The sequence below is a fragment of the Loxodonta africana genome, chromosome 6, assembly GCF_030014295.1.
Source record: "Loxodonta africana isolate mLoxAfr1 chromosome 6, mLoxAfr1.hap2, whole genome shotgun sequence".
Taxonomy (NCBI): Eukaryota; Metazoa; Chordata; class Mammalia; order Proboscidea; family Elephantidae; genus Loxodonta; species Loxodonta africana.
Window position 1 is genome coordinate 73,693,183 of NC_087347.1, and position 288,358 is coordinate 73,981,540.

The 288,358-nt window shown below is 40.7% G+C and overlaps 1 protein-coding gene and 1 pseudogene across 1 annotated transcript; one reads left to right on the top strand and one right to left on the bottom strand.

Moving 5' to 3' along the window:
• Positions 1-5,500: 5,500 nt before the first annotated feature.
• On the top strand, positions 5,501-6,674 carry LOC100655523 (axonemal dynein light intermediate polypeptide 1-like; annotated as a pseudogene).
• A 4,478-nt stretch (positions 6,675-11,152) lies between these two features.
• RAPGEF4 (Rap guanine nucleotide exchange factor 4) lies at positions 11,153-164,544 on the bottom strand. The gene is made up of 27 exons (XM_064286994.1): positions 164,466-164,544; positions 159,545-159,564; positions 110,177-110,230; positions 109,760-109,866; positions 103,644-103,765; positions 101,834-102,017; positions 82,223-82,307; positions 78,812-78,872; positions 76,609-76,685; positions 75,644-75,790; positions 73,614-73,729; positions 68,912-69,000; positions 64,734-64,812; positions 51,608-51,758; positions 49,896-49,984; positions 49,125-49,155; positions 48,818-48,896; positions 47,297-47,443; positions 45,872-45,969; positions 38,479-38,604; positions 37,886-38,064; positions 34,652-34,742; positions 29,989-30,039; positions 29,122-29,209; positions 28,648-28,712; positions 16,190-16,244; positions 11,153-12,203 (listed from the first exon to the last, which is right to left on the bottom strand). Exons 1-27 carry the CDS (start codon positions 164,521-164,523, stop codon positions 12,076-12,078), a joined length of 2,577 nt encoding a protein of 858 aa, XP_064143064.1. The 5' UTR covers positions 164,524-164,544; the 3' UTR covers positions 11,153-12,075.
• Between the last annotated feature and the right edge of the window lie 123,814 nt (positions 164,545-288,358).

A 288,358-nucleotide genomic window follows, 5' to 3' on the forward strand; every position in this document is an offset into this window, starting at 1 on the left:
GAGGCCTTTGTTTCTGCAGCCTGGGTGAGATGTGTAGACGCAGACTATTCCCCAACGACAACCCATTCACAAATGAGATTATAACCACAGGCAGAGGCTAGAATTTACTACACATTTTTTAAAAATGATTTTTATTGTTCTTTAAGTGAAAGTTTATAAATCAAGTCAGTCTCTCACATATAAACTTATATATACCTTACTACATACTCCCACTTACTCTCCCCCTAATGAGTCAGCCTGCTCCCTCCTCCCAGTCTCTCGTTTCATGACCGTTTTGCAAGTTTCTAACCCCCTCTACCCTCCCATCTCCCCTCCAGACAGGAGATGCCAACACAGTCTCAAGTGTCCACCTGATACAAGTAGCTCACTCCTCATCAGCATCTTTCTCCAACCCATTGTCCAGTCCAATCCATGTCTGATGAGTTGGCTTCGGGAATGGTTCCTGTCCTGGGCCAACAGAAGGTTTGGGGAACATGACCGCCGGGATTCTTCTCGTGTTAGCCAGACCATTAAGTCTGGTCTTTTTATGAGAATTTGGGGTCTGCATCCCACTGTTCTCCTGCTCCCTCAGGGGTTCTCTATTGTGCTCCCTGTCAGGGCAGTCATCGACAACACATATTTTTGAGGGACACAATTCAATCCATAACAGCACCCATATACACTTCTTTCCTTTTTCATGTTTTCATAGTTGATTTAGATGAAGATTTTCAAGAATCCTTGACTGCTCTAAAGGACCCTTTACTGAGGCCTCTTAATATGGCAGAGAAGAAGGAAAGTCACTAGTATTTCTTGAGGTCCAAGCATTTAGTAAACTAAACATTTTATATACCTTAGTTTATTTAGTCCTCTGGAGTCTTTGGGTGGTACAGATGGTTAAATTTGTGGCTACTAACTGAAAGGTTTCCATCTGGTTCCAAAAGGTCACAGTTATGAAAACATTATGGAGAGCAATTCTGCCAGGCAACAGTTGCCATGAGTCAGAATAGACTTGATGGGAAATGATTTGGTTTATTTAGTCCTCACTACAGTCTGTGAGGGAGGTGTTATTAATTCTCACTTGCAGATGTGAGTTCGAAATTTAAAGAGGTGAAATATATTGGCCAAAGTTCACAGTTGAGGACTACTGCATGCAGTGGTGCAGGTTGTGCCACACGCAAGGAGGCCTGGTTGAGGGGGGTCCCTCCTGTGGGGCTGTGCCAGCTCAAGAGAAGGGCTGCCCTTTTCTTAATATGCACATAGGAGCTGCATATGCTGGAGACGGCCCTGACTGATACAAATGGAGATCTGTCTGATTTTAAAACCTGTGTATGCTTTTTCTCCTATTCCATGCTACTAGATTCACCCTGGAGAATTGCTTTAAACACCTAGCAGCATCACGCCCCCAAAAACTCTCCCAGACAAGAGCAGCAGATCTTCTAGCCACTCCCGTTATATATGTCTTAGTCATCTAGTGCTGCCATAACAGAAATACCACAAGTGGATGGCTTTAACAAAGAGAATTTTATTTTCTCACAGTAAAGTAGGCTAACAGTCCAAATTCAGAGTGTCTGCTCCAGGGGAAGTCTTTCTCTGTCGACTCTGGAGGAAGGTCCTTGTCCTCAATTTTCCTGTGGACAAGGAGCTCCTCAGGTGCAGGGGCCCCAGGCCCAAAGGACACGCTTTGCTCCTGGTACTGCTTTCTTGGTGGGATGAGGTCCCCAACTCTCTGCTTGCTTCCCTTTCCTTTTATCTCTTGAGAGATTAAAAAGGTGGTGCAGGCCATGTCCCAGGGAAACTTCCTTTACCTTGGACCAGGGAGGTGACCTGAATAAGGGTAGTGTTACAATCCCACCCTAATGTTCTCAACATAAAATTACAATCACAAAATGGAGGACAACCACACAATACTGGGAATCATGGCCTAACCAAGTTGATACACACATTTTTTGGGGAGACATAATTCAACCCATGACAATATGGTACCCTCACTATAATAGATTACTCACAAAAATGACTATTTTTCCCTGTATCCGCAACCTTGAAAATATGACTTTGCAACTACTTAGATCAAAAGATAGAATTATTTCCCTACCTTTGAGTATAGACTGGCCTCTTGACCCACTTTGGCCAATAGAATGCTGTGGGAGTGATGGTATGCTAGTTCTGAGGCTGGGCCTCAAGAGCTTTTGCTTGTCCATGTGTTCCCTTGGATCCCCTTTCAGCCAACAAATGAATATGCTCAAACTATCCTTTTGGAGGATGAGAGACTAATGAAACAGAGATGAACATCCAAGGGCATCCTAGACCAGCTGATCACAGATGCATGAGCAAACCCAGCCCAGATCAGCCAAGTATTGCCTAGATTGGCAGAACTGCCCACTTGACCTGTGAACTCATAAGCTAAAAAATGGCTGTTGTTTTAAGACACTAAATTTTGGGGTGACTTGTTACACAGTAGTTGATGCACTCACTGATAGGTTTTATTTTCATCCTTTTAAAGCTGCTGCATCTTGGCTGGTGTAGAACCTGGTCCTCCCCCCAAGATCTGCTGTGTCTCCTCACCTCTGAGCTGTTCTCCTTGCTAGGGAGACTGAACCATCAGAGTCTGTCCCTGTGCTCTAAAATGTTAGGACTCCTGCCCCAAACCACCAACACCAAAGCCTCCTCCATTCCTGCAAAGTCCCTGATATTATCACCTGGAGCTTCTTGCAATCTGCCTCAAGCTAAGGGGGTGGATGGAGACTTGAAGAGGACCTTCTAAAAAAAATTAATTATCAAGTGCTGCTAAAACCTGTTCTGAAGAATTTTATGCCAACTTTTGCTCGAGTTTGTCCTGTGTTTGTCCCCTTAGTGCATAAGTCCACTCTTCTTGATGTGAAGAATCTGAGCCCTCTCTGCAAGTGTTGAGGGGAAGAGACTATTGCAGAATCAGGCAGCCCTCACATGCCCTGACCCTAGCATCTCTCTTCCCCAAGCCTAGAGGGTGCACCATGCCAGTGTCCACAAGCTCAAAGACCCTTGTGCTTGCCTCCCTTTATAAAACCAGTTGCCGTCGAGTCAACTCTGAATCATGGTGACCGAATGTGCATCAGTGTAGAACTGTGCTCCATAGGGCTTTCAATGGCTGATTTTTCTGGAAGTAGATCACCAGGCCTTTCTTCATAGGTGCCTCTGGGTGAGCTTGAGACTCCAGTCTTTCAGTTAGCATCTGAGCGCATTAACTGTTTGTATCACCCAGGGACTCCCACTTAATTTTGTATCAGGGCTTTCCCCCTAGTCTTTCCAAATTTGAATTTTCCTAGGAACAAAGATCCTGGCTTCCTCTAGCAGCATCCTTGACTTCCTTAGCAGCCTGACAAACATGCTTAAAGGAACCCAAGACAAATTCTTTACCCAGTCCTATTCCCTTATTCTCTTGGGATTAGTCACATTTCTTCCTATCCTGTAGTATCAGACTTCAGGCAACAGTAGTTGGACACATTAACCAACAGGGCAGCAAGGATGGGGCAAGATTTTGGAGCTGTGATTGCCTGGTGGGTAGACAAATTTTGACGGACGGTACAGTGGCAAATGGAACCTTTCTTGCTCCATGCTGGGACACCAACACACTGAGCCCTGGACCCCGTAGCCACTGCTTTCCCCAACCGCTGTGCTACGTGTTGGCAGTTTCACTCTCCAAGTAGATGACACGGGTGGACACGGGCTGTGTCCAGTGTGGCCGAGGGTGGGTTAAGTCAGAAGGAGGGCTGGTGTTGACTCTGTGTGGGGCAATGGGCCCACCACTGATTTTTTTTAAATATAATTTTATTGTGTGGCTGTTATTGAGAATATATACAACAAAACATGTACTAATTCAACAGTTTCTACAGGTACCATTTAATGACACTGATTACAGTCTTTGAGTTGTGCAACAATTCTTACCCTCATTTTCTGAGTTTTACTCCCCCACCAACATAAACTCCCTTCCCTCTAAGGTTCCTGTCTAATCTTTCCAGTTGCTGTTGTCAATTTGATTCCATACAACCAAAGCCCAAACCTATTGCCGTCGAAGTTGATTCCGACTCATAGCCACCCTATAGGTCAAAGTAGAATTGCCCTATAGCGATTCCAAGGAGCAGCTAGTGGATTCGAACTGCCAACTTTTCAGTTAGCAGCTGAGCTCTTAACCACTGTGCCACTATCAGAGCTTCTTGATCCCATATAGATAGTTCTTAGAAAAAAAAAAAATGCTCAAGGCAGACATTTTTTACCAGTTAAGCTAAACTATGGTTTTAAGAAAACTTCAGGGGATATTTTTGGTTTAAGGTTTAAAAATTATCCCAGGGCAATAGTTGCAGGGGCTCATTCAAACTTCATGGCTTCAGGATGTCTGGAGCCCATGAGGATTTGAAATTCAGTTCTACATTTTCCTCCTTTTGATTAGGATTCTTTTATAGAATCTTTGATCAAAATGCTCAGTAATGGTGCTCTGACAGGGATTATAATAGAGGGTCCCAGACAGCTGGAGAAAAATGTAGAACAAAATTCTAACTCAGAAAAAAAAAAAAAAAAGACCAGACTTACTGGTCTGACACAGACTGGAGAAACCCTGAGAGCATGGCCCCCAGATACCCTTTTAACTCAGTACTGAAGGCATTCCTGAGGTTCATCCTTCAGCCAAAGATTAAAAAAACAGGCCCATAAAACAAAATGAGACTAAATGGGCACACCAGCCCAGGGGCAAGGACAAGAAGGCAGGGAACAGGAAAGCTGGTAATGGGGAACCCAAGATTGAGAAGGGGAGAGTGTTGACATGTTGTGGGGTTGGCAACCAATGTCACAAAGCAATATGTGTATTATTTAATGAGAAACTAATTTGTTCTGTAAAACTTCATCTACAGTACAATAAAAAAATGTTTTTACTTAAAAAAAATATTCAGTAATGGTAGCTGGGGACCATCCAATTTTTCTAATCTCCTGGCAAAGGAGGCAGTTGTTCACGGAGGTGATTAGCCACACATTCCGTATCCTCCTCCTATTCCTGACTCTCCTTCTTCCTTTGATGTTCCAAATGAATACAGACTACTTGTTGTACCTTGGATGGCCACTTGCAGGCTTTTAAGTCCCCAGGCATTACACATTGAACTAAGAGGTAGAACACAGGCACTAAACATGCTATTATGTCAATTAAACTGGGGTGTCCCATGAAACCACGGCCCTAAACCTCCAAACCAGGAAACTAAATCCCATGAGGTTTCTCACTGTACATAAGCAGCCTCAGCAACTATTCTTTTTTGTTGTTGCTGTTGTAACTGTATCTGTCACACAGCTTTTGCCAATTCAACTTTTTACAGGTGTTCAGCTTATTGATAGCAATTATAATAATTGGCTTTGCACCCCTACCCTTAATGTAATGTTTCCGCCGCTGTTAACTCCCCTTTCCCTCTTCCTCCCACCCCTTGTAACCACTAATAAACTTTGTTCTCTATACATTTGCCTTTTCTTGTCTTTTTATGAAAGCAAGGCTGAGCTACTACCCCCGCGGCCGCCATGATTCCCCCCGCAGACTCGCTGCTCAAATACGACACCCCGGTGTTGGTGAGCCGGAACATAGAGAAACGGAGCCCCAAAGCTCGGCCACTAAAACTCAGCCCCCAGCAGCCTGGACCTTCGGGTCCAGTCCCACAGCCACCAAAGACCAAGGTTCCTTCAACTTCCTGTGTCCCAGACCCTACAAAGCAGGCAGAAGAAACCTTGAATGCCATCCTGCCCCCAAGGGAGTGGGTGGAAGACCCTCAGCTATGGATCCAGCAAGTGTCCAGCACCCCCAGCACCAGGATGGACGTGGTGCATCTCCAGGAGCAGCTGGACCTGAAGCTGCAGCCCGGGAGACAGGCATCTGCCCTGTCGGCAGGGAGCTCTACTCACAGTGCTTTGATGAGCTGATCCGCGAGGTCACCATTAACTGCGCTGAGCGGGGACTGCTGCTGCTGCGAGTCAGGGACCAGATCCGCATGACCACTGCTGCCTACCAGACCCTGTACCAGAGCAGCGTGGCGTTCGGCATGAGGAAGGCGCTGCAGGCTGAGCAGGGGAAGTCAGACATGGAGAGGAAAATTGCAGAATTAGAAGCTGAAAAGAGAGATTTGGAGAGGCAAGTGAACGAGCAGAAGGCAAAATGTGAGGCCATCGAGAAGCGGGAGAATGAGAGGCGACAGGTGGAGGAGAAGCAGCACAATGAGGAGATTTATTCGAATCAGCAGCTGAAGGCCCAACTGGAAGGCATTATTGCTGCAAAGAAGTGATAATTTCCATATGGGTCTCAACAAGCTCTACTGCCCCATCATAAGCCTTTTGTAATAAAAAGCTGGTTTCATGAGTGAACAAGCCATACCCACCCCCGCTCACCACCCCGTTTCTGTCAGTTACATGATGGGGTTACATTTTTGAGGAACTGGGAGGGCTAATTCAAGTGTCTATGTGCCAATGGACTCCCAGGGGGTGAGGCAGCTCTACCTTCCCTTTCACTAGCACTAGTGAATGGCTTCAACTGTCAAACCTCAGAACAAATGCAATACGGTCTTAGAAATGCCAAGTGTTATAAAGAAAAGGAACACAATTCTCTGCTTGCATATTTTTGTGTAATCTAATAAACTTTTTGAAAGTTTAAAAAAAAGTAAGGCTGTAAAATATTTGTCCTTTTGTGATTGACTTGTTTCACTCAGCATGTCTTCCAGCTGCATCCATATTGTAGAATGTATCAAGACTTCATTCAGTTCTCCTACCAGCTAATTTTCCATTGTATGTATGTACCACATTTTGTTCATCCATTTATCTGTTGATGGGCCTTTTGGTTGTTTCTGTCTTTTGGCTATTATGAATATTGCTGCAATGAACATTGGTATACAAGTCTGTTTGAGTCTCTGCCTTCAAGTCTTTTGGGCATATACCTAGGAGTAGAATTGCTGGGTTATACAGTAGTTCTATTTTTAGTTTTTTTTAGGAACTGCCACACTGTTTTCCACAATGGCTGTACCATTTTGCATTCCCACCAGCAATGGTTAAGGGTTCCAACTTTACCACCTTCTAGCAAACCTTTGTTATTTTCTGGTTTTGTTTTTAATCCTAGCCATCTTAGTGAGAATAAAATGGTATCTCATTGTGGTTTGACTTCTGTCTCTCTGATGGCTAATGATGCCAAGGAACTTTTCATATGTTTGGTGGTCATTTGAATGTCCTCTTTGGTGAAATGTCTATTCAAGTCCTTTGCCCATTTTATGATTGGGTTGTCTTTTTGATGTTCTTGAAGTTTTATATATTTTGGTTATTAGATTCTTGTCGATATACACTTTTCAAAGATATTCTCCCAGTCAGTTGGTGGTCTTTTCACGTTTTTGGTGAAGTCTTTTGATGAACAAAAGTTTTTAGTTTTTATGAGATCCCCACTTATTTGACTTTTGCTGTTCGTGCTTTTGTTTTTACATTAGATAATCCATTGTTGAAACCTAGGCCTGACAGGGTAGCCCCTGCTTTTCTTTCTAAGAATTTTATGGTTATAGTTTGCCACCACTGATTTTAATTTGATATTTGCCATTATCCACTACTCCCTCTGCCATACCTTTAAGCCTGAACAGTAAAGCCACTCAGTTAAGGAATTAGAGTTGACACTCACTATGTTGTGGACAGTGTTATAAACATAAAGTAGTGACCCTGCCTCCCAAAGGCTAATCATTAGAAATGCAGGTCTGATCACAGTCTCCTTGCCTCAAGCACTTTAATGGCTTTCCACTGCTCTTGGGTTAAAAATTGTTGCTGTTAGCTGCCATGGAGTTGGCCCATGCCTCGTGGTGACACCATGAGCAAAGGAACTAAATGCTGCCCAGTCCTACACCGTCTCCATGATCAATGTAGATTGGACTGTTGTGCTCCATGGGGTTTTCACTAGCTGATTTTCAGAAGTAGCTTGCCAGTCCTTTCTTCCCAGTCTGTCTTAGTGTGGAAGCTCTGCTGAAATATGTTCAGCAGCATAGCAACATGCAAGCCTCCACTGACAGATAGGTGCTAGCCGCACATGAGGTGCATTGACTGGGAATGGAACCTGGGTCTCCTGCATGGGAGGTGAGAATTTTACTACAGAACCATCAATGCTTCAGGGTTAAGGATAGAACTCCTGAAAAAGATACGCAAGACTTTGCATGCTCTGAGCCCTTCTTAGCTCTCCAGCACATCTTGTACCATGCTCACCTATGTTCTCTCTGCTCCAACACAATGAGCTTTCTCCTCTTTACACTGCCAATGTTATTCCTGCTTAGAACATATTGCCCTCCTCTATCTGCTAGGCTACCATTTATATCCTTCAGAGCTCAGGTCAACTGTCACTTCCACAGGGAACATTTCCTCACCTTAGATCAAATCAATTCCTCTTATCACATACTCTTGTAACATAACACCGTATCCTTCATTTGAAGCACTTTTATATTTTTATTTGTGATAATTTGGTTAATCTTATCTCTGCCACCAGATGGTAAGCTCTAAGAGAACAAAGATCCTGTTTAGTTTTTCTCACCATTGAATCCTGAACTCATACAGTGCCCGGCGCTTAGTAAGTACCTTGATCGTTATTTGTTGATGAATGAGTAAATGAATGGAAAGATAATTAACAATACCTAATTAAGTTTTTAATTAAGTTCAAGGTTCTTCTCCAGTTTATAACTCAGGGATGCTGTGACCTGCTCATCTAACACCACACTCTTCTCGCATGTAGGACAAATAAAGAAAATTAAGAGGACTCAGAAGCAAGAGAAGTAATACATTTCAGGTTGACAGCTGAAGGAAAGCTATTCAATGTAGGAGTTCATTTTGCCACACTGTATATTCCATGCTAATTTTTTTTATTATTATAAGCACAATTTGACTAGAATGACACTTCTTTTAATTTTCTTACACTGTTAGTCATTGACCTGCATTCATATCTTTCTTAAAAGGAAATGCTATTGAATTCAGGAGACGTCTAGTAACCTGCATAGTATTCGAAAATTGCTGGGAAAGCTTAGCTCCTGTGCACTGTGCCAGTGACCTTGCTAAGCAGGTATGTTAACCACTTAAATGTATAATTTTCTACAGGCGCTTTGGGTAAAAACATTCTTTCTTCTTTTTCACGTTTTCCAGCAAACCTCATTATCCTTCTTGTGACCCTGTAGGCATTTCATTTTCTTTTGGCTTGTTTGCAAGTTTTAAAATATTAACTGCATCTCTTGCCTCAGGACGGGTCACTTGTCTACTATATATTTTTAGAGTGTGAATTCTTTTACTTCACCATCGCTACTTTGAATAATGGAGTTTAACATGTTTTCAAAGAGGCCAGACATAATTAAAATCTCTTACCTTAAGTACAGTAGTAGTTATTCTCATTTGGAAGACCAAAAAGAATATACATCAAAGAGTATACACTGATTTTGAATAATGTTGAAACTAAATTAAAATAAGGTCAGAAGATGTTATTCACGATGGAATTGAGGGAAGGGAACTGTCTGTCATCAAGAGTTCTGGCTTTGTATAGTAAGATAGTAGTAAACAAGCAATTATTCAGATAAAGCAAGGATGCCCAAGGAATGCACTATCAGCTTCATTCTTATCTTTTTTAAATTACCCAGAAAAGGAACAATATATAAGGGTAAAAACTTGGCAGCTGATATTGAAGTCCATGAGATAATGAAATGTTGAATAATAATGACTTCAAGCAAATTTATTCAATAAATATATATATACATTTTTATTGTCTAGTAATGTCTAGGTATTGTGCTTGACTCTGAGTGGGAGGCATAAAACTGAATAAACAATGTTCCTGTTCCCGAAGACACTGACATATTATATAAATGAACACAGAATGCTTTACCATTCCTCAACATGGGCTTTAATTGTAGTTTGTTAAAAGGGATTACAGCAGGAATTCTCAGGGCCCTGAAATATATTAATGGACACTTTAATCACTTGAATGGGGAATATTATGCTGTGTTTCTTAAACTTATTTGAACATAACATTCTGGTTTTTATTTCTTGCTTTGCAGTTGTGTTTTGTTTTGGAAGAACTGCTTGTGAACGTGGGACATTAGTATGGTCTGGAACACATTCTGGAGAATACTGACTTGTTAAGAAATGGAGACACGTCTGGAATTCAAAGAATTTTGGAAATTTCTTCAAATATTTACTAAGTGCTTAAATCAGTATCCACTAAGAAATGGTATGAGGTTCTATATCAGGCAGTTTAAAAATACAGTGCCCTTTCATGGCAGCATTACTCATAATAGCTAAAAAGTGGAAATAACCCAAATGTCCGTCAGCTAATGAATGGATAAGCAAAATGTCATACATCTATAAAATGGAATATTATTCACCCATAAAAAGGAATGACATGCTGTGTATACTACAACATTGATGAACCTTGAAACATTATGCTAAGTGAAAGAAGCCAGACACAAAAGGCCACATATTGTATGTGATACTGTTTATATGAAATGTCCAGAACAGGTGAATCTATAGAGACAGAAAGTAGATTAATGGTGCCAAAGCACTGGTGGTACAGTGGTTAAGAGCCTGCCTAATAACCAAAAAAGGTTGGCAGTTCAAATCCACTAGGATCTGAAACCCTAGATGGCAGTCATATTCCCTCCCGTAGGATCGCTGAGTCAGAATCGACTGTATGGAAACGGGTTTGGTTAGGCTTTAAAGGGCTGGGGAGGGGGAAAATGAAGAACGACTGCTAATGTGTATGGGGTTTCTTTTAGTGGTAATGAAAATGTTCTGGAATTAGATAGTTGCACAACCATGTGAATATACTAAAAACTACTGAGTTATATTCTTGAAAAGGATAAATTTTATGGTATGTGAAATTTATTTCAATTTTATATACTGCCTCACCATATCAAATGTTCAACCTTCAGATATTAGAGAAATTGAGAACAACACAACCATTTCTTGTCAACGATTGTATTTAATGAAGATACTAGATATTATTTACAAAAGATATACATACATACAATTCCTACACATTAAATGTAGCCTAATTATGAAAACAGGAAAAAATGTACTCCAAAATTATATACTAAATAAAATAAATAAAAAGCAATTATTTGGCACAATATCTACTATATAGCAAATAAATAACTCTATACCATTGATTGAATGAACTATTTACAGTCTATTTGAAAGTGCAAAACAATTGCTGAAAATTAAGATATTTATAATAACATTGAAGTCCAGAAAATATTTTTTTTTTCGTCAGTAACAATAATTTGTAGCCAATAGTAAAGATTTTTAATGCCCAGGAAAATATTTTAATTTTGAAAAAAATGTTTTGTGCATATTGTGCTCTTCTGAAATGTTAGTTTCCATCTTAACGCTGGCAATTTTAAGAACCTTGGAGTTTCTTATTGGAATTCTTACGTATGTAATCCTGATTTGTAAATATTAAAAAGTTACATTGTAAACATAAATATTACTCTATCATTCAGAAATTACAGACCAGTCCTTCCTAAGTTACATAAAAAGCCATAATATTGTATAAGTAATGTGGTCAGGTTCTATTTCTTTCAAGGTAAGACTATGAAGATGGACAAATACAACCAATAATTTGGATCTATACGAATTCCTCAACACCTTTAAAAACCCCACACTCCAAATCTTGAATCAAAAATTGTGGAACTATATTACCACTGATGTATCCAAATCAATTCCATTTGTCACACATTTTATCCTGTAAACATTCTTAGAAAAAAATGTCAGGGGTTGATTCTTCTCTTGACAGTGGTATTACTACCAAACTCTTCCTGTGGGCCTTATTTTTTATGTTTCAGCAAAGAAGATGGCACAATTAGAAATGAAATAGGGTGACTACAAACTGGGGATTACTAAGCTAGAGTGTGCAAGCTTTATGCAAGTCAAATAATTCCTTCTCTCGTCATGTAGCTGGAAGCAGGATGCAGCCCTGAGATGTCTCAGGGTGTGTTTTTGCTTGTTTTGTGGAATTCTCTAGTGGCAATACAGTCAGTAGTGGCATAAATGGCATTTTTAACAGATTGTGAACTGGAGACAAACCATTGTTCTGGGCACTTTAAATGTCTATGGCCGACGAGGCTCTAATCTATGTGACATCTGTGATAAAGTTCTCTGGTTGTCAATCACATTTAATTGCCGTACATAACTCCGGACATCCTGATGGTTCTTATTAGCTTGAGCTGCATCAGGATCTGTTGAAAGAGGTAAAGAGCATTATTGGCACTGCACACTATGTGCAGTTAAACTACAGCTTTATTTTCTCTAACTGTTTATTGCAGTTATCATAGATTCCTGGGTTCCATTCGGTTTTTCAACATACCGCATTCATTGAAATTTTTCTGCTTGGTTCTTATAGCTCATCCCCTGTCCACACTACCCCCAATTTTCTTTTCTTCCCTGGAATTACCTCTTTTGATCATTTTCCTTTGTATTACACATTATAAATGGCATATATATATATATATGTATATATAAAGCATCAGCCTGATTGTGCCTGGTTACAGATTATAATTGTTTTCCCATACCAACCCACCTCTGTGTATCACAAAGCATGCCTCCTTGATAAGGACTAATGGCGGAAGGTACGGTTTTCATTTGCTTCTGACAAAAGCACTTAACACCTGGGCCAAACTGAAGCAAGACAGTGAGACTATAAAGCCCTGACTCCCCTCTTTACTTACATACAATCTATAGTTTTGCTACCTTCCACTTTAGCTTGTCATTTCAAGCCTGGCCTGACTTGGTTCATGTACCAAAGGGTTCCCTGTCCATAGAGGAAATGCATCTTTTATGTTCTTAGAGGCCGCCCATAGTCAGAAACAAAACTCTAACTTGCTATTGTTATTAGGTGCTGTCGAGTTGGTTCCAACTCGTAGTGACCTTTAGGACAGAGTAGAACTGCCCCGTAGGGTTTTCAAGGAGTGGCTGGTGGATTTGAGCTGCCGACCTTTTGTTTAGTAGCTGAGCTCTTAACCACACCACCTGGGCTCCAAACCCTAACTAGTGGGCAGAAATGACGGCTTCTGCTAGACCTTTGATTCTGTGACTCTGCTTGTTTTGAACACCGATGCCATTCTGTTCTGATCCACACTCCAAGCAGGTGAGCAACCAAAACTCTTGTTATAGCTAGGTAACGTCTAGTCAGCCCCTGACTCATGGTGAACCTATGCACGTCAGAACAAAATGCTGCCCTACCCTGCACCATCCCAGTGATAGGTTAGGGACTGAACCGTTGTGATTCACAGGGTTTTCACTGGCTAATTTTTGGGGGTAGATCTCCAGGTCTTTCCTCCTAATCTGTCTTAGTCTGGAGGTTCTGCCGAAACCTGTTCAGCATCACAGCAACGCGCAATCCTCCATTGACAGACGGGTGCTGGCTGCGATTGAGGTGCATTGGCTGGAATTGAATATGGGTCTGCCACATGGGAGGTGAAAATTCTCCTACTGAATCACCAATACACCCGAAGCTCTACGAGAAGTTAACTGGTTTCCCTACGACCAGGACTGAAAGAACAATCAGGTGTCCACAACCCTACACAGGGAATAGACACGTATGAGGAATGCCAAATTTGACAGTGAACTGGAAACACAGGTTCCTTTGGAAGTGACTGCTTAGGTTCTGCATGTTGCTGCCACCTGGGAATCTGTGCCCAGAGCTGCCAGATTTTCCTGTTTTTCTAAAGAAATTGGAAATCTGGATTTCTTTCGCATGAATTCCCCCAATTTTTAAATGGTGACATTATTTCAAAGTAAAAGGGAATAATGTCTCAATGTTTAAAAACAAAAAAAGTTGCTGCAGAGTCGATTTGACCTCACAAAGCCTGCCGTGGACCTGTGAGCCACCTCTGTCCCCTGGATCACTGGTGTGGGGCATCTTGTCTAGGATAGTGGGAAAGGCCAAGCCAGTATGGACTCCAGATCAGTGCTCTGCCCACCATGGCACACTGCTTTCTGCAGTCCATCTGCTCCTCTCAGATCCACACCCCGCTCCCAAAGACAATCCGAATGCCATCTGCATTGGGGTGCAGGGGAGGGTTGCAGGTCTGAACACAGAAAAGCAGGGGGAAGATGCAAAGGCCCTACTTGCTGTAAGAAGAAACTCATCAGTATAATTATCGCATATAAATAATAGCACACTGAAGGACACATTGTGTTTAGTTTCCTTGCTTCTCACTGGCGGTACATGTACAATATACTGTAATTACATTCTACATAGTCCCACATGTTTATCTATTCCTATAGCTTTATCTATAGATTGTTGACTTCAGAGCTGAGCAGCTGTTGTTTACCAGCAGTTACTGATAACTTCAACAAATGCAGTGAGGACTTTGTAAGTATTTTTTTTCCCACATCTCCAGAAGAAGATATAGAAGAATTAGGATTTACTTCCAAAGAGGCTTAAATGGAACAAAGCTTATTTTATTGTGGCTCTTTGGCTCGTGGGCTTCTAAAGGCTATGAATCCTCTCAAAATTTTGCATATAATTTTAGCTATTTCCTGGACCATAATGAAGGGTCATGGATTCTAGATTTTAAAACCCTGTTGTAGACAGATACCATTCATATATTCTTGTATTCTCTTGTATCACTACTTCATGATCATGTGTTTACACACACACACATACACACATATATGCTGACTAGACATTAGCTAACTATAACAAGAGTTTCAGTTGCTCACCTGCTTTGAGTGTGGATCAGAACAGAATGACATGGGTGTTTAAAACAAGTAGAGTAAGAGAATCAAAGGTCTAGCAGATGTTGTCATTTCAGCCCATTAGTTAGGGTTTGGAGCCGTGGTGGTGTGGTTAAGAGCTCAGCTGCTAACCAAGAGGCTGGCAGTTCAAATCTACCAGCCACTCCTTGGAAATCCTATGAGGCAGTTCTACTCTGTCCTATAGGGTCACTGTGAGTCAGAATCGACTTGATGGCAACAGTTTGGTTTTGGTTTGGTATATATATAGTATACTACAATAGGAAAAGATATGAGACACTAATTCTGGCAAAATTCAATAGGAGCGGTTAATGAGATGCAAGACAATTCTCATTTTTAAAGTAAGAGAAGGCACAATAATTTGAATCAAATCTTTAAAGGTCTACTTCCTCCACAAGTCAAGATTATTTTTCCTAGGTTTTCTCCCTTGTACTTTAAAAAGGAACATTTAGTAGTTCTGACATTCTACATTAGCAAACATGGCTTTGGGCCAGTCCTGAGCTAGGAAGAGCAAACATAGCTCTGTTTAGTAAAATGAGAACCTCTTCTCAGCACCAGGTTTACCGGAAGGGATGGTGCTGGTAGCCTCCCAGACAGGTTCATGTCAAATTATCCTACTGGGTTAATTAGCCAAATTTCTTCAAGTGACTCATACAGTGACGTTAACTAAAGACTTTACATGGTCCATTTCCTCACTCCCAGCCCAGCTTACAGGAGCCAGCGTCCCAGCATCTATCCACACCTAAAGTCCCAGGTCACAGGAGACACAAGCATTTGTCTAGCTCGATGACCGAGTGTCATAATGCAACTTAACTGACAACAGTTTAAAATGGTTCATTATATTCAGTAATATTTTTATATTAAAGTATTCTGTTATAGTAGTTACTGCAATACATGTTCAGATTTAAAAAGAGCACTTGAACTTCACTGAAGAATATTCAGAAACATAATATGAACTCTTGCTATGGGACATTTGACAAATGTGCTATGAATATTAATGCACTCTCTCAATACCCTGAGAGATAACGAATATTATTTTTTTCCCAGTTTACAAATGATAGGACTAAGTCACCAAGGGTTGATATGAGTTTTTCAACACCAAACAATGAGTCATGAAGAGAGCCGGTTTGAGGCTGGCAATCATGTCTGAGTTGTCTCTAGCCACCCTGGAAACAGCAAATTAATTCTCTTAAATCCATTCATAACATAATATCTCCATGGTTAATTTATAGTTTTCAAAGATGTAAATATTTTCTAGTTTCATGACAACAACAAAGTCCTCAAACCAAATTTCCCTAGCCTATAAAAAAAAAAAAAATTTTTTTTTTTTTAATGGAATTCATGGTCTAAGGTGTCTCTGACACAATCAAATTTTCTCTAGACTCGTATAGTTTTTCAGTGGCCTCATTAAAAAGGGCTTAATCCCCAGGCTCTATACTGCAACATGTGGCGGCATTTAACTTACTGAAGGGTTGGCTTCTGCAGTATCTCACTGTTCTGGCAGTATTTGCAATCATGCGCTGAAAAGAATAAAAAAAAAAACCAGAAAGACAGAAATGCAAATAAGCTTAACGTATAATTCGAAAAGGAAAACAGACTTATTTATTTCGGCAATACTCAGCACCATGAGAAATAGCATGTTCTGAGATGCTGACCATCTGAAGGCAACTGGGTGAGGCAGAAGCTATTTAATAATGTTAAAGAGGCACCCACAAATACACCCACAAGTACAAGGCATTGTTCAGGAAAGGAATAGTAATGGCATAACTCAAGTCTATCTGCTTGTTCCTCAGGGTGTAAAAAGCAGTGTATCTTTTTGGAGACTGTAACTTGCTGCTTGGGACTGGTTCTCATCATCCCTTCTTGATCTCATCATGAATTTGTAACTATCCTACATTTGGAGAAGAGTTATGTTGATAAGTCCCTCATGGTCAGTAGTCAGGACTCAAGACATTAAATTACATTAAATTGAACAGTCATAATGAAAATATTTTACCTATAAATTTTTGCTCCACATTGTAGATTACTGAATTTTTTAATCTTCCAGCAAGCGTATGTGTTTTAATGTTAATCCTAATTTCCTTCCTTCTTTTTTTCTTCCTTTCTTCTTCCCTCCCTCCCTTCCTTCCTTCTTTCTGATTATAGCAGTAATAAATACACATTTTAGAAAACAGAAAATATTAAGAGTAAAGTAAAAGTCACTTCAAGTATCACTTCACAGGGTGACTACATTAACATTTGTGTCCATTTCCTTCTAATCTTTTAAAAAAATATGTAAAACTTATTTTTAAAAATTGAAGTCACACTGTGCATACAGATTTTTGAGTAAAAAATTTTTTAACATTTCACAATTTCCCATGCCATTTGTATTTTAAAATGTTTTTTAAATGAGTACGTACTAAATCATATGGGTAGATCATAATTTATTTAACTTTTGTTAATTTTGCACTTGTTTTCTCATTGTCGTTTTACAATTTGGGTACAACAGAGGCTTCAAAAGGAATCTGCCCTCAGCTTAGTTAAGAACAAAGAAGAAAAGAGCCAAAAATGGACAGAAATGGAAATGCTGAACCCATGAGGAAAACCATTGATGAGAACTAAGCACAATTCATTAGCTAGGACATGCCTTTCTTGTTCGTGGTATTTTAATCGGAAACCCCGGTGGCGTAGTAGTTAAGAGCTAGAACTGCTAACCAAAAGGTCCCCAGTTTGAATCCATCAGGTGCTCCCTGGAAACTCTATGGGGCAGTTCTACTCTGTTCTATAGCGTAGCTATGAAACCTAAGCCGGGACTCCCAGTCCCTACATATTGTTTCAGTACACCTCTGCTGCTCAGACTTTAAAACCAAACCCACCGCCATGGAGTCGATACCAACTCATAGTGACCCTACAGGACAGGGTACAACTGCCCCATAGGGTTTCCAAGGCTGTAAATCTTTACAGAAGCAGATTGCCACATCTTTCTCCCACAGAGTGGCTGGTGGGTTCGAACTGCCAACGTTTTGGCTAGCAGCCAAGCATTTTACCACTGCCTCACTGGGCAGTGGTAAAATCTGTAAAGATTACAGCCTCGGAAACCCATGGGGCAATTTTACTCTGTCCTATAGGGCAGCTGTAAGTTGGAATCACTCCACGACGATGGGTTTAGTTTCTGTTTTTTTTAACAGAGGCGGTGGATTAATTTTAACATTAGCAGAAAATTGATAAGGCTTTTCCCACAGAAAGAGACTCCCCAATCTCTAAGCAGTTATATAATTCCAGTCTTCACTTTCTTTCTTCCTGGATCCTCAGCTTGCCAAAAAGTATAGAAAATGACTTTGAGAAAGCTACGTAGCCTAAAAAAAAGAAAAAGAAAAACTCATTTGGCAGGAAAAGAATTCATAGAAGAGTCACACCCTTACGAATGTATACATGTGAACCTTCCTAATACCTCACTGACCGCTACTGCTTTGCGGCCTCAGGCAAACATTAAATGACGTGGGTCTGCACTGGGTAACTTCTCACATACAAAAAAGTAATCGCAGAAGTTTGAACTTCACTTTCATAAAGGATCCAAAACCCGCATGTCTGTTGATCAGCATGAGAAATATATTACAAATACCTCCAAGAAAGTGTAACATACAATGTATAATTAGCCTCTGATATAAGGGGCCCTGAAATAAACAGTAACTATAATGGGTATGATCATTTTCCTGCTAATTTACTTTAAGTTGTTTTTTCACTTCTCTAAAGGCTTTGCATCGGAAGGGCATGAGTATATTCCATGCAGAATTATTATAATTCTTCAGATATTGAATGGAGTGTAATTACTGAAAACCATGGGAACTGCTGCCAGTATGCCCCTCTGAAGAATAATAAAACAATTAACAGGGGTCAGAAACCTCTTCCTATACCATTTTGTAGAGAGTAATTGTTCTGCTTTTTAGTTTTGAAAGCTAAAACATTTCATTCTGACTTCAGTTTTAGACTACTCTTTACAGCTATACTCTAAGGCTTCATAATTTTTAGCTCATTATGTAGTTTAAAATGTGAGAACAATTGTTTAAATCAGTAATTTTCAGCTCTGGAGTTCATTCTACCTTTTTAAATCTTTGATTAATTTTAACAATGGTTTTAATTCTGAAGTATCCTTTTCAATTGTACTCAATGATAACTTCAGTTATAACTTCAAAATCCAAACCTGGCTTTGCAACGAGGTCCATTCTTTTCCTTTGTGAGGTCTGCACAATAATGCTGTAATGGTATAAACCCTCAGAAACAGTGTGTGAACCTCTCTGGTATGCATCGTTACATATCCTTTCACAATGCCAAAGAAGGACCAAACGATATTTTAATTCCAGCTACTTCTGCACCCACTGACACATGCAAATACTTAATACGCTATTAACAACTACATCCAACTACAAGGTGCTTTCCCAGAATGCTGCAAGAGACTTCACAAGTCACCTCCTTCAACCATCTCCAGGGTGCATAATGCCTTCTATAGCCTGCCTATCTACAGTGGCTTCCCACTGTTTGAATGCTTCCAGCAATGAGGAACTCATTACCTCTAAGGACAGCCCTTTTAATTTTTAGACCTTTTTGATGATTAGAAATCCTTTGTCATTTTGAGTGAAAGTCCTTCTCCCTTCATTTTTCACTCATTGATCCTACTTCTGGGCTCTGGAGCCACAACGAACATGTTTAATTTCTTTGTAACAGGGCAGTTCTTAAAATACTTGAAGACGACTATTACGGACCTCTTCCCACCCCCAAGTCTTTTCTTGCTCAGCCTAAATATTCTCAGTTTCTTCAATAATTCTTCATAATACAGTTTCAAGTTTCTTCTGGACAGTCTCTAGTGTGGTGCCCTAGCCTAAGCAAGTCATAGAGTGCAGAGAAATCACTCTTCCTTCCCTGGTCTAGACAATCCTATACACCTGAGTCCATAATAATAAGAAGAAAAATCATACTACTGACACCTGTTGAGTTAATGTGGAGTCCCTTGGTGGCGCAAACAGTTGGGTACTTGATTGCTAACCAAAAGGTACACCCAGAGGCACCTCGGAAAAATGGTCTGGTGATCTACTTACCAAAAAAATCTTCCATTGAAAACCCTATGGAGCACAGTTCTGTTGACACACATGGGGTCTCCTTGAGTTGGAACTGAACTGACGGCAATTGGCTAATAGTGTTTCATTGAGTTGTTTGGATACAGCTTCCCTGCTCTGTAGATGTGCAGTTCATTCCTTGAACGAAAGGATCTAAAATCCATCTGGTTAAAATCTTTCTGTCCTTCTACAAACCTCAGTCTCACATTATTTTTGACAGTAGGCGGCTGTTTATTCATTGGTGTTTTCAGTTAAGGTTAGCAGAAACTAAAGTTTAAAGAGACTTTAAACTTTATTATCCAACTGCCAAGGCAGGGATGATGTCAAAACTACACCTTGGGGTTCATGATCCTGCCACAGCAGGTTGGCCTGCCTGGAGCAGGCTGGGCAGCTTTCCTATAATGCCAGGCCAGTGGAAAACACCTGGTTACCCCAAAGCAGGAGTTCTTAGCTTTTTCTTTAGCATTTTTTACAAAAATGGGAGTTCCTGGGTGGTACAAAAGGTTAACCACTCAGTTAGTAGCAGAAAGGTTGGTGGTTCAAACCCACCCACAGGTGACTCAGGAGACAGGCCTGGAAATGTGCTTCTGAAAGGTCACAGCCTGGAAAACCCTATGGAGTAGTTCTACTCTGCACACATGGGGTTGCCATGAGTGGAAACTGACTGGAGGGCAACTAACCACCACAACAACAGCACCCCTGAGGCTCATGAAACACTCCTACTAGCAACTGGCTTATTAAAGCAGTGATTCTTAATTCTAAGGCAGCTGTGAGGAGATGACGCCCCTTTAAAAGGCACTACGAGTCATTGTAGGTGGACGGTTTGAACCCTTCCTAGCATACCTTAATGGATTGTCATATTCCCTCTTACACCTTGTTGAGAATTGTTGCCCTAGAGTCTGTTTATCAGGCTCTGCTCTCAGAGATCCTAACCAAGAAAACGCCCCACAGTTAGGAAAGCCGGGATGCTCTTTGAGATTTCACACAGCTAGGGACTAATTCTAACTACAGGTCTTCAGAGTTTATGTGCAAAAATCAATGTGTTCATATGCTTCCCGACCTATAGGGCTGAGAAATGACTCCAACTAAAAGCTGATGAATTCCCCTCAGAGCGTAAGCTCATGAAAGGAACCTCAGAAAAGACAAAGGAGGTAGCAAGTGAAGGGTTCTGTGTGACACCCCATGTATTTATTTTTCTTTACTGCTGAAATGGGTGGTACAAGTGGTTAACGTGCTCGGCTGCTAACAGAAAGGTTAGAGGTTTGAGTCCACCCAGGGGCACCTCAGAAGAAAGGCCTGGCAATCTAATTCCAAAAAAATTAGCCACTGAAAACCCCACGGAGCACAGTTCTACTTTGATACATACGAGATTGTCATGAGTCGAAATCAAGTCATCGGCACCTGGTTTACTGCTGAAAACAGACAGACTCAGAAGCAGATGTCCCTCCTGAGGCCTGAGTTGCAGAGTGACCAGTACAAAGCAGCCGTGCGGAGGAAAGAGCAACTGGCGTTCTGTACTCCAGCCTGGCACAGGTGAGAGGCCCTGAGGCTACAGTTCCAAACACAAATTTCCCTCAAGCTCTGATGCAGGTAACTCCCGCTGGGTCCAGTGAGGTGTCAGAGATACCTTGCTCTCAGATCGCCCATGTGGCCTGGGCCTCACTCGTTTACCTTCCTGTGGTAGGCTCTCCTCCACAGTGGGCTGTCCAAGTCATACCTTCACTCCTGTCCAGACCATTGTAGATGATTTATCAGCCTTTACAGTTGTCTCCAGCTTTTCTTGCCAGCTCCATGCTGACTCTGGTACCCCAGTGCAAGCTCTTCCATCACTAAAGATGAATGGTCTTTTAGGTCTGTTTCTCAAGTTGAGATCAGCAAGCCCTCCAGACAACCCTACCTTGAGCTATTACACACCCCTGATCTCCCACTAACAGAAAGCTGCCTGAATGGCCTTCCTCCTCGTAAGCTATTCTGCCTTTCTACTTAGAGTTAGCTGCTCCCTCACTTCAGACCTCCTGCAAAGGCTGGCCCTGAACAGTTTTTCTGTCCTTCTGTTGCAACTTGAGAGCCTTGCCATCCTTGTTCTTAATGTTCGCCAGACTTCTTTTTCTTTTCTCCTTCCCATCCCTACAGATTTGGCTCCACCTACTCTGTATGCCTATCATATATAGGACTCTGTCAATTACACCCTGCTTAGCAAGAATGTTGTTGCTGAGCTGGCTCTGACACGTTGCGACCCCATGTACAACAGATGGTGTCCTGTGCCATCTTCATGATCATTGGTGTATGCTCGAGTCCATCGTTGCAGACACTGTGTATTTTGAGTGCCTTCAACCTAAAAGTCTCATCTTCTAGCACTATATTGGACAGTGTTCTGTTGTGATCCACAGGGTATTCGTTGGCTAATTTTTGGAAATCTATCTCCAGGCCTTTCTTCCTAGTGTGCCTTCGTCTGTAAGCTCCTCTGAAACCTGTCCACCATGATTCTGCTCATATATGAAATCCTGGTGGCATAGCTTCCAGCATCATAGCAGTATGCAAGGCACCACAGCCCTAATGTTAGCATGTCTAAAATCACATCTGATTGTTTCACTCAGTTGCCCAGATATTCAGGATAAAATTTTTTTTCACCTCACCATCTAGAAATACATCTCTCACCCACAAAGATCATGCTCATGATAGCAACCACATGGAATTCAGGGCATGCTAAGGACCACGGACAAAACAGGGCCAGGAGCTGAACCAGCCTTTACAGTATACATCACTGAGGATCTCCTAAGCCCTGAGCCCTGTCTTCCGCCTATGGGTCTTTAATATCTGAGAGATGTGTGACATACACATACATGTGTATAACACACATGATGGTCATCGTATACCACACACATGAAGGCCATGGGGCATGGCATTCAGGTGACTGTCCAGCACAGGTAGAGTGCATGTGGATCTGTGCACTCATGGAAAGACACTGAAGGCCAGGCACGGTTGAGGGGTGGGGGGAGGCCGAATAATGCCCAGTTAGGAATAGAAGACTAAGGGAAAGTCATCCTGCATAAAGCCTGTTATGTAAAATGCTTTGAGACATCCTTGTTAATTAAATTTTTCTAATACAATAGAACATACTTTCGGATTTAAATTCTTTAGAGATGCTTTAGTACATTTTTCTACCTCATGAAACCTAACACTGGAATATAATTGGGTCACTTTTTATTCAACCAGTATTTCTTGCATACTTACTATGTACCAGGCACCTTTTTGTGTGCTGGCAAGATATCAGTGGACAAAACTGACAAGATGCCTGGTACAGGCATTCTGGTGGGGAGAACAGACAGCAAAGAGGCAAGTGAAGATCATCTCAGACCGTGAAACCAACTATCAAGGCACGGTTGTCTAACAGAGACTGGTGGGGGTGTGGGTGGGGATCAATGTTAGAGAAGTGGTCAAGGAAGACCACTCAGAGGAGGGCTAAGAAGGAGCCAGGCAGATAAAGACTAGGGTGCAAGATTCCAGGCAAAGATATCAGCCAGAGAGCAAAGGCCCCGAGGCAGGAAGGCACAGAAAGAAGTCTATTTGGTCAACATGGGGACTGAGCACAGAAATGACATGTGACATAAGGCCAGACAGGTGCTCTGGGTAACAAGTTTGGAGTTACGATATTACGTTATTGCATTTAACATGGTTTTATTTTCCATTGAAGTCACCTTTCCCTCTATTTTTCTTACGTCAGTCACATATTTTATGGAACAAGAGGTAACTAGAAAAACAAAGGCTTCCATTTAGCACACATCTGTTTTGCTTTCTGACATCTGTTTTATTACTATTGTGAACTAGTTTTTATATATTTTGATTTTAATATTATACTGAAAAACTGTTAAAGTGTTTCTGCTTTATCTTTTCAACCGTATGTAATCTCCTAAAGGCCAAGGGCCACTTTGGGGATTTGTTTATATTCCTTAGTGAAACCCCTTGCCTGGACACTGTACACATAGTGTGTTGCTTTGAAGCACTTCTTTTAGAAGGTCTGCTCTTATTTAGCCTGGTCCAGAAATTCTATATAAAGAAGTAAATTTTCTAAGTAGTCCTGTGGAGTTCCTTTGTGTTGAAGAGGTCTGGGATTTGGGAGGATATAAGCATCTCGATTTTTACTTGAAGACTTTTCTTCCCATAGCTTGAAGTAACATATCCAGTGCTTTCTTCATGAATCTTGTGATAACATTATTGCTGATGTAAAAAATATTGTTGCTAATTATCTAATAACATTATTAGTGTTACAAAAACAAAATGATTTGAAACATTTCTCTTCCTTAATGAATTAGCTGCTGTTAATGTCTCCAGAAGTATAGAAGTTTCCCCCATGCTTCTCATTCCAAATAAAATGACCAGCTTAAAAAAATCATAGTCATAAATAAATAAGCCTAATATGGGTATGTCTGGAATAGAATCAACCTCCTAATACAGTAGCAACTGTGCCTATCAGCATGCTTTCTGTGGCCTGGGATAGTGGCCGTTAGCCAGCATATTATCCTCTAATCCATTCCTAGTGTACCTCCTAAATGTGATAAATATTCATGTATGCCATAGAAACTACTAAGGGCTTTATTCAAACATTTTTTTGAATACTCCTTTATGTTCCCCCAAATGAAAGAATGCCTGCTCCCCTCCTTTTTTTTTTTTTTTTTGGCATAAGGATCAGAATGCGAATGCTCTTTTGTTCATACCCATAAATCCTAAAAACCATTACACAATAAATTCTCTAATCCTCATTTCATCCCTCAAGGGTGAAGAGGTTCAAAATAAAAATACTTAGGGTTTGGAACAGTGGTTTGCTATGACTATGCAATGCTGCTACCAAGAAAAGGTGCCTGTGTTCCTGGATACCCTAGTGACTCCTGCCCTGGCAGGGGCTCCCTCTGGGGACACAGCCTATCAGCCACAAAGGCTGCCAGCTCTGCTCACCACCTTGGCTTTGCTACTGAATGATTAGGATGCAACACTGATGTTAACCTGAAAAGGATGATACATCCTTCCTCAAGACACACAGTAATAAATGCAGCCAACACTGGGGGGAGGAAGTGTAGGCGGTAGCAGTGGCGGTATAGGGGTAGAGGTAGGCTGGTTTCTGGGGAGACAATGTTGGAAAGTTGGCAACAAGTGCCAGGTTGGTCAAAGTCAGGTTTGGAAGGCATAAGCAAATCTTTTTGAAGTTCCATTTCTTTTTCTAGTAGCACCTAACTCATGGCAGGACAATTCTAAAATCATGTTGTCTACTGGTATGATATATCAAATGAACCAAAATGTATAAAGTTGCTGAAGCAGAGAACTACCAGTATTCATTGAATGTCCTTTCTCCCCTTCTCTTTCACCATAATAAAACCCTCTAAGTTTTTGGTGGGGCACATGAATACCCAAAATGAAGGCTACATTTTCTAACCTTTTCATGTGACTAAGTTTCTGGCCAATAAAATGTAAGCAACGTGATGAGTGAACTTCCAAGTCATGTCCTTACAGGAAAGAAGCATACACTCCCCGTCTCCCTTACTCTTGCCTCTGGTCAGAATGGGGATGTAGTAGTCAGCCATCTTGGACCCTGTGGGTGGTGGAATGGCAAGGGAGAAGCCTGGAACCTTAACAGTTTCCCATGGCAGAGCCAGGATACCAGTGTGAACTTTCAAATGAGGAAAAACAAACAAACAAAAACCCCAAACCCTTATCTTATTTAAACCATTGTTAATTTGTCGTTGTTGGGTGCCCTCTAGTCCATTTCAACTCATTGTGACCCCACACGACAGAGCAGAACTGCCCCATAGGGTTTTCTTGGCTGTAATCTTTAGGGAAGCAGATGGCCAGGTCTTTCTCCTACAAAGTGGCTGAGTGGGTTCTAAGTGCCAGCCTTTCAGTTAGCAGCCAACCGCTTAACCACTGTACCACCAGGGCTCCTAATTTGTTAATTTAGTTTTTCACTGTTGCAACTGAACTGCTACCTTACTATTCAGTTGGTTTTTAAGCAAAAGTGTATTCTCTCTGAGAGTAGGGTGTGAAGGACATTTTGTCTCACTGCAAGGCACAGAAGAACCCACAACTGTGGGCATGAAGCATAGACAAGGTGGTGGGGCGGGGGTGGGTTTCTCCTACTATCCTCTGAATACGATCTTGACTTTCCCTCTGTAGCTTATGGATGTGACACCAAGATCTGAACACCCCGATGAAACTTCTTGCATCCTCCCTGACAGATGGCTGGCTTTGCACACTGTTGCCGTTCTTGTTCGTTCTGTTTAGTCAACTTTAATGATCAAAAGTTCTAAAACTCAGTCAACTCTTTAGAAAACCAGGGCTTAGAACTGGTTTCTTCCCGTTTGAGCCCCTGCTGAGAATTTGAATTTCTAACAAGTTCCCTACTGAGAATTTGCATTTCCATCCCAGATATACTGAATCAGAATTTACATTTCAACAAGATCTCCAGGTGATTCTTAAGTATAACTTCCTGGGAACTTTTTAGAAATGCAAATTCTTAGCAGGAAGCTTGTTAGAAAGGCAATTCTCAGCAGGGGTTCCAACAGGAGGAACTTGTTCAAACTGGTTCCAAGCCGTGTAGAAAACCCTGATTCCTACACCTCCGTGCACATGTATATTTTGTAGTCAAATAGATGGCTTAGTCACACCTTAGTCTTCATTTCTGCATAAGTGATCTGGAAGGGTCTTTTGCTAAGTCTTTCATTTTATCTGGCAAACAATTTTTGGAACACAAGTTTTGCTTTGAGAAATCAGGGACATACTGTTTAAGTCTCCATGCTAGAAAGTAAGCAAAGAATGTTTTTTACTTTGATTAAAAAAACTGTTACAATAATAGAGATGTTCACGCCCCGGCCCTGGTAGGAGGGAAAACTGCTGAGAAAATATCTGCCCTCTGGTATACAGTGTCTTTGAGGAGCGTATACTCATGTGCTATTTCCTAAGAAGCTTAAGACATGGGACCTAGTGTCCAGCAATAGCTGTACTTCTTTAACAGGCTGGGGTTTGCAATAAACTCATTCCTAAAGCCGAATGGTGCTGATCCTTACGGGATTACCGCAGGGTGTTTCAAATTCTCCTGGAGTCACACAGACTAGCTCAGTTTTAAGAAACAATTAGAGTAATGGTTTTCTGGTAAGAATTCCATAACACTTTATGGCTTACAGGAATACTTATTATGTACCATGGACCTACCAACAATCTCAAGAGTTAGATGGAACAGGCGTTACTGCCATTTTCTATTGAGGAAACTGACCTACAGAGATGTTAAGGTACAGCCATAAAGTGAAGAAGCGGAGAATTGAACCTTGTGTCTTCTGAACTCCAAACCCTGAGGTTTTTCCCCAGTACCACATTCACCGCTGCAAACCATAACCCCGGGCAGATGCTCACCCACACGAAGACAAACACTGTAGCCACCCCAGCCATCATGACTGCAACCAAAGCATTCAGAAGACAAAGCATCATTTCATTAGCATGCGCTATGTAGCTAAAGAAAGCTTTTGGCATGACCTGCTATTATTGCCTCAGGAGGATAAGAAAATAAACTGCAAAGTAACTAATGCCACATAACATTGCCTTTTTTCTTTTTCTTTTTCTCTTTTGGTTGCGGGGAGGTCAGGAAAATACTGAATATGTGCCAGTTCCACATCTATTGGTTAAAAACTTTTTTTGGCTATAAAGATTTTCAAGTTTTCTCTCTGAACTTGGGTGAACTTTACTGGGATAAGCACTACCCATTTAGATTAATATTTCATAATAAAAATCTGCTGGTGTAGTGGCTAAGAGCTACAGCTGCTAACCAAAAGGTCGGCAGTTTGAATCCATCAGGCACTCCTTGGAAACCCTATGAGGCAGTTCTACTCTGTCCTATAGGGTTGCTATCAGTTGGAATTGACTCAATGGCAACGGGTTTGGTTTTTTTGGTATACAGTTGCCTTTTACCTACATGTACTAAAGCCAGGCTCGGCAGGTAAACATTTCAAAGCAGGGATTTGAACTGGTTCTTCGCAGCTCAGTCCTGGCTGAGGAAGCAAACCCAGTATAGACTCGAATTTTTAGAATTTGGGTTAACCCAGTAAGGTAACCAGAACAGGAAAAATTACAGGTTGAAGCTCTGCTAGAAACTTAATCTCCTGCTTAGAAAACAAGGGCAGTGTACACGTTGCATAGCAACCAAATCTTTCTTGCCCATTGTATTATGCGCAGATTTGGAAACAGCGGTGTTCTGCTCAAAGATGGCAGCTGACTGCGCCACTTTGAAGGTGCGTCACTTTCCACAGTCCCACCAATAATCCAGTCTCACACATCAGGCTCCTGAAAGAGCTCACTACACCACTTCCAAGTCTCCCGTTTTAGGGCTTAGACCCATAATTTTTTCCCATTCTGATTACCTTACTGGATCACCCAAATTGTAAAAATTCGGGTCTGTTCCGAATTCACTTAGTTGGCCATGACTGAATTGGTTCGAAGCCCTGTTTCAAAGGCATCCTGGGGCAGTCTAGCTTCACCAACCTCACAATGAAACAACAACATGGAAGTCATTCTGGAACATTCATGCATTTTAGCAACAGGCAACCAGGGACGAAGCACATAGCATAAAAGCTAGCTGCTGCTGTGAGCCACAGCACAAATACTATTCAATTTCACAAAAGCGAACTGACAGAGTAAAATAGGTAGCCAATTTGAACCAAATATTTCAAAACTCCTTTATGTGTAACCACTTTTTTAACCTGGCAGCATATATGGAAATGATTTCCTTTATTAGTACAAATCCCGATTTTATTTTAAAAACACATTGCGGTTAAGGTTATAATACTGTACGTACCATTTTTTCAAAGTTTACTAGATTGTCAGTGAACGTCTTGTTCCCCTCATGAGTAAATGTCATATCTGTATAGAAATAAAAGCCACATTCTAATCACTAACCGAAATATGTCATACTAAGAAAGCACAATAGCTCCATTAGATTATGCTGGTGGATTTGCATAACACTGCAAGTGAAAAAGGCTGTTAATAGTTCCTTTTATGTTAGGTGTTTAACTTTCTAAATCACTTTACATGAGATTAGTAAAATTTTCTAAACTAACCCTCTGTTTCACTAACAAGTCTTCCATATCATGGATCCTTGCTCCTCCAATAATCTTCCCAACCCTTTTAGAAAATTCAGGGCTGAAGGAGCCGATGAAGGTAGAAGCATGGTATCATTCTTGACGAAGAGATCCATCAAATGAGGTGACTGCTCACTTTCTCCCCCAAATTCCCATCCCCCTGCTTGGCCTGTGTGTTTTTGTAGGATTACCTTTAATGAGCAAAGGCATGAAGGGGATGAGAGGAGGCTCCAGTTTAGCTACTGTCAACCTGTACGCTCTGTGGTTTCTTGAAGGATCCTTAAGAGAAACAGAGATGCTGGTTAATGACCATTGACACACACACTACCCCCTACCTCCTGGTATACCCAGCCTTGTCATTTAGTAAATTTGAATCATGTGTAGCTGCAAAAGAAAGGTAGACTTAGTTAAACACAATGATTTGTGTTTTAAAATAACTTCAGGTATGGCATGAACATAATTTGCTTTTTGTTTCTTTTTTCATTGGAAAGAGAGATTTGATACAAGGGCAAAGGGAAGAGATTCTCTCCAAAAGTGAATAGGAAATGTGTACACAAACTTAAGCCAGGAAATTCATCTTCTCCTGATGCCTCCTAAAGTCCCAGGCCTGGAAGCGTGGCTCACCTTTCCCTCTGCCTTGCACAGCCAGTCCTGACTTGCCCCTCTCTGAAACCTTCCCATCACTCCTGCCAAGTTCTACTCCTTTTCTGTCTGTTAACACCTCCCAGCCGATGGGGAAAAACAATTCTGGTAAGCCAATGGAAATGCAGCTTCAAACCCATAGCCAACCCGTGCTAGATGGAAAGGGTCCTATTATGGTGCTTTTCTTAGTTACACAAATTGACCTTATGTGGGACATAAGTCCTCTTTAAGTTAGTTCCTGAGGGTGCCATTCATTAGTCAGACATGCTTGTTTTAGCAGCACTAAAATGGGATCATAAACTTCTTAAAGTCATACAAGGACAGATAAAATTTCTGAAATGAGAACTTCAATTCAGTTAATCAGAAATTGGATTAATACAGACAGTGAACAGAATAAAAAAGCCACTGTCACTTACCATTAAACTTTCAAACTCTGCATAGAACTTCTTGAACTTGCTTGGCAGTTTCTGTTAATGAAATGAAAATGGCACACGCATATGTCAGATTCAATATCTGGAGATGGAGCACGCGTTACGATTTCTAGGAGAAACGTATTTCCTTTGGCTCTTAATCAAACATCTCTGAGACAGAGTGGACTATAATCTCTTTTATCATTTGAGAAGAATCTTCTGGAATACAGAGAGCTCTTTAAAAGTCTAAACCTAGTTGAACCAAAAGTAACTACAAATGCTTTGGTCTCACTGCTTTTATCATGTTTCCTGAGCTGGATGATTCATAAAGAGGGCTGCGTTCCCCAGACTACAAGTGTCTGGAATTCTTTTGTTTGTTTGTTTGTTTAAACTCTCTGATTCCTACAATCAGGAATGTACACAAAAGAACAGTGGCACTAAGAGAGCTTCAGAAACAATCTATTCCTACCCTCTTCCTTCTTTACGAGGTAAGCGACTGAGGACAAGGATTTCTGCCAGTTCTGTTTCCTGATGTATCCTCAGTATCTAGAACAGTGCTGGGCACATAGTAGGTGCATAATTAAATACTTCTTCGAATAGATGCAATCTCTGTTCTGTTTACAGATGGGAGAGATTATGTCTCAGAGCTGAAATGATGTGCCTAAAGTCACACAGCTGATTATCATCAGAGCTTCTGTAATTCATCTTACCTACCTCCTTTTCTAAGGCCTTTCTTATATGAGGCTTTTCTACACAAGCATTTCTCCCACATGATTTCTCTGCCCTGCTGCAATATAAAATTCAATAGCTCTATTAATTTATTAATCTTTCCTGTGGATATTTTAGCACATGATTCAACACCATTTCCTGTAGCCACACATCTACACCAGTAGGTCAATACTCAATCATCTTTCTATCTACTGGCTCCCACTTTGCTTAGGTCCTGAGTTTCTAGGAAAGTTGAATTTTTCTCAAAGGGCTAAACCAAGATAGGGTAGCATGATGATGTTTTTCATTCTGAGACAATCGAAGTATTGACCCTATCATGGGCCTCAAGAGATTCCTAGCTCAACTCTGCTTCACACAACGAAGTCTGACTTCAACAACTGATTCTTTAATTAACGAGTTGTCATCAAAGGACTCTGGCTCATGGGGACCCTATTTGTGTAGAGTAGAAGTGCTCCACAGGGTTTTCAAGGCTGTGACCTTTCAGGAGCAGATCACTAGGCCTTTCTTCTGAGGTGCCTCTGAGTGGGTTCAAACCAGGGCTTGCATTTCTAATAAGTTCCCAGGAAGTTATACATAAGAATCACCTGGGGATTTTGTTAAAATGTAGATTCTGATTCAGTATATCTGGGGTGGAAATGCAAATTCTCAGCAGGGAACTTGTTAGAAATTCAAATTCTCAGGAGGGATTCAAACTGGAAGGAACTGGTTTGAAGCCCTGGTTTGAACCACCAACCTTTTGGTTGGTAGTCAAGTGTTTACCATTTGCACCACCCAGGGACACCTTCACTAATTACGTCTCTGCAATCCATGGAAAACTTCTGTCCTCCTCTTTTTTCTCTCCTGTCTGAATCAGTTTGTCATATTCCCATTTAAACATTTATAAAGAATCTTATTTTGTTCCAAGGAACTATGTATCTTACGGGTCCTTCAAACTGACGGCCTAAGAACCTACTGTCAAGTTAGGCTTCAGGGAAAGCTAGTATCTTTACTTAGAGGGATGCATAAAGGTATGAAAGCTGGGATAAGGCAGCAAAAGACACAAGGTTCTTAGGAGTATCCAAATCACCAGGTTGGCCTATTGCTTTTGAGGTACATAGTCCATTTTTAAAATTAGGAATAAACTATACTGTTCGTTTAACCTCTGTCACTTTAGTTCTCTTTATTCAGGTAGGTCCAATTGTAATAAAAAATTGTCATGTCTCAATATCATTTTCTATCCACACCCCATTCCTCCAGAGCAGTGGTTCTCAGCTGAGGGCAATTTTCCCACCACCCCCAGGGGACATTTGGCAATGTCTGTGGATATTTTTGGTTGTCACAACTGGGTGGGGGTGGTGCTACCTGGTATTCAGTGGGTTGAGACTCAGCATCCTACAAAGCACAGGATGGCCCCCCACAACAAAGAATTTTCCAGCCTGAGATGTCAACAGTGCTGAGGCTGAGGAACCTTCCAGATTATCACTCCGATTTGCTTCAGCCCAGGTTGACCTTTCCCTTCTATTTTGAATCATTCTCTTCACCATTCAGTTTAACTCCGTATACTGTTTTGTTCACTGACAGTTTCACACATTTTCCATAGTTCCTTGCAGCAAGGAGCCACCATGAATTCATGAGTAGCCATCATGGTACTCATTGGAGTTGTGTGGGAAGCTCCTGGGAGGCTCTCAGCAAATGCAGGTGGATATACCAAAATCAAAGACACTTATGAATAGAAGCTGTTCATACAATTATATAATTACATTTCACCTTATAAAACAAGGGCTTAGAAATGATGAAAGGTTAATCTTCTCTTTTAGCAAAATACAATGATGATAATAGAAGCTCAGAGACTGAGAGAAGCTCATAGACTGAGATACTCCTATTCATGGTGAAACTAAGGAGCTGGCTGATTATCTCTCTTTGCTGACAGAACTTCTCCGCTCTTGTGATTGTTGTGTGCTGATGAGTTGATTTTTGACTCATAGTGACCCCATGTGACAGAGTAAAATGCCCTATAGGATTTTCTTGGCTGTAATCTTTGCAACAGCAGATCACCAGGTCTTTTTCCCACAGAAGCACTGGGTGGGGTTGAACCAATATCCTTTCAGTTAGTAGTTCAGCACTTAACCATTGCATCACAAGGACACCTGTTTTGCTCTCTAGGCCAGGAAAGGGGATCAGATAAGTGATTCCCACATGTTATGGTGTCAGTGTCTGGCTGCTGTACTACTCCTGGCTTTCCTGGACCCCCAGGAGGCTTCATATCTTCTCTCAATTTCCCCAAACACTACAGGGGATTAGAAGCTGGAGGCAGGTTGTGGAAAGCAGACTATCTGGGAGGGACCCCTCAGTCTCCAGAGATTCCAAGAGCCTTGGGCTACAAGATGTGGGGGGCGGCGGGGGGGACTGCAATACAGTCTCATTGCTTGATTTATTGGAGTATGAACTCCGTTCTTTTACTAGCTGGAAGATGACACAGCTGCGTTGCACGCAGGCCTCACCAATTCCCTCATTCCTATATTCAGGAGATGAGCTGCTGTGTGCTGCTTCTGCCTGGAATTTTAAGAGAAACCCAAGACAGAAGGACTTGTGAGGGCCTGCCCTATAAACAATGGAAACATTTAGGAGGGTCAGAGAAAGAAAAGAGTTTCAAGAGGGAAGTGGGGAAGAAAACAGTTTCGAGGAAAACATTTATAGATGTAAACAGCTATCTTTAAGCACCACTGAAAAGTGAATTCTTTTATATACTCTTTGCTCTTTTCTGTGTCCCCCTTACAAATACTTTTTTTTTTTTTTTAGTAAGAGTCTATTTCTGTGTGCGTGTTCTGTTAGAGATGAGCATTTCTTCAGTGATATAACACATTTAAAGGATCAGGCACATTTTGAATATTTAGCAAATGATAAATGAAGACGTTCTCCAGCATGAATAACATAACCAATAATCAGCAAGCCACTAGTCACATTTGCTACAGAAATTCACCACACACCTGCATAACTTTTGGCCCAAACTGAATGTTAGCCAACCGTTGTTCCTCCATATGGGGAGGTCTGCCAGACAGTTAAAAGCCACTTAGTTCCTCAGCCAGGCCAAACAGTTGTCCTCCTGGCTAATTCTCCCAGGAGTAAAATGACTACTTAGATAAATATGGATCTTCTGTCTTCTTGTAATTATGTTGTTGTTGTGTGCTGTCAAGTCGATTCCAACCCATAGCACCCCTACAGGACAGAGCAGAACTGCCCCATAGGGTTTCCAAGGAGCAGCTGGTGGATTCAAACCGTCAACCTTTTGGTTGGCAGCTGTAGCTCTTAATGACTGCACCACCAGGGTACCTTAGTGCTAAAAAAAAAAAAAAAAATTGCTGTACAGTTGATTCTGACTCATAGCAACCCTACAGGACAGAGTAGAACTGCCCCACAGGGTTTCCTAGGTGTAATCTTAATGGAAGCAGATTGCCAGGTCTTCTTCTCCTGCAGAGCTGCCAGTGGGTTTGAATTGCCAACTTTTGGTTAGCAGCTGAGTGCTTAACCACTGTACCACCAGGCCACCTCCTTGTAATTACAGATAAGGCGGACTGCAAAGGCAATAAGCAGACATTTCACAGAACAATAGAATCTATGAGCAAAGCCTTTGAAGGCATCCAAAGCAGTGTTGCTCCTTCATGTTATACCTAGGAAGGGGACTTATTATTATTTACATTATATAGGTTGAGAAGCTAAAACACCTTCCCCCCGACACACACACACACGGACACACACGGACGCACACACACAAAAGGACAACACCTTTTTAAATTCACACTCTGAGGCAACTGGAAAAAGAAGACAGGTCACTTCCCTCAAAGTGTCCCACCTTGTCTATTGTTATACCAGTGTGAGTGATATTTCTACAAAAAGCTCACTGGTGAGCCTGGATTTTTATTCGTAAGGCGAAAGTCACAGCTGGATCTCAGCTGAAGCTTACCTCCCACGTTAGTGCCAGGCGGCTCACAGCAACGTTACTTAGTCCCATGACGATGGCAAAAAAGGAATTCAGGTTTTTGTACTCTTTACAGCTGAAACACAAGAGGCTCATGTTTAAGTAAAATGCCACTTTTGAGTGAGATAAAAAATTAGAGCTCTATTTTCTGATAGTCATTGGTATTCGTCAGCCCTCCTTTATGAGAACAGGCAATGATAGATTTAATGTACTGTATAGTTCCACTTGGGTAACCACGTTCTGCCATTTGATTTCTCACTGTAATTTTAGAAAGGTGATGGTTTTGGACATCTAGGTTCAGGTTTTGAGAAGGAATTTAAAGACACCTCCCGAGGGATTGTTACTATAAAGCCCAAAGCTTGCTAAAAGCCTTGTTGGACCTGAAGGGACACATCGCATGAAATGGGAAGAGAGAGCAAGATGACCTTGGAGAGTTCTAGACCTTTAGCCTGGAGGTGGACACCTCCCGGAGCAGTGTAAGAGGGGCCAAGGAAGTCAGTGTTGTTGCAGCTACCATGGCTATCTGCCATGAATAATGCTTCTACTTTGTTGAAAAATATCAACTTACAAGGCATGAACCCTTGCAGGCTGGGCATTCGTTTTAAATGAGTTTTAAAACTGAGAATTAAGCTAAACAATTGACCAAAATTACACCCTTTTAAATCTGTATTTATGCCACACTAGCTCATATGACTATATAGCTGGGGAAAAGACATGTGGAGCAAGATCAGAAATTCTTACTAGAATGGCACGGTATAGCCCAGGTACTTGGTTTAAATTAAAAAAAGAAAAGAAAGGAACCCCAACTTCTTCATACCAGCTCCCTGAAAAAAGAAAAGAAGGATTCATTTTGTAATAAGTGCAAATCCTCACCCCAAATCAATGTGTTTACCCAAGTTGACTGAATCATAATTAAATCCTGTTGGGATTAACATTTTTGTTAAAGGCTAATTAAATTGTTGTGTTTGATGCCCATGGTCTCCTTGCAAAGGTGGCGATCAGTGATTCTGAAATTGTCTCTGTGAAAATGGAAAAATGAGTTTCAGAGAAACTAAAGCGTGTCTGACCCCAGTGGTGAGAAAGCAAGCAAACCTTCCCTGAGAGGGGGCAAATGGCTCTTAGGTCAGGGACTGAAAATTATTTAAGGGACTTCTGGGGTTGCAGGCAGTGCGTATGATCACGTACATGTGCTTGCCTTTGTCTGTGTGTGTGTGATCTTGAAAGAATACACACTAGTTGTAGAGTTGCCTTTTCGGTAGCTGCCCTGTTACCAACTAACTTGATCATCCTGGTAAGTCGCGGAATTTCTCTATGCTTCAGTCTCCTCATCTGCAAAAAAAGGATACTAACACCTGGCCCCCCAAATTCACAAAGTTCTAGGGAAGATAAAGAGCGTACATAGAATAGGTTGACGTTCTCTAAAAATATCATGTAAAAGAGATGCTACTGCCGCTAGCTTTAGATCTCATTCTTGCAAATCTCAGGCTTATTAAAGTCCACAATCTTCTCCAGCTGGGCTGCGGAAATAGCTCCAGTAAAGGACGGCATGGTTCAGCACGGGGCTTGAGAATGGTTAGATAACATAAACCAATTTATACCCAAGGCCAGGTCCACCTACTCATTCACGTAATCAGAAGGCAAAGAGTTAAGAAGGGCAAAGACATTTTTTTAAAAAGTCCTGAGTTTTTGAAAGGCTCTTCTATGCCTCCTCTGTAAAAATCAGGGCTTCGAACTGGTTCGTTCCGGTTTGAACCCCTGCTGAGAATTTGCATTTCTGCCTCAGATATACTGAATCAGAATCGACGTTTGTAACAAGATCCCCAGGTGATTCTTAAGTATAATAAAAATCCAGAACCACTGCTCTACTAGTGGGTCTCGGAATTGGTGCCTAACCAGCAGCATTAGCATCGCCTGGGAACTTGTTAGACAACATGCAAATTCTCAGCAGGGGTTTGAACCAGTTTGTTCCCCTGGTAAAAATAACAGGATTAGGCTGGAAAGGGATATCTGACCTCCCACATTTGTGTGCAGACTGCCTCTCTCTCCTCCTTGTTATACTTAGCACTGCCAGGCTAAGGTGAAGAGAGAATATGTTCCTTATAACGGGAAAGCACACGCTGTCACAGTTTCCATAATCATCTCAATCCAGATATGTGAAGGCATTTGTCCCTTGCAACAAGCCCGGCCAGATTCTTAGAGAAAGTGGCTACACAACGAATCAGAAATCCATAAGCAACATTTTAGCAAATCTTTCTTCAACTAGCCAGCTTTTCCAAATTAAGAAATATTTTCGAAGCATTTGAAGCCAAAGGATTTGGGGATTCTGTTGAACCCTCAAATTTTTGGCACAATAATTCAAGGCACTTGGCAAGCTGGTATCTATAAAACGTCAAGCAGCATTTACTTCTTTGTTTAGCCCTGGAAATCAGACTCCGTATGGAATCTAAACTGGCTCAAGAAAATTGCCTCGCTGGGGGTCACTTGCACTCCCAACCTTCTTGTGCTAGAGCTCCCTGCATTTAGAAAGGAAAGAAGTCTCACAGCCACAGGCCGCATTTAGCATTTTATTTTTAGCATTGTGGTGATACCAAAAACATGGAAGTAAACAGGAGGTTGTCAGGCATATCTAAATAGTAAGAGAAGATTAATTCATGTCGGGGGAAATCTAACTGGCCCCTGCAGTAAATAAATTGTTTCCCATGAAGTGCTGTTAAATAGAATATTTATAAGATGCTTGATTTTTCTGATGTTTATGGAGATGACTTCCCTGTACCAGGTTAGCTCGTCTTTATGCATTTTGTGGATTTTTTTCTGGTTAAATCCAACGTGCTGTTGTACATGCATGTTCTACTGCCCTCTACTGGCGAGAATGTGTTGCGTTGGACGCTGACTTCAAGAGCATTTTTTGCAGAACTTTGTACAAGAGAACTTTGTTTGCTGAAGGAGGAGGCAAAAAAAAAAAAAAAAAATGCAAGTAGTTCAGAGCAAAAAGAGATCACGATTTTGACTCCAGCATCAGTGCTGTGAGATGTTAATTTATATATTGATGCCAAATATTACAAACGCTCGAAAAATTTATCTTTTACAAAAGTTTGAGCCCCTGTGTCTGGTCCTTGTGCAAAAGTAGTTCCTATATCCTTTTTTGTTTGTTTGTTTAAAGATGCAGTCTAAGAAACCATAGCTCAAAATTTTTTTTCTTCCCAAGATAAAGATACTTACTGGGCTGCTATCTTAATAAATTTTTTTAAGAGCTGAACACGCTTGCTGAGCTGGGAACAAAGGCAAATCTCAGTGACAACCCAAAACTGAATTTCATTAAATCTCCTCAGGAACAAATCCAAGTTTGCTGTGGTCTTTTTAAAATTATGCCTTCCAAATGTGTGGTAGATTAGCTCCAGCTAGAAAAGATAAAGGAAAACAATTTAACTTATTTTTATTTTAAATCAAATCAGATAGGCTTCTCTATTTATCAAGACAGTGCTTTAATGATCAGCAAATGTGAATATAATCACTGACCAGAATTCAACTTGTACTAGTGATTTAAGGGGCCAACACTGAGACTTGCTAACTATATAAATATGAACTAGGTATTATTGGCTTAATATACTTAGGAAGACATAGCATGCTGTAAATCATAAGGATTTTTCTTCCACACCCAAAGAGCTTGTAACAGGCTTTGTTAATAAACTCAGTGTTCACCAGAATCGCCGTGCGGTCTCCATATTGCAGCACACATTTACAGTTGAGCAATTCAGTAGGCTTCATCCAGGATTGTGACTGTACCTACTCATGCACTCATTTGGGCACCTTACCTCATGCACACAGTTGAAGAGTTCCCAGTCATAAATCGTCATCTGGTATGCTAAATCTTTGGAGCTCATCAGTTCAAAAGTTCCCACTGTTCCAACAGTTGGCCCTTCTTGTTCTGGCAAGGGAGTCTATGAATAATAACCCAAAAATATATCAGAATATTTATACAGGCAGGTACTTAATGCTGACTGCTTTAAGGAGTGTCTGAGGGGAAAGGATTCTAGAGATGCTTTCAGGAATATCTTGCAACTTTGACTTCACCCAGAGGAAAAGATGCCTTTGCTCTCTTAACGCTCATTTGCTTCAGTGTCATCTTTATGGTCATAATCATCATTATTATCGATTCCACCGACTCAACGGTCTGGACCATGGCAAATAAGATTCGGCGAAGAGTGACCTGTGGAGGTTCTCTTCTGCTTGGGCTTGGGAAGTCCCTGGAAACCCTTTCTTTTTCCCAGTAGAGATGGAAGAAGTCCTTAAGAGTCTTCTAAAAGTCTATTTCCCACTGAAGCTGTCCCAAAGCAGTTACTGGCATGGCAGTTTTGGATGTTTAGCCATAGAGCTAAGGACCTGGTGGTTGTGGTACAGTTGCTGCATCTCCATCTCGTTTAACACACTGGCTGGGGCTCCCGGGTGATGGGAGGCTTTGTGCACCCAGATTATACATGATGCTCAATTCCTCCACTCTCTGGGAGACGTTGAGCTAAAGGTGACATTCACTTGGTCATGGTGCTTTGGGCTAGACATTAAAAGACCAAACTGTGCTACTTTCTGGAACACCATCAGTCAAAGCTTTCTATCTTACTTATTTTTATTTTATGAGATATAATCCTAAGTGCTTTCACTTAATAGGATGAATTACTTGTATACATAGGAAACCTATGTATAATACATTAATTTCTATCCCTATATAAAAAATGTAATACATATGTTACAAAGTTATAAAAGTCACATGAATTAAAACAGTATTCCCCTAATCCTATGCTAGCCATATTTGGATACTCAAGACTTATGTCAGAAGTGCTAATATCATAAAAGTCCTACCTTCATCCTCGTCACCATAACCACTACGTTCTCTAAATGCCCACTGCGTTCTGAGGACTAAAGGAATGGCAGGGTCAGGGTGCAAATGGTCCCTGCATTTGAAAGCGTGCAGCCTGAGAGAGGAGTCAATCCTGACCAGTAAGTACAGCATGACACAGGGATAAAAAGTCGGCTGCAAGAATTCAACTGCCCATATCATAACCCCGGGGTTATGAATAAAATCCGTTCCTAACTGTGCCTAAGTCTTTAAGTTAAATTTGTTGGTAAGTTAGAACAGGTGCATATGGTTCTTACTGAACCTGACTTTAGTGCAAGAAAAGGCTGGAAACCTTTTCAATGGTGTAAAAGCTGCACGTGCAGCAAGTGAAGGTGACTGTGATGAAGAATTTGTTGTGAGCACTGGGTGGTTCAGTCGTTTCAAAGTGAGGACAAATTTACATATGATTAAAGAGCAAGTACGAGTTGTCTGTAAAATGGACATTCCTAATCCGAGGACTGCCTGTCAAGAGACAGGCAGAACATCAACACACACATGGATCCCAGATATGCAGGAAAACAGGTGGAGGAACGTGAATGGGCTTTACGAAAGTTAGTGGGCATCTGGAGTGAATGTGTGGTGTGGTCTGAAGAGGTTCTCAGAGAAAAAAGCTGGGATTTAAAAGATGAAATACACTTGGGAGGCCTAGAACCATGAGGTTTTCCTGGAGCATCCAGGATGGTCTGTCACAGGCTTGCAGAATGACAAGAAACGTATATAAAGTGGGAAGTTGTCAAGAAACCTGCATGGCAGAAACAGCTTAGGGGGACCAAATGGTCAGCTTGAAGATCTTTTTTTTTTTTTAAGTAATTTGTTTTGTTTTTGTTATTGTTGAAAATATACACAGCAAAACAGGCACTAATTCAATGATTTCTACATTTACAATTCACTGAATTGATTATATTCTTCAAGTTGTGCAACCATTCTCATCTTCCTTTTCTGAATTATTCCTCCACTATTAACATAAACGCACCGTCCCTAAGGTTCCTATCTAACCTTTCAAGTCGCTATTGTCAGTTTGAATCCCACATAGATAATTCTTTAAAAGAGTACAATGCTCAAGACAGGCACTGAAGATCTTTTAGAAAGTTGTTGAGTGCAGGAGGAGTTTGGGTTTTGTTAGAGGTCAAGGTGCTTGAGTATGACAGCCCTGGAGGAGAATAAGCAGACAGCATGGATAAGAGGGATATCATAGCTGATGTCAGATGGATCCTGGCTGAAAGCAGAGAATACCAGAAGGATGCTTACCTGTGTTTTATTGACTATGCAAAGGCATTCGACTGTGTGGATCATAACAAATTATGGATAACACTGTGAAGAATGGGAATTCCAGAACACTTAATTGTGCTCATGAGGAAGCTTTACATAGATCAAGAGGCAGTTGTTTGGACAGAACAAGGAGATACTGATTGGTTTAAAGTCAGGAAACATGTGTGGCAGGGTTGTATTCTTTCATTATACCTATTCAATCTGTATGCTGAGCAAATAATCTGAGAAGCTGGACTATATGAAGAAGAGTGGGGCATCAGAATTGGAGGAAGACGTGTTAACAACCTGTGTTATGCAGATGACACAGCCTTGCTTGCTGAAAGTGAAGTGGACTTGAAGCACTTACTAATGAAGATTAAAGACCACAGCCTTCAGTATGGATTACACCTCAATATAAAGAAAACAAAAATTCTCACAACTGGACCAATAAGCAATATCATGATAAATGGAGAAAAGATTGAAATTGTCAAGGATTTCATTTTGTTTGGATCCACAATCAACAGCCATGGAAGCAGCAGTCGAGAAATCAAAAGACGCATTGCATTGGGCAAATCTGCTGCAAAGGACCTCTTCAAAGTGTTGAAGAGCAAAGATGTCACCCTGAAGACTAAGGTGCGCCTGACCCAAGCCATGGTATTTTCAATCGCATCATATGCATGTGAAAGCTGGACAATGAATAAGGAAGACCGAAGAAGAACTGACGCCTTTGAATTGTGGTGTTGGCGAAGAATATTGAATATTCCACGGACTGCCAAAAGAACAAACAGATCTGTCTTGGAAGAAGTACAACCAAAATGCTCCTTAGAAGCAAGGATGGCGAGACTGTGTCTTACATATTTTGGACATGTTGTCAGGAGGGATCAGTCCCTGGAGAAGGACATCATGCTTGGCAGAGTACAGGGCCAGCGGAAAAGAGGAAGACCGTCAACGAGGTGGCTTGACAGAATGGCTGCAACAATGAGCTCAAGCATAACAACGATTGTAAGGATGGCTCAGGACCGGGCAGTGTTTTGCTCTGCTGTGCATTGGGTCGCTATGAGTCGGAACCGACTCGACAGCACCTAACAACAACATGGATAAGAGCTAGTGGGCTTTTCGACAGACCAGGTAACAGACTAGGTTAGGACTAGCTTCAGAGTCACAGGCTCTGATGCTAAACTCCACTCTAACTATCTGGACTTGGATTGATTCCCTAGTATCTCAAATGTCTGTTTCCAGCTCTAGTAAACTGGGGTCAGTCATATCACCTACCCATAAGCTTGTGAGGAAGACTGGATGGGAGTAAGTTAAGTGAAGCACATGAGGACAGTGCCTGGCACAGAGGAGGTACCTTCCTCCCCCAAATTGGTGTCCTTCTTGGAAGTGTACAGCAGTGCCAATGTACAGGAAAGTGAGATCAGTATAACATCTGGTGGTAAGAGCTAAACGCTGTTGTTTCTGCTTCATCCTATGCATGGGACAGAGAACAGGGAAGATAATCAATGACTCCAGGGCTTTGAACCTTAGGGAACTGGTATAATAGCTCTGAAGCTGATGGAGAATGGCAAGTAGATACAGAAGAAAACAAGGAGAATGGCTTCAACCAGGGTTTGTCTTAGGTAGAAAAGTTGCAGAACCTTTTAAATGCTAGGTCTTACTTAGGCGCCTCCCCTCTCAGGCTCAAACTGCCTCTGCACGTTCTCCTTTCCCTCTTGAAGCTGCTACTGTGAACATGGCCCCTTCTGTTCCTCTGTAGAATAGCCTTCTCCCATCTACTCCTTGGCTTTTCTCTCTCCTCAAGATCAGAGAGACTTTACCTAGCTCCCCATCCTTTTTATTTGAGCCTTTATGGCTTTTTATAAAAGGGATAAATTAACCCAGCAACTACAGGGAAGACGCCAATATTAAAAAAACCTGCAAAGTTCTTGTAGTCATGGATACCGGTTTACCATACCTTTGGAGAGAATAAGGAAGGCCCTGTGAGTCTCCACTTTGATTTGAGCGAGCAGGGCTCCCCAGCCTCCCTCGTCTTTGGCACAGGGCACTCTGGGCCTTTCATCCCTGAGCTTGCTGAGGAGCAGAAAAGGTGCTCCGCTACGTGAAGTGAGGCATTTATATTCCGGCCCCAGCCCCATAGGAAGCATCTCCTGGCCATTTCCGCACAGACACCCCAGTGGAACTTTCCCACAGGGAGGAACAGCAGGATTGTGTAGGTCTGCATTGCACCCATCTGAAAACTGCCTACACACAGACAACTCTCACACACTTTCCTCCCCCTTTTTGAGAGACGACTTCTTTTTTAATGAGGGTGAGATGGCGGTGATTGGGACAGTGGTGTTGTTACCCTCCCATTTTTCCAGATGAGGAAACCAAGGCATAAAAAGGATATGCTGATTGTCAGTGATGACAGGATGGCTAAAGTAAGCTGACACCCCAGCATCCCTTCCTGGTGCTGCCACAGCCTCTGTACAATAGCTCTGCAGTGGTGCTTATCACATCAGATTCTCACTGCTTACATGCTGACATCCCGCCCCACCCCCACGAGACCGTGACCTCCTTGAGGGACAAGGACCATGGTGTATTCTTCTTCGAGGCCATCCCAGAGCCAGAGCCATCCATGTGCCGGGAGTGATGCCCAAACCCTTTGCTGTTGAGTCGATTCTGACCCACAGCGGCCCTATAGGACAGAGTAGAACTGCCCCATAGGGTTTCCAAGGAGCACCTGGTGGATTTGAACTGCCAACCTTTTGGGTAGCAACCATAGCTCTTAACCACTATGCCACCAGGGTTTTCCCAGAGTAAAAGTTTGAGGAATGAGTGCATGGGTAAAAGTAGAACCAAATTACGGTACAATGGGATTTTATGGTGATTTGTCCTGTACTAACATTTACGCTTAAACAAATGTCAAGAGAGTAAAGCTCCAGAGAACACTAGGATAAATCACTGGTATTATACTAATTCCAGACAACAAAATTCAGCACTACAGCTCTTTCGGTTCCTGGCTGTCTGTGTCAGTCTCATCTCCCCACGGTGACCATCACTGACTTAAGGACAGGGGCTGTGGGGCACAGATCTGGGGTCATGCAGATGCTACAGAGCACAGGGCTCAAGGCAGACACTCTGTAAGTGCGTGTTGATGGACCAAAGGGTTTGGCCAGCACTCTGTACTGCACAGTCATCTGTGCATCACTTTTCCTAGAAGGACCGTCCCCAGAGGCAATCTTTAGACAGCTGGAAACGGTGCTCCACGTCTAACATCATGTGAGGCAGATAAGGATTGACCACTCCTTAGTATGACGACTTAACTCACAGCACAGCACAAGGCAGAGCACCTAGTGGGATGAGGCCAGCACAAGTTTATAACCAGGGTACTTATCAAAAAGCAAATTCCTTTCAATTACTCAGGCCTTAAAATGGAAGACAAAGCCTAGCAAGGACTAAGAATTGTAAGGCTGCTGGATTGTGTGCAAATAAACAGAGGCTTAAAAACTTAGTATCTGGCCCACAGGGAGCTGGAAACAGTCCACGCTCTATCTATACAACACATCATTTGACACTGTGGCCAAGGATCTGCTGGCAAGAGCAGTGGAGAGCCCGTGGGGTAAACATATCACACAGCACCTTCAACGGGGCTATAGCTAAACTGGCTCTTTATGGCTTTCACTTCCGGAAGAAGGCAGCACTTCTCATTTACAACATTTTTTTTTCAATCTCTCAGTGTTGGGATATGTTTACATAGAAGGTAATGAACATGTTGCTGTTAGGTGCTGCCAAGTCGATTCTGACTCTAGTGACCCCATGTGATACAGTAGAACTGTCCCATAGGGTTTTCTAGGCTGCAATCTCTACAGGAGCAGATCACCAAGTCTTTCTCCCCAGGAGCTGCTAGGTGCTTAATGGTTGTGCCACCAAGGCTCCTAGCAATGAATGTAGATGACTAAAAATATATATGAAAAGGGCTGTGAGCAGTTTAAGATCTTATAATGCTGGTTGTGGAGGAAAGCAAGGTACTCAAGGGTTGAGATGGATGAGAAGGTTAGTAAGAGATCAAACGATACATTTATTAAGTTCTTCTCCAAGTGGACTCAAGAGATTGTAAATAGCTACTTAGTGTCATCAGAATGTACAAAATGGCTCTCCCCAAATCAGTAAACTGGGATCATGATGAGGCTAAAACAAGCTCTAAAAAGATCGAGGAGGGGAATCTTGATTTACCTCTAAGGTTGGATTTTATTAAAATTGAACGGTACTCATGCATCACTTACGTAGTGAAACTCTCTCCCCAAATCTAATGGGGTTTTCCTCTAGCTCTCCTGTAGCACTATCTTATAAAAGCAGCACCGTATGTCCGCAGACTGAGAAAACCACAAGTTTCTCTACCATCTGAGCTGGCCCCGTAGGCTTTCTTAGATACTTTAATGGCATTTCGCCTCCATTCCCAATTTTTATGGATAAATATAAATGAGCTCCACCACCTGCATAAAAGAGACCAGCTACAAAATTATTGGCATGGGTTAGTTAATTCTGTATTCACAGAAAGCTCTACGTGGCTGGGGACAAGAGCGTGCGGAGACTCGGCAAAGGGTTTGGCCTCTAGCCTTTCTTAAAAAGGCAGAGAGAGGACTTTCAGGGCACAGTGTTTCTTGTTCTGGATGGTGGCTTTGCCATCTTGTGTTTCTACATCCCCCTTCGGAGTCTGATGAATAGCAATATCTTGCTTTTAAAAAAAAAAAAGTTTTATTTCCATCCTGGTCTAAGTACGCAGATTTTTAATATTAATATTTAAATTGGGTGACATTTCAAGGTAGTAAATTACAACCAAGAGTTCTGAAAGCTGAATGATGCCCCAGTATCGGTGCTACTTGGCTAATTCCCACAAAAGAAAAGCTGAAGCTCAGAGGATCTCAAATGAACACCTGAGGCTTACCTAATAGAGCGCAGAAAAAGAAAAAGGAAAGTAGCATTCAAGTTTTTTTAGCAACTCGGTTCAACATGACTGCAAAACGAAGCTCCAGACAAGTTTTTCTGATTGCAGACGCCGCGCCGAGGAGGCCATCCACACCTACCAGTGAATCGAATTGCTCTCGCGGGCAAGCAAACAGGCGTCCGTTAATGGTGAGTGTCGTAAATACTGAAACATCATTAGGTTTGAGCAGCACCTTCTCTGTGAACATAAAAAGCATGAGATTGCCTATTAAATGCATCTGAGATTTGCCGCACTGCCCTAATCACACCAACAAATTGCCAGCTCGGTGAATGACAGGAACACACAGAGCGACTGCATAAAATATAGCACTGAAGGGACCCACTGAATAAAAAAGACACAGCATTCATGCAGGCACACGACACTCAGGATGCCATCAGAAATGACCACAAAACAGGAATGCAAATACCCAAGGGTCAATTCACCAGCACTGTGCCGCAACTATAATTATATACGAAAATTGCACTAGTGATTTACATAATGAGTTATGTTTCTGCAAGATAATACATAATGTCCAGCAGTCTGGAGATGGAAAGATCATTTTTAGAAAACTCAAATAGTTTCTGTGACTCCAAATGACTTTAGCTGCAAAATTTATTATTATTTCCACTTATTCCCTAATTTTTTTTTAATTTTATGGTGGTAAAATGTATACAACAAAAAATATTACCATTTGAAGTATACGATTCAGTGATACTAATTACGTTCATTGTGCTGTACAACCATTGCATACCATACCAACAACTCATGGTGACCCTATGTGTGTCAGAGTAGAACTATGCTCCAGAGGGTTTTCAATGGCTGATTTTATCAAAGTAGATTGCCAGGTCTTTCTTCCAAGGCACCTCTAGGTGGACTTGAACATTGAACCTTTTGGTTAGCAACCAGGCACGTTAACCATTTGCCCCACCCAGGGATTCCTACCTACAAGATACCAAAAAAGCCAAATCCGTTACCGTCAAGTCGATTCTGACTTGTGGCAACCCCATGTGTTACAGAGTAGGACTGCTCCATAGGGTTTTCTTGGCTACGATCTTTATGAAAGCAGATCACCAGGTCTTTCTTCCTTGAAGCCAGTGGGTGGGTTTGAATCACCAACTTTTAGGTTAGTAGTAGAGCGCAAGACATTTGCAGCATCCAAGGACCTCTCCCTCAAGATAAACCAAAAAGCCAAACGCATTGCCATTGAGTCGATTCCAACTCATAGCGACCCTACAGGACAGAATAGAACTGCCCTATAGAGTTTCCAAGGAGTGCCTGGTGGATGTAAACTGCTGACCTTTTGGTTAGCCTCCATAGCCCTTAACCACTACGCCACCAGGGCGATATTAAACACTTACCCGGCCCATCTCTAACCATACTGTCTCTGTCATTCACGGGAGCACACACAGTACCAATCTATCCCTCTGGATCATCTTGGCGGAACCATGCTAATGCCTGGCAAGGTTTCTGTTTAGATGGGATATCCCATTTTGCAGAAGCCAAAAATACTAATTAAGGCTGTTACCTCCGCCGGAACTCATCTTGACTATGATCAGGCCTTCTCCAGAGCCCAGTTTGTCGGCAACTGCACTGATGACTTCCTTCACTGAGGCTGCCACTGGCACCCGGATGGTTGTGTAGGTGTGGTCCATGCAATACACCTTAAATAGGACTATCGGGAAGGCAGTAACAATGCTGTCAGTTGGTCTTGGAAGTTCTTAAGAAAACCATAAACTATACAAAATGTTTAGACAGCCTCCAAAATTCGCATTCTCTGGCTATTCTTACTAAAAAAAAAAAAAACCCAAAACCAAACCCAGTGCTGTCGAGTCGATTCCGACTCATAGTAGATGTATTTATTTGTGCATGTGCCCCTATGCCTGCCCCCTTACCTTAGCATTGGGCTAAGAATAGGGGCACATATGGCTATCACCCTCAGCCCCAATTAAAAAAAACAAAACAGATATTTGTGAAGTCCATAAGTTAAAAAAAAGTCAGGGGAAAAAGTGACAAGCGTCTTTAGCCCAACTTTCTAGGTCTGTCCTCCTTTCTCAGCCTTTCTTTTTTACAATACAGCAAGGACTGTGGGTAGATGACTAGATTACTGCTAGCCTGTGTGGAGTAGAGCCCAGGAGCCAACATTAACACCTGGACAAACAGGAGTGCTTCCACCTGGGGCCATTAACATATGGTAACATTCCTGGTTACATGCTTCACTGTTTTGTGTGCTTTGGGGCCAGGCCACATAGCTCATTATTTAGTGCAGCAGGCTAACCTTTGAACAAACCAATCCTGGAAGCAACTCTAGCTACTGTAATTCTTGAGTTGAGACCAAAAACCAAAAAACCCCAAACCCACTGCCATCAACCTGACTCCGACTCATAGCAACCCTACAGGATAGAGTAGAGCTGCCCCATACGGTTTCCAAGGAGCGACAGGTGGATCTGAACTGCAGATGTTTTGGTTAGCACCTGAGTTCTTAACTACTATGCTACCAGTGATCCCTTGGGTTGAGAGCACTCCTAAATTGCAAAATTCATTTGTGGATGAAATTTTGTCATCTTTATCATCATTATTATTACTTTTTTACTATAATTCTTTGGAGAAATCTTAAACAACCAAACACATCATAGCCAGCATTTTCACCTCCTTGGTGGCTGTTATAAAGGCTGTGCTCAGGGGTCAGAGTGCTCCCCTTGCTCCACAGATGACCCCCGATCCCACCTTCTCCTCAGCATCCACAAAGTGCCACACACCTTCCACCAGCTCTTCCCAGACAACCAGGTGACCAGACCCTGCGATAACCCTTCAAGGAAAAGTGGTAGCGGGGGACAGGCAGAACCACCGATGCAGGGACCAGCACCTCAGTGCCAGGCCCAGAGTCCAAGGACATAAATAATCGGAGTGCAAAAAGGTACCTGCAGGAAAACCATTTCTGAGAAGGGTGTGAACTATCTGGGGGGTTCAGGGTGATGGTTCCCAGGGGAAAGATTACATTCTGGCTTTCAGTAATCTACACAACTATGAGTTGGAAGAGAATTCTCACCTTCATCAGAGCCCCGAATAGGCTGGCGTTTCTGGGCTCTCTCATCTCCTGTGTTGAATTGTTGTAAAAGAACCTTGTGCTGTAAAAAAGTAACAACAGCAATGGTCACCAGAGAGAATGACTAACGCCTGTTAGCATCTCAGAGGCAACACACCTGAGAAGCAACCAGAGTCAAAAAATGCAGAGAATATATTTTGTATTTACCAAAAAAAAAAAAAGATTGCTCATGTATATTGCAATGTATTTCTGGAGAAGGGAAATGCTATAGAGCACAGGCAATTGAAGAATCCGAATCCAAACCACTTACCTTCTTTTGTGGAGCTTTTGCCTCTTCTAAACTATAAGAAGTAGAGAAGGCACGTTATTTAATACATTCAACACTGTTAAACGGCTTCATTTGTATATAACTTTTATCTTAGAAAATGAAATCACAGCGTCCCTTCAGGAGGGAATAGGGGCCTCCTCATTTTGGTATTAAGAGATCAACCAACACAAGGGGAGACAGCAAACAGATCGGCTCTAGTCACAGTTTTTATAACAGTTCCTGGCAGAACGGATGTTAAAGCCAGGACTCCTACCTTCCCAAGTCTACCTAGTAGCATACACTCTCCCTAGTATGTAATCTATGGCTCAAGTTACCGCGTATGTGAAACCCTATGTTTTCACTGAGAAAACACAAACTTTTACTGAGTAAACAGCCTGGGCAGCAGAAAGTAAAATTTTCATATAAGGAAATCCTCTCAAGCTTTCTTTAAATGCCACTGCCCACTTTCTTACTGGAGTAGCTGCTTTGAACCAAAGGGACCTGAGTTTATTGAGCTGGACTCCCTGAAAGAGGCTCTTTTGGCCGCACTCCAGCACAGAACGCAGCTGAGCAGAATCTCACTTCTTTTGTTTATCTGGCCTGACCACACTGTCTATGCCTTGGCCCCGACTGCTTAAATCAGAACACCGTGTGGCTATTTAAAAACCACATTTAACATTTATGTGGGCAAAGGACTTTTTGGAGGATGCTTTGGTTGGGAGGCAGGCACTTACGTGATGAAAAGGACACCCCAAAAGCCAAGCCCTTCCTTACATTTGCTTGACAATCTTCTCCAAGTCCGGCAGTTGCTCCTTGAGGGCAGCAATCATCCGGGCATCATCTGATACAGACACATAAAACTCCTGTAATTGGCAAAGGTCACAGGCTTTTAACAACTACAGCAAGAGGTGCAGGCTTCTGTAAAGAGCAATAAAGGTGTGTTCCTAGCTAATCTGCTTTACTAGCATGTCTAGACATGGTTTCATGGACTGGAGAAAAAAGAAAGGTTACGATATGCCTAAATTCGATGGTGCAAATGAATTCTTTATATGGTATTTATATGAAAGGCAATGATATGTCTACACTTGTTTTGAACTTTTATAGTCTACACTTTAAGAGCATTTTTTTACCTCAGTATTTTTTTCAAGGCATTTTAAATATTTGTTTTAAATATTATTTTAGCATTTATTATTTATTTAATATTCACTATCAGTTGTGGTTAATTGTTGGTGTTAAAAATGCAGGCATGGACCTCAGCGCGGTACTGAATCTATGCTGAGTTTGTGCCACCCACTCAGGGCTCCTTGCTGATTTCCTAGGAAGTGTCCTGACCACCCAGCAGCAGCAACAACAGCAGTGCTCTGCTTCCCTCAGGAGCAGTGACCTCACAGCAGGACAAGAGCTGGGGCAGTGCCAGTTCAACCACCACTTTGGTTTATTCGCAAAATTATCTGCAAAATAGTCCTAAACTCAATGGGTAGAGACTATGAGTCAACTTAGGAACCCAAGTTACTATTATACCTTTACATTTGCAAAATACTTCATTCCACATTCTCAGGGGACACTTATAGCCCATACTTGCTTCCTGTTTCATCCCTCTACCTGTGGGAATGATATAATTGAAAAGGAGAGAGGGAATATGTTTCTTTGGGATAATTCATTTCACAACACAGACTGACAAAGTTTAAAAGAGAAGCAACATTGCCTTTTGCCTACAAAGAAGGAAGATACTTCTAAGTAAGGTACTAGGTTTTGGAGGGGAGAGGGTTGAGTAATGCTGTCATGTGGGGCTAGAGTCACGGGGAAAACAAAAAAAAAACCAAACCCAGTGCCGGGGAGGAAAAGGGAAATCCAGATTACAGCAGTGTTAACAAAGTAAATTGTGTTCCCTCAGAACTACCTCGCAGCCCCCCATTTACTGTAATTCCTCCAAAAAATTATCTGTTCACTCCCCTCAAAAATACCTACCGTTTTATCTAGTAATCCCACTTCTAGGAATGTGCCTAAGGATACAAGTACTTCACAAAAATGTTCATTGCACTATTATCGTATGAAGGTGAAAAATGGAAATGATATAAATATTCAACAACATGGGAACAAATAAATGTATCTGTGGCATAGCTACTCAGTGTTCATTAGAAATTTTTATTACAAAGATGAACTCATATGGAAAAATCCTACATAAAGTTAAGTGAAAAAAAACCAGCCTGCAAAATGATGGGTACTATGTGATTACAACTATGCAAAATATACAAGAGATCAGATGAAAATACATTAAAATGCTACCAGTTATTGAATTAGAGTGGCAGAGTAATGGATGATGTTTTAATTTACTTTTCTTAAAGTATCTTTCTGATTAGTGAAAATGTTAACAAAGGCTAAACTTTGCAATACAGTGTCTCCAGGGAAGCTGGCATGCCTCTTTGTAGGATCCTGTTATATTATAGAGACAATGATGAACTCTTGGCAGAGATGACTCCACGTACCTCCAGGAAAGCCATTGCCACGTCATCCTCTTGTAGGAGGTCTCCATATGTGGCAGCCCACTGTAGAACCAGGCGGATGACTCGCTTCTTGTTGTTGAGGGTATAGTCCATCTTCTCCTGTTCCGTACCTTGGGAAGGCTGTGCGTGGTAAGTGCCAAGGAGTCAAGGAAGACATTTATCCATTTCAAACTCATTTCACTGTGCTACTTGCAAAAGCAGAGAATGGCAGAACCCAGGTTCACATCAGCCTTTTAGACTGATGGGACAGTCCTTCAAAGAGGCCTCGGTATCCACAGAAAATGCCTGGACCAAATGCCTGGACCAAATCCTTGTTGACGCCTGCTGACTTTGACCTGGAATTTGCCCACCAAATTAGGCTGTCACCAGCTCTGCTTGGATTTCTGTGTCGACAAGGATTCTTGTTGTGCCCACCTCCAGCTCTCTTCTGGCTCTCATTATGTTCCTGCCTACCCTCTGCCTGGCCCTTCCGCTCTAGGAGTGGCAATACTTCCTGCTGTTGCTTGTCTCTGTGTGCCCTGCCACCTCTTGTTGGTTCCCATAATCCGGCTCACATCTCCGCAATTCCCTTCGTTAAATTCATTTCAGCTAAACCTTCCCGATGGGCGTCTAGTTTCTGCCAAGACCATGACTGATACAAAGAGGACGTAGGTGGGCATTGAGGCTGAAGGTAGATGAGTTCTATCTTCGGGAAAGAAGAAGAAAGATTTGCTCATGCCAATCCTCTGGTCAGGGCCCTGGACATACTTTTTACACCATATCTTCTATTGTTTAAAACTGTAACTTACTCATATTGGCTTTTTAGGCATTTATGGCTAGCCATCTTAACTAAACCATAAACTCTTGGAGACTTGGGATAATTATTTGTCTTTGTATTCTGTGCAGTGCCTGCCCTAGTGACTTTTACCTAGACACTTTATTTATTAATACAACAGATATGTGTCAGGTAAAGATCCGTGGTACAGATTTTTAACAAGAACAGCAAAAGGTGCAGGCTTCTGTAAAGAGCAATAAAGATGTGTGTCTACTTAATCTGCTTCACTAGTATCTCTAGACCATGGTTTCACGGCTTGGAAGAAAAAAAAAAATATCCTCCTGCAGATTGCAGTAGGGAGAACATAGTAGGTGACCACGAAATATTTTAGATTCAACATACCATTCCTTTTTCAGTGACCTAAAGTAGTTCCGATTACAGATAATTAGTTCATAAGACAACTTACATTATAACTTACACTCTATCTTGCACATGAAGTACCTCAGTTAAGCTCGGCTTTACAACTATACGATGGAAGTATCGTTCCCTTTCTACCAAAGAGGCCTAAATGACTTGGCCATGACTGCATAACTAGGAAGTGCAGAGTTGGTATTGGACCCACAAGCCTGATTACAACTAGTTTCCCTCCAGTACACAATCCTGCCTCACCTCACAGCTGGCTACAAGACTGGCCATGCCTTTGCATACTGCCTGGGCTTACAAGACACTGTGGAAAACTGCCTCTTGGCAGTGCTGTGCTTGAGAACTAACCCAGTAAAGGACCTTTTCTAAAGAGACTATAAATAATCATGATCAAGGTAAATGACAAAACCTTAAAGCAAAGGTTTACTGCATGTAAAAGGGTTGCAAAATGGCTTTCATAAATTGAGCACGGGATTCATAAAAAAGAAAATTGCTCAGCCTGTATTGCTACAATTCTCTTTGTGCTTACAATAAAAAAAAAAAAAAGGAAGATCACTTTCTGTGAAAATTATTTCTTTTCTGATTAACCCTTTGGTCTCTTGCTCATATGCATTCATAATTTCAGTTTTTCTTTCCAAAGAATCGCCATGCTGGGCACTACATTTTATGACCACTTCTTATGGCACTTAGCAGCATAGTCAGGTACATGGTGGGTACCCAGTAAGTAATTTTTGACTGATTGAAAAATAACTACTGGTTCCCCTATGAACTGAAAGATCTGAGTTCTAGTCCTTTTGCTAATATGATTTTAGGCAGGTCACTTAGCCTGTGGAGGTCTCCATTTACTCACCTGTGACAGAAGGAGGGGAGATGAAATAATCCCCACATTCTCTTTTCGTGACAGTGTTTGATAACTCTAAAGCCAGGTGGACCTAAAGAGAACCAGTTAGTGGATCTAACATAATGAAAATACAATGCTGCCTTTCCAAGATGCTCTCTTTTCTGTTTGACTTGTGTTTATGTAGAAACCTGGGTTACATCAAGCAGGTATGACCTTTTTATATTTCCATAGCATGAGGTCGGCAGGAGAAAGTAAGGATGGCCAGGATGGGGGACAGGAGTATGAACTGAGCACGGCTAACCTTGACAAATAAAAGAGGCCATGAAAATTTTGAGGTCTGAATAGAGTCTGTTTCCATCTAAGGGTGTCTTAAAGCCCCTTGATCAGTTGTGCTCACTCCCTGAATAGGCTGCCTGGGGGGCATGTCCAATGGGGGGAGCATATCCATGGTCTCACCCTGACATTTCAGTCTAGGCTTCTTCCCTTCAGCTGCCTTTTCTAGATCTAAGCAACAGTGTCCTGAAGTCTGTGAAAGGCAGGCTCAATGACTGCCTTTCCAATGACCCTGTACTGTGAAAAAGGCACAAATTTAGTTTTTGATCACATCATACCAATTTCAAAAGGATGTCATACTGTGCCCTTCAGCTATTGTAAAAACTAGGATATTAAAAGTATTTCATTACACACTGAGTGCAGCCTGAGTGCATCTTGAACCATTCAAATATGCTAATATCATATATCAGAAACAGGAGTTTTTATTGAGCTAGTATTTATAGAGGTAAACTCTTAGCCTAAGTCGAGGAAACTAACACCACAGAAGAGGCCAATTAATGTGCTAATGTGGTATTTAAGAAGACAGTATATTTTCAAATAAATTAATATACTTTTCAAGGAACTATATCAAAGTGCTTTACAAGTACTCTGAGTAAAGAAATCATTAAAATTCATTCACCAAATATTAAGAGACTACTTTGAGTCAGGCACTATGCTAGGTGCTGGTGATATAACAGGCACAGTCCTGACCCAATGGAAACATGCCACAGGATGGTATGTTTTATGTATGTATATGTGTGTGTGAGAGAGAGGCAGAGAGAGAGAAATTCCCTCCTATTTGTATGAGGCTGAAATGGTTTAAATTATCATGTTGATGTATGCTCACATGATCACATAATACTCTCCACAAACCTGAGGAGAAATTGTTTACAGATGAGATGACTAAGGTCCACAGAGAAGAGATCTGTCCAAAGTTGTTCAGTGAGTAAACAGCAGGACTCAGACATCTAGGCAGGGCTCTTCCTACTATCATCACTCCTACTGCCCCCAGACAGTAGCTTTAAAACAGTAGCTTTAGTGACTAGAAATTAATTCTTGGGTTCATGAAGTTATAAAGAATAATTGTACCCAGGAAGCAAAAATCTTAATGGGAAAGAGATTCTATTTTTTTTTTTTTGCTGTTGTTGAAGCTCCAAGTTGCCTGCAGCTGATCCAGAGTAAACTAGGGCTAAGCACCCCCTGTCTTTCACGAGACACTCTACAGCCTCCTGGGAGCTAGAGCTGGCTGAATCCAGGGGCCCTAGGAGGGGGCTTTCTTCTTTTCCTCATGAAAGTTTAAAAAGAAGCACTTCTTTATCCCCAAAGTCTTCCCTTTCCCCTTACAGATGTTTACTAAAATGGAGGTGGGGGGCAGTAATACTACATTTATAAGAACACTAGCTGAAATATGTTTCTGGTGAGGTCTATATAGGAACTCTGTTGGCACAATGGTTAAGTGGTCAACTGCTAACCAAAAGGTCAGCAGTTCGTACCCACCAGCAGTTCCACAGGATGAAAGACCTGGCGTTCTGCTCTTTTAAAAATTACAGCCCAGGAAACCCTATGGGGCAGTTCTAATCTGTCCTATAGGGTAGCTATGAGTCACAATTGACTTGATGGTGCACAATGTTAAGAGACGATAATATGTATGAGAAAATAATAAGATGCTAAGTAAAGAAAATAAAATACATAATAATCCAATGATTTTGTCAAATGATCGAGAAGTATTTTTTATTAAATATCATGACAGGGGGTTCAGGCAAGGAGCGATATGGCTGCCTGAACTCACGGCGAAGGAGACACTGAAAATAACGTGGTTCTGGAACTTATAAAGCACTACTCAAAAGTCCACAAGAGAATCTAGAATCATTCACTGAATTGTTATTTTAAACACAATTAATAACGGGCCATAATGGTTGAAGTGGCCAGATTCAAAGCTGACACACTGAACTGATTTCAGACGATTCACAGAATCACAGAATCTGTGAGTTGAAAGAGTCCTTTGATTTTTATCTCATTCAACTTCACTAGGCAAGGGAAACGAGGCAGAATAAGGGTAAGTGATTTTCCCGAATTTATCCACGGAATCCTTGGGACTGGAACTCAGTTTTCTTATCTCCCTTCCCTGTGCTCTTCTTACCTGTCTATGCTATTGCATTTTGTCTGATGTTAAATTTAATTTCTTTTCCCAAACATATACAATGTAGCGGAGCCAGGTGATTCAGAAGTTTGATGGATAACAGGGAAGCCCATCTGAGATGTACAATTGATCAGAGCGGGCAAAGCACACACAGATAATCAAGAGTTAACTGCTGCCGCCCTTATCATCCAATAGTCAGGAGGCTTTCTACTGTCCTAACCAGAGGCTCTCTTCGGCAGTGTTAACCAGTTCTCTCTTGTCCTAAACCTGTTCATTTAGAAGTAGTGGCTTACCCCTACTACAAACATCGTAAATCAACTGACCGTTCAAATTCTAACTGGAGGCTTCTCTTGTGATAAAAATGCTTCACCCCTCAGGAACATTACGTCAGAGTCCTTAGGAGCACGAACTAGGTCTTACGCTTATTTTGAATCTTTATTTCCTAGCAAAGGACTGGGCACACAGAAACATAAAAGCCTCAAATGTTTGTTGATTGACTGATTATCTTAATTCATCATGTCGTTTGGAATGCTGTTTGGAATGTAAGGTTCTAAAAAAATTTTTTTCCCCCAAATGTCAGGTAGACTAAGTCTGTATGAATCGCAAAACATCTGGTACATCTTTTAAACTGAATCTCTATGAATTAACTTGAGTACTTAATCTACAGGACAGCAAACCTCCAGAGTGACTGAATCTTCATTGAATTGGACCAGCTTCTTTGGCACTGTGTAGGCGCGCTGAGGACAGGTGGGCTCTGTTTGCAGGGAGGTATTAGGGCTGAGAATCAGAAGAGTTGAAGGCCACAGTGTAGGCTATGCTCTTTCTACCCTGCCAACAGCACGCTTAATATTCTATTGAGTCATTTTCCTCACGCCGGCTCTGCCGTTCAAACACTGTAATTATTTCATATATTTTTACCTAGTTATTATCTTACTCACCACAGGCACCTGTAATTTTTCTGTATTTTTTTTACTGCTCATTTACTTATTCTTAATTCAGCTAATAATGGTTCCATGTATTAAAATTATCATGGGGAAAGTAAGTGAAAACCTCCCAGGATGTAGAGGCAGCAGATTCATTACAGCTTACAACAGGGAATAAAATATTATGTATACTTTTTGCAGTAAGTACATGCTAATTATGCAGCTATTTATAAAACACTTATCAACATTCAAACTGATACTCTTCAATGTTGTTGTTTTTTAAAACCCTGCTTTGCATACAAGATCTATGCTTGCAGCTGAAAACAAACTTTGGGGGTCATCTGCCCACTGACTATACAAAGATTTTGCATATTCTTTTCATTATGCCATCTTTTTCTCTTGATGGTCTAATAATAATAGTTATATTTATATGGGGCTTTAAGGTTTATAATGTACTTTTACATGCATAACCTCACTTGATCCTTACAATAATCTAGTTAGGTGGGTAGGGCGGGTATAATTGCCCCTATTTTACAAAAGGGGCTCGGAAAGGTTAAGAATAACTGCCAAGCAATACAGCTTATAAGATGTAGAATTTAAACACAGGTCCCCTGACTTCACGGCTCCTGTTTTCCCCACTACATTTTGGGGCCTCTTTACTACCTTGCTTGCCTAGTGAAGTATCCCAACAACCTGAGCACCAGGTCTATTCCTTCCTTGATGAAGTATGTGTTTAAGAATGCAAGTTCTCGAATTAGACTACCTACCCAGTGCCGTCAAGGAATTAGACTACCTAGGTTCAAATCCTGGCTTCCCCACTTATAAACTGTGTGACTCTTGGTAAGTTAATTGACCATTTAGAGCTTTGGTTTTCTCATCAGTATACTTCACAGGATCGCTGCCATGGATTAAATGAGAATAATATAGACAAAACATATATAAACTATATGCAAAATATATTAAGTGCTCAGTAAATCTTAGCAGGGAGTCCTAGGTGGTGCAAACAGCTAACATGCTCAGCACGCTTGGCCGCTAATTGAAAGGTTGAAGGTTCGAGTCCATGTGGAGGTACCTCAGAAGAAAGGCCTGGTGATCTACTTCTGAAAAGTCAGCCACTGAAAACCCAGCGGAGCACAGTTCTATCTGACACACATGGGGTTGCTGTGAGTCGGATGTGACTTGACAGCTACTGGTTTTAAATCTTAGCTATTATCATTGTTATTGATCCTCTTTTGAAAATCATTTAAAATATTTTCAATGGGTAGTTTTAGAATTGTCATAAGAGTTGGCATTTCTGGCTTTATTCTGGGATGCTATTCCTACCGACACAGGTTGCTTCAGTGTTAATGTGACTTATTAACTTGAAAATCACAAGAGAGCTTTCTGTGCTGTCAGTTTCTTTAGATGTCTCCTATTTTCTTGCTCAAAACCGCCTCTTCCCACTGATTTTCAGAATTATCTATGTTCTTGGCTATCCTCCCCTTTGGTCTCAAACCAGAGGCTTTTACTCATAGCATAGCGTTAGAATATGGCCTAAAGCCTCACACTGCTGGAGTTCAAATCTTGGTGCTAACACTCTAGCTGTAACTTTGGGCAAAGTACTTAGCTTCTCAATCTCACTGTCTTTATTGTAAAAACAAGATTAAAGGAATACACTCCTTGCACAAATTGCTTAGCACAGTGCTTAACAAAGAGTGAGCACTCGGTGTTATTATCATTACTTAACCCTCTGAACCTGAGTTTGCATCAATTAGGATGTGTTCAGTTACCTTCAGTTTAAGTAACAGAAGAACTAACTAATCAAGGCTTATCCATGAAAGATATTTAACTGTCTCATGCAATAAAACATCTAAAAGGAGGATTGTTCCAAGTCTGGTGTAGTGTGGCTCAATAGTACCACTAAGGACTCAGGCTCTGTTTATGTTTTTGTAGGCTTGTTGCCTCATAGTCACAAGATAGCTGCCACAGTGCCACACAGCAGCATTAAGACAGGGTGAAAGGGTGTGGAAAAAAGGACATGAACCTCTGGCTTTTTATGCAAGGAGAAAATTTTTATTATTACTCAGGGGTAAAGTTCAAGATATGAACAGTACGGCATGGGCACTGGGCAATAAGAACAGGTCAGATGCTGGTTGTAGCCATGGAACAAAGTCCTGGAGGCCCCCTTCTACGCCAGACATAAGTCTGTAGATGCTGGATTGTGGGGAAATGTAGGAGTCCTGGGTAAGGGGAGGAGTGATGAGGGAAGTGGCATCTACCACAGGACAGAGAAGCATTTCAGTATTTTAACATTCTGGTGTGTTTCAGGTAAATATCAATGGTGCTCTTGCATCTCATTGGCCAGAACTGAGCAACACATCCACTCCTTAACCAGTCACTGCACAGGTAAATGGATTGTCATAACTGGTTTAAACTAATCATGGTTCATTCCCAGAGGATACCTTCCCTGAGATAAAAGAAATGTTCACCTCCTAACTGAATAAAATCGAGTTTATGTTAAATAAATATGAGGCTGTGAAGATGCATATGAAGTACTGCACAGAATGTCTGATAATGGTCGTTCCATTCCAAGGAGCACATCAAGTCAAGCCTTTCTTATAAAAAAAAAAAAAAAATTGCTTAAATTACATACTTGAAGAAGTAAACTACTCTGGTGGGGACATATGGATCAAACACTTTCAGAACTGAACGAGGAAAACAATGGTAAAATTTGGCTTCAATAAAACTTAAGCTGCAAGTTTTCCTCCAAAGTCAAAGGATGTTCTTAAAAACTTGGCTTCATCTAGAGAATATGAACCTGATGTTGTTTTGTAAATTTTTCACCAACAAGAAAAGTAAATTTTGATAAATATTCCTCTTAGAGAACTCAAGCCAATTTATAAAGAGAACATCGTCCAGGTCAATTTCACAGAGAAATAAATGCCTTCAGTAAGGGAAGATGTTGTGCTTACTCTTTCTATACAAGGGATATAATAGATACAAAGGAAGTTTTAGCTGAAATTTAGTATAAAACCTGTAATCTATTTGTTTCTTTATAATTCAAGAAACCAAAAAATTTCCATGCCAGAAAAAGAAGAATTTTTGTTGAATATTAAGCCAAAAGAAAATAAGGACACTAACAGAAAATACTTGACCACAATAATTGCTGTATTTAAAATTTCCATACATTTAAATATAAGCCATTTATCACTTAGGGGTTTTTCAGCTGCAGTCCCAATCTGTCCTAAACAACAAAGACCTATATTAGTTGACATATGAGAAAATCTACTGGCAGAATACTCTTCAGGATTGGTTCAATTACTACTGATGTTATTATAGACCCCATTGTTTCCCCTGACTTTCCGCTCATTTCAGCTACATCCTAGGGCTCATTCACCTCATCTTTGTAGGATGGCTATCACATGTGTTTGGGACTAGATGCTTCCTGTTCACTCTCTTAAATGTTTTTACCCATTAGGTCCAGAAAGCCTCTCTTTGAGTCCCAAAGGTCTAGTTTAGCAATCTGAGAACCAACCATTGGCAAGGGCAGCCAATTACTATGAGTGGCTAGACTGACCAAGTGAGATGGCATGGTTGTTGGAAAGTCAGCCACAATGTCCTCTGTAAACCAGAACTACGTTAGTGCTGCCTGGACTTTCACCAAACATATGTCAGTGTACACGGAATCTTAGGTGGTTATTTGGAATTCACGTGCCTTGATTTCTCCTATATGTAAAACAAAATAAATGGACCAGTCCTCAGATTTTGTGTCATATTTGCAGGGTGGGTGCTGGAAAGATAAATTAAATGATGTGAAAATACTCTAAATCAACAGAAGACCACTATTAAAATTCAAAATAACATTAGCATAGTTGCGATCACTTGCTGAATTAAAGGCCTGCCTGTATTTGTATTTGTACACACATGTATTATATAAATATGGCAGAGTTTAATCATAAAACACAAAATTTAAGACTAGAGGAGTGCACTTTGGTAATAAACACCAAAAGCGTTAAGTTTTATACATTCTTTGCCTATTTTTTGGAATTTAAAGTAAGGAAATTATTGGATACATAGGCTAATATTTAGCTGGTGGCATGTAGATTCATCCCATTGTGTTTGTTATAGCAAAAAATGTGGAAATAATCTAAATATTCAATAGGATGAGGCTAAGAAAATTAATTATGACATATCCACCATATATTATTATGTAGTCATTAGAAATGATAATACGTCTGTCTCATGCATCTTTGTCCCTACATTGCCAGAACTGTATGACACACTGTAAGTGTTCAATGAATGTTTGTAGAATTATCTGGAAAAAAATGATGACATAAATCTATTTATCTGTATCTATCTATCAATCAATATAGATAGATGATTATAATTTCTAGAAGGTTTTTCATAAAATTCTTAACAGTGGTGAGATACCAGATGAATTTTGTTCTCTTCTCTTTTTGTGTTAACTGAATTTTTTTTTTGCAATGAGAATGTTTTATTTTTAAAGATGACAAAGCGATCTCTGTTTAGAAAAACAGTGCTGTATAAAAAATGTTTAATGGTATAAAAGATTTGCACAAAACATTGTTTAGTGAAAAAGCAAAACAAATTATTTATAGTATGATCTCATTCTTGTATTTAAAAGAATATATCTACATGTACAGAAAAAAAACTAGAAGGACATGCACCAAAATGTTAGTGATAGTTATACTTGGGAGGTGGTGGTGGGGTTATAGGTAGTCTTAATTTTTTTTTTTTAAAGGCTAAAGGCAAATTGAATTGAATTTTAAATGCAGATTTTAAAAAGATTAAAGAAGCTGGAGAAGAAAAGTATAGAAAGTTAATAAATATGATTTTAAAAAGTCATTATAAAGTACTTGTATTCATCAGGCCAAATCACATCCCAGTGTATCCAGTGAATAGAAAGCCTCTCTCATTAGCACATAAAAGGCCCAGAATATTAATGTTAAGCAGAGTCCTACCATCTTTCTCCATGCTGAAGACAAAATTGGAGGAGACATACAATGTGATTAAGTCCAGAAATAGGTGTCAGTGGCTCAGGGCTCAAATCTTTTCTCTGTTAGTAATTATCTTTCTCCTAACAAATCATAACTTTTCATTATCTTGGTTTATTGATTTGGAAAAAGAGCAGTGAAAATTCTGACTTCTTCATAGGGCTGCTATGAAAAGTCATAGATATTAACTACTTTGAAAACACTCAGCCAAGCAACTCACTAATGGAACGTGGTTAAGTGTTTTACTATCTCTATATCCCAAGTGGAAAACATGGAGGTTAACCCACTTGTGCTGCTCTACGTTACATATCCCTGTTGCCCCCCAAACCAAGGCTTGTGTGTGTGGCATTACGCAGTTTATGCATACTTATTTTTTCCTGCCCACCATCTGTTTCACCACTGTTGTTGTTTTTCTTTGCATGCAGTCTTTGTGAAAATGTCCAGTGAACTGCTTTGCCTTCCCTTGGCCAAGATGTGGGCAGTGGCCCAAGCTAGGCCAACTAGACCCTCCTTCCCAGTGATACAAATATTGAGTGGAATAAAGTAAAGGTCCAGGATGTCTGGAGTCAATTTAACCCAACAGCCGTCTATATTTAGTTCCTGCCCCCTGAAAACCCTTTCAAAGGCCTGGGCTCTTTAAGGGTCCCTTCAGTTCTCTGAGTTACCCCATACCCTTCTGATGAATTCCTTTATTCCTCAAGTCAGTCACAGTTGGTTTATGTTACTTATGACCAAAAAACCATAGATTATATAAAGAGGCTACATAACATCTCGGGGATGGTGGTATTGTTTAAAGTCACCTACTTGTGCTATTTTTGTGCTATTTCTGTTATAGCAGCACTAAGAAACGAAGACATTGCCTACTGGGAAAAGAATGAGGATTTCTTTCAAAGGCCTTCCTTAATTCTATTGATCATTTTCCCACCTTCCCCTGCTCCCCACAGATATCATCACCCCCACACCTCCCTGCCTGGGTAGAGCATGGACCTTTCTGCCAGGAGCTTATATTCTAAAAACGAAGATCAGTGATCTGGGGGTCTCCATCTACTATGAAGGAGAACAAGCTAATAAATGGAGAAATCAGAATTTGTAAAATACAAGCTTAGTATCTGGGGCTTTGAGTTGTAAAGATGATATGACTTCACTCCCTCACACATCTTATTTTGATCTTGTTTGCCTTAGGCTTATCAACGCGCTGTTGTAAAAAATAAATCTCCTCTCCATGGTGGTTTTCATTTTTCCTTCCAAAAAATCTCAAAGGTCTAATAGCAATTACCATGTATGGAGTTAAAGGAGCACAGAGCTATCTCGAATGTGTTAATTTTACTGGAGAAAAATTGAATATGAGCCAGAGAGAATATATAATGTATGTAAGTCTCATTAAGCTGTCATTACTTGGAAAGATAGTTTCCAGGCAAATAAACACCCAAATCTCACTCTTACAGCTCTCTCTGAGTAACACATTTGACTAAATTTCCTATCCTCATACATTCTGTTGACTTCAAAGAGAATTATGGGCGAACAGAAAAATGAGAATCAGGTAGGGCAATTATAATTCTGAAAAAGGAAAACATGCCAACATTGATTGGATTGCTCTGAAAAAAGAAAGAGCCATTCTCCTTCAGTGTATTTAACTACTCGAAAACAGCCAAAGTGTTTTGGGGTCTAAATTTTTGTTGCCAGTATAGATAAAAATAAAGGAAAATTGGAAAATATCCTTTTACACACCACCCAAAGCTAAGGGTGTAACGCATTAATAATATTCACATCTTTTATTCAACTTACATTTTCTGAATGTTCGCTCAGTGCCAAACACTATATATCAATTTGTCAATTCAATATAGTATTAAAAATCTGCCTGAAGCAAACTCAGGTTCAAGCTGCCTAGACCAGCAACTGCCACTGGAATTTCAAGTTTTGTTTGTTTTGGAGACCCCGGGTGGTGTAAGCATTTAACGCACCAGGGCTAACCAAAAGTTTGGAGGTTTGAGTCTACCCAGAGGCACCCTGGGAGAAAGGCCTGGTGATCTACTTCTGAAAAGCCAGTCATTGGGAACCCTATGGAGCACAGTTCTACACTGACACACAGTGGGTCACCATGAGTCGTAACTGACTTGATGGCAACTGGTTTTCTTTAAGGCAATATAATGATAATAAAAAACAGCAACAAAGAAATAAATTTTGGTATCTAGAGGAAAGGAAAGGATAGACTAGGATGAGTATGAAAGAAAACTTAAGCCACAATAATTTGCATCTTTCTTAGAGGTTAGCAGCCCGATTAACATAGCTTAGAGCAGGAGCACAAGCAGATAGATCCTGGTCCATCCTGCCAGGTATCCTTCTGACAGGGAGTCAAGTCGGCCTCCAAGGTTAGGGAGAGATCCCTAAAAACACCTACATTCTTCTCCATCACCTTCTCTAGCCAACCTCCCAGGCATGTATACTTCTCACCAATATGACCTTTCTGAGGTAAACTGATTTACATTTCTCTACACAGGGAATGAGGAAGTCCTTAAAAATGTCAGAGCGGACTCACACTCGAGAGTGCTGGAGTCTGTGCCAGGGAAAACTGCTGGCATTTTTGGAGTCTGGCATGGGCCGAAAGTACAACTTTGCCGGGGCCATGACTTACCGTCAGAGGATAAGATGAGATAATGGCCACACATGTCGTTGATTACCGTGTCTCCAAGGGAATACAGATTTTTCACAACAAAAGGATATTGGGCCACTAGGGCTGGACAAAGCTGGGTATTTGGCATAAAAACACAGTGCATCATAACAAAATCATTTAAAACAGAATCTAAAGGGGGAGAAAAAAAGAAAACAGAAGAGGAAATTAGGTTCTTGTAGAAATCTTAGGGAAGCAGAAGTATCTATTCATTTGTTTTTGGCCAGTGGTTCTTACAAGCTGGTATGGGGTGTTGTGGTCTTCTCATACACAGAAGCAGTGCATATAAAAATAATGATGTTGACAGTGAAATCAAAACTCAAACAATTTCTTAGGACAATGGACAAAAGTATAACATTTTAAAAAGAGACAACCAGTGGCACCAGTCACCTCAACCACAAAGAATTTTTTAAATAATTAAAGAGCCACCTGGGGGCAATGCCTGTACATAGAATGAAGACGTGGCCACTTCTTTGTCTGTTTCCAGAAGGAGCAATGACGAATGAGAAGGCAATAAAATTGTAGGAAAAGGTGGTAATGAGAACAAAAAAGTGAGGAAAAGAAAAGCAGCAAACAATAAATAAATAAAAGCAAGATAAAGGCTGTGAGCTGCAACTGGAACAAAACAAAAACTACCCAGTAGATTAAAATGATAAATGTCCTGTATTTAAGCTATTTTGTAGGCAGGTAAGCACTGGGATAGCAGGGAAATAAGGCAAGCCCCAAAGATAGACTTCATTTGCTTCATCATTGAATTCAATGCTGTTCTTCATTGCAAAGACAATATTCTCAAGTCAGCCTAGGTGGGAAACCACATAGAGACAAATCTAAAAGCTTTAGAAATATGTCCAGTGAAACCTGGAATCCAAAATGCTATGGGAATTTTCAGTCAAAAAACAAACTACATTAGCTGAAATTTCTGAAACACACATAATTTTATAAACAAGAAATGGTAAGAAGTAAGCAAATTTTAACTATAGGAATTAGATTTCCAATACCCATGTTTTTAATTAACTTATATCAAGGACTAATGGTTCAATCACTGTACTCATTTAAATATAAGTGACAAATGTAATCCAAAGCTGCCATCCATCGTACAGTTGTCTCAGTCCCATACACTGACCCAGAGACGAAGCAGGGAAAGCACTAGACAGAAGCTATATGGAACGTTTTTCCTTCATTACAAAGGATTGTGGCTTGCCTGAGTTTAACCTCTAGGCTCACTTTCATGTTTTGCATATTCTCTGAGAATATGGGAGGCAATGCTTACAAACCAAACCCGTTGCTATTGAGTCAGTTCTGACCCATAGTGACCCTAAAGGACAGAGTAGAATTGCCCCAGAAAACCTGTGTTATGCTGTAGCTTAATCTTAAAGCACAGGATTTTACTTGGTTGCTGCAAGGCTGAAGACTTGGTCATTTAGTATGGTCAACCATCCAGCACTCCCATTTCAATGTGGCTTTCTTGTTCTCTACTCATATGCAGTAACTCTTGGAACTGATTTAAAACAAACAAATAAACAGAACTTTTCCTACTAGAAAATGACTTCCTGTGTCACTCGACTACTAATGCTGGTCATAGAAGTAAAAAATTTAGGAGACTAATAGTTCTTAGGCAGAAAATAAACGCTTTAGTAAATTAAGAGAATGTGTACTGTCAAATCCAGAGGTGTTCATTTTTATGGTGTACACAAGTTCCACTGTTGACTCGCTTTATTTTAAATCCATAAATGTCAACAGTCTATCACTCCACTGCATCCATGTTTTTTCATGGACCTGCCCTGGGGTGATTTTTTGAGGCCAGGATGACAGTGGAGCACTATTAGTATTTTTGATTCATGAGAAAGATATTGATTTATTCTTTATCTACAATACCAAACAGATTATTTGTAAGGAAAAAAAATCAGAAAAACTACAAGGAACGAAACTTGATATTAAATTATAATAGTCTCTAACATCAAAAATGGGAGAGTCAGGAATCACATCCCATGTGGACCCACCGATTTCTAGGTTTTAAATTCTTGTTGCTTAAGAAGCAATAAATCCAATCCCACTTCTTTCAGAGGTAACCTTAAAAGGAAGGATAAAGATCTTACAAAGTTTTCCTTAGATGCCATAATCTCTAATATACCGGAATTTTCCTTTTGAATCAATATTCAGTTCCAAGAAGATGCTGTTTTTTAATACTATGTAATCACACATTCTGTGCAAACAGTTAATCAGAGGGAGAAAATCTGCTGCATTTTTTCCTGACCTATCATCTCCTACAAATTTGTTCTATTTGAGGTTATGTGTGTCTTGTGAGTAATCCCCTCCTAACTGGTCCCTCAAGAATTTCTCTATCCTAAATACAGAGTAACCTTTCTCAAGAAAAGCTCATATCACATCATTCTCCTTGCTCAGACATCTCCAACCACTTCCCAATGCTTAGCTTTGCATTTAAGACCTGCTGTGAGTCGTAATCAACTTGACAACAAAGAGATTGATTGTTGGTTTAAGATCTGTACTGGAGCCCTAGTGGCGCAGTGGTTAAGAGCTCAGCTGCTAACCATAAGGTCGGCAGTTCAAATCCACCAGGTGCTCTTAGAAACCCTGTGGGGCAGTTCTTCTCTGTCCTATAGGGTATGAGTTGGAATCGACTCAACGGCAACGGGTTTGGTTTTGGGGTTTAAGATTTGTACCACAAATTCCCAGACCTTAGTTTCCTTCTTCTACTTATGTATAAGATAGCCCAACAAAACCAGACCATTTTCTCTTCCTTCCCTGTTTCTAGGTCAGTACTAATGTTGTCCTTCAGATTGGGAGATTTGTCCTCAATCTGTAGTTACTGGTTACCAGCCTTCCTTCAGGGGCACTTCGAAGGATATCTTCTCCACGTCACTGTCCCTGTCCGGTCTGCCAGTGAATGCTCCTGAAGCACTGACCACGTTCTGCCTCATGTTAAAGTTATCTGCATATTCCTCTAAGGAGCCCTGGTGATGCAACAGTTAAGTGCTTCGTTGCTAATGGAAAAGTTGGCAGTTTGAACCCACCCATTGGCTCCCCTGGAGAAAAGACCTGGAAATCTGCTGTCATAAAGAAAATTCTATGGGGTGTTCTACTCTGTCGTACAGGGTCACTATGAGTCAAAAACCTACTCAAACACAGTTAACAACAACTATGTGCTCTAGCAGATTATAAGCTTCGTTAGGACAGGGTAGCAAGCATTTCCTATTGATATTGCCTAGTCCAAAGCATGCAGCTTAGTGCCTGCCCAACAAGATACTCAACAAATATTGAACTGGAAATAACTTTGGCCTGGACCCAGGGATCTTGGTTTTTATATCTAACACTACCCAGTTAATTCCTAACATAAAAAATACCTTATGTCATCTGTTTATAAAATGAAAAACTGGAATGAGGAGATAAAATAAGAAGTAAAGGTGCGATAAAATACTTTTAGGAGATCTATAATAAGAAGTACAAATTTACCCTGAAGCATGCTGCAAAATGCAATGATGGAAAGTTCTTGAGATAACTCTGACCTTCCTTCAGTGAGAAATGTTCTTCTATAGAGCTCATTGTGCTTTAAATATTAACCCATCCTTTACATTATTCTGACACAAACCAATAGCATAGTTTTGTTTTTGTTTTTTTTAAATTAAATGTGGGCTGTCCCAAAGTCATATTCAAGATGGTAACCAACGTGGGGCATGGTACCATAACTCTGAACTCTTAGTTCACTGGAGGGGTTCATCTTATTCACTCTCAGAAATCTGCATCTTGGTATACAAGGCTGGTTCACTGTAAGGTGGTGTTCAGTTACACTCTGACGCACTTCAAGAACCCTCAGCACAGAGAGCACCATTTTATACCCAGTTGGAGTAGGGTTGTGCCTTCTATGTAGGCAGCTTTAGATGCTTTATAGCAAAAGGTAGGATTATAATGAAAACTTAATAGATATTGAAGGTGAGATTTAACTTATAACTTAAGAGATGTCTTTGGAAGGCCACTCCTATTACATGTGAATGAGACTAAGTGATCTACAAAGGACAGTCAGGATCGGAGAGGACATAGGCCAGTGAGAAGGGTGGTTTCCTGCCTGAGCCACACGGGGGTCCTGCTCTAATATTAATACATACAACCTCCTTCTAAAGCTGCTTTGGCCACACACACTGAAGGTGAATTCGGGATTTATTTATCATGATACTCATGAATTTAATGACCATGCAAAATTCTTCTATGTGTATACCTGTTGCTTCATTTAAAGCTGGCTCAAGGCGTATTGTTTCTAAAAAATGTTCTAAAATTTTTTCAGGTGTTCCTGACATCACAGTGTACCTGGGTGAGAAATAAAAATTATCATTAGTTTTTCAAAAGTAAGCAAATAATTAATAAATAACTTAAAAAAAATCTATTTAAAAAAAAAATTGAGATTCCAGGGAACCATATTGACTTAAATTGTAGCCCATATTCTTCTCTCAAGAGCATGCACCTTGCCAAAGTCACACAGGGAGACAAGAGAAAAATCACCAATTAATTACTAAAATGTTCTTTTTTTCCCCACATGGAACTAAAGGAAACTTCTTGGAGAGCAGCTTTAGCAGTCTGGGAACTGAGAAACCACAGCCGTGTTCCAAAGGCGAAAGAAAAGGAACATATAAGTCCCAGGGCAGCTGAGGTCAAGCAGAGGGAGCTGGCGAGGGGAAATCACAGTAAACGGGGTTATCCATATATGGGTTACTCATAGCAAAATTTTGGTCCCACACTGGATTCCCCTGTCTATTTCTGGAATGCTCTGTCTTTCCCAACTGTACACTGGTATGCGCGTTGGAAACGCAGCTAAAAATAAACCTAGCAAAAAGAAAACAAAATCCCAAATACAAATGAGCAAACAAACTCCAACAGTATCATGACTAGGAAAGGTTAAACCAGTAGTAGATAATATGCATAATTTATTTCAATGTCAAATGTAAATTATTTGGGGGTGGGCATTAGCATTATTTCAGAAGATCCATCCATGGTGCTCATCAAACATGGAAGGATTTTAAAAAATTCCATGTGAGATGTTCCAAAGTCATACTCAGGATGGTAACAGAGCAGTTAATGAGAGGATCTGGGTGCTCCCCTTCCAAAACTCAGACTTTGCTTTTCTGCTTGGCATTTCACTTAAAGCAAAACCACCAGGGAAAAAAAACAACAAAAATCAAATGCTCTTCTCTTCAGAAACCAGTAGCAGAATTCAGCTCCAGGAGGAGCAGCTATCTTTCCCTCTTCCTCAACACCTTTTCTTGCCTGTTTGAGACCTTGGAAGAAGTGTATTGAGATCCCAAGAGTACCTATAACATATTAAACCTCAGAGTCTTAACCTCCTGCTTGAGGGAATGAAGAAGAGACATTTCAACATATAACATGTGCACATGTGAAAACAGAAAGTGAGTAGAAAAGCAACACAGGTATCAGAAAAGTTAGCAAATACATTCTCTCTGGAAGGCAACTGTTCACTACAACTATTCTGTGTGTGCATCCATGTGTATGTGTTGTGTATGTGTGCATAGAACCAAAAAGAAGCAGAATAGTTAAATCTTTAAGGAAAACTGCCTGGCTCTGGAGCCCAGAGAAAGAGGGAGAAAAAAAAAAAAAAAAATAGCCTACCATAATCCCAAAACTAACACTCCTTTTTCCAAGTAAATAAACCAGTTGCCATTAAGCTAATTCTGACTCATGGCAACCCCATGTGTGGCATAGTAGGACTGTTTTCAATGGCTGATTTTTCAGAAGTAGATCTCCAGGCCTTTCTTCCAAGGTGCCTCTGGGTGGATTTGAACCTCCAACCTTTCAGTTAGCAGCCGAGAGTGTTAACTGTTTGCACCAAGTAAATAGGTAGAAGATAACAGCTTTTTTTTCCTCTTTATGTAATGAATATTTGAGGAAAGGAGAAGGCATATCTATAAATGACTTTCGACACTTAAATGGTGAAAATTGCTCAATGCACCCAGTAATTCCTGAATGACTCTTTGGCTGCGCTCACCAGACGAGCTGGAAGAGGAGCAGCATCTGGCCACATTAATAAGGAATGGGGTTGGAGAGAGCATTCAACATCTGTCGAATGCTTACTACGACCCAGACAACTAGGTGAGCACTGAATAATGTCATCATGTTTAATCCAGCTGGTTAAAGATTATCTTTATTCTGCAAAAGAAGAAACAGATGCTCAGCAAGGTGAGGCATCGTGCCTAAGGTCACAAAGCTAGTAGTTGTGACATCTCTAATATGAGCAGGCCTGAGTGTGTGTTTTGCTGCATTTCTCTGCCTGTACAGCAAGATGCTCTGGATGCAGGCTAGGTCTAGTTACCTGGAGCTCATCCTAAGCAGGAAATACTCCATGCAGTTAAAAACCCTTTGCTAAAGAGTAGACATTCTATAACCCCTGACCGAAAATCTTCTCTCAACACCAAGCCCGGAAATGAAGACATTTCTATCTGCACCTGGAAACCAAAGGAGGAGGACAAAAGAGACTATCTTTCTGCAAACAGGTAGAGATGAGACATGGGGTGGTTGACAGTCTAAGGAAAATGCAACACAGTGACTAAAACAGGAGCAGTAATTTCAAATTCTTTTTATTACTAAGACCATATAACCATAGAGCAGAAAGATATCCAAAATGGTAAAAGTTCATGGCCTCCATGTAGGACATCCACCATGAGAAATACTTTTATTACTATGACATATTAATATCTCACTCTGAGTTGAGTGGTTTGGGCAGAGCCAAGTGATTTTGAAAATTAAAAATTTGTAAATAAACTACTCTGGATTTCTTAGGGCAAAACTGAATCAAAATAATAACATTGTTATCAACATGGAAACCCTCCTTGAGCTCAAAAAGGACAATTTCTCAGGAGCTAGACCTACAGGTTTCTAAATTGTAAGTTCATCCATAACCATGGTTGCTACCATGTTCTCGAAGTTGTCAGGACCATCAGCCCAATAGTCACCTACATGGGTACCCCCTCTTTTTAACTCTGGTCTGACTTGGAAAAACTCATTACGTATAACGACCTCTTGAGAGAATGGTTTTTCACTCTTCAGGGAACTGATTTTGCTTAGTGCATTATTTTGTACTCACTGATATTTCTTAACTGAAAACGCACAAATTTCAAATTATATAAGACATTTCGATTGTACTAAGGGATACAAATAAGGCAATATAATGGAGATCAAAGACAGGTTGTAAAATAAATTTGATACACATGGTATCTCCTTTTTTATTCCCTTTAGGTTGGTTTCATAAAAATCTATATTTGGAGGACACTCTGAACGGAAGATGTTGTAACAAGCAAATGTCTTTGATTGTCCCCTAACAATATGAAGAAGTGAAAGAAGGGGGCCTCTCGGACAAACGTGTCAAGGCTAAGAAGACTTTTCAAGGCTTACTTTTTCAGTTAGCAAAATTTTCCTGAAACATCTAAAGCATTATTAAAGAATACAGATTACTATTATAAAATGGTCTAGTTATATCTAGAGGCACTAAAGAAAATCATTGGGGATAGCCTTGACCGTCAAATAAAAAACGTTTTTGTGTTTGTCTGCCTTTGTGGACTGGAAGGACAACTCTTAAAAATATTTGAGCCAGTTTCAAGAATGGGTAGAGTAAAAAAAATGTAAGGAATAAAGGAATTTAAGGAAATATGGATAATAACATTATAGGTTTGTGAGTGAAAGGACAGTTCATTTATGTCAGGTTGTTTGAAATATTTATTTTATACAGTTGAGGATATGGTACTTATATACTATGTTTTGCTGTAGTAACCTGGGAGGCATAAAGAGTATGGACATAGAAGTTGGATGAGCTGGGCCAAGCTCTGTCACTACAAGGTTTGTAACTCTGGGCAAGTAACTTACTTCTTTGAGCCTAAATGTCTCCATCTGTTAAAAGAGGTTACAATATGGACTAACTAAAGCATGTAAAATATACCATGACTATTCAATACTATTACATTTCTTCCCTCCTTCTTTGCAAATATGTTGATTCATCCAGATGAAAATGCCTGTGCTTTAGGCTTTTAGTCTGAACAATAAAAAGCCATCAGCTCTGGTGAATGTCCTGCTAAAGAGAACGCCTCCATTTGCTTGGCAAACAAAGGAAAATTACTTGGGATGCATTCTGGTTCAGCATGTATCATTTGATGACATTCCTTTAGCTACAGAATTCGTGTTTTTATGGTTCTAAGATTTAAAGTTAATCTTTATTTTAAAGATGAGATTCTTTAATTCTCTATAATTTCTTAGAGCTACATTTCCTAATTCTCCTGTCTCACCACTCAAATGTTGGCACGTTTGGTGAAAAAGTCTTATGTAGGATATTGCAGCAAAAGCTAGAACTGAAGATAGATATGCTAAAAGGAGCTCAAGTTAAACAGAAGGCCTGAGAAATGTGATGCAAATACCCTTTTTGACATTAGCAGGAATGAGTATGAATGAAGCCAAATGGATGCTTCTGGGCTGCAATCAACAGACTCTTAAATTTGAAATCTCGGTTTCCATCAAAGACGTTTATTCTGATAACAAGATGAAAACACTTCTTGAGAATTCCTACGTTATGAAGCTGAAATACCAAAGGGTTCATACCCTTTGAGCAGCCTGTCATTCCTGTTTCCATTGTTCTTCCACATGCCTTCTATTTCAAAGCTATTACAGCCGAACACTGTGTACAGAGAGAGGCTTTGAGAGAAGTGGAATATTCTCCCGAGAATTACTGTAGGCAGCACCAGGCTCAGCGCAGTGCCAGAGATGGATACATTATACTGCACAAGATGTGTGATTAGTCAATAGAGAGAAAAAAGTTACACACACTGCCATCTCCCACAAAAAAGAACAAGCTATTGTAGAAATGATGATGCCATGTGAAAAGGTTAATCATAGTCTGGCAATTACAGTGTTGGATGCAAACATACTTTTGCTGAGACTGTGAGTTTCCTTGATTAGAAGCTCTGTTCCCTGCTGGGACCTTCTCCAGCACCAAGACGTCTTGGTCATGTTCTTTAAGTCTGACTGTATTCGCCTCCACGTCCTGCAAATACAAATTACACCGCATACAGATGCTGCCGTTTATTCAGACAATGACAAAATTTCAAACGCTTCAGAAACTCATTTGGTGCTTGTGATGCTAATTGTTGCGTCGACAAATTAAGTCATTTTCAAAGTCAAGGGCTGCAATGGTCAGAGACAGGACCAGGCAAGGCTTCAGTCACGTGTTTTTAAAACTCTGCTTTTACCCCAAGTTCAGAAAAACAACAGAACAGACAGTATTATGGTTTGTGCTCTAAGAAACCTTTGGGAGAGGGTGGTGTGGCAGGAAGGTAGGAAAGCAAGTAGGTTTACTTACTCATTCTTAATAAAAATGTGTGGCAAATAGCACTCAGCTTCAGCCAAGTTCTTTCGTTCTGATTTTCCTCCGTGTGTGTTTAGTCTCCTCAGGACTGGCACCTTTTTCTCTAATCAAAAGACTACTTCTTTGTTTAAAAAATCATTTAGTTTTATCTTCCTATTGCTTAAATATGTTTCCGGTTATTATGAATGCTTTTATAAATTATACCAGCAATAACGGTTCTAATCTGATTTTTTTCAAATACTTTCTTGGCCGGGTGTAAACTCTATATGTGTAAAATCCAGAGTTGGCAAAGTTTGCCTCTAAATTTCAATGTCATTTTAAATTATTTAAATAGTTTCCTCATCATTTGGTTCCCATTTTCAAAGATATTAGCTAAAAGCCAGTCAAATCCCATGTGATATTTTTCTATATTATTCAATGATATAAAATTAAATTGAACTTTTTTGCATTAAGAGAATGTAATCCTGGGATGCAGCGCTGTCAGCAATTTTGTCCCCTAATGCATATTTTTAAGGCCGCATAGGGACAGACATCCTTGCGTGAGGAAGGGGAATTCCATTGTAAATCGTCCTTAAATAATGCCACACGTACCAGAAGGCGCAGAATCTGCGTGGAGGACTTGGGGGTGAGGGAGGGAAAGATGCTAAGGCTGGGAGATGGAGAGGAGGGGATCTGTCCTGTGAACAAGAAGAAAAGGGGAGACAGCAGGAGAAAAGCTAGAGAGAGCAGCCTCTCTGGGTGAACTCAAGCTAGGGCGGAGGACCGTGGGTCACCTGAGAAGCCAGGGGTGACGGGACATTGCTGTCATGGCCAGCAGCCCTCAATCTGGCCTCCATCAGCCAAACTGAGTCGTTACTCCAAGGGACCAGACACCATTTCTTCTAAACATCACCCACTCTCACAAACACCTTGACAAATTTAAGTTAGGTTCATATTCAGAGCTCACTTAAAGTGAAATTTCAAGGTTCCCTCTACTACTCCAAGTGTGCTTCACCTACTTGCCGATGTCTAAAATTTCTTTAATATGCAACAGTTTTCGATAAAGCATTTAAAATGTAAACCCTTGGCTGGAGGACCCATGATTGAAATTAATTCCCACTAAAATATAATCACTCAATAAATCAAAGAGGGTGTATGATGATATGGGAAAGGTTTAGACTTGAGAAGAGAGAGGAGGTGGAGACTAGGAAGGTCTAAGAGATAAAAATACATGGCCAGAGGGGGCTGTCACTGAGTTGGGGAGTGGGTGGAGGACACAAAAGAGAAACCCTAGGAGTGCCAAAGAGGAACGTCTCAAACTTTGATATTGCCAGGGAAGCCCTATTTATCTTCAATTCTACATGGTCCAGTGCAGGTGTGTGCTGAGGGATTTGATCCAGCATTGCACCCGCATTTTCAGCTCTGCTGGAACATCACCTCTGGGCCCCAGAATGCCACCCATGGACTGAACATGCCAGTCTTGTAACCAAGGCCCTTTGTTCGTAGAAATCCATTAATCACAGTACTGCCCTTTTAACACCATGCTCAAATCTCTGCTTATTTGGCAAAAGGACAGGCAGAATTTCCCTTAGCCACACTTTGCCTTGGACTTACCCTCAGGATCCGGTTGAAATCCTCCTTGTCTACTCTTAAGAAATGACAATTATCTTCTCGCAAGACGATAGAGGCAGCTCGAGGGGCATCGTTGACTAGTGCTAATTTGCCAAAGTCATCTCCCTCGTGCAGGGTGCAGACCACACCCTGGAGACAGCAGAACAGTCAGATGAGGACGACCCCTGAAACAAAGGAAACACCCACCGCCTCTCACCACAAGACCCTACCCCCTGACACTGTACCTATATAAACGGGTCATGCCTAGCCCGCTGTCATCAGATGGCAAAGAGGGCTTATGTAATTAAAGCTATAATCTTTAATTCTTCCCAAAGTGTTTCACTTTAGGTTAGTCTCACCAATAAAACTACATTGAGTAATACGGCCATAGCCTAATTTAAATGCATATACTATAATCTATAAGGAGATAAACTCCCAGAAAGTATAATGCTACTCAAAGTGTAATGGTTTAGATAACTTATGATTAGAGATGCAATAATGTCCTTTTATATAGGGTAACAGTGTTGTTGCAGGTTTAATTGTAGCCCTATTATATAGGGTAACACTGTTGTTGCAGGTTTAATTGTAGCCCTATTATACGGGGTAACAGTGTTGTTGCAGGTTTATCTGTAGCCTTATTTTATAGGGTAACAGCGTTGTTGCAGGTTTAATTGTAGCCCTATTATATGGGGTAACAGTGTTGCTGCAAGTGTAACTGTAGCCCTATTATATAGGGTAACACTGTTGTTGCAGGTTTAATTGTAGCCCTATTATATAGGGTAACACTGTTGTTGCAGGTTTAATTGTAGCCCTATTATATGGGGTAACACTGTTGTTGCAGGTTTACCTGTAGCCTTATTTTATAGGGTAACGGTGTTGTTGCAGGTTTAACTGCAGCATTACATTGTTAATACTTAGAACCACACTAGTAAATGAAATACAATAAAGTTGCAAAAAGATATACATACCTTGCCATAAATGACTACATTCACTGATCCTTTTAGAATAATGTACCAGGAGGTACCTTCTTCTCCCTGGTTAAACACTAGATACAAAAAGATGAAAAGACTTATGACAAGAATAGAAGCACATCAATATAAATTACAGCTTATCAAATCATCATTTTTAAGTCCCCAGAATTATACATTTATTCCAGAAAGGGGAAAAAAAATTACTGGCTGATACTAACTTATTCGGGGGAATATTATTTTCTTTTCTGTAGACTCTGAAAGGAACAGAAACACCGCACTACTTGCTATGCTCCAAAAGACAGTTTTTTTTTTAATAGATATCTATTTACTAGCAACCCATTTCTTAAAGTAATACACTTTTCTCAGCAATTCATCAAAAGCTGTTACGCTATAGAAAAGAGTTTTTAAAAGTAATCTATTAACGTGAAGTTTGAACACATGCAAATCAGCACCATATGGGTACCTGCATTTTTGTTTGTGTTTGCTGTGTAGACCTACATAGTAAAAAAGATGGGTTGGAATGATAACCACTAAATTCAGGGTAGGCGTTAACTTGAGGAGGGAAGGTGAAGGATGAGATAAAGAAAGAAACACAAGGGCCTTCAACTGTAGCTGTATAATTTCATTTCTTTAAAAAAAATCTAAAGAACATGGGGCATTACGTTAGTGTCTGATAAAGTTAGATAAAAAGGTGTCGGTAATGGTCTCTATTTTTGTTTGAAATATTTCATAATAAAATGAAATCAGTCAGTTTGAAGGAAAAGAATACAAGAAGTTATGTTATCAGTGATAATAATATTAAAGTGTGCTTTTAAAATTTAAAGAAATGACATTACCACAAAAATAAATATCAATGTTAGAAATACCACTTTTGCTAACTGAAAATAAAATATTTGAAATGCAATTTTTTTAAACTTTTTTTTCTTTTATAATTCACGTTCCTCGCTTATTTGACTAAATGAATTTAGGTTGAAGAAAGAGCAGGATTTTCCAAAGTGAGTCTCTTGAAAAGTCAATGGATGTTCCGTTAAGTAAGTGTTCTATCTTCACTAGGTTCAGGAAGTGTTGGTTTAAATATAGTGAACATTTTTCTTTACCACAGAACTTCTGAGAACCTTTAGTATATTGACGTGTCTTATGATTCTCCGAGATTAGAGAAGGCTGCATTTCCTGGCCTTATTAGATGACTAGCCCATTTTTTAAGACTAAAACATTTGTAGGACTAGCAGAAAATGCCAGATTAAATAATATTGTTCATGTACATTAATATTAAGTTTCAATTTCTTGCTTCCAAATATATCATGGAACTAAATTATAACTCTGGTTCTGGGGGGATACTATATATTAAAATGCAACAACAAAACCAAGCCAGTTGCCGTTGAGTTGATTCTGACTCATAGTGACCCCATAGGACAGAGTAGAGTTGCCCCATAGAGCTTCCAAGGAGCAGCTGGTGGATTCGAATTGCCAACCGTCTTAGTCAGCAGCTGAGCTCTTAACCACTGTGCCACCAGGGCTCCATACTATATATTAGAACTGCATAAATATTTAGGGAAATGAAATAGTCTGGTTCAGAGGTTATAGTATAAGTGAGAGAAAAAAGAAAGCAGGATAGTTCAATTGTCATTCTAACCAGCAATCTCAGCAAACAGATTAATTCTTCTAAAGCCACAATCTGAACCAAGTTCACTGTGAAAATGTACCAGGCTGCCTTGTGTCTTGCCTGAAGAGCAGCAACTTCATCCCACTCTCTTTAAACATTGGTTAAGTGTTTGGCTGCGAACCAAAAGGTTAGCAGTTCAAATCCACCAGCCACTCCTTGGAAACCCTATGGAGCAGTTCTACTCTGTCTTATAGGGTCGCTCTGAGTTGGAATCAACTCGATGGCAATGGGATTTGTTTGGGTTTTTTTTTTTTTTTTTAACATTAAAGCTTCTTGAGCCAGCAGGATAGGGAGCAAGTGAAGACTCTTGGGCTGGCAACCTCTACACACGCTGGTACTAAATGATGACCATATTTCAGAGTAATTGACACTTGCTGGAAATAATCACAGGTCCTGAAAAACAAAAGTGGCATGCGACATCCTGCCAAGTCAGCCCTGGGGCCAAGAAAGGGGAGCATTTGCAGTCAAGCCCTTGCGTGGCACAGGCTCAGGAGGAGTGCTGGTCAGGTGCAGTGTGCAATCACAGTGCTCACTTACACACAGTTCCTCCTTTGGCATGGGACTCGAAAATGAGAACACCTGCTAACTCCCGTTTCACCTAGAAGAAAAAGAGAAAGAATGCTGAGAGGCTAGATTTATAAATAAACAAATAAATGGTAACTTGTTCTCTTTCTGGAGTGTAATGCTAATTGTACGCTTGCTTGTTGAAAAGGGTATTACCAATGAATAAGCTGTCAGTTTTACAAAAATTCTGCTGCAAAAGACCTCTTTAAAGTGTTAAAAAGCAAAGATGTCACTTTGAGGACTAAGGTGCACCTGACCCAAGCTGTGGTCTTTTCAATTGCCTCATATGCATGCGAAAGCTGGATAATGAATAAAGAAGACAGAAGAGGATGGATGCATTTGAATTATGTTGCTGGTGAAGAATATTGAATATACCATGGACTGCCAGAAAAGCAGACAAATCTGTTTTGGAAGAAGTATAGCCAGAATGCTTCTTAGAGGCAAAGATGGCAAGACTTCATCTCACATACTTTGGACACGTTATCAGGAGGGACCAGTCCCTGGAGAGGGATATCACGCTTGGTAAAGTAGAGGGTCAGAGAAAATGAGGAAGACCCTCAAAGAGATGGGCTGACACAGTGGCTGTAACAATGGGCTCAAACATAGCAAGATTGTGAGAGCAGTGCAGGACCAGGCAGTGTTTCATTCTGTTTTACACCGGGTCGCTTTGAGTCAGAAGCAATTCGACATCACCTAACAACAACCCTTGCTTGCCACACAACCGTCTCTTTCTTTGCTTGCTGCTATTCTCATCTGGAGCTGCTTTCACTAGATTTGTCCCTAGATTCTTTAAGCTCTTACAAAATGACTTTACAACATCATACAAGACAAATTCCTTAGAGACAATTAAGGACATAGCTTTTTTTCTAGAATATAAGACCACCTATGACATCAAAGGAAACCCTGGTGGCGTACTGGTTAAGTGCTATGGCTGCTAACCAAAGGGTCGGCAGTTAGAACCCACCAGGCACTCCTTGGAAACTCTATTAGGCAGTTCTACTCTGTCCTATAGGGTCGCTATGAGTCGGAATTGACTCAACGGCACTGGGTCTGGGTTTATGACATCAGATGACTCTGGTGTTATTACAGGCCCTTCCCCACATCCCATGAATGCTTCACCACAAACATGTTGCAAATTCAATGCATTGAAGTTGAAAATTAAGCTTAAATGTGTGAGTGGATTTACATCCCAAGATAGCAAAGAAAAAAATCTCTTTTTCTAAAAATTCCAAATTGTGGTCCCAAATTATGGCTCTATTCCCTCAAGCAGCAGGTAGTCTGAGAATTTTCAGCAGTTCCTGAGTAGCCAGGGTGTGAGGTAGAGAGACGAGGCCACCCACAATCCCCTCAATTTCACGGGACTAGGGGTGTCAGAATAGTGGCATGCTAGGTCACTGGAGCACAGGTAGGGAGAAGGGGCCTTTCCTCACCTCCCTCTACAGCATGAACACCACAGACACGAGGGGCTCCCCAGGTGAGGCTCCAGGTCTCTGACACCATGTAGAGCATGGGCATGACAAGGACAGGAGTGGGGCTGGACCACTCCCTCGTATACTCCATGTAGATGAGCAAGCTTCCGGATCCCCACTAGTCCAGGGGATGGGGGGAATGTCAAGGCCGCCCTGTCTGGGTTGATGAAAACAATGGAGGCTCCATGCCAGGAACTCTCCCAGAATTAGGTAACAGTTTCCATGAATGTTGTGAGCCATAATAGAGAACTAATGAATCTACAGGGGCAATAAGCAAGTAGGGGCTTGCAGTAGAGAGTCAATTTGTGTAGGCCCAGGTCTGGGTGGCTGGGTGATAGAGAAAGCACAGGCAGTTGATGAAGACTGATAGAGTCCTTCTAGCTTGTGACCCAGTCCTAGGAGACTAGCGACAGAGAAAGAGAGAGACAAACAGACAGAGAGCAAGAGAGGCCATCTGAAGTGCAGGGGTTGTGCAGACTCCTGAGCCTATGCCTGGTTCCCAGTGACCTGGCCTCAGGTTGCCAGGGATGTTTTGACTTGGCTCAGGATAGCCAAGGGTGAGGTCTGATCTAACTCTGGCTAGTTAGGGTCAGAGGGAGGAATTGCCACGTAAGTGGCTGGTGACGAGGAATAGAAATATGGGAAGGTGAGGCCTGGATCCACTTCCAGCTGGGAACTGGATTCATGCTGATCCTTGCTATGCAGTAAATGATAAAGACGGGGTATGCCCACCTTGCCCTTTTTAGAGTGCAGTTGGCAGAGTCTCAAACCTTACAGTTGGTGGTGAGGATGGGGTTTGGAGCCCTGCTGCTTGAGGCTGCGGGAAATGCCTCACTGCTCTCAGCAAAGACCTGAACTTTCCCTCCCCCGGCCCCCAGAGCAGGGACCAGCAGGTGCTGCCATCTTGTGATAGCATAACATCACCTTTGGTGAACTGGTAATGAAAGAGCAAATTAGACATGTAGGTAAGATTTAGGGGCCTCAGTACAGAATCTGTGAAAGTTAGACATATTATTATTATATTGAATTATTAGCATATAGGAGACTCATGTTGCTGGGAAATCATGTTATTATGGAAGGAGGTGTTTCTGTTCCTATTCAGAAACCAAAACCTCCATCCACTGCCTTTCTAAATATCCTAATCAGGTTAGCATTCAGAGTCAGAGACAGTTAATGGGCCCTGTTTTTAGCAGGCTGTGCTAGTGTGTCCTAACATATCTGAACTGATGCTCTCTTGAACTTTCTGCTTCCTTTCTCATGGGGCAGGCAAGCATGGGTAGGACTGGCCCCTTGGGCCAAAGCAGGTCATCTTAATTTCTCTCCTTCCTCCCTCTAGGGGAGGGATCCAGGCTCTCTTGGAGTCTGGCTCTTTCTTGCTCTCTCCTGATTGAATGTGCAGGTTCTAAGATTTAGATTTGAAGGATGAATCACATGTTTCAATTCTATTCATACCGGATTGTCTTGGTGTTTCGGAACATGGGCGACTACTAACATATTAATACTTCATTCCCTTTTGGTGATTGTTCTTGGGTATAATTTTCTTAGCACTCCATGAAAGGGAGGAGGGTGATGTGAGGTAGAATTCAGGCAGTCCCAGACCCTTTCCCACAACCATAATACCGTAATACTCTCCTCCAGTCCTAAAGCTGTTGTTGTTGTCGGGTGCTGTTGAGTCGATTCCAACCAATAGTGACCTCCTGCGACAGAGTAGAACTGCCCCACAGGTTTTCTTGGCTTTGATCTTTACACAAGCAGATCACCAGGTCTTTCTTCTACAGAGCCACTGTTTAGGTTCAATCTGACAACCTTTTGGTTAGAGGCTGAGTGCCTAACCACTGTACAACAGGGCACAAGTCCTAATCGTTGCATTTAACTCAAAATCCCCCTGATCTTGCTGACCTAAGAGGCAACTTACTGTGGTAGAAAGATGGGACAAGGCTTTAATGTGTAGGAGCTCTTCATAGATAATCTCTAGGTCATCCACCGTCCTTTGGCCAGGTCTACAAAGGGAAAAAAAATGGAAATAATGAAGAGGCAAAAATGGAAAGGGCTTCAGGGGTCAGTAATATATTCAGGCATTCTTCCTCTATAAAAAAGATATTGGCAGAGGGAAAGACTTATGCCATTATAATCCACGAGATGAATGTGTTCCTTGTTGGAAGCGAATCCAAGAGATCAGATGTACAAACAATCCTCCTCCCTTCTGCTCTCAGAGGAAAGAGAACCTTCACTTACATCGCAGTTTGCTAGCTTGACTCTCATTCTGTAGAGGATTATGCTAAAAAATTACTTTTCATCGCCACCTTAATCAGTAACAATAAAATTCAACTTTAATGCAACTACGAACAGTTGGGGTTAATCCAAATTCCTTGGGATCCTGTGTGATTTCTCAGCCAAAAAGAATAATAATGCTGCTGTTACTATTGGTTTGGGTTATGCCATATACTTCTTCCAAAGGATGTAAATAAAGAATGTACGTAGACTCAGCATTTTCTTACCTATCTGTTAGGGGTTGAATTGTGTCTCCCCAAAAGATATATTGAAGTCCTAAGCGCCAGTACCTGTGAATATGACCTTATTTGGGAACAGAGTCTTTGCAGATATAATCAAGTTAAGATGAAGTCATTAGGGCAGGCCCTACTCCAGTATGACTCGTGTCCTTATAAGAAAAGGGAAAGAGACACAAACATACACATTGAGAACACCATGTGATGATGGAGACAGAGATTAGAGTGATGTGCCTAAAAGCCAATGCTAAGGATTGCTGGTAACATTAGGAGCTAGGAGAAAGGCCCAGAACAGATTCTCCCCTAGAGCCTTCAGAGAAGGTATGGCCCTGCTGACACAATGATTTCAGACTCCTAGCCTCCAGGCCAATAAGAGAATAAATTTCTGTTGTTTTCAGCCACCCAGTTAGTGGTTCTTCGTTACAGCAGTCCTAGGAATGTTACCCTATATTAAACATTTAAACTTTAATGAGCTTCTGATGGTGTTTCATCATCATTTTACAATTTAATGAGTGTTCCTTGATTAAATAAATCCAGGAAGTGTTGGTATGCTGAACACAGCACTGAATTTGGAGTCTGAAGATCAGGTTCTAATTTCAGAGCAACGACTCATCATCCCCATGACATCAGAGCCTCAGTGTCCTTATCTGTACATTGGGGATAATGCCTTCCTGAGAGAGATGAAGTGAAAGCTAGAGGAAGCAGCAAATGTGAAGGTACCTGCATATTTATTTGTGTAAGGAATAAAACAACAACAGCAACAACAAGGTGATCTTCAAAACCCATATCCTTGCAAAAGAAGTAAAGCAAGTTCACAAATAAAAAATGACATTTTGGTCAAGCAAATAGGACCAGAAACTTAGTGAATTATTAGAGAAGTATTCTGAACAACCAAAACTTTATTATAAATAAGCTAAAATAGTTAATTGCATTAAATGATCTTACAGCTGCAATTATAATGCAGGAAAGGTGACAAATCTAGTGAGAGCTAATTGAGGAAGTAAGGGAACTCTTCATGTTCCTTGCATATTACTTCACAAGGACAGCTTTAACATGAACAAAAGGATATGGTATCACTTCTCTTATAAAATCAATGGAGGATATTTTTCCTAATCCTAACTCTACAAAAGACAGATATTAAATTCATGACCCAAGGAGACGTCAGCGAGGTTCACCTCCTGCCAAGGATCACCACTGAAGGACACATTGGTGTACCAATCTAGTACTTACTCGTGGAACCCAGAAGGCATGGGGTCTATAAAGACACAGAAGGAAAAGCTGTGGCCACAAGAACTCCAGAGGAGCCAGGCCTTCTTAGCAAGGGGTCTAATCTACTACTTGACTTAGACATGGGGATTTTGAAACTGGGACCGTTGAGGATTTAAAAGTCAAGTGAGTCACCTCAGTCCATCCACTACTATAGAGGCAGCTAATGTGAAAGTCCCATGGTAGGCGTAATAGGATTATGGCTCTTCAGCACAAGGAGCAGTCCCGCTGTTCTTGCTACTTGACATCAGCTGCAAATAGCATGGAACCTTACTAGAAGCTTGGCTAAAAGAGAAAACAGTTAACAAGTCTCATTCTTACCTCCATGGGGTGGGCTATTATGGAGGGAGGAGAAAAACTCAGTGGGGAGGAAAAAAAGGGGTTAGAATTTAGCCCTAAAATCTTGACAGACTCAATGTTTGGAATTATGAGAGCAGATCTCTACAAGTTCGGAAGTGTTTATGTAATACCAATATGAAATCTATACATATCAACTCCTATGGGTTGAAAATAAGTCCTGCCTTTAGAAATCTATAAATCTGTTATATTAAAAAAAATTATTTCATCCAAGATTTAAAACGTGATGAAGAGCCCTGTCAGGTCATCTAGGCAGTATTCTAAAAACCTGACATAGTGATATAAGGCTGCTCTTTGAGCCAACACTTTGAGCCAGCAGTTAGTCTTAGGACCTGCACCACAGTAGGGAGTGGGGGGAGAGGTAAGGGTGGCAAAATTCAAGCTATTTTTGAAAACATATTCAACTTCCTTGCCTTCCCACACCATCAAGCACTCCCCGAAACTCTCTTCTCCCCCTGTGCTGCCTGCCCTCCTGGCTCTCTTCCTTCTTTTCTAAACATTTCTCTTCAATGTCTTTCTTGGTCTGTTGTTCTTTTGTCCACATCTTGAATTGTGCTCTGCCCCAAGGCTCTGTCTTTGTCTCTGATCTCTTTTCACTCTGCACTCTCCCTGGGAAAATCTCTAATTTTCATCTCCATGATGATGAGACCTACATCTTTATCTCCAAACAGACCTCTTTCCTGAGCCCCAGTGGCCTCCTGGACATCTCTTCCTACATAACCCACAAGTACCACAAGCTCAGACATCCAGAAGCGTTCCCTCATCATGACATCTTTAAAACCAGATCTCAATTTATTTTTCCAAATTTGTCTATCTCCCTTGTTTTCAGACCTTCCTTTATGACCATATTCTCTCCTCCAACCATAGAGGCATCTCTCCATTCCCTAAACATGCTGTACTTTTTCATGCTTCAAAGCCTTTTCTCATGCTCTTCCCTTTGCCTGGGATATTTTTCTCAGCCTCAAACCTAGCTCAGATGTCACCTCTCCCAGATAAAACTGGCTCACCCATGGCAGAGAGTCCTTTATTCTTCCATGGCACAGGGTCCTACTGCTATGGTAATCACCACTTATAGTGATGGATGTTGTTACCTTAACTATCCGTAACATTAGGCTCATCTTTTTAAAAGTAATAATATCTGGTTGTGCACACAGCGCTGGATTGGAAGCAGAAACTGGATTTGAGATCTACATCATGAACTTCCTACTTGTATGAATGGTCTAATGACTAATTCCTGTATCTGTAAAATGGGAATAATAAACAGGATTGTTGTAAAGATCAAATGAGATAATATACATGACACATTGTATAAACTAGGAAATATGGCACAAATGCAAAGAGGCCTTAGGATCAGAGTGGGTATTCAATAAAGTTGATAGGATGAACGAGCACACAAGTTCTTATAATTCATGCTCAATCCAGGGTCTGCCCAAGGGAGACCACAGCAGTACCACAGACCAGTTCTTGTTTTGTGGCCTGAGGAGATGGGGCTTACACTCTGCTATCCCTCCCACTGAGGGCTAAGAGAGATGAGGTGCTCAAGGCAGCTCACTTCTATAATGACACATTTATGCCATGGCAAATAGTTAATTATTAATAAGGGGAAGGGCGTAGGATTAAAATGATGGATCTCACCTCTTACCCCAATTCTCTTGAAACAATAGAAAAGAGTCCTGGTGATATAATGGTTAAGCACTTGGCTGTTAACCAAAAAGTTGGTGGTTTGAACCCACCAGCAGCTCTGCAGGATTAAAGACCTGAGAAACTGCTCCATAAAGATTAAAGCCTAGGAAACCCTATGGGGCAGTTCTACTCTGTCACCTGAGGTCACTATGAGTTGGGATAGACTCAATGGCACACAAGAACAATAACAATCTTTATGAGAGTAGATTACCAAGTCCTTCTCCCCTAGAACTGCTGGGTGGGTCCAAACTGCCCACCTTTCAGTTAGCAGCCAAGTGATTAACCATGGCACCACCAGAGCTTGTTATATTTTCCTTAGATTTATTCCTCTAGTTGTATGGAACAAATTACCATCCTAGGCCTGCTGTGAGTACTCAGTCAGAGGAAGTCAAGATCGGGGGGCCCTGGACTAAGGGAACCATCGAGGACCAAGCAGCACCTGTGGGGCTGGGCCCTTCTTTGGCCAAATGTTTGGCTGCCATGCTAAAGGTGTGATAGAAAAGATATTTTAAAGTCCAAAAAGCACCAGAAAACAAATAACACCATGACCACCAAAAACAAAAATAGTTTAATCAGGAGACCACAAAATTTTAGGAGCTCTTGGATGATAGAAAGTAGATAGGAATAGAATGTCTGAAGAAGAATACTGGAAGCAAGCATAGCTCAGCACTCCCAGAAGAAAACCAGAACAGGAGTAAGCACTGTCACCAACAGGGGCTCTTCTTGGTCAAGCACAGGGGGCAGGAGTGGGTGAGGTCAGGTGAGTCATCAAAGGCTGCTTCATTCAGATGAGTTGGGCCATTCAGGTCCCTCTTTCCGACCCCCTCGTACTGGGCAGTGGATAGTGGCAGAGTTTACTAAAACCTGAGACCTGCTCCTTAGGACAAATGCCCAGGCAGGGCCCTCGGGGTGAGCACTGCAGCCTAAGAGAGAAGCAGAAAAGAGCGTGTGAAAACCCTGGGCCTTCCCTGGAGGTAGAGAAGGGAAAGAAAGGCAGCTCTCCAGGAGGGATATACATGGAGGGCTCCATTCCTAACGAAATCTTCTCTATTTTGGCAACTAATGGGAGAAGGTGTAGGGGGTGGCTTCAGCCAGCTGCTTCCCCCATGTACACTCCACAGCAAAGCCTACCAGCAAACATGCCCATCAAAGGGTCAGCCCCACCGCTCTCAGGGGAGGCTCTGTTGGGGTGTGAACCACTACACCTGCATAGAAACCCACATGATGGCCCATTCTACCCTGGGTCCTCCATTCATCAATGACCAACACACAGAAATAAAGACCTCCATGTGGACTCCCTGGATGCCGCAGAGAAGCCCACGGCAGCTGGTTGAAACCGAGTGGAACAAAGCCTAATAACAGCTTGGTCTCTGAGTCTTAAACAACATCCAAAATGAAAGAGGGAAAAAAAGGAAGAAAAAACAAACAAGCAAACAACCCTGTGGTCTACAGTGGTCAATGTAATCACAGGGCAGGACACTGTCATTTGGCAATCCACCCTGGGAACAGTGAACTGTGTGGGTCCTGTTTCCAGAAAAATTTTCAATAAGGTGAGAGAAGTCAGGACTTCAAGGTGTGAAGAGACTTACTTTAAAAAAAAAAAAAGAGTAGATTCACCATTTGCAAAGTGACAGAAGCATTCGAGGGAGGTTTGTGTGAAACTAGGACACTGTCCCTCAGGGATGTTGCCATGTCATTAGGACCAAAAGCTGAGCTAAGTCACGCGGAGGAGGCCAGATGGAGCAAAAGTCAGCCCGGCCAATCTGTGCCCACCAAAGCAGAGCAAAACGTGAGCCCCTCCTGCCCCAGGTGGCTCTTGGCTGTTTGTGCAGCAACAACAGCCGCGGAGAGAACAAACCAGCCCCTCGGGGCCACCAGCTCAGAGCTGCTATGCCATCTAGTGTCTCAGACAAGGCTCACCTCTCTCCTCACATCAGACAAAGGTTCTCCTCTTGATCTATACCCCCTCCTCCCAGGAGCACCTGATAACACCTCAAACTGGGTGTTAGCCACCCCAATCACTGAACAAAGTCGTATTTTAAAAGTGGGGCTTCTTATGGCAAATAGTGGCAGTTTCATGCTTTGGTCTTTAAGGGGTGGCAGGGAAAAGATGGAGAAGAGCTTCCACAAATCAGCCCCCAGCCTGTTGAAATAGTAATGAAAGGGTCCCAAGGACTGAAGGCAATTTGGCTTTCAAGAGTAAAGGGAACAGTCGCCCGAGCAGGAGGCACTAACTCCCACGTACCTTCATAAGAGTAACCTACAAGGCCAGGGACTGAATTGACTCTCGGGCTGCTCTGAGTGGCAGCTGGTGAATGTACCCGGTCTTTACTCGTCCTTCTCCAGATGTCACAGGGAGAGATATTAGGCACCCCTGCTTCTTTACAAACCTGCATGGTGCCACGTTGATGTGGATTTGTTGGATCCTGCTGTGGAAAGGCCTAGTTTCTGCAGGGGATGCATTCTGGCAGCAATGTCTAGTTACAGACAAGATAATAAACGGGGATGGATGGAGAAGCAGTTTATACATTAAAGGATGGGAGGGCTCAGGTGATATTGGAAGCTGCTGGTAAATACAGTTTTATCAAGGAATTTATCAAGGTCAGAGACAGAGCTCCTCTGTTGGAACGTGGATAAAATGAAGGATTCATCCAGCCACCAAGCAGCACTTGGCATGGCCAGTGGTAAAATATGCAAATGAGAAAGCAAATAACCTAGTTCCTCTAGACCTGTCCCTCATAGACCTATTCCCTGGTACATGGGGGGAAAATACCCAGGGGCCTCAATGTTGTAACTATCTACTTAACCTGTGGTCAAGCTTCAAAATAACTGAAACGCCTTATGATTTTTTCTGGAAGGAGGGTGCTTTATTTTTGTGGCAACATTTTATCACAATCTTTTCAATTCTCCTGCTTATAAGTCATCTCTCAAACTTGGATCACCATTTCCCAACACTTTAAAAAACTTCTAGAGATCTCACTTCTTCTACTCCCGTTTGTGGTGTGGTTAACCACCTCCTTGTCTAACAGTGTTTGTGGGTGGTATAAACAGTTAACGTGATCAGCTGCTATAACTGAAAAGCTGAAGGCTTGAGTCCGTCAAGTGGCACGATCTACTTCAGAAAAATCAGGCAATGAAAAGCCTCATGGGGCACAGTTCTACTCTGACATGAGTTGGAATTGACTCAACAGCACGTGGTAACTGGTGCTTAATAATTAACAAAGCCAGCAAAACGTGTTTCTTTTCTTCACCTCCCAGGATCCTTGTTTCTTTTTCTTTGCAGCATCCCAAGTGTTAGGAGCCTGGTGAGTTGACATTTAAAGTGTCCTGCTCAGCTCCTCGCCACGTCACCACGCCTTCACCTTATCTTCAACTCAGAAAAGGGTATTTTTAGCTTATCAGATGCAACTGGGCGACAGATGCTGACTTGGTAGAGAGAACATTTTCTAGCTCTGATACTAGAGCCTTTGTGAAGTTGGAAATGAGCACGGTCCACAGCTGCAGCAAAAGCTTTACGAACACTGGTGAGATGTGATGTCATCCCCATCAGGGCATGGGTAAGGGCTCCATAATTCAGGCCTCTCAGTGTTAAATTTTCTTAGGGCAATGTGGTTCGAGGTTTTACATGTTTAGAATCTGAATATGCCCCATATTTTTCCAGCAAAAGTGTTTACTATGAGGACCCTCCAGAAGTTTAACATAAAACATTTTCTTTTTTTTCTTCTTCTTTTCTTTTTTTGTGTTATTGTTGGCCTTATAGACCTGTCTAATCTTTTGCTGAAGGGTGAACCTCAGGAGTGACTTCAGTACTGAGTTAAAAGTGTGCCTGGAGGCCATGTTCTCAGAGTTTCTCCAGTTTCTGTTAGACTAACATTAAACTTTTAAAGGGTACAACTATAAATATTTTCCATTAAAAAACTGAAATAGCAGATTGAGAAAAATAAACAAATTTGGATGGAGTCAGGCAGTGTAACTACTTGCCTCTGAGTACAATATATATATATATGTGTGTGTGTGTGTGTGTGTGTGTGTGCACCTCTTAGTGTTTTCATTTTATTCTTGTGTACCTCTCAATGTCTTCACTTACCTTGGTCATGTTGCGTTGACTTGGCTCATATTGTACAGTGCCTTTCTTTTCATCAGAATTAACACGCGTCTTCTAGTAAGTCTCCCTCTCTTCCTTTCTCACCCCGAAAACCATCAAAGAACATTGCTTTCTGTGTGTAAACCTATTCTCGGCTTTTTATAAAAGTGGTATCTTACAATATTTGTCCTTTTGTGATTATTTTACTCAGCAGGCACTCACCACCTATTAACCTCAATTTTTTCATCTGTAAACTGCAGATGATAACATTAGCCCTACCTAGTTCACAGAGTTATTTTGAAGCTCAAAGAGATGACGTATGTGAGATGACCATATAAACTATATAGTGCTGCTCAAACACTAGTTTTTAGGTTTAGTTTATGGTTCTGGCTAACGGGTTGATGTGGGAGTAAACTGACTCTGATAACTGAAATCGGGCTGGGGGTTGTCAGCGGCTTCTATGCTACCTTTAGATTAAAATTTCCACCAACCTTTTGAGGGAGCTGGGAAGAGAAGCAGATTAATGATCAAAAGTAGGGTTGCCAGATTTAGTAAATAAAAATATTACATGGGACATACTCATACTAAAAAAATCTTTATTGTTTACCTGAAATCCAAATTTCATTGTATTTAATCTGGTAACCCTCATCATAAGGCAATTTGAAACTGTAAAGCACTTAATTCCTGTGGAATCAGCTTTGAAAATGGATTTTAAAACTTTAGACTCTTATGGCCAGTTGGATTCTGCTGCTGACAAAACATAGCAGACACCAAATAGCTAAAACAATGGTAAAAGAGAAGAACTAAATTGGAGGACTCACGCTTCCTTATTTGAAAACATACAATACAGCCTGGTACTGATATAAAAATAGACACATAGAACAATGGAATAGAATTGAGAGTCCAGAAATAAACCTGCACATCTACGGCCAAATGATTTTTGACAAGGGTGCTAAGTCCATTTGATGGGGAAAGAAGAGTCTCTTCAATAAATGGTGCTGGGCAAATTGTATCTCCACAAGTAGAAAAATGAAACAGTATCCTTGCTTCACACCATACACAAAAATAAATTAAAAATGAATTAAGGATCTAAATGTGCAAACTAAAGCCATAAAGTTCTTAGATCAAGAATCGGCAACACTGTCAGGCCTACCTCTCAACAACAGATTATCTAATAACAAAAGCACAAACAGCGAAAGACTAAATAAATGAGACCTCATAAAAATTAAAAACTTTTCTTCATCAGAAGACTTTACCAAAAAAGTGAAAAACAAGCTACCAACTGGGAGAATATCTTCAGAAAACATATATCTGACAAGAATCTAATAACCTCTCTCTCTCTCTCTCTCTCTATATAAACTTCAACAACTTAACATCGAAATGACAAATAACTCAATCATAAAATGGGCAAAGGACTTGAACAGACATTTCAACAAAAAGGGCATTCGAACGGCCACCAAACACATGAAAAGATGCTCAGCATCATTAGCCATCAGAGAAATGCAAATCAAAACCACACTGAGATACCATTACACTCCTACTAGGATGGCTAAGTTAAATAAGAATAAATGTTAGCAAGGATGTGGGGAAATTGGAACCCTATCCATTGCTGGTGGGAATGTCAAATGGTACCGCCACTGTGGAAAACAGTGTGGCGGTTCCTCAAAAAACTGAAAATAGAGCTACCCAGCAATTTCATTCCTAGGTACGTAGGCAAAAGAAAGCAGAGCCTGAAAAAGTGACTTATACATCAATGTTCACTGCAGCACTATTCACGATGGCCAAAAGGTGGAAACAACCTAAATGCCCATCGATGGATGAATGGATAAACAAAATGTGGTATATACACACAATGGAATACTACTCAGCCAGTAGGGGAAACGAAGTCTTGATACGTGCTACAGTATGGATGGAGCTTGAAGACATTATGCTGAGCAAAATAAGCCAGTCACAAAAGGACAAATACTGTATGACATCATTTAAATAAGAAGACAAGAAAAGGCAAATGTATAGACACTAAAGTTTACTAGCGGTTACCAGGGCAGGAGGGAAGGGGAAAAGGGAGGAGGGTGTTTAACGGTGATAGAAAAATCACATTGATTAAGGGTAGGGTTGCACAGCTAATTATTGTAATTTCTGTCAGTAAGTTGTACATCAGTAAAAAGTTGAAATGGCAAAATTAGTGTGATAGAGATATTTACAGCAACAACAACAATAAAAAAAAGTAGCTTTGAGTCTGCTTATGTACAATCAAACACCTCAAGGGATTCGGTTCCTTGGTTTGGAGGTTTATGGTCATGGTGTCATGGGACATCCCAGTTAATTGGCCTAATAACGTGTCTAGCGCTTCTGTTCTGCCTCCGAGTTCATTGTGTAGTGCCCAGGGTCTTAAAAGCTAGCAAGTGGCCAGCCAAGGCACAACAGTTGGTCTCTATTCGCCTAGAGCAACAGAGGAAGGATAGTCAGGAACAGGAGAAGAATATGGAATTCATGGTTAATTGCCTCCATGAACAACTGCCTCCTTTGCCATGAGACCAGAAGAACTGGACGGTGCTTGGCTACCATTACTGAACATTTTGATCAAAGATTCCATAGAAGAATCCTGATCAAAAGGGATAAAACGCAGAGCAGAATTTAAAATTTTCATGGACTCTAGACTTTTTGGAGCCATGGAGGCTGGATGAACCCCTGAAACTAGAGCCCTGAGATAATCTTCGAATCTTGAACCCTGAAGTCTTCTTAAAATCCAACTGTAGTTTAGCTTAACTAGTAAAAAAGGTCTGCCTTGGGCATTGGGCATTACACTCTTTTAAGTTGTATATGGGATCAAACTGACAACAGTAACTTGAAAGGTTGGACTGGAACCTTAGGGAATAGTGAGTTTATGTTAACGAGTGTGGAACAACTCAGAAAAGGAGGGTGAGAATGATTGCACAACTCAAAGAATGTAATCAGTGTTACTACATTGCGCGTGTAGAAACTGTTGAATTGGTTTATGTTTTGCTATGTATATTCTCAACGACAACAACAAAATAAATAAAATTTAAAGAAAAAAAACATAGCAGAGTTCAGGATATAAACTTTAAAAAAAATGAAAGAATTACAAGCTCTAGAAGCACATAACTTCAATTCAGACTCCTAGGTAACAGCTTAAAGTAGCCATGGAAAGAATAATCTTGATCATCATCATAACTCACTACATATTAGTGGCAAATCTGAGTATCTTCCACACTAGAAGACGTTTGTTCTATGGTAGATAATAAACCTGCGCTGTGTTCTGATCTATATGGTAATAATTGATTGAGATTATTTTATTAATATTAATTAAAAATCAGATTTCCATGGCATATGCCCTTACCTAAGTTCAAGGCATAAAGCCATGGGGCCATTTTGGATCCTTTTTGAACCAGGGCAGGTGGGAGGGCACTGTAAAGAACACAGGCTCTGGAATCAGACAGACTTGGGTCAAACGCTGAGTCCACCCTTACTGGTTAACCACAGGGAAGTGACTTAGCCTAAGTGTGTCTCCTAACCCATAAAACAGGGATACCATTAGTAACTATCTTGTAGTTCTGTTGCAAGAACTGACTTAGGTGATGCATGTGAAATGTTCAGGACAGTGCCAAGCACAGGTGTGCTCAATAAATGTTGCTGCGATTAAATACAATTGTATCTGTTATTCCATTTACAAACCCTTGGGAAACAGGGAGAGGGTAAGCGTAAGCGAGGATTATTAAGCTCACTTTATAGCTTAAAAAATTTGTAGCCTGGAGATGTTGGGTGACACACTGGTAAATTGGTAAAATAAGACTAGAATCCAGGGCTCTTGTGCTCAGTATTATTTTCATTTCATTTAGCAGATTCTTAGGTCAAATGCATGTAACCTAATGCTGCTATTAAATTATGAAAATATAATTAATTTTAATCTCATAAAACTCAATATCTGGTTTTCTGTCTTTAGTCTTGGCTTCCTCCAATCCATTCTCCACAGATATCAGAGAAACCTGTCTACTGTGGATCTGACTATACCACACTTCCCTTCAAAGTGCTTCAACAGTGCCCCAAATGGCAACAGAATAATATTCAAGGTACATAACAGAGCATAGCAGACCCCCTTCAATCTGACCTCGGCCTAACTCTCCAGGTGTATGTGCTAACTCTCCTGGCCTGGGCACTCCCACAGTGTGAAACGGCTTATTGTTCCCTTCTGGAAACTTCCTGACATGTTTTTGTCCCCTTCTTCCTGGCCAGGCAGGAGGAGCTCTTTGTATGTTCTGGGAGAACACTGCAATATTATTTTTGCTGCCTTAAGAAGAAAGGGCTTGAGAATCAACCCAAATATACAACAATCATGAAGTGAGTGCACTGAGGAACATTCAGAGGACAGATATTATGCAACTATTAAAAATTCTATCTTTAAAGAACAGTTAAGGTTAAGGGGAAATGTCATGATAACATAAGAAGGTAGAAGTTGAAAAATTACCAGAGGAATAGACACCAAAATGTTAATTGTAAATATGTCTGGGAGATGTGATTGCAGGTTTTTTTCTTTTTAATTCTTCTTTAATTTTTTCAGTGACTTCCAAGTTTTCTATAATAGATTGACTTTAACAATAAAAAATCGTTATGAACTTGAGTAATCTTATCATGAACCTGAACCGTAAATAGACAAGTACCTCCATCCACCCTCCCAAATCTGCGTCCTAATGACAGCAATCCAATGGTTGGTTTCTTAGTTGTGTAAACATGAGGGATAAATGGCAAAATTGCCTTTACAGGGGTGAGGCAAATTCAAACCCAAGAAATGACCCGTTTATTGCAATCATTTATTCCGGTAATTCTACAAGCATTCACTTAGGGCATAGCAATGTTTCTAGTAAAAACAAAGACAAAGTTTGTCATGCAGTGAAGGAAAGGGTTCACAGTGAATTTCTTATTTAATAAAGATAATGTTCTTTTGGTCATGCTACTCTTCTGATTTGCATCCAAGAATGGACTTTTTAACTTTGAATGATTTCGGGCATATCCCAACAAAAAACAAAGCCCCAAGTCAACTGATTTCAGGCTTGCTAAAATGCGATTCCCTTATAGTTATCAGGATTTCAAATTTCACACCTTCAAAAACAACTCGGACAAATAAAGACTGGATTAAAACTGGTTCTTCTCATTAAGAAAAATTACATAGCTCCTCAAGTGCCATCTAGAGCAGGTGTGTGGACCAGCACCAAAAACAAACCAGTTGCTGTGGAATTAACTCTGACTCATGGTGACCCCATGTGTGTAAGAATAGAACTGCATTCCATAGGGTTTTCGCAGCTCCCACCTTTTGGAAACAGATTACCAGGCATTTCTTCTGAGGGGCCTCTGGATGAGTTTGAACTGCCAACCTTTTGGTTAATAGTTAAGCACTTAATGGTTTACACTATCCAGGGCTCCTGGACCAGTATCGAGGGGTGTCTTCACTCTGCCTCTGCATGGACACTCTCAGATTAGAGAGCCAACTAAATCCCTACCCCGACCACATCGGTATTTTCTCATGTTATTTGATCCATCTTGAATTGTTTCCATTCAAACTTATGCTCCATACAGTATGTCAGAAAATATTAATATTTTCATGTAATATAAATATTCCATGAAATAAATTAAGTTTCTTAGTCTCCAACCCATTTGGAAGACTCCTGGATCTGCCAACAATTTTCTTGAATTATTTGCATGTTTTTTTTTTTCCTCTGCTCAGGCCCAGCTGACATATCTCTTGTTTTCTCAAAAGCTTCTAGGCTTTTAGGGAATTTCAGAATTAAAGACCTCAAAGTAGATTTGGGAAGTACCACCTACTTCATTTCCTGCCCAACTTTGGGCTGGTCCCTCATAAACCATTCTAAACAGTAAGGCATTATGTCTTCCTTTACTTCAAAGAGGGGGTTGGAAGGCTTATATGGCAAGAGCCTTCTTTGTCTTCTTGAAGCCTCTTTTTATCCAGCTCAAGTTTACATAACAGTCTGCTTACCTGGTCACTCCACATCTTTTTTGCCACGCCTCCCCCACCCCCAACCAAAGTACTTGCTCAAAGATAGCCAAAATGCACATTCTACTGGTAACAGTCTCTATTATATCTATTTGCCGTAGGGTAACCTTTTATTTTTAGACTTATAAACAAAGGAAAATCAAAACAATAAGCTCCCAGAGCTCAATTTAAGCTTGATGGCCCTGTCTCAGAGCTGCGACAACAGCACTGTCAAACTGTCACTATTCTATACCACTTGCCCCCAAATGCCATCCAGGTCTGCACCTGCGAAACCAGGACGGGCATTGTGAGTCACTCTGTCTGCCACCATATAAAAAGCTAATTTCACATTTAGAATGTATGTTTTTTTTTTCAATACCAATAGCAACAAGAGTGTGCCAAAAAATTTCCCCCGAAGCTCTATTCTGTTTTTTAAACTACAGAACATTCTTTCATAGTTTGACAGTTAAAATGCCGCAGTTAATGTAATAAACAGAGAATTTTTCTAAGTAGCCTGTCAAAACAAGTGACACTTTTTTTTTTTTGCTAGAGAGTCTCAGATTCAGAACAATAGGAAGTACCTTTCAAAGCAACATCTTCATTATACAATCAAATTCTCAAAGTAATCTTCTCATCAAAGAATATTGTGTTATTTCTTTCCCAGTAATTATCAGAGTTCTGCAACCTCTCTGGCAGTGGTGACTATTATAAAATGCAGCTGTGCTGGGTTAAGAAATGGAGGAGTCCTGCCCAGGTCGATATGGAGCCAATGCATCTCAGGCCTCCACGTTTTCTCTATGCCTTGGCAGTTTGGGTAATAAAAAGTCGACATTTCTAGGACCTTTGAACATGCCCTTATTTCTATGGGCAAGGTGCTCAGCTGGGTCTCTTCAAAGAGAGCAGTGATATTGGAAATTCTTGATGAACTAAACTTGTTTTCTTTTTACATAAATATAATACAGTCAGAAGCCCCAAAGATTATTAAAAGAAAAAAAAGCCATTGCTGTTGAGTCAATTCTGACTCATAGCGACCCTACAGGACAGAGTAGAACTGTCCCATAGGGTTTCCAAGGAGTGGCTGGTGGATTCGAACTGTTGACCTTTTGGTTAGAAGCCGAGCTCTTAACCACTGCTCCGCCAGAGGTCTTGAAGATTATTAGGGGATCAAAAAAAAAAAAAAAAAGAGGTGTGTGTGTGTTCATGGGTGTGTAGAGTTTGAAAGTCTAAAATTAGATTTCTTACTTTTTGTTTTCCCATCTCTTAGTGCTATCATTCCAACAGAAAGAAAACCTTAAAGTTCTGAGTCAAAACTAGAACAGCCAGCTCAATTCCAATGTCTACCAAGTTTGATAAAACTTGGGAAGATAGGAAAATCCCAGGGGCACCCAAGATAAGGTTATCTTGGAATACTCATGCAGCCTGTATTTATTTTATTGGCGGCGATAGACTGAAAGAGTCCAAGTTTTAGCATGTAACTTCTCTGAAGAACTTTTGGGCTGTCAAGGGCCACTCAAGTCAATGCTGTATGGAAGAAAAAGGAGGCACAGGCTCTCATGTCTAAGGGTAACTCATGAAACCCAGCTCTCAAATCTCCAGTGAAGGCTGCATCAATTAACATGAAGTACCTAGCGTGGTGCCTAGCACACAGCAGGCACTCAATAAACGTTTGCTGCATCTGAATCTAAATTGGGAATGTCTCTCCCATTGGACTATAAACTCCCCAAAGGCAAAAATAATTTTATTACTTTTTTAAAAATGCTTTTGGTAGATGCTCAAAAATATTTGTGAATTGGGTGGCATTTCTGCTTCTCTTAAAGCAACTAAGAATTGAGGTAATGAACATTAGCTGGGACTGTATACTCATTTACTCACTTACTCAGCAAAGTTTATTGTGGGCCTACTTGCCCAGAGGTGTCTTGGGAGGAAGTCCTGACAATCTACTTCCAAAATAACAGCCACTGACATAACACAGGTTATAAAGAAAAAGTTCTATGTCCTATTTTGGTGAGTAGCTTCTGGGGTCTTGTGAGTGGCCATCTAAGATACATCTACTGGTCCCACTCCGCCTTGAGCAAGGGGGAATGAGGAAAACCAAAGACACAAGAGAAAGATTAGTCCAAAGGACTAATGAACCACAACTACCACAGCCTCTATCAGACTGAGTCCAGCACAACTAGATGGTGCCCAGCTACCATCACTGACTGCTCTGACAGGGATTACAACAGAGGGTCCCGGGCAGAGCTGGAGAAAAATGTAGAACAAAATTCAAACTCACAAAAAAAGCAGACCAGACTTACTGGTCTGACAGAGACTAGAGAAACTCCGAGAGTATGGCCCCAGACACCCTTTTAATTCTCTACTGAAGTCACTCCTAAGGTTCACCCTTCAGCCAAAGATTAGACAAGCCTATAAAACAAACAATAACACACATAGTTTGACCATATATACGAGATTAAACGAGCACACCAGCCCAGGGGCAAGGATAAGAGAGCAGGAAGGGACAGGGATAAATGGAAATGGGGAACCCAAGGTGGAGAAGGGGAGAGTGTTGACATGTCATGAGGTTGGCAATGAATGTCACAAAATGTGTGTATTCATTGTTTAATGAGAAACTAACCTGCTCTGTAAACTTTCAACTAAAGCACAATTAAAAATAGATATATCAGCCATTGAAAACCATATGGAGCACAGTTCTACTCTGACCCACACAGGGTTGCCATGAATTGGAATTGACTCTATGGCAACCAAAAACAGCAACACTCGACATAAGGCTCAGAGCTAAGGCTATGGCCTTTGTTAACTCCCACACCAAGTTAGCACCCATTCTCACGTCATATTCCATTGACACACGCTACATTTTACTTTGTAGCACGCATCAAAGCTGTGAGTAGACTGTCACTTGCATCAATAATACTGGAAGGTCTGTCTCCTTTGTGAGTGCCAGGAAGCGCCAGGAAGGAGGAACACTCACCTTGTTCAATGCTGCAGCCTTAGCGCCTAACATAGTATCTTGAACAAAGTAGGTGCTCAATAAATATGGTTAAGGAATAAATGAATGAAAGAAGTAAAGTGAGATATTGATCTTAAGAAACTCACAGTTTACATGATGTTTCTCAACAGGGGCATTGTTTTCAGGACAGCTCTTTCTTTTCTGGGGTTTTTAGGCACTGCAGAATGTTTAGCATCTGTTGGTTCTAGCCACTGCCCAGTGAATGTCAGCAGTGTGCCCCCTCCTGTGCTGTGACAACCAAAACACCCCACAACTTCCAAATGCCCCTGAGGGGGCTGTCCTACTCTTGACTCAGGACCACTGCGTCATGTTGGCTTGAACAAAGGCAGCATCAAGGAGGTTGGCAGGTAGGGGATGGACCCCGGAAACAATGACTTACAAAGGATGGACAATGGGATACAGAGGTGTGGAAATGAGGAAGGTGAAGCAGAGGTACAGGAAAGAAAGTGTGGTCTAGAATGCTGTTGTTTAAACTGAGTTCCCCAAGCCCTACAATTCTTCTGTGTCCCTTCAGCCCCACACCTATGATTCGTCAGGACAAAAAACCAAAAAGTAAATATAAAATAACCAAACCTGTTACCACTGAGTTGATTTCGACTCATAGTGATCCTATAGGACAGAGTAGAGTCGCCCCATAGGTTTTCCAAGGCTATAAATCTTTACAGAAGCAGATTGCCACATCTTTCTCCAGAGGAGTGGCTGGTGGGCTCTAGCCACTGATCTTTCGAGCAGCAGCCAAGTGCTTAATCACTGAGCCACCAAGGCTCCTTTTCAGGACCAAAAAATCCCATGGGCATCAAGTTGATTCTGACTCAGAGCGACCCTATAGGACACAGTAGAACTGCCCCATAGGGTTTCCAGGGAGCGGCGGATAGATTTGAACTGCCAATCTTTTGGTTAGCAGCCATAGCTCTTAACCACTGTGCCACCAGGGCTCCCTTTTCAGGACAGGAGGCTAAATTATCTAGGCAGGTTCCTTGGACTCCACTCCTGCTTTAGTCATAGAAGTCCCGGCTTTTCTGTTTGATATTTTGGATTTTTCTGTCAATTTTTTTTTTTTTTTTTGAAGTGTTCTGAAGCTAAAAGAGCTAAAAACCATGAAAGATGATGGTACCAATTGGGATGAGGAAAAGCCTGGGTATACATTAAGAGCCAAGTGAAAGTGTTGACAAAGGGAACATGGTGTGACAAAAATGAAATATGTTGAAAAGCCTTTGCAGCACTGAGTGAGGGCTAGTAAAACGGAAAGAATCCTGGGGAAAGGAAATAGGGTACACTCAGAGAGGCTATTGTGTATTAGGCTGAGGGGCAGACACTGGGGAAGTTGATCTTTTGGATACATCACTCTCAGAAATTAACCAGTGGACACACAAGAAATGTGAAGTTTAACACTTTTGTTGAGACCCACTGATCACAGAGGGTAGACAAGTTAGTGACTCAGAGCCCCCGGATGAAGCTGGCAGGCACTGGTTGCCGGGTGGAGAGCGATTTCATTTCCAGCCAAATAACATAAGCCTGTGTGGTTTTGGACTCCTGTGCCAAGACATCCCTTGTTGGGGTTGGGACCGTGTCCTGTGCTTCTTTGTAGGCATCACAGCAATTAGAAATTAGCAGAGTGCTCTGCATATAACATGGGCTCGGTGCGGGCAGTCCCCAGGTTACGAACATCTAACTTATGGACAGCTCACACCTCATACTTGACTTTAATGTTATGTAAATTTGCCCTCACTCTGACATGACTGAACTAACACCTACTCACAACAGATTCTTCAGCACAATCGCTTTCACTTGCTGCACGTGCAGCTTTTAAATCATTGAAAAGGCTTCGAGCCTTTTCTTGCACTGAAGTTCATGTAAGGCTAAATAAGAGCCGTATGCACCTTCTGACGTACCTACGAATTCGACTTAAAGACACAGGTACGGATCTCATTCGTAACCCGGACACTGCCTGCCCATTCTTTTTGAATTCATCTGATTAAACACGTCAGAGTCGTCAACTTCAGCTGGAGGGCGGCTGCTGAAGGTAAGATGGGTTTCAGCGTGGGATGGAAGGAGAGGCCGCCCGGATGACTGAATGGAAGCCTTGAAAAGGTTACTGGAGTACTGTACTGGTGCTGTTGTAAGAACGCGTCTTTAAGCTGAAGAGCAGAAGCCTCAGAATAGGGTGAAAAGGATGTACTGAATGAATGAATGAACAAGCAAGTGAATGAATGCACAAATGAACAAAAGCACAGGCAGGAAGACTACAGTTCTAATGAACCCTGTCTTATTGCATGAGGAAGAAAGGGGCGGCCACAGTTTGTCACAGAAACACAGCAATTTCTGTTCGCCATTGACCAAAGGTCATTTCATATGAAGATTCAGTTTTGATACTCTGAGCCAAGCCCTGAAAATCTTGATAGCTATAACTCATGCAAAAGGGAAATGGAGTTCTCTGGCTCAAAAATAGAATAAAAAAGAGGCAAACACCACTGTGTCAATGACTTCAGTATTTCTCCTTTGACCCCATGGGAAGGCCAGCACTTTGAAACCAGCCTTGCTTCCCTCCGCCCAGGTGTGCCTGCGCACCTGCTGGTCCGACAAGCTGCAGGGGTGAGTGACTGGCTCTTACTCACGGTTTGCGGAGGATCATCCTCATGTGGGCGTCGGGGCCCATCTGCGACAGCAGCAGCATGGTGTCCTGGAGTTCCTCATCACACTCCTTCTTCTCCTCCTCAGTAGGCAAAGGGGCATCCTCGTGCTCGTCATCCAGGAATCGATAAAATAAATATTTGTCTTGGAAATGGTGCTCCTGGTCCACTAAGGGAAACATGGAGGCCAGTGTTGGCCGTTGCACCTCTGTCTTACAGCCACAGGCTGCTGCCGGCACAAGGGACCCCGTTTACCAGAGCAAACGGACGGTGTCAGGCAAGACAGCCAAATGGCAGCAAGGCGTGAGGCTCGTCACCCACCCTTGCCTCTCCGCCTGCCCAGGCTGAGCAGCTGGAAGCCATGTCCTCCTGGTGCCGTCATGCACACCCAGCTCTCTGACACACCCTGCTCCTGGGCCTCTGTAGGCCTCCCTCATGGGGACCTGCCAACTTTCCCCAGACGAGCACTTTGACTAGCAAGAATCACCGTGGTGACATTTTCTAGTATGTGGGACATATGGCCACAACAGGAAAAAACCAACTGCCGGATCATGCTCCAAAATGGTTTTTGGAAGTACGGACTTTAAAACTAAGCATTGGCTTTGGCAAGATCCAAATTCATGCTTTTCTTTCTATAGGTACTGCTTAAAACATTTCTGCCTGGACTTTTTAGAGAAAAGTTAGAATAAAATTGTTTTAACAAAGCTGGCTAGACCAAGCTTCTAGGTCACACCCTTCTGGAAGAATCTTAAGGAAATTTTCCAGTTCTGATAAAAAAGCAAGCAAGCAAGTAAGAAACAGAGAGAGAGAGAAAAAGAAATGTTTTTCTCTCTTGTCCCAGCAAGATCTAGAGCTTGGTAGGACAAAGACCACGAACCCAGTTCAGAATCCCTCATCCATACATCTTAAAGCCTTTAGCCCCATTTCAGGATGGAGCATGAAAAACTACAGAGAAGTGGCGGGCCCTTGCTGTTTTGTCCAAGTGTGGCTCCCGGGATAGCAGCATCAGCATCATCTGGAAGCTTGTTGGAAAGGCAGAATCTCGGGGGCCCATCCCAGGCCAGCTGGCTCAGAGTTCTGCATTTTAACAACAGCCAGGAGTGATTTGTGTGCACATCAAAGTATGAGAAACACCAGCCAAAAGCGGCCTTAGGGTCCCAGGTGTTGGTGGATTAAACGGATGATTTTAATATCTTGTCAGTTTGGAAAAAAAGGTCTTTAAACAACCGGCATGAGCAGTTCGGCCACAGTTACTGCCAGTCCCGAATAGCTACTCTGCTCAATTAAAGGCCCTGCAGCTATCATGGGCTGCAATTGCAGACTGCATTCCTGATTTTAAATGTGGTCATCCTGTGAGTACACAAATTGGCTCTTCCAGATGAGGCCACTGTTAAAAGGCAGCTTCTGAATTCATTACTGACTTTCATGCCATCAGCCCAGCCACACGTTTCATTGCTCTTCATTCTGCCCTACGTGGGGATTGCTATGATGCTCAGAGTCTAATCACACTATCAATGAACCGTGAATGCAAACTAATAAACATAATTGGAACTGATGCACTCCGGTTGCAATTTCATTTTCCTTTCATACATTCTCCTGAGTTAGGAAGGTACAATGGTGGAACACAGCAATCAATAGCACCAACTTGCTGCATTTGTATTGCTAAATGAAGATGCTAGCTCTGCAGATCCCTAAAGAGATCATAATTCTTTGCTGCCCATTTGGGCAGGAACTTACCCAGGGAAACACACTTAGCATTTCTTGAAGGTTTTCCAGGGACAGTGGCTCATCTTACCATGGTTGAGAACACCATCTTCTAACAGGACTTGCCACATGCCAACAGCTTGGGTCCGGGAGTGAACACACTGAGTCTGCTGCATCATCCAGTCCACCAATTCAGTTCCCACACAGCATTGTCTAAGGAAAGGGGGGACAGAGAGGATGGGAAATCACACCCTTGCAGATGGCTGTCAATAGAACCTCCCAACAGCTTAGTCTCGCTGTAAACAAAGCACCACACGCAGAGTAGCCTCAGGCTCTGACACTCTTATGTTGTTATTAGCTGCCAGAGAGTTGCCTGCCACCCCCAACTCATAGCAACCCCATGAGAGCTGCCCAGCGCCTCTGCCATCTTCATGGTTGGTTACATACAGATTAGACCACTGTGAACCACAGGGTTTTCATTGGCTGACTTTTTGGAAGTAGAGTGACAGGCCTTTTTCCCTCGTCCGTCTTAGTCTGGAAGTTCTGTTGAAGTCTGTTCACATCATGGTAAGACAGGAGCCTCCACTGACAGGCGGGTGGCGGCTGTGCATAAGGTGCATTGGATAGGAATTGAACCCAGGCCTCCTGCACAGAAGGCAAGAATTCTACCATAGAACCACCACTGCCCCATCAAATGCTTATAAAAACCAAGAAAACCATCTGGCTCATGAGAGAATCTTTTAAGCAAGGCTGGCTAAATAAAAGAGCATTGCAAGTTCCCACACTGGGGAGATCAAAGGGCTGCTAGAAGGGAAGTATTATCTGACAAGCTAATTGCAGGGCCAGAAACCCTCTCATCTTGGGCCAGTCTCAGAAAATCTCAATGTGAAATGAAGACAAGCAAACTACTGACTTCCTCCACCTGGGCCTCGAGACGAATGAGTTAATGTTCGTGAGGCACTCAGAGGTGCTCTATGAAAGGTGCTGTATAAGTACAAAATTATATAGCAGTTTATATTTTCAAGTAATACTACTGATCTTCCTCGGAGGGGTGTTGGGAGAAACAAGCAATTAGCAATGCAAATCACTTTGAAAAAAGTTCTGTGTAATGAGCATTACCACTTCTACAGAGCATGTCATCTGACGAGCTCCAAATGCTTTCTGGCTTTATGTAGATTCACACTTTAATCTCTCAGATGCCCTCTGTGGTAAATTGGCAAGGACGAGCAAGCTGTATACATACATATATGTTGCTGTTGTTAGTTGCCATCAAGTTGATTTTGACTAACAACGAGCCCATGTGACAGAGCAGAACTACCCCAAAAGGTTTCCTGGGCTGTAATCTTGATGAAAGCAGATTGCCAGGTCTATGGAGCTTCTGGGTGGGTTAGAACAGGCAATCTTTCTTTCAGTTAGCAGCACAGCCAGGGTAAGCGAGGTAAGCATGTGCTTAGGGCACCAGCAAGACAGGGGCACCAGTTGTCCAAAGCAAAGACCCATAGATGCCAAGCACAGAGGACACAAGGAAAAGCAAGTGCACAATAGTGATTCAAGAAAGACTTGATCCATTATCCTCACTACGTATGGAAGTAGATATAGTTTGGCAGCTTAATTGTTTTGAAACCATTATAGAAAGAAGTGCTTTTAATTACAGCATTTTAGAGATGAAAGATCTATCTAAAAAAAATACAGTAATTTGTTGTAATATTTGTTTTCTGATCACTAGCTTTTTTTATGACATCTTTTCATTTGTTCATTTATAATCATAGCAACTATTACAAAACAAGCACCAAAATTGAAGTATGAACCGTTTAAAGCAAAATTGGTAAAAATCTATTTTTTGCTGCGGCAGATCAATAGAATTTTACATTGATTGTTGTTGAAACAACTAAGTTCACTGATTCATTTTCTTTGATGTAGAATAGGCAGAATAGTCTTTTTGTAGAAAATGCGGCACATAAAAACCGTAGAACCCTGCATCCACTTAAAATTTTATAATCCAGTTTATCTCATTCCGTTACAATGGCATAGACCACTTTTGCCCTCAATCGCTAATATTATAGTTGCATTTAAAAAGAAGTTACATCATGGATAGCTAAGACACACATGAGTGCACACACACACATATACATGTGTATATATATAAATATATATATCACTTACATATCCCGTTGGAAAGCATGAGTAAACAGAGGAGGGGCAGCACAAGGTTATCGGTGCTTGGGGCCCTCACATACTTTAATCCACCCCTGAGCTGAGTGCTTAACTGTTGCACCACCAGGGCTCCTTATATGTATTAGTTAGGAAATATATAATCACATACACACACACACATTAGGAAATACTGGAACTTTTTGTGGGGTGAGAAAGAAGGGCAGGTGTTTGTGGCATGACGACTCGGAGGAAATGAGTCTTGGAGTCCTAGGGACGAATCCCAAGGGGCAATGCAGCAAGGCAGAGCATTACAGAGCAGCTGGTGGCCTGCAGCTGAGACTGACTCACTGCTTGCCTCTGTTCCCATGCTAAGGACGGCCCCATCTCTGGGGCATGGGCTGCTCCCAGGGGGCATCTCTCTAGTTTAAACTGGCAGAGGCTTCTGGTGCTGTGCGACTTTTGAAGTCTGGCTTGAGATTCCAGCTTTCTATAAAGAGGTCCTGGGGGAGAAAGATACAGGTGTAACTGAAAAGTAACCAGTGAGAAGAGTCTTGAACTGCCAGGAGACTTGACATACAGCACCTACTGCCACCTATTAGCTGTGTGGTTTTGGGCATGCTGCCTCAACTGCTGGCTCTCAGTTTCCTCATCTGTAAAATAAAGGAGGAGGAAAAGGTGACCTTTAAGGCCTTTTCTAGTTCTAACATACTGTCGTTGTTAGAGGCTGTCGAGTTGGCGCCCGACTCATGGCAATTCCATGTGTTACAGAGTAGAATGGTTCCATAGTGTTTTCCTGGCTGTAATCTTTATGGGAGAAGTTCACCAGGCTTTTCTTCCATTGAGTTGCTGGGTGGGTTTGAACTGCCACCCTTTAGGTTAGCGGCTGACTGCAAACCACTTGCGCCACCCAGGCTCTCTATTAAAAACTCATGGTGACCCTATAGGACAGGGTAGAACTGCCCCATAGGGTTTCCAGGGAGCAGTTGGTGGATTTCTACTGCCAACATTTTGGTTAGCAGCTGAGCTCTTTCTTAACCACTGCACCACTATCAGAGCTCCTGGGATTTGCTAAATTGGATTTACCCCACAATATTTCTCAGGGAGGACATATTGGGAAGGCCTTAGATTCCCAGGACTGCTCTTATTATGATCTATATCTGCTTCAGTGCACACAGAGACACCTAATTACTCTTCATTCTGAACTAAACATATGACCTGTCAAAATATTCCTCTTCTAATTTCAGATCTCATTAACGGGAAGAGTCTTGCAAAAGTATGAAAAGTCAATTTCATTTGACTTTTAATTCAATAATTGCCTTTACTAAAAAGAGCAGATGGTATCAAGATGATCCCAGAGCATCTGGGTCTCTATACAGGAAGTAAGAGTCTTGCAGTCAGAATATAGAATAATACATATAGTTGTGCCACCTGTAGTGAATGGAATCACTGGTTTCCTCTCCACTAATGGTCCCTAGCCACTTTGGAACAGATGGCAGACCTCTAGTATAGTGATCATTGGAGTGACCTGCACCTGGGGAGACCGCCACCTGCTAACACTGTAGCAATGATATAACAAGGTGAGGAGTAGGAAGAAGAGAGGAGGGAACTGGGAATTACAAGATCTGGGACAAGAAACTCAGACTGTAGCACAGAAAAAAGAAGTCACAGCTTCTGGCTTCCAGTTGAGTCCACAGGTCATTACCAACAGATCATTAATTTGTGTCATAGGGTGTGGAATAGACATAACACTTATATTTCAGGGGTTTAAAATTGTAGCGCTATAGAGCTATGGTCAGATTATGGTTTCTGACTGCTAGTTTCCATTATTTGTCACTAAACATGACATATTTTTTCCCTAATGTAAGTCAACACTTGGGAAAGCATAATCACATCTTAAATTAAGGGAAAAAAATTTTTTTTTAAAAGAAGAAGGTCCTTTAGCCATATGCGATTTTGAGACTCCTGTAATGGGTTCAAGTGGGTAAACTCTCTCTGGGGACATCTGACACATGATTTTTTTCTTTTTAAACCTCTGATATCCTTAATATTATAACAGTGTGTAGGGATGATAGGCTCCAAAACGAATCAGCTTTCAGGGATGAAGGACAAGACTTCAAAATGTAATCATCCTAAATAGAATCCAGTAAATGTCAACATAAAAAGGGCTAGATGGAAAATCTACCTCTAAGAGATGGCTTAGGAAGGTGCGACTGATAAAACTAAGGTGCTTCGCAAATCCCATCTCACTTCCTACATTCTATCAAGAAGGGACCAATCAAAATGTAAAAAATCAACTGTCAATTTTGTTCTCGTAACTTATTCACGACAAATGCAAGCACAACGGCATTGGTCTGCATGGAGTGCAGGTAAAGGGATCTAAAGAGGAAGACTTTGCAGTCCTCAGGACTGTGTCCTTGGGAAAGAGTCTGGAATTTGAGGCACATATATTCTGACAATTAGGAAGGTTTGCTACCGGGCAAACCAGGTGCCATTTTACAGGTCTCCTTCATGGTAAATGTGACATTTGTATTCTGTCTTTTCACTGTGACTTAAGCTTTTTTTTTCATGTGAATCAACTACCAGTACAGTGATGGAAAGTAGGTTTTGACTCAAGTCTAATGGGCTTTGAAGTCACGTCTAGGCTAAAAGGGAGAGTGGGCCTGACTGCTTAAAGAGGACTGCGTCTGAATCACTGGCGCAGGAAGTGGGAAGGAAGGGTTTCGTGCCATAGGCTGGCCATTCCAGTTCCTAGAAACTTGCCGAATTGATAAAACAAAAGTTTAGAATTAGGATTGTATCCTTAGTGGACCCCACCAAGGTTGAGCCATCCCAGAAGGTTCAACCAGACACACAGCTCCTGTCTTTGTCTTCGTCATTTCTTAACGATAAATCCTTGTTCTACGTGATGAGTCCCTGAGTGGGTGGTACAAATTGTTAATGTACTTGGCTGCTAACCAAAAGGTCGGAACTTCAAGTCCACCCAGAAGTGACTCAGACAAAAGGCCTGGTGACTTCCAGAAAATATCAGCCATGGAAAACCCTATGGAGGACAGTTCTACTCTGACACACAGGGGGTCACTATGAGTCAGAGTCAGCTCAGTGGCAACAGGAATGATATAGGTGTGTACGAAACAGATATAGATACAGAGCTCTGTGTCTTACTGTATACGTGCTATATTACTATGTACAACCCTACGTTAGAAAGTCCTTCATAAAGAACTCTGCGTATTTTGTTCACTGTTGTATCCTTAAGGCTTGGAACACAGTACTGCCTGACACACGGCAAATACTGAATAAATTTATGGAGTGAATGAGTGATTGAATGAAAAGATCACTGAATTTGGGAATCAACCAATCTTGGTTTAAATCTTGGCTCTGCCACTCACTAGACTTGTGACTTGGGCAAGAAAAAGTATTTAAGCTCTCTGAATCTCAGTTTTGTCATCTGGAAAATGGCCATACAACTACCTACCAGGGTTGTAAAAAAAAAAAAATTTGTGGTGAGGATGAAATGAGAAAACTTACAAACATGGTCTGGTACAGGCTTCAAGCATAATACCGAAAAAAAAAAAAAACACAAAACCATTGCCGTGGAGTGGATTCCGACTCATAATGACCACACAGGACAGAGTAGAACTGCCCCATAGGGTTTCCAAGGAGCAGCTGGTGGGTTCCAACTGCTGACCTTTTGGTTAGCAGCTGAGCTCTTAACCACTGTGCCACCAGGGCTCCTCAAGCATAATAAGAACTCAGTAAATGTCAGCTGAATCTGATCTAAATCTGTAGTTTTTCTAAAAGATACTAGCAAACAGAAATACAAAACTTTAATTTTCTTCTCTTTGTTCATCACAATTAAACCAATGTCCAGGCAAATTAGGAGTAACTGCGGGGACTAATATGGATAATTAAGCACCTATAGTCAACAGGAATCCAAGACAAGCTCAGACCTTCCAGAACCTGAAGGAACTGTAAAAGGTGCTGTGCCATAGGTGGTTCCAATTTCACTAACCATGAATCTGAGTGGGCCACAGTCTTCACAATTAGCACACATACCTATATGTCTTCAGGTGGTATTTTCTGTCTCTAATCATGTGAGGTGCTCGAGAGAGGATGACATTTCGTAAAATTTTTCCAGCCCTGAGGATCTTCTCTGAAGGGACCTGGATTTAATTAGGTGGAAGGAGGGGAGGAGAACAAAGGAGAGTTAACAGACGAAAACAAACCAGACGAATCCTTAAATCACCTCTCAATCTGACTTTGGCTCTGAAAAACATAACTCATACATTGATATAATTCCCTCATGTGACATGACATGGTTTTATGCTGAGAAGTGAGACACACTGAATTTTTATTGTCTCCAGAACATGTGTCAGAGGCTTCCTGATGTGATGCCCTGACACATGGACCACCTCCAGCAGTTACTTAAGAAGCTAGCTCTGATGACTCGTCAACCCACCTACGTCCCATTACCTTGGTAATGGTGTTAGCAGGACGAAGAGGAACGTGAGGTTCAATGAGAGGTGTCTGAAAAATAAAATGTTAAAGCAAAAGAAAATTAAACAAAAAATTCATTAAAGAAAATTATGGGCTGGGGGATAATAAGAAACATCCATTTTTATAAAACTCAAAATAGAATTTTAAAAAAAGAGGTAAAATCTGCTTAAAGAACTTGAATGCATGGGCATTCAAAGGGCAAAATTAGACCATTCGATTTGCCAAAATTTAAATATAAATTATCATAAAATGAAAAAAGAAAAAAACCAAACTGATAGAAATGATTAGATGTTTGTAGGCTTATGTGAAGGGAATAAATATCCACTCAAAATATAACAAACATCAGGCAGAAAAAATCAAATCAAGATAAGCATGAACGGAGATTAAAATGACCTGTCCCAGGGGATAGAGATAAAGAATTGACTTAGGTGGGCAATGAGCTATTTCGTTTGCTCTCTCATAGTTAAGCTTTTTTTCCAGAATTTGTATTCTTAGAAAGAAATTTTTAATGTTTAAAGGACGCTTCTTGGTGATTCTAAGTAAATAAGTTCCTAATATGGGCTCGGGCAGCAAGTATACCTTCTCTTCATTTACACTGTAGTAGTTTATATATACAGTTTTCAGAATACTGGGGGGTTGGGGGGTAACTGTCAGATCTATGTAAAGCTCACATCATTGTACACAGTCTCCAGATTAGGAGTTGAATACCAGAGAAGTTACTTGCCACACAGCTATTAAGTTGAGGGCCCAGGTCCTACCGAAACCCCTTAGCTCTTTTTCTCTAAAATATCTGGTAATGGCATTTCCAAATGGAGGACAAAGAAATATTCTGTCATAGGTGGTGGTACAACCAATACAACACTGTTTATGCCATGTCCAGAAGGTAAGAGAAGATGGTAGGTTTCTTAGGAGACTGTGATAGGCAGAATAACAGCCCCCAAAGACGTGCACATTCTAATCCCTAGAATCCATGAATACTGCATTTTCAAGTAAATAATGAGCACACCATATGTTTTTGCAAACTGCACAATCCCCTACGATTATTTTCAGAAGTGTGCTATATCAATATTTTTTTACATGTTGCTGACTTCAATTTCATTTTTTTTTTCTGTCCAAAGATTTAATGCTACCAGGATAAAACTGATCTCATGGAAACTTCATTTAAGGTAGGTTTTTTTTTATTTTCCTAAACCAAGAGCAACCAGCGGCAAACTGAACTGGCTCATGTTACAAATGGAATGCCGTATTGAAACCAAAGAGTATGAATGCACGAAGAGCTAGACATGAGTAAGTAAGAAATGATCCTAGGCCTAAAACTACAAAAAGATGTTGTTTATGTTTTATTGCTTTCATAAATCTTACACTGAAACATAATTTGTGATAATATCTTTGAAATTAACAAGTCATCAGAAGAAACTGTGTTTTCATCTTAAAATAGGTCATTTTAGTTTTTTCAATCATTATCATCATCAGTGGTTCTCATTCTCACGGAAAGGGCATCTCTTTTCATGAATTTAGAAATCCAGGGAAAATCTGCCTTGAAATTCGGGATTCCCCTCTCATTTGCCAGAAGCTTTGCTTTGATCTGAATTGCGACAGTAGAGATAGCTTGACTTTGTTCCCTTTCAGAAATAATCCACCTTTTCAAGTCATTCTCCAACTCAGGCCTTTTTGCTTTGGGCCCACAGTGGGTGCGTTTTCGCAAATTCATTTTCTCCAGCTCCTCTTTCTCCCTTCTTCATTCACGACTGGACAACTCTCCAACCTCGAACTCCCTCGTTTCCGCTCTTTTGCTTGTTTCGTCTGCCCTCTCAAGGTCTTTCAGTTTGAAGTCTGCGGTGTAGGACTTACGTTTAATTCCTGCCATGATCCTAAATGGTTCTAAGACTTAGATTTATAAACTGAAAAAATGTGCACAATATAATCAATAACTGGCTGGTTCTAGTAAAAAAAAAAAAAATCTAGTAAAGAGATTGCAAAATTCAAAGGTGAGGTGTACAAGAAGCAAGGGTCTTTTTATGTGCTCGTAAGCATATGACTAAGGTGACTGATGATCATTGATCAAAGACACTGGTGCTAATAAGACATAATTAGACTATGAAATACGCAGACCTAATATAGCTATGGAAACTCTGGTGGCATAGTGGTTAAGAGCTATGTCTGCTTACCAAAAGGTGGGCAGTTCCAATCCACCAGGAGCTCCTTGGAAACCCTACAGGGCAGTTCTACTCTGTCCTATAGGGCCACTATGAGTCGGAATTGACTGCATGGCAAGGGGTTCGTGTTTTCAGTTACCATAGCCTAATGGTTTCACTTAGGATGATCTGATAAGGTTTTCTCATTCAACTGTTGAGTCAAGAGCGATCGTGCACCAGTTTTGCTTTGTTTACTCCTCCAATTAAAAGCCAGAGTTGGAAGACGACCGTGATAATTATGTCAATGCAGACTGAATTGAGATTCCTACTGATAGCTACTAGATGCCATTTATGCCAGTGCAGGCTTAGTTTGCTTTCTTTATGCTTCCAATTGATAGCATGTGATTTAGGGACAGGCTTCAGTAGGTTCAAGGTTTCCACCGATAACACAAAAGTGATAGAGATCTAATTATCGACTTAAATTAACAGAAATAAATGCTGTTTCAACTGTTTATTTTCCAATTACTGGGATACTACCAAACTCAATCCATGACTTCTTGATCACGGCTTATACCTTTATTACACAAATATCATAAAAATAACATTTTGGACTTTTGAATCAGGGTGAGTGAGGCTGAAGTTCACTTCTGGAAATGTCATGAGACGTGTGGTACATGCATGGTGCGCTATGCCAGAAATTTTTAACATAACTTCATCATTTCTGTGCATTCTATGCACATGTGCATTATGTACATGGGCGTGCTATTTTTGAAAATACAGTATATGTTACGTTAAGTTGCAAAGGGGATTTTGTAGATGTGATTAAGGATAGGGAGATTATCCTGGATTATCTGGGGGGGGTGGCAAATGTAATCATAAAGGGTCCTTAAATGATGCAGAGGGAGGCAGAAGAGTCAGAAACAGAAAGAAAGACTCGGCCCAATGTTGCTGGCTTTGAAGAAGGAACGGACCACAAGATTCTAGAAGCCGGAAAAGGGAAGCATTTTTCAAGCTGAAAGAATTGAAGAAAAAATTCAAGTCTCAAGCTGCACTATTAAAGGATTCTATGGGTAAAATATTGAATGACACAGGAAGAATCAAAAGAAGCTGGAAGGGATACACAGAGTCATTGTACCAAGAAGAATTTGGTCAATGTTCAACTGTTTCAGGAGGTAACATAGGATCAAGAACTGAAGGAAGAAGTCTAAGCTGCACTGAAGGGAATGGTGAAAAACAAGGCTCCAGGAACTAACGGAATACCAATTGAGATGTTTCAACAAACAGATGCAGCACTGGAAGTTCTCGCTCATTTATGCCAAGACATTTGGAAGACAGGTACCTGGCTAACCAACTGGAAGAGATCCATATTTGTGCCCATTCCAAAGAAAAGTGATCCAAGACAACGCAGAAATTATCAAACAATATCATTAATATCATACACAAGTAAAAACAATTTTTTTTTTCTGTGCATCAGTGTCTTACTTTTTCTAAAATTGTGTTTTAGGTGAAAGTTTACAGGGAAAATTGGTTTTTCATTCAAAAATTTATACGCAAATTGTTCACATTGGTTGCAATCCCCGCAGTGTGTCAGCACTCCCCCTGTTTCTCTTTACATCCCAGTCCCCATGTCCATTTGTCCAGGTTTCCTATCTCTTCGTCCCTTCTGGTCGTTGCTTTTGAGCAGGTGTTGCCCATTATGCCTCCTATACTTGATTGAACTAAGAAGCATGTTCCTCAGGTGAGTTATTGTTTGTTTTATAGGCCTGTCTAATAATTGGCTGAAAGGTGGACTTCAGGAGTGCCTTCGGTTCTGAGTTAGCAGGGTGTTGGGGGGCATAGTCTTGGGGGTCCCTCCGGTTTCTGTCAGACCAGTAAGTATCGTCTTTTTTTGTGAATTTGAATTTTGTTCTACATTTTTCTCCCTCTCCGTATGGAACCCTTTATTGTGATCCGTGTCAGAGCAGTTGCACAAGCAAGTAAAATTTTGCTGAAGATAATGAAAAAATGGATGCAGCAGTACATTGACAGGGAACTAGTAGAAATTCAAGCCAGATTCAGAAGAGAATGTGGAATCAGGGATAACATTGCTGATGTCAGATGGATCTTGGCAGCAGAGAATACCAGAAAGACGTTTACCTGTGTTTTATTGACTATGCAAAGGCATTCGACTGTGTAGATCATAGCAAATTATGAATAACACTGCGAAGAATGGGAATTCCAGAACACTTACTCATGCTCATGAAGAACCTGTACATAGAACCAGAGGCAGTTGTTCAAACAGAACAAGGGGATACTGCGTGGTTTGATTTTTTTTTTTTTTAAATCAGGAAAGGTGTGTGTCAGGGTTGCATCCTTTCACCATACTTATTCAATCTCTACGCTGAGCAAATAATCCGAGAACTCTGACTGTATGAAAAAGACTATGGCACCAAGATTGGTGGTAAACTCATTAACAGCCTGTGATATGCAGATGACACAAACTTTCTTGCTGACAGTGAAGAGGGCTTGAAGCACTTACTGATGAAGATCAAAGACTACAGCCTTCAGTATGGATTACACCTCAACATAAAGAAAACAAAAATCCCACGGCTTCCACCAGAATGAGTCCAGTACAACTAGATGGTACCCGGCTACCACCACTGATTGCTCTGACAGGGATAACAGTAGAGGGTCCCGGACAGAGCTGGAGAAAAATGCAGAATAAAATTCTAGCGGAATGGACATGAAAAGAGAAAGTGGAGGGAGGGAGTGGGCTGTCTCATTAGGGGGAGAGCAACTGGGAGTATATAGCAAGGTGTATATAAGCTTTTGTGTAAAAGACTGACTTGATTTTGAAACTTTCACATAAAGCACAATAAAAAGTAAAAAAAAAAAATTATAACTCACAAAAAAAAAGACTAGACTAAGTGGCCTGACAGAGACTGGAGAAACCCCGAGGGTATGGCCCCCACACACCCTTTTAGCTCAGTAATGAAGTCACTCCTGAGGTTCAAGTTTTAGCCAAAGATTCGACAGGCCCATGAAACAAAACAAGACTAAAGGTGCACACCAGCCCAGGGGCAAGGACTAGAAGGCAGGAGGGGACAGGAAAGCTGGTAATAGGGAATCCAAATCAAGAAGGGAGAGTGATGGCATGCCGTGGGGTTGTTAACCAATGTCATAAAACAGTATGTGTACTAACTGTTTAATGAGAAGCTAGTTTGTTTTGCAAACCTTCATCTAAGGTACAACAACAACAAAAAAAATCCTCACAACTGGACTTATAAGCAACATCATGACAAACAGAGAAAATAATGGAGTTGTCAAGGATTTCATTTTACTTGGATCCACAATCAATGCCCATGCAAGCAGCAGTCAGGAAATCAAAGGACGTATTGCATTGGGCAAATTTGCTGCAAAAGACCGCTATAAAATCTTAAAAAGCAAAGATGTCACTTTGAGGACTAAGGTGCACCCGACCCAGCCTATAATATTTTCAGTCACCTCATATGCATGCAAAAGCTGGACAATGAATAAGGAAGACCGAAGAAGAACTGACGCCTCTGAATTATGGTGCTAGTGAAGAATACTGAATACATCATGGACTGCCAGAAGAACCAACAAGTCTGTCTTGGAAGAGGTACAGCCAGAATGCTCCTTGGAAGCAAGGATGGCAAGACTAGGTTTCACATATTTTGGACATGTTATCAGCAGAGACTAGGCCCTGGAGAAGGACATCATGCTTGGTAAGGTAGAGCGTCAGTGAAAAAGAGAAGTCCCTCAAGGAGATGGACTGACACAGAAGCTGCAACAATGGGCTCAAACATTGCAACAATTGTGAGGATTGCGCAGAACCAGGCAGTGTTTCGTTCTATCGTACACAGGGTCGCTATGAGTTGGAACCATCTTTACAGCACCTGACAACACGGAGAAAATAAAAATCAGTGTTAAAATGAAATATTTTATGTGCCTAAATACATACATACACATATAAACATACATATTTCTTTTTATCAGTGCAAAAACTTGAGTGGTTTGATGCTTTTCATATTATAACAGAATTCAGAAAAAGGATAAAAAGAATATTACATTTTAAAAAAAATCGTGAATAGGATACCGATTTATTTAGAATGGCTAAAATGTCACTGAACTTATTTAAACATTTTTATCACCTCGCTGGCACCAGGTAGAGTTTTTTCCCTCTTGAAATCACTAGAGCACAGCTGTCAAGTAATATTACAGTGTCTTAGCAGCATACCGTTTACAACCAGCTCAGAACAAGGAATGTAAATTGGGTCCAATTCAATAGCAGCCTTAGACAGAGACTGACTTCTCACTGAAATAGACCAGGCTCCCTGTGGGGGACCAGTTGATGGGAGAGAGAACAGGAGCTGTCTTGAGTACCTGCGCTTATACCACCTCCTCAGATAAGAAGGGAGAACTCTGTGATGCCAGATCACCTGGGAACATGTTCAAAAGGACCAGCCATTATGTGCCCCCAGGCCCTGGAAACATGCAGGTAAAGCACAGGGCTTATTTCCGATTATGAGTCCCCAGTAATCACATATCCCTCCTCCTCACGTTAGACAGGTTGGTTGATACGTCCATAACTGTGACTAGTTACATATCCAAATTGTAAAAGCCTTTGGTTATTCTCGAAAACAGTAGTAGAAAACCATTTCTTCTTCCTGTCTTGGAGGAAAGAGGTGCAAATCTCTGTGGTCTAAAGTAGATGGATATAGGATTGGCTTCTAAGGTAACCTTCTTTTCTACAAAACGCCAACTTCACTTGGCAGTGGTCTTTGACAGGCTGATTGAGCTGGAGGTGAAGAAGATGCCCATGTCTTCCAGAACTACTCGTGGATATTTATTCTTCGGTAGGCACAGTGAAATTTTATTTGAGGACATCACTTTTTGTTTCTGTAGGAATGGATATATTTTCTCACAATACTAACATGTGGTCCCTAGGTTAGTTTTTCTTTTGGGGCAGCTCTTTTTTTGGTTCATTGGAACCCTGAAAAGAAAGTATAACAAAAGCCTGAGGAGGCAACAAGTTTCAACCAGAATTTTTCCTTTGATTCACAGCTTCTAAAATGAAGAACAAGTATACAAGGTTGTCTTTTAGTTAGATAATCCTAGTGCCGATTCCAGAACGAAAAGGCTGTTTAATCTACTGAAAGGCAGCCTTCTCAGAACCTTCCCTGCCTCAAACATTTCAGTTTTAAGGGAAACACAATGACCGGATACTTTGAGAAGGGGATTGTTCCCTTATTTACGTAAAACCTCCAAGGAACAGAGAGAAAACAGGGAAAGTTTTATTTTGAAAGAATAGGAATTTGTCTTTGAAAGGGATACTATATTCAGTGAGGCAAGATTCCAATGTTCTAAGAAGTACATTGGTATCTGGAAGCCTTATGTTGTGAGGCAGAGACCACTGCAACAGGTAGATAGAGTTCCTGGGAAGGAAATTCACTGGCCAATGCCTACTTAAGGACCCTACATTATAAGCAAAGGAGCCCTGGTAGCACAGTGGTTAAACACTCAGCTGCTAACCTAAAGGTTGGTGGTTTGAACCCACCAGCCGTTACCTGGGAGAAAGATGTGGCAGTCTGCTTCCGTAAAGATTGTTGTTAGGTGTCGTCGAGTCGGTTCTGACTCATAGCGACCCTACGTACAACAGAAAGGCACACTGCCGTGTCCTGTGCCATCCTAATAATTGTTGCTATGTTTGAGCCCATTTTTGCAGCCACTGTGTCAATCCATCTCCTTGAGGGTCTTTCTCTTTTTTGCTGACCCTCTGCTTTACCAAGCATGATGTCCTTCTTCAGGGACTGGTCCCTCCTGATAACATGTTCAAAGTACATGAGATAAAGTTTCGTCATCCTTGCTTCTAAGAAGTCTTCTTCTTGTACTTCTTCCAAGACAGATTTGTTCCTTTTTTGGCAGTCCATGGCATATTCAGTATTCTTCACCAACAGCATAATTAAATGTATCAATTCTTCTTCAGTCTTCCTTATTCATTGTCCAGAATCCACATGCATATGAAGTGATTGAAAATACTACGGCTTGGATCAGGCGCACCTTAGTCCTCAAAGTGACATGTTTGCTTTTTAAGACTTTACAGAGGTCTTTTGCAGCAGATTTGCCCAGTGCAATATGTCCTTTGATTTCTTGACTGCTGCTTCCATGGGCATTGATTGTGGATCCAAGTAAAATGAAATCTTCAATAACTTCAATATTTTCTCCGTTTATCATGATGTTGTTTATTGACCCAGTTGCAAGGATTTCTGTTTTCTTATGTTGAGGTGTAATCCATACTGAAGGTTGTAGACTCTGATCTTCATCAGTAAGTGCTTCAAGTCCTCTTCATTTTCAGGGAGCAAGATTGTATCATCTGCATGTTGAAGGTTGTTAGTGAGTCTTCCTCTAATCCTGATGCAGTAAAGATTACAGCTTTGGCAACCCTATGGAGCAGTTCTATTCTGTTCTATAGGGTTGATATGAGCCAGAATAGAGTCAATGGCAACAGGTTTTTGGTTTTGACATTATGAGTGTTACTCTATGGCTTTTGTTTCTGCTTATTTATTTCCTTTTTTTATTTCCCTGTGGGTTCCTATGAGTTGGAATTGACTTGAAGGTAATGGGTTTGGTTTTCTTGGTTTTGGTTTTCATAAAGTTCCTTTTGAAAATTTCACCTTAGCAGTGCAATAGAGAAATAAGGAAAAGAATTTTGTAGTATAAATGATTGGATTAAAAAGATGAGGGAAAGAAGCAGCATGGTGAGATCTGAGAGAATCAAAGCAAGAAAACCAAGGCTTTTCTGTCAGGATCTTTAGACATGTTATCCATACCTGCTCCTTTATACTTGTTATCACATTATTTTATTATTACTCCCTTGTTTTACTGAGAAAACTAAGGCTGAAGGCATTTAAGGACTTGCCTTAGTTCCCACAGCTAGTAACTGAAGAGCTGGGAGTTAAATCCAGCCCTCTCTCACCCCAGCATCTATGCTGCAGGTACATCCCCAATCCACCTGTGCTTTTTCTTCTAGAGACATCTCTGCTCACCTTTGGAAGAGTGTTTTGTTTGATAAAATGTTATTGAGAAAAGTGTATGTAAACCCTTCTGGTATCAACCCCGATCTTAAGAATTTCCAGCAATAAATATTCATACTGATCTATCCTGAGCCTACATGTTAGTGGCATGCATCATGCTTAGTTTCAATTAATTTTAAAAGCAATACTGTAACAATAAAACATCTGGCACTGAGGAGCTGTCCTACCTACCAAGGCTAAGACAAACATACCAGGGGAAGGGGTATTAATGTCCAGCTGGGAAAATGGAAACTGCAGAGAAAATTTAATGCTGGGAAGTGATTTTACAGGTGGTACAACTGCTGAGAAGACAAACAGGTAACTGTGAGGCAACCTAGATGTTAGCAAAAGCAGGAAGTCTTCAGGTAGAGGGACAGAGGGAAAAGGAAGCGTTACGGGAGCCCAGGACAGGTCTCCTGGTGGAAGCTAGAATGCTGGCAGGCCTGCCCAGCTAGAGCTAGAACAGCAGCAGAGGTATGGGCACTGCTAGAGATGCTGTCTGCCCACTGCAGAGAGGGAGGTGAGACCCTCACACCTCCAATCTCCCTACAGCCAGAGCCAGTGGACAGGGGAGCCTGGGAAACAGCCTGCAGAGGTCAGCCCCCTTGCAATGTACTGCAGAAAGGCCAAGAATTGGTCTGAGGGCAAACAAGCGCAGGACCAGCACAGCTGGGTGGTTATAGTGGGCCAGGGCTGCCACATCTACCCGCCCCACCCTCTCATCCTCTTGCTTTCCATATCCTCCCAGGCACTCTACCTGTTGGGCTGTACACCAAAAACCAGGTATATCAAAAACCAATATCTGTTGCCATCAAGTTGACTCCAACTCATGGCAACCCCATGTCTGTCAGAGTAGAACTTAGTACCACAGAGTTTTCAATGGCTGATTTTTTAGAAGTAGATCACCTGGCCTTTCTCCCAAGGTGCCTCTGCATATACTCAAGCCTCCAACCTGTTGGTTAGTAGCCAAATGTGTTAACCACTTGCAACAGCCGAAGGCGGACAGTGGGATGGTATAGAGTGGGACCTTCATTCAATGCTTGCTTGGTTTGTTTCCTAGGCCTGCCCCATGTTTTGACCTATAGCCAGAAAACACATGTCACAAAATCAATCCTAAAAGGAATGAGCTCCTCTCCTATTAAATTTCATACATTTCAACACATCATAATATGTTGAGGATAAAAATTCTTCCTTCCAACCGAAGCATGAAAGAATCTAAGTTGGGCTGCAAAAATAATGTGATCCTAAAAAGCTAGGCAGAGAAGACAGATAAAGGCAGAGGTATTCAGCTTTCTCCCCGCTTTTTCTTGGCTTTCTCCCCTGAAGACTTCCCTCAGGATTGACCATAATTGGTTTTTGTTTGTTTCTGGAGAGGGGAAGCATTCTACTGCTTCTTATTATGTTTATATTACTACTGAAAAGGAGAAACAGTAAGAGAAAAATATTCCTTTTGGCACCAGAGCCAATTCAGAAATACTAATCAGGTGATGAAAAATATGAATTTAGCCTCCATTACAAGCTGCACAATAACTCCCCGGTAGATTATAATGAAACATAAGGCACTGTAATAGGCCTTGTGAAAAACCATATTCAGACCCTTTTGAAAGGGGGTAATTCTTTTTACTCAAGTATTTGCTCACAGAAGAAGCCTTTTGCAAGGAGCAACATTTTAAGCCAAGAGATAAGAATAACAAGCTAGATTGGGACACAAAGCTCATGGCAAAGCTCTGGGAATTCAGCACAATAAAAAGTCACCAAAGTCCACATCCAATTTGATTCAAGTATTTAATGAAGTCTTATTTGTACAGAGCAATGTGCTAGGCTAAAGTAGAAGACTCCGATAAAGTACCTGGTCTAAATGAGCTTTTGATGTTGTTGGGGAAACAAAACTTCTATGGGTTAAGCCATTAGTTATAAAAAATGAGTCAACAAATAAATGCTACAACGTACTGGGATTTTAAATTCCTCCTTTCTTATTTCAGATGAAGAAGTCTCTAGAAAGTGGGAAGGATCATATTCCTTCTTTGTGTGTATGTGTGAAAACGATACACTTTCAGCAGTGGTGTTCCCTGTTTTGGTATTTTGGAATACTACAACCAAGGCCTTGGAAATTTATGTCTCATTTTTATAATAATTATCAGTAGTGTCATCACCCTGGTGCGAAACAGATGAAATTAAAATAAGGACTAAAGCAGGCTCATAGACAAATTTCACCACTCCTAAATAACTGCGTAAGTTTTTCCACCACTTAAATAATGGAAAAATCATCTACAGAACTTTTCAGCTTCTGTCTGTAAGGTTTCTTTTCCTCTCTTACTTTTTTTCTTTTTGAGTCTTTCCTAGTTGGAAAGTAGCTCCCACACTTTCAGTTACAGCTTTGGCATGTAAAGAGCTTGGAAGTTGTCGTTATAACAAGAAAAGATCGATGGCGTTTATTGAACCTATCAGAGAACTGAGGTTACAGAGCAACTACTTCGGCATCTGGAGAGATGGGGGAATTCAGAAAGTCACAACCAAGATCTGCTTATCTGCAGCAGAAATCACTGGAGCCATAAACTGGTAGGAACATTTAAATAGAAAGTTTTTTTCTTTGGTGGGTTTTGGTGTCATTTTTTTTCTGGCTTGATAAAATATGTTGGGGAGTATTGGCTCCTTTTCTATTCTCATGACTAAGTGGTAATTTTGATGAATTGCTTGAGGCTAAGTATGGCTACCCTGAGAGTTAGAAACTCCTGGGGGGCAGTATTAGGTGAGCTCCCACACTTTTATGGGTTCTACCTTTAGGAGTCTCCCCACGTTCTCCTGGTAAGGAGCCAAAAATGATGTCTGGATGGCTCTGCCAGTGGGAGGGAAAGAGTTTAGGTGCAGTCAAGTGGGTTTTTGACTCATAGCCACCCTATAGGACAGAGTAGAACTACTTCATAGGGTTTCCTAGACTGTAACCTTTACAGGAGCAGATGGCCAAGTCTTTTCTCCCACAGAGCTGCTGGGTGGGTTCCAACCAGCAAGTGTTGGGTTAGCAGCCAACCACTTAACCATTGCGCCACCAGGCCTCCTTTAGGCGAAGCAAACCAACCCCCCCCCCCAAAAAAACCCAAAAAGCCCAAACTCATTGCTGTCAAGTCAATTCCGACTCATAGCAACCCTACAGGACAGAATAGAACGGCCCCATAGGGTTTCAGGAGTGGCTGGCTGGTGGATTCAAACTGCCAACCTTTTGGTTACCAGCTGAGCTCTTAACCACTGTGCCAATAGGGCTCCAGGGAAAGAGTGACCATTGTGAAATACACCCAGAGTGTTCTCTATAACAAAGGCCTGCTCTCCAGGCAAAAAGACTTTACCAGAGCTTCATCCCATCCAGAAGGAGAATGTCCTTGGATGGTGTAGAAGTTTAAGTGCTTGGCTACCAAAGTGTTGGTGGTTCAAACCCACCCAGAAATGCTGTGGAAGAAAGACCCGGGGATCTACTTCCAAAAGGTCACAGCCTTGAAAACCCTATGGAAGAGTTCTACTCTGCACACATGGGATTACCATGAGTCAGAATCATCTTTGACAGCTACTAATTTATTATTCTTTTTTAGCCCCATCTAGCCCTCCTGTCTCACCTAAGGTCGGGGGGGAGCTAAGAAAATTTGTGAAGTTCACATTACAGGAGCACAGGCTAACTAAAAGACTGAGATTTAATCATAAGATTATACAGCATGGCAGTTTGCACCCACCAGCTGCTCCAAAGGAAAAGGATGTGGTGGTTTGCTCCTGTACAGATTAAAAAAAACATTGCCATTGAGTCGATTCCGACTCATAGCAACCCTACAGGTCAGAGTAGAACTGCCCCATAGGGTTTCCAAGGAGTGGCTGGTGGATTTGAATTTCCGACCTTTTGGTTAGCAGCCGTAGCTCTTCACCACTGCGCCTCCAGGGCTCTATCCTTAGAACTATGAGCAGTTCTACCCTGTCCTATAGGGTTGTTACGAGTCAGAATTGACTTGATGGCAATGGGTTTGGTTCTGGGGGGTTTTCCTTCTCCCTCAAATCCTCCCAATACACCAATGGTGCTCCAGTACAAACACTGTAGATATTACAGCTGAAATAGCTGCAAGATGCAGACTCTGTCTGAGAAGCACTTCTGAGGAAATCCCAAAGACATTAGAGGAGACAAAAACAAGAATATTAGAGGAATTTTAAACCTTTGGCACCTACAGCCACAGCAAACTTTAAGTATAGCCCAACTTCTAACCAGAATAACATAAAACCTCACACTATCTGTTATACCTAAGGTAGCCATGAGTCAAAGCCAACTAGATGGCAACTAACGAGAACAACAAAATAGATTTACATCAGTCCCTATTGCCAGATACATCATGTCTGGTTTTCAGTTAAAAAAAAAAAAAAATTACAAGGCATGCTAAAAGGCAAAAAAAAAAAAAAAACCAAACCACCACAGTCTGAAGAGACAAAGTAAGCGTCAGAACCAGACTCAGCTATGACATAGATTTTGGAATTTTCAGACAGAAAATTTAAAATAACAACGATTAATATGCTAAGAGCACTAATGGAAAAAGTAGGCAATATGCAAGGACAGATGGGTAATGTAAGCAGAAAGATGGAAACTCTAATGAAGAATCAAAAGGAAACTACAAATCAAAAATATTATAATAAATGAAGAATGACGTCAGTGGTTCCATCAACAGACTAAACACAGTCAAGTAAAACTTAATAATCTTGAAGATAGGTCAATAGAAATGTCCTAAACTGAAATGTAAAGGTAAAATGATAATGAGAAACAAATAAACCAAAAAAACTAAACACATACATACACATATACACACACACAAAACAGAATATCCAAGAATAGTGTGACAATTTCAAAAGGTGTAACATTTACATAAAGGGAATACCAGAAGAAAAAAAGGGAATGGAGTAGAAGAAATAGCTGAGGTAATGAAGTAATAATGGCTGAAAAATTTCCCCAAATAAATGGCATCCACCAAACCACAAATCTAGGAAGCTCAGAGAACACCAACCAGGGGAAAAAAAAAACCTGTTATAAGGTATCTGCATTATGCATGAAGCACGATAGTGATATTTGAAAATAGATTAGTTAAAAATGTGTATTGCAAATTTTAGGGATACCATTAACAATTTCAAAAAAGAATATTGATATGGTAATAGAGAAAATAAAATGAAATAATACAAAATGCTCAATTGAAACCAGAGAAGGCCAAAAAAGAAACAAAGAATAAACGCAATGAATAGAAAACCGTTACCAACAAGGTAGATATTAATCCAGCTATATCAATAATCACTTTAAATGTGAATGGTCTGAATACACCAATTAAAAGACAAAGATTGTCACAGTAGATTAAAAAAATTGACAGGACCCAACTAGATGTTGTCTACTAGAAACCCACTTAAATATAAAGACTTGGACATGTTAGAAGTAAAGGGGTAGAGAAAGATACACCATGCTAACATTAATAAAGAAAGCAGGAGTAGCTATATGAATTTCAGACAAAGCAGACTTCAAACAAGGAATATTATCAGTTATAAAGAGGGATATTACATAAAGGTATGAATGACTTCCACCTCATAGAAATCATCCTTGGGCTGATCTTGATTTGCATTGTCCTGCCTGAAGTTAGACAGGTTCTGATGCTATTACTACTACTCCTACCTGCATTTTACAATACCTCTCTACTGTATCTACTAACATGCAAAGGCTTACAAGACTTAAAAATGGAAGTTATAGAAAAATACACATAGCATGATTCCATTTATATAAAACATCTATATATGTGCACATGTACCACTATATGTATGTAAATGTGTAGAGAAAACAAAAAACAAAACAAAACCCATTGCTGTTGAGTTGTTCCGACCCATAGAGATACTACAGGACAGAGAACTGCCCATAGGATTTCCAAGGAGTGGCTCGTGTTTTCAAACTGCCAAACTTTTGGTTAGCAGCCAAGCTCTTAACCACTGGGCCACCAGGGCTCCGATGCATAGAGAAAGAACTTTGAAAGGAAACAAAATAAATTATGAATAGGAACGGAAATGGGTGATGGGGGAGTTTGTGGTGATGGAGGAGGTGGCAGTAAAAGAGACATGAATGCTTTTCTCTGTAGACTTCTAAATTGTTTGAATTTTTTACAATGAGAATATTTTTTCTAGGATATTTTTATAAAGAGAAAAGCTATAGTTATGGCAAACACTGCACAGATAAACGTCAAAGAAAAGCAGTCCATTAGGACTCTGGAAATCAGAGAATATCCTTGTCATCCCTGTCTGATTTTATTTCTTACCTATACCCAGGGCTCAGTCAGCTTTCCCTTCTTCCTCCTGCCTGGACACACTCTCCCCAGACACCTCCATGGCTCACCCCTCACTTCTTTGTGCTCAAACACACCTTTTCAGAGAAGCCCACTCCACCCGTTGTATATACAATAGTACCACTGCCCCAAATCTGGCTCTTTTTATCTCTCTTGCAATAGCACTTATCAAACTTGCCATATTATGTATATGGTTTTTATCTGTCTTCACTAAAATGTTATCTCCATGAAGGAAGAACTTTGTTTTGCTCACTCCTCTGTCCTCTAGCTCTTGGCACACAGCGGGTGCTCACTAGGTACCTGAAAAGAAGACTATTTCACTGATTCATTCATTCTAACAGACTTCATTTTTCTGATGGCTAAAGAGAAAACTGGAGGTTAACTTATGTTCAGGTACATGGAGGGGTGTCACGAGGAAAATGACAGCTGTTTCCATTGCCTCTGTAGCATGCAGAAATGGGTTCAAATTGTGGCCTGGGGATTCAGCTTATATGTGAGTAGAAACTTCTTGATAGAGAGGAGTAGTAAGGAATGCCTCTCTTCCTTAGCCTTTTTTTTTTTTTGTAGTGGGTTGGGTTTTGTGTCTGATAAAAGAACGAGCAAAATCAGTGTTTCCCAAACTTTAGTAAAATCTGTATGCATCACAAGTGAATCTTATTAGAAATGCAGGTTTTGACTGGGTTGGTCTTGGCTATGACCTGAGATTCCCCATTTCTGTCCAACGATGTTGATGCCATTGGTTTGTGACCACACTTTGAGTGTCAAGGAATGAAATGACTATCAGTAGTACCCTTTGCATCCAGAATTTCATAATCCCTTAGTAACAGGTGAGTGATTCCTTAAGATTGAGTCTAACTGATGTATTAGCCATCACCCAAACAATATTTACATTACCTAAAAAACCCAAAATCTTTTCTAGTTAATGACTTCCCAACCATTTCTTTGACTACTCAAGTACTTCATAGGAAAATTAAATCCTTGAACACTATTACATTTATTAAAGAAAATGTATTTGGCCTCTAGGAGTATTTGAATAAATACTTGACATTCACAAATAACATTCTTCAAAATTGTAAAATTATGAATAATTCATCTCAACCAAATTCATTATATAAGCATTAGATAGAGTTTCCATGAATAGGTGTAGTACATAATCCTTACATTATCTTCCTAAGGGAATAGGTGAAAAATGATCACATTTAATATTTATAAAATTAGTAACTGAAAATGAAGGAAAGTGTCTACAACGTGAACCTAAAATTTCAATCACATAAAGTATTTTCTGAGTATATCAGTATTTTTACTCTTGCTACTTGAGGCAGAACAGGAATTTATTAATGGATAGTAAACAGCTCAGAGAATCTCTGCAAAAGCCACAGAGACAGGTGGAATGATGACACAGCCAAGAACAATGCCCAAACCACACCACCGGTCAACAGTGAGACTTACAGAGTGCTGCAGTAGACACGGGAAATTCTACTGCTTTTCGCCCTGAAACCCAGTCCCTTCACTGCTACCCTTGCCAAAATGGATTCTGCAAATATTGGCAGACTTGATTTACCTGTTTGAACTCTAACTTGTGTTTGAAGAGGTCAGCCTTCTACAGTGTGAAAAACCACAGACAAAGGTGGTACCATCGTCCCCCACCCCCCAAAATCAGCACAAATGTCTACAAACCTGGGTTGTTAAGATCTAACTACAGAGAACATGATACAGTTATATATGATCATGTGTGTAGCTATCTTGTTGTTGTTGTGTGCCTTCCAGTCGATTTCGACTCATAGCGACTCCACATGACAGAGTAGAACTGCCCCAAGCTATGAGTTTTCTTGGCTGTAATCTTTACAGAAGGAGGTCACCAGGTCTTTCTCCCGTGAAGCCACTGTGTGGGTTCAAACTGCCAACCTTTCAGTTAGCAGCCGAGTGCTTAACTGTTTGTACCACCAGGGTGCCTTACAGCTATCTTATACTCTAAAAAAAAAAAAAGAGAGGCAAAATTTCTATCTCTTCTTCAAAATTTGGAAGTACTTTCAAATAATGATTATTACAAACATATTAGGTATAGATTAATCCTTAAAATTATGTAGCATTATAACATGCATATAACAAATACATAATAACCTAATATAATGACTTATCATGTTATGTATTTCTAGCTTGAAAAAAAACATAAGTGTAAATACCAATTTATTCCATAGACTTTGAGACTATCCTGTGTGCTATGCTAAAAGCTGATTTAATGGGGACCATTCTGGTAAATGATGCTGAGTTTGGATTATAACACCAGGTTTCAGTTAGAGGGTATTTTAAAATGAGATTAGAGGTCCCTGGGTGAAGCAAATGCTTTGCATCTGACTACCAGCCTAAAGGTTGGTGGTTTAAACCCAGCCAGCAGTAAGTAGTACAGAAGAAAGGCCTGGCTATCTGCTGGTATAAATATTACAGCAAAGAAAATCCTATGGAGCAGTTCTACTCTGTAACAAATGGGATCATCATGAGTTGAAACTGACTGAGGGACAACGGGTTTGGTGTGGTTTAAAGTAAGGTTGGCCCAACTAGAGAAACACAACCGAAACCATCTGAAAATTTTTATTTTATTTTTTTAAAATAAGCTGACTATAGGTGACTTTCCTCATCACAGGCCCTTTAAGGATTCATAACTTATGCATTATGATGGAACAATTCAAAGGCCCATTAGCGAGATTAGTGATCAGCTAAGGGTATTCTTGAATTATTGATTTTGAGAAATCTCTGGGATATGTTTTCTACAGACATCAAATGTGTCCTCAATTTACCTTTGGGACTCTCCACATTTTCTGAATCTCCATATTTCACTGCTTGTACAAGTTATTTACATGTCGGTTTCGCCCAGTACAACATGAACTCCTTAAAATCAAAAATTGTGTCTTTGTTATCTCAGAATCCCTGTGGTGCTTTGTTTATAGAGGTTATTCACTAAATATCTATTTGGTTAATATGCGGAAAAATCTCTGAGGAGCTTTTATGTGGCAGTGGTATGAAAAAAATGGAAAGAATTTTTCCTCTTTTCATGTCTGAAATTCCAGTTTTGCTTTTTGTGCTTAGATATGGGAAGGATAAGTTTTTTAAAGACCTCTTTAAAGTATTAAAAAACAAAGGTGTCACTTGAGGACTACGGTGCACCTGACCCAAGCCATAGTATTTTCAATCCTCTTATATTCATTCAAAAACTGGGCAATGAATAAGGAAGACCGAAGGCCCCAAATCGGTTACATGGGGAAAAGACAGTCTTTTTAACAAATGGTGCTGGCATAACTGCATAACCATCTGCAAAAAAATGAAATAAGACCCATACCCCACAGCATGCACAAAAATGAACTCAAAATGGATCAAAGACCTAAATATAAAATCTAAAACAATAGAGATCATGGAAGAAAGAATAAGGACCACGTTAGGAGCCCTAATACATGGCATAAACAGAACACAAAATATTACTAACAATGCAGAAGAAAAACTAGGTAACTGGGAGCTCCTAAAAATCAAACACCTATGCTCATCCAAAGACTTCACCAAAAGACTAAAAAGATTACCTACACACTGGGAAAAAGTTTTTAGCTATGACATTTCTGATTAGCACCTGATCTCTAAAATCTACATGATACTGCAAAATCTCAACTACAAAAAGACAAATAACCCAATTAAAAAATGGGCAAAAGATATGAATAGACATTTCACTAAAGAAGACATTCAGGCAGCTAACAGATACATGAGGAAATGTTCACAATCATTAGCCATTAGAGAAAGGCAAATCAAAACTACAATGAGATTCCATCTCACCTTAACAAGGGTGGCATTAATCCAAAAAACACAAAAATAATAAATGTTGGAGAGGTTGTGGAGAGACTGGACCACTTATACACTGCTGGTGGGAATGTAAAATGGTACAACCACTTTGGAAATCGACTTGGCGCTTCCTTAAAAAGCTAGAAATAGAACTACCATACAATCCAGCAATCCCACTCCTTGGAATATATCCTAGACAAATAAGAGCCTTTACACGAACAGATATATGCACACCCATGTTCATTGCAGCACTGTTTACAACAGCAAAAGATGGAAGCAACCAAGGTGCCCATCAACACATGAATGGATACATAAATTATGGTATATTCACACAATGGAATACTACACATCGATAAAGAACAGTGATGAATCTGTGAAACGTTTCATAACATGGAGGAATCTGGAAGGCATTACGCTGAGTGAAATTACTCAGTTGCAAAAGGACAAACATTGTCTAAGACCACTATTATGAGAACTCAAGAAATAGTTTAAACAGAGAAGAAAATATTCTTCGATGGTTACGAGAGCGGGGAGGAAGATAGAGGGGTATCACTAATTAGATAGTAGATAAGAACTACTTTAGGTGAAGGGAAAGACAACATACAATACAGGTGAGGCCAGCACAACTGGACTAAACCAAAAGCAAAGAAGTTTCCTGAATAAACTCAATGCTTCGAAGGTCAGTGTAGCAGGGGCGGGGGTTTGGGGTCCATGGTTTCAGGGGACATCTAAGTCAATTGGCATAATAAGATGTATTAAGAAAACATTCTGCATCCCACTTTGGAGAGTGCTGTCTGGGGTCTTAAATGCTAGCAAGTGGCCATCTAAGATGCATTAATTGGTCTCAACCCACCTGGACCAAAGGAGAATGAAGAACATCAAGGACACAAGGTAATTACGAGCCCAAGAGACAGAAAGGACCACATAAACCCGAGACTTCATCAGCCTGAGCCCCAAGAGCTAGATGGTGCCCGGCTATAACCAATGACTGCCCTGACAGGGAACACAACAGAGAACCCCTTAGGGAGCAGGAGAGCAGTGAGATGCAGACCCCAAATTCTCGTAAGAAGACTGGACTTAATGGTCTGACTGAGACTAGAAGGACCCCAGTGGTCATGGCCCCCAAACCTTCTGTTAGCCCAGGACAGGAACCATTCCCAAAGCCAACTCTTCAGACAGGGATTGGACTGGACAATGGGATAGAAAAAGATGCTGGTGAAGAATGAGCTTCTTGGATCAAGTAGACACTTGGGACTATGTTGGCATCTCCTATCTGGAGGGGAGATGAGAGGGCAGAAAGGGTTAGAAGCTGGCAGAATGGGCACAAAAAGAGAGAGTGGAGGGAAGGAGCAGGCTGTCTCATTAGGGGGAGAGCAATTAGGAGTATATAGTAAGGTGTATACAAATTTTTGTATGAGAGACTGATTTGATTTGTAAACTTTCACTTAAAGCACGATAAAAATTTTAAAAAAGAAAGAAAGAAAGAAGACCAAAGAAGAATTGATGCCTTTAAATTATGGTGTCTATGAAGAATATTGAGTGTACCATTGTACCATGGACTGCTAGAAGAATAAACATATCTGTCTTGGAGGAAGTACAGCCAGAACGCTCCTTGGAAGCAAGGATGGCAAGACTTCATCTCACATACTTTGGACATGTTATCAGGAGGGACCAGTCCCTAGAGAAGGACATCATGCTTAGTAGAGGGCCAGCGAAAAGAGGATGACTCTCAAGGAGATGGACTCACACAATCGCTGCAACAACGGGCTCAAACACAGCAACAATTGTGAGGATGGCGTAGGTCCGGGCAGTGTTTGGTTCTATTGTACATGGGGTCACTATGAGTCAGAACTCACTCGATGGCACCTCACAACAACAACAAGTTTTTTGGATGATGGCTATTAATTTATGGACTGTTTTACTTTTGATTCTTCCTTCCCAGAAAACACATTTCTCTTCAGTTCAAATCTGTAATACGGTGTTTTAGGTTGGAAGGGAGAAACATTAATTTCATGTTGACACTTGTGTTTCCTTTAGATCAAGGAAGTTCTAGAAAACACACTGTCCTAGAGAGATGAAACCATCCTTCCCTATCTTGACTTCCTCTTATTTTCTCCTTGATAGACACAAGATCAGTCTTTCTTTGTCACTGTTCTGAAAAGTATTTTTGAATGTTTTAAGCACGTTTGAAAACATCATAAAAGTGATGGACCCTTAAGATAAACATACATACATTCAAAATTCTGGTTATAATTTCAGGAGTTAGCAGACTTTCTGAAGCCCATACGCAGATCCTACAGCTGAACGTATTTCCGAACGCTGCAGAAATCCACTACTATATCTAACTGAAATACATACATATATCCACCAAATGGCATATACTAGACCGTCAGATCAGCACTAGTCACAATAGCCCACCAACAATGAAATGGACAATAGCTTGTGGCATATTTCCATAGCGGAATGAGAAAAAACAATTTACAAATACACACAACATTCTGGAAACATAATGCTGAGTGAAAGAAGCTGGATACAGCAAGTATGTGCCATGTGATTTCATTTACATAAAGTATAAAAACAGGTTATTATTCTCTTAGGAGTCAAAGAAACAATTACCTTCTGTGGAGGAAATCTCTAGAAGCATGAGGTGGGCCTCTGAGTGATGATAATATTTTGTTTGTCGATGTAAATGCTGTTTACATAGGTGTGTTGGTGAAAATGTATTGACCTACATAACATGTCCACTTTTTTACATGTACACGTTAAGTTTCAATAAAAAAAAAAAAAAAAAACCTGTCTTAGAACAAGAAATCAACTTTACCTCTTTATCAGAAAAAATTAAGAAAATATTTACTAACCCTCTATTATACAGGTGAGGGATACAAAAAAGTAAAGGAAACCTTGGGATTTTGAAATTTAACATTTGAGTGGCATTTAGTTATATGTGTCCCTGAAACACAGCCTCCTGTTGCTAGTTGCTGTCAATATGGCTCTGACTCACAGCAACCTTATAAGCCCAGAGTGGAACGCTCATAGGGTTTTCCAGGCTGTGACCATTCGGAAGCCGATCACCAGGCCTGTCTTCCAAGGTGTCTCTGGATGGGTTTGAACCACCAACTTTTCTCCTAGTAGTTGAGCATGTAACCTTTTGCACCACCCAGAAAGCCCAAAGCAGTCTAATATGGAGCAATTCGTAACCTTCAGTTTTCCTGTGAAGTTGCCTCACAGGAAGAAAGAGAATGTATATATATTTGTATGCATGAAAAGCACCCAGCAAAAATGCTAAGACCACCTCCATAGAGGGTGATGTTCAGGAGTAGAACGATTGGCTAGAGCCTAGCTGACCACCTTACATTTTTAGAAATATTCATTAATTTAATGGTTCAGGAAAGGTTTGAGAATATTGACTGCAAATGTCAAGGATCTACTGTTTAAGACACTGGTCATGCCCTCAAGGGTCTAAGAGCTGAGAGAACGAGCACTGGCTTGCTCACTCACCCACTCAGCAAAGTTTATTGAGGGCTTATTCTCCTAGCTAGAGGGTACATTAGCAAAAAGAAATGTTTTGCAGCTATTTGATTTAAATATTAGTTACACCTAACAAATATACGTTTTCCTAGCAGATCATATTGTTGTTGTGTGCCATCAGTTCCGACTCATAGCAACCCTACAGGACAGAAGAGAACTGCACCATAGGGTTTCCTAGACTGTAATCTTTTCTTTTTTTCTAAACTGTAATCTTTATAGGAGTGTATCTCCAGGTCTCCGCCCCCCGCCACCTCCCAGGTAGAGGCTCTGCAAACCTTTCATTTAGTAGCCAAAAGCTTAACCATTGTACCACCAGGGCTCCTTAGCAGGTCATACTAAGTATTAATACAATATTAATGCATTTTGTTTATTTATGTCCCAATGTAAATAAATACGATCACGTTCTTCTCAGATACAGCACTTAAGAATCCCATGATTTGAGCAGCAAGTAGTTGTCTACAGCCATTGGTTTCTTAAGTTATAAGCTGAACCTGTCAAAAGTCTCAGAAATTCTTACAAATACTTTCATGTAATATATTAAATTTAAAATAAGTGACATATATCTAATGTTATATGTTGTAGAAACTCTGCAATTAATTTTTTTTAAGTGAAGGTAATAAGCAGTCATAAAATGCATATACTTCTATGGACATTTATTACCCATTTATCACCTTCCAGTGACAGCACAATTGGATGAGGATTGGAGGAAGACTTATTAATAACCTGCATTATGCAGATGACACAGCCTCGCTTGCTGAAAGTGAAGAGGACTTGAAGCACTTACTGATGAAGATCAAGGACCTCAACCTTCAGTATGGATTACATCTCAACATAAAGAAGACAAAAGTCCTCACAAGTGGACCAATAAGCAGCATCACAATATACAGAGAAAAAGATGGAAGTTGTCAGCATTTAATTTTACTTGAATACACACACATAACCAACGCCCATGGAAGGAGCAGTCAAGAAATCAGATGACACATTGCATTGGACAAATGTGCTGCAAAAGACCTCTTTAAAATGTTAAAGAGTAAGGACGTCACTTTGAAGACTAAGGTGTGCCTGACCCAAGCCATAGTATTTTCAATTGCCTCCTATGCATATGAAAGCTGGACAATGAATAACGAAGACAGAAGAAGAATTGACGCCTTCGAATTGTGCTGTTGGCGAAGAATATTGAATATACCACGGACTGCCAAAAGAATGAACAAATCTGTCTTGAAAGAAGTACAACCAGAATGCTCCTTAGATGCAAGGATGGCGAGACTACGTCTCACATACTTTAGACACGTTATCAGGAGGGATCGGTCCCTGGAGAAGGACATCATGCTCGGTAAAAGTAGACGGTCAGCAAAAAAGAGGAAGACCCTCAAGGAGATGGATTGACACAGTGGCTGCAACGTTGGGCTCAAGCATAACAAGGATGGCACGGGACCGGGCAGTGCTTCATTCTGTTGTACATAGGGGAACTGACTCGACAGCACCTAGCAACAACAACAGCGACGGCACTGATAAATCAGCAGATGAGGTTTCACAGGGTCAGAGAGATGTTCGGGCTTTCACTGGCTGGCAGGAACAGATGAAAATCATGTCTAGCTAAACCCTGAGGAAATACACGTAAATATTTTATAGAGACAGACGATTTGTGTTGGGAAGGGAGGGAAGGAGAGAATAACAGTTGTCCAGAGTGGCTCAAGGAAGGCTTCTCAGAGGTGGGATTTGAATAGGGTATTTGTGATGAAAGGGATTTGATAAGTGAAGAGGAAGGAGGATGGCATTCTAGGCAGAAGCCAAAGTCACAGAGGTGGGAGTTTAAGGCACTGTATTCCCCTCGTTTGGTTGTAACCTAGACCTGGGATTGGAAGATGGTAAAAGAAAGTTCAGGAAACACTACATGTGAAGCTGTTATAGACTCAGCACGATTCAGAAGAGGCATTGGCAAGTCAGGTTATCAATTCTAGCAAAGGCATATATTTAGTTATTGGCTTTACTTCTTAAATCTTTTTTCACTACAAAACAGCACATGCTCATTGGAAAGTATAAAGATTTAATAAAAAACTAACTACTCAAAGACAATTTTGATTAATATGTTGGATGTTAACGTTAATCCTTTTTTTCTAAGTATGAATTTTGCTTTATTTTTATAATGCTAATATTTTAATGTAAATATACTCTAGAGAAAATTTTGTATCCTCCCTTTTTACTTAATATCAAACCATAAGCAATTTCACATATTACTATACATTTTAACCATAAAATAAAAATTCCATTAAATGTATATAGCATAATTTAACAACTCTCCTATTATTGGATCTTTAAGTTGTTTTTAATCATTTGCTGGTATAAATATGCTATGAGTTTATGCAAAAAGTTTTCCTCATCCACCTATATTTGGAGTTATCTTTTCGGAGCCCTCCAGCATGTAGGTGTATTTAGCATTCAGCAGCTAACTAAAAGGTCAGCAGTTCAAATCCATTGGCTGCCCCTTGGAACCCTATGAGGCAGCTCTGCTCTGTCCTATAGGGTCGCTGTCAGTCAGAATTGACTCAATGGCAGTGGGTTGGTCTTAGAATCAATTCCCAGAAGTAGATTACCCCAGACATGGATTAAGGTTTTCAACTCATATTGACAAATTACAAAGTTTCATTGAAGGCAGTTTTGGAATGGGACATTCCTTCAGGATAAACTCTGTGGCAAATGGTCTATCTTTGGCCTCCTGAATATAGCCATTGTCTTCTGTATTAAGACTAATGAATATTAATGTGGAACAGATTAGTCAATTAAGACAAACATTTCTAACAGGAAAGGACAGATACATTTTCCTAGCCTTGAAATGCATGCTTTGTAAAATGCCCCAGGCTTTTTTTTTTTTTTAATAGCATAGTAACTCCCACTTGGGAAAGGTAAAATAATTACCAAGAAAAAAAGAGTTCTTTGTCCTACACTTTGAAATGAAAATAATGCACTCAATTGACCTTTGCACAACCCTCCGGCATGTAGGTGTATTTGTCTATATTGATTGGAAATCTAAAAAGATATTTTTTATGATTCAAACAGTCTAGTAGATAAAGCTGCAATAAACACAATTCTAGTACAAATACAGGACAATAACATACAAATAAACGGTTTTGATAATCTTTAAGGACCCAAGAACCTGAGAGCAGTAATATATTTGATCTGTGTTATGTAAAATTCCTGGAATAGCAAAACCTATTAATGTTTCCAAGATATTTATTAAGCCTTTTCAAAGCTCATCAAAACAAAAATGATCAAAGTCCTAAAAAACATGAAATATAAAATTTTAAAAATGCAGGTGGAAAAGTAGAATACTACATGAGACACCAAGTTCATTTTCTATCTAGCTCATAAACCAGGTTCCCCAAACACAGTTTGTTTTTTAAATGACCAAATTGTGTTAGTGCAAATGGTTTTAGTTAGATATGCAAACTATCTTAAAAAGGCTAAAGAAATAAGCAGTGTGATATGTTGAACTTTACCATTTGACTCTGCTTATACTTTCTTCCATCCCCTTTCTGTATTTTTCTAATTTTCTAGAGTGTGCATAAGGAGAAAAACGCACATGTTAAAGTTTAATGCTCCTGGAGAAATAGTAAGCGGGTGGAGGCTTAAGTATACTTTAGAAACCTGGCATTTCTACCTCAGGATCACAGGTTTTTTATTCAACGTAATTTCAAAGGCTTTAGAAATACTCAAAGCATCTGCACGTACAATGAGAAGGAATCAAATGTTATTGTGTTCTTTTGTGGACAAGAAACTTAAAGTGTCGGCATCTTTTTTTTGGAAGTAGGATGAGGATTATAACTCAGACAGATCTTCATAACATCTTGTTGAGAAAGAAGAAATATTTGGCTGCATGTAACAAAGCTATAACAGCCCCTTCTTTAAATTTTTCAGCCAGATTATGGAAGCCCTGGTGGCGTAGTGGTTGAGAGCTATGGCTGCTAACCAAAAGCCCGGCAGCTGGAATTCATCAGGCATTCCTTGGACACTCTACTCTGTCCTGTAGGGTTACGATGAGTCAGAATCAACTTGATGGCAACGGGTTTGGTTTGGGGTTAATCATTGTAAGATTTGGTGATTAACAAGCTGTTTTCAGAGAAAGCACCAAGTATCTCACTCCCATCTGCTTCACTTACACGAGGCTCCAGACTCTGGACAGGCTGGGTTTTGCAGCCCTGAAAAAGAAACAGCCTAAGGGTGGGAAGTAGTCACAACTTGCAGTAGCACTGACACAGGGCCCCTGGGCACCGTTCCAAGATATTAAGAGAGTCCACTGCTCACCTGTTTGCTAGTCTCTAGGTTTAACTGCCATTGGAGATATTACAAATCTCTGCTTTGCACAATTTAAGATTAAAGAAATGGTAGACTGCATTTCAAAGCAAATCTCTTTTCCAAATAAAGACAGAACTTTAAAAGTGTTTCTGTCTTAGGGAACACAACAGAGAACCCATGAGGGAGCAGAAGAGCAGTTGGATAAAAAAAAAAAAAGCTGGATACAGACCTCAAATTCTCATGAAAAGACCAGACTTAATGGTCTGACTGAGACCAGAAGGACCCCAGAGGTCATGGTCCCCAGACTATCTGTCAGCCTAAAACAGGAACCATTCCCAAAGCCAAGTCTTCAGACAGGGGTTGGACTGGACTATGGGATAGCAAATGATACTGGTGAGGAGTGAGCTTCTTGGATCAAGTAGACACACGAGACTATGTGGACAGGTCCTGTCTAGAGGGTAGATGAGAAGGCAGAGGGGGTCAGAAGCTGCCCAAATGGACATGAAAATAGAGAGTGGAGGGAAGGAGTGTGCTGTCTCACTAGGGGAAGAGCAATTAGGAGTATATAGCAAGGTGTGTATAAATTTTTAGGAGAGACTGACTTGATTTGTAAGCTTTCACTTAAAGCACAATAAAAATTTTTAAAAAATAGTGTTACTGTCTCACGTCTTAAATCAAAAAGAATTACGGAGAATGGAAAGTTTATTCTTTTCCACAATGGGGTTCCCTCAAGAATGCAGGGCAGCTTGAGAGTGCACTGCCAGGAATGAGAAGGAAGGAAAGGACAGGCTCAAATATACATACACTTTGGCCAGAAGTGAGGAAACACTCTCCATGTGACTAAATTTTTGTATTAAATTATTTATTTCAAGACCCACAAGTAAAATTCGCCATGTGACTCACTATACCTGAAAACACCATGAACGGTCTGTTATTAGTTGGTAATATCAATCCTTGTTCTTACTCGAGTAGCCATCTTGAGAACTATTTCTCTGTAATTAATATCAGGAGTTTAAACCTTGGTGATCTCATCATAGGAGCCCTGGCGACACAGCGGTTAAAGTGATCAATTGCTAACCAAAAGGTTGGTGGTTTGAAAACATCAGCAGCTTCTCAGGAGAAACATGTGACAGTCTGCCTCCGCAGAGATTTATAGCCTTGGAAACCCTGTGGGGTTGCTATGGGTCAGAATCGACTCGATGGCAGTGGGTTTGGTTTTTGTTTTTGAGTCTTACCACATTTTTTTAAAGAAGGCGCATGTGGGAACTATTATGAAGATATACAGCACAGAAAACCCTAAGACTATATACCAACCAACCACTACCAACTAGTTGCTGTCGATTAGACTCTGACTCATGGCGACCCCATGTTTGCAGAGTAGAATCGCAGTCTTGTAGAGCTTTCAAGGCTGTGACCTTTCTGAAGCAGATTGCCAAGCCTTTCTTCTGAGGTACCTCTGTGTGGGTTTGAACTGCCAACCTTTTGGTTAGTAGTTGAACGTTTAACCATTTGCACCACCCAGGGACTTACAACTATATAAAAAACCAAAAAATCAAGCCCATTACTGTCGCATCTATTCCGACTCACAGCAGCCCTACCAGACAGAGTAGAACTGCTCCACAGGGTTTCTAAGCCTGTAAATCTTTACGAGAACAGACTGTCACATCTTTCTCCCACAAAGTGGCAGGTGGGTTAGAAGTGCCAACCTTTTGGTTAGCAGCTGAGCACTTAGCCACTGTGCCACCAGGGCACCTTTAAGACTATATATGTATGTCAGAAACCCTGATGGCTTAGTGGTTAAGTGCTACGGCTGCTAACCTAAAGGTCAGTAGTTCAAATCCGCCAGAAGCTTCTTGGAAACTCTATGCGGCAGTTCTACTCTGTCCTATAGGGTTGCTCTGAGTCGGAATCGACTTGATGGCAATGGTTTTTTTTTTTTTTTTTATGCGTGTGTGTGTGTGTGTATATATGTATACCATATATATATAAACACACAACAGAGTTCACATAAAAACTGTTCTGAGGTTATAAAAGCAAACACATACGCAAACAAAAAGTGGATGAAGGTCAAGAGAATAAAAGCGGGTTTCTTGTCTGAATGTGGGTTGTGAGGGTGGGAGTAGTTCCATTTTCTTTCAGTTTATCTGATTAGGGTGCTTCAGAACAAGAATCCAAAATCAGGAAAACAGAGGAAGTGAAGTAAAGTACAGTCTGAAGAGAAAGAAAGAAGAAAGGTTTGTGGATTCATCCTACAAGAAACTGTTGCTGGCTCATGAGAAGAAAAGAAGAAACGTATTCAGTGTCACATGCTAAACACACGTCACATGAATTATCTTACTGAATATTCACAACTTTTCAATGAAGGTACTCTTTTTATTCCCATTACACAGATGAGGAAACTGAGGCTAAAGGTGATTAAGTACCTTGTCCAGGGTCACATGGCTGGCAGGTGTCAGCTAGTTAACCACTATCCTATACTCTAGATGATCACTAGTGTGCACTGCCTTCTTTGGGAAATGCCCTTGCCCTGCTTCTCTCTGAAGTAAGGGTGTATTTTTTAAAAAAGCCAATCTGATCATGTCACTTGTCTATTTAAAATCTTTCAATGGCTCTCCAATCTTCATGCAACAAATCCAAACTCCTTCCATTGCCATCGAGTCGCTTCTGACTCATAGCGACTCAACAGGACAGAGTGGAACTGCCCCATAGGGTTTCCAAGTCTGTAATCTTTATGCAAGCAGACTGCCACATCTTTCTCCCAAGGATTGGCTGGTGGGTTTGAACTGCCAACTTTTCAATTAGCAGCCAAGCGTTTAACCACTGCACACCAGGGCCACTCCAAACTCCTTAACACTGTTTAAAAGGCTCTTCATAATCTCTCCAGTCTCAGTTTCCACCATTCTCTACCTTGCTCCAGTCACTCAGAATGTATTTCAGTCTCTTAAATACGACAAAATCCTTTGCTTTGGGGAATTTTCCCAGGCTGATTCCTCTGCCTAAGACACACTTTCCCCTCCTTTCTCCTGGCTTCCTTATTGTTTAAGTCTCAGCAGAATGTGTCTTTCTCAGAGAGGCCTTCCCGGGCCCTTTATTATATGACTCTAGAACAGCGCTGTCTAATATAACAGCCACTAGGTGGATGTGCCCATGGAGCACTGAAATGTGGCTATTCTGAATTGAGATGTAAGTTGAGACACATCCTGGGGTATGAAGACTAAGTACAAGAAAAGGAATGTAAACTATCTTGGTAATGGTATTTTATATTGATTACATGGTAAACTCAGAATATTTTGGATATATCTGAATTTAGTGGGATAAATAAAATATATTATAAAGTTAATTTCACTTTTTTTTTTTTTAATCCTGGCTACTAGAACACTGTAAATTCCGTAAGTGGATTGCCTTACATTTCTACTGGACAGTGCTGCTCTAGAGCATTCCACATTTGCATTTGGTAACACACTTTATGGTTATAACTACTTGTTTACTATTTGATTTTTTTTTTCACCATATTTTAAGATCTAAGAGGGAAAGGGTCATATCTGTATTATTCCCCCTGGTATCCCAGTGCTAAAGACAGCACATGGTTGAATTAATTTTTTGAAATTTAGGCTAAGATAATTTTAAAAATAAATTACAAGAGACATAACTGAGGCAAATCAACTTTATCTTGTTTATAATAAAAAAAAAATGCATAGTGTTTGTTGAGTATACACTAGGTACCAAGTACTGAGCTATGTGAACTTCACATACACATTCTTGTTTAATCCTCACAACAAACTTAGGAGGTAGATACATTAACATCAACCCATTTTAGAGATGATGATGCACAGCAAATTTGGGGGGCAGTGAAGTATTCTGTATGATGCTGTAAAGGTGAATACTTGACACTATGCTTTTATCACAATCCGTAGAACTCTACAAGACAAGGAGTGAACCTTAATGTAAACAAATTAATAAAATCGAACACTTAGGACGTTAGGGGATTCCAGGAAGGAATGCAGACTATGACAAGAGAATCTAACTGTATTACAAAAGTATGAAACCAACTCAGTGAGGTGGGGGGTGGGAGGGAGGTGCTGAGTTAAATAACTTTGGAAATGAGTGGCTCTATAAGGCTAAAGGGAAAAGGGACTTTTGCATAAACACTCCACTCCAGCCGATAAAGTTTGTTTCCCACAGGGTACAGGTTAACAATTCCGAAACCACTATACATATATACTGGAATTGAACCATTAAGTAAATAGACAGCAGACAGTAGGAGCCAAGTTTCTCACTGTTGGAGTGGGAAGTTACAGACATGCAAGAAGAGAAGGCTAGAATGATCCATGTGGTAATAGATTAAAAAAATTAGTATGAACTCATGTTTAACTAAATATAGATACAGATGTATACATATAGAAATATTTGTACCTATGTGTATATGTATAAGTTCGTATATACTCATGTATTTCCTTGTTCTGTCAGCTGAGAGGGTCTAGAAGCAATGACAACCCAACAGCAGCAGGCACAAGTAATGCTCAGATTTTGGTATCTAATACTATTCTTCAGTAAAAGGAACCAGAGCTCTTTGGAGAAATGGTTGATTCTAGGACTAGGGCAGAAAATATATAAGATGAGCCTGAAGCATCTTGTAGCATCAGAAGTAAGGAAGTACTAAAAACAAAACAAAACTAAACAACAACACACACACAATGATGGGAGCATGTCAAAGGAAAAGAAGAGCCAAGTGAAAGAGCTCCCAACGGCCAAAGCTGATACAGTTTGAACAGCAAAATAAAGTAGTATTGGATTGCAGCTCAAAGCACAAAATAAATATCCATAAGTGATAAATAAATGAATAAGTACATAGATGTAGGAGAAGAGATGAATCTCCTATGCAGAAAAATTGCAAATAATTTATGTAAATACTCTGCCCTCAAAAAGGTGAAGCATGACTCTCTATTCTTTAAGTGTGGGCTGCACATACTGACTTCTTTCCAAGGAGTACAGTATGGAAAGGGAAAAAAGAGTAACTTTACAGTGCAGAAATCTGACAAACAGTCCCCTAGCCAAGTGATCAAGGTCAACGTCACAATGGAAGTTAGAGATAGCGATTCAAAGGACAGCAGATTTCTCATCAGAAATCATGGAGGCCATGAGGAAGTGGCACAACACTTTAAAAATGCTAAAAGAACTGTCAATCCATAATTTCATATCCAGTGAAAATATCCCGCAGGAATGAAGTTCAACTAAAGACATTCTCAGATGAAGGAAAACTAAGAATATCTGTAGTCAGCAGACCTACTCTAAAAGAATTTCTAAAGGAAGTTCTCCAGACAAAAGGGAAACAATGCCTGAGGCAAACTTAGTACAAGGATGAAGGAGGAACATAGCTGAAAATAATTCCAGAAATGGGAAGAAGGTGGTGTGAAAACTAACTTCAACAAAAGATAAACTTTTTTTTCCAAAAAATCATCACAGAGGAAATTCATTCTTCAATACGACTGAAACAGTGTTAATTCAAAAATAACAGTACTAAAAAAACTCGATTGAAAAAATAGGATATGAAACTACATAAACATTTTCATCTAAATTTTGTTTCTATATGTATATCTGTATACTGTATATTTGTTTACATAGATAAATACCCACAATTAAGGTGGTGGCACTTACAGGTGGTTTTTTAAAAATATTTTTATGTTTTCGAATATTCAACTTAAGTGCTATTACATTTACAGTTAGGAAAAGACAACAATTATTTAAAAATATCCATTGTCTTCCTAGATTTAATTTTAGCCTTTTGGCATGAACACCTCCTTTTAGGCATAGGATGTAAATAAAGTTCAATGACTTATCTGAACGTAAACTTGGCTGACAGGCTTTAAAGACCAAATCAAAAAGATAAAGAAGCATTTCTGTAATATTCTAGGAAAAATGCGATTGCTTATGTCATATTCTGGTTCAGCACCCACAACTAAGTAGCTCAAAAGGTTTAACAAGATCAGATCTTGTTTATCTCTACATCGTACTTGTTAAGAAGTGCGTGAGGAACTTTTAAATACTGAGGCGCTGGTTGATCTAATTGGGAGGATTTCAGAACTAAAATTAAGCACTCTATTCCGAAATTAAACTGAAGGTTTTACTTCTACACTACTGATAACCAATAAAACCACTGCCATTGAGTCGATTCCGATGCATAGTGACCCCACAGGACAGAGCAGAACTGCCTCATAGAGTTTCCAAGGAGCTGCTGGTAGATTCAAACTGCTGACCTTGGCAGCTTGCCATAGCTTTTAACCACTACGCACTGATAACCATTAGGTTTCTGTTAAAGTTGCCATTTGAAAAACAAAGTTCAGTCATGTTTGTTATGATAAGAGTGTTCTTACAACTGGCCTTAGAAAAAGCTTCATGGAGTTGTTAAAATATATTAGAGCCTATAGATACGTTGTTTTAACTTTCTTGAAGTTCCCCAGTAAGCCCTAGGTATTCTCTCTTTTCTCTTAACTAAATAAGTAGAGTTTATTTACACTCTCCTAACTAAAATGGCTGAAAACCCTGGTGGCATAGTGGTTAAATGCTACCACTGCTAACCAAGAGGTCAGCAGTTCAAATCCACCAGGTGCTCCTTGGAAACTCTATAGGGCAGTTCTACTCTATCCTATAGGGTCACTATGAGTTGGAATTGACTCGATGGCAATCTTTTTTTTTTTTTTTAACTAATGGTCAGTTCTGTATCCAAAGATTTCAAGTAAGTTGGCAGCTGCAATTATATCACTAACTTCCATATCACTGGAAACCCTGGTGGCGTAGTGGTTAAGTGCTACAGCTGCTAACCAAAGGGTTGGCAGTTTGAATCCACCAGGCGCTCCTTGGAAACTCTATGGGGCCATTCTACTCTGTCCTATAGGGTCGCTATGAGTCGGAATCGACTCAATGGCACTGGGTTTGGTTTGGTTTTTTTTCCATATCACTAAACTTTCATGTCAAAATTGTTTATACTTTTCATTTAAGAAATATTGCCTTAGTTAAAATGTATCAAGTATGAGAGATTTGTGTTAGTCTAGAAACCGATATAAAGAAAGTTTCACAGTTAATTGCCACCCTTGTAAATTTCACCTCCTTTCCTACCATTGCTTTGATATGGTTGCTATCTGTACTCATTGTACTTGTTAAATATCTCTTGTTTTGCCTGTAAGGCAGAGCATACCATTACAGCCAAGCTAAATGCATGCTCTCCTGAGGCTCATTCCTTCAATAAATTTAATTTGTTTAAAATATCAAATTAGAGCGTTGGTCCAGTGACTTCACAAGGACAGTAGACGGTGGGGGGGGGGAGTATGATTCTGATTGAACAGAATGCTTGGAATTTCTAAAGCACAAAGCTTATCTCAATCAAAGCTATTGCAAAATGCGATGTCGACATGATTCTCGTAAGTGCTCCTGTCCTATCTCTTCATAAACAAAGGATGGAGACTAACCCAAACGACATACTGATTGCATTATGATGCTATCTGAGCACCTCAGAGGAAGGGGTCTGATTTTTGAACAGTCAGCTGAGTGTGCATCTCTGGGGAGGAATAGAGGACAGTTACCCTCGCCAGTTCCCTCTTCTTCTGGATTCAGACTTTCTCCTCAGTTAGAGCTGAGCCTACAGTGGTATCTCACCCACCCTGGCTCAGCGTGCCTATGACCCACACGAAATTAATCAGTGTCACTCCCCTGAGTTTTCTAATTGTAGCTGCTACAGAAGAACCAGGAACTCATGGTTTCCTCATTTCCAACCTTGGGGAAAAGCAGAAAGAAGTAAACCTTTTGGCTCTTGTTCACCCAAGGCCAGCTCTACACACGCTCTTCCTGTGAACTGGTGTTGTGAGCTCCCAAACTCCTCTCTTGTTTGCTTTTGAGGTGGCTTTGAGGTGATTTCTGCCACTTGTAACCTAGATAGTCCCGAGTTACACAATAACTTAGTAACTGGATTTTTGTGAAGGAAAGGAAGGTTTGGGGGTGTTATGTTAATTGTGTCCCCCCGACCAAAAAAATTTGTTAGAACCCTAACCCCTATACCTGTGGCTGTAATCCCATTTAGAAATACAGTTTTCTTTTAATGTTAATAAGGCCATGTCCGTTTAGGGTGTGGCTTAAACCTAATGACTTTTGAAATATAAAAAAAGCAGATCAGGCACAAAGACAAGCAAGCACAAGCCACCGGGAGATGGCCAATGAACCAAGGAACAGAAGCTGAAAGAGACCAGGATTTTCTCCCAGAGAGGACAGGGACAGAGCCTTCCCCCAGAGCTGGTGCTCTGAATTTGGACTTCTAGCTTCCTAAACTGTAAGAAAATAAACTTCTGTTCTTTAAAACCACCTACTTGTGGTTTTTCTGGTACAGCAGCAAAAACAAACTAAGATCGGAGATAAATAATGAAATCATTTTTTTTTTCTAAAAAAGCCTTTGGGTTCAAGGCACATGGCTCCAATGTGTGAGGTACTCTTTCCTTTAACTCTGATCTCTCACAGTTCCACAGTCTGATATAATTACCTGTTTACCCATCTCTCTCCCCCTTACCCATCTCTCTCCCCCATTAGGCTGACTGTTCCTTAAAGTCAGAAGCTAAGTTTTATCAGACTTTGTATCTCCAGAGTCAAGTACAGATCCTGACTGGTACACTGTAGTGCTGTCGAGTCAGCTCTGACTCATGGCGACCCCACATAATTGGTTATAAAAGGATGAAATGAAATATGGTCATTTTTCTTACTATTACGGAATTACCTCATAGCTTCAAACTTCATTAATTAGAAATTTGTGGGTAGGCTGGGAAAATTAATTTACTTAAAGTAAAAAGAGGTTGTTAACCCATTTAGTCATGTAAGAAACTGTAAAGAGAATGATTAAACTAATTAAAAATACAAATTGTTTCAAGCAGGCCATAGCCATTTAAAATCACTCATTCATATAGAAATAATTCGTGAGCTAAGTTACAAATAATATCCATCTACCTATTAATTAAATTAGGTCTCTGAGGATGTCTATTAAGTAGTCCTTTGTTAGCTTGATTCGTTTACTGTTTGTATTTGAAATATTCCATAAATTAACCTTTTATTAATTCAAAAGGTAACGCCTACAGTTCTTTGAGTTTATTTACAAACATAAATTCTCTTAGTATCTACAAAGCATAATAGATGGGGGCAACAAACTCAATAAAATACTTGCAAATTTTTTACTCATTATTTGATTTTAGACACATTCAAATTTCATTCATGCCCCAGGCACATGCTGCTAAGTATAAATACCCAACACCCAATCTTATTATCACTATCTAATCTAAGGTTCATTATCTGTAGCCATTGATTGGACAGAGGTACAGTGTACGCAGATGACACATTCTTGCTCGCTGAAAGTAAAGAAGGCTTGAAGCACTTACTGATGAAGGTAAAACACTGTAGCCTTCAGAATGGACTACACCTGAACATAACGAAAATGAAAATCCTTACAACTGGGCCAATAAACAACATCATGATAAATGGAGAAGACAGTGGAGTTGTCAAGGATTTCATTCTACTTGGATCCACAATTAATGCCCACAGAAGCAGCAGTCAAAAAATCAAATAATGCATTGCACTGGGCAAATCTGCTGCAAAAGATCTCTTTAACACAAAGATGTCACTTCAATGACTAAGGTGCACCCGACCCAAGCCATGGTCTTTTCTATCACTTCATATGAATGTGAAAGCTGGATGACGAAAAAAGGAAAACTGAAGAAGAATTGATGCATTCAAACTGTGGTGTTGGCAAAGAACATTGAATATACTGTGACTTCCTGGAAGAAGGAACAAGTACGTCTTGAAAAAAGTACAGCCAGAGTACTCCTTGGAAGCAAGGATAGCGAGACTTTGTCTCACTTACTTTGAACATGTCATCAGGAAGGACCAATTGCTGGAGAAAGACATCATGCTTGGTAAAATAGAGGATCAGCGAAAAAGGGGAAGACCCTCAGTGAGTTGGACTGACACAGTGGCTGCAACAGTGGGCTCAAATACAACAACAATTATGAGGATGGCACAGGACTAGGCAATGTTTCGTTCCGGGATACATAAGGTTGCTCTAAATTGGAACTGACTAAATGGCACCTAACAACAATACAGACGTCTAATTACACCTCATTCCTGGATATTGTCTAGTGCAAAACTAAGGAAACCCATCGCCATCGAGTCCATCCTGATCCCTGGCCGCCCCATGTGTTACAGAGCAGAAATGCTCCATACAGTTTTCTTGGCTGTGATCTTTATGGGAGCAGGTAGCCAGAACTTTCTTCTGAACCCCCAAACCTTTAGGTTACTAGTGAAGCTCAAACTGTTTGTGCTACCCAGGGACCTACTCTCTAGTCCGGTAACCTGCGAGCTAAGTCTCCAAACCCCCTCTTCCTCAGCTTCCCTTTTCAATTGACGGCAGCTGCATCCTTCCACGTGTTGAGGCCAAAAACCTTGAAGTCCTCCTTGCCCTCTTTCTCTCACACTCCACATCTAATCCATCAGAGAGTCTTATGGACTGTGACCTCCAAATCTATTCAGAATGTGACACTTCCCACCATATAACCCTCAATGTGAAGATACCATCATGTCTCTCTCCATGGAGTACCCCACTAGCTACATAGGAGTCAAACAATTTAGTAAAATTGCTGTTTAAAATTATTTTAATTCCCATCTGCTTATTTATGTGAACAAGATTTTCCAGCACTTACATATATAAAAACCAAGGTTGTTATGTGTTACGTTAGCTGCAGTCAAGTCAGCCCCCGATTCATGGTAACCGCATGCACAGTGGAACAAAACATCGCCCAGACCTGTGCCATCTCGATGATTGGCTGAGGATTAGGCCATTGTGATCCACAGGGTTTTCATTAGCTGATTTTTAGAAGTAAGTTGCCAGGCCTTTCTTCCTAGTCTTGGTGTGGAAGCTCTGCTAAAACCTGTTCAGCATTACAGCAATACGCAAGCCTCCACTAACAGACAGGTGCTGGCTGCGCATGAGGTACGTCGGCTGGGAATAGAACTCGGGGCCCATGCACGGAAGGCAAGAATTCTACCACTGAACCATCACTGTCGCCAAAAGCTAAGGAGAGGAATAGATGGCTAGGAAACCCCTGGTTCACACAGATCCACTAACTCATTTTTGTAAAGCACCAGCCAAGTCATTCAGTGGTGTATTTCCAATAACAATTTAATGTTTAATACTTACTGATAAAATTTTATAAAATCTTTATTATATTTTCATAATTATATACTACTACTAGCTGTCATAACTCAATCCAGAATAAAACTTTTTAATAGAGACTTATGGTCACAAGAAATTTAAAAACATTAAAATTTGAATTTTTTATACACATAAGAAGGGGTTGACCAATAAGAGACTTTCAATCATAAAAATGCATTATTATATAAAATTCTACAGAGGAAATATAATACAAATATGATTTAAAGGAGTAAAATAATTAATATAATATTTCCAACTGTTGAAGAAGAACTTGTTCATATATTTTTAAAATAGTGAATAACAAACTGTTTCCCAAAATGCCTAACTCTGGTCTAAGACACATAAGCATCCTATAAAAACTTGATGATTAAGAGACTGAATTCTGGGAAAATTTGTTTTACCTACAGGATTGGAATGTTAACATCTTCCTATGGACTTGCAGACCAAATACTCGCTCATTTAGAAAAGTCCAATATTAACAACATGCTAGAATGTAAGCCTGTGTATACATGCACATGCATGGATGAATGAATGTACGAGTTGAATATTTTGGCTAATTTGGATGTTCTCAAGCCGTGCATTTTACAAAACAAACCAAGATTTAATACTAAAACTTCCATTTTCATTCAACGTTTTATGCCATCTAACTAAAGCTTCAGTTTTAAGGTTAGGCATGCAAATGCAGAGGAGTGGCCACCAGAGGGAGCCCAAGTGTTTTTCTGAACACCCCAGACGCCAACGAGAGAAAAAGGAAGAAAACTGAACAAAAAGCTCGGAGCGTGTGGGGAGATCATTACCTGTTTCAGTCATTAAAAAGCCCATCTTATTGAATGACAGAACTATTTCTGCATTCATGTTAAAAATTTCTGTACTATGCAGATGTAGACTGCAATGCTCTTACACAAAAGGAGAATCGGTTAAACATAATACAGAATCAAAAAAACTCACATACCCTACAACCAGAAGGTCCAGGGTGGAATGCCGTGATAGCCATATCCATGAGTCTCTGCTGTGCCCTAAACAAGCCGGGCGCCTCCTCCAGGATGTCTCTGTGTCCCTGCTCTCACTCTCTGCCCTGGTCCATCTTTGTGGTCAACTTTGGAGGAAGTTTTGGGTGTGGTTTCCTCACTTTGTTTGTGATTGGGCTATCAAATTACAGTGCCAACCGTGTGCACTTGGGAATTTTTCATTCTCCTGGCTGAGCTAAATCATACCGACATTAAGATGAACGGCTTTCTATTTGGCATCCTGAAGTCTTCCCAGAACTGAGAACTTGGCCAGGTCCCAACAGGATGCAAGGGGACCTCCATAAGGCTCCCCAAATCCAATGTCTCTGTAAACCAGAACCCACAGGCTAGAATAATATTCTGGGGCTGAGGCTGTAGAGACGGTTGTGACCTCGTTTAGAATTAAGCTCCAGGGGAACAATAATGTTTGATGTTTGAGAGCCGTGTCAAGTATTGAAAAACTTCCCCACACTTTATGTTATTGACCATCCTTTTATTGTGGTAGGTCAGGGATCACAGTTTTATCGATGAGGAAACCTAAGCTCATGAATGTGAGCAACTTGTTTAGCATCACTGGTTATTAAGTATCGGGGACAGAAACACTGATGGACATGTTCTTATGTGAACATGGATTGTAACAATGTCATTAGGGGACCAGATTGTAACAATGAATGCGTATTGGACTCATTCACACTAATGTCTTCTGAGAGAGAGAAATAATTATTTTCTTCCTTTTCCCTCAAGTTATGAGGGAGAAGCATGACACGTGAATTCAAAGACTCAGCACTTGTATTTACCTATTACTTTCATGGTACATTTTTCTAAGTTTCTTTTTCATGTCCAGATGGGGTCATTTTACCATATATGCAAATAACACAAACAAATTGAATTCCACAAGGTTAGGTCATGGGCTGAATGCTGCTAGAGTTAACCTGCTTATTAATGCCTTGGATATGGTATCAGAAATATTCTTACTAAATCTGACAATAACACCAAATTGCGTGGGGGTGGCTGGCATTTAGGAGAAGTAGATTGAATTTAAAATGACCTTGACAAACTGAAGAAGGAAAAAGAGGGCAAAATTCAATAGAAAGCTGTTCAGATAATTCATTCAAAAGGGAAAACAAAACAAAACAAAGGAGAACAACAGAAATGAGAGAGTACTGACTGGGCAATTGCAGCAGAAAAAGAGCTGGAGATCAGAGTGAACAATAGCCTTCAAAGGCATCAGTAAGCTAGTTCTGTCATTTTTTTTAAAAGGCATGATATTGGGAGGTATGAATAGGGGAAATTCAAGCTAATTCCCCCTCTGTATTCAAAATAGATGAAGCTTTAGGGGGGAAAATATGATGTTTTGTTGGGATCCTGAAATGCCTAAATCTTGAAAGCTAGGTTTTGGTAACTTTGAGATAGATCCTTAAAAAGGAGAACATCCAAAATACTGGAAGGTTTGATTTTAGATCTGATGAGCTCGGCCTCAGGAGAGAAAAGTTCTGGTGCTCTGTGCCTTCGTTCGTGCCATGCTCGCAGCCCAGGCTAGCCTTTACCTTCTCCCCTGGGTAATAAAAAATATCTACCCTTTATCAAGTGTCCACACAGGACTTAGCTCCTCTGTGAGGCCTGCTCTGAACTCCTCCCCTTGTCCCTGAGGAGAGCTGCACAAACGTACGTAGATATGTATTTACATGTGTATGTGTAAGTATGTGTGTGCATGTGTGTGCACATACATGTGTATGTAGCTAGCTAGCTAATCTGTTGCCCCTGTGGGTCTCCACGAAGCATACATGAGGTGTTTACACTGGCTAAGCACTTGACATGCATTACCCGATTAATACTTCTGGAGGCAATCTGGACTAAGACACTATTATTCTCATTATGTAGATAAGGAAACAAAGGCTTAAGGTTAAGTAACTTGTCCATGTTTACATGGTTAGTGAGTGGCAGAACTGGGACTTTAACTCAGGTCAGAAGAACTCCTAAGCCCCCATCCTAACGGCCACACTCTCCTGACTACATGTGCACCTCCAACACTTTATTTATTTGTTCACATGTTGCATTCACTGGACTACAACTCCCTGAAGGAAGGTACCAGGTTTCATTTACTTCCTTATCCCCATACAGGTTCTGACATTCCATAGATGATCAACAAATGTTCATTAAAGGCTTCAAGCAGTAGACAGCGTCTTCTATGGATGTTTATGAGTAATTCTTTGACTGAAGTGAAGTGGATTTAAACATTCATAAAAACTAGCAATAAGGATTCTGAACAATGCTGGATCATATTAATAAGGGTAGTTTTATAATTTCTTTTTCTTTAAAAAATTTAAGGCATGGAAATAGTTTTATATACATACATATGTACGTATACATGTACATTCGTGCATATGTCTATCTATCTGTCTCCGATGTAATTTTATCTAAAGGCAAAGAGAAGAACAACAGAGCATCTTGATATCTATGGACACAGGGGAGCCTGTCTGACACAGAATTGTTATTAGCAAAGAACCTGAATCCTAAATGACATGTAATCACTAGACTAATTTATCCAATCCGAGGACACTACAATTTTCTCTCCTAAACAGAAGACATATTTTACAAATAATTTGGTCTCAGTTTCTGAAAACAAGAACAATACAAATTTAAATACAACAAAAATAAATGATCCTACGTATCTTATTCTCACAGAAAACAGATAACATGCTAGCATTCCAAAGTAACTGGCAACATAATTGCCATCAGTATGGGATAAAATATTTCAAGACAGCAAGCCACTCTCCCATGACTTGGAATTAGCAGTTTATGTATTACTTTAACATGACATCATGGTCCCTGCCCTTGCCTGCAATGGAACCGACTCTCAGCAGCAGAGCTGATACCACCGACCAGCAGCTTCAGCTCAAGGCCACGCCGTTTTTTAAAGTGAGAACAGGAAGAAGCTGTTGGCTAGGGATCAGGGAATCTCTTTTACTGATTGATTTTTTTTTTTTTTAACCGTTAAACACTACCCAATATATCTCTAAGGTATAATCAGCTAAATTCTGATTACAGAAAAGATTAAGAGAACATATTCGAAGCAGGTCTATATGGTATAACTCAGCTACAACCCAAGAAAACAATCAGCATGACGACATTAAAAAGTTCCATTTCATGACAGAGAGAAATAATTGTGAAGAAACTAAAATCGGAAAGTAGAAACAATCACCAAACGTAATTTATAATATTACATAAATATTTCTAAAACATATCAACAAACCACCACCCACAAACACACCCTAACACGTGTCCTTTCACCAAGAGACCCCTACAGCAAACATGTCCTGTGAATGATGCAGAGAACATTCAGACACAACAAACACATGACATACTTAACAAGAGAAGAAGGATTAGGTTTTCACAGCATTACCTTAGGAGGCTACATTTACTATCTAGATGAACGACAACTCCACATCATTTTAAAATTTCAATCAGTATACCAATGCTGAAGTGAAAGAGAGAGGGACGGGATGGTCAGTTTTTAAGACAGAGTAGAAGAACTAGATGGAATAAAAAGGAGAAAGAAACTTAGCAAGCACATTCTGCCCCATAAAACACGTAACTCACAAATACAAAAACAAACATTTCTTCAGAGACTCCACAGCTGAATTTGTCCTTGTCCTTCGACATTAAGTCACTGGTGTTTCCCAGGAGGTGGAGCAAAGTCAGTGTTGACTCCTGTAGCCACACTTTCTAATGCGCCAACTAAAAAAAAAATGAGTATTTACACACTACACAACTCACAGGATTGGGCCAGCAACACTGCTAAATCTAATCTCCACTCGTGATAAGCAATTTGTCCTTCAGAGTCAGAACAAGCAGGCTCAGGACTTTCTAACAATCTCTAGCGTTCTGTTGGTTTGCTATCCCATGCAGAGCTTTGCACCATCAGTTAGTTCCATGTGCATTGTTTTAGACCTGTGACAGAGCTATTCTCACCTTAGAACAGGGAAAAGCCGCTGCCAAGGGTAAACCTGTGAACCCTAGCCAAAACATCTTGATAAAGTTTGAACGTGTATCAATCATGTTTTAAAGCAGGGTTTTAAAAACTGTTCCATAGAAAACTGTTCGTTTGAGTTCAGCAGGTGTTCTAAGCTGAAGTTGAAAGGCTTTACATGGTTTTATGGGATTATTTAATTCTTTTTTATGTTTTAAGTTTGTATGTGGATACACAGTTTTTTTTTTTCTTCAGCAAGCCAGGAAAATTACAGTCATAGCCAATCTGTAATGGTAAAATAAGAGGCTGCCATATACTAGGTGGAAAATGTTCTAATTTGTTTGCTCTAACTTTGAAAAAGAACAATAATAGAGATAAGTGTTATTATATTTCCTAAAAATTCCTAATATGCTTAACCTTTTGACTCTAACAATTACGTGCTTATTATTTCCCTATTGTCCTTGCCTTAATGAGAAGAATTTTCACAAACAGTATTAAATTATTTCCTTATCATTTACCATTTAAAACCTTTATGTCTAAAAAAATTATTCTTTACATAAGTGGCCATTGTTTTCCAAAGTTTCAGAGACTCCTGCTTTAAGCAATCTTCTTAAAATGAGTCCTCATAAGAACCCAAATCTTGCTCGTTACTAATTGCTAACATCAGTTCTTCTAGACCTTGGGAAACTCTCTGAGCTCAGAATGTGGTCATGGTTTATACTGGGAAAACACTCCTCAATATTTAGCAGAAGCTCACTAACTGTTATGGATTGAATTGTGTCCCCCAAAAATATGTGTCAACTTGGCTAGGCCATGGTTCCCAGTATGGTGTGGATCACCTACCATTTTGTCATCTGATGTGATTTTCCTGTGTGTTGTAAATCCTACCTCTATGAGGTTAATGAGGCAGGATTAGAGACAGTTAGGTTAATGAGGGAGGACTCAAGCTATAATAAGATTAGGTTGTATCTTAAGTCAATATCTTTTTTTTTTTTTAATTTTATTAATAATTTTTACTGAGCTTTAAGTGAACATTTACAAATCAAGTCAGTCTGTCACATATAAGCTTATATACACCTTATTCCATACTCCCACTTACTCTCCCCCTTAATGAGTCAGCCCTTCCAGTCTCTCCTTTCGTGACAATTTTGCCAGTTTCTAACCCTCTCTACCCTCCTATCTCCCCTCCAGATAGGAGATGCCAACACAATCTCAAGTGTCCACCTGATACAAGTAGCTCACTCTTCATCAGCATCTAGTCGATATCTTTTGAGATATAAAAGAGAGCAGTGTGCAGACAGACAGGAGGACCTTGTACCACCAAGAAAACAGTGTTAGGAGCAGAGTGTATCCTTTGGTAACTGCACTGAGAAGCTCCTAGACAAAAGAAAGATTGATAACAAGGACCTTCCTCCAGAGCCAACAGAGAAAGAAGGCTTTCCTCTGGAGCTGGCATCCTGAATTCAGACATCTAGCCTCCTAGACTGATTTCTCTTTGTTAAAGCCACCCACTTGTGGTATTTCTGTTATAGCAGCACTAGATGACTAAGACAGAATTTGGTACTGGGAGTGGGTTGCTGCTCTAACAGATACCTAAAATGTGGAAGCAGTTTTGTAACTGTGAATGGATAAAAGCTGGAAGAGTTTTAAAGTGCCTAATAGTAAAAGCCTAAATTGCCTTGAAGAGACTGTTGGTGAAATTATGGACATCAAAGACAATTCTGCTGAGGGCTCAGAAGGAAGTGAGGAGAGCTGTTACACCGGAGACAGCAGAGACGGCAAGAAGCAACACCAGAGAAATGGCAGCAGCAGAGAAACGCCAACAGCAGAACCAGGAGACCAGCACAAGACAGTGCTGGAGTGGACCCATGGAGCAAGAGAGCTGAGGGTCTGTGCACAGGAGGCTTCCTGGAGGAGTGGGGTGCCTCTGAGCACTTATTGGTGGAGCTAGGCTTGCTGACTCACGGGACAAGAGAGCTGAGTGGCTTCTAGCAGAAGTTTACTGGTAGAATTGGGTGCCTCCCAGCACTTAACAGTGGTGCTAAAGAGCTTTGGAACACTTACCTGAGCAGGGTAGATGCTGGTCAAGGGGCCAAGAAGCCAAGGAACACAGAAAGCAGAAGCTGAAGACATAAGAAGCACAGGAAGCAGAGCTGCCTCAGTCTCAAAGGGTGGAGTCACCACTCAGACAGACTAGGAGAATGGGCCTGCCCAAAGCCAAGAGTGTAGAGCTGCCATTCCAGGGGGCCTGGAAGGCGAAGCTGAAGCAGTTATGTTAATAAGGCAGGACTCAACCTACAATAGTAGGCTGTGTCTTAAGTCAACCTCTGTTGAGATATAAAACATAGAAGCGAGCAGAGATACAGGGGGACCTCATACCAACAAGAAAATAGTGCCAGGAGCAGAGCATATCCTTTGGACCTGGGGTCCCTGCACTAAGAAACTTCTAGACAAGGGAAAGATTGATGACAAGGACCTTCCTCCAGAGCTAACAGAGAAAGAAAACCTTCCCCTGGAGCTGGCACCCTGAATTTAGACTTCTAGCCTCCTAGACTGTGAGAGAATAAATTTCTCTTTGTTAAAGCCATCCACTTGTGGTATTTCTGTCATAACAGCAGTAGATAACTAAGCCACTAACTATACACTTAAATACTATAACAACCTAAAAACTGAGGACCTCAAGTGATCCTTTTGGAGAAAGATGTTTGTAAGTCGGAAAATAGGATTATTTTGTAATATTTCCTCACCTGAGTCTCTTTCATTGGCTCACTCCACACACTGAGGAAGAAAAGTTTAAACTTCTAAAACTATAATGCCCCACAGCAGAGGGGAGCAGTTCCCCTCTCTAAAGGATATAGCACAATACACAATTAAAACTACCTAAGTAGCAAACAATTATAAACAAGATTAATCCTTCAAAGAGTAACCAGAACATTCCCTGTATAAAAATTTCTTGTAACTGTGATTTTTAACCTCTGTTTAAACATGGTTGGTCAGGTATAGCATATACAGAAGAGGAAAAAAATCACAACTTAAGTCAAAGAGGAAAAGAAATTCTGTATAAAACAACACAAAACAGCCACAGCCCTACCAAAATCATCTACTTGCTTCATTGGCTCCATGGCTGTTTTTCTAATATTTCCCCAATTATTTTATAGATTCCAGTATCTCGTGTCACCTAAAGTTACACAGGTTGTCCCTATCAATTACAGTAAGTAGTAAACAAAAGAATCCAGTAAGTAAGCACCAGCCTATTTGTTCCTAACAAAATGCAATTTATGAAAAGAAAGTTATTTTTTTTTTCCTCTGCAAGGTAAAGATTGGTCTGGAAATGAAATCTAGCTGGCAAGACAGCTTAAAACACCACTTACTGATGTCTGCATATTTGATTAAAAGTTAAACATGGTGATTAACAAAATCAAGAGTAGTTGCTGGAAAGGAGAATATGTTTTTTCCACATAGAAGCTGTTTGTACTCTGAAACAATTGTCTAAGTGCTTTTATTTCAGTCCACAGGCAGGTTATTGCTGTTTAGAAACATAAAGGGAGTATAATATTGCCCAGTATGTAGTTAAAGAAGATAAAAGAAATCATAACACAACTTGTCTCTTACAAAGGAAAAATTTCAATTAGCACCACTTTAAGGCTCTTAGGTTCCTTTTTATCTTTCTGGAGCCTCAACTCTGCTCATGAATGTCTTTCATCTCATTGACTTTCCTTTGACTGATGCCATTGGTAGCTTCTCTAACAGCACATGGTGATGTTACATCCACTCTATTTGCTGGTAGAGAAAAAGTGTGCTTTTCTGTTTGCTGGAGAATTTGACTTAGAATAGCCCAAACAAATACGAATAAGTATATACAGTATTGCTAACACTGGGAGGAAGTTTGGCCAGCTGCCCAAATCTTTCAGAGGAACACGCTGTTAACAGTTCACTGTATCTAACTTTCTGAAAACCTCAAATTCCTGTTTTGTTGCACAGTAGATTCATGGTGACAGCTGTTAGGCCCTCTGCCTAATGGGTTGTGTCTGTCCTCCCACTGTGGGGGGGGTCCAACCTAAAGGTCACTGAGGGCCTACGAGAGACAGGGCTTCCTTTTGAAGCCTAGAACATTTTAGACCTCCTGGGTTTGGACATTATGTGTGTGCTCTCCACAGGACTGACAGCCCCTTGATGAGGAAGGCACAGGCCCTTTTATCATCTTTATTGGACGAATGATCTGCATATTTGTTGTACATGCCTTGGGACATCCATGCCCAAAATGGTGGCAGGATCAGTTTGTTACTTTCGACTCAATAGCATGTTGCTTTAGACTCTTCATCATGACTCGATCATGATAGAAGTAAATGAATCTGATTATCTATAAAGTTTCACTCCCTACACAAAGATATTCTTTTTAACAGCAAAGGATCATTGGAAAAGTTCAATGGAGATATATATTTTAAGAAGCTCCAAAAAGACAAAAGGACAGTAACTTTATAAAGACTGGGGCATTTTCAGAGGAGGAAACATAGCTAGAAAATGATACAAGATTTGAGAAAATAATAATTACAATAATCGTCTTAAGATTTATGGAGCTCTGTTGTACCAGTCTGTATGCTTTCTAAAGATTTTGTCATTCAGTATTCATACTGGCTTTTTAAGGTAGTTATCACCTACGTCCATATTATAAAGATGAGGCAAGGATTTTTAAAGAAATCAAGCTGCTTGTGCAAGGCCCCATGGCCCGTGAAGTGGCACTGTTAGGTCTTGAAGCCAAGTTTGCAGTGGTACAGCAAACAAACAACCAACCAACCAAACAAACAAAAAAACAAATCTGTCACTGTTGAGTCAATTCTGACTCACGGCGACCTTATAGGACAGAGTAGAACTGCCCCATAGAGTTTCCAATGAGCAGATGGTAGATTCCAACTGCCAACCTTTTGGTTAGTAGCTGAGCTCTTAACCACTGCGCCACCAGGGCCCCAAGAGTACAGCAGTGGGCCAGAATTCCCAGCTAGCCCTTAGAACCAACATTCAAAAACAAGGAAGACCTAAAAAATCCTAGAGCCTGATCTCATACAAGGGATGGAGAAATAACCTGAATTTAATAAAGACAGTATCTCTGCCCACAGACATAGGACCAAAAGAAAGAAAGAAGGGGTGACAACTCTGTAACACTGTCACTTGGCACAGCAATCAGGGAACAGAGTCACAAGGTGAGGAATCCGAGAGCCAGCCAAGCACCGCTTCGGGTGTATCATTACGTGCTTCCATCGTTGTTGTTAGTCACCTCGGAGTCGGCTCCAACTTGTAGGGACTTTATGTGTTCCATCATTAACCCTTCCATATTGTTGGGTAAAATCTAGATTTCAGTTACTATAATTAATATTATTTACCTACAAAGATGATGCCACTAAACCACTGTCATCCTTACAACGCATGCTGGGTACTGTTTCTGGGTGAAAGGTTTGTCCTAAAACTTCTACTTTCCTACCTGGTTTCCCTAAACAGTTATTGCAATTGATTTTTTTCAGTTTCCAAAGAGGAATATTGACTTTAATGTACTTGGACATAACTAAACAAATTCGTCAACCAACCCTACATCTAATATTTCCTGTCCCTACTAAAGAAAAACAACTCGTTTTCTATACACTGTTAAGCTAATGATTTGTTCTGCTGTCCTGTATGCGTCATGGGAAAAATACAACACTTTGCAATTGTACTGTTTACCCTACAAGTACCTTTCTTCAGACTAGTTAATATCATGGACAAGTGATGATCATGTCATAGCAATCAACTTTCTCCATTTTCTATTTCCAAGGGACTCACCAAAGATGCCAGAATAAGATTAGAAAGATTCTTATTTTTCTGTTGATGGGGATAGAGAGCTCTCTGTGAAGAATACCGTGATTATTTTTTACCTTATAACAGTTTTTAGAAGCTGGGCAGAGAGAGTAGTTACTCACATTCTCCTTGTCAGGAATCCCTAGAAGAAGAGAGAGAGAGACCATGAATTATAAGATCAACCAGTAGAATGGGACTCTGATTTCACTGAAATCCTTTGCTGGACCAAACCAAGTAAAATTTTGGTGTTTTCAATTTGTTTCAGCAAAATAACGCTGCTTAGAAAAATAGGAGCACTTACAAAACCTATAGCATCAATGAATCTGGAGGAGGGCTTGTGCCCAAACAAGAAAATGCCATGCTTGTTTTGCTTCTTGACCACGTGCTTTTGTTTTCTAGAAGTATAAATGCATCGTTGATTCATTCACACCCTGTTAGAAATGAATTCCTCTGCCTTGGGCACCAAAAACACTTCGGATTCTGGACAGGCATACCATAGCACCTACTGCATTATTATACTGCAAACCATCTCACACCAGGATTTGAACCTAGGGGCAGGCCTTGCAGAAAAACCACCAGAACACAACTTCTACTTTGGGCAAAGCAACCCCCTGCTGACACCAAGTCAGGTCTGAGCATTGTAGTGGCTGTTTCCAGGGGTATCTCAGTTTTCTTAGCTAAAAAGTTAATCATCCATCCACTCAGTTGCTATTCATTTACAAACTTAATAAGCATCTACTACAGGCAGGCCCTGCCTCCTTTATACTCCCTTTGGAGACGATTCCTCTGACTGACATGTAAGAGTGGCCACAATGGAAGTCCACACCCCAGGAGAGTGTAGTGCCCCCAGTACAGTGGGCACACGTGGACTTACACTGAGGAGACTGAATCACCGGTGGCTTTTATATTAAAGCTTTGAACACCAAACTGGGTTAGGGACAAGACATAAAAGCTCAGACAGGAAGGAGGGGTAGAGGATTGCCTTCCAAAAAGAACATAAATGGGTATGTTTGCCATCACTTCCCAGTTCTGTTGGAAAGACTAACCCTGGCCTCATGTCAGCACCCTGAAATTCATCTTGAATCCATCCATCCACCCACCCACCCAACCACCCATCCACCCATCCATCCAACCATCTACGCACCCACCCATCCATCCATCCATCCATCCATCCATCCATCCATCCATCCATCCATCCATCCATCCATCCATCCACCCAGCCATCCATCCACCCAATCAAGCCAACAACCATTTGAAGGGATTATTGTAGTTGATTATATGAGTAGATTAAAAAAAAAAAATAAGGTGTCCTCTGGTTGATTCTGCCTCATGGGGACCCACGTGTGTCAGAGTACAACTGTGCTCCATAGAGCTTTCAAGGGCTGATTTTTTGGAAGTAGATCACCAGGACTTTCTTTCAAGGTGCCTCTGGGTGGACTTGAACCCCCAACCTTTCAGTTAGCAGCCAATCGCGTTAACCTTTTGCACCACCCAGGGACTCCTGTATGAGGAGGTACAGGAGTGTAAAAGAAGCTTACTTTCTAGGAGGTTCAATAAGACAAATACACAGTTGTACAACATCGTATCTGAGTAGCTGGAAATTAGGGTATTTGAAAGTGGGTGAAGGTGCGAGCAGTTTTAGAATTTCACCTTATTTGGCAAGCAAAGGAAAATCATTCAAAGCTTTTGAGCAGCAGAGTGATATGATCAGGAAAAAAACAGGGTAAGAGGACTGTTCAATATTAAAAGACATTTAAGGCATAAAAGCCAAATATAATTGCATGGTCCTTGACAGAAGTCCAGTTTGAATAATCAGGTATAAAGACATTCAACTGTGGAAATCTGAATATGGACCAGGTAATGGATGCTATTTAGGAAATCATGCTAGTATTAGGTGCAATAATGGTGATGTGGCTATGTACAGAAAAGTATTTTAAAATACTTTATCCCCAGACCTTCTGTCAGCCAAAGACAGGAACCATTCCCAAAGCCAACTCTTCAGACAGTGATTGGACTGGACTATAGGATAGAAAATGATACTGGTGAAGAGTGAGCTTCCTGGATCAAGTAGACACACGAGACTATGTGGGCAACTCCTGTTTGGAGAGGAGATGAGAGGGCAGAGGGGGTCAGAAGCTGGCTGAATGGATATGGAAATAGAGAGTGGAGACAAGGGGTGTGCTGTCTCATTGGGGGAGAGCAACTAGAAGTATACAGCAAGGTGTATATAAATTTTTGTATGAGAGACTGACTTGATTTGTAAACTTTCACTTAAAGCACAATTAAAAAAAAAAAAACTTCAGAGCCTGGAGTATTTGGGGTAAAATGTGTACGTGTGAGTAGTAGAAGAAAATTTGGCAAAATGTTAATAATTTTTAAATCTAAGTGATGAAAGCACGGGTGTTAAGTGTACTATTCTTTCCACTTTCTGAATGTTTGAAAATTTCATAATAAAAAGCTAAAAAAAAAAAAATGGTTGTGCAGAAGTCAGTGACCGATGGTGAGATACTGAAAGGTTCTGATCCAATTAAGCCATTCCTGCCCTTAGGTCAAGAGTGATGAGGTCCTTAGCCAGGTGGCCACAGAGGAAGCAAAAATGAAGAAAAATGAGCATTGCAAAGGAAGAAGCAAGTGATGGACAAGTGATGGGTTTCAGTGTGTGCTGGTAAGAAGAAAGGAGGAATCCAAGATGGCTGGGGTTTAGAAATTAGTGTAGGGGGAGAAAGGGGCAGGTGGTGGTTCAGGGGTAGACTGCTCGTTTTCAAACAGGAGACCTGGGTTTGATCCCTGGTCAATGCGCTTCATGCGCAGCCACCATCTGTCTGTCAGCAGGGGCCTGCGTGTAGCTAGGAAGCTGAACAGGTTTCAGCAGAACTTCCAGACTAAGGCAGTCTAGGAAGAAAGGCATGGTGACCTACTTTTGGAAACCTGCCGGTGAAAACCCTAAGAATCACAAGGGTCCAATTCCAACTGATCATGGGGATGGTACAGGACTGGGCAGTGTTTCATTCCATTGCGCATGGGATTGCTGTAAGTCAGAGGCTGGCTCAATGGCAGCTAACAAAAACAACAACATAGGAGAACAGTGGAATTGAGAATGGAAATGAGGCTTTCAGGAGAAGGCAGGGTTTTGTGGGAATCAGGATGTGTTCGTTATTGACATTTTGAGTTTGAGGGGCCAGCAGGACACCAAAGTAGAAAGAGAGCCAGCAGTCGCTTGGAAAAGCTCGGTGGGCCTTTGGAGAACTCAAATAGAGATAATGGTTTGCATTTGTATCAGCTGCAGAAAAGATACAATGGTCAAGAGGAAAGTATAGACAAGAAACAGGAGAAAAACAGCCAAGAATAGACTCTCCGGTAATATCTAAACTTTTGTGTGAGAGGAAGAAGTACCTGCGAAAGAGACAAAAATGCAAGTAGCCAAAAAGATACAAGAAACCAGAATAATGCAGAGGTACCCTGAGAACCAAGACTGAATGGAGTCTGAACAGGGAAAGTCTTCTCTGAAGTCAAGGAGAATGGGGAATTGATAGGGACCCTGCTGGCGAAGTGGTTAAGAGCTCAGCTGCTAACCAAAAAGTCAGCAGTTCAAATCCACCAGCTGCTTCCTTGGAACCCCTACGGGAGAGTTCTGCTCTGTCCTGTAGGGTCGCTATGAGTTGGAATCGACTTGATAGCAACAGGTTTGGTTTGGTTTGGGTCTGGTTATTAGTTGCTCACTGGTAACTTTAGAGTGGTGTGAGTCAAGAAAGATGGGCAGAAGCCAGATTCTGAGAGATGAAAGGTTGACTAGGTGGTGAGGAAATACTAGGTAACATCATTTGGGTGTTTATTATATGTCTGCAACATTCTAAATACTTGACGTGTTTAATCCTCACAACCCTATGAGGAAACTAAGGTTCAGAGAGACTAGGTACCTTGCCTGAGTTCACACAGCTAGGAGACAGTACAGCTGGGATTGCAAACCAGGCACTTCTATTTAGCCAACCCACCCTAGATTAGCCAGGAGGGGAAAAAAAGCAAGAATGAGGAGAAAAGGAAAGAAAGATCCTCACCCCTTCCTTTCTGTAGGGCAGAAGAGCAGCAGAGAGGAGAGAGGGACAGAAGCTGCACAGAAATTGTGACACAGAGGACAAGGAAATTGAGGATGCTCACTTAAGATGCTGGTCAAGTGGGAAGAAGGGTCATCGGTAGAGAACGACAGGTCTGGGAGAGAGGATGAGAATTCAAGAAACTCTGAAAAGGATCTGAAGTGTGACCCCCTGGCTCTGAGGTTGCTTGGAGTGGAGGCAGCGTCTGAGACATCATTGCATCTGGCTGTTGAAGTGCTATAGTTTCAAGTGCTCCAGTACTTGTGCTTTGTCACACGTATATGTGCAAGAGTTTAGTAAGGAGACTCACAAATGCAACAAGAAACTCCAGTGACAGTACTGAGTGTTCAACAGATGCTTCCAATACGCATGTACAGACAGACAGACTCAAAGCACACCAGGGTTTCTTTAAGTCTAGCGGCACCCACTAGAAGAGAGTGTCACACAGGAGAACTGCCTTTCTTTTATGATCAGCCAGAGGCTGGTCTCCTATAAAAGGCCTGGAATTTGAAGCGGCCATGATTTAACAAGAATAAATAACAACTCAGGCTGCTTCTCCTTCATCAACTGAGTCAAAATAAGCAAGGGTTGGCTCTCAGGTACCTCGGTATGACTGGAAAAAATAGTCATGAATCCTATTTTTTAAAAGAACACAGAAAACAACACGGAATTTCACTATGAGAAGAAGACATTCTGAGAAAGTATCCTAAGTACGCTCAAGCTCTCACCAGCCCCAGGACATACCTCCCTCTACCAGCTGAGGCCACAAACTAATACTAGTATAGTAATGATTTAAAAAAAAAAAAATCGAGTGGGGGCTGGCAGGTCTGTTTATCTACAAGAGTCTGAAAACATACACTGTCAAGCTGGCCTAGGACATATTTTTTGTCACATGAACACACAGACCACACGACAAATTTTCAGATACAGAAGGTTCACAGTTTCCACTTACTGTCATTGTTGGAGCCTGTTTCCATAACACCATAAGGAGGAGCCAGAAGTCCTGCCATATACTGTCGATATTTCTGAAAGACAAGATTGTAAATACACAGATATTTACTCACTTTGAGCATTCATTTATTGACACGATAAAAAGCAGAAATGCTGGGTGTCAGGAAGCATCTGAGCCTTGCATTTATAGAGCCATGGAATGTGCTCTCTGGGATCTCTGGTTAAAATAAAGAGCTGTGTTCTAAATAGGTTTTCCTGGATAAGACTGAATGTGTTCCCCCTACTCCTGGGTGGGTGGGTGGGTGGGTGAGGGGAGGGGGGGGTTCTATCTCAGCCAGTTCATTTATGTATTTCAGACTGATTAACTGAATTGTGTGGGCTTTTTACCCTCCCTCCACCTCCTGCACCCCTCTTCCCCAGCAAACACATGCTCGGCTCTTTGTGGAGGGAAAGGCACTTGGTTTTTATAGATGCAGATACAAATAAATGTGCTGCTTTCTTAATAGGTGAATGGCACTGAATCAGCTTCTTTCAAGGCAAAAAGAAACACATCTCTGGAAAAATATCTGCTTGAAAGAAGATGATTCTATTCCATTTACCTATTTCCTTTTACACGGTACACCTGCCTGCTGTGTGACCACCAAAGAACTTTTTTGGTATGTTGTCAAAATAGTTTGGCTTAATTTAGTACTCTTCGGCCTCCCCTGAATTGTATCCACTGGCTTCTGGTCCAGCCATGCTCTAAAACCTGGGGCTCGGCAATGTATACTAGCCCCAGGAGTCTGTGCTGTTTGGGAGGGATAAGGCTTGGTGAACGTAAAACAATTTAGAGTGTCCAACTCAAGGTGTGACGTTTCAGAAGAATGGCAAATGAATATTCAACATTGTCTCTTCTCAAGTAATAAATACAGCCTCCTCCCCTTTCAGAATGAAAGCTGGGCAATTTTATTTATTGCGCAGGACCGTGTATATTTATGGTTTGTAGCAATGATGACACATCAATGTTAAAGAGCATCAAAAGAACCAACACTCCAGAATGTGCTTGTGGGTTCCGGGAACGTCAGTGAGCGTCAGCAGAAAGGCGTCATCTGTAGCAATGGGCAGCTGGCAGCACGCAGTATTCTGGCAACCATCTGGCCCATTCGCTAGATTTGAATGGCGTTTGTAATGTAACATTGATGTTTTCTCAAAAGAGCCTTCTTCTAGTCAAGATGTGACTGTTTTTTTTTTTTTTTAATCCTTTTTTCTTCTCATTCTGAGGCAACTACGCTAACACCTGCATGCAAACATTAAAAATCATGATTTTCTTTGCCTCTGAGCTAACTTCACTCAAATATACCCACAGGACCCATCTATCACCCCGCATTCTTGACATTTCCTTTGATAATTTCCCAGTTCTGATTCTCTTCTTTCGTATGACACCATCCACTCTTCTTCCTCATGACAGAAGCACTGATTAAGCCATTTCGGGGCATCATTATTCTGGATTCTGAACCAAACAGGCTCAGAGAGAGCAGAGGGGGCTGGTTATGTTCTAAGAAAATTCTATGACCCTTACAGCCTTTTAAGTAATTGGGTATTCCTCTTACCGTTGATAACTCCCTAACAAAATCCTAAAAGAAATAATTCATTCGAGTTTAAATTGACCATTCCACTTTGCTTAGAAACGTTGTTTCGGATGCAGCGGATGTTCTTTGTCTCAAGCAACCCCATCTTTGGCAATTCCCATGAACTCCCTGAAGCATCTTCTTGATATCCCGGCTGAATCAGACTTCACTTTTCTTCACTTCTCCCAGCACTGGTCTGTTGCTTTCTCATGGGGCGCATCATTAGGGCTGCTGCTGGAGGAGAAAATAGCACTTTCCTCTAGGCAGATGCAGCCCTGTGGGGAGCAGAGTGCAGGCTGGATTTCAGTACAGGTAAGTATTGAGCGGAGTTCCTGGGTAGTGCAAATGTTTAATGCACTTGGCTGCTAACCCAAGGTTGGAGGTTCAAATCCACCCAGAGGTGCCCTGGTGATCTACTTATAAAAAACCAACCCTTGAAAACCCTATGGAGCACAGTTCTACTCTGACACATTAAAAAAAAAAAAAAATTTTTTTTTCTGACACATTACCATGGTCAAAATCGACTTGACGGCAACTGGTTTATGTGTTGAGCACCTACTATGTGCCAGACCCTGTCCCAGGTGCTGGGTTCACTGTGAGGAACAAGCAGAAAAGGTCCCCTGTGATTCCAAAGCTTCTGCCTCCTGCAACACAGGGCCCTATGTCTTGCACTTGATAGAAACTTAATACAGAACTGCTGAGCTTAAAATTCAACTTTTTAAATGAAAAATGTCAAACATATATAAAGATAGACAGAATAGTGTAATGAACAGCCACATAACAAACACCCAGCTTCAAAATTATTAATTCTTGACCATCTACACTTCCATCCACTTGCCCTCTCCAGAATTATTTTGAAGCAAATCCCAGACATCATATTATTTAATTCATAAATATTTCTATAGGAATATCTAAAAGAGAAAGACTCTTATTTTTTTTAATGAAACCACAATAACATTATTGCAACTAAAAAACTTAACAACATTTCCATAATATCCAGTCAGTGCTCAAATTTCTAATTGCCTTATAATGTTGTTGCCGAATTGAATTTAAAGTGTAGTTCATAGACTATGGCCCTGAGATACTCTTTAAACCTTGGACAGAAACCATTCCCTGAAAGAACTTTTGAACAAAATAGCACGTTAGCTCAAAAAGTAAAGAATTCCAACCTGGAGAACTTCACTCTTTTAAAACTTATCCATATGAGACCAAATGGACAACAGTTACTCTAAAGCATAAATGAGAAGTTTACGGGCAGTGAGACAAAATTAATGGGAGTGGAACAACTAGGACGGAAGTAAGGAGACTGCGGACAGAAACTGAGGAATGTAACCAATGACAGTGAATGGTATGTGCAGAAATTGTTGAATGGGAACCTGTTTTGCTGTGTATACTATCACCAAAAATACAATAACATATTATTTTAAAATGTAGTTTATTTAGTAAGCCAACATTAATCCCAGTATAGTAATGAGCTTTTGGTGTAGTGGAGATTACAAAAACAGGACTGAAATACTTATATCTGGAAATAAAAAGTCACCTTTTTAACTTGATGGGGTACTTTTTAATATACATTTGCTAGAGCTGGGGAATTGCATTCTGATGTAGCACCCTGCAGAGTACCTAAGTAAATTTGGATTAAAAACAAAGAACTAGAACAAAACCTACATAAAAAATTGGAATACCTAAATTATTTGCATATTACTTGATCTTTGGGCAGCATTTCATCTTCCAAGCACAAGATAAAAAGCAATCTATGAAAGAAAATACTATACAAAAAGATGTCGAGCCTCATTCACAACAGAAAGGCAAATTGAAATTACAGTGCAGTATCATTTTTTGCTTGTCAGATTTGGCAAGGTTTCAAAAAGTTTGCTAGCATACTGTTGGTGAGAGTGGGGAAAACAGGTTCTCTCATGTATTGCTTATGGGAATATAAAATGATACAGCCTCAGTGAAAGGCAATTTGGAAGTATCTGTCAAGTTTTAGGAAGAAAGGCCTGGCAATCTACTTCCAAAAATCAGTCAAGGAAAATCTTATGGATCACAACAGTCTGATCTGCACCCCATCATGGGGATGGCACAGGGCCAGGTAGCATTTTGTTCCGTTGTGCGTATGGGGGGCTCACCATGAGTTGAGCACAGACTCGACGGCGGCTAACAACAATGATCAATCAAATTTTAAAATGCATGTTTCCTTTGAGTAAGGAGACTTCCTTAGAGAGCAGTTGGAGAACATCCTGAAATTCCTGAATGCATATGCAAAGACATAGGTACAAGAATATTCACTGAAGCAGTGTTTGTAATAGCAAAGAAGACAACAAAAACAAACAGGAAACAACTCAAATGTTCACCAACAGAGGACATCTGGGTTACTTCTTGATAAACAGACATTAATGGGTTATTTCCTGAAAAACAAATCATGTTATATTAATCCAGTGGAATAGTATGCAGCCATTAAAAAGAATGAAGCAGTACTACCTATAATGATATTGAGAAATTCTCCACAATGCACTGTTAAATGAAAAAAAGAAAACTGTACAGTGGTTATACAATATGCACAGGGCATAATGCACATAGTATACTACCATTTCATGGGGGTAAAAGAATAGAAGTGTGTGCATGTGTGAATATACATGAGGATTTATAAATTCATGGGCTATCTCTGGAAGGATACACAAGAGCATAGTAATAAGGATTGCCTCTGGGAAAGGAATCTGGGTGGCTGAGGGACAAGTGGGAGGGAGGCTAAGTTTTCACTGTAACCAAAAAACCAAACCAAACCCATTGCAGTCATGTCAATTCCTACTCATAGTGACCCTATAGGACGGAGTAGAACTGCCCCATAGAGTTTCCAAGGAGTACTTGGTGGAGTCGAACATGCTGACCTTTTGGTTAGCAGCCATAGCACTTACCCGCTACACCACCAGGGTTTCCAGTTTTCACTATACATCCTTTAAAACCTTTGACTTTTGTACCATGTACAACTATTACCTCTGGGGCTCCAGAGCAGTTAATGCTATTCTCTATTTTACATTTATTATGTAACTTCTGTATCACACTTCATTCGAAGAAAGTTTCGCTACTAAAACAAGCAAGCAAAACACAAAAAACATTCCCAAAACAAAGAAAAATTTTAGGACAGAAGGAAGGAAGGAATTAAGAAAAATAAAAAGGCCACACGTAGGTGCTCTGGTCAACATGCCCAGCTGATCCCAGTGTTAGAGTCATCCCAGGAGCCAACATGAAAGTGAGGAAGACAGGTCACCCCCGTACTCCCTGTTCACCTTTCTGACCCATATAATCTGTAGATATAACAAAATGGTTGTCATTAAACGCCATTAAGTTTGGCATAGTTTTTCTATACAGCAAAAGACAACTAGAACTGAATTTGTTATCTGAAAGTGGGGTGATGTTGTAACAAAATCTAATGCCTAAAAGGTGTGGCATTAGATATGGAATTGGAAGGTGGGTAGAAGCCTAATGGGGCCAGAGGAGACTGTCAATGAGAACTTGAACAGAAGTAAGAGACATATTGATATATTAATGGAAGATGGAGGGCACCGACCCTTGTTACGTAGTGGCGGAAAGTTTAGCAAAACTGATGCTTGCAGTAATGTGGGAAATGGAAGCTGCACCTAACGAACTGATGGGTTTGGCTAAGAAGATTTCCAGGCGGAATGTGAAATGTCCACTATTTTCTGTTACCTGTGTATCATAAGATGCAAACAGAGATGGGCAAACAAAAGAACCACTTAGTTTGCAATCAGAATTCAGAGGAAAGATAAAGCATCCAGAACTTGTAGAGTTCAAAAATAAAACTATCTCCCATTTCTAGTCTCTCTCAGCAAAAGATTATCAAAATAAAAAAAGGCCACATGGCAAAGGTTAAACGCAGAGCACTGGCAGGAAACAGCTTCAGGCTAAGGATGAGGCCAAGGGTGTGACTGTAAAACTTTCCTTAAGACGTCAGAAAGACTAAAGGTGCTCCACAGATTGTTGTGGACAGACAAAAGAATTTTTAAGAATCTTAAGGGTGTTGTATCACAACAGCCGTATAAAGAGTCCAAAGTAGAGAAAGGCTTATGAAAATATACATATGTGAGTATGGCTTTTGTCTACTAGAATGGGTTATAAATTGATACCTAAGAAACCGACCCAGCCCCTCATCCACTGCTGGTGGGAATGTAAAATGGTGCAGCCACCGTGGAAGGCAGTTTCTCAAAAAGCTGAACACAGAACTACCATATGACCCAGCAATCCCAATTCTAGGTATATACCCAGAAGAAGTTAAGGCAGAAACACAAAAAGAAACATGTACATCAATGTTCACCGCAGCATTTTTTTTACGGTAGCCAAAATGTGGAAATACTGAAATATCGATCAACATACGAATGGAAAACTAAAACGTGATATATACACACAATGCAATAGTACTCAGCCATAGAGAGAAATGGAGACCTGCTGCACGCCTTGAAATCATAGTGCTGAGCGAAACAAGTCAGTCGCAAAAGCACAAACATCATATGATCTCACTTATAGGAAATAAGCAAAGATTATTAGTGGTTACCAGGGCTGGGAGGGAGGAGGGGTTTTCCTAGGGGGCGTTGAGTTTATGTTAATGGAATGGTTTGTTAAAGAATAGTAAGAATAGCTGCACAACTTGCAGAATGTAATCAATGTCACTGGATTGTACACGTGGAGGTTGTTGAACTGGCACGTGTTTTGCTGTGTGTTTTAATTTTTACCACAATTGAAAAGTAAATAAAACCCATAAAGGCTTTAAACAGAAAGAGATAAAGACAGTACATAACAAAAAGAATCCCTTAGACCCCTGAACTTCTATGAGCAGGAAGCAGGCTGAGAAAACTACTCAGCTAAAACACAGGCTGCTTTTTATGAAAAGGGAAGATGGCTCAGAGAGTAGAACGAAAACCCTAGAAGGCAGAACCAGGAGCCACAGAAAACAACTCCCAAGGAGAAGAACTGGAGCTGAATCAAGGAACTGGTGCCATTTTCCCAGCTGGACTTCAGGACTCCTGTGGGCTAACTGCTGACTAATATATGCCTGTCATTCCACCTCCCCGCTTTTGCAATAGGTTATCTGTGGCAGTGTTCCCATCCCCTGCAACCATTGTATGCTGGGTGTGGTGGCCGGTGGCGGGGGGGGGGGGTGGGGGGGGTGGGGGTGGAAGGGTAGATAACTTGTCTCTTCTATTCACAGGTCACAGATTGAAAGGACTCATACTCAAGGAACTGTACTTGAGAGACCACATCTGAGGTGCCTCATGCATGCCTAGATCTGATTTAGATGACGGGATCCTGTACTTGGAGTTGATGCCATAACAGGAAAACACTTTGAAGATCTTGGGAAAGGAGAAAGTGTGTTTTGCATGTGGAAGGGATGTGAACTGTTGTAGCCAGAGGTGGACTGGGACAGATTGTATTTTCAAAGATGGCCATAACACTCTCTCATCCCATATACTCTTCTGAAATGTGACCCTGCCTTTCCTTCATTAAGAGATAGAGTCTAATTCTCCTCCCCTTGATGTTGGGCTGTCCTTGGTGATTCTCTTGTAAACCAAAGAATATGGCAGATATGATGCCGCATGACTTCGGAGGCCAGGTCAGACAATGCCTTGCAGCTTCTACCTTGGTCTCTGGGAACACTTGTTCTCCAAGTGCTCTCTCGGGATGCTTCCTCTCAGAACCGAGTTGCCATGCTGTGAGAAGCCCAAGCCATGTGGAAAGGCCACATATAGGTGCTCCAATCAACAGTTGACTAAGCTCAGCCAAATAATTTCAGCTCCCAGTTGTTCGAATCAACTTCTGCCATCTGGGTCTTCCCAGCTAAGGACCAGACGGCACAGAGCGGAGAAAAATCATGCCTACTGTACCCTTTTAGAATTCCTGACCCACAGAATCCATAAGCATAATAAAATGGTGGTAGTTTTATGACACTAAGTTTGCAGCAGTACGTCGAAAGGGGACTGCCAGAAATTCAAGCCAGATTCAGAAGAGGATGCGGAATGAGGGATATCATTGTTCATGTCAGATAGATCTTGGCTGGAAGCAGAGAATACTAGAAAGATGTTTACCTGTGTTTTATTGACTATGCAAAGGCATTCGACTGTGTGGATGATAACAAATTATGGATAACATTGCGAAGAATGGGAATTCCAGAACACTTAATCATGCTCATGAGGAACCTGTACATAGACCAAGAGACAGTCTTTTCAACAGAACAAGGGGATACTGAGTGGTTTAAAATCAGAAAAGCTGTGCATCAGGGTTGTATCCTTTCACCATACCTATTCAATCTGTATGCTGAGCAAATAATCCGAGAACTCAGGCTGTGTGAAGAAGAACAGCATCAAGATTGGAGGAAGACACATTAACAACCTGTGATATGCAGAGGACACAACCTTGCTTGCTGAAAATGAAGAGGACTTTAAGCACTTAATGATGAAGATCAAAGACCACAGCTTTCTGTGTGAATTACACCTCAACATAAAGAAAACAAAAATCCTCACAACCGGACCAATAAGCAACGTCATGATAAATGGAGAAAATATTGAAGTGTCAAGGATTTCATTTTAACTTGGATCCACAATTAACACCCATGGAAGCAGCAGTCAAGAAATAAAACAACATATTGCACTGGGGAAATCTGCTGCAAAAGATCTCTCTAAAGTGTTAAAAAAAAAAAAAAAAAAAGATGTTACTTTGAGGACTAAGGCAAGCCTCACCCAAGCCATGGTGTTTTCAATTGCTTCATATGCATGCGAAAGCTGGACAATGAATAAGGAAGATCAAAGAAGAATTGATACCTTCGAATTGTGGTTTTGGCCAAGAATATTAAATGTACCGTGAACTGCCAGAAAAATGAACACATCTGTCTTGGAAGAAGTACAGCCACAATGATCCTTGTGAGGATGCGAAACTTGGTCTCATGTATTTTGGACACGTTATCAGGGGGGACCAGTCCCTGGAGAGAAGATCATGCTTGGTAAAGTAGATGGTCAGCAAAAAAGAGGAAGCCTCTGAAGGAGATGGATTGACATGGTGGCTGCAGCAAGGGGCTCAAACATAGCATCGACAGTGAGGATGGCACAAGATCGGGCAGTGCTTTGTTCTGTTGTACACAGGGTTGCTATGAGCTGGAATCGACTCAATAGCACCTAACAATAACAATCTAACAAGTTTGGTGTGGTTTGCTAGACACCAATAGATAAGTGGAACGGTGCACTACCAGAGATTAAATTGTGCCATTTGAAGTGAATAGGCTTCTACATTGAATGTGCAGGGCTGGGTGATTACCTTGGAATATTAAGGAGCCACCCCCGACAGAGTAGTGTAGAAAGTGGTTCTCAAAGTGGCATGTAAGCACTGTTTGTGTTTATAGGGTTTATAAAGAAATTGCCTAGAGGTCATTGAGGAGGATAGAGGTATAGGGGTTCTATGCAGTGATAAGTACACCTTATTTTCACTTATTGAATATCTTGTTATCCAACATTTCACATTTATGACAATAATAAAAAAATCTACTATCTGAATATTTTGTGCATTAACGACATACATCTGGCAGTAAAGAACGCCGAGGAGTGAGGCAAGAGTAATGCTGGCTGTAATGGTTGAGGTTATGTGTCAACTTGGCTGGGCCATGATTCTCAGTGGTTTGGCAGCTATGTAATGATGTAGTCATCCCCCATTTTGTGATATGAGGTGGTCATCTTCCATTTTCACATAATGTTGATTGCACATAACAACCTGGTCTTTGGAATCTAACCATGGCAGTAAGTTAGGAGAGGGTGTAAATACTAAACCAGTCCTGGTGGAGTTGTGTCTATTTGGCCTGGAATAAATGAGGAGCCTAAGCCTGAAGCACTCTTGGCTGAGTGCTGAGTGATCACACACCGTGTCTGGCTGGGCAGGGGCTGGCCTGGCAGAGTCTGCCTCCACCAAGTTCAGCATCACTCATCTGAGTGTGAGTGGTACCTGGCAGCAGCAAATAAGGACAGCAGTAGAATGTGCACGTAGCCCCTTCTCTCTTGGTTTACACATGGAGGTTGAAGCAATTCCCTTTCAACTATAAAATTCTCCAGAGGCAGGGGTTATTGGAGAGTCGGATACTGGACTACCTTCTTATAGGGTTTCTTGGTGTTCCAGTGATGAATGAACAAATAAGAGAGTCGGCTGCATTAGTAAACCTAGATTGTGGATCAGAAATTTGAAAGCCACTTCAGGTTTTCTGAGAAATAGAATGAAACTAAAAGGAATTAACGAAGGCCACACTTAACAAGGGCCACACATGTAAGCCAGGAGAAGCCAGCTTAAACCCGAGGCCCGAGGTTTCTTAGGGGTGACAAAGCAGGTCTTTATGGTGGTTCCTCAGTATCACCCCCAAACACTTCCCACATCCTAGTGGCTAAGAGTACGTAGTGGCCTGGCTGAATCCCTTGGCCATGCCATCCTTGGGGCCCTGATTAACTCCCCCTACAAACCCTTCCCCAGACCCCAACACACTCTAATACCTCAGTAGCTAGGCAGCCATACTCAGTCAATTTTTAAATCACCACACGCACATGGGAAAGAGCAATGCTCTTTCCAAAGTACCAAAACAATAACAAGTTGGCAGAGGTAAGTCAACAGCTGGCTGAGGAAAAGAATACTGAATCATGTGTTGAAGGGAGAAGGAAATTGAGAGTGCCAACGTTAACACCCAAATATCCTCCACTGTGGCCTTTGGGATGAGTGCCACATGTGCAGACACTTAGGACAGCTGGGGCTTTCTGTCAACATCCAGAGAAGCTTCTATGATGCCCTTTCAGGTTGTGTTTGTGTGTGTATGTGTGTGGAGGGTGAAGAGGAAGGCAATGGCACAGCATCAGCCTGGATTTAGTTGTCTCTGAGGCCCACCATCTCACCTTTGTTAGAGAGGCCACCCTACCTCAGATGCTGATCCAGACCATGAGGAAGTCCCTGGTTGGTGGACTCCTGCAGATGCTGCTCTTCCTAACCACGCCAGATCTCTGTAGGCAGTTAGGAAATTGGTTACCCAGATGACAAGAAAATCACAAGGCTGTTTAAGGGTCTTAGGAGAAGGCAACCTGGTAGACTTGGTCCCCGCATCTATTCCTGGTGTTGTCACTAGTCAGGTGGGTCACCTCAGACAAGTCCTTCCCGCTCTCTGGCTTCATTCTCCTCATCACTAAATTGGGTGCTCTGAATTAAATCAAGAGTTTTTCAACTTTGTTCTGCAGAACCCTGGGGTTCCTCGGAAAACCCTCAGGCAAGGGATCACTAAGTGAGAAGAGCCCCAGACCTTTAGCTCCTATGTCATCTGGAGTGGCTTTATTTTCATCAGATTTATCTGAGAGTTCCAAGAGCAATTTCGACCACCAGATTAAATAAACTCTAATTTCAGCTGAAGAGCTGTCACTCAAAGGTCTGCATGAGAAATCAACAAAGACCAATTTAGGATTTGTCTAGGAGGTGTCAGGAACTCTACTTTCTATGAGGAAGACTTTCATGGTTGTGGGTTGGCCAAGTGACAGAGTGCTCCACAATGAAAGATTTATCAACAATATTGGTACTTAAGAATTTAACTGAGGTTCACCACAATACAACGATGAGCTTTCTAAACTGCGGCATGCAGACCCCTGATGTGGCAGCCAACAGGGCACAGGGAATGTCAGAAGGACAAACAGGAGCTCTTCCTGGAGCTTCGATTTTATTCTGTCAAACAGTTCCAAGAATTTTGTTTATACTTTTATATTATGGAGTAGAAAGCTAAATTTGCATACATTTTAAAGATTAAAGCATGAGACTTCAAAGAAATTTCAAGCTTGCTGCTGGCTACTTCTAGCTACAAAGAGTCTAGACCCCAGGCATTGTGTATTGATTTCCTCTGCATTAGGGGAACTTCAGTGGAAAAAAACCAAGAACCTCTGACGTTATGCAAAGAGTGCAGGCATTGGAATTACACAAGACTGGGGTCCTAATTCTGATTCTGCTGCATGCTATGTCTCCAAACTTGGGTAAATTTCTTACCTCAGTTTCCTGGGTAAGGAAACTGGGATAATAACCCCCATCTTTCAGGGCCATTGTGCAGATTAGAAATAAAATCTATAAAAGCACCCAGCACACATTAGGCACTTAATAAATGGTAGTCCCTAATAATATTACTGATAACAGTAATAATAAACTATGGATTAATCAAGCTAACTACAATATGCTTGACAATATTTCCAAATCAGATAGTGTTTTGCTTTGTAAAAAGACATTTTCTGTATTACAACTTAACATTACTAAGCCTGGAATATATATATATATATGGAACCGTGGTGGCTTAGTGGTTAAGATCTATAGCTGTTAACCAAAAGGTTGGCAGTTGGAATCTACTAGGTGCTCCTTGGAAACCATATGGGGTAGTTCTACTCTGTCCTATAGGGTCACTATGAGATGGAATCGACTCAATGGCAAGGGGTTTTGTTTGGTTTATATATATATATATATATATATAACCAAAAAAAAAAAAAAACTTTGCTACCGAGTCTATTCCAACTCAGTGACCCCATAGGACAGAGTAGAACTGCCCCTTAGGGTTTTCAAAGATCGGCTAGTGGATTCGAGCTGCTGACCTCTTGGTTAGCAGCTTGAGCTCTTAACCACTGCGCCACCAAGGCCCAATACACACACAGACACAAACACATGCACACGCGCACACACGCACACACACACACAATATAAAGACCCACAATATACCTACTGATCAGTGTGTTAAATAGGTCTGTGGAGAAAAAGAATAAAAATAATAGACTTTCTTAAGTAAGTTTGTAAGACACTATTTTTATATTCTGATGGTAAAATAGCCCAAGGAGAAAGTAACAAGTTCCAAAATGATGCAGCAAGTGAAGAGCAAAAGAAAGCCATATATATATATATATATATATATATATAGCGTAACAAGAATAAGTAAAGCATTTCAGCTAGCAGAATGTTTTCTTATTAATAAAATTCTTTAAAATAAATTCATCTCTAAATTAAAATTGGCCAGTTTTTAAAAGTAAAGCAAAGTTAGTGCGTGTGGCCCAGAATAAAAGGAAGAAGGAAAGAAAGAAGAGAGGGAAGGAGCTCTCAGGCTGGGGAGAGCAGATGCCTTGTGCTGTAATCAAGTCGCAGATGCTGTAATCAAGTCGCAGATGAGCTACCAGTTATACTGATATCTTCTAGGAAGAGACAAAAGGTGACAGCCTAGAAAGGTTAAAACCCAGCCCATCTCTCAGCCAGTTGGTGGCCTCTGCCCAGGCTACTTAGGATTTCTGACTGGAAGGCTGGCGGACAACCACAGGCTGAGGGGAGGTAGGGGGTAAATCCAGCTCTGCTCCACGGGCCCTGAGCCCTTACCTGGGGCTGCTCCTGCCCAGGGAAAGAGTGCACCTTTTTCTAAATTTACAACAAAAACCACCAGTTTTGGGTCAGGTTGATTCTGACTCCTGGTGACCGCAGGTATGTCAGAGTAGAACCATGCTCCATAGGATTTTCAATGGCTGATTTTTTGGAAGTAGACAGCCAGGCCTTTCTTCTGAGGTGCCTCTGGGTGGGCTTGAGCTTCCACCCTTTCGGTTAGCAGCTGAGCACATTAAGTGAAAGACTCCATATGGCCTAGATGCAGCCCAGGAGCCTGAATACAAGAGTTGAGGTGCGGGCCACTGAGGGAGGAGGTATAATAGAAATCTGTCACGTTCTGAAAGGTGAGTCACAGTTGGCAAAGCAGGACTTATGGAGAATAAAGGTACAATGGCAGCTTGGCAACTCGAGTTTAGCCTCTATAACAACAGGAGATGGGGTCCTGGCTGGGCAGTTTTCCCCACCCTGATGGTCAAGATGCTCCTAGCACACCATGAGGTCTTTTCTGCTGGCTCTCTAAGCTGCTGCCCACTGCCAAGTTCATCCAGGCTACAGGGCGGTCAGTGCAGCACACAGCTGCCACCACATTTGTGCCTGGCCAGCAGCAGCCAGGTGACCACCTGTGCTTCAGGCACACTCCTGAGCAACTGCCCCCTTGCAATCTCCCTCCCCTTGGACGATCATGGGGCTGCCAGGAAATCATAAGTGGTATATATGTGAAACCCCTCGGCCAGGATAATCAGCTTTAGAAATGCATTCAAAACAAGAAGCGATAAGGGTGATTAAAAACAGACACTGTGGTGAACACTTGGAAAGTGGCATGGGCTGGGAATAAGGGCAGACTAATGAGAGAGCTTGGTGGGCAGCGTCCAGCATTGGCAGGGTGGGGCAGATAGCAGAGGACTGTCCTGGGCATGCGAGGATACGTCTCATCATAACGTCCCACTTATTACATCTTTACTTAGCAGTTGCCATCAAGTTGACTCCAACTCATGGAGACCCCATGTGTGTCAGACTAGAACCGTGAACATACCGTTTTCAGTAGCTGACTTTTCAAAAGTAGATCACCCAGCCTTTCTTTTGAGGCATCACTGAATGGACTCGAACCTCCAATCTTTCATTTAGGACCCGAGCTTTTTAACAGTTTGCACCACCCAGGGATTCCTACATCTTCACAAGATTCTTTTAAGTGTCCTACCATATTAAAGCTAAGAGTGCATAAAACATAATGGCAAGAGAGGTCTTCCGTACTTTCTCTGAAAAATCAAGATTACACAGTTGAATAGCTTACAATAGTGATATAAAGTTTAAGCTTTTTTTTTCCTACTTCTTGGCAATAGTTCTCTCACAAGCTCTGTATGATAGGAAAATGGACACAACACACTGCTCTAAAATCTCAGAGAGCTGGAGAATTACTAAGCACATGACAATAGGAAAGAAGGGGAAAAGCAAGGCAGTTATAAATGGAAATCTTCAAGCAGAATTTTTGTTTACCCTTTTGAAGCCACACATACTGCTTTTCCCACAACAGATCATTGGCTCCACTGAGTTTACCTCTAATGCCAAGCTATTCTGTTTCCTTGTTATCTGATTTCTATAGCATTGGCATAATAAGGCACAAAGAACTTCCATCGCCACTTCTTCAATGATGTTTAATTACATCCTTTGGCTCTATTATAGATATTTCTAAATGGAGGCAAATTCTGCTCGCCAACTCACAGCCATTTTTAATTCATGACTAACCTGCCAAAAGCAATAGTTTAGAGTGTGATAATCACAACTATAGCTCTCATGGAAGAAGTTATCCAAACCTGATACACTTAAGAATCCTAGATTAAAGCCCAAGTGGGATGACCCTGTTGTTGTTGTTTTGTTGTTGTTGTTGTTGTTAGGTGCCATTAAGTCCACTCCAATTCATAGCAACCCTATGTACAACAGAACAAAACACCACTGGGTCCTGGCCATTCTCACAATCGATGCCATGTTTGAGCCCACTGTTGTAGCCACTGCGTCAATCCATCTCATCGAGGGTCTTCCTCTTTTTCATTGACCCTCTACCTTACCAAGCCTGATGTCCTTCTCCAGGGACTAGTTCCTCCTGATAATGTGTCCAAAGTAAGTGAGATGAAGCCTCAACATCCTTGCTTCTAAGAAGCATTCTGGCCATACTTCTTGTAAGACAGACGTGTTTATTCTTCTGGCAGTTCATGGTATACTCAATATTCTTCACCAACACCATAATTCCTCCTTATTCATTGTCCAGCTTTTGCATGCATATGAGGCGATTGAAAACACCATGGCTTGGGTCAGGCTCACCTTAGTCCTCAAATTGACATCTTCAGTTTTTAAGACATTAAAGAGATCTTTTGAAGCAGATTTGCCCAAACCTTTGATGTCTTGACTGCTGCTTCTATAGGCGTCGACTGTGGATCCAAGTAAAATGAAACCCTTGACTTCAATATTTTCTCTGTTTATCATGACATTGCTTATTGGTCCAGTTGTGAGGAGTTTTGTTTTCTTTATGTTAAGGTGTAATCCATACTGAAGGCTTCATCAGTAAGTGCTTCAAGTCTTCTTTGCTTTCAGCAAGCAAGGTTGTGTCATCTGCATATTGCATGTTGTTAATGGGTCTTCCTCTAATCCTGATGCCCCGTTCTTCTTCATACAGTCTGGGTTCTCAGATTATTTGCTCAGCATACAGATCGAATAAGTATGGTGAAAGGATACAAACCTGACGCACACCTTTTCTGATTTTAAACCACTCAGTATCCCCTTGTTCTGTTCGAACGACTGCCTCTTGCTCTATGTAAAGGTTCCACATGAGTATAATTAAGGGTTCTGGAATTCCCATTCTTAGTAATGTTATCCATAATTTGTTATGATCCACACAGTTGAATGCCTTTGCATAGTCAATGAAACACAGGTAAACAGCTTTCTGGTGTTCTCTGCTTTCAGTCAGGATCCATCTGACATCAGCAATGATATCCCTTGTTCCACGTCCTCTTCTGAATCCAGCTTCAATTTCTGGCAATTCTCTGTCAACGTATTGCTGCAACCGTTTTTGACTTATCTTCAGCAAAATTTTACTTGCATGTGATATTACTGATAATGTTCAATAATTTCCACATTCTGTTGAATCACCTTTCTTTGGAATGGGCACAAATGTGGATCTCTTCATCAATTGACCAGGTAGCTATCTTCCAAATTTCTCAAGCACCTCCAGCGCTGCATACCGCCTCAGATGGTATTCTGTCAATTCCTGGAGACTTGTTTTTTGCCAATGACTTCAGTGCAACTTGGACTTCTTCCTTCAATACCATCAGTTCTCGACTATATGCTACCTTCTGAAATGGTTGAATGCTGACTAATTCTTTTTGGTACAGTGTCTGTGTTTTCCTTCCATTTTCTTTTGATGCTTCCTGTGTCATTCAATATTTTGCCCATAGAATCCTTCCATATTGCAACTCGAGGTTTGAATTTTTTCTTCAGTTCTTTTAGCTTGAGAAATGCTGAGCGTGTTCTTCCCTCTTGGTTTTCTAACTCCAGATCTTTGCACATTTCATTATAATACTTTATTTTGTCTTCTTGAGCCACTCTTTGAAACCTTCTGTTCACCTCTTTTACTTTTTCATTTCTTCCATTCACTTTAGCTACTCTGTGTTCAAGAGCAAGTTTCAGAGTCTCTTCTAACATCCATTTTGACCTTTTCTTTCTTTCCTGTCTTCTTAATGATCTTTTGCTTTCTTCATGTATGATGTCCTGGATGTCAATCCACAACTGATCTGGTCTTTGGTCATTAGTGTCCAATGCCTCAAACCTATTCTTGAGATGGTCTCCAAATTCTGGTGGGATATACTCAAGGCTGTATTTTGGCTGTAGTGGACTTGTTTTAATTTTCTTCCGTTTCAATTTGAATTTGCATATGAGCAATTGATGATCTGTTCCTCTGTCAGCCCCTAGTCTTGTTCTGACTAATGGTATTGAGCTTTTCCATTGCTTCTTTCCACTGATGTAGTCAGTTTTGTTCCTGTGTTTTCCATCCAGGGTGGTCCACATGTATAGTCTCTGTTTTTGTTGTTGAAAAAAGGTATTTGCAACACATAAGTCGTTGGTCTTACAAAATTCTATCATGTGATCTCTGGAGTTGTTTCTATCACCAAAGCCATATTTTCCAACTACCAGTCCTTCTTCTTTACTTCCAACTTTTGTATTCCAATCACCAGTAATTATCAATGTATCTTTATTTCATTTTTGATCAATTTCAGACAACAGAAGTTGGTAAAAATCTTCAATTTCTTCATCTTTGGTCTTAGTGGTTGGTGTGTAAGTTCAAATAACAGTTGTATTAACTGGTCTTCCTTGTAGGAGTATGTATATTACCCTATCACTGACAGTGTCGTACTTCAGGATAGATTTTGAAATGTTCTTTTTGATGATGGATGCAATGCCATTCCTCTTTGTCGTTTCCGACATAGTAGATCATGTGATTGTCTGACTCAAAATGTCCAATACTGGTCCATGTCAGCTCACTAATGCCTAGGATATTGAGCTTTATGAGTTCCATGTCATTTTTGACGGCTTCCAATTTTCCTAGATTCGTATTTTGTACACTCCACGTTCTGATTATTAACAGATGTTTGCAGCTGTTTCTTCTCATTTTGAGTTGTGCCACATCAGTAAACAAAGGTCCCAAAAGCTTGACTCCATCCATGTCATTAAGGTCGATGCTACTTTGAGGAGGTAACTCTTCCCCGGTTGTACTTTGAGTGTCTCCCAACCCGAGGGGCTCATCTTCCAGGATTATATCAGACAATGTTCTGCTGCTCTTCACAAGGTCTTCACTGGCCAGCTTTTTCAGGAGTAGACCATCAGGTCTTTTTTCCTATTCTGTCTTAATCTGGAAGTGCTGCTGAAACCTGTCCCTGGTGGGTGACCCTAATGGTATTTGAAATACTGGTGGCACAGCTTCCAGCATCACAGCAACATGAAAGCCACCACAGTATGACAACCTGACAGATGGTTGGGGGCATGACCCTACAGGTAAGCAAATAAAGAGAGAAAATGTATTTGAAATTCTCTTTCCTACTGTCCTGTGAAAGCACCTAAAATTCCAGCCACTAGGTGTAGGAGCCTTAAGGTACTCTCGAGTGGAAGCAGAATTATTAGTTGAGAGGGATAATAGCCAGTTGCCATTGAGTCTAACTCATGGCAGCCCCATGTATTTCAGAGTAGAACTGTACTCCATAGGGTTTTCAATGGCTGATTTTTTTGAAGTAGATCACCAGGCCTTTCTTCTGAGGTGCCTTTCGGTGGACTAGAACCTGTCCAGCTTTTTGGTTAGATAGATGCCATGCCACATGAAGACTGCCAAGGAAATTAGGAATAGAAGCTGAAAGAGACAAAGACCTTCTGCCATAGCAGACAGAGAGAGAGAGAGAAAGAAAGAGGCTTCCCCTTGAGCCAGCGTCCTGAATTCGGACTTCTAGCCTCCTAAACTCTGAGAAAATAAATTTTTACTCATTATAACTCTTGTGGTATTTGTTATAGCAGTACTAGAGATACATAGTAAATCCTTAATGGGGGGGTGTGTGGGGCAATGAATTACTTAATTTGGGCTTTTCAGCAGTGGTCTTTGTGACTCACACACAATGACTGAGTGGGACTCAGAAAATAAGGTATATGGAACCTGTGGTGGTTGGGGTTATGTGTCAACTTGGCTAGGCCATGATTCCCAATATTGGAGGGTTATCCTCCATTTTATGCATTGCAAATCCTAACTTCTACATGTCAATGAGGCAGAATTGGTGTGAGGTGTATCTTAGTCACAGCCTTGCAGGACGGCGAGACTCAAGTCCCATCCTTACTCAAGTTACGCCCTTCCCTGGGGTGTGGCCTGCATCCAAGGTATATATGTAGGTGCCCTGGCTCTCTCTCTCTGCATCTGGACCCTGAGTCCAGTTCATTACTTTCTGACCTCTGGTTCTTGGGACTTGAGACAGAGGCCTGCTGTCTGACCTACCAATTCTGGGATTCACAGACTTCCACAGCCCCATGGGCTGGCGGCCTATTGTCTAACCTGATTCGCCAGCTTCCAAGCCTTATGAGCCAGCAGCCTGTGGTCTGAACTGCCGGTTTGGGTTGTTGGCCCCTGTAGCCATGTGAGTCAGGAGACCTGACCCATAGACCGGGGACTTGCCTGCCTCCACAACTACGTGTGCCTTTTCCTTGATATAGTTCATTAGTTCTGTGAGACATTGCAGCGAATTACAGAACCCAAAGATGGGAGGGAGGGTACTGAGGGGAAAAGGAGGAGTTGATGTTAGAGATGATGGAGTGGTATGGCAGTTTGGAAAAGTTAAAACACTTTGGACATCTTTAACCTCTGCCTTATAGGAATGAGCTTGTGCTCACCCTTAAAAAAGAAATTATTCATTTAGGGTGACTTTTATAACACTAAGTCCGAACCTACTACAGTCTATTGACTTATAAATGCAAATACAAACGTTGAAAAAAAAATAGCCACTGCCTCCTTATTTATAGAAAAAAACAGTTGATTGATATTTTATTTTACCATATCAGTCTTCAAAGGGTAATGGTCATTTTTCTGAATTAAAACGAACATATGGAGCCCAGCTCTTATAAAACTAACAGTAATAACAGTAATTCAAATCATGGAAACATGGAAATTTCAAGAGTGCTTAAATATTGATAATACAAAATTAGAATGTATTGATCATTTAAAAACCTAAAGTAAAAGATCATTTCACAGAAAGTAATAGCCCATGACTGTCTTCCCATCAGAGCAGATGACAATTTGTTTTTGCTTTCTTGCCAGACAGTGTTCTGCACAAAGGTGTGGTCCCTCAAATGTTGAAACCACTGGGGCACAGGCACTATGCATTTCTCAAGTTATTCTCTGACCAAGTTTCTCTAGATTCATCCATCTGCCCTACCTCCTTACTTCCAGTTCTACCCCATGACCCCCAGTGGGCTACAGTATCCCAGTTTTCGCCGTGTTCATGTATATTGGTTGCTAGATGTAACTCAACAGCCTAGAGTAGGATACTTCTCAGCTTCAATCATTTTAAGCCTTTGGAGATTTTTCACTTTGATTCATTCCAAATTCTCAAAGCCTTTCTGCTCATACATTTGCATCTACTTTCTTCATCCCCTTCATCATCATCAGTTCTACTATTTCTGTTCCCAGTTAACATAAATAACCTTGAAACTTCCATGTCAATTCAATCCAATACATAATCGTTGCATATTTCTGGGGAATTACAGGCAATAGAGCTCTGTGTAGGTTTGGGGAGCTTCTGTTTATCTTGGAATACTGTACCCTTAGAATCCTTTAGATGATTCCTGGTTTCTATCATCTCTCCACTGCTAGATAACCTGAACTCTGTTTTCTCTGCAGGAAATGTTCCATATGGCCCTCACTCAGGTCCCCATACCTTCTAATTCCTCTCTATGTCACCAAATCACAGAATTTGCCCCACTTCTCCCAGCATGAACACTAGGAGGTTTCAATAATGACAGTGGTGACTTAGCCATTCTAGAAAATAATGTAGAAGAGAGCATCAGGGTGCCACGTGTCCAAGGAGTGGAGCACGAGACTGGGCAAGACTGAGAGAGTTAGGAGGATGCAAACTTTAAGACCCAGGCAAATATAAGCTCCTTTATCCCACCTCAGCCAACATCATCAGCTGGAGCTAACAAGACCTGTGAGCTTTCCTCACAAAATAAAGAATATCACCCATATTTCACTCCTTTAAAAAATCACCTATATGAAACCAAAAGTTCAACAGCTGCTTAAAAAGAAAAAAAGATATCAAGATAAAGGGACACAGAAACTAGATTACTGGAAATGGAACATCCAGAACGGAAATAAGGAGAATGTTCACATATTGTGAAGAACGTAACCATGCTACTGAACAATTTGTGTAGAAATTGTTAAATGGAAAACTAATCTGCTGTGTAAACTTTCACTGAAAATACAATAAAATACTATTTAAAAAAAACAAACAAAAAAAGACTTGTGAGCGTTCACACGACCTGGCCCCTGCCTGACCCTCCGGCTTCAGTTCCCACCACTCTTACCTTGTTCATTCTCCTCCAACCATACTGGCCCTCTTTCAGGTCCTGGAGCACACTGATCTTTTCCTCTTCAAGGCCTCCTGTTGCCTGGAATGGCCTTCCCCCACTTGGCCTTGGCCTTGCTTGCATATCGCCTCTCTGAGTGACCTTCCTGAGCCTCCAGTCTACATGAGTTGTGTTGTTATCCCTCTCCCAGCATCACGTTTTTGCCATCAGCGTGGTCAGACAACATGTGGTCATATACTGTATCTGTATGCGTGTTGATTCAATGTCTTTCTCCTCTGTCCTAAGGGCTAATAGAGGGCAGGGACCACATCAATATTCTCTCTCACTATATACATAGAACCTACTACCCAAAACTAAACCAAACTCATTGCTGTCAAGTCAATTCTGACTCATAGCGACCCTATAGTACAGAGGAGAACTGCCCCATAGGGTTTCCAAGGAGCGGCTGGTGGATTTGAACTGCCGCCCTTTTGGTTAGCAGCTGTAGCTCTTAACCACCGTGTGCCACCAGGGGTCCCAGAACCAAGCACAGTGCTTATAAAATAGCAGGCTTTCAATGAGTATTTGTTGAATGAATGAATGAATTACTGACTGAATTTTTAAACCCTGGTGGTGTAGTGGCTAAGTGCTACGGCTGCTAACAAAAAGGTTGGCAGTTTGAATCTACCAGGTACTCCTTGGAAACCCTACAGGGCTGTTCTACTCTGTCCTATAGGGTCACTATGAGTTGGAATCAATTTGATGGCAACAGATTTTTTGTATTTTTTATGAAGTTCAGGCTCCTCAATAGTAAAGCAGAAATATTACTGTGAGATAACCCATGTAAAGCTCCTCACAACCCAGGCATGCAATAAATATTAGCTCCCATTCTCTCTGCATTATGATTTTTTCTCATGCTGATTCTGTCAAGGGGCACATTTTCATTTTAAAAACTAATGCTTTGAAGAAAAATAAGCCTAATGCACAAAGGTCTATAAACATAAATCTAATGATTTGGAGATGTTATGAAAGAAGCCATTTAAAATCATATGATGTACATGGCTAAGTATCTCTGTGATGTTTGTTTCCTTTTTATGAATAAGCTTCTTGCTTTCAGAGAAGGGACAGAGTAAGTGTGCAGATCAGTTGATGCTGATAAAAGCAAAATCTAGATTTAACTCATCAAAATCAGTGAACACTAATCAATTTTGTAATTTAAATGGAAGTGCAGAGAGTTAGCGCAGCCAACATTCTGCTCTACCAGAATTAGTGTAAAAATACACTCTTTAGGGAAAATTTTATTTTAAGAGATCCATGTATAAACTCTGCTGAAAAAAAAAATTGGCAGCCATATATATAAATAGCCGGAGGTAGAAAATGATTCATCTTATATATCCAATTTATTCTTTTCAGGATTCCATCTAGTACTGGTGCTTTCTAAGCCACATCATTCCTAATAAGTTTAGCTTTTGGTTTTATTCTAGCTACTGTTTTCTCTCTGTGTCTCTTTTTAGTCTAATATTTATTACTATGAAAGAAATAAAAGCACATGATAAAAAATTTAAACTGTAAGTGTATACAAAATGGAAAATAATATCTCCCCTTGCTACCTTCCCCAATCCCACTGCCAACCTGACCATGGCTAACACTCACCCTTTTCTTGTGTGACTTCCGGAATGCTTCCACGCCTATACAAACATACACATATCTCAGTCGGCTTTACAGAAAAGGGACCATATGGTACATGTTGTGTGTCCTTCTTTTTTTCTCCCTAATAATACATCTTGGATAGCTTTTGCTATCAGAGCACATTTTGCTGTTCTTTTCTTGTTATACACCTTATTTTTGCTATATTCCTATTTAATCCAGCTAGGGGAATCTGGAAAATATGCTGAATTCACATCATCAACATATCTTCCCCGAGTTTAAGCAAAAAGATTAAAGATAATATACATGGTCTTATCAAGTGGTGATTTCAATTCTATCCTTGAAAATGAGATAGCACTGTGAAATTTAATTTCAAGGCAAACAAACGTGTAAGCGTATCACTCAGAAAATTCTTTTGATCTATCTGATGGCTTTATCTCACTGATGTCGTTAGGTCAAGCCGTAACTTGACATAATTCCATTGACTACCAACAGTATTTTCATATACTTGGCAAAGGATTCTCAAATCATGTATTTAAAGAGAAAATATGGTGTGTGCCCCTCTCCCCAAACACTGTTATGGGGAAAAAATTAATTAAGTTTTGTTTAAATGAAAATTTCAATCTCTGGCAGCTTAAAAATATGGGAAGAGAAATGATAAAACATTATGGGTGGTGTTAAAAAGGAACCAGATTTACTGATTTGATGACTGTTTCTGGTTATTTAAGAAAATGTTTTTGTTCTAAGGAAACACACCCTGAAGTATTTAGGGGTGAAGGAACAAAGGAATATAGTGTCTCGAACTTTCTCTGAAATGACTCAGAAAAATATGTGTATGTGTATGTCAGAGAGAGAGAGAGAGCAAAAGCAAATGGAGCAAAATGGAAATAATTGGCTGAATCTGGAGAAGGGATCTAGGAGAATTCCTTTTATTATTCCTGTAAATTTTCTGGGTGCATAAAGTTATGTCAAAATGAAACGGAACCAGAGTTGATATTTTAAATGCTTACTCTCAGTGTCTTTCTTACATTAGCATCTGTTTGTCCCACCTCTGCTCAGTTGCAGGCTCTGACGTCTTTGCTTTGTCGCAGCGTGTTCTTGTTGGAGTGGCGAGCTCTGCCCATCAGCAGGGAAGGCCTAGAGTTGCCATGGGCACTCTTGTGTCCACTTGTCTGGCAGGCAGGGAGGAGGGGTGGAGGGAGTGGAGAAGCAGCATCTCGGTGCTACCAAGCCACAACCTTCCCCTTATCCTACTTAATCCCACCCATGTGCTCGTCCACGTACAGGGGCCTCTGCTCTTTGATGAGAGGGTCTGTTTCCTTGCTGGGGGTGGAGTCCTGCCTTAAGTGCAGTTCGCTGGGTTGGAACCCTGACAGCCCACTTGACACTTGTCATGCCCCTAGAGGATATCCCTTGTGCCTCGTACCTAGTCTGAAATACTGCCCACCCTTTGCAGGTGTACAAAACCATGATGCCATAACCTGTCTGATTTTTAATACTTTCCCCGTTGGCAAATCTCTTCTCCAGGACCTTGCCCACCAGGCCTGAGGATCCCCTTGGCCTCAATGCCATTCTGGATCAAGGCTGTATTTTCTAGGCTCTTCTGCACTGTTATTTTGATGGTTGGCACTGCCCTCAGGGTCCAGCCTTTGTAGCTAGGTTTTCTGGAAAGTGCATTCTGGTGTCCTTGCAGTCTCCATTCGGGACTGCTTCATGCCGGAGGACACCATGTGTCCATCTCCGGTGCTAACACACCTGAGGAGCTCACCGCTCCTATGTAGGTTAACCTTGATCACACACATGAAAAGATTACTGCTGCAATCTAGAAACTCATCTTCAAATGTCATTTCTCCGGTCACAAAATAGCTATATTGGGGTTTCCTATAAATACCTCTATGGTGCTAGAAGAAGAAAAATGACCTTTCTACCAACCAGGAAAAAGTGTAAATAATATGATATAGGTGTGCCATGCTTATGAAAACCCAAATATAAAACATGAATTTAAACTAATAAATATTCATAATATACAAATATTCTTGATTTTATTATAGATTTAAATAAAATTCCTGATGTTTTCCAAACAGTACAGCAAAACCTGTGAAAGCTGAAACCTGGGTAAGGCAGAAACCTGTCAGAGAAGGAAAATGCAAATATTTTCTACTAAAATGAGCAATAGAAAAGTGGTAAGACTGCACCCTGTTAAAAGCAGAAAACTTCTGAGACCTTGAAAGGCAAGGCAGTCCCATCGAGTTCCAGTTCTCACAGGTTTCACTGTGCTACATTTTTCCAAAATCAATATACACATAGCTTTTTAAAAACAGCTATTGAGTACAGACACATATAGCTAAATTTGGGGAAAAAAATCAAAGCACTTTGAATCAAAGAGTTAGCATAATCTAGAGGGAAGAAAACTTTAGGGGGTGGGGGACCTAGAATTGAGGCTTTGTCTTATTAAAAAATTCTTAGGAGCCTCAATGGGACAGAAAACAACTTGCCAACCACTTTCCCACACACAGGAAATGACACCTCATTGAAAGTGTCAGAAATGGAAAATGGCACCTTTATCAGGACAAACGTGGGGACAATGCATGAGGAGGGCAGTCAAGTGAACCCCAGGACACAGAGGACTCTATTCTAAACCTTTTCTCTGCTCCCTTGCCCCCATGATGACATTCTGATCCATCCCTTCTCTGAGCCCAGGTGGGCTGATCCAAACTGTCTGCATCCCAAGGAGCTGAGATGGCTGCCTAAGAGCTCCTTTACCTCACAGACACAAATCTCCAGCCAGTGGGAGATTTGTGCCTGAGAGAGAATACTGACCGGGGCGGGGGGTTGTCCCAATGGGTCTGCAAAGTGAGGTGGGCCTGAGCAGGGGTCAGAAACCATAGTGCAAGGGGCAGTAGAGTAGGAGATAAAAGTGAGGACCATAGCTAACTCAGAGAAAAGAGGAGGTGGTCCAGGCAGCACTGTGAGGTGGTATGCCATGCAAGCAGGTGGGATTCATTTATAGGGTCCCAGATTCAGCAGCCACACCAGAGTTCTTCCAGGCTCTCTGGTCCTCACTCTGGCTCCTCCATTCTTAGGCTTAGACCTCATTCTCGTCTGGATGTTTACCATGATTTCCACCTGCCTTTTGGATCTTTGGCTCCTCCTTCGAGAATCTTTCATCTTGATGTTGACCCCTAAGGCCCACCCTCCTGTATTGAAATTTTCCTGGTACCCACATTCATCTTCTCAGCTCAGATTCATGTCTGGCCACTGGCTCTCTTGCTGTTCACATGCCAGACTAGACCCCACAGTTCTGCTCAGGTTGTTCAAATCCCTGGGTGCCGGCCTGCCAGTCCACCCCTCTGATGCTGCCAAATAACAAGGTTCCTCTCTCTTTACACCAATCCCCTGGGAATCTCTCACCCCAATCCTGGGATGCTGCCATCCAGTCCTCTGACCTAAAGCTTCACGGAAGTGCTTTACAAATTGTAAAGTACTTGTACACACAGTATTTATATTTACTGAACGTAGCTGCAGTGCCATGCAACTAAGACATGGAGTGAAAAAGGCAATTCCTTGTGTGGCTAACTGTCTCCATGAACAACTACCTCCATGAACAACTACACTAAAAGCTGTCGAGTTGTACACTTTGGGTGAGTTGTATGGTACATGAATTACATACCAATAAAGCTGATTTCCCCCACGTGTCTGTCAGTTTGTCGTACTGTGGGGGCTTGTGTGTTGCTGTGATGCTGGAAGCTATGCCACCAGTATTCAGATACCAGCAGGGTCACCCATGGAGGACAGGTTTCAGCTGAGCTTCCAAACTAAGACAGACTAGGAAGAAGGACCCAGCAGTCTACTTCTGAGAATTAGCCAGTGAAAATTTTGCTAAAGCAAAAGGAAGAATTGATGAAGTAAAAGAACTGAACAGAAGATTTCAAAGGGCCTCTCGAGAAGACAAAGTAAAGTATTATAATGACATGTGTAAAGAGCTGGAGATGGAAAACCAAAAGGGAAGAATACGCACGGCGTTTCTTAAGCTGAAAGAACTGAAGAAAAAAATTCAAGCCTCGAGTTGCAATAGTGAAGAATTCCATGGGGAAAATATTAAACGACGCAGGAAGCATCAAAAGAAGATGGAAGAAATACACAGAGTCATTACACCAAAAAGAATTAGTCGATATTCAACCATTTCAAGAGGTGGCATATAATCAGGAACTGATGGTACTGAAGGAAGAAGTCCAAGCTGATCTGGAGGCACGGGCGAAAAACAAGGCTCCAGGAATTGATGGAATATCAATTGAGATGTTTCAACAAACAGATGCAGCGCTGGAGGTGCTCACCCATCTATGCCAAGAAATATGCAAGACAGCTTCCTGGCCAACTGACTGGAAGAGATTCATATTTATGCCTATTCCCAAGAAAGGTGATCCAACCGAATGTGGAACTTATAGAACAGTATCATTAATATCACACACAAGCAAAATTTTGCTGAAGACCATTCAAAAATGGCTGCAGCAGTATATCGACAGGGAACTGCCAGAAATTCAGGCCGGTTTCAGAAGAGGACGTGGAACCAGGGATATCATTGCTGATGTCAGATGGATCCTGGTTGAAAGCAGAGAATACCAGAAGGATGTTTACCTGTGTTTTATTGACTATGCAAAGGCATTCGACTGTGTGGATCATAACAAACTATGGATAACATTGCGAAGAATGGGAATTCCAGAACACTTAATTGTGCTCGTGAGGAACCTTTACATAGATCAAGAGGCAGTTGTTCGGACAAAACAAGGAGATACTGATTGGTTTAAAGTCAGGAAACTTGTGCGGCAGGGTTGTGTTCTTTCACCATACCTATTTAATCTGTATACCGAACAAATAATCCGAAAAGCTGTACTATATGAAGAAGAACGAGGCATCAGGATTGGAGGAAGACTCATTAACAACCTGCATTATGCAGATGACACAACCTTGCTTGCTGAAAGTGAAGAGGACTTGAAGCACTTACCAATGAAGATCAAAGACCACAGCCTTCAGTATGGATTACACCTCAACATAAGGAAAACAAAAATCCTCACAACTGTACCAATGAGCAACATCATGATAAACAGAGAGAAGACTGAAGTTGTCAAGGATTTCATTTTACTTGGATCCACGATCAACAGTCGCGGAAGCAGCAGTCAAGAAATCAAAAGACACATTGCATTGGGCAAATCTGCTGCAAAGGACCTCTTCAAAGTGTTGAAGAGCAAAGATGTCACCCTGAAGACTAAGATATGCCTGACCCAAGCCATGGTATTTTCAATTACATCATACGCATGTGAAAGCTGGACAATGAATAAGGAAGACCGAAGAAGAGTTGACGTCTTTGAATCGTGGTGTTGGCAAAGAATATTGAATATACCATGGACGGCCAAAACAATGAACAAATCTGTCTTGGAAGAAGTACAGCCAGAATGCTCCTCAGAGGCAAGGATGGTGAGACTGCATCTTACATACTTTGGACATGTTGTCAGGAGGAATCAGTCCCTGGAGAAGGACATCATGCTTGGCAGAGTACAGGGTCAGCGGAAAAGAGGAAGACCCTCAATGAGGTGGATGGACACAGTGGTTCCAACAATGAGCTCAAGCATAACAACAACTGTAAGGATGGCGCAGGACTAGTGTTTCATTCTGTTGTGCATAGGGTCGCTATGAGTCGGAACCGACTCAACGGCACCTAACAACAACAACAACAAAGCTGATTAAAAAAAAAAGGACAGAAAACACTGACCATCAGAGCGGACTTCAGGATGTGAACCTATATATGTTCCTGGCTGTCAGAATGAGAGATCATAAACAGATGCAGGAAAGCCATTTTCTGGAAAATCTGGGTGGGCTCTGACGAAGCACAGACCCCGATTTTACCCACATGAAGCCCAGGTCTGACCCTCCCTCCTGCAGGCAGCTTGCCGCACAGGAACGCCGCACACGGAGGGAAATGGCATGTGTAGGGTTTCTCGGTGCCTATAGCATTTTTTTTTTTTTTTATAGCATGCAGAGCTACGCCTACTTTTTTCAGCATTTGATTTTTCCCAACAAAAGAAGAAACCAAGCACACAAAACCCAGCAGTGAATTGATGAGCAACTTTGCATATATATAGAATTTCCAGGCAATAAGGCATGCTCTCCAACAAGCTTGTCTTTGTTTGGAGGAAAATTATGCTTTGCTTTCTCACAATGCCCTCTGCCAAGCCCAGTGTGCCCTCCTAATTTAAATTAGTCTTTCAATTGTACGATCATCCAAAAGAAACTAATTTTCACTATGCTCATTCAGGGGGCTTAACCAAAACTTGAATATTTTTGTGGGGGGTGAGGTGGGGTAGGCGAACTCACACAGGTTTTCTGCTTTGCTGCAGTTCTAAAATTAATCACTTTCTAAGCATCTATAAATATTATTTTGATGATGTCAATGGTTTTAAATAGCTGTTTATGAAAAACTCACAATACTGTATGTCTGCAAAGAAATAAGCATAATATAAAATGTGAGCAAGCGAATTAAACACAAGTTGCATGATGATATTCTAATTTGTAGATTATAATTTAGTGTGCTGTAATGATTTATCCTGAAAATTATGTTGTCTCAAAAAAAAAAAAAGTTAAAAAATTGATTGAGATAACTTTTCTTGCAAGTCCTAAAATGCTTCATTCACTGGGTAATTTCATTCTGTTCTATCTCAGTAAGGACTTTACAAATCAAAGACGCCAAAAGGAAAGTTAATAAATCTTGGCAGCTTCAATGGAGGGAGGTTCTATTTTCTTATTCTATGTTAAATTCTTCCAATCTGTGTGAAATTCAGCAGTTTATAAAATCTGGCATAAAATGGAGGGTTACAAAAAATGTTTAAAACTTTGATTTTTCAGAAAATGTTATAATGGCGTCCTTCTCACTGCTGGTTTATTTCCCAGAAAAGCCTTCAGCTATATTTTCCTAAAGGAATCTGTGTTTGAAGAAGACATCATAGAAATGGGTAGTGTGAGAAATCTGACCAAAAGGGGGTTTATTTTTTAAACTGTCATAATAATATTGCTGGTCCTATAAATTCATAATCTGGACAAGCCAAACATTCTGAATGGCTCCGGTGAAAATTCTTTTTTTACTGAGAAAGGTATTATTTTTATCCCTGTTCTCCCCAACTCTCTCCTTCCTATCTACAAAAATGATATTCATCTCTGAATGCCCTTGGTGACCAGAACATACACTCTGGGGACAAAGTGTGTCAAAATAAAATTCAGTATTGGTGGTCTCAGAGAACCAAGCTGGAAGTAGGAGATGCTGTATTTAAAATGAAACCATTTAAGTTATACCTAAATTTACAGAGAATTGTGAACAAGGACTCAGGAAATGCATCTTTCTTGGCATGTGCATGTAAGTTACAAATCAATACATGCTGTTTATTCCAGGTGATACTCCACTGTGATTTTTCACCAATAGCAAGAAGTTGGTGGAAAGCATTTGACCGTTGGATGGGGGAGGCTGGAAGGGTGGAAAAAGATCTCAGACTCTTTGGAGATATCTGCTGGCTCCATTTTCTTGCAGATCCAATGACAAGTTCTAAGAAGTTAAATTTTTAATTAAATACTATGAAAAAGTAGGATGCCACATGCCTTAAAAAAAAAACAAAACTCACTAGAATGTCTCACAACAGGACAGGGAATCAAGAGTCAGTTCTAAAAGCAGAATCCAGCTGTTGTCTCGAGAAGATTAAAAACAAAGAAGAACAGAAAACATTAAAGCGAACTGGTTACAGGAAGGCTGCCAAGAGAGCATTTAAAACAGACCCAGGAAGTAACAACTAACCTCTTCAACACACCACTACCTTCCCTCACACACCAAAAGCTATAGGGAGCCTTCTACAGAAAATTCAAAACACAGTGCTGTCTGAAATTCTTTGAAGATGCTCAACACACAAAGCATCCATCAGCCAACGAACATACAGAAAGTTCAAGGCTGTTCAAGTCCAGTTTTGTGATAATTATTATACAATGTTCATTGCCCATTTCAAAGGCCAAAATAGCATATGCATGTGTATGGGCAGGCATGAGTGTTTTTAAAAAGCTAGAATAAACTGGAATAAGAAAACAGATGGCAAGGCATGCATGATACCACTATGCTGATCTTCTCTGCAATGCTCCCATCAGGACAAAGACATAGATTTCAGCACCTACTTACCACTACATCACAGATTAGCTTTCTCTTCTCATTAAATCCTCATTCTTGCAGTCAGTCTAAGAGTTCATGGCAGTCTTAATTCCTATTCAGCCTGAAATGAATGTATTATTTTTTTCCTACTTTTCTGTACAGAGTCAGTTATGCTGGCTTCCAAAATAAATCTCCATATTTTGTAAAATAGCTCTTTTATCTCTCTCCCAATAAATCCTTTCCCCTATAATTTAAAAAAAAAAAAAAAAGGAGAGAAATGTATAAGTACTAGAATTAGAACTTTTTTTATAAAGCTTCAAAAAACCAAACCAGTTGCCACTGACTCAATTCTGACTCATAGCGACCCTATAGGACAGAGGAGAATTGTCCCATAGGGTTTCCAAGAAGCTACTGGTGGATTCAAACTGCCGACCTTTTGGTTAGCAGCGAAGCTCTTAACCACTGCGCCATCTGATTTTTCTCCCATAAGCCTTGCAGTAAAAGGGAAGCTTAAAATTTGGAAGTCATTCCAGAAAAGCAATATTGCATCGTGCTGACAGTCTAGCATTCCAAGTCAAAAGCCTTGTGCTCCAAAGTGACAAATACTGTATGCTGTCACTTACATGAAATATCTAGGATAGGCAAGTTCATAGAGACAGAAAGTGGATTAGAAGTTACCAGGGGCTGAGGGAGGAGGAGAATGGGGAGTTATTGCTTAACGACTACAGAGTTTCTGCCTGGGGTGACGAGAAAGTTTTGGGACTAAAGAGTGGTGAAGGTTGCACAATATTTTGAATATAATCAATGTCACTGAATTATACCCTTAAAAATAGTTAAAAGGCCATGTGAAGATGTTGAAGTGGGAAATGTTTTGATACGTATATATTTACCACAATTAAAAAAAAAAGTTAAAGTGGCAAATTTTATGTTATATATACTTCATCACAATTAAAAAAAATTTTTTTTTTAAAGCCTTGCGCTCAACTCCCATGATTGGAGGCAACAATCTATGGATCTGTTTTACAAAGTGCCAACTGTTAAAGGAACACAGTTGATATTCTGTCCATGATGTTTCAGGAATGCTCCTTCTCCCTTCACCAGCTTTTACTGTCTTTCATACAGGGCATCAGGGAGGTGCTTTCATCACTTGTTCCAAGTTAACCTGGAACTGTGCCCCAACTGCTTGCTTTTCTCCACCAGGACTTAGCTGTTCCATGCCTCCCTGCTTTTACTCAGGTGTCCTCCTGTCCTATAATGTCCTCCTTTGTCTGTTCGCTGGCACTCACCTTCTCATCTTTTACAGCCACTAACCACAGACGTACGGCTGACCATTTCCATTGTGTCTTCATTATACTCTGGGCAGGTTCCTTGTATTGTCCCTCTCTAATAGACTACCTGCCCCTATTAGGCAGGAACCATGCCTGATTTATCTTTCTCAAGCCAGCCTGTAACATAGGGCCTTGCAAGGAGAGGGACCTCAGCAACCACTATCACACAGATGACGATAAAATGAGATTCCATAAATGCATGGCCAAATTTTCAACATAAGGAATGTTTTCAATTTCCTGATTTTTCACCTTTTAGTTATAAATCTTTCAAAACAAATCTTCATATTTTACAAAACAAGTCTGAACCCAAGCTAAAATGTAAATATTCAAAATAGCTGAACCCAAGACCTACAGAAGGCTGGCTTATATGTTATGCTAGCCTTACCAACACTTCCTTCCTTTCATTTTACTGGTATTTTTCATTTGTATTCCTCTGAAAGCAGAGCTTGAAACTAGAACTTGGGCATGGAGAATTCATTTGGGAGGTGATCCCAGGAAGCAGGAGTGAAGGAGCAGGAAAAGTGAGAGGCAAAGAGAAGACAATAAAGACTATGTTACTGAGCTGGTGACCCTACTAGGGGCCCTTGGTTAATGTGTAGGATGCATTTCAGGACTGTGCCACTGACTCCCACCCTCTCCAGTTGGTTGAGAGGTGCTCCTGGATATCACCTAAACATCCCAGCTGTTCTGAGTTTAGGCTGCACAAGCTTCTGTGGTTTAGGAAAAAGTCCTGAGGCAGAAAACCTGAGAGACTGGGAATCATTGAGGTAGGGCATTAATGTGTGCAGAAACCACAGCTAAGCTGAAAGGGCAGGTGGGCCACAGAACATACTTAACTATTGATAAGAAAAGGGCACCAGAAGTCAATAGTTAAGGCCTTATATCATATTTGCTAGGATTATACAGTTAAATCAAGAAATGTGATTCTAAAACACAATCCATTCATCAATGTACAGAAAGTGCTTGATGGGGCCATGAAGACATTCTAGCTGAGCCTTAGGAAAAGAGTACCCAGGGGAACAGGCAACTTTGCCAGCCGGTGCTCAGTAATATTCAAGACCTAGACATCCCCCCCAAAACGAGTGAAAAACCAGTTGACTCGTGGTAACCCCGTGTGTGTCAAAGTAGAACTCTGCTCCACAGGGTTTTCACTGGCTGATTTTTCAGAAGTACGTTATCAGGGCTTTTTCTTCTGAGATGCCTATACAAAAAAGTGGACTCAAACCTCCCACCTCTGGTTAGCAACTGAGTGCTTTAACCCTTTGTACCACCCAGGGACTCCAAAAATGGGTGAAAGGAGCAGCAAAGAGGAAAGGAGGAGGGACTTGCTGATTTCAGTAAATTCAGTCATTGAAGATAGTTCTCCCTCCCCTCTCTTGGGCTCTGATAGCTGGTTAGAAAAAATTCCCAACTACTTTGTACGTTGGGAAGCCCTCCTACAAATGATAGCAAAGGTATATTACTTAGCTTCTCCAAGTATATTGATAAAGCTCCCACATTAACAGTCACCAGAATATCCCATACCAATTGGAAAAAGGATGGACCAACTTCCATTCCTTTGTTATTTTTATACCTGAACCCTCTGTACTGCAGGGTTTCTGTATTGGGTAAGGACGATGTCAGGCCCCGTCTCTAGCTGCACACCCACCCTCCATTGACTGCATCCCATCCGCTCTGCTCCCGCCACACAGAAGAGCCATCAATGAATTTGGCCCTTTGTTTCTTGCAGTCTTGCGTTTCCAACATGGACTTTTCAAATTAATACCGGCCCAGAATTTTGAGGTAAGCAGATGTCACAGCAACGAGATATGGAAAAGGGACATAAAATCAAAAGCCAAAGCTGGCCTTTAAAGAATAGTAAAAAAAAAAAATTTTTTTTTTTTTTAAAGGAGGAAGAGGAGGTGAGAAAGACAAAATACACATCACAAAATCAGATCAGAGAAATCAGAAGACACCAGGGGCACATACCTGAGAATTTCAATCTAACAGATGTTACAGGGCATTGTGTTAAGATCAAGTAAATACCACCATTACATTCATCAAAGGAAGTAAAGAAAGATCAGGGCTGACTTCACGGGTATGTGACCTGTGAAGTCACACTGGGCCCCATGCTCAGAAGGGTCCCAACCTCAGTTGAATACTCTGTTGTTGCCATTTTGAAATACTAAACAATTGTTTAACAAAGGGCCCCATATTTTCATTTTGCAGTGGACCCCTGAAAATTATGCACTCGGTCCTGAGTAAAAGAATAAGAACGGTGAGACATGATCTTTCCTTTGTAGGCTGAAGTATAAACCAAAAAACCAAACCTACTGCCATGAGTCGATTCTAACTCATAGAGACCCTATAGGACAGAGTAGAACTGCCGCCATAAAGTTTCCAGGGAGCACCTGGTGGATTTGAACTGCTGATCTTCTGGTTAGCAGCCATATCTCTTAACCCACTACACCACCAGGATTTCTGGCTGAAGCACTGTGAGGAAGTATTTGCAGGCGTATTCCCAAAGCACTTCCTCTCTGCTTCTCACGGATTCATCTTAAGGGGTCTCCCTTGGTTTAAAGACTTCTAGGAATTTCAGACATCCACGTACCTTCTCACATACATCCAATGACCAGACATGAGGGAGAAGGGAGATGGAGGAGAAAATTGGGACTCTGGTTGATTAGCTCTGAGAGCAAAAAGCCTTAATGGATGAAGTTCTAAATGGATGAGATTCTAAGCCCCTTTCACTGCTTTCTTTATTTACAGAAGTGGGGTAATAATACTTCAAAAAACAACCAAAGCTTATTTTTCAAAATAAGGGTTACTTAGATAAAGCCTGACTTCACTGAGAAGAAAAAGCCTTCAGAGTCTCCTGTGGTACAGCCAAAGTACAAATCCATTTTCCTAAAAAAGAGGCAGAAGAGGCAACAAAAGGTCACACAGTATTCCCCAAGGACAACTGTGGAAATGGCTGCCGCCAGTCATCAAACTGCTGACCCTGAGTCTTGGCTCTTATCAGTCATCAAACTTCCTCTCCTTAAATAGAGCCACTACAAATGTCACCACCAGCTTTCCGGGGACAAACTCAAGGATCTGGCGCCAGAACCCCAGCTGCCAAAATAAAAACTCTCTAAATTACTTAAGGTTCACGTTGGACCTTCCTTTCTGACAAGTTCTTAAATCACTGATTACCATTATGACGCTTGGTCAAGTCTTGCTTTCAGTCCTATAAGAGTTGGCCTTAGTGGCTTTTGAGTGTGACAGCTATAAAATATTGAGGCAGACATCTTTGGTTTCTTTATGGCTACAGAAAAATACCCAGTGTGCCATGAGGCATTCTCAAAAACTGGTGGATATAATCCCAAATGTATACAGCACCTCATTTAGTCCTGCATGTTACAGTAAGTTGTTCTTCGCAAAACTGCCTCGGAGAAACCACTTACTATCTAGAAGTTTAAATAATGGTCTTAAACTCAATCTTAAAAAACGTCTATCCATATTTTTGGAGTTTTTCTTGCTGACCTACATTAAAAAGTAACACACTTGACACAATCAGATATACACTGGGATCATCTGAAAATAAATAAATGAATATTTTTTAATTTTTATTTTATTTATATATATTCAATTAAAGCTCAACCTTACATATAGACTTGTTCCTTGTAAAAGCTATCAATGGGAATTGCAAGCTGAAATGACCTCCATGGAAGAAAATGCACTTGTTATTTGGACCCAATCCTAATTACAAAGCAGCTTGATGAACAAAGACCAAATACTGCCCATGTTTCTAGCAGCAGGACATAATTTGGTCTCTCAACAACTGAAATCTGTTTGTAAGCAAACAAGGCCTCTTTACTGACATTATTACTACGCATAAGTATTATTCCCAAGCGTTAACAATGAAAATCAGCAAAAATGGATTTCTTTCTATATGAAACAGGCCAGAAGATGGTAAAAGCCCATTACCTTGACAGTGGACAGTGTCGTGTGATCTCAGCTAAGTAGTGAGGAAAAAAAGAGTGCTACTACTCTTAAAATGTAACTTTATAAATATTAAAAGAGAGGTTCTAGTTCGTGAGCTCTCTTTCAAATATGACCTTTGAGATGTCAAATATCATTTACCTTGTCTTTAAAATTAGGTCCAAACTGTCTATCAGTCTCAGAAATTGCTCTTCAGCGCTTGCTCTTTCCTTTCCTCTTCTCTTCTTTCCCTCAGTAAAGAGGTGTCTCAGAAGTCTATTAAAGCTCGTCCTTATTACCCCATAAGTGGTTACCAGGCCCAGGAAGATGGACAATTGGGCTCTTTGCCAGATCAAATTTCCCATTAGGCGGTTGAAGAATATGAAGCATCCAGCAGTTAACCGGCTGTAGCAATATGAAATCATGCAGATAAATATGAGAAACTCCTGAAAATTCTGCCTTCCTTTTTGAATCAGATCTTTGATGAGAAAAGAGAAAAATACTGTTGATCGTAACAAGCCAGATCACCAAGATGCTATTCCAAAGGCCATTATGGATTCAAAGCAGCTTTAAAGCATTCAAAATTCATAGGTAAGATCAGAGACAATATCAGGTGCTGGGAATTATCCTTTTTTTTTTTAAAGGAAAAATTAAGAGGGATAGAAAATCAACTTATTTGTCTGTGAAGGAAAGACAGAGCAGATACTAAAATTTTCCAGACTGCTTCCTACAGGTTGGTGGTCAGTCCACCAATAAATACTCTTTTAACAGAAATGTTCACAGTTATGCTGAGCAGTTAACTCTCCAGCTAACACACTGTGTACAGTAACTCTCCACTGAAGAGTCGCTGGGAGATGGCACTACATACTTGAAAGAGGGATGGATTGAGATTTGGGAGAGGTGGGTATTGTTCTCTCAGTCATCCTGGGTAAGCCTCCTCTTTGAGCCTCAGCTTTTTTTTTTTTTTCATCTGTAAGATAGCAAGGCAGGAAAAAAGTAGGACAAGAATAATTCCTAAATACTTTACAGTTGAAAATTCTATGATTCTTCCAGTTGTTGTATGTATCTTTGATTATCCCCACACTCCTTCCTGTATGCTGGTTAATAACATTCAACACTCCAGTATTAATCAATCACTTATTGACCTTCTACTTGGTGCCAAGTAAACTCTGCCCTAGAGCATAACAGGAGATAGGATTAAAAAGGCAAGTTGGAAACCAGACTGAAAAAGTTCCTATGGGCATTGCAGAGATGCTTTGGGGAATTTTAAATTTTTTTAAAGTAAGAGAGTGAGATATTGAAATTTGTATTCTAAAAATACACCAGTATCAGCATGGAGTATGCACATTTCTACCCTGTATCGTTAAAATAAAGGCTATTATCATCTATTCTTCGCTCTGATTTCTGCAAATTAGATCTGACTAGGGCATGCTTTCCTAAGCAGATGCAAAAGTGGGATTCTTTTTGACCAAATAAGCATCTGGAAAACATTTTGCATAGTGCATCATGTCCTACTTGGTCTGAAACACCTGGTCAAAAAAAAAGGAGTAAAAGCTGTCCTCCTTTGCCTATAAAACCAATAGACATGACAATGAAAATGGCAATCTGACTTCTGTCTGATGAAAAGCTACAATAAGGGTGTACTACATATTCAAAGGAGCCCTGGTGGTATAGTGGTTAAGTGCTCAGCTGCTAATCCAAAGGTCAGCAGTTCGAACCCATCAGCCATTCCACATACAGGAAAAGGATGTGGCGGTTTGCTTTCATGAAGATTACAGCCTTGGAAACCCTATGGGGCAGTTCCACTCTGTCCTATAGGGTCGCTGTGAGTCAGAATCGACTCAACGGCAATGGGTTTACATACTCATGCATGAATCTAGAAATGTTTTACTTGCCATGAATAGCACTGACACACACATACAAACATGCACAAGTCACAAGGCAAGGGGTAAATAATAAAGAGGAAAGAAAGGCAAAAATCATGGCAATAGTTTCAAGTCAGTCAGTAAAAAAATATTTATATTATGTCTACTTTGCATTAGAGACTGCGCTGGGTGCTAGGTCACAATGGCCTCAGAGAGTTCGTAGGCTAGAGAAAGGGCTGGCAAACATTTTTTTTGTAGAGGGCCAAATGATAAATATTTTAGGCTTTGCAGGTCAGACAATCTCTGTTGCAACTACTCAACTCTGCCCTTGTAGCACAAAAGCAGCCATGTTGTTGTTAGGTGTTGTCGAGTTGATCTCTGCTCACAGCAACCCCATGTGACAGAATAGAACTGCCTCATAGGGTTTTCCAGGCTATATCTTTACGGGGGCAGTCCGCCAGGACTTTCTAGACAACGCACAAATGAATGAGCATGGCAGTGTTCCAATGAAACTGTATTCATTTGCAGAACCCTGGTCTAGAGAAACAGAGACATTAAATACCTAATTGAAAAGATAAATTACATCATCGCAAGTATGCCATGTTCCCTGAAGGAAAAACATAAGGTTCTTGGGAAATACAGTTTAGAGAGAATGGACTGAACCCGAAGGGGCCAAGAAGGCTCTCTCAAGGTTGAGGGTGAGAAGGAGTTGGTAAACACGAGGGTGAGAAAGAGCAGCCCAGACAGACGGGTAGCAGTGCAGAGGCACAGAGGTGAGCGGGGACTGAGGGACAGAGAGACCCCAGGGTGGCTGCCGCAGGGTCTCCAATGATGCTGAAGTACTACAGCAGCCAGGGCATCAAGAGCGCGTAAGCTGCATCAGGAATCTTGGGTTCTATCCTAAGGGCAAGAGGCAGCCATTAAATGGTTTGGAGCTGGGACAGGGCTTGATCGATTTGAATTTGTATCAGATTCAGAGGGGCTGGTGGCAAGAGGCCAGGTAGGAAGACCAGTTGGGAACCTAAACCAGTAGTTCAGGAAAAAACTGTGTTAGTTTGGGTGCGTCCAACAGGAGACCCTAGGACAAGGTCTTGGGTGAATGGAGTGCATTTGAGAGGGGATCAGAAAACACATGAAAGGAAGTGGGGAAAGTGAGGCAGGGAAGAGAGAAAAGTCAATCACAGGTGTATTAATGAGCAGATTACCGCTGTGGGCAACTGATACTCTATTCCCCTGGGGACCCACCCCACTGAGGAACCATGTAGAAGAGCTCTGCGTTGTCCCATGGAAGAATGCAGGAGCTGGGGTATTTATCCACCAAATTCCCACCCCTCAATTGTTCAGTGTTACCCTTGGAAGCATCAAGTCCCTAATGCTTCTGGGCTGGCACGTTAGCTGTGAAGATCCCTCAGCACCAAAGACAACTCTCAGGCAGAAGCGGAGAGACGCAGGTGCTTGAGGTGGAAAGCTGTCCAGGTACAGGGACCATTTGGATGCAGCTGCAGGTGAACTTAGAAGTGAGCCAAGGGTATACGGAGTAGGGGCATCATGTGTTGCTATGATGCTGAACAGGTTTCAGTGGAGCTTCCAGACTAAAGACAGAGTAGGAAGAAAGACCTGGCAATCTACTTCTGACAAGCAGCCAATGAAAATCCTATGGATCACAATGGTCTGGCCGGTAACCAATCATGGGGATGACCAGGCCCAGGCATCATTTCATTCCATTGTGCCTGGGGTCACCATGAGTCGGGGGCCGACATGACAGTATTCAATGAGAACAAGTAACCTTTCAGTTTCACCGTAAAGAAAATATATCAGGAAAAGAACAAATGATTTTAAAATATTGTCAAAATTTCCCAAATAAAGTTCTTCCTCTTTATCAAATACCAAAGTCTGCTAAGCTGAGGTATGTTTCATATGTGTTTTATCTGACAAAATTAAAATTCTACCACAGGGGCCATGTTCAAAATATTTAACAACCAAAACAACATAGGCACTGACGAGCCCGAACAGACCTTGACCTTAAAAACTCTGTCAGATCACACCAGTGTGAACCAGCTAAACACTGCCCTGCCCAGTCTTCTAAAATCCTGCTGGAGGATAGGAGGGATGGGACAGGCAAGGGCACAAATATAAGCAGAGAATTTCCATTCTGGTCTTGAATAAGAAAGTGCAGCCTGACTCAGTGACATGGGAAAGCCAGAGGCAATCTCAGATGAGTTTCTTCAAGAAAAGCAGTATCTTCCCAGCAAACTCAGTGCTGACATAACAAACATTAATCCAGGACAGGTATGTAGGCTCCAAGGCATGAACACTATCTACTGACTGCAAACACAGGTTTTCTAGCCAATCTACCTCCCTGAAGTAGATGGGGCATCAAAGTGCTGGTTATCCAAATTACAGTCCAAGGTCAACGTGAGATTAAGGTCTTATATCCAAAGGTAAAATATTTCAAACCATTTTCATGGTTTCCAGCCGTAGGAACTGTCTCCCAGCAAGGAACTGCTTCATACATTTTAATGGCTTGCTGTTGGCGCCCTGGTCCTGGGGTGGAGGTACCTGGGTGTAGTGGAATTTAAACACTGTGATCACAGGTCACCGGTGTAGCAAAATTGCTGTGGCGGCAGTTCAGTTACTAGAAGAAGCCTAATTGATGAGGACAAAAATTGGCCTGGTACCACAGCTGCTGTGAGTCCAATTATTTCCCTGACCATGTATATCATTTCTCCCCTTCTCTCTCGAGAAATGACTCATACATGGCTTGTTCTTTCACTAACCTAAATACAAGTTAAGGACTTGATGCTCTCGCCTTCTTCGAAACCATATTTTGCATCTTATTTTCACACTGCCTTAAGTTAGACTTGGATTTAGGCTCTCAGTGGTCCTGAGGACCAAGCTGGAGTCGATTCTGCAGCTTATGCTCTCTCTCAAACACGGCTAACTGGAGTGGGCTTCCAACCAAACCCAGTTAGGGGTTGAACTGTTTCTTCCAAAAAGATATGTTGAAGTCCTAACCTCCAGTTCCAGTGAACATGACCTTGTTTGAAAATAGGGTCTTTGAAGATGTTATCAGTTAGGTTAACATGAGGTCATGCTGGAGTAAACCAAAAACCCGTTGCTATTGAGTCGATTCTGACTTATAGTGACCCTGTAGGACAGAGTAGAGCTGCCCCATAGAGTTTTCAAGGAGCACATGGTGCATTCGAACTGCCAACCTCTTGGTTAGCAGCCGAACTCTCAACCACTACACCACCAGGGCTAGGGTGGGTCCTAATCCAACATGTCTAGTGTTTTTATGAAAAAGGAGGAGACACAGAAACACACAAAGAGGGAAGACAGTCACATGAACACAGAGGCAAAGACAGAGTTATACTGCAGCTGCAAGCAAGGAATGCCTGGGGCTACCAGAAGCTGAGAGGGATAAGAAAGGATACATCCCTTGAGCTGAAAGAGGGTATAATGATCTTCCCCTAGAGCGGACACAGAGTATAGCCCTGCCAGTGTCTTGAATCTTGACTTCTAGCCTCCAGGTCTGTGACGCAATAAGCTTACGCTGTTTTAAGTCATCCACTTTGCCATAATTTGTTAAGGCAACCCTAGGAAGCTAATATATCCACCTTTTCTGAACACAACCTCTAGGAGAGTAAAAACATCTTCTGGGTAAAAAGGTATTTTCACCAGGTATTCACCCAGCAGATTTTTTCATAATATCCAGCCCTATTTCGCTTCCTCTATCATATATTTAATCAATGATTTGGTCTTCTCTTCAAGAGTCTTTGTGCATCACTGACCTCTTGACAGAGAAGCTCTCTTCCCAAAGGTGGGCCAGCTTCTTTCTCATACATATTAAACACGTTATTTTTAAACTAGCCTAGTCCTGTCTTCTGACCATGTGCTTGGTAATCATCTCCCCTGCCCTACTCCATCCTTTCAAATAAGTGGATGATCAGAAGTTAAGGAATGGAGGTGAGCAGTGGAGCAGACAACAAGAGCAATTTTGTGCCAAAGTATACTTAAGGCAAATGGTGACTTGAAGCCATGGTTAAATCACTCAGTCTTATGGATTTACATTTAAGTGAGAAATCAGCTTTTTACCTTGAGACAAGTGACAAACCTAAAGAATAATCAAAACAAAACAGGACCCATACCTCACACTATACACAAAAACTAACTCCAAATGGATCAAAGAACCTAAACCTAAAACTATAAAGATCATGGAAGAAAAAATAGGGGCAACACTAGGGGCCCTAATACATGGCAGGAATAGAATATCAAACATAACTAAAAATGCACAAGCAGTGTAAGATGAACTAGGTAAATGAGACCTTCTGAAAATTAAACATTTATGCTTATCAAAAGACTTCTTCTAAAGAGTAAGAAGTGAACCTATAGACTGGAAAAAAAAAATTTGGCTGTGACATATCTCTAAATCTAATCTAATCTCTAAAATTTACAGAAAACTTCAACACATCAACAACAAAGACAAACAGTTCAATTTAAAAATGGGCAAAGGATATGAACAGACACTTCACCAAAGAGGAAATTTGGAGAGCTAACAAACACATGAGAAAATGCTCACAATCATTAGCCATTAGCCATTAGAGAGATGCAAATCAAAACTACAATGAGATACCATTTCATCCTAACATTACTGGCACAGATCAAAAAAACAGAAAATAAATGTTGGAGAGGTTGTAGGGAGAAGAACTCTTGTACACTGCTGGTGCAAATGTAAAATGGTATAACCACTATGGAAAACAGTATGGTGCTTCCTTAAAAAGCTAGAAATAGAAATACCAGATGACCCAGCAATCCCACTTCTAGGTATACACCCTAAAGAAGTAAGAGCCATGGCAAGAATAGACATATGCACACCCATGTTCATTGTAGCATTATTCACAATAGCAAAAAGATGGAAACAACCCATTACCATCAATAGATGAATGGATTAACAAACTATGGTACATACACACAATGGAATACTAAGCAATGTTAAAGAATAAAGATGAATCTTGAAACATCTCACAACATGGATGAATTTGGAGGATATTATGCTGAGTGAAATAAGTCAATCACGAAAGGACAGATATTGTATGAGACCATTATTATGAAGAAATAAGAAAAGGTTTATGCGAGAAAAAAAACATTCTTTGATGGTTACCAGGGATGGGAGAGGGAGGGAGGGAAAATTACCAAATAGATGGAAGACATGTGTTAATACTGGTAAAGGGAAAGGCAATATACAATATGGGGGAAGTCAGCAAAACATGACCATGGCATGGGAGGACACTAAGAGGAACACAAGAACAAAGGGCAACAACGGTAATTGCTATAGCATAGACAATCTTGCAACAATAGTATTAACAAACAGTAATTTACAAATGGATACATAGGTAGATAGGTATACCAAGAGGTGCAGGGAGGTGTAAGGGAACACACTCACCTGCAGATATAGATTTGATGGTGGATTTTTCTACATACCTAACTGTAGGTGCTGCTTATATATTAATACAGGCAGTAGAGCACACAAGGGACATAGTCAGGGCAACTTTTTAGACATGACAAAACACCTCCCAGGACAAAGTTTCTAGGCTTGAAGGTGAAGGACCATAGACTTGGGGGCCATCTATGTCAAGTGGCACAACATAGTCCACAAAGTTCTGCATCCTACTTTGGTAAGTAGCACCTGGGGTCTTAAAAGCTTGAGAGCAGTCATCTAAAATACATCTATTGGTCTCTTCCTATCCAGAGCAAAAGAGAATGAAGAAAACCAAAGACCCCAGGGAGCAATTAGTCCAAAGGACTAATGGACCACATGAACCACAGCCAACATGGCCTTGAGACCAGAAGAACTAGATGGTACCTGGCTACCACTACCAACTGTTCTGACTGGAATCACAATACAGGGTCCAGGACAGAGTGGGAGAAAAACTGTAGAACAAAAAATCGAATTCATAAAAAAGATCAGACCTACTGGTCTGATAGAGACTGTTGGAACCCCCGAGACTATGGCCCTAAGACACCTTTCTGAACTGGAACTGAAGCCATTCCCAGGGAACACCTTTCAGCCAAACTATAGACAAGCACATAAAATAAGCAATGACACTCATGAGGAGCATGCTCCTTAGAACAATCAATTATACAAAATCTAAAGGGCAATATTTGCCTAAAAGCAAAGATGAGAAGGCAGAAAAGTATAGAAAATCAGACAAAAGGGAATGAGGAACCTAGGAGGGAAATGGGAAGAGTGCTGACACACTGTAGGGAATGAAATCAACGTCAGAGATCACTTCATGTATAAACTATCAAATAGGAAACTAATTTGTTCTGTAAACTTTCACCTAATGCATAATAAAAAATTAAAAAATAAAGAATAATCAGTTTTGATTAGATCTAATATTAAATTAAATTCACAGACACACACATATTTACTAAGAACCAGTTACATGTGGGCACTGGAAAGAGCACTTTAATTCAATCCCCATTACAGTTTCAGAGATTTTAAAAAAACCAAACACGTTGCTGTCCAGTCAACTTCAACTCAACCCTATAAGACAGAGTAGAACTGCCCTCTAGGGTTTCCAAGAAGTGGCTGGTGTCTTTGACCCTTTGGTTAGCAGACAAGCTCTTAACCACTGTGCCACCAGGGCTCCAGTTTTAGAGATAGGTATTATTAAGTCCTAAGGAACCCTGGTGGCACAGTGGGTAAGTGCTTGGCTGCTAATGGAAAGGTTGGCAGTTCAAATCCACCAGACACTCCTTGGGAGAAAGATGTGGCAGTCTGCTTCCATATAGATTTACAGCCTTGGTAACCCCATTGGCCAGTTCTACCCTGTCGTCTAGGGTTGCTATGAGTTGGAATCAACTTGATGACAATGGTTATTATTATTAATACCACTTTGCAAATAAGAAGACTCAAGCTGAGAGAACTTAACTTGCATCAGTTCACATGGCTGGAAGGTGCCAGAGCTAAAATGTGAAACTGCCCTGTTCATCTTCTGTCCTTTGCTCTATTAGAGCAGGAAGGTTTCTCATGGCTGTACCCACCTTTTCCTTTAGTCAAACCAAGAACTCTGAATAAGCAGTAATATTTAAAATATTGCTAGCATTATTTAATAAGCTCTCATTTTAAGATCTCTCTGGGAGCTCTAACAGGAAAGAAAGATTCCAAAAGTTAAAACACAATTACTTGAATGAAATGCCATGTTTTAGCCATCAAAATGAAAGGACAATGTTTTAGATGGTAAAGTCACTCACCCTATTGAACCAACAACCACGATTTATGGTAAAGATAGTGCAAATTATTTGAATGACAAGACATGCATAAAGCCAGTGATTCTTACGCTTGGAGTTGGAGGATATGTTAGCATCATCTGGGGAAGTTTTTTCAAATCTACCCTCCCCTATCAAGAGGCAGTTGTTTGGACAGAACAAGGGGAAACTCATTGGTTTAAAGTCAGGAAAGATGTGTGTCAGGGTTGTATCCTTTCACCATACCTATTCAATCTGTATGCTGAGCAAATAATACGAGAAGCTGTAGTATATGAAGAACGGGGCATCAAGATTGGAGGAAGACTTATTAACAACCTACATTATGCAGACGACACAACCTTGCTTGCTGAAAGTGAAGAGGACTTGAAGCACTTACTAATAAAGATCAGAGACCACAACCTTCAGTATGGATTGCACCTCAACATAAAGAAAATAAAAATCCTCACAACTGGACCAATAAGCAACAACATGACAAATGGAGAAGAGATGGAAGTTATCAAGGATTTCATTTTGCTTGGATCCACAATCAACACCCACAGAAGGAGCAGTCAAGAAATCAAATGACTCACTGCATTGGGCAAATCTGCTGCAAAAAAAAAAATTTTTTTTTTTTTTAGGCCTCTTTAAAGTGTTAAAAAGCAAAGATGTCACTTGAAGACAAAGGTGCGCCTGACTCAAGCCATGATATTTTCGATCGCATCATATGCATGTGAAAGCTGGACAATGAATATGGAAGATCGAAGAATTGATGCCTTTGAATTGTGGTGCTGAAGAAGAATATTGAATATACCATGAACTGCCAAAAGAACAAATAAATCTGTCTTGGAAGAAGTACAACCAGAATGCTCCTTAGAAGCAAGGATGGCGAGACTGTGTCTTACATACTTTGGACATGTTGACAGGAGGGATCTGTCCCTGGAGAGGGACATCATGCTTGGCAAAGTACAGGGTCATCGGAAAAGAGGAAGACCCTCAATGAGGTGGATTGACACAGTTGCTACAACAATGAGCTCAAGCACAGCAACGATTGTGGGGAACAGTGTTTTGTTCTGTTGTACATAGGGTCACTATGAGTCGGAACCAACTCGATGGCACCTATCAACAACAACAACATCCTCCTCTGTGATCCCCCTACAGCAGTGCTTCTCAACAAGAAGGCCTGAAAACATGTCAGGCTGACACAACTTGGGGGACGGTTGTTATTGTCACAACTGGGGAGGGCAGTATGCTATTGGCATCTAATGAGTAAAGGCCAGCGATACTGCTAAACATCTACAATGCACAGGACAGCCCTCACAACAAAGAATTATTGGCTTCAAATATCAATAGCGCTGAGTTTGTGAAGCCTTGTCCTTCAGAACTTGGCTCTTCAGAGCAAATGGTGGGGTATGGGTATGGGAGGAGGTGGACAGGGAGACAGAGAGGGTAGATTGATCATGCATAATTTGAAAGGAAGTTGCCAGTTGGTTCAAATGTTGCATCATCCCCTCCCCCCCCATTTTGAAAACTTCAGAATTAAAGTCTTAAAGCCATGCCCTCAATAGAAAGAAGGCCAAATTGTACTCTGATCAGCACAGAGCCACCCACTATGCAGAACAGGTGACCAGGGCAGTGGTTCACAGCCCTGGCTGCACTCTGCAACTCCCTGGGCAGCCTTTAACAATCCTAATGCCTAGGTGCCCCCATCCTGAGATTCTGATTTAAGTGATCTGGGGTGAGGCCTGAGTGTCAGGATTTTTAAAAGTTGCCCAAGTAATTTCAATGCACGGCCAAGCTAAGAAGCTCTGAACCAGGATGATAAATGCTCAACGTTTTTCTTCTCTGGAAGTCCTATGAGAAATCGATTCCCAGTTTTAGGAACTGGGGGGAAAAAGGCAGATATTAGAAAAGAAAATGTTTAAATATATAACAGTATGTGTCTGTGTATGTCCATGGCCTCTTCTGTTAACATGTTCGGGGGGTGGGGGGGTAAAGCCATAAATTTAAAATTAAGTGATATAACATGAGTCAGTGCAACAATCTGTCTTGAAGCAGGAAAATGTACCACAACCTGGGTGGCGTAAAACAACAGAAATTTATCGTTCCACAGTTCTGGAGGCTCGAAATCCAAAATCAAGGTGGTAGCAGGGCTATGCTCTCTCTGAAGACCCCAGGGGGAGACCCTTCCTTGCTCTTCCCGGCATCTGGTGGCTCCTGGCAATGGTTGGCATTCCCACATGCATCACTCTAACCTCTGCCTCCGCCTTCACATGGCCACCTTCTCTCTGTGTCTGTGTCTTTTCTTATAAGGACACCACTCATATTGGGTTACAATCCAGTGGTGTAACTAGAGGAGGATGGAGGGTGTGGACTGTACCCCCTGACACTGTCAGAGGGGGTGACATCAAAATGATCCCAGGGTCCACGGGCAGAGCAGCGGCAGGCAGGCCGGTGCCACTGGGGGAGGGGCCACCAAGCCGGTGGCATCACTAGGGTTGGTGTCACCCATCACCCAGTGCAGTAATTCGTCACTCCCTCCCCCCAACACCCACCAGTGACTAGTTGATGTTACACAGTGTGGTAACTCCTCACCACCCACCCTATCATATAGCCTGCCAGTCAGGGTGCAGTGGCTAAGCCACGGCAACCACCGTTGGGTGGAAAGAAGGGTCTCCGCCTTGGTCAATGGGAGAGGGGAGGAGTTGTGGGGAGCCGTGGGTGGTGGGGCCCAGAAGGGCAGGGAACAAAGCATGGTACTCCGCCCTGGGCGGGGGAGAAGGTGGGGCAGGGCCAGGCTTCTCCACCCACCAAGGGCAGGGTTCACCAGCCAGCCCTCCCCACTGGGGGGTGACACCATGAGTTACTGCAGTGGGTGACATCAACCCTAATGAAGCCACTATTAGGACCCACTCTACTTCAGTATGACTTCATGCTAACTTAACTGGTAACACCTTCAAAGGCTCTATTTCCAAACAAGGTCATGGTCACAGGTACCAGGGGTTAGGGTACATCACATCTTTTTGAGGAATACAACTCAATCCATAACAGACCAGATGTTCTGAGTAGGCACTTCCGAATTTGTGGTTCTAGAATATATCTACATAACAACAGTTATGACAATGATGATAACATCTGCTAGCAGGTTACAATTTGTAAAGCACTTTCACATGTTATCTTATTTGAGCTGTGCCTTAACTCTACACTATTGATAGAACATATATTTTTCTCCTCTCCACTCATGAGGAAGCTGAGTATCAGAGATGAAGTGACTTGCACAACACTAAATGACTGAAGTAATAAGTAGCAATGCCAAGATATAAACACCTTGAGATTCTAAATTCCATCTGCTTCTCTCATAGCACACGGCCTCCTCTTCTATGAGATACTGCCTCTCCAAGGGGCTATAGTGCATTTGGAACTTTTTTTTGTGGTTGAAATTAAGCCTCTTCATCTTTCAGATAGGAGTCCCTGAGTGGCTCAAATAATTAAGTGTGGCTAATAATTAAGTGCTTGACTACTAACCAAAAGGTTGGCAGTTCAAACCCACCCAGAGGCACCTTGGAAGAATGCCCTGGTGATCTGCTTCTGAAAGGTCACAGCCAAGGAAACCCTATGGAACACAGCTCTACTCTGCAACACATTAGGTCACCATGGGTCGGAATCAACTCAGTGGCAACTAGTTTGGTTTGGTCTTTCAGATAACATGAATTTTCGTCCCGGGTTATCTCTAAAATTCCTGTACTGCATTAAACAGCAGAGTTAACAAGCCCTGGTTGGGGCCCATTTATAACTGTATAATGAAGGCAAAACTGGGTCCATACTCAATGCATTCATGGGATCAGCAAGCCCCAGAGGACCCAGTGCCGCAATGAGGAGTTCACGTCAGGTGGGTACCCAGAGAGATTTAAAGATATCAGGAAGTGAACTTAAGAGAGAAAAGGTGTCAGATAAAACAAATTCCAAATCAAGAAAAACAACGTTACCTAAATAATTGCCAAGCATTTCATACCGTGTACACCAGGGCAGATGGTTAATCCAGAAATAAATAATTCAATTTGAGAAATTTAATATAAATTTAGAAGAAAAATACTGGATCTACTTAATTATAAACAGTTCCCTATTAAAACCCATTAACATACACATACGCATTTTAATATTTTCACATCTGTATGTACAAAAGAGCTTATTGGCAAACACTATTAGGAAAAGGGATTTCTCCCCTCTTCTCAGCTCACTGAAACACCACAGAGTGGCGTTTTTTACTACCTATTCCCCACCTTACTCCACAATTCATCCATTTGGAAAACTTCAGACAGTAGCTTAACAACAGTTTTATGAAACATTTTAAATGAAGGTACTTCATTTAAAGGCTGCTGATGAATTTGTCTAAGGCACGTGTACTATTCTCTCTCAATTCTGATCCACAGAAGTACAATTAAAAACTGCAAACATGTGTTGCAGTAATACTAATGATATAATAAAATTTCAGCCTTTTGTAATTATTGTCTTCATTTAGGAGCCCTGGTTGTCTCGTGGTTAGGAACTTGGCTCCTAACGAAAAGGTCAGCAGTTCGAATCCACCAGCCGCTCTTTGGAAACCCTAGAGGACAATTCTACTCTGTCTTATACAGTTGCTTTGAGTCAGAATTAGTTTCAGTTTTTTGTTTGTTTTCATTTATCTTCATTTAAGCTCTACTGACAATTGAAAGCTGGTCTTATTTTCCTTGTTAGAGAAAAAGAAACTGAGCTCGCGCTGCAATTAAGTAGCAGATCCACCCCTTGAACTCGGTGTTCTTTCCACTAGCACCTGCCCCTTCCTTCTGTCTATAGGAGTGCTAGAAGTTCTAGTTCAGTCTGGAGTATTCTACTGAACTCAAGTTAAAACGGTAGAATAGAAAATCGAGGAAGACTTTTTCACATATGGTAAAACTTCATCTATCTGAAACTTGGTTATATAAAAACCTCAAATTTACAGAATAGTGATGTCAAGCAAGGAATAATCCAAAAATACCATTGCTGTCAAGTCGACTCCGACTCATAGCGACCCTGTAGGACAGAGTAGAACTGCCCCATAGGGTTCCCAAGGAGTGGCTGGTGGATTTGAACTGCCGACCTTTCAGTTAGCAGCTGAAAGCTTAACCACTGCGCAGCCGGGGCTAGGTTTTGAAAACTCAGCCAATATGGAAATTGCAAAAACCATTTACTTTATTGATTAGAGAGCTCATTAAGAGACTCACCTAGTTACTCTTATTTATGCAAATTATAACACACTGGGTTGTCTGGTTCCCAAGGGCACAGCAAATAGAAAAGAAAATTATGCCGGTGAGAGAAGGGACTTAGAGCAGGCCATTGACAGTAGTAAGCATTGATGTTGACCATTAGGTAGGGTAAGACATAAGAACTCAAAAAGTGGAGCAGATGGAAAAAGAATCCTTTTGGATACAACCCTATAAGCCTCCCTAAGATCGGACAGTATTCTGTAATCATGCATAGGGCAATAATTATTACTTACGATAGTGTTTCTGAGTTAAAAGTTAAGATGCTCATTATAGTGTTTGAGAAAATAGAATCCACCTTAAAAGATTTATTTCCTAATTAGTTAAATAAGAAACATCTTGGTATTTAAAGGAGTATTCAGAAAACTTGACCAACTAGAATGACTCATGTCTTGAAGATTCTGGATAATAACAATTGCTAAGACAGAACAATGAGTGAAGTCATCTATGTGCCAGGCCCTGCTCTTAATGCTTTATGTGAATTGTCTCACTGAATCCTAACAACCAGGCCACAAAGTAGATAATTTTGGTATCTCCTTTACAGATTAGGTAGCTGAGGCACAGGAAATGAAGGAGCTAATAAGTGGTGGTGCCAGGATTTGAACATGGGCTTTTAACTTCAAAGCCTGAACACTGAACCAAATGACCATACAGCTAAGTTTTTAACTATTGTGTTTTGGGGCCTTTCTCTTTTTTACAATCACAGAAAACCTTCAGTTTTCAAAAGTTTGTTTGTAGATCAGTTGTTTGAAATTCAGATTTTATCTCACTCGTTCGACAGTCATTTCAAAGCCTGTACTGTGTAGCAGGCACTCTATCGGTGGCGCTGGGATCCAATGATGAACAAAACACAACTCCTGCCCTGAAGTAGCCAACAGAATAAGAAGGGAAACTGACATATAAACAATTAATTACTGTACGATGTGTGCTTATAGAAGGTAACCAAGTACCAAGGCAGAAGCAATGCTATACCTGGTGGTTCGCGGCCTAGAAAAGGTTTTTTATAGAGCACAATCTCTAATGAAACTAACAATAGCCCTAAACCCCGAGCATCCCTAAGCTTCCCTGAGAGCTGAGCTCTAAAGCCACCAAAGGTCTGGGGGCAGCAGGGAAGGGCTGCAGACAGTAGCGACTGAGTAACATTTTACGTTTAACCATTTTTAATGATAGACTCTCTGGTCCCAGCCTGCAAGTGGAGATGAGATCCCCCCTCCCCCTCCAATCTGCAGGTAAGTGATGCCTCTGTGCATAATGCCTCATCTGTAGGCTATGCTGGTACGTTTCCCGAAAAGCGTATGAAAAAAAAAAACCACCTCTCACATTCTTCATGACATAAATAGACCAAACACTACCAAAATAAAAAAGAAAAAACTTAAATTACACCCACCTTTGGTTTCCTGAACAGTCTCTTTGGGAACAATTCAAAAGTGCTTTTCCCAGAAAACTTAGTTGAGTTTTTCCTATTTTTATATATGTTCAGTTGCTTACACAAATAATATATTACTGATCTCACTGTAAAAAAGTCAAATGGTCAGTATTATACAGAGTACAAAATTAAAAACTCTACTTCATTTCCTTACTCCAACCCCGTCCCCTCAAACTGTTAACAGCTTAGTATGTATTCTTCCAGAACTCTATCTATGCAGATACCTACACATCTAAGTACACACAGTCATGTGTCACCTAACGTCCACGATACGTTCTGTAAAATAGGACGTTACACAATTTGGATGTCGTGTGAACGTGTGTGAACGTGTGTGAACATGCCTAAATCACAATACCATTCACTGATTTTCCACCTTCGTGTTATTTAATAGAAGCCCTAGTGGTGCAGTGGTGAAGAGCTCAGCTGCTAACCAAAAGGCAGTTCGAATCCACCAGCCACTCCTTGGAAAATCTATGGGGCAGTTCTACTCTATCCTACAGGGTCGCTATGAGTCAGAATCGCTTGACCCCAACAGGTTTGGTTTTGGTTGGTTATTTAATAATCTCTTGTTTCATTTCCAAATCAATACTTCTCCTTTGCTTTTTGCTGCTGCTATCACTAGCACTGGTTTGCTGTGTTTGAGAGCCGTGATGCACTTCACAGTAGTATTTTCAAAAGAAATTAAACAGAAAGATATGGCTATAATACTCAAGAGATGTGTGGTACACGAGACTGGATACTACTGCCTAGGAGCTGAAGCATAAACTGTTGGGCTGTAAACTTTTTATTTGTAAGTAGGGCAAGTTCACATTAAAACAACGAAAGAAAGTACAATACGGTACACACATAAGCCAGTAACTTAGGTATTTATTAAACCCTGGTGGTGTAGTGGTTAAGTGCTACAGCTGCTAACCAAGAGGTCAGCAGTTCGAATCCGTCAGGCACTCCTTGGAAACTCTATGGGGCAGTTCTACTCTGTCCTACAAGATGCTATGAGTTGGAATCGACTCAACAGCAGTGGGTTATCGAGACATAAGTATTATAGGTTATATATTACTGTATCATTATATGCCTGGCAGCAAAATTGCTTTGTATACAAGAGACTTGAGATACACATGTTGCACATGGGAAGCTGTTGCGTTCGCTACGTCCAGTTACGTCTGCTTTGTCCCATTCTCCAGTCAGGATTTATGAACTCTATTATAACTTTATGGGACCATGGATGTATATGCAGTCGGACGTTGCCTGAATGGACGTTACGCGGTACATGACTGTATACAGATCTACGGCTTCGGGTTTGTTTCTGTATTAAGTAAATGGAATCATATCAGTATGTATTGTCCTGCAACTTGATGTTTTTTAATTAATAATATGGCTTAGAGAGGTCTCCCTAGCAGCATACGCAGATCTCCTTCAGTTTTTTAAACAGCCCCATAGCATTTCATGAATGGATGAATGATAATTTAACTAGTCCTGTACCGGTGAATACTTAGGGCATACTGCAAAGAAGATCCCTATACATATATCTTTATGAATATATAATATACAAGTAGTTTTGTAGAATAGATATCCAGACCTGGAACTGTTTGGCCCAAATGGCATGCATATTTTTACAGATACTGTAAAGTTAGCTGCAAAATGGGATTAATCTTTGTAACTCCACCAACAGAATACCTCTTTCCCTGTAGTCTCCTTAATACTAGATATTATCAACTATCTCCATTTTTGCCAATCTAATGAGTCAAACAGCATATATAATTGTTTTAATTTATGCTTTTCTTACTACTAGTGATATTCACATATTTACTGGCCGTTTATATTTCTTTTGTGGATTGCCCGTACATATTGTTTGCCCATTTTTCTAGCTAGTGGCCTTTCCTTACTGATATATAAGATATTTGATTTGTTTACATTAAAGGAGAATATAATCTGTAAGACTTCTCATCCAGGCGTTATTTCTAAATCAATCTAGCTTCTTTATCTGCCATCATGCTTCAAGGATATTGTCCCAGTGGTTCTCAGTGAAATCTGCTATCCCTTTTCTCCCCGACAACTGGTAACGAACTTGGACGTCCACCATAGGAATAATCACACTGCAACCTGGAAAGCTGCCACACGCCCTGGCTATAATTCTAGTGCTTCCGAGAAACGAACACACTGGAATTAGGTCTCCCACTGACAGCCACAGAATCCTTCTGGATGCACAGCACTTGGGCATTAGAATATCTGGAGGTAAAGGGAAAAGGCGAGGACATACATGGGGATGAATCGGAAAAAGAAGGAAGAAAATGATTCAGGGAGGAAACCTTGTTGATAGGAAGGAAGTTGGGAGGGAAGGACCCAGACAAAAATGATGGTGGAAAAATAACGGTATCACTTCCCCCACCTCTAGCTCTATGTAACCGCCTCTTTAACTGCGTGCTTTGTTTTTCACACAAGGGGGGTGCAGAATTAATTCATTTGAAGTACAGATTCTAATGCAAAGAGCACCAACCTCAGCAATTCATTCTAACAGATTCAAAGCCTGACTCCCACAGCAAATTAGTAGTGCTGGGCTGAGTCATGGAGAGGTCACAAAGTTTCTTAGAGTCTATTTGCCTATAATCTTAGCAATAATCTTGGAGCAAAAGAACAAAAAATAACATGGATCTATTCCTATTGCAGACGTTTAGTATTTAGTATGTCTGCAGTTACTCAGCACCATCTTTTCAATAGTTAGGAGATTCGCTGCTCTCCCAGGCCATGTATATAGCAGAAGGTTCCTCATATCTAAAGCTCTCCAGAGGCTTAAAAGCAGCAGTGAAGAAAGTGGTTCAGACCCGTGCTTAGCTAGGTGTTTCCCACAGAAGGTGCAGGCAGCGTGGGAAGAAAAGAGAAGCCTTCTGTCTTAGAGGTCAGTTCAGGGTTTGTGAGGGGCTGGGCTCTGGTTGGTCTCGTACCAAAAACCAAACTCATTGCTGTCAAGTCAATGTTGACTGATAGCAACCTTATGATACACAGTAGAACTGCCCCCATTGGGTTTCCAAGGCTGTAATCTGTACAGGAGCAAACTGCTACTTCTTTCTTCCACAGAGCAGCTGGTGAGTTCGAACCACCAACCTTTCCATTAGCAGTCGAGTGCTTAACCACTGCGCCACCAGGGGTCCTTAGGGTGAGAAAAGAACCCTAGAAAAGCAAGGCTTGACTGGAGCAAGAGGACTCTCATTGCCCAGGTCTTAGATGGGACTTGAAACTCCTCTTTAAACTCAATGGCAAGAACAACAAGGACATCTTCATCTAAATCGTTGAATTTGTACATATCTTTAGTTTGTGCTAAATGATTACATGTTATTGTTGGATGAGAGAGAGAAGGTAACAGCTGAAGGACCACAGCGGAAAGACTTGGTTAGAGCTGCTGTGATGTTTTCTGTAAAACACAGGTCTCAAGACTATGTCAAAGCTTTAACAAATACATGACAGTTGAGATGACTTGGCTTTCAAAGCATTCTATACAAATCTTCTTAATACCATTTTTAATCCTAAATGCATACATATGTGTATACACAGTGGCACCCCTCTAAGCCAAAGTTTCAGTAGGAAACGTGAGATCATTTCAAGACAAGATGAAAACCGGATCAGCCTTCAGAAGCATTCGTTGGAATCCCCCGATGCATCAGCCATCTCTCTTTTGCCTGGCTATATTGAGGGTGCAATCATAGACACGTTGTATTCACTGTGAAAAAATGATTGGACTTTGTATTGAATGATTTACACTCTGTCCTCTAAAGTAGCATCTTCAATTAAAGAGCCCGATTGCTTGGCCTGAGCTGGTGGTGTATTATAACAATCAATTGCATTTGACTAATGCACCTCAGTAACCGGCATTCAGTAAATACATTCCAGTCAGTCTGACCCATTCATAGGCAAAGAGAGGTGCTAACGTTCAGCCTGAAGTGAAATGGGGTTTGCGACACCACTGCTGCTTCTGAAGTTGGAAGGAAAAGCAAGCATTTGCTTATTAGCTTTTCATCCTCCGAGGCAAGATTTCAAAAACACAACATCTCATATATGATGAAGGGAGGGTATGTTTGGTGCAACAAGAGCTTATGGGCCGGTACGGGGCAGTATGAGTGTAACAAACCCTGTCATGCACATTAACGGTATATATACAACCAAGGCTTGGCAACTAGCTGGCTAACTGATTGGGTTGATAAATTTCTTATCCTAAAACCTGTAAATTATAAAAACAAGCGTAACAACACTGCTAAAATGATTTTCCAGAAGTCAGTTGTATATTTAAAAGATGAATAATAGCACTGACATATAAGCCTATGAAGCTTTGTTAGTAGGTGCTAAAGCTACCAGTAAAAAGAACCATTAATAATGAACAAATGCACTGGATAGAAATAATAAGGCTGAAACAATATAATAATCTACACACTAAAGAGAAATCTTCGACTCCAGTAGAGAATGAAACAAATTTGGAAACTGAAGCACAGTTTAGAAACTGAATATAAGTATTTCAGTTACCCCATTTTCTCAGAAATTGGGTTTGTTTTTAGATATAGAAGTGCTACTAACTTTTAATAGCACTTCCAAATCAGGTGTGTTATCACAGGAAGAATGCTGGACCCAGCGTCAGAAGACTTGAACCCAGGGTCTCTGCTCCTTTCCTGGTGTGTGACTTGGAGCAAGTTGGTTAACTTCTCTGACCCTGAGTTTCTTTATCCATAAAACTACAAATAAAATAATAACCAATTACTACCCAGAACTATTGAGAGGATTAAACGACCATGAAAAAGTAAATAGGAAAGTGTAAGGAATATAGTAGGTTCTCAATAAATATTTGTTAAATCTGAGGGATTTACCCTAGTTTTAGTATCTATTTGCCTTGATGGTCATTCTCTTATTTCAATAATGTTGTCCTCTCAGAATATTGTTGCAACTCCCCTTTAGTATTGCCTTCCTGACAAATAAAACTGTCAACATTTAAAATATCCCTTTTAGTGAGGTCCAGGAAATGGTGACCTTATTTCCATTTTACAAATGAAAGCCCAGGCAAAGAAGGGTTAAGTGATTTACTCAAGGATATAAAATAGGTCAAAGGCTGAGATAAATCACCCAGATATTGTGTGTTGCCTGCCAGTTCACTCCGCCTAACTCTGGTCTCCGTACAGCGTTTCTCTGAGTCCTTGAAAGGAAATCTCTTGTGATTGCCACGGTTTTCTTGAGCCAGCTCTCTCCTCAGCAGACACTACACCAGTATCTATGAAATCACTCTACCGAGAGGCTTTATACCTCACAAATCAGTGAAAAGGCAAGTGAATTCAGAAGTTTTCCTTTAGAGGTACATTCTGAGTCCATTTTGAATTTTACCTCAGTTTTTAAGAAAGTCTCACGCCTCTAGTTTCAGACCTGATACAGTCTAGTTTTCTAGTGAGGAAGCCCTACAGGGAGAAAATTTTGTCTCCTTTTTTCCCCTAGAAAATATATATGACTATCTCTGAATTAAAAGCAGTCGGCTAGTGGAGAAACCACATTTAAGAAAATCATCTGAACCTTGGAGCAGATAAAATTTATCTTCTGGGGCTTATTTTTAATTCTAATAAAAATAAATATACAAGTTTCACACCAAAGTTTAGAATTGAGTTAAAAGTGCTATGTAACTCTTTTCAAAACAGTTCAAAATTTTGTTCCAAACCCAAATATTCCCAAACTGCTGATTCTACTCACATATCCATAGTCTAGATTCCGTTAACTGGCTCTACATAGGATTTTTGACAAACTTAAATTTCAACTTCTAGGTAAGATTACAATAAAGTAACTTAAAGAATAAGAAACAACCATAAAGGCAAATCACCTCACCCAGCTATATCCAGGTGTGTGTCAGCAGATTGCTGGTGATATTCACAGTCATTCTAAAACATTCCACAACAACCAACATGAGCCACCACCGCTTATAATTAATTATATGGACTTCAGAACTTTGTTACTGAAGCCACAGCCCCATCTTGGGGTTTGTCTACAAGGTTGTGGCCTCCCAGAAAGGGAAATAGGAAGACAAATCCTGATATAAACCAATACAAACCACAGCTGCTTAAGAAGGATAAAAAGCTTAAAGATTGAACTTGCATTTTTCTCTCTCCCAGGGAGCATGAAAGTCTCTGCAAGTTTAATTGGGCCCTCATTCCAAAGAAGACATGATGGACAGCTTCTCAACTTCTCAAAACTGGGAACTCGACAGGGAAATAGACACACACACACACACACACACACACACACCACATACATATATGTCTGGCACAGAGAATTGGTTTGGCCTTTGTTTCTGGTTTCTGAAAACAATTCTTGGGATAGTGTATGTAATTAAGGTGCGCTTTGTTTTCGAAAATAGCCAAGCAACACTTAAACATGTGTAAACAAGTAGGGGGCTAAGCAGACCCTATCCTGGAAACAGGCTTCAATAAGAGAAGAGGCATGATGTAGTCATACATGTTCATTGAGCCCTGGTGGAGTAGTAGTTAAGAGCTAGAGCTGCTAACCAAAAGGTCAGCAGTTCAAATCTACCAGATGCTCCCTAGAAGCCCTGTGGAGCAGCTCTACTTGTCCTATAGGGTAACTATGAGTTGGAATTGACTCAACAGCAATGAGTTTGGTTTTTAGTTTTTGGATCAATCATAACTATGCATTAAGGCCCCAGTCATGCATATTCATTGAGGTCCCAAGGACTAAGGGACCTAGACCATGGAGCTTCCTCTTTTGGGCTTCCTGGAGTGGTGAGAACATCCATGAATGGGAAAATATGGCACATCCCTGGGGACAACAGGAGTCTCACGCCACAACCTCTCCCAGACCTTGCCTAATGCGTCCCTTTGCTTGTATATAATGAATGGGTAACTGTAGCACAGGTAATCTCTGGTAGTTTTGTGAGTCATTCTAGCATTTGTCGATTTGGAAGGGGTAGGAAAGACAAAGCCTTAACTTGTGGAAACCCAACTCTAGCGGTTAGAGTCAGAGAGATAAAGTGCCATGTGAGTGGCTGGTGTCAGGATGATGAAGTGGGAAAGTGGGGATATGAGTTATCTTCACATTTTGGAAATTAGCCTTAAGTCAGCTTTATTAATTCATATACATACACACACGTGTATGTAATACAGTATACTGTACTGAGTCATAATGTAAAATGTTTTCTTACCATGGGTGACAATAAAAAAGGTTTGAAAAGCACTACAATAGGGACACCCCAAGCCCCCTAATTTTTGATAAGCTGCAGGAAAAACTGCAGCAACTGTGGTGACAGCAGCAGAGGGAAGAGGTCATGAAGGAGGCTGGAGGAGGCTCCGGAATGAGGAGGTGACTTGACAGTGATGCACCATACCCAGAAGACCAGTTTTGCTAGGACTGCTCCCAGTTTGCACTGAAGACTCCCCAGAGTGAGAAGTTCTCCAACTACTAAGCACCTATGATTTCCAAGGCATTATCTCCATGAATTGTGTCAGTAATAGTATCTGCAGCTCATACAAAAACATTTTAGTTTTTTTTTCCATTTTGCATTGTCTGAGCTTAAACCTCCAGACTTCATTTTAGAGATCAGATACAATCACTGCCCTCCAGGTTTCTACGTCAGACAGAGTAGATAAACAAGTAACAGAAATTATTACTTTATTAACTATGTTAATAACATAAATGTAATAATTTTACACTGAACATACAGAATTGTCATTTTTATATGTGAAAAGTGGTAGAATATCAGCAATTTCATATGGTTCAACTTAATAAAGATCACCAAAATGTAATGACAGGACTGGATGGCTCAGAGATTGAGCCGACAAGCTGAAGACTGAGTTAAGTTGTATTGAATACACCCTTTAGTCCCATACTCTGTACACAGAAACATGGAGAAAGGCATCTAAATATCAAAAACTAATTCCTTATCTGTGATATTCAATGCACAAAATCTAGCGTTAAATCTATTCAAGATGTAGGACTTCCTTTGCTTCCCAATTTTGCTGAAAATACACAGGTACAAAACTACCCACAGGGAAAGCATCTTAATAAAAATATTTCCAACATTTTCACCTAAGAAGTTTGCAATTCTTTTAGAAATGGTACATATTATTAAAAACAAATACCGGTTGCTAGCAACACAAATACAACACATAGGAATTTATCAGGATCTCAGGGCTTTATTTTTATGATAAATTTCCTATTTGAACAGACCTTGATTGTTCATGAAGAACTTTCCAGTGTTATCTTATTTAGGCCCCGTAATCATCCCATGAAGTAAGGATTCGTTGTGACATTTTCAGATAAGGAAATGAATCATTCTAGAGTCACTTAGAGGGGGAGGGGGGCCAGTTTTGTTCTTTAAGTTTTGGCTTCTGATTAAGATTCTGGTTGGCTTCAGATTTTGGACCACAAACACTTATTAAGCACCTACGGGATGCCAAGCCCTTCACTGGTGCTTTTGCATGTTACTTTTCATTTGGCAAACACTTTCACAGGAAGTCAAGCCTTTCTAACCTATGCAATACCTTAGGAGTCATGATATTCAGTTGGGTCAAAACTGGATACCTCTCCTTTTAAAAAAAAGTTTTCTGAAGAGCCATTCCTCCTCTCGTAGGCTACTCTACTTTAAGCTCTTGCAAATGTTGTTACATGTTAAAGAATGAGTGACAGAGATGAAACCTAGATTGTGTCATTAAAACATCCTTGTGGAGAGCCTCAGGTTGAGGAAGCATTTCTGAGATTTTATAAACAAGGACCCAAAACCTCCTACACACGCTACATGACTCAAAGAAAAACTGACTTTTCTACAAAACCTACAGACAATATGAAGTGATGATATTGAATTCTTGTGTCAATAAATGTGCCTTTCAAAAAGGCGTCATTGGGGGGAGAAGGAGTCTGCTGTCTCATTAGAGGGAGAGCAACTAGGAGTATATGGCAAGGTGTATATAAATTTTTGTATGAGAGACTGACTTGATTTTTAAACTTTCACTTAAGCACAAGAAAAATTTTTTAAAATTAAAAAAAATAATAGACGTGGACAAAAAAAGAGGCGTCACTGGGTACACACTTTTACCATTATCGTAAAGCCGTCTTGCTCAATGCTCTAATGCTTGTGTCTAGAATACTGCCTAGCATGCAGTAGGAGCCAATGAATGAATGGAAGTAAGCAAGTGCATAACTGAAAGGGATGCTAGATAACTGAAACCAGCCCCTCCCAGACTGAGGAAAATCTCTGAGGACAACCACTACCATAACCACTCCTCATATTCATTCAAGAAATTAGTTGGCTGATGCTATGAACTGGGGAATGCTGTATTTGGTATGCCTCAAAAATGGCAAAATAAAATTAAAGATCCTAGCTTTGTGCTATGAATTCTGGTTGATCAGGGGCAGGATAATGTACCCTCTGTCTTATTCAAGCTTATGACCAGCTCTCAAATGAGGTATGGATTTGGCAAAATGGTTAGCCAACCACCTGCTATCCAATTTCTGAACAAACATTAGAAACTCCATGGAGGCTCAGAGTTCAGTCCCAAGGGCAGAAAGATGTATGTGAATTATTGCAGCATTGTTCAAGTCTCTGGAAGAACTGCTGTCCTTAACAGAGGCCTAGGAAGAGCTGATATCATAGGACTCACTTTGCAACCTTGTGAAATTTTGCTGGAAACACTAAGTGGTGGAGATGAGTTGTAGCTCAACATGTCACTCCACTGCAGAGAGAGCTGAGCCTGCTGATGGATTTGTCTTGACACCTGTATTTTGGGAAGGCCACATCAACAGACCTTACCTTCTGAAGTGCTCCAACGGTGACTTAACAGACACGTATTTTTCCAGCAATGTACTTTAGAATTGAGGGTGTTTGTTTGTTTGTCTGCTTTAAGATTTCAGAGTTCTCTCTATGTTCTCCTTTTTTTATTGTTATAAAAATATATATAACACAAAAGAAAATGTTCTCCATTTTACTTTTGTGAGTAGTGTCTGGAGTCTTAAAAGCCTGTGAGCGGCCAAGATACTCCACTGGCCTCACCCCTTCAGGAGCAAGGGATAATGAAGAAAACTAAAGTACAAGGGAAAGATTAGTCCAAAGGACTAATGGACTACAACTACCATGGCCTCCACCACACTGAGTCTAGTACAACTAGACGGTGCCTGGCTACCACCACTGACTGCTCTGACAGGGATCACAATAGAGGGTCCCAAACAGAGCTGGAGAAAAATATATAACAAAATTCTAACTCATAAAAAAAAGGTCAGACTTATTGGTCTGACAGAGACTGGAGAAACACCGAGAATATGGCCCCCAGACACCCTTTTAGTTCAGTAATGAAGTCACTCCTGAGGTTTACCCTTCAGCCAAAGATTAGACAGGCCCATAAAACAAAATGAGACTAAAGGGTCACACCAGCCCAGGGGCAAGGACTAGAAGGCAGGAGTGGACAGGAAAGCTGGCAATAGGGAACCCAAGGTTGAGAAGGGAGAGTGTTGACATGTCATGGGATTGTTAACCAATGTCATAAAACAATATATATATAGTAACTGTTTAATGAGAAGCTAGTTTGTTCTGTAAATCTTCATCTAAAGTACAATAAAATAAGTAAATATACATAACACAGCATCTGCCAATTCAACATTTTTCAGGTGTACAATTCAGTGATATCAATTACATTAATCATGTTGTACAACCATCACCCATAACTGTTGTCAAATTTCCATCGCCATAAACAGAAACTCACATTTCCTAAACAATGACTTCACCTTTCCCCCTCCCTTGTGCCCTTGGTAACCACTAATAAACTTTGGTCTCTATATAGTTGCCTATTCTTATTATTTCATGTAAGTGAGGTCATGCGATATATGTCCTTTTGTGATTGACTTATTTCATTCAGCATAACATTTTCAAGGTTCACCTATGTTGTAGCAGGTGCATCAGGACTTCATTTCTCTTTATGGCTAAGTAGTATTCCACTGTATGTATATGTTCTACTTTTGTAAGAGAAAAAACTGCAGACCCTTAGCTTAGTTTAGATGAAAAGGAATTCTGTCCTCTGATTTAAGAGGAACGTTGGATTGAAATAGCTGCCTACATTGTTTAGCTCTCTCTGCAAGAGGAACACCTTTAAAAAGGGTATGAGTACAATTAACAGAAGAGAATTATACACACCCCTTTCCCCTCCTCTTCACGCTAGTGGCTCCTTTCCCCCACATTTCCTCTTATTAAAAGTTAGAATGAAAAAGTAGAGATCATTCCAAAAGCATGTTATTACAGACTCAGCTCTGATTCCATAAAATGAAATACAGGACCAATACTGTCCAGAAGCACTGGGATGTCAAAACAAATTTAAGTTCTCTGTGGATTGCAAATGAACCCTGAAACAGAGGTCTTTCTTTCAGTTAAGCACTGTCATTAAGGATATGAGTTGTGTGAATAATATTGATCAAGAAAACATTTAATTCATGCTTTTATTATTTCAGAGATTGATTACTGGGATGCCTGGTTTGTTAGGTGGTCTGTTCATGTGAGTCCAATTTGTTCACAATGCAGCCACATGCCTGGATGATAAGAGCCCAACAACTGAAGCACGTCACACCTTCTCCACTTTCTGTCATTGATTAACAGTTAAAATTTGGATTAATTTAGGTATGACATGATTTGAATTTATGAAACAGATTCTACTTTCTCATTCTCTTGAAAATTCAAATATATCTTATATTCTTGAACAAAAATGGTTTTAAAGAAGTTAAATAAGTAATGTTAAAAATTTATTTTTCGGATTCAAATCATCAGACTTCTCCCATGTCACATCATACCTTTCCAAAGGGTAGGCAGGGCTCAAAGGTTCAAAATAATTTCTTAAATGTTACCGTCTTTACCTTTATAGATTGGCCTGGATGGACATTAAACAAAACAAAACAAAAAGACATCAGTTGCCTTCAAACTGATTCTGACTCATGGAGACCCTACATATGTCAGAGTAGAACTGTGCTCCATAGGGCTTTCAAGGCTCTAACCTTTTGCAGCGCAGCGGTTAAGAGCTCAGGGGCTAACCAGAGGGTGGGCAGTTTGAATCCACCAGCCGCGTCTTGGAAACCCTATGGGGTAGTTACTCTGTCTTATAGGGTCACTGTGAGTCAGAATTGACTTGATGGCAAATGTTTGGTTTATGTTTGGTAATCTTTCAGGAAAAGATCACCAGGCCTTTCTTCCAAGGCTCATCTGGGTGACCTTGAACTGCCAACCTTTCAGTTAGTAGCTGAGCACCTAACTGCCATCCAGGAACATTAATCTGTTCCTATTTGATCATGATGAAATTGAACAAGGCCAATAATTTAGTTCTCTCTTTCACTACAATTTATTATAAAGACCCAACAAGTAGTTATACCCTCATTCCTAAGCCCCTTTTACTCATGAAGTTCTGAAAAAGTAGATGACATTTTCCAAACATTTCCAGTTATAAAATGATACAAGGACATTTCAGATGGTAAGGATCTGTTGGAATAAGCAAAGGGGTATTTCCACTGTGGACACTCTTCAAGCAACAGAAGAGGTTTCTTGTACCTTCATGTTGACAGCCATGATTCTCCTAGCCTGGAAGACTCCTCTGACCACAAGAAAATCAACTTGTTTCCCTTTAGCTTTACGGTGTAGCTAAAAAACAAAGAATCTCCTGGCCCTTGTGACACCCTTAACTCCCACGTTGCCTAGGGGCTCATTCAATTACCCCAGGGACACAAAAAGACCTAAATAAAACAATGAAGCCAACTGAGTTTCTAAATGGATTTTTTTTTTAATCTAAAGTGAAAAAGTCAAACCATTTTTTATTTTTAAATAACCACTTTTGAGACAGAAAAGACTCTTTGGAGTTTCAAAAATTTGGCTTCATTAGAAGGACAAATAAAGGTTACAACTATGAACAACAGAGTAAGGAAAACTATAAGAGGACTTCAGATTTAGTGTTTCAACCCCAAAGGAGTTCAATACAGCTGACTGGGGTAGAGAGGTGTGTCTGAAGGAGGTTTTCTGGAAGAGAAAATCAATTCAGCAAATTGAGAGAGGAGAACTGAGAAAAGATCAATTCAGAGAAAGAGCCTCACACCCTGTTTGCCCCATCCTGGGATCAAGATCCCAGCTGAGTTTAGGGGGGACCTCTGAGCAGAGATGTCTTGCTTCCCAAGGTGAAGTCTAGGGAAACCCAAACATGGGAAAACCCAAAAAACCTACTGCCCTCAAGTCGATTGGATTCTAACCCACATCGACTCTATACGACAGAGTAGAATTGTCCACACAGGGTTTCCAAGGCCATAAATCTTTACAGAAGCAGCTGGTGGGTTTAAACTGCAACCTTTCTGTTAGCAGCCAAGCACTTAATCACTATGCCACCTAGCATTTAAATATTAACAGGAATGGACGGAACTATTCCCTATTCAGAGTCAAAAAAAAAAAAAACAGTATCACATCTTAATAGCTTGTAGAGACAGAAGTCCCTGGGTGGTACAAAAGGTTTAATATGCTTGCTTGCTAACTGAAAGGTCAAAGGCTCAAGCCCACCCTGAGATGCCTTTGGAAGAAAGGTCTGAAAAATCAGCCATTGAAAACCCCATGGTGAACAGTTCTACTCTGTCACCATTAGTCGAAATCCAATTGAAGGCAACTGATTAGAGAAAGATAATCTCACAGAGACCAAGAAATAAAACAGGATTGTGCAAAGAAACCACAGGTAAGTGATGTTTCCAGAAGAGAGTAATCAACAATGTCAAATGCTGTAGAAAGATGAAGGACTGAGAATCTCCTTCACATTTACAAGTAGACAATGGCTGGCTTTAGCTAGAGGAACTTCCATGGGTAGAATTTACATCATAGTGGGTGGAGGAGTGGCTGTCAAGGAAAGAAATAGCAACAACAAATGTGGACAATTCCTTTAAGAAGTTTGGCTTTGTTGTTAGGCCCCTTCAAGTCAGTTCTGAGTCATAGCAACCCTATGTACAAACACTGCATGGTCCCGTACCATCCTCACAATTGTTGCTGTTTGGGCCTGTTGTTGCAGCCACTGTGTCTCTTCATCTCCTTGAGGGTCTTCCTCTTTTTTTTTTTTTTTGCTGACCGTCTACTTTACTAAGCATGATGACCTTCTCCAGGGACTGTTCCAAAGATAAAATATTAATAAGCCAGTATTCTTGGCTTATAAAAGGGAAGAAAAAGCTAGGAGAGTAGATGGAAGTGTATGTGGGGAAGGTGAAGGTTTTTCATTTGTTTTATTTTTTAAGACTGGAGTGGCTGGAGCCCGTGTATGTGCTGAAGAGACGAATCCAGGAGAGATGAAAAGGTGGAAGACACAGGAAAGAGAGGAGATTGTGCTTAAAAAGCAAGAGCCCCAAGAAAATGTGAGTGAGTGTGATCCAAACACATACGCAGGAGCCAGAGGAGAAAACCTTCTATTTTAACCTGAAGGAAGGAGGAATGAACAAGTACAAACGGGGAAAAAAATAATTAAGCGCATTAAATTGCATATATTTGCAATGCCACAACTCACCGAGAAAAAGGACAGCCTGCGTACTCAACCGTCTATGACTCACTTGTACTGATTGCGGGAGGGGGCGGGAGGAAAATGGCAGCCACCAAGGTAAGCTAGCTTGCTCTATCTATAAAGGAAGGAGAGAAGGCAGACAGGGGTAGAAGATGAGAATTCCAGTGTGGACAGGGTAGGAGGCAGAGGAAGAAAATAAATAGATAGCTGCCACAAGAAGCTAGACGTTGGGAGGAAAACGAGTAAAGACGATTTTTAGGAAATCTGGCTACGTGTTCTGACTTTGAAGGACCCCGGGTGGTGCAGTAGTTAAGTGCTCGGCTGCTAACTGAGAGATTGGAGGTTTGAACTCACCAGCTGCTCTGCAGAAGAAAGATGTGGCAGTCTACTTCTGTAAATATTACAACCTTGGAAACCTTATAGGGCAGTCCTACTCTATCCAATAGGGTCGCTACGAGTCGGAATCGACTTGACTGCAGTGGGTTTGGGTTTGGTTTTGGCTTCTGACTTTAGCTCCCCCTTTAGTCTTCGATGACTCCTCAAGAAACTCTCAGTAAAAACCTCCATTGCTTTCCAAGGCTTCCCGGAGTTAGATCTGATTTTTCTCTGTTGAACTGGCCTCAAGGCAACCTAGTTTTATTTCGGTTATGCAGATGGCTTACGATTTGGTGGCCGGAAGTGGAAATCTTGCACAGTAAGAGATGAGGCTGTCTACTGAGTGAGGGAGGAGGCAGTTTAGTCAAAGGTTTGAGGAAAGTAGAAAAGGCTTGAGACAGGTGCTGGGGGAGAATGGTAGAGATGTATTTTAACAGTTGCCATCAAGTCATTTCCCACTTGTGGCATCATTTCCCACGTATGTCAGAGTAGGACTGCGCTCCATAGGGTTTTTAGTGGCTGATTTTCCCAAAGTTGATCCCCAGGCCTTTCTTCTGAGGTGCCTGTGGGTAGATTCAAACCCCCACTCTTGCAGTTAACAGCCGAGAGTATTAACAGTTTGCACTCCCAGGGACTCCAGGAATGTATAAGGAAAGCATGTAAGAACCCTTGAGTTATATTGATGGTCCAATTGAGATTGCAGGTCATCAATTTACCACGGCATCAATCTGGGCAGTGGTATGATTTTCTCCAGCAGCGCTTAGTAACCTAGCTGGAGCCAGAAGAAAGCACACAACTGGAATAATTCAAAAGTAGTATTTGGACTGTAGATGCCAAGGGCAAGCACAGATCTGTTTTGTTTATTTCTAAGGATCCAATACTGCAATGCCCAACACATAGGAATCACTCAATAAATCCATATTGAATGGATTGATGGAAGAACTGAAACTATCAGCAAGAGGGTCGTTGAAGTGATAGGCCATGCTATCCAAACTGAATAGGAGAGGAAGTAAAGACAGGAGGAGTCTAAAAGGGAGAATGTCTCTGCTCATTTGTCAGTTTGTTATATTGTGGTGGCTTGCATATTGCTATGATGCTGGCAGCTATGCCACTGATATTTCAAATACCAGCAGGGTTATCTATAGTGGACAGGTTTCAGTGGAGCCTCCAGACTAAGACTAGGAAGAAAGGCCTGGCAATCTACTTCAGAAAACTAGCCACTGAAAATCCTAAGGATCACAACAAATATTGTTTGATATAGTGCTGGAAGATGAGCCCTCCAGGTTGGAAGGCACTTGAAATACACAGTGGACACAACAATGGACTTGAGCATACCAATGATCATGAAGATGGTGCAGGACTGAGCAATGCTTCACTGTTGTACATGGGGTCACCGTGAGTAGGGGCCAACTTGACAGCAACTAACAACAAGAAAAACAAAGACGTCAAAGCTTCCTAGGAGATTCCTCAGATCTACCCAATCATACAGAGCCCTAGTGGTGCAGAGGATAAGCGCTTGGCTGCTAACTGAAGAGTTGGGGGTTTGAACCCACCAGCCGCTCTGTGAGAGAAAGATGTGGCAGTCTGCTTCCGTAAAGATTTATGGCCGTGGAAACCCTATGGGGCAGTTATAGTCTGTCCTATAGGGTCACTGAGTCGGAATCGACTGGACAGCAATAGGTGACAGGTTACCCAGTCACACAAGCAGCATCACGAACTGAAGAAACAACTTCCCTGAGTTTTAAGCACCCCCTGGTGGCTGACCCGGGAAGTTTTTAGGTTAGTCTTTATTCCTTACCCTTCAAGAGAAAGATGCACATTCTTAGGTATTCCTCTTTTCAATGTTCAAGCCTCAGGCAACTGCTTTCTCACCCATTCTTTAAGCCTGCTCTTCCTCCTCTCTAACTTTTGCTACAGCTACATCAGGTATCTCCTTCTCTTTCTTCTTTTTCCCTCCTCATTCTGTTTCTTTTCTGAATTTGTGAAAACAATGCTAGTCATGGTAGATATTATCAAAGGTAGAATTCATGATCTGCCTGAAATAAGAGCAAGGGAATCTCTACATTTCACAACTAAAGGAGTCAAAGTCGCTTAAAGTCAGTGCAAGTGCACATGAATTTAAAAACAGCCACAGCCCACATCATCTTGTAATTAACCTACATTTCCCCAAGCATGAGCACTCAAATATTTTTTTATTCTTATGGTTATTGTTTATATTTTAATTATGAACTTAGGACTTATTTTTGCTATTAATTTTTTTTTTATTGAAGAGGTATGCTATTTCTACTGTAGGTTGGATAGACTTTTGAAAAGTATCCCAAAGATGTCTACACCATTGTTCTTAAGACTTGCAAATGAACTTTTGGACCACAATGTATTTATCAGTTGGGGGTTTGGAATAATTCTGATTCCTGCTCGAATTTCCTTAAAAATCACAATAAGTTATTTAGGGAATAAAAGTTGCCAAACTTTCTGACAGATCATAATGAATGGTTAAGTTGTGAAAGGTCAACCAGCCATCTTTTGGCTCCCATTTCCTCTTTAAAACCAAGCTATTTTGAGAATTTCCATTCCTCATGCTTTTTTTCTTCCCAAACCTGACACTATTTGTATCCCCTCAGTGGCATTTTTTTTTTTTTACTCAGGAAAACTTAAATAAGTTCCAAGATTCCAGAAGAGCCTTATTATTTGGTGACTGTAGGTCTTGTCTGGGAAAAACTCCAAACATAGATTTGCCATTTTAAGCAATTCCTTTGAATTCTCACTCTATTGTCAGCAATAGTGCTATATTATTGGTTTATTATTGACTTTTTTCCTTTCTTTTTTATGTAAATGAACTAGAGCACTCCAATTTTCTCTTCTCTCTTCTTATGTTTTCTTAGTCTATAAGTCCCTGAAAGGATGGTATTGCTTTAGCTTTTTGGGTTTTGGACATAAACACCCACAGAGAGATATTTATGTGTGTGTGTATACACACACATATATAATGTAGTTGGTGAGAGTATGTATCTAGAACATGCTAGGTACATAATAAGTGCTAAATAAATACTTGCTCAAACCCAGACCAAGAAATAGAAGATGAATCCTTGTTGTTGTCTCATCTCGGACTTGCTGCTAATTGCATTGTTTAGTCATAGGATGCTTCTTAATATAAAATGGTCTCTCTGACATTTCCTCCTAATCTAGTCCCAAAGAATATCAGAACAATACACAGTTGGGAAAAAAGCTGTTGAGATTACTGGGCTGCCTTCCAACCCATAGACCTGTTTATTTTTTCCTAACTACAAGATAATTATTGCTGGATATTATTACAGGATTTTTCCATACGTCCTTTAGTTAGGACGGTAATGACCCAATGCTGCCTTTTAACGTACTCTGATCTTCTGCCAGCTTACTTCACTCTACAACTTTGCCTTTGGTTTCTATTTTTATGATCACTCAAGCTTCCTACTGCCTAATCAATACCTCATTTGGCCATTGCTGCTGTTGACTACACACCTCAACAAAAACTCCTTGGGAATGGCCCTTTTTGCTTGCAGCAGGCTCATTTTAAGCAAGTTCTTGCTATGTTCATCATTTTGGCAAATAAAGACAAGTTCAAGGAAATTAGAGGCCAAACTTGACAGAGGACTGGGTGCAGCTGCTGGCCCAGCTGTGCAACGATTCTCAACTGGTCCATTACCTCCCAAACTCAACTATTCAGCACAGCCTCCCCTAGTCCAGCACCCCTGTTGGTCTAACATATTTGGCAACAGCCATTATTTCAGAAATAAATGCTCATGTGTATTTATAGCAAATCGCATGCCTGCTCTATCAACAATTAAAGAGATTAGGATTCAGCAGACATAGTCCTCCAATTAGGACAAGATGGAAGACACAGCATAGAGAATGCAGCAGTCCGGTCGAGGCTTATTCTTTCCTAATGGGACAGCCATCCTGCATTATCATCAGTCAAGCACTCACTCCCTCTAGAGCCACTTTGCTCCCTGTATAACATGCACTTCCTGTGTCTGTCCCATGGAATTTTCAGTCAGGGGATTCTGTCTGCAATGAACACGTCACGTTTTCCCCTCCCGCACTCCCAAACCACAGCCTAAGTTCAATGGATGGTTTTAAGGCATGTTTTCAAATACCATGTGGACAGTGCTACATGGCCACTTTCTTCCTTCAGTTACCTTGGAGTATGTCGTATGCTCACACTTATGCAGTCTCTCCTCTGAACAAAAGCCCGATTTCAATGTCTGGGCCATAAATTCCATCTTGCCTGGCTCTTGCCTATGCATTATTTAAGCAACCTTCTCAGTAAGCCAGCAGGAGAATCTCCCTCAGAGTAACAATCTGCAGGCGCTCTACGCGCTGTTCTAACGGGAAATGTAGGAAAGAGGAGAGAGTTCCACCCATTCATAGTCTCAACAATGAAATGCGATAATCTAATTTGGTAAAAATAAACTGTGAAATCAGAGATTTGAGGCAAAAACTTTAAAGATGCAATTCAAACTAGCAATCAGTGCTTATTCAGTTTCTGTACCATCTCAGCTTTCTCCCTGTGCAGACGCTTAAGTGATGCTAAATTAAATAATTGACAAATTTTTAAAACTGCTGGAAATTACCATCTGTACTTAATTTTGGAATATAAAAAGGTCCATAGAAAACACCCTTTATGACTATTTTGTCTAATAACAGATATGAAACAATACAAACATCCCAGTCATAAAATATAATGCGTTCCAAGCAGTCTGGCTTACACAGTCAAACACAGTTTTTCAAAACAAAAGACCCACAGGAGTGAAATGCTGGGTTAACAGTACATATCTTTTAAATGAATGGGAGCAAACTGAGTTTTTGGTTTAAAATCTAGGCTGCTTCTTCCCCACCCCACCCCACCCTACTCCACCCCACCCCCCGCCCCCAAAAAAACAACAACAACAAAACTCACCCAGGCTTCCACCAGACAGTAAGGATAAACATCACTTTTTCACGTTCTCTCCTCTCCCGGCAAACACTGGGCTAACCTGTCCTCTGTTAAGAACTTTATTAGAATGGCATTACATTTATACAAAATGAAGTCTACTCCTGTAAATAAACATGCTTGAGGCTTCCATGACGGCACAGAGAAACAAGCTCCCTATGTGGGAACGCGCTGGTAAACACAGGGATAAAACAAGTGGAAACTTACACCAGACACTTCTCCCAGGTCCAGCACGGCGGTAGCCCTAAGGGCACATTCTAGTGTTTTTTAATCCATGATCTGCTCTTCTCACTGATGGGACTACTCGGGCACATGGTCAAGTTGCAATCAGCTTCTCCCTTAGTGATGTATGAGAGCTGGGCTGATTTATCTTGTCTTTCTGCAGCATATTAGCACTAATGTTTCTGCGTATGCATCCTACCTTTCTTTAGCCGGAGCCCCAGCTTTATCATTGGTAATCTAAATTAAAGAGCCAGTGAACAGAGCAGGGTTGTTGCCCCCCCCCCACTGTACCCCTCCCTGTTTTCCATGAAACAATTGCCAGGCAGTCATTCCCGGACAAGGATTCCACTGTTTATTCTAGTGAGCCTCCCCTTCAATATTCCATTGAGACTGGAAGTCGGAATCGCAAAAGGATAGGTCCAGCGAGACTGTCTTAGTTCAAAGGTCTATTTATGATTTATTCTCTAAAACCGTACAGATGGCCTCAGGAAACACTAGCGAGAGCTGTCACTTGCCAGCTTTTCAGCTCAGAATACAGAATTGACACTATTTACAAAAACAAAACAACTTGACCCTCCACCTACTGCCCACAGTGCAGTTTACCTTCAGTGACTCTTTTTTTTCTGAGAAATCTCTTCCTTTTTACATCAATATTTGTTTGGCATATGCGTGCCTAAATGCTTATTTTAATGAGGAAGATGAGTGCCATGGTTTAGCGCGTTGTATAATACAAGCAACAGAAAATCCAAAAAAAAATTTTAGGGGGATAAATCAAACAGATCATTATTAACCTTGTTGTAACTTTTATCAACAAACAGCAGCTGAAGCAGGAGCTAAAGGCTGTATTTAATTCATGATCTGTCAATTCCTTTCTTTAAGACACATTTAAAATGTTTGCATTGCCACAAATATTTGAGAAGAGGAAACATATCTGAGTACATTTTTATATGAAAGTTTTTAATTTCTTGAAAATTTTGTTGTCTTTGCAGTATTTCAATGCTTTTAACTCAGATTTCTAACAACTGGTAAAATAATATTAAGTGTGTTTTCTCATTTTAAGCTACAACTGTTAAACAGCTGTTAAGTAACAGAATTTGGTGGACAATAAAGTATAACAAGTTTTCTTTTTCTCTTTTTTTTGTTACTAGAAAAGTATGATTTTTTCATAATTAAAAAACATGCATATTGTATTTTCATTTTTGCTTTTAAAAATTAATAACATCCATTTCCATATAGGCACAAAATATAGAATATAGCTTTGTAATATTCAAATCCTCAATTCCTTGACATATGTATTGCTTCAATTTTTCATCCTAAGAATAAAATGCCTCTTATCAGAAATGTGAAATAGATCCCAGAGCCTTGCCAAAATAATCGTAATAATCGATCTTAAACGTTCTGCTTCTTGACTCTTCAAAATTTCGGCTGGGAGAAATAATACTTGGGAGGGCTGCTTGAAGACCATCTAGAGTATCAGGTCTTCTAGATTGTTCCTCGGTTAAACTTTTTAAAAAATGTATGAATTCCTTAACTCTAGAACTTGGTTTTACTGACCTGTTCCACAAACATTTAAATCTGAGCATGTCACTTGGTGCTTAAAACTCTGCAGAGCTTCCCGTTATTCTGAGGATGGAAGCCAAACTCTTTACATGGTCTTCAAGGCCTCAGCTTTACTTCACTTGGAAGATAAGCCCACCTTCCTAGAAGTGACTGGCTGGGATTCAGAACCATCAATCAATCAAGTATTGAACCCCTGCTCCCTACTTGCCAGTCAGCTTGAGTATGATATCTGAGCACTGACTTGGCTCCTGAGAGAATTCAAAAGGCAAACACAGGCCTTCTCCTTTAGCTTGAAGTTACAACATACATGAGCAAGTCTTCACTACTCCACAAATCAGCTTATGAGCTATGACAAAACCAATGCGGAGCAAGCCAAGGTCTGTAAATGCAAAGTGAAGATAAAATCAAGGGATAAAAGGAATGAGATTAAATTAATCATTTGATGAATGTTAATTCAAACTGGCTTAGGCTAGAGGAGAAAGAGAAACAATCATGAAGGAGCTGAAACTCTACAAAGATAGTACTGCTCAAACTTGGTGCTATAGTTATGCTTTCAAGGTCTATGGCTAATGTCAACTAAATTAATCTTTGACTTATATTTTTAAAGTCAACTGTGTATCCCATAATTGTGACTTTGAGTTTCTTCAATAAATAATTCTTATAAATTCAGTATATTACTCTTGAAATTACTTCCCTTTGAAAATTCTCTTTATTTTAATCAGTGAAAGAATCGTATGATAAACTTTACCAATTTCTGAGTAAGATGGCCCAAGAAGCCCAGCATTACATCATCTGAAAATACAGAATTTTCACAACTGAAGTTCTACTTTGCCATTAACTAAGAGCAGCATATTCCTTTAATGCAGCTTGTATCTGAGGAGTCAGAGTTTAACCACTTATCACCCCAAATAATGCAAACATCCAAAGACATATGAAGTATCCACTGAATAATGAGATCTTGGGACTGGTTCCGTGCATAAGGACCTGACATCATAAGGCGCCACAAGTCCCAGAACATTTCCTAAACTTCATGCCATTGTTCTGGAAATTCACACCATTAAAACCTCCCTTTGGAAACTTATTATCATCCAGTTGATTCTGACTCATGGTGATCCCATGGATTACAGAGTAGAACTGCTCCATATGGTTTCCTTGACTACAATCTTTACAGATGCAGATCAACAGGATTTTCTTCCATGGCACCACTAGGTGGGTTCAAACTGCCAAACTTTGGATAAGTAAAAAACAAAACAAACAAACAAAAAAAAAACAGTGCCTACCGCAAACCATTTGCACCACCCAGGGACCTTCTTCCTATTAGAAGAAATTTTAAAACTCTGGAACCAAACTGCCTACGTTCAAATCACAGCTCTGCCATTTACCAGCTGTATGACCTTGGACAAGGCACTTAACCTAAAGGTAGATTTTTTAAAACATTCATCTGTAATATGAGATAATTGAATTCTGTTTTCTGGTCGTGGAAGAGTAGGTTATACCAAACCAACCCTCCCATGGATAACAGCTATAAACTCTGAAAGAAAAAAAAAACTATCCGTGACCAAAAGCAGGCAGAAACTAAAGGAAAGTTGACACGCAGAAGAATAGCACTCAGTAGTGAGGTACCCATTTTTCAGAGCTTTTCATCTAAGTAAGGGCAGACACCAGTCAATTCCACAGGGTGGTGAAATCTTAGAAACCTACAGTCTCACTGGCTGAGGAATCAGAGGGTAGAGCTCAGAAAGACGACAGTAGCTAGAAAATGAGGGAGGAAATCCCAGAAAGAAGACAGTCACAGAGGGGAAGCCCCAAATTCAGTAGCATATAAAATCTGATCAAATCTCTGACTGACCTCCATACTGCACACATTCAGGACAGATTTCAAATAGTGCGGCTAAGGCTAAAAGAACTTAATAGAGAGCTATGCTGCCGTCAGCTGCAAGAGAGGCAAAACTGGAATTGGACTTTAGCCAAGTAATAACTGCTTATTAAAACAAAAAGTCTATATTCTTTAGAGGTATATACAGAATTCAGGATCTCTATAACATATCGCCCACAGTGTTCAAGATAGAACCCAAAATTACTGGATACGCAAAGCCACAGGAAAATGTAACCCCTCCTCAAAAAAAAGTTCTCCTAAAGACCAATTCTGAGATGACTCAGATATTGGAATTAGTAGATACGGATTTTAAAGCAGCTAACTATGGTAACCCTGGTGGCATAGTGGTTAAGTGCTATGGCTGCTCACCAAAGGGTCAGCAGTTCGAATCTGCCAGGCATCCTTGGAAACTCTATGGGGTAGTTCTACTCTGTCCTATAGGGTCGCTCTGAGTCGGAATCGACCCGACAGCACTGGGTTTGGTTTGGTTTATCATAACTATAGGATCCCTGGTGGCACAGTCGTTAAAGCGCTCGGCTGCTAAGCAAACGGTTAGGGGTTTGAACCCACCAGCCACTCTGTGGGAGAAAGATATAGCAGCCTGCTTCTGTAAAGATTACAGTCTTGGAAACCCTATGGGGCAGTTCTTCTCTGCCGTATGGAGTCGGAATTGGCTCAACAATAGTGGTTTTGGTTTAGTTATCGTAACTATGCTCAATGACATAAAGGAATCTCAACCTTATGCAAACTTTTTCAGAATACAGAGGACAGAACACTTCCCAACTAATCTTATGAGGCCAGCCATTACAACCTGACAAAGACACCATGAGAAAAGAATTTTTCTCAATATCATGAACAATTACAGATTACAGACCAATATCTATGAACACAGACATAAAAATCCTTTAAAAACATTAGCAAATATCTTGGTCCTATCATCTGCAAACTTTCCTCAGCCCATATTACTCATGGATGATTAGGGATGAGGTTGGGGATAGACAATAGAAAGGGACCTACCAAAAATAAAATATATGATTCTTCCTTTGATTCTTGCAGTAAAAAGAAAAATATATATGTGTGTGTGTGTATAGTAGCAATCAAAACTAGCAATATATAGAAAGGATAATAGAAAATGACCAAGCAGGGTTTATTTCAGGAATGCAAGGTTGTTTAAGCATTTGAAACTCAAAGTAATTTACTATATTAACAGGAAAAAAAGAGAAAAAATGTGTAGAATTCTAATACATTCAGAAAAAGCATTTGACAGCATTCAATACCCATTCATGATAAAAAAGAAATTCTTAGCAAATTAAAAATAGAAAGGGATTTCCTCAATCTACAGCTAATGTCATATTTAATAGTGCAATATTGAATACTTTCTAAGGTTGGGAACAAGACAAGGATGTTCACAGACACCACTTCTATTCACCCTTAAAGTGGCGGTCCTAACCAGTGTAATTAGGCAGGAAAAACAAATAAAAGCCATAAAGATTGGAAAGGAAGAACTAAGACTCATTATTTACAGATGACATAATAGTTTATACAGAAAAAAAACATACATAATCTAAAATGGAATAATGTTAGTATTGCTGTGAGGATTAAATGAGTTTAAATGAGAAATGTGTTTAGAACACAGGAGCCCTGGTGGCACAGTGGTTAAGAGGTATGAATGCTAACCGAAAGGTCGGCAGTTGGAATCCACCAGCCTCTCCTTGAAAATCCTATGGGGCAGCTCTGCTCTGTCCTATAGGGTGGCTATTAGCCAGAATTGACTCAACGGCAATGGGTTTGGTTTGGGGTTTTAGAACGTAGTGAGCCTGAACATAGTAAGCCCTATATAAATATTAACTAATCTTTTTTTAAAATCTAGATATAAAATCTGGTAAGGACTACATACTAGCATGTTGTTGATTAGTACAATTTATTCCTCAGAGTAGCTAATAGAGAGCTACCTTAAGAAATAAGGTTATCTTCATTCTGGGAGCCAGGTTATGAGAAAGTTCAGGACAAGTAACACTAGGATCCCTAGAGAATGCAAGGAGGAAGAGCCAGCCCTCACTGACATTCCTAAAGTAAAAAGTGAAGTGTGCTACAGACAATACAACTGTATCTACAGAGTTACTGTTTGTAAACATGAGCTAATATGTCTATCGTTATACAAATGAATCCAGTTGTTTTTAATGAAAACATCTTGCTACGATCTATAAGTTTTGCCATGTCAGGATTTCCATGAAAGACTTTTAAGTAAATAAAGCAGCTTGCATAATTGTATTTACAGTGTCATTCAATTTTTAAGGCAAAAAAAACCCAAAAATTGATATGTGCAAAAAAAAGAAAATGGAAATAAAAGTGTTAATAGTGGATAGTTCTGGATAGTAGGAGTGGGAAGACTTTTTAATTTTTAGTTTATGTCTTTTATATATTGATTGAATTTTGGTAGTATTTATTAATGGTATTACTTTTGTAGTGAAAAACATAAGGAAAAAAAATTCCTTGCTAGTACAAAAAAGAAATCAACATTTAAAAGTCAAAATATTAGAAGTCTTTTTCTTTTCTAAGCCAAATAACATCAGAAAAAAATTTCCTTTGTGTTCTTTGAACAAAGTTAAGGTTTTATTTTAATCATCAATAGCATATTCCAGACATCTTTACTTCTAAGATCCTTTCCAGCATCCCCATCACTCTATACCCCAAGCACAGCAGTTGGGAAAACATGAGTCAGGTCAAGTCAAGGGCTCTGTCTATTGTCAGTTAGGCAGGCTCATCAGACCTAAGAGCACTAATGATTCCCCTCTGAGTCTATCTGCTCGTGACTTCCCACTGGACTCTGATTCCAGAAATCCATTTCTCTATCTCCTGTCTCTGGATGTGCTAGGACCAGCACAGAGACCTATGGATCAGAGACAATCCATCACTACTGGAAGTGCAGAATTTTCATTGGAAATGACTTTAGAAAATGTCTAATCCATCTGCAGACTCCCACTTACCAGATAATGAAACTAAGGTCCAGAGAAGTTAGGCAACTTGCCCAACGTCACACAGTTACTAAGTGACCATAGAGGAATGAGAAGCTATGTCTCTTGAGCCTCGGGATAGTGGTTTTCCCATTATCACTGAGAAAGGGCATATGCTGGACCAGGGGCTGTGCTTTCATGGACAAAGCAGAGCACACTGGGATAAAGGCTTAACAGACGCTGAAGGAAACAATCTTCCTGCCTTTACCACAGATCCCAAAATTGAATGCCAACTTCAAAAACTGACTCTATTATACTTTTACTTCCATTACCAGTGTTCCAAAAGATATATAAACATTTTCTCTACAAATAATCCCTTAGCATAAAAGAGAGAACTTCCCTATTAGAGATACACCCTCTGGTCATATCATTCAGAGATGCTTTTAGCTTATAGTTAACCCTAAGGAAAGGCTCTTGTTAGAACGTTTTCCATATTTTGGTTCTAGGCAATAGGAAAGCTAGAGATATTTAAGTTAATGCAGTATCTTCTATTATGCTCTACCATGCTGTTTCTTTTATAATGGGAACTGCGAATCTGTTTCTAAAATCTAGAGAATAGACCAATGATTAGGCTCTGCTCTAGAATACTTAAAATCAATAAACCAGAGACGGACTCAATCAAGTTGCCCTGAAAACTTGTCCAGAAGCATAAAGAAACCCTTCATTCTCCTCTGCTTTAAAAAAAAAAAAAAAAAGTTCCCAAAGAGCAGTCAAAATAGCACTCCCAAATACTACAAACTAAACCCATACATAAAACCTAAAATAAATGATATACAATAAGAAATCATTCTTATCTATTTAGTAGTATGTTTTTGTCATTGTCATTAGCTGCCACGGAGTCAACCCTCAACTCATGGTGACCTCATGCACAAAAGAACAAAACGCTGCCTGGTCCTGCGTCATCCCCATGATTGGTTTCAGATCAGACCATTGTGATCCATAGGGTTTTTGTTGGCTGATTTTCAGAAGTAGATTGCCAGGCCTTTCTTCTTAGTCCATCTTAGTCTAGAAGCTCCATTGAAACCTGTTTCGCATCAGAGCAACACTCAAGCCTCTGCTGACAGGTGGCATGAGGAGCACCGGTCAGGAGTCGAACTGGGTCTCCCACAGGGAAGGCAAGAATTCTACCACTGAACCACTAACCCAGTGCCATCGAGTCAATTCCGACCTACTGGCGACCTCATATTTAGCAATAAAAATTCTCTAAAGCCCTCTCCTACAGACGGTTATTTAGTAACACTGACTAATGGCTGTAATACGGTCAGAGTATTAAGATTGTTGCCTTTATTAAACACCATTTTTTTCACTGATTCAGACAAAATTTCCAACTAATTATTGTTCACTCCTCTAATACATTAAAAATATAATACAATTATACACACCCCCAACTTTGCAGGCATAAGGACAGCATACCTGCATTCATTATAAGAAGCTAAAGTAGGGAAGTGTGGGTGGCCGGACCCAAAGGCCGCTTACATTTATTACATTGCCCTGCCTCCCCAGACACTTCATCACTAGTTATTTCCAACACTGAAACTTTTTCAAGCTTTGATCTTCTGTGAAAACTCAGTAGGATAACAGAACCTTCTACCTGAACAAACAGACTAGGGCAGTAAGACCATCCTCTTAGCATTTGCCACAGAAAGCATCATCTGCTCTGACTCCACCCCAGTGTTTCATTAAAGTGGTGTAGTTCAAAATATGCAAATGACATGGTATTACTTTGAACAAACAAATGAATTATGTGAGCATCTATAGGCAATTTACTCAAGGTAATTAAGAATGTTAAATCAAACAAATTATCCTTCTAAATGGAGGTAAGTTTTAACTAGTCTTGATTTCTATACTAAAAAGGAAACTTCTAACTCAACAGAAGCAATCCAGTGTGAATTAGAAGGCAACGTGTCGAGAAGGAAAGCAAGAATGTACACTCTGACTTTTGACTCACGAGATCAGGGCCAGGTGTGGCTGCATTTTCACTGGGCACTAGTTCAGAGAGAAGAACCTCTGTGTATGAATTCAGAGTTGAAAGAATGTATTTGGGGGTGCCTCAGGCATGCGTGCATTTTAAATGGTAAAGATGCACATTAAAAACAGCTTCAACCCAAACCCAAGGTAATTTCTTTCCAGCCAGCATCTTAATCTTTCTCTATCATTAAGAAACAGAACGCAGAAGGCTGTCTCCCACCTCAGGGACTGGGAGTCCTTCCCCAGGGGATGGAGTGATGTAATAACCTGTAGAAGAACCTCCCCAGTAGTATGATGGCAACTACCCATAAATACGTGTGTATGAAGGACCAAATGCATATGCCCCTATCAACAACCACAGAACAAAAGGAACCCACAGAGAAAGAAAAATTCCTAGGGTTGTCTCAAAATGGACAAGGCTGAAACGTGGGCCTATTAAAGTAGATCACACATATGTACTCAGTCCTACAGAATAACTAATCTTAAGAATAAGCTTCATGTAATCTCTGGAGCTAGACATGTTCACGTCTCTTTCCTGTAAAATTTTTTTTTCCCAGTAATTTTAGTGGACTCTGAACAGACCCAGCCACCAACCACTGGCAACCAATAAAATTTTCAAAGAACCACCTGCTTTCTTCTCCACATGAAGCACCTCGCCTAGTTATCCTCCTGTGTCTTTCCTCTTCTACCTTCCAGCCAGCATCCCACAGGAGTACACACGACGTGTCCTGTCCCCTTCACTCCTGGCTTTCTGGTCAGGCAAGATGGTCCAGGGCAGGAGTCAGGGAGGAAGCCAAGTGCATGAAGCAGGGTGGTGGCAGACAGAGCAGGGAGGGGCCTGGAACAGAGGCTGGAGGAGCCATTCTAAGTCACTACCTCTGGCACCCGGGCCCAGTCACCCTGCCACACAAGACCATTTTAGTATTGTTTCCCTAAATAGTCTGCTCTCAGAGTGACCCTAGGGATACCACTATAATACTAATGACAGTAGTAAGACGTTTGTGTTAAGCCTTCATTCCAAGGAGCAGAGAGAACCTCCAACTACAGTATTTTCTCTTCTGCACTCGTGCCTTCACTATTGAGAGGCAATCATGCAACTACTGGCTCTGTAACTAGAGACGGAAGAACTAGTGCATCAAGTACTCAAGAGACCTGAGAGATCAAATGTGTCCCCCGTTCTTCTGCTTGCTCTTGACCTTGGCAAGAAAGGAGTTCCCTCCCTCCCTCCTTCCCTCCCTTCCTTCCTTTCATCAAGTAATCATTGGGCACTTTCTATGTGTCAGGCATGGTATTACGCTAACAGCACATACAGAATACACCATCTCTGTCCTCAAGTTGCTCACACTCCAAAAACAGGAGAGGTATGTAAACAAGCAATTATAAAACGATGTACTGGAAGCTCAAGATGGAATGGGAGCATAGGGAGGAGCACGGAACACCTGTAGAGTGAGAAAGTCAGGGGAGGAGACCAAAGAACTGCCTGTGACCAAACACCAGTTCCACCAGAACACATCTGTTCCTCTGACCCACCGGAAGACGAACTGTGCACAGCGTGAAAAGGGCCTTGACTCCCTCATTAGATCAGAAATTCCAAGGGGGCAGTGCCATATCCCCTAGGTCTAGCGCACAGCTTGGTATGCAGTAAGTGCTGAACAATCATTCATTGAATAAATGAACAGTCTATGAATTCACATCTGCCTCTGGGTCTTCCTTTAGGGTAGAATCTTGGCAGGAAGGACCTTAGAGGTTATCTAATGATCCAACCCTTTAGAATTTACAGACAAGAAACTTCTTTTTAAAAGGTTTTTAGGTGAATGGAAAGGCAAAATGTGGCATATCCATACAATGGAATACTGGTCAGCAATAAAAATCAACAAACCACTGCTACTTGCTACATCATGGATGAACCTCAAGAACATTATGCTCAGTTGAAAGGTGCCAGACACGAGAGACAACATATTGTATAAGTCCGTTTATATGAAATGTTCAGAAAAGGAAAATTTATAGACACATAGAGTAGAGTAGTGATTGCTTGGGCTGGAGGTAGGAATGGAGATCAACCATAAATAGGCCTGAGGGATCATACCTGGGGGGTGATACTGTTCTGAAACCAATTTTTTTGGTGATGGTTGCACCACTTGGTAAAAATGCTAAAAATCACTGTACTCTTAAAATGGGTGAATTTTATGAATGTAAAATATACCTCAATAAAGTTGTTAAATAATGTTTGCAAAGGGAGTCTTAAGCTATAGGTTTGCCACCATGCTGCTATGAGGGAGGCCATGTTGTTGCAAAAAAACAAAGACAGGAGCCCGTATTTGAAAAGCCCCATCTCTTAATTCCCAAGCCTGGTACCTTCCATTTTCCTGAGCTACTGTGCCTCCCTAAAAAGTCTGCTTGTAGACACAAAGCCTCTTAGTGGTTGCCAGGGGCTGGGGGGTGGGAGGGCAGGAGGCAATGGAGAGGGATCGGTTAGTGGGTATGGTGTTTCCTTTTGGGGTGATAAAAAAGTTTCAGAACTAGATAGTAGTAATGGTTGTACAACACTGGGAATGTAATTAATGCCATTGAATTGGCCACCTCAAAATGGTTTAAATGGTGAATTTTATGTTATGTGTATTTTATCACAACTTAATTTAAAACTTCCAAAAAGCCTACATGTAAACAGGCCATATTCCAGGAACATTTTCACATTTCCCTTCCATCTGCCAAATCCATCCATCATTGGCCACAGAGGGGTCAGCTGCTGTCCCAGTCCTCTCAAGTCAGGACATCTTAGTCCAGGTGACAGCACAGCTCTAAGCAATTGGTTTGTTGCACTCTATCACCTTCTCCCTTGTTGGCAACATCAGATATTAAAGGGGGAAAAAAAGGCTGGGCTTGGTTTGCATTTTAATCCTGCCCGCTTGAAACTGGCTGGCGTCATTCAAAACAACACAAGCAAGTATGGCCCCTGAGTTATCAGTCCATCTCATTTAGGTGTTGCTGTCATGACTTGCCAGCTACCTGTAGGTTTGGGAGGTGGTAACATCTCCTGTAATGTACTTAGCTGTGACGTATTATGAAATACTTGCTGCTCAGTCAGAAATATTATCAGTCCATGAAGCTCTAGTACTCCCTGTTCCCATATAACCCAAAGTAGTTCCAACCTGGCCTGGAATCATTCCCACATGACCCCTATTACAAATGCCCTAGATCACTATTATCAAGGACTATTCCTGGGGCAAGGAGCCCTGGTGGCCCAGTGGTTAAAGTGCTCAGCTGCTAACTGCAAGGTCGGAGGTTCGAACCCATCAGCTGCTCCATGGGAGAAAGATGTGTTAATATGCTTCCCTAAAGATTTACAGCCTTGGAAACCCTATGGGGCAGTTCTACTCTGTCCTATAGGGTCGCTATGAGTTGGAATCAACTCGATGGCAATGAGTTTGGGGTGTTCCTGAAGTATTTCTTTTCTCCAATATCATTTTCATTAGTATTCTTATCAGAAAATCTGTGAGATTAGTTAATATTCTTTCCCTCTTCCCAATAAGAAGACAAGCTGTGGAAGAATTTATTAACTTATCCAAGGATGCCAATTCATGTGGGGCTAGTATCAGGGTCTGAACGTGTTGAATATTTGCACGTTTGTTTGATGTTGTACATAGGGAGTAAGGACTATCATCTATTAAACAATTTCTACCTCAAAAGAGACATTAAACTGATACTTTCACTTTTGGATGGCTTAAAATACGCCTAAGTTTCAATGGACTAAAAAAAAAAAAAAAAAACCCAGGCTTCCATTTGTGAAATAAAATTTGAAGAGCAAGTGCTAAATGCCAAATCTCTAAAGGAACTCCTCAAAGGAAACACTTCGTTGCTGCCCGCCAAAAATCACAGGGACACACTGTGGCTAAACTTTTTAATTGTGTTTTTTAGATGCTGGATAATTTTCTGACCATTAAAGACAATCAGACCCAAGCCTAACAATAAAAGTAATTGAATCCCATGTTTGAGAGCACACAGCTGATTCACCGTGAGGTGTAGGAGAGGAAGAAGGCAGACGAGAAGAGGCGAAAAGTCCAGAAGTAACTTCCTCTCCATGAAAAGCAGACCCTGCCTTCAGAGGAGAATGGCCAGAGATGGAAGCATATCCTTATTTCCTGAGTGTCATCGATCTCCAGGGCCCACTTCACAGGTGACACCAGAAAAACATAGCAGCATAAGAGACTTAACTGCCCCAGGTCTCATAGACCTGGCTTAGGATGAGAGATGAGGTTTCCTCCACTCTGTCCCTAGGAGATGGTACCAGCCTTGTGTCCCATAAAGTGCTAGGCACTAACAGAACACACAAACTTACCTTGCAGTGTATACTGATCAACCATAAAACAAGCCTACCTACCTTGGGGTATGTGCAAGAAAGTTCTTGCCTTACATATATATCAACTGAGTTCAACCTCAACAATTACGTTTCTTCTATATGTAAAGCAAATACCACAACTACACAGTCCGTCTTCAAAGGATTTACAATTTAATGGCAAAAATATCAGCATCTGTCAGAGACAAGCTAGCCTACCACCAGATGTCTTGGTAGAAGTAGGGAAAGAGCTACTTCTGCAAACATTTCATGTGTACAGCTTTTGCTACAAAATTGATGGTCATAGACCTTCACTGATTGGCCTTTACAGATAAAGAGTGTAGTGTAGTGTAGAAGCCTTGGGTGAATTACTTAATTTCCTGAGAATCAGTGTTCTCTTTTATAAAATGAAGATCAAGGTCCATAATCTCAAAATTAAATGCATTAAGATTTCTGCAGTAAAATATATGAATATTCACACTAACTAGAAATACATACAGATGATAAGTAACCTTACATTCATTCAATATCCACTCAGGTCAGGCTTTGCTGCCACTCACTGACTTCACCACATAAAAGACAATCCCTTTTCCCCTCACCCACTCTTTCCCACACCTCTCTCCTCCTGCCTCCCCTAGAGAAAATAAATATCTGGTTTCAATAATTTATGTGACATAGAGTTTCTATTTGTTCCCATAAAGTCTTGGAGACTTCCTTCATTTTGAACACTCTGTAGCTTCCTCTGTCTTCCAGAAGTGTGTGCTCAGTTAAGAGAATAGTTTTCCTCCCTAGAGGAAATGCTTCCTTTAAAGGTATGTATGTAGCTGCACTCTGGCTTGGAACCTCTGAACCGGCCCTCATAGAATTAGACAGCCATGAAGAGACAAAAAGCAAACAAACACAGATGCTTAATGGAAGGGAAGGTGTATAATGAGTAATTTGGACCCAAGGATGATCTGACCATAATTCTTCTATACCCAAAGGTTTCACAGGGGAAGTAAAATTTTAGGAAAGCTTTGAATTAGAGATGAAATTCAAGACAAAGTTCTAAAGAGAAAAGAGATTTTCAGCATTTGAGAGGATGGAAAACACGACATTGATCATTTCATCATTCCTTGATCCATTATCTCCCCCTTAATGTTAGTATTTAACTTTTATATTGATATTCAACCTTCCATATGTATATGACTTGGCAAATTAGACCTCCTTGGGCCCACAGCCCATATGTTATATTTTTGGATCTCATTTTCACAATTATGTGTCCCCACAAAATATCCCATAAATATTCTTTGAATGAATAAATGAAAGTTTCTCCCTAAAGTCTAAGACAGTGGTGCTTTACAAGGAAGCTGAGCACTTTCTTCCAATTCGCCACAATTACCATCAACGCTGTGTATCTTGCATTAAAAATAAAAATGTACAAATGGAGAGCCTCAGTATGTTGCTGATAATTTAGGGTGGGGGAGGTATGGACAGGGCTGTTCTCTGCTTGGTGCATGGGGGCCAGAGCAGAGTTTGGGAGGCAATCTTAGTTACTGCTCACATTTACAGATATGGCTAACCTAATGTGCACTTCTTCAAATAATAATAATAAGTTTTAATACAGGACAACATATAATACAAGTAAATGGGTCTTGGTTTCCTCCAACATATGTTTCATGCAATTCTTCCTCCTGCCCTTTCCAATGACTGTGTGTTTGGTATACTGTGTATGTGCAATACTGTTCTAGGCTTCTGATAATTTTGCACATGTATGAACAAAATGCCTAAGGCAGAGAAACTGTTCGGGGTACATAATACCTCCCTGGATCAAAATGTATCTAGAAAGTCTTCTGGAATCACCTCCAGATCAAGAAAGATCCTACAGTTAAAAAAAGTGTCTCTGTGGTAAAAAGAGATAAAAATTGAACTCATCACCGGTATACTTAGAAAGTTCTTGTTTATTTAAGATATTAACTTTAGACCACATATAAGATTTCCTTAGACAAAGCTGCCTCTAGATTCTTCTTTTCGTTTGGTCATAAACCCAAAAGTTAATTCATACAATATTACCTCACTTCATTTTCAGTAAGTCTGTCACTTTAGAATGGAAACTGATTGCAGGGGAAACAAATGTGAGAAATGGTGGATTATCTTTTACCTTGATTTCCCAGTGCATTTAGAGGTTGGAATATTTGATCATTTCAGTATGACAGCCCATTATCCTGACTTCAATCTCCCTAGGAAGTGTGCTGAAGTTGAAATGCAGAAGAATTTTTTTTTTTTTGAGGAGGAGGCTATTCCTTTACATCTTTATTTGTACACAGAAATAAACATATCTCACCTCTGAGGAAACCAGAGGGATGACCTTCCAATGGCCCACTTCTTGTAGGAAATGATGTACAATACAATGAGGGGCTAAAATAAGAATAGAAGGCTTCTTGTATAAAAGGGTGTTCTTTTCACAAGTATTTCCGATTTTTCACCTGAGGGTCTCAAAACAAGGCACTTCACATTTGCTGAATTACCTCAGTGTATGAATGCCAACTTTATCATAAGTGCCAGTGAGAATGGAATACCGCACCATACTTGGGCTGTTGCTCTTTAAGAGAATATCAGCATTTTTTGCATATATATTCCATTAAACGGGATTGAAACTGGTTTTTGTTTGCTTTTTTATTGGTGTGCTTAGTTGGTTGGTTGATTGGCCAGTTTGTTGATGATATTACTAGGTCATAGGATAGTGAGAGAAAAACAGTGTGGTATATAGATCATGAGGTTTGAAGTCATACAGGACTAACTCCTTCACTTTACAAGCCATACAACCTTGGGCAAATTCCTTGATCTCTCCAAGTTTCAATTTTCTTACTTATAAAATGGAATAATAATACCTACTGGCCAGGGTTGTCATGACAATTAAATGAGACAATGTATGTAAGGTGCCTACTTAGCATAAGGACAAGCCCACAGTAATCATCAGATGTTTAGCCACTTTTATGTTTACTATTATTACCTCATAAAGTCTTAGTTGGAATTAAGAAAAATATATATTACATATTGCAGTGCAGTGAATTGCTTTTATATGGCCTTTCTAGCCATGAGCTCTTAACTCCTACAAGATGATTGCTGGGACTATATAAATAAGGTGTGTAAAAGTCTTGCAGGGATTGGACAGCAACTATGCAAATAAGGTACCTGTGGCCTATCAAGTGGACTGGTTAGTTTTGTCATCCTGTCAGGCTTAAAAGTGCCAATCCCACAGAGGTTGAAGGGGCTCTCACTACCATCAAGAAGAACAGCCAGGAGCAGAGTGGACTCTTTGGACCCAGGTTACCGCACTAAGAACCTTTTAGGCCAGGGAGACAAAGAGAGCTGTAACACTGAAGATAGATGGCACAAGACAGCATGAGTGGCAACAACCAGGAGATCAGCACAAGACAGTTGCAGTGAGCTTTCCAGCCCATGGAGTGAGGTGGCTACAGTGGGCTCACAAACCAAGCAAGAGAGTTGAGTGCCTTAGGCAGAAGGCTTCCTGGCAAAGTGGGGTGCCTCTGAGCACTTACTGATGGAGCTAAAGAGCTGTTACACTTGCCCGAGCAGGGCAGAGGCCAGGCCCAAGCAGGGCCCAGCAGCGGTAGGCCTGAGCATGGCCTATAGGCACCGTTGAGAAGAAGCTGTCCTGACTGAAGAACTGTATCCTAAGTTGTTCCTGTTACCTCCAAGTTTATCCTGATCCTGAATCATAACCTGTTACTCCCCTAATAAATCCCATAATCATGGGTATGGTCTGTGAGTTCTGTATCACCCCAGCAGAGAAGTAGAGAGTACCATGGGAGAGATAGCTGGTGTCAGAACTGGTAACAAAAAGGTTGGAGAGTGGTGGAATGTCTGACCTCTACCTCATGGGAATTAGCCTTGGGCTGATGTTAATTCTCTCTCCTCTCAGTTAGACAAGGTCTGACACCACCATATTACATACATACATTACATACACGTATACTTACACATACACAGATACCTAACGTGGTTCTTGATGTATAACAAATGTTAATGATTATGTCCTATCAGAACACACTTTAGTACACAATATGACAATCCTCCTTGCATACTCCATGACTGTACTCCTGGTCACATATCTCTGTACGCCAATAGACCACATAGGTCTATCTCAGGCATATACCAAACACTTCACCAATATCCCTCTCTGAATTAAACTTAAAAATGCTTCTGAATTGCCAGAGATCCCAAGAAATGTAAATAAGCATCAGAACATTTGGACTGGCAATGAGAAGGCTGGTAAACATGACTACTTTGACGCGGCACTTTTGGTTGTTGAAAGCACTAAGTGACGAGCGTTGAAGATGCTGCCATGTAGCCATCAGCTATTTCTAGCCCTTCCTGCATTTCCCAGCTTTACCTGGATGGGATGTGTGCAGAAAGCAGATTTGACGTGCACGCCATCAAAATAATTATGGCCTGACTGATCTCCTGTGTCACATCCTCAAGTCACTTCACATGACTCATCATTCAGCGGGGAGGCAGGAAGTGCTCCATTTGGGGAGGAAGTCAAAAAGGATGACACGCCTCAGGACAATACCTTCTTACCCAAGCAGTGTTATTATTCTCATCCACCGGGCAACACCCAAACTGAGCACGTTTGACCACATCATCAGAAAGCAAGATCAGGGCTGGGAGTTTATGATAACATCTAACATCTCACACCTGAGACATCATGCAACAGAGAGCTACAACCAAGAGCCTGTTCCACCAACACCATGCCCTGTACCTTCCGGTGGTCCCAAGGCACCAAATGTTTAGCCTCAGATCAGAGACCTAAGCCCCTTTCAGTTTACTGTGGCATTTCTCTTGGAAGTGCCATCCATAGGCAGAGAACTAAATGCATGTAGGCATGGGTGGGTGTGTTTTATGGGTGCTTCTACAAGCATACACGTGCACACGTGAGAAGATTTTCAGTATTCAAAGGAAGCTACTGTGTTGCCAAGGTTGTTTGCTATTTATCAATTTGCATTTTTTAAACAAGCCTGACTACACCACATGTGACATCTTTTACGGCACAGAGGCTATATTTTCATTACAATGGGTCAGGAGTTACTTCACCTCCCACTTCTATTTAGAAGGTCTGGAGGGGCCAGAATTATCACCTTCATTCACAGTCAGCAAGCACTTAGAACAGTGAGGCTCAGTTTCACCACTTTCCAGCCCTAATCCAATCTGAAAATGGAAACTTTAGAGGAATAAAAAACTGGCTAGCCTTATCTATTACATGACCCTTATCTTCCACTGTCACTGAGAATCTGACTTCTGAATTGGAAATGGATAGTAGTTAAGAGATTTTATTATTATAAAATTGTACACGCATTTTTTAGCAATTTATAATTACAAATTCATTATATATATCTAAAGGTAAGAGATTTTATTATAAATATTGAAAATGTGTAAATTTACATTTATAAAACATTTTTAGCATCAGGTTATATATATATGTAAAATTGTTATCATTTAATAAAATTTTATCACTTAATGTGTGCCTATCTGCTAGACATTCAGACACTCTACCACCATGCAAGTTACATTTTATCATATCAGTTTACAGGTGAGAACAAAAGAAACAGCCAGCTGCCATTGAGTCAACTCCGACTCACATTGACTCCATGTGTGACAGCAGAACTGGGCTTCACAGGGTTTTCAGCAGCTGATTTTTCAGAAGCAGATTACCAAGCATTCCTCCCAAGATGCCTCTGGGTGAACTTGAACTTCCAACCTTTTAATTATCAGCTGAGCGCATTAACCATTTGCACTACCTAGAGAATAGGTGAAAAAACTGGGCTGCAAATCTCTGGACTGATACCACACACTCGAGAAGCAATAAAAACTCACTTTCATCCAAGTGTATCCGATGCCTAGGCCCATGTGCTCCCACCGTAGAAACTGCCTCCCTCTATTCATTTAAGAACTTACATATTATAACCTATGATTTTGGCTTTCTGCACAATTTAGAAATTATTTTTTATAAAGATTTAAATCACTTCAGCAATACACCACTAATCCCTAGGTCACGTATACAGATCTCTTAACCAATCTGGATACAACTACAAGCTGCATATAAGTCCTCCATGTCACCCAAGTGAACATGACATTTACTTCACGTATCAGAGCTGGTAGATGACACCGTTAAGAGTTCATGGCTCACTTCTTCACAGTCTATTAACTCTCACTTTAGACACCGTGCTAAACAGTCTGGCCTTGTAGTTCCCCAAACTTTAGCAGAGAAAAAGCACCAGGGGAAGGGGAAAGTGGAGGGTTTCTTGAGGTAGGAATACTGACTTCAGAGTAAAGTGAGAGCTGGCAACACCGCAGCAGAGGGAAAAAGAAAAACGCAGAATTCTGTAACAGATTGGTGCCATTTAGAGTGGGAGCAAAAACTCCTACACAGTTCAGAAGCCCCTGAGGGCACCAGTCAACTGAAGCACAGAATAAGAATATAAACTCATAAAACTGACATAGTCATTATGTTACAGTAAAACTAAATTTAACGTTTTGTCTAAGAAAGAATAGGAGAGAAAGATCAAAAAGTCAGGTGTAAAAAATGTCTTCCAAAAATATTTTTATATAAAAGGAAGAATATTTCTCTTTATTGAAAATCAATCTTTTAAAGAGCATCTCATTTTTCAAAGAGGTAAAAGGGTTGTTTTGTTTTGTTGTTGTGTCTGTTTTGTTTTGACAAATAAACGTATTATTTATTTGCAAGGAGGTTGTCAAATATTGAGAGAGGTCCTCAAGATTTTCTGGAAGAAGAGCTCACTAGCTCTGTTGGCTATGCTTCATTTTTCACTACCATTTTAGCATTAATCTCCAAGTCAAGTTTTTAACCAAAAGTTCTTTTTTCTCCCTACCTTCATCTTTTGCACCCAATCTTAGACACTCCTTTCAGTCTGCTTCCCCTGAGGTTTTTGAAGCTGCCTCTGCTATTTTCCATACATGATTATATCCCATTTTACTAGAAACATGGAAGGACAATGTTTGGAGTACCTGGGAATGATCAGATGCAGGCAGGAAAGTGGACTCACTAGTCTCTGTACCCAGGAATCTTAGTTTCAACCCTACAAGACCATCCCACTACAAGAATCTGACTCCTAGGGAGAAAGAAGGGCCATGTACTGAACTGCTAAGACACTGATCTGGCCAAGAAAAACAGCATGTGATGCAATTTAAAAAAGTATTCTTCCTTTTAGTTTCCCCCAAATAGATAAGGATGAATTATTGCTGGGAACTGCATTTTGCAGCCAGCCAATCCAGCAACCAACTAATTTGGGGATTAGACTTCCTGAAGTAGCATCTCTCCAGTAGCAAAAGAATAAACACAACATTAAACGGATAAATTAAAATACTTTCCAGGAGAAGTGGTAGACAACAAAATGCCTTTTAAAAAGGTTTTGATTTAATAGCAATATGCCTTTAGAGAGGTTTAACGGGGGCATGGTTCAAAGGAAAGAGATCAGACGGGAAGTATTAATGGATGAATTGTTTTGAGGACGAAAGCCTTAAAGCAAGTCAGAAAAATTTTCTCCAGTCCTAAATGCCTGGTCACAAAATATATCTTGAACAAAAACTTGGAAATGGTATTTTAAATACATATTGTGTAAACAGAGCACATTTCATTAATTTACAAAGAGCTCTCATAATCTTGTAAACTTTAGATACAAGCTAATAGAGTACCGAACAAAGGGTATAAACCAACGATCCACAGACCAAAAATAAAAAACAACAGGGAACAAACATTTTTAAAAAATGCTCAGCCTCATCCAAGATTAAAGAAATACAAAATAAACAGTAAGATACCATTGTTTTTTTCTGGCAAAATTTTCAGTCTGAAAATACCCAGTGTTGATAAAGTGGCAAAACAAGTATTCACTATTGAGGGGACTGCGAATTGGTGCAGCCTTTTTGGAATGTAATTAGAAAAATATTTATCAAATTTTAAATTTCCCGTAACGTCTCTATAATTCCACAAATAAGAATTTACTCCACGAAGGTACATCATGATGTATGTACAAGAATGTCTACTGCAGTACTGTTTTATAAGAGAAAAAAACAATATAACTGTCCATCAGTAGGAGCATAGGTTAAATGAATTATAGTAAGCCACCCAATGGGAAACCGTATGGCATAATATGGTTAATCTACAATGTAAAATCTTAATGTTAGTCTACAATTTAAACCTCTGTAGCACAATGTGGTATGGACTAATATAGAAGGATCTCTAGATACAACAGATGAAAGAAAGCAAGATGCAAAAGATATGAATTATATACTTCCATTTATGAAAGTATATAAACGCAAATGTTTTTAATACATATACTATTATACAGTTATTGCGCATAACAAATCATCTCAAAATTTAATGGCTTCAACCAGTGACAATTTGTTATTTCCCACAATTCTGTGGTTTTCCTGGGCAGTTCTTTTGTTAGTATCAGTTGAGCTCACTCTGGTGGCTTCAGTCAGCTGGTGAATTGGCTAGGGCTGGGTGACCTGACTGTTCTGGGCCCTACTCAGTGGGTGGAACAAATGGTTTAGACCACATGGTTTTTCATCTCAGGCGTCTTCATATGATGGAGGAAGCACTCGCAGAGGGCAAGAATGAAAGCGGCAAGGACTCCAGAAGTCAATGCTGGAAGTCATATGAAGTCACTCTCATTGTATTCTATGGATTAAAACAAGTCAGAAGGCCAGTCTGGATTCAAGGGTAGGAAAACAGACTGCACCTCTTGAATGCAGAAGTTGCAAAGAATTTGTGGTCATATTTAATCATATTTAATCTACCACACTTCACCAAAGACATAAACAGCCAACGTCATGACACTTCACCTTCAATACTTTAGGTTGACCTTCCCCCCTACTTTTTCCTTGTCCTGGTCAGTGCACCTTTATAATCAACTGTCTGCTTATCTCTTCCTTTTCAACTCCATCCCATCATCTGCTGTTACATCACAGCTCATGGTGGCAGTTCTGGCCCTGCTTCTTACCAGCTCTATGTCCTCAGGCAAGTTACATAATTTCCCTAAAACTATTTTCCCATTTACAAAATGGGAGTAAAAATAATCCTGCCACAAAAGGTTGTTGGGAGGAAGAAAGGATTTAATGCCATCAATTCCTTAGCCCCCAGGAAGCACCCAGTAAATGGCTTGGGGGTGGCGATGGATGCAGTGACCAAGCAGGGGCTAAGGTACCCCACTCTGTTTGTTTCCCTCACCTGCTCAGACCTGTATCTTGCCTCTAAACTGCTGCTCAACAGATAACGTTCAGACTTTTACCCTGGCATTCAACATTTCCTAAATTTCTGAGATTTCTAAATTTGGCCCTACTTCCTTTTACAGCTGTTTTGCCTCATTTAATTTATGTGAATATTTTTGTCAGCTTACATCTTATCAGGTTTATCATAAGCATATTAGCTGAGAATCCACGAAATGGCAGGTGCTGTGGGGATATATGGCAGTCTGTTTTCCTACCCTTTTGGTTAGCAGGCATAGCATTTAACCACTATGCCACCAGGGTTTCCCTGGAGATAGAGATAGTAGACACTTGTTATTTTGGGTGATGGGAAAGGTACTATCAAACGCAGGTGAAATCCACACAGCTCGACACAGTTTACCTTGCTCACAAGAGAAAAGGACGTTTTTGGTAAAGGGTATGAGCCCTGGTGGGTTCTCTTTGGGCCTCAGCAGGGATTTCTCTAGAAAGCCTGTTTTGGTGGTGCAGTGATTAAGAGCTACGGCTGCTAACCAAAAGGTCAGCAGTTCTAATCCAGAAGCCACTTCCTGGAACCCCTATGGGGTAGTTCTACTCTATGCCATAGGGTCACAATAAGTTGGAATAGACTCGATGGCAATGGGTTTGGCTTTTTTGGGTATGACAAATACAATTTTGCAACAACAACCAAAAAATATGTGTGTGGTTACACAAACATGTATATAGGCATATATGTATAACGGTATGAATATGTGGATACATATGTGTGCACAGATACATGTATCTATAAGCATATTTACCTATAGGTATGTGTGTACATATATTCATATAGATAATAAACCAAATAGGGGACACAGTTACAGATACTTCTTAGGCATAACCAAACAGCTCACAAGATTGGTTTTCTGGGTTTAAAGACTTAGGACTATAGTCTCATGGGACAACTCAGTTTATTGGCATTAGATAGTTCATAAAGTGTATGTTCTATATCCCAATGTGGTGAGTAGTGTCTTGGGTCTTATAAGTTTGTGAGCAACCATCTAAGATACAACCATTTGTCTCTATTTATCTGGAGCAAAGGGGAAAAAGAACCCAAAGACTCAGAGAAGAAAGTAGTCTATAGGACTAACAGTCTACAAGAACCACAGTCTCATCTACCCTGAGACCAAAAAATTAGATGGTACCCAGCTACCACTACCGACTGTTCTCATCAGGGCCACAATAGGTGGATTCTGATAGAACAGGGAAAAAATGTGGAACAGAACTCAAATTCTTAAAAAAATCCAGACTTACTGGACCAGTTGAAACTAGAGGAGTCCCTGAGACTATCACCCTGAGATACTCTTTAAATCTTAAACTGAAATTATTCCTTGAAGTCACCTTTTAGCTAAAAAACAGATTGGCTCATAAATTAAAAAATATCACCCGTGAGGGCTGAGATTCTTTACAAAATCGTCTATATGAGACCAAACGGTCAAAAATTACTCTAAAGCAGAGAAGGGTAAGAAGGAATGGAATGCATGAGAATGATGACACATTGTGGAAAATGTAACCAATATCACAGGATAATTTGTGTAGAAATTGTTAAATGGGAATCTAATTTGCTGTGTAAACTGTCACCTTAAACACAATAAAATATTATCAAAAAAAGAAAGAAATTAATAAAATGATTTTCATTTGGGAGAAAAGCTGGGGATATGAGTGGTGAACAAAAAGGGAGTAATTTTCTATTCATTTTGTGCATTCTTTTTCATGGGCATGAGACCTGCGCAGTCACACAGGGCATCATGCTCAAAGGAGCCTGCAAGGTCAGTTTAATACTCTGTAGTTACTACCTTGAAATTCTTCATAATTTTATCTTTGAACTTGAGTTTTGTAAGAGAAATCCAATGGAACAATGGAGCATATGCACACACACAAATGCATGTCCACCATTCCTTGTTGCCCTATAGTGTTCACAAAGCCCCATGAGCTCAAAATTCCAGTGGATCCATGATGCCTGGGACTTGAGCCTGACTTAAGGCAAGCACAAGGTTAGCGTGTTATATCCACAATGGAGTAAGCCCGTGTGATGACAGCCTCAGAGGCCCTGCTTTCTGTTCTAACCAGAACTTATTTTCAATGCAGAAAGAATACAATGGTGTCCTAAGAAACACAAATGACCAAGGACCTCCATCATACCCTTTCTTATTCATGTCATTTTCCTGTATTAGCCAACCACTTACACTGAAAATTATGACACAAAGAATAAAGAAAGATAGGACGACCCATAGTTCCTTTTCCTTTCAGTCATTCCTTACTCATCAGTAAGATGAAAAAAACGAAGGTAGAGGGAATTAGTAGAATGTGTGTGTACATCAAAAAGTGAAATAAAAAGAGATGAATTAGTTTTGTGATTCCATTGCTCTGGAAAGAAAGAAATATATATACATGAGTATTTATAAACAGTAAACTCATGCTAATAATTTAATATTATAAATTAATAAATATAAATTTACTTAGAATGGAATTAAATAGTAAATAAGAAATACCATGATGAGTTGAGAGAACATGGAAGAAAGGAAAAAGCTTTATATTTTAGTACCGTTAACAACACTTTTTTATCTCTAAGGAGCACAAGTGACCCCACATTTTGTTTTGCACTGAACCCCACCAATTATGTAGTCATCTTTTCTGTACTGTTCAAATTCTGTATGTATATGCACTCTTTCTGTATATTAAAAAATAGTTTTCTTTTAACCTCACCCTTCTTACTCCTATAATTAATATCTAAGTTTTATGAGCTTTATGCTACCCTTTACCTGAAATCATGATAGAGTTGTTTTAAAAAAAAAAAAACTTGGAAAGAATAATGATAAGATCCAGGGAACTAGCAGCTAAAAGAAGACACACCTTTTAATAAGCAAAGGCAATATTTTGTACTATTGTTCCTGCTATCTTTTCCTGTTGTGGGCAAACATCCTCCCTGATTTATAGCACTGGAACCATAGTCCGCACAATGAAATTATGCAAGAATAGTGTCAGAATAAATATCCCAAATCCAATTTTATGAACTCAATTCATGACAGCTGCACTGTCAGCATAAATATTTATTTCCTCAAGGGCCATGGATGCAAGGTCATCTACCCCATAACGAATGCTTGCCTTGATTGGTACATATATATATACCAACTCAGGAAATGTAGACCATATGTAGAGTGTATTTACTGGGATCACTTCTTGGAAAATTAATGCAAAAAGAATTCCCTATGTTGCATTTACTCGTATGGTGTCAACATGATATCCCATAGCTACAATGACTAATGTCTTGATTAAAATTGAAGGAGGTATTATTTTATATTTACCTCATATACTTTTAATATTACCAGTTATGTATATTGCTTTGAATTTTCAACAAATATATTAGTTCTTAATGACTAAAAATTAACAGTAATGATATTACAAAGGACTCTTACACGCTTGGTTAGAATTTTCTATTTGGACCATCGTCTCACTTTATAATAGTGTTCTCAGATTGAAAACATCAGGCGATGCTGATAAGAGATGCAAGTTGTTGGAGTTTAGTGAGACAGGAAAGCAAAAGGAGAAAGTAAACTAAAATCATGAGAGGTATGTTAGGGTCGACTTGTGGCAAGACTGATTCAAAATGCCTTCATATTTTTAGAAGTTTTAAAACAGCTTTTCTTTTTTCTTCCTCAAGAAGTTGAGAAGAAGAACTAAATGGAAGCTTTGGAAGTCTTGCCCAAAAACCAGCAAAGAGAATCGTCTACATAAAACATTCTACAGAAGAAGCTGATAATAGCAGGTTGATTTGGGAGAGGGGTGGGAGAAAAGCATATTTTCATTATATACCTAACTGTACTTTTTCGAGTTTTGTACCAAATGCATGTATTATCCTGTCTCAATAAATTAAATAACTTCTTTAAAATATAAAATTCTTGCTTTGCAGGAAGGGCCATGTCACAGCTAATTTTTAAAAGTTTCACTGTCTGAACTTCTGCAGTTAGCATTATGGGCATTATGACATGCAGGCAGGTTCTGGAAGAGTATGAAACTGAGAATACAAAACCACGTTGCCATGAAAACCTGTTATTAAAGTTCAATCATTTTGGAACGGGGTACAAAATGTCCAAACGTGCTCAGTGACTTACAGGGGCAATGAATCCATATGTTAGAAATATTTATTTTAAAACTGGCTTTGGTGGAACCTCTTTCTACCAAAGCATTTCTGTTTGGAGCCTGGAATTTAGCGTTTTTCTCTAATGATTTCTTAGTCATTACAAGAAAAAAAAAGTTTCTGGATATCAATGTGAAAACCTTAAAGTCTTGATAAAAATTACTTTTCTCTTTCTCCTCTACCCTCAAATTCTGCAAAGATGTGTAAACCGAGGACAAATATTCAATATTCTTCCACCTGAGGGCAAAAAAGCAAACATTTGGGTTTACCAATAGTCCTGAATTTTTCATAAACAAACTAAAAACTCTTTTTGTTCCAAAAGTTTCCATAACTGAATTCTGGATACTTAAATTATATTCCTGAGACTGAGCTGATAATGACTTACTACTGAAGAATTAATATATGTAAAAAGATAGCTAGTGGTCAATAGTATTCTTCTGCTGCTATCCTGAGCTATCATTCCAATATGGGGCCCACCATTGAAATGCAAAATCCCAGTGACCACTTGGTATTTTTATTAGCTCTGGCCTGTAGACAGATCATGTTATGAATACCTCAAATGGAATGCTTTAGGGGATTCACCTTCCAGAAGGTCAGAGAAGACTCCCCCTAAATCCTATGGAAACACAGAGAAGAAAAAGAGTAATGAGAAATCTTCTGTCTTCTGTGGCCCAGGCTGAATGCTATGGTGAACTCTTGGGGAACCAGCTTCAACAGAGCCCCCACTGAAAGTGGAAAACACCAACTGATGAAGAGTTTCAAGCCCCCAAATCTGAAGGAAATCAAACAGATTCTCTGAGCAAATCCATCCCAGTCTTTCATTTCCTTGGGGTTCATATAGAAGCAACATTTGGCCTCTTGCTCCAGGCTCTCTCAGTCCCAGACCCTCTCAGCTCCCAGGCTTCTTGACCTGTTTTGGAGGAGCCACAGCTTCCCTGAATCTCAGCAATCCCAGATGTTTGCCTTCTTGATCTTCATTCCCCCATCTGATCTCAAGTTCAAACTCAACCTCTTTCTCAGGGCAATTTTCTTTTTAATCATCTGGATTCCCATTCCTCAGGAGGCAGCTTGCCTTTCTCCCAGCCTTTCATTCATAGGCAGATCTGATTTTAAAACAAAAACTGCCAAGAGATAGCACATTTGCAAACAGGCTGCCACTATTCCTTTCTGATCTTATTCGCCTTATCTTGGGGAGACTGTCTGGGGGATTTCAGAGGAGACAGAATTTGGGGAGGACCTTGGGAAATGTGGAGAAGGGAAGTGATTGTAGGCAAGGAAAAAGTACAGGTCCAAGACCAAAAGGCACAAGGCAGGTACAGGAGCAGATTTAGGCCTGAAGGTGGGGTCCTCAGGGGATGTTTCACCAAGAATTTGACCATCGGTTCTCTTGGTTAACACTTCAGAGGTTGTTACTTGTTTTTGCACCAGGAGAGCAGCCAAGCACACAGCCAGTCAGTCTCTGGAAGAGCTGGGGGGCAGACGCAAGGAGGGATATTGTTGTTATTTGCTGTCGAGTGAGGTCTGACTCATGGCTACCCTGCGTACAACAGAATGAAATGTTGCCTAGTCTTGCAACTTCTTCAAAATTGTTGGTATGCTAAAGTTCATTGTTGCAGTCACTGTGCATTTTGAGTGCTTTCTAACCTAGGGAGCTCATCTTCCAGCACTATACTGACACTATTCTGCTGTGATCCATAGGGTTTGCATTGCTTATTTTCAGAAGTAGATCACCAGGCCTTTCCTTCTAGTCTGTCTTAGTCTTGAAGCTCCATAGAAATCTCTTCAGCACAGGCAACCCTGCTGGTATTTGAAATATCAATGGCATAGCTCCCAGCCTTATAGAAACATGCAAGCCACCACAGTAAGACAAACTGATAGATGGGTGGCAGGTGGGGAGGGGCAAAAGGGTATAAAATCCCTGCTCTGTTCTCAAGAAAGGTCAGGAGTTCTGACAGGTCCTCTCTCCACGAGGAACTCGAGGATGAGGAAAGCTTGCCCCTAGGACCAGGAAGGCTTTTATGACTCCTGCTCTGTGTGAAGATACGTTACACAGATATGTTACAGCAGGAGGACATAAATCCTCGTCTATGTCTGGTGGCATCTTCCACCAATCATTTTCTATTAGCCTTATGATGGCAGTGCACATGAAGGAACTTTCCCTGGAAACTGGTTTGAGTCTCCCTGGCAGTTACTCTCTCTTCCTATCACCTCCAGCCCTCTATGTGCACCTCTCCTGTAGCTCTTATCTCACTATGTTTTAATTACTTATTTTCATGTGTTTATCTTCATTACACTGTTGGCTCCTCGAAGGTGACAAGCTGTTCATTTCTACATCCCCATTTAAAAAAAACCTGTTGCCATTGAGTGGATTCCGACTCATAGCGACCTTATAGGACAGAGTAGAACTGCCCCATAGGGCTTGCAAGGAGCAGCTGGTGGATTTGAACTGCCGACCTTTTGGCTGGCAGCCATAGCTCTTAACCACTGTGCCACCGGGGTTCCAAAACTGAAGCACCTGCTTGCTGTGGATGGGGAGACCCCATAGGATTTCAAGTCCAATGCCTTAACCACTTGGCCATCGCTGCCACATATCCCCACAGCACCTGCCATTTCGTGGATGCTCAGCTAATATGCTTATGATAAACCTGATAAGATGTAAGCTGATAAAAATATTCACATAAATTAAATGAGGCAAAACAGCTGTAAAAGGAAGTAGGGCCAAATTTAGAAATTTTAGAAATTTAGAAAATGTTGAATGCCAGGGTAAAAGTCTGAACGTTATCTGTTGAGCAGCAGTTTAGAGGCAAGATACAGGTCTGAGCAGGTGAGGGAAACAAACAGAGTGGGGTACCTTAGCCCCTGCTTGGTCACTGCATCCATCGCCACCCCCAAGCCATTTACTGGGTGCTTCCTGGGGGCTAAGGAATTGATTGCATTAAATCCTTTCTTCCTTCCAACAACCTTTTGTGGCAGGGTTATTTTTACTCCCATTTTGTAAATGGGAAAATAGTTTTAGGGAGATTATGTAACTTGCCTGAGGACACAGAGCTGGTAAGAAGCAGGGCCAGAACTGTCACCATGAGCTGTGATGTTAACAGCAGATGATGGGATGGAATTGAAAAGGAAGAGATAAGCAGACAGTTGATTATAAAGGTGCACTGACCAGAACAAGGAAAAAGTAGGGGGGAAGGTCATCCTGAAGTATTGAAGGTGAAGTGTCATGATGTCCGCAACATGCTTTCAAGTGCGTTCAGGAAGACCCAGGGTGAGAGAGAGAGACAACTATTTGAAAATTTTTTCTGAATGTTTGAAACTTTGAACAAAAAGTTAGAGAGGAAAAAGATGAGTCTGATGTTTCAGAACTAGGTGAATTCTGGAGAAGAGGCTAGGATGAGAGAGAAGAAAATGTAAAACAACAAGCAGAAAGTAAGAGAATTTCAGGAAGATGAATTCACAACTGTGCTAAAAATTGATCAACAAAGCCAAGACTTTGCTGGTTAGCATATTATACACATGCTCACGATTGTCATTATTGGAAATTCACCTGAGGATTTTAAAATTTATTAATTGTCTCCTTGTTAAATATACTATCTGCCATGTATGATGGAGCCTTTTGGTAATTATAGAAAGAAAATGTCAATGGAGACACTGTGGTTAGCAGTACGGCTGTCAGAGAACTAGAACACTAACATCTTTAGGGCTATTAAAAAACTTCATAACTTTTTTCTTTTTTTTTAAATAATATTTTATTGTGTTTTCACGAAGTTTTATTTATAGCTTTTTTGATAAGCAAATACCTTTTCCAGCATTGTTCAAAGGTTGTGTGTGTTCCTGAGCAAGTCCTAAAAAAAGTCCATGTCTTACTAAATGCAGAATCTGATCGTTTACTACATTTTCCCATTTTTTCAAGTTCTGTCATGCTTTCAGTGGAGATTATATATAATTAAAAGGAGCCCTGGTGGCACAATGGTTAAGTGCCTGGCTGTTAACCAAAAGGTCGGTGATTTGAAGTCACCAGCCCTTCCTCCGGAGAAAAGACCTGGCTATCTGCTCCATAAAGGTTACAGTCTAGGAAACCCTGTGGGGCAGTTCTACTCTGTCCTATAGGGTCACTATAAGTCAGAATCGACTCAGTGGCACACAACAACAATAACAACATATATAATTAAAGTTATCATAGAGATTATTTTCCTTTTTCAGGATATTTGCATTAGGCAATTCTAAGAACTTTAAGTAAAAAAAAAAAAAAAAGCCTAGGCAAAAGTACCCTCAAATAAGCTGAAACCCACAACAAACAGAAAAGGCATAAAATGAAAAATCTTTTTCATTAACACTTATTGGTAAGAGCTTCTATGCCTTCCCTGGAGCAATTAAAGAGGTAATCTTTACTTCTTCTGGACAGTGAAAAAGAGAAAATAGCTATAGATTAACAAAAAAGAGGACTGACTTCACTAACTTTGGACGAGATCACAAGACTACTTGATAGTAGATTTCACTCAGATCTAAAGTTTAGAGCTTTGTTGTGGGAGGAGGGGTGGCGGAAGACCAAGGTAGGGGGCAGATGACTAGAACGTTCCACCAGTCAAATCACTGGAATCTTTAGGGAAATCCAAGAAGAGGACAGTAGAAGAAGGACAGTCATAAATCTTGGCGCAAATATCCAGAAAAGAAATCTTATGGAAACTTTGTCACAGGCCCTACAATAAGGTCCACATAGGGCTGTAGAAGAAACAATTGGAGGCAATAAATAGATACATATAAGAACATTTTTAAAGTTTTGAAGTAAGGAGGAGAAGCAATGAAAAGACTTTTTAAAACTTGTTCAATTCATGCAGCCAACACTATTTATTAAAACACATTATTACTTATATCCTGTTAATTTTCCAATCAGATATGAATCATCTTTATAATCTCTATAAAAAAGTTTTAAGCTTTAAAAAGATCACAAAAATCGTAATAACCTGATTTATGGTTGGATTTAATGAATTTTAAATTTAAGGTACATTAAATATTATGAAAAATGAAAAGGAAATAAGATCAAGTTAAGATATTTTCAAGAATTTGACAAAAGGTCAACGTCTTGATCAAGTAAAGCATATAGATTGCAAACAAATGTCAGTAGTTGTATGTATAACAAGTCCTAAAAGAGAAATAACCAGTAAAGAAAGACATAAGGAAATCCCAACTGACCCAGCAATCAAAGGAACATAAATTACAATAACCAAAACCAAGCCCAAATTCACTGCCATCGAGCAGATTCCGACTCGTAGCAGCCCTATATAGGACAGAGTAGAACTCCCCCATAGAGTTTCCAAAGCTGTAAATCTTTACAGAAGCTGACCACCACATCTTCTCCCAAGGAGCGGCTGTTAGGTTCGAACTGCTGGCCTTTCAACTAGCAGCTGAGCGCTTAACCACCGTGCCACGGGGCTCCTTTAATTACAGTAACGGTGCATATTAAATTGGAAAAAACATAATGGTTACACTGGCCAAGGCCAGATGTAGTAGGTTTGCTCAGATGCTACTGGTGGCAGAAGAAAAGCACTGAAAAATTAATGTGATCATATTTATTAAGAGCCACAAAAGTTTTCATACGCTGCAAACTAGTCATCCTTTTTCTGGGAATTTATTCTAGAGAAGTGATTCTCAGAGTGTGGTCCAGGGACAGCTGGAGGCTCCCGAGTTTCTTAGAGGTCCATGAGTTCAAAACTCTTTTCATGATACTGCTGAAATATTATTTGCCTTTTTTACTCTTATTTTCTCACAAGGGTATAGTGGAGTTTCCCAGGCGCTACCGGACATGTGACTATATCCTTGCCCTGGCAGGTAACAGAATGTGCGCTTCTAGTATGGGGGAATTTGGGAGTGACTTTATACCTTATCTTTGTACTTTCCATAACCAGACTTCATAGGCAAACTCCAACTCATAAAGCCTCAAATAAACCCCATCCTATCCCTAAAGTACTGATGGCCATTATCACTTAAACCCAGAAATTTGAAAGTAGAACATCTGTACAAAAAAAGAAAAAAAAAACTATAAAATTCAACCCAGATTTTTAAGGAACAAGCATATTATTCAAACACAGAGCTTGAGTACAGGGCAAAATGCCAGCCAGCTGTATGCAGAAGTACCAAGTACAAAGGGGCACAGTGGACCACCAAGGCACCAAGGCCACCAAGGCTCTCGACTCCGGCTGCCCATTAAAACCACCTGGACATCTTGAAGAAGACATGTTGCCCAGGCCCCACGTTCTAGAAATTCTGATTTTTAGGGAGGGCCCAGCCATGGGGATTTTTAAAAACCTCCCCCAGGTAATTCTGACTTGTAGCTAGTTTTAGGAACTACAACTGTAAATGATGAGAGAAACCAAAAGGTTCTTCTTCCCCTTCAAATAACTTATTCTGATATAATACGAACTGCTGGTCTATATTTATCCTTTCCATTCATATAATTTGTGGCTCTGCCTACTTTAATTTACAAACAAAAAAGGGAGTGGGGCAATAAATTTCTTCAACTCATAAAGCACATAAGTAATCAATTAACATTACAATATTACCTTGGGCCACTCCTATCAGTAAGGCAGCGATTACTGGAAAAATACCTTTATTCTGCAATAAAGTGGCCCAGGAAGCCAAGTAACTATCTTTCCAAAAAGTTATTGAGCAAAGTTGGGTTCAACCACGAATAGATCAGAAATTCAGTCCAGACCACTTGACCACATCAATATCCTTTAGATCTGTCTTGCCTTTGTTGGTTTGAGCTAGACACTGAGGTCAGTAAGATCAACCACATCGGGCAAGACTGCGCGAATTCGGAGAGACCGACTTTGTGACAGGATTTCCTGTTGCTTCTTCCCAGAGTCAGCCACCCTGCCCCAGTGACTGGGCCCTAATCTCTCTCAAACCAAAGAAACCAAGCCCGTTGCCATTGAGTCAATTCAGACTCATAGCAACCCTATAGGACAGAGTAGAACTGCCCCAAAGGGTTTCCCAGGAGCAGCTGGTAGAATCAAACTGCCAATCTTTTGGTTAGCAGCTGAGTTCTTAACCACTTCGCCCCTAACCTCTTTAGGGCAGCCTTAAGGCTATGCAGGAGTGGAATTTGATCCTATGAGAGCAGGGAAGTCCCATGACCAAAGGGCTTTGTATACATAAAGAGCTTAACAATATCCCTCAGTCCATTCCACGAGTTCCTTCTGAAAATTTCAAGTTCTTCAAGTTTTCCCAACTAGAACTGCCTTTGCCTGGGGGACTCATGAAACTGCAGGGCAGATTTCTCCAGATGATTTCTGAACAACAAACAAAAAACAAAACTGGGCATTTGGAATGACAACACATGACACCCTCAGAGGACGTGCTGAACTTCACCCCAGCCTCCCCAGGAGCCCAGCAAAGCACAGAATGCAGAGTGCATCTCAACCCAACCCAACCTCAGGGTGAAGAAGTTCTGCCTTTTCCTTGTGTGGTCAGTCCCATAGGGCAAGGCTGCCTCAAAAGCTGTAATTTTGTTAACTAACCCCAAACTTTTAGGGATGCTGAAAAACAGCCTTGTTAGCCACATATGAATTCAAAACCAGGCTTCTTTGTTTTTGAATAAAATGATACCCTTGGTAGAAATGAATCTCCCTGCCCCGTACATGTCCTTCAGCACACTGTGTCTTTCTTATAGTACTGTTTAGTTTGTCTTATATCAAAGTGATTTGGTTATGTCTGTCTGTCTTCTCTACTGGATTGTAGACGTTTGCCTCCTGCACCTCAACAAGATGGAAACCAAGCATGTTTGTTGAGTGTAACAGAAGTTTCTTAGAGACAGGATTTAAAAAGTGGCATCAATTAACAGTGAATTGAGCAGCTACTTAAAAGGGCAAGCTGCCCAGAAGGTTAGCTGAGGGAGTTAAGAGGGCCACTGTGAAATAACACTGCAGGGGAAAGAGGGCAGTGTGTGTGAGGTGTCAATGCGTGGCAAATACACTGCCGCGGAAGAAAGTTCAGAACCTCTGTTAATGGCAACTCTCAAAGACCTCAATATCCACAGTGCACTCTCTGAAATGAACACCCTAAGGAGCACCAGCTGAGAGGAAATAGCTACCAGTTACAGCACCCCACTAACAGGCCTACTGCTCAGCATCTGGGCATTCCTGACACCTGCCAGCCAAGCCTTGATCTTTTTAGACCCCCTGATCATCTTCTGAGAAATAGTGAGATCACAGCATGGGGAAATGGTAGGGCTTCAGGTTATAAATAATGTAAAAGAAATTCCCATAAACACTAAGGACTTCATATAATCTGAGCAGGCAAGATACCTACTGGGCTCCAAAGGGTAGAATACAATCATCTTCAATCTGGTTCCTTGCCCAAAACTCATTTTTAGTATACACCATTCAGTACACCATTAGAAAAATACATCTACATTAATATTAATGTGAGAAATGTAACTCTGCCCAGTTATGAACAACTCTATTGATCAGCTAGAAACATATTCTAGATCTTCGGGCTAAACAAACATATCTGTCACCATCAGAAAAAGATGAGCCAACCCCCTCCCATGCACACATACACACACACCACAGACAAAGATGAAATCCAATTATTTCAGTGCCGTGGTACAGAGTTAGGTCTGGTGGAACACAATTAGAAAAGCCAGGGATGTTTTTGAGTATAATTCCTCAAACCAAAATGCAATCTGTGACATGTGATCATTTCCCCTCTCCCCTTGCCCCTTACTAAAGAATAACAAGATCCACTCTGACCTGGTAGAGCATGCGTCCTTCGCTTTCCGTGTCCCAGAGTTCTCACGCATCCAGTGACTATCTATCTTTTGTCTGGACAGCACCATGTACCTCCATTGCCAATAATTCCCTGTTCCTGTCTATTAGTCTTGACAGTATCTCAGTCCACAGAAAAGAAATCGGGGCTAGTGGTTCTCCAGGAAAGCTAAAGCAGGCAGGCAAAGGCAAGAGGAAAAGACTTCCTTTTTTTTTTTCTTAACTTTAGTTGCTTCTTAATAATTTCACACCCTTCCTTTCTAGATTTGAATCATTTTGTCGCTCAATGAAAAATCTTGAGGACAGAAGAGCAAGACCCTGGAGCAGATGTAAGGTCCAAATCATCGGAGCAGGCTTCCGCTTGGTTTAAAAGAATCAAAACTGTGAGGAGAGAGGCGAGAGAACAAGCCAACAGGATGTGTGTGGCTGGAGTTCTGGCATGAAATCTTGGCTTTCATGTTTATTTTTAGATGTATTTTTCTTAGCCCTTTGATGCAAATTTCTGGCCTGGGAAGTAACCCCACAGTACAAGCTCCAAAGTTCCCAAAAGTAAGTGTAGGCTTCTGACTTGGTTTTTAGACCAGTCAATCCTCAGATGAAGGTGTGGGTCCCCATGCTTTAACAAGCAGGCTGGGGTTGCCTATCTGAGAATGGGCAGTGTAGCCCTACCTCAATGCCCAGGGCCTCTCAGCATTCACCTGAAATGCCCGTCCACCTTCAAAGCCTGCCAGTAATGTAAAAATGAAGCACCTGAAATTGTTCACATTCTCAATAAAGTAATAAAACCCACTGAAAGGGCCTCTGAGATGTTTATGTTCTGAGATATTATGTTTTAAGTATTTGGCTTTAATTTCTCTGACAGCCAGGGACAGATAGAACATTCAAACCCACTCAAGCAGGAGCAGATGCCTCCGAAAGGTTTATTATTCTAATATGGTTTTTAAAGCAGGTGAGAAAAGATTAGCATGCTGTCGTTTCAATAATTCCTATTCTTATAGTGGCTTGAAAGATTATTAATGTAAAAGAACATTTTCCCCCTACATATTCCAAAAGAGGCAAGAAACAGAAATAACTAAAAAGGTTTTCAGTCTCACAACTGCAAACATATCTGATAGGCTCGTATAGAAAGAAAAAAACTAGAAATGAGAGAATAGGAAGAGCGTAAAAATATTTCTTCAATAGTATTCAGTACTCCTAGAAATATCCCTGTTTACAAATTGCTTTATTTTCCTAAAACAGAAAGCTGTACTTATTTTTTATTTTAGCCATTTAGTTTTATATCTCATAAAGCACAAAATAGGTTTTTGGTCAGTTGACAATATTTATTGAGGCTACAGACATATTCCGGGAATGAACTGTAGTATAGCAACCATTGCATCTGAGCAATGATTCTCTCCAACATGTTTTGCCCTGGTTAGAATAAAATCGCACAAGTGTGCCAAGAGGTTTCTGGGTCACAATGACAGCTAAGAAGGCACTTTCATTGTGATACGGCTCAGACTACAAATGTAAAATACTGCTTTTATTTTTAAAGGAGCCATAGTTCTATCTCTGTCTTTAAATTTTCAAAGAATTTATTCACAAAAATATATTCTTATTTTTTAAGATATTCAAGCGTGGATCACAGTATAGGAAAGGTTTTTGCTAGAATGAAGTTCATGCAATTGAAACACAGGTAAACAGGTAGTAGACCGCTAGCTCAAGGGCCTCTCAGTGGTGTCTTCTGTGGATTTGATGGAGACTGTCTCTCTAATCTACCTTCTCGAACACAGTGGATTCATCTCCTCACGCAATTTCATGTATTCGGAATAGAACATGTAAAGATCTCAAAACAGGCCCCAAACCTGAAGGCAGCTTAATTCAGACGTAACATTAGACCGAAAGTCAGGAAGAAAACCAAAAAACTCTCATTTCTAGGTTGTTGTTCTAACCCGTGAAATATTCTCATACTATATGTGCTCGGGGGAAATTCACAGAATTAGATAGTAAATCAGTTTTATATTTATTCCAAAAGCCACCATCAATCATAAATACCCATAATCTTGGATCAAATATTAATAACTGGTTTAACACTCCCAAGCCTATACTTAACTGCTTTGCCATTTAACTTCCTTACTGAGGGTATAAAATGCCACTAGTGTCAATGACTTTAAATTATTAGTGTCTCAAAAACCAAAAATGGTATGGGAAGGCTTTTAAGTTAATTTTCTTCTGTATGTAGTTCAGAAAGATAACTGTCTCCAATCTCTGTCTGTCTGTCTGACACTTCCTCTCTCCTGAGAGGCCTCTGAGAAATGATACTGTTTAATGCCCCAGCTACCATATTTTACTAAGTTCTAATGCAGGACGGGTGTGAAAGGAGGGAGGAATTATTGAGCAACTCTGAGTAAATTTATTGTAATTCACTTAAGCTAAGAAAATGTGACCTGACCTTAAAATAACGCAACCCAGTGTCCTCACTCTGAGTTGACCATGAATTGGCAACTGAAATATGGAAAGAGAAGAGGCAAGAAGATAGTTTCCGCTAGGAAAGATGCAAGGTACAAAGAAAAAGCATCAAGCTGCTACCTCAGCTGTATCTTGGGGAGCATTTATTTTATTTGAGATATTAATAGTGGCTATTGAATAATGCTTCTGATTACATTTATGACAACAATCACATACTCTGGGTGCTGCCATTTGGAAATATAAAGTGATAGGTATCTGGGATGGAATTGAATAGGATTTCAAAATCTCACATCTAGTTCTCTGAGTGCATGCCTGCATAGAGAGGCTAGGAAACTTGGGTTTGGCCAGGCAAAGGAAGGGAGATTCCCTAGCTTTGCCTTGCCACTAAGGTTCTGAGTGTAATAACAAACAAAATAGATCAATCACTCAGTCTGTTTGTTAAAGAGCTATGTTTCGACTGCGCTACTTGTTAGGGATTAGGGATCACACGTCTCACAGAAGGAGTAACCCAGAATTCTGGTCCTAGTGTTTTAATCTTTCAGCACCCTTTAAGTGACATCAAGGGTATACATATAAGGAGACAAAGCCTTGGTGGCGCAGTGGTTAAGAGCTTGGCTGCTATCCAAAAGGTCAGCAGTTCGAATCCACCAGGCACTCCTTGGAAACCCTACGGGGCAGTTCTACTCTGTCCTATAGGATCGTTGTGAGTCAGAATCAACCTGATGGCAATGGGTTTGGTTTCTGTTTTTTGACTAGTCGTAAAATGAGCCCACCATGACATTTCTCAAAAGTAAGTAGTCAAATGAGATGAACACTGTAAATTTAGACCCATGATTCAGGTTATCTAATCTTTACTATTTGGGACCTAAGGCTTAACATCAACTCTGAGCTCAGAGCTCTGGCCTGGCTGACAACAGAAGTGTTATCCAGTTTACCTTTCCGCTGCCTTCCTTCTGCCGTCTCACGGCTCAGTGATGCTTCCACCAAAATCCTGAAGCTACATAATTCCTCTGTTTTGAGATTTGGCTGACAGATCTAACTTAGGTTTCAGCTGACAGTTGGAGCTTGGATTTTAATTTTGCTAACATACACCATTCACTGGTGTAATGGATGGCAGATTTATAAACTTTATCATCTGACAGAAGCAGGGAAGAGGTGTTCTGGTTATCAAATACGCTGTTAGCAGATTAGTGCTGTATATGCTATCAATGGATTGCCAATATCCAAAGAATAGAAACAAAATTTACTTAATGGTATATTATTCTCTGAAATTATATTATTTATTTGTTTGCTAATTTTCTGCCTTTCCCAAGTAGAATAGAAGCCCTCTCCCTGGAAACAGAAACTCTTGTTAATTTTGTGCACTGCTATCTCCATACCTGATACACAAATGATATTCAACAAGTATTTGTAGAATAAATTAACAGTAGGATAGACACAATTCAATCTTTTTTTATTCAGAAGGTAGTTTAGAATTTTACAATTTCTTAGGATTATCAGGTACTATATATGCACAAGCAGGCCCATTAATATAGTTCTGATTAACAGGTTGCTAGATAACGGAGTTTATTGCATTTTCAGTTTAACCCATTAAAACATTGATCGAGTACCTAATTTGTGCTCTGCACTTAGTTTCATGAGCAGGCAAATAAAATGAAGTATCTGATTAATCCCTTACCCAGTATGAGATTCCAGCCCCCACCTATAAAAACAAGGGGTCAGACTCTATCCATCCTTTCCAGCTCTAATCGACTCTGTACTTCTTGCCCCCAGCTCATGTAAGTCACTGGCAGATGAGGTGAGAAATCATGCTGTGAGATTATGGATGAGGGGTTGGCCCTGCTGAGCCATGTGGCAAGGTTTTAGATAGCAAGGACAGCCCTCAAAATCAATATTCCGATTTAATAACTTTTCTTTGAGGAAAACATCTATGGAAAAAGAGCCCTAACTCGTATTCAGATACAATTTAACCAAGGTATAAAAGAGCATCACTAACAGGGATCACCTAGACATAATGAGCCTCCTGCATCATCTTTGACTTTTTCTTACCAAAAATGTTTGACTTGATCTAAACAAGCCTTTAGTCCTAACTTCTACTTATAGGAAACTGTGGGGTACAGGTACAAAAAAGAGGCCATGAGAAAACAACCAGACAAATCTTGAATTTGGTAAAAACTGCCCTGGCAGTCAATACCATGGAGACAGACAGATAGGCACTAACTCCAATAAAACAATCAACTCTAATACATGGTGCCTGGCTTGGGAGGAAAAAAACAGCTATAAAAGATATTTATGGAACAACTGGAAAAATTTTAAATACAGACTGGGTATTAGGTGACAATAGGATATTATTGTTAGTTTTAGTTTTATAGGTGAAATAATGGCATTGTGGGTACATAACAGGATATTCTTTTTTTTTTTTTTTTGGAGATACATAATGAATGTTTAGGATGAAATGTCATGATGTCTGCCATTGACGTTAAAGTGGTTCAGCAAAAAACAAGTGAAGATAAGGCAAATATGGCCATATGTTACCAGCTGCTGAACTAAGTGGGGCTATGTGGATGTCTACTATACTATTCTTTTTGATTTTCTGTGTGTTTGAAACATTTTTAATGAGAAAGTTTTTTTAATGTTCACAGATAACAACTTCTCAGGGACTTCTTTCATAGCACTAAGGGCTGCTAAGTAAAATAATTTTGTAAAAATTTTCCACAAACCATACTCTATCATCAGTTTGAATAAGTTAGGACAGACAAGAGCTGGTAAAATGACACACATCACAGTTAGGGATCATTTTTGTTCTTAAGCCAGTTTTCTAAATTCCCCTTTTGAAAAAGATTTTTCAGTTTACCTTTTAAAATGAAAGACCAAAAAAAAAAAAAAAAAGACTTATTTGCCTCAAGCTTGGTCCCGTTTAATTAACAGAAAACCTCTCGGCACATACCTCATGCAAACCTACTTTAGCTTTTCCTTCCTAAAACTGGCTTTTGTCTCTGAGCTTTGCAGAGCAGTTGGAGCTCTTTAATATTTTCTAAGAGAAACGTTTCAAACAAGTAACCCTGCAATTTATTCACTACTGCCCAGAATAAAAGTAACAGGTTTCACCACCAAGACCTTCCAAGGCTTTGCATGACTTTTAAGGCAAAGTATCACTCATTCACCTGCGGCTTTGCTCCCTTAATGCGTCTGTCATTTGCTTGGCTCTGGAGGAAACTATTTGATTACACAAAATTCTTTTTAGATCAAGTTTCAAATCTTAGCCACACTGGGACAAGTGGCAAAGCCTGCCAGCTCGATGGGTTAACACTTGAACACACTGAGCCAAGGACAAAGACAAGGAGCAACCATAGGTTAAAATCAGAAGCTTAAAGAACTGAAAAAGAACGAGAGTGAAAGATGCAAGGCTTAGCTGGGCCTTGGTAAGTGCTCTATTTGTCATCACGGCATATAAGCTGATGATTTATTCACCATCCTTCTTGTAAATGAGTGCAGTACCCTAAAGGGCGCTGGTAAATGCAAAAGCCACCACGACCAGTCGTCTCCCTCCACTGCTGTGCCACCTATGCATTTCGAAGTTGGCAAGTAACCCATACCTTATTACAGGGCACATCATTTTTAAAAGCATTTAAATGAAGCAGATGTTAACCCCATTCATTCCATTTTACCAGGGAACATGTCAATGATGATTTTTAAAATGCAAAAGAAAATGTCAAAGTATTTTGTTCCCTGGTTAAGAACACATCTGTGGAACAGGAGGGAGAAACTACATAAAACACTCTATGGTCATTCAAGAAATAATTATAAGGTATGTCAGACTACAGAAAATTGAGCAAGCACTAAATTAAAAAAAAAAAAAGATGTCTTGTGTCAAAATAGCTTTTTCACTCACTCAATTTAAAAACAAGTTTTGAAAATCAAATTCCATCCACTGGCTCAGAACGGAACACATTAAGGCTTGCCTGTAATGCCATTATCCATGTGGCAGCTCCCTTTCTCTTCTGAGACTGCATTAATTGACAAAGAAGCCTTGGGCTCACCTCCCATAGTGCCTTGAAGTCCTTCTGCTCAATGCGGAGCAGTTCGCTGCACTCCCTGGTAACGATGGTCGCATGGCGCGGTGTATTGTCCAGAATGGACTCTCCAAAGGCTGTCCCAATCCCCAGGGTACAGATAGTCACTGCATCCTGAGAATCCCAAAAACTGGTCATTAGAAATTTGAACATTTAGCTGATGGGCAGGTTGTCTTTTCTCTTACTAGAAGCATAATTTATACACACTAAAACACACAATTTAATTGTGCAGCTCAACAAGTTTTGCCAAACATATACACCCATGTAATTGCCATCCAAATCAATAGATAGGTGAGAACATTTTCATCACCCCAGAAAGTGCCCTCATCCCCCTTTCCAGTCAAGACTCTCCATCCAGAGGTAATCACTGTTCCGGTTTCTATTGCTATAGAGGAGTTTTGTGCATTCTAGAACTTCATGTAAAATAAGTCAGACAATATGTACTCCTTTGTGTCGGGCTTCTTTTGCTCAACAAAATGTCTACAGAATTCATCCATATTGTTGCATGGATCAGTAGTTCATTCTTTTTATTGATGAGTAGTTTCCCATTGTATGGATATGCCACAATTTGCTTATCCATTCTCCTGCTGCTAGACATTTGGGTTGTTTCCCATTTGGGGATATCCTGAATAAAGCTGCTAGCAACAAGCCTTGTTGTGAACAGGGCTATCTTTTATGTAACTCATATCTGCTTTATGAAAAGGGGGAAAATCCATTGAAGATGAATTCCAACAGTGTTTTAAAGAGAGGGTACTGTTAGAATATTTAAATAGGAAACTGGAACAGGAGATACTGCCTTGTCAATCTGCCTTGGAAAGATGAGGAAACTGAGGGTCAGAGTGTTTGATTCACACAGGCTCAGTTCACACCGTTAGAAAGTAGTCCAGCCAGATTCTAACCATGGCTCTCTGACTACAGTTTCCAAGCTGTTTGTATCATGCTGCCTCCTGCAGCCACAACAGGGTAAAAACAGTACTCCATGAAGTACAGTTTGGCCAATTTATAAAACGCATCAGCCAATTATTAAAAAGTTTCTTAGGTGTACGAAAAAAGTAATTTCCTTTCTGCATGCAACATTGGTGTTAACATTTGGATTTAATCCTAACTAGTTTCAAATAATGCAAAAAGTCACTCAAAATCACCTGGACATTAATTTTGCAAGATATTAGCTACAGTCTCATGGCAAATAAACTAAGGGAGATACACAAGGGTAATCCTCGGAGCTAGAAAGCACGGAGTTTTCCTTTCATGCATCTCACACACAATAATAGGCAAACATTATTAAGATCAAGTTAGTGACTCTGTAATCACACCACTAAGACAAATGCCCGTAAGAACACAGTTCCTTGAACCGTAGCAAATTGCTTCTACACCGATATTATCATATAAAATTGTGTTCAGGAAAATAAAATCAATATCTCAGAAAAGAACGAAAGATCAGAGGAGAATTTAAGAACAGTCTGTTAATAAATTTTCCAGGAAAGCAGCTACAAACACAAGTTCAGTTAGTAAAATATCCCCAGGACTGAAAAAGCAAGACTCCAGGATTTAGGCACCTCTGAGGAATTTTCACATTCTAGTAAATAGATAGATTATGATGAATCACAAACTGTCACAGATTCCCTAGAATATAGGTTCCCTTGAGGCTTCCACTAGCCTATTTCATTTTCTTATCATCTTAACCCATCAGAAAGGATTCTTTTGCCTAAATTTCACTCTCAAGTGCTTAGTTCTACTTTAAAACTTGAGAGAGATGGACCATAAGTATTACTGCTGCCACAATCCGTGAAGCTTTAATATCTAAAGTTAATTGCAGAATTATGATCTAAGTATAATGCAAATTAGCTAGTTTTAGATTTTACGAATTAACCATCTTCTCCTTCCTTATCGCCCATCCCTGCCCCATGTAGCTTGTCACCAAAATGAGACTGACATGTGTCTTCTTGCTAGTGAAAAGCTCTTATAAATAAAGACAAGATTGAAATTATTCTTAGGCTTTCCCTGGAGTTTTTAACCTTACTGACAGGTTTCAGCAGAATTTCCAAACTAAGAAAGACTAGGAAGAAAGGCCTGATGATCTACTTTCAAAAATTAGCCAGTGAAAACCTTATGGGTCACAATGGCCCAGTCCTGCCCATTGTGAATGGGGTTACCATGTGTTGGAGTCCAACTGGATGAGAGCTAACAACAACAATACACCTTATCATAAAGCCAAACCTAGTGCCGTCTAGTCGATTCCGACTCATAGCGACCCTATAGGACAGAGTAGAACTGCACCATAGAGTTTCCAAGGAGCGCCTGGCGGATTCAAACTGCCGACCCTTTGGTTAGCAGCCGTAGCATTTAATCACTATGCCACCAGGGTTTCCATGCCTTATGATACATAACAAAATTTAGTTATGTTAGTATTGCAAACAGCACTTCTCAGGATAGCTGACAGTATAAGAACCTCTGCAAGGAGAAGCATCTGTGCAAGTGAGTATCCACCCCAGCCATGAAATCAGGCACTCTCGCTTGTTTCTAGGAAGCCACACTCACCTACCAGAAATGAGTGTAGGGTCAGTCCTTCACACATTCCCTCGTAGCACTTAAGCACTACGCCACCAGGATTTCCAACTTAAGGAGAAGGAGTTACAAATATAAGATATGGTCTTGAAATTAGGACTATAAACCCTCACCAGAAGAAAGTATCATTCGCAAGTTCAAGCTTCACTTGTGGTAGACTGAGAGTATTTTTAGGACAAATTTTTTTAGAGACCTGAATGGATTCGGGAGGGATGGGGTCACTGGGAAAACTGGGCACAGGGAAGTATAAGGACGTAAGAAAAAAAAAAAAAACTTATTTACTCTAAGGACTAATCACTATCTTTACAGTCTGTGGGTGGTGGTGTTGTTATTGGGTGCCATTGAGTCAGTCATGACCCATGTTGTTGTTGTGTGCCACCGAATTGATTCCAACTTACAGCCACCCTAGAGGACAGAGTAGAACTGCCCCATAGGGTTTCCAAGGAGTGCTGGTGGATTTGAACTGCAGACTTCTTGGCTAGCAGCCAAGCTCTTAACCACTGTGCCACCAGGGCTCCTTATGACACACAGCAAGCCTGTATGATAGAGCAGAACTGCCCCATAGGGTTTTCCAGGCTGTAATCTTTTACAGAAGCAGATAGTCAGGTCTTTTCTCCGGTGGAGCGGCTGGGTGGGTTCAAACTGCCACCCTTTCAGTTAGCAGCTGAGCATTTAACCCTTTGTGCCACAAGGGCTCCTTATAGTTCATTGGTGCTAGGCCTTATTTACACTTGTATCCCAGGCAGGGCCTTGCAATACATTTAGAAAAAATTTATCAAATAAGGAAATTTATATTCAAATGTCCTCTGATTTAGTAGAATCGCTATATGCTGCTCAGTGTGTACACTGAAAGGCAGGATAAATGTGAGTCCAGTGTGGTAGAAGCACTCTTATTTTGGTCTGTACTAACGTCTAACCAGATCCTTACAGGTCAGAACTCCAAATCTGAAACCTGTTGTTATGCCAAATGCGTTGTCTGTTGCTGAAAACGTCCACATCCAAATATAACATTACAATTTGTTCTGAGCTTACGCATACTGTAGAGGTCTGCTCATGTCCCCGTGCTTATTTAATAAGGACTGTGCCCTGGTGGTGCAGTGGTTAAGAGCTCGGTTGTTAACCAAAAAACGCTGGCAGTTTGAGTCTACCAGACTCTCGTTGGGAACCCTATGGGGCAGTTCTACTTTGTCCCATAGGGTCACTATGAGTCAGAATTGACTCAACGGCAACTGGTTTGGTCTTTGGTTTTTTATTCAGAAGAATGGAGCCCTGGTGGCACAGTGGTTAAGAGTTCAGCTGCTAACCAAAAGGTCGGCAGTTCAAATCCAACAGCTCCTCCTTGGAAACCCTATGGGACAGTTCTACTCTGTCCTCTAGGGTCGCTATGAGTCAGAATCAACTCAATGGCAATGTTTTTTTTTAAGTATTATTATTCAGAAAAACATTTTCATTTTATGCACATCTGCAGATAAATGTTCAGAGAGGCCACCTAAAGGAAAATGTTTACGGTGACACAGAGACTGAAGAAAGCAATCAGCGCCAAGTCCAGGATTATGAAACATCAACAATAATAGAATGTCCTGTTTTGCAGTAAGATGGCAACTGTTTTTGAGGACTTTCAAATGCGGTTAAAACAAAGATTTAAAAACCTAAACATCTTCAGTATATGAAGGTGGATTTAGCAGGCTCTGCTGGTGCCCTGCTGGGTTCCCTCAACCACCCCAGAAGTAGTTTGTAGCTTTCTGGACAGTTCCTATTCATACCAACAGCTTCCTACCTCTAGGAGGAGATCACTCAGCCTGAGGGCAGAGTGCTGGGCAGTTAACGCGCAACCTCCACCAAAGAGGCATGAGAGTTGAAGGATAAATACACCAGCTTCCTCACCCCACAGTTTCTTAGAAGGTCCCCTGAAGGACTACGCCCAGTCGCCCACAGTGGAAACCTCTCATTAACATACTTCTATTGCCTTTCCTTCCTTCCTCCCCTATCGTGCCTCCTACCATCGCCAAAAACCACTTGCACCCAAATGCTTATCTCCGGGACTTCTTCTGGGGAAACCCAAAATAAGAGGGTAGGTTAGCCAAACACGGCTCTGGGCCCTAAATTACGCTGAGACCTCTAGAGAGGGACTGGGTGAAACGAGCGTTCCCAGAAACTGCTGTAACAGGGATTGAGGCCAGCTTGTAGCTTTCTGCTTAAGCATGGTATCCCTTGGGTGACACGTGGGAAGACTGCATGGTGTTCGTGAAGCATATAGGCTTACCAAGGCCAGTTGTTCTATATAACTAGGGGTGATGAGCTCTCAGAAATAACCACCTGTGGCACCTCACTGACACATCCTGTCATTTCTTCCTCCAGTCTGATCCCACCAGCTCTCATTTATCAATCCACGTGATGACTCTTCTCCCACCCTCTAAAACACAGACGTCCTTAAATTATCCACCTACCCTTAGCAGTACATACCCTAACATGCAGCGGCATGTACGTGGGTCTCCACGTGTGAGTGGAGAGCTATGCCTTGATGCCTCACTTATTACTCACAACGATTAAATGAGATAACATATTTAAACTGCTTTGCATTGTGCCTGACTCAAAATAAATACTTAAGAAATTGTGGATATTCTTACTGATGGTAGTATGACAGCAATCTTGTAGTATCAGTATTATTATCACTGTTTTACAGGCCGAGTACCTAACTAGACCATGACTAGTAAGTGAAGAGTTAGAATCGCATCAGTCTAATTACCAGCCTACGTACCCCTAATATGGTCATCTGAAATGTCAACAAAACCATCCCTGATGGAAGGCAGTGAACATCAAGGCAAAGGGCACAACAAGGAGGCACCCAGAACCAGAACATTCAACGCTTAGTGGGGAAAATTGCACCACTGCTGTGGAGGCAACAGAGTGAAAAAAGCACGGGCCTTGGAAGACCTAGATTCCAAGCTCATCTCTGCCAATTACTAGCTGTGTGGCTTTGGACAAAATGCTCCCCAGAGAATCAGTATCTCCATTTGTGAAATGGGCGTAATCTTTCTGATCAGATTCTTAGCAGAATTAAATATTAATAAAATAATGTATAGAGAGCCTTGTAGAGTTCCTGGTACATAATAGGTGCTCTATAAATAATGGAAATTATTATTTCTGATTTAGTCCTACTAAACAAACTGTATGTTTTCCACGTTTCTAGAAAGCAAATTGTTTTTCCATAATTTAAATAACAGAGAATCTCTATATTCATGTGTTAATCCTTAATTAACAATTGCTTTTCGAACCTAAATTCCAAGTTTCTCTGTCCCTCAGTCTGGATGTCAAGTGGTTTGAATGATCTGCAAAACACTTCAGCTCTCAGGGGGAGCTTGTATTCAAAGGAACCCTTCTGACGAATCCTGCTGTAAATCAAAGAATCCTTTTGTACTATAACTAATCACTCCTTAATTTATCTGCTTGGTACTTCTGAATTGTGGTATACCGGGTTTTCTTAAAGCAGGCACTGTCTCTTATGAGGCATTTTGTTTGTTTGTTTCATTATAAATGTACCTAGAGCATGAAAATGGGAATGGTGTTAAGAAAGCCAATGGTCACGTGCCACCGATAATGAAGATTATCATCCACACTATGAAACATGCGCCTTGCAAGTAAGTCTATAAGATCAGCTGAAATCCAGCTTTCACAAATTCCAGACATTCTGACAAAATTTAAAATAACTAACAATCAATAAGATGGATTTCTAAGAATTGTGTGGCAAGTACATCACGATTAAGGAGCCCTGGTGGCAACAATGTTTAAGCACTTTGCTGCTGTCTGAAAGGCTGACGGTTCGAATCCACCTAGAGGCTCTGTGGGAGAAAGGTGTGGCAATCTGCTCCCATAAAGATTACAGCCTAGAAAACCTATGGGGCAGTTATACTCCGTCACATGCAGTCACTGTGAGTTGGAATCAATTCAGTGGCACCTAACAACAACACATAAAGATTTTTTTTAATTGTCCTGTAAATTCAAGGATCTTGTTATTATGCATATTTAACTCATTTCCATATTAATGGCTCAAAAGAGAGTTGTCTCAGCAAATTTATTGTTTTGGGCACAGGTTGGGTTAACATCAAGTGCCAAATTGGTCTATAAGTGTTTAGACCTAACCAAAAAACCCAGTGCTGTTGAGTCGATTCCGACTCATAGCAACCCTATAGGACACAGTAGAACTGCCCCACAGAGTTTCCAAGGAGCGCCTGGAGGATTTGAACTGCCGACCATTTGGTTAGCAGCCGTAGCACTTAACCACTACGCCACCAGAGTTTCCTGTTTAGACCTAGAAACATAAATTCTTTCAAAGCAAATATTTTTACAATTTTATATTAGGCCTCTAGGCAATGCTTGGCAATAAGTTTTGTAGCACCTAGGTTTATAACATGAGCTTGAATTTAGTACTGGAATTTATTGAGTGCTCCAAGTCCTTTTAAATAATAAAGTTTAATGGAACCTAACTTCCGAACTTGTCAAGACATTAGACCATATGTGCTGTCAAAGGATTTATTGCCGAGCAGGAAGGCAAAATACTTATAAATGAAATATTTTTCTAAGAAGCAGCAACGAGAAGGTCTGTTGCTTTTAGAGTACTTTCCTAGAATCAGAGGGTTAGAAAGAGCTTAACAAGATCAAGCAAGTTGGCCTCAGGAAGGGTGGAAGAGAAAGGGCAAGCACTCACATTCTGATAACCCAATCGGGGCGGCCAGCCCCATGGCAACAGTCAGTCTGTCCTGCACAGTGGCTCAGTCTTGCATCCACCCAAACAAAGAATTACACAGCAACAAAACTAAATTCAGGACACATGCAGGATGCTAAATAGATTCCCCATCGGTTCCTAACTAGCAGCATGTCCTGAGCACAGACAAGTGGTAAGAGATTATAAACAGCCGCTGGAGACTTGGCACCGTTCATATGCTATGGGCTCAATAAATATGCTCAGATAATGTTTCCGGATGGTGGTGATGACTGAAAATAATGAGGTGAAATGAGAGTGAATGGAAGAAGCAGACAGACGAAGACAGAAAGATAGAGAGAGCCACATCACAGAGAAGAATGCTTGTCCTTCAAATTTTATAAACAGAACTGCAATGCTTAAAAACATCTGTATTGTAGAGACAAAGAGGAGATGGTAAATAAAGGGCATGTTATTTTACATTAATATAAAGTAAAAAAAGTACATATAAGTAAAATATATATATATAATTTTTAAAATACAAATATATATAGCTGCTATTAATACTTAAAAATAGCATACTACGATACTATTTTTACTATACATTAGGGGTATAACTAATAGATCTTTTTCCAAAAGTGGACTAAAGTTTACCAGAGAATGTCACAGACAAAGATCAGAAATGGAACTCAATGACGACCAAGGCCAAGTGCAGCCCTGATTCCTAGGAGGATCCCATGAAATGGCTGAACAATATGTTAAACTTCCAGGGTTTCAAACAAGTACACGTCCTCTTTTTCTAATCTCGTGCTGCCCTCTTGTGATAAAATGGCAGCTTTGCAGGCATTGCAACTGACAGCATTCCACTAAAGGCAACTTTCTCAAAGTAACAATGAAAAAGAACGGGCACCTTGCTCTATCCCAGGATTTTGTAGTAAGTTCTTCACCTACGTTAACTCACTTAAGGCAGGGGCTATTATCTCCAACTTTTAGATACTTTAACTTGCCCAAGATCATACAGCCAATTAGGCGGCAGAGAGAGGGTTTGAAGAAAGGTGTTTTTATGGTTTTTTTTTTTTTTGTATTAGGTAAATATTAGCACTTCAAATAAGCATCTGTTACAAAGTTGTTTAAGGAACTAATAAACCATCCCATCCTCTATTTTGCAGCATCTACTTCTATTCTGCCAACAGTCATCAGAAATTCTTTTTTCATATTGACTGGAAAAAACTATACTTTTTTGATGTGAAGATTAATTAAAAAACCATATATATTTCTGGCATTTACAAATACCATGCCTAAAAGGCCCCTCACCCATAAAATCTGCTAGGAAAGTAGGCCCTTGCTTATCTTTCGTCTCTTTCTCTCTCTATATGTAGCACATACACACACACACACACAGAGACTAGACTTATAAACCTCTTATAGTGAGGTTTATAAGTCTAGTCATTGTTTTTAAGTTATTATTAATTGGTTATAACTTGCTCCAATGCTCACCTCTAAATCTATTAAAATACTAATGAGAAAAAATACACCCACAGTATTAATCATTCTAACGTGGGAGTGTAAAAACTCTGACTTTTGGCCCACTTAAGTTAAAGAGGCACTGTGGTGAAATGAGTTCCTTTATGTGGCCTTTGTCTTTGTTCTTTGGAAAAAATAGCTTGAGAGATTTTCCCCTAAACCCTGAGGAGTTACCTTTGCCCTAGTTTTCTACCCAGAGGGTTTGTTACTTTTGTCCTGGTTGACTGACATTTCCTGGGTAAGCTGTAAACAACTTGATGGTTTGAAACTTTTTGCTTGGCCCTGGACTGCAGCCTGCCCAGTGATTATTTTATACACCGTACAGGGATTGGTCAATATACTACCCAAAAACCAAACCAAACCCAGTGCCGTCGAGTCGATTCCGACTCACAGCGACCCTATAGGACAGAGTAGAACTGCCCCATAGAGTTTCCAAGGAGCGCCTGGCGGATTCAAACTGCCGGCTCTTTGGTTAGCAGCGTAGCACTTAACCACTACGCCACCAGGGTTTCCCAATATACTACAGCCTATGCAAAAGAAGTAACCATAGACTACGCAAATGAAGTGACTATGGTCCACGAAGAGAATTGGTCAGTTGGTGGCCCTGCTGGGAAGTCCATGCCTTGAAATTGACAAGAAGTTTGCTCATGTATGTAGCCAAGCCCACAGAGGTTTCAGTAGAAAAGAAGAAAGAAAAGAGAAAAGGCAAGAGAGGTGAGAAGACAGAAGAAGCAGAAGCAAGGGACCTGCTAAAAGAACTATAACACAGGTCACGGGCTGTAACACTGAAGATAGCAAGAGACCTGGAAGAGGCCCTGCAGCAGAGCTGGTGGCAACCAGCCCAAAAGGGGCCCTGTGGCAAAGTCCATGGCAAAAGACCCAGAAGGGACCCTGTGGCAGAATCAGTGGTGATGGCAGAAACCTGCTGCTAGAAATGCAGTGAAGAGAGCTGATTAAACCTGCTACATTGGCCATGACTTGGGTCAGTTAGCAGTAGAGACCCGGATAGCAGGGAGTCCAAAGGCAGAGAAACCTGCAGCTGAGGGGGGTGTACACGGCCTGTCCTGAAGGGGCCTAGAAGAGGCCTGTACAGCTGAGAGGGGGCATGCACAGCCAAGACGAAACCTGCCCTGAGAGGACTGACAGGAGGCCTGCACAGGCGGTGGGGCGGGGTGGGGGCGGGGCATGCACAGTAGAGAGAAGGGCCTGCTTGCTCGCACTGCCGAGAGGACCTGAGAGAGCTGTCCTGCAATGAAGGGAGGGATGTGCTCTCCATTTCAGGGAAACCTCCCAGACTTTGCCCATGCTTCCTAATCCTGATCCTGAGTTGTAGCCTGTTGCTCCTGATCGCTAGCTATACCTTGTTACTTCGTTAATAAACCACTTAACCGTAAGTATGGTCTGCGAGTTCTGTGTGGCCACTGCAACAAATTATCGAATCCAGCAGAGATGTAGAGAGGGCCATGGGGAGGACAGCTAGTGTCAGAACTGGTAAAAAGGCTGGAGAGTGGAGGTATGTCTGACCTCCACCTCACAGGAATCAGCTTTGTGC

Excerpts from the sequence above, each read along its gene's own strand:
- RAPGEF4 (XM_064286994.1), bottom strand. The coding sequence starts at position 164,523 with ATGGCAGGACTTCTGGCTCCTCCTTATGGTGTTATGGAAACAGGCTCC. Across the intron at positions 76,686-78,811 it reads TGCCAAAGGAGGAACTGTGT|TGTTTAACCAGGGAGAAGAA; the intron begins GTAAGTGAGCAC and ends TTTTGTATCTAG. Across the intron at positions 34,743-37,885 it reads TTTATTAAGATAGCAGCCCA|CTGTAAAGAGTACAAAAACC; the intron begins GTAAGTATCTTT and ends CTTGTGTTTCAG.